Here is a 254804-nt window from a genome sequence, read left to right as displayed (position 1 = left end):
TGCTGGCAGTTTAGTTACTAGAGTCCGATCATATTGTTAGGACTACAATGGCGATCCCAGAAATGTATGATAATTCACTTCTTTCTGTATAGAAATGAGGTGACAGCGAAGAGAGGGCCACTAGTTTCTAATGTTATTCATTGGTCAATTAACAAGTGATGCGAGAGAGAGAACTAGTGTAGTGAATAGTGTCCACCGGAAAAAAATGTCATCAATTCTGTCATCAAAAAGGAAACAGAAGTCTTTCTAAGAGATTAAGCTGGTTAAATCTACCATCTGTTAAATATTTATTGCTGTAAATATGCATTCAAAGTTCGAATGATCTGGCATAAAGTCTTTTGAAGCCTGGGAAAGTACTCCCTCACCCAGAAAGATTTTGTCGGAAAACCAATTCTTTTATGGGGAATTTTGGTACAATTTAGGGATAAAACCTAGCCATTAGCTCACAGAACTACGTATATTAACCACATTTGATTGATTGGTGTTTTGAGAGAAAATATCATTGTTATTGCTGTAATATTAAACATGTGCAATTACTATTGTATATATAGTCATGCATACGATTGTCCCAGGTAAACTACAGAAGACAAATTATACCTGTTTTGTTTTTTACAATTAGGCAAAAAAATATGAGAACACATTTTTTTTAATCACAGCTCAACTAAAACCATAGCATAGTACAAGTCAATAAAAATGAAGACCGCATTGTGATCAATTTTCTTTTAGATTAGAGTTATTACAAATTTATATGGTAAGGATAGGAGATTTGTTTGTTGAGGGCACAAAGCAATAGTAGTTGTATAGAAGCTAGTGGGAACATCTGCTGCACCAACAAAGCTCCCCATCACAAGGGGCCCACCGATTGTGGTCGTTTATATCCTATCTTCTAAGGTAAAACTCACTCTCTTCTGCTGCTTTCATTGTAACGTCTGCAGTCTTCTGCTGTTGGGGTGTAACGTCTGTTGAAGCTACCTGATCTTGTATAAACAGTAGAAGCTGAAGTTTTATCTGGGCTGAAACCATTGCAAAAACACAAAGGTAAACATTTTACATTTAAGGCTTAGGAACAAACTTTCTTTTTGGAGATATCAATGAGGGAATATGTTTGACAAGATGACTAATTTTAGTCTAGTTTTCTGCAGTGTAAGCCCTTCTAAGACAGATTGACTGTAGATGTATAAATGTATATATATATAAATTTGACCCTGAACCACTTCTAGAAGTACAAGGTGCAACCCATTTGATTTACAGCATGAGAAAATTGTCACTTGGATGACTTATAGAATAATATACTGTGGGGAGAAGGTGTTCAGGAGGGCCCTAATGTACAGTCACTAGTGCTGCCATGTGACCATTCTGATGTAAGGTTGCCATAGTTAAGCCTAGTGGCTGGCACCAGATTCTGAGAACCCATTGTCAGGTTTAAAGCCTGTCACTAACCATGTTTGATCTTGTAGGAGAGAGCGTCAACATTGGTTATTGGGAAGTTTTCATAAATTTATGTGGCTAGCAAACAAACACTGAGCCATATTTACCCTCTGTCAAAGAGAAATTTTCTGAATCAATATCACCTATAGAACGGACTGGCATTGTAGGTCCTCAGTATTTGCAATTGTACAACCCATAACCTGGACCCCTAGTTTGTATTTGTAGCCCGACCCTTTCATCCTCTGTTTATTAATTCCCCTTGTTATAGATGTACAAATATCTATTCGCAAACTGTTGTTTAATTAGTAAATACTTTTTTCAGAGGTAAACAAAATGTTTTTATGACTATATTAGAAGCTTTAGCCGGTTTGGGCAGGTCAGATGTTGTTATGTAAAGAAGGGACACAAATGTCCACATGAAGTTTATTCAATCGCTTTGTGTGACCATATCAAAGGATATTATGTTAGGTTTTGTACAAACTGGTAATTCTGAGCAAATTGTTTACAAAAGTGGTAATTTTTCTAAACTATTGGTGCTTGGTTCTTAGGACTATAGTTGTGTGCATCTAAAGCCAACAGTTTCCTATTCAACAGAGCTAGGACATTACCGCTGTGGATCTCGTTATTTGATTTGTTTAACAGGGCCAAAGTTTACTCTCTGACTGTCATTTCGCCACAGCCCAAAATCAGTTTAAACATCTCATTACTAATGAAAATAGCTCTTCAACATTTAGAGTTAAAAAGTAAAGAGATGATTTGCATACGTGTATTTACTAAGCTTAAACCTAGCTGCATTTAGTAATTTTGCGAGCCATTTCCCAGTGGTAGATTTTCAAGCAATTACTACATTCTTCTAGCATTGACAAAGCTTAGTGACAATGTTCCCCTCTCTCTTTTGTTCTGTTGTTTGCACAGAATGCTAGAGGTCCCCATTTTGGGAGAATTGTATCAGTTCAAAGGAGTATTTCCATTAGTGCAGTCTGTGACTCGGTGGTTAGTAGTGATTGTGTTCCCCTCAGAATGCAGAGGCTTACCGTTGGTCAGTTAACAGGCACAGGGCAGGTAAGATGTTATCCCCAGGGAATAGCCACAACAAATGACTTCACACTTTACTGGTCCCCAAAGGGCATCAGTTTATGACCAGAAAGAATTAATTGCTGACTATAATGTGTATTCCTGAAAAGGTTTTAGTAGGTATGGCGGCACTGTTATGGACTATAAATGTAGGATTATCTTGTTCCTGCAATGAGTTTTAATCTGTTTTGCATGTTCCACATTTTCCAGACATTTTCCCTGTCTTTCCCCGACATCAAGTGTATTTGCATTAAATTGTAATTAGGGCAATGAAGAACTGTAGAAAAGAGTAAATTCAATTAGACTTAAATGTTTCTATAGGGATGTTGGCAGATGTGTCATGATGAGCTACAGGTTCTTTTAAGAAAAAAAGCAAAACCCTATGCAAAGTTCAGTATCTTAATGTACCGGTATATATATATTTTTTTGAAGTAAACGATGCTGTTGAGGAAGCAACTTGTAAGTAGGTGTTAGAATTTTACCATTATGCCAGGAAGGGTGGAACTCTTCATGAAATATTACTGGGACTGTGAATGAACAGTTACTGGGTAAATCAGGAGAAGTGAGTCTACGGTACTACAGGACTATACTGCACTCAAGGGAAACTCCACTGTATTACTGCATAGCATGCAATTCAGCAATACTGGAGGAACCAAGTTATGATGGCTTTTATTATTATTTTTTTTTGGGGGGGGGGGTGCACTATGAATTATACTCTGACTGGCTCTAGTCCTCCTTATCCTTTGGTGTACGGAACATCTTGGCATCAATTGCTTTCAGAGAGTCTTGGATTGCACATTTATAAGGTCAAAAGGGTTATTTTAAACATAGAGGAAGTGAGTTGCATCTGTTTACAGGGTAATGCCAAGCTTTTGCTGGGGGTTTATGTTAGGTAGATTACCTAGATTAGGAAAAGGATTGGAGAGACATCATGCAGACAGCTGCTAGGCATCCACTTGTTTGGGGAAATTCATGCAGTTTGAGGAGATAAGTATGGATTTGGGATTTTTTGGGGGGTAGCAATATACAAGTGACAGAGAGAGCATGGTGAGTCTGCTCATGGTTCTGGTAAGGGCTTTAACCAGGTAGATACTGGATTATGACGAATTATAGAAGAGGCTAAAGGGGACTTTCTCTTGCTAGAATGTAACAAAAAATTGATAGAATAGGATTAAGCGGAGACAGGGGAGAAACAAGAGGGTGACCCATGTAAGGGAATTTCTCACAGGTGTCATTCTTGGTCTATTTTACCCAGAGGAGACCCAGGTATTAGGGAGCCCTATTGAGTAATTGTGTGACTGTCAAAGGGTAATTTGGAAAACTCCCCCTCCCTTTCTCCCTGAGCTGTGGGATACCTGTCCAGTTGAAAAAAAAAATATGAATTCACTATAGCTCAGATACGAAATGTATAAGAAAGAGAAGAGAACTGTACAATGTGCCTTGTCAATAGGTAATAATGTCCTGCAAGTTATTGCAAGTTGGTCTCTGATGACAGTAATTCGTTGTTCAAGCAGAAAAATACCAGTACCGGAAAGAACAGCCCATAATCTATCCAATTGTAAACACAGACACGAAGGCAACAAATGCCTTTTTATACAGATTTGCAATATGAAGAAAAAGATGTATTTTAAAAAAAAGTCATCTATCAATTGAATATTCTAGAGGTGTATGGGGCTGAGAAAGGTAAATAGGATTATATTCATGCATCAATATATATTTATCTATAGAATTCATGTGTAAATATAACGGCAAGTCCTTTATATTTCGATGATCATTTTAACGTCTAGGTTTTAGTTTGGAAGCTTTTCTATTTACAGCAAATGAAATGTAAGATTAAAACCTCTGACATTTCAATCATTTAGCATTATAAAGAAATTAATTACATCCTATATTGGACTGGGGTCTTTAAAATTGTGCGTGTAAGATGAAGCACCAGTGAAGTTCAGGATTGATCAAGGTTTTACAGATGTTTGAATCATATAGGAGGAGAGTTTTAATGCTGCATTTTTGTTGAGAAGACGAGATCTCTAAGGCAACATTTAGGTACATTTACATCCCTCTCAGAAAAAAACCCAACTTTATTTTATTTCTATGTTTAAGAATTTCTGACAACTTGAAGATACAATTGTGCTCATCAAAGCAAGTATATGGAAGAAAAACTTCAGAAGTTATTAGCATTGTCATAAAGAATTTGATTTTTAGCACAGATGATTGGTAACCTTATGATTGAATTGTGTCACTTTAAAAAGCCTACAACTTTTTCATGTAGGTGAACAAAGACCCTTTTTTCTTTTGAATTCTTTATACATAAGGACTTGCTTCACAAGTTTTTTTTTATCATGGGAACAGGGTTCTTTCATAGAGTAGAATTCTTTTTTTAATCATAAGACTTGTTTGTTTCCATGCTACATTGAACAAGAGTTGGATAAGAGTTGAATAAAAATGAATGATTGTATGAAAAAAATCTTAATCAAAATTCTTCTTATAAGATGTCAGCATTAGTTAAGGTTATTGCATGGGAGTGATGTAATGCTAGAGAAACTGAAATAAAGAGGATATTGTGATCAATCAAATGATAAGTGAGGAGTAACAGATTCAAGGTGCACACATAGCCATAAATTTATTCCCCAGACAGAGAGTATATGAAGAATGTAGAACATGTAATCGATATTACAAAACCTGGCTTATACAGTGATGTATACATGCATTGTTGTCTAATTTGTATGCCAATATTTGTGTGGAAAATGACAAGCAACTTTGTGAAAATGTGAAACTTCATAAATTATTGATTGAGCACGCTCTCAATTGGAGTATTTAACAATTGCAAATGACAGTTATGGTTTGTGCTCTGAATATGATCAGAAGAGTTAGGTAATCTAACCACTTCAAATAATAGAGAGAGATGAGATAGAAAGACAATAAGAAGAGAGAGAGAGAGAGGAGAGAGAGAGAGAAGGAAGGGAGTGGGGAAGAAAGAGTGAAATAGAGAGAGTGAGCAAAAAGAAAAGGACCTAGCTAGGATAGAAAAGATGGATTTTAAGGGTGAAGGTCCATTAAGGAAGCATCATTAACCCTTTACAGACCATCCACATTCCATCTTCTGCCAAGTCCTAAGCAGTTAACTCCAGTCTCAAGAGGCTCTTCTGTAGTTAGGGTGTGAAACATCATCTGCAAAAAAAATGTGAACGATGCTAGGCGACATGAAATGGTCATATTTTGTCTATTTCAATTTGCTGTGAGTTCTTTTAAGACAAATAATCTATAGGCCCGGTGATACAGAGAAAAACAAAATTCTATCAGTCCCTTCGGTTTTGGCCGTGATCATTTTTCAGCCCAGTGAAACCAATTTAGATGAAGATATGGGTCGGAGAGGTGACTTGACTCATTTTATCCAGCATATTTAAGATATTAGTTTTATCAGGAATTCCTTGCATCTGCAAATTTAAAGTACAGAAGTTAAGCTATACCACTCTATTGATCAGATTTTTTTTTGGTGTAATGCATTTGGGTTGCTAGAGAAATCTCAATAAAAAGAGCATTTCCATGTTAAATTTTCAACTTGTTTTGTAGATAAGACCTGATTTTTCATATGGCAAAGTCCCAATGTAGCCCCTTTACACAACACTTGTTCGTAATAAAATTCTGTCAGTGAAATTGCACAGAGAAAGTAACTTCCCAATCTATTACATTCTCGGTGTTGATGCGGAAACAAGAAGTACAGGAAAAGATGAATGGAAATTAGATTGTCTGAGCTAATGATCATTCAAATGTCTGAAAAAGTCCTATTGATTTTTCCCCTCTTAATTGATAAACCTAAGAGAAAACGTCTTTTGAGATTTTTTGAGCTGAAGGTTTGCCATTTCTTGTCTTGTAGATGGTCACCAGGACAAAGAAGATATTTGTTGGAGGACTCTCAGCAGCCACAACAGTGGAAGACGTCAAAAACTACTTCTCACAGTATGGAAAGGTAAAAACACATGTTTACACTGTTGGTATATATATATTCAGAGTCATCTGAAAGGTGATAGTGCAGTTGTATAAATGGGGAGGGGGTTCTGATGTCATTTATATCCATAATTCAAGATTTATGTGCACCTTTAAATGCATTGCAAGCCAAAAAAATATTGGAGAAACACACAGCCTGCATAGAAATTTTGTTTGATGAGGTCAGGGTATATTGACCGTAGCATGAGAACAGCACATAAGCATAGGTGTGCATCACGTACCTGTTTACTTAAATATTACATTGGGATAGGTAAGAATGAGATATTTTCGATTCCCAAGAAAAATGAGACCTGAACCTGTTTGTCGTGTTTCATTGTGGCAGACCATGTGATTTGTCTCCTTTAGTCTGTCAAAATTTACATGAAAAAAGATTGAAAGTTGGGCCAAAAAATGGAAAAAAGCAATAAAGTCCCCCAGCAGGTTATCAACAGGTTCTAGATTTACATGAAAAAGTAAAACGAAAAACCATGTCATTTCTCGTTAAAGCTATGCCCCCTGAACATCATCAATAAAGACTGAAATACTAACCACAGGGGTAAAAAACCATTGCAAATAAGTTATACATGGAGAAAGAGTGATAAAATCAAAATTCTTCTAATCAGACTTGACCCTTTGGCCTGTTTCCGAGATAAGAGTGTACATGTGAAGTCAGGTATAGTAAGAGAAGTAAACTATGAGTCATCCTAATAATAGTTCTTGTCCCTGTGCTAATGACAGGCTCTACATAACAGGTGTACACAGCATTAGACTGTGGGAATATTTGTAACGCTCTGTCCACTGGTACTATAGCTCTCTAATGTTTAGAAGATTCGAATGGTACATTTCATTCGCAATATAGAGTAAATTTGTCCACTTGTACTACTAGCTCTTTTGCTTTTAGAACATCCAAGCGGTACACTTTGTCGGCAAAATCTAGAATAAATTTCTTTTCTATCTAAGTTATCATTGTGGGGCCTCGTTCTTTATGTGTTTTTTTTTTTGGTTGGGAGTCGTAAAGAACCTCTAATCTATACACAAGCTAAATTGGTCTGAAGAAACGTGTAGAGATAAGAGGAAATTTCTAAGGATTATTGTGACATTTGTACTTCATTCATTAGCCTTTTTTTGCTCCCGCTTTCAATTGCTCAGTAAATGTAGGTATAAACTTGTCAGGGCTTGATGTATATAGATCACACACACAGAGAAAACCAAAAAGTTGTGACTAAAATTATCGAATTGTTGCCAGGCACTCTAAACTTCAGTAACCTGACAATGAAATTTAGGGAGGGGGTGTTCTAATAATGTACATGGGTGTAGATAAATGTACGCAGGTGGCCTTGGACTTATTAAGTCATTGAAGAATATGACATCTTCATAGAGATATTTAATATGGCTCGTACATGGAGGTCAGTGTATAGATAAAAGGTCGTGATATTCAGGTGTACACTGTCAAAAGATCATTATTACACATGTCAATATCTGTGCAGACATTCAATTACACTAGGAAATACAATCAAGTACTCGTGTAACATATCGTAATGGACAAGTTGAAATCTAGGTCCAGCGGTCATCGGTTGTATATTTGATGTATGTATGGTCAGCCTTATCCAGGCCTGGTTATTGAAGCGAAACGTGGCATGCGACGTTAGGTGCAGTTTTGTAACCAGTGGTTGAATTCAGGGGCCAGGGGTCATTATTTCACAGTGCATATCTTGTATATATATCTCCTCTAACCCTGGACGTAGTGGTGACCAATTGATAACCCTCACCTGGTCCTGTTTTGATGAGAAACATCCCTCGATTTAGTCATATTGTTATGGCCTTATTAGAAAAACAGAGATATATAAACACAGCTCTTTAATTTCTATTATTGATGACTCTTTGATCACCTGTGCCTAATGAATTATGAATTAACAACATTGTTTGTCATGTGTAATACCTTTTTACAAGATTATTTATGATTGCTTTAACTTGGAAAGAAATTCAGGCAGATTGTCCTCAGGTTAAAATAAGCTAGAATTAACTTTAGGTTGTTAAAGTGTTGATATTTTAATTCCTCTAGGCCGTGACTCATAGTAAATCATTTTTTTTAAAACGAACATTTCAATCGTGAATGAAAACTATTACAGCTACAAAATGTAGGTTTAAAAAAAGGCTGACATTTTAGATGAGTTCCGGTTGTATATCATACATTTACTGAAAAGATCAACTGATTTATGAGAAATAAAAATCAGGAAATTAAATAATCATCTATAGAAAAATCTTCTGATCGACCATTATGTAGGTTCTTTCTAATGCTTTCGCCTGTGTTAATTATCAGACAGGCATTCAGTGTTGTTCAAGTGAGGAATTTTAAATGGCAGTGAACAGGATTAGGAAATGTTCAATTTGTGTTATAAACCAATGGAACTGCCCTGTATGAAAAGTTTGTAAATCACTGCCTCGAATAGGAAAGGGCTGGGTTGATTTACATATACTGTAACTTTTTGGAATGTGTCTCTGAATCGGCTTTTATTCGGGACAACAAATAAATTGGGGGTGGTTGCGTAATTTAATTTCGTGTGATGTGGGGAGAAAAACAGGAAGGGCTATATTGACAGTTGGAGAAATTTTAAATGAAAAAAGTACAGACACATGACACCTAAAAGTTCTCCTCATCATGTATTCTTAAGGTTGCACTTTTGAATGTTGCCCAGTCTTCATACTTTCTGTTGCCGGCCGGCCATTGTCTGTCTCTTTTTGCCTGTCATCTTTGTAAGTTTTTCAAGCCAGTACATATATTTAGAAGGGTTGTTTAATGGATGACTGTACCAGTTCAGGTCATGGGTTTTTTTAACTCCCTTGGAATAAGGTTACATCAACTGATCTATAAACTTAATTGTTGATCCTTTGCATTTCTCCTCACATCTCAAATCAGATAGCTGTTTTCTTGCGAATAAAATAGGGGCTTCCTGTGCCCAGGCACTGTAGCTGATTGAAGTATAGGAATTCACTAAGATAAGGTCTGGTGCAGTGTTATTTGGGCTTTGTGGTTATAATGCAAAGCAGTGTGTAGCATGAAATCAACAATGTGCTTTTAAAACTGATAATATCTTAATTGTCGTTCAGTTGATAGAATCAGTAATCAGCCCTGAATGAATCTCCTTATCATCCCTTTGTTTGCAAGGGGGGAGAGAAAAACACATGCAATATTCATGCAGTTTTCAGACCTGCAATTCCTGGAAGAGTGGATTAAAAGTGAAAAAAAAAGAAGTAAAAATTAGAGTTTGAACTTGACACCTATTGATTAGGGAGGGAGAAACCATTGATAAGCCTCCCAAAGAAACTGCCACCAAGGTTGGTAAAATAATCACAGGGCAGAGAGAGAAACCTGGAATGACCTTTTGAACTGAACAGAATATCTACAGCGCAACCTAAAAATACATCATTGAAAGGAAAACTGAAAAAATCTTTATCTGAAACTTGGATCAAGGTCATGTTGTGTCTACTGGCATGGAAAATATGATTAAAGATTTCGGTAGGTTTTGAGAAAAAAGAAAGTCAAATTACATTCATTGAGGCAGCTCTATTTGAGATTGGTATATGCAGTATCGGTCTTCGGTTGCAACATGCTACTGATAAATTCTCGATCCTGTTGCATCATGTCCTGAGTGATGCGATACTTGGTCTTTGTTTCATTACAATGTTTAAAAAAAGCTTTCGATTTCAGGCATCACTAGCAGCCCTGTACCTCTACAGCACAAATTTAACATTCCCTTTGATACCGGCATTAAAACTTAATGTCACTAATATATTATATTCCTATTACACACCAAAATCAATAGGCAATATTGCATAAAGGATTTGAAAGTTGAGAACGACAATTGTTATTAATAAACAGTAGACCACTAAACAAAATCACTAACCATGGCGGGTTCTATGCCACTATGTGCAAGGTAAGGAGGGTGGAGCTCGGAATTTATTCATAATCAATTGCCGGTGTATTGAATTTCTGTAAGAGTTAATCGAAAGGTAAATGTTGGAAGTACGTGTACATAAATAATATGGAAAGAAACCAATTAGTGCGAGAATGCACGGGAACATTTATTATGTAAACTGCGTGCGGGGACCCCATTTATAACGACCATGACAAAGACTGTAGTAATAACTCCGCAGTTATTAATTGGTCATCAGGCGTGTCATTAAGACAGTAATTTTGTTTGTTTGTTTTTTTTTTATCATCAGACCTATTCCTTTTGAAATACCCTTATTGCACCCTTTTTTCGGGTATAACAGATTTGAACAATGCTGATCTCCTGATACAAGGCTTCAAAAAACCTTCATACATAATTAAATGGCATTCCGTGGCCTTGGACCAGCACACACAACCACCTGATCATTTGACCTGGCTTTTTTTTCTGCCATGACTTAAGGTTACTCATGAGTGACCATATTTTAACAATTGCGATACTAAAGCGACAGGTTTGATAAACATTTTAACTATTACGTTAGTTGTTTTAGCTGTTTATAGGAAGGCTAATGCCAACCCATTGTTCTGGGGGTTAAATGTGCCGGAGGCATGATTTCATAATATTTCTTCAAACGGCCATTTAATTAATTCGAAATGGTGACTCTTTTGAAGTCACTAGATATGTGTTTGATGTGCTTAAAGAGAGCATTTGATACATGTATTTTATGCTTTCAATTATTTTTGACCGAAGCAAATAAAAGAGTTCTGTTCTTGTACAAGAGAGAAGCAACTGATAATGGCATTGGTTAAGTCCTATCATTAGTGGTACGCGAAGAAGCTACCATCTACATTTGCTGTCACTACAAAGTAAACCGTTCTTGTTATGTCGTAATTTAAGAGACAAGGACCTAAGTAACTTGTCATTTTTATGATAGTTAAATTATTAAAATTTAATGACAGCCACAGAAAATGAGATGGAAATTAAGGCAGCAGTCACCATAGGGCAAAAATGAAGGGTTGTCATGCTAGGAAGTGATGGTATTACTGCAGGAAGACAAGTTGTATGGCCTCTGAGGGGAATTAGCTGAGTAGTATCCAAACGATGGATTGCATCTTCTCAGCTTTACAAAGTTATGGAAAACTCCTTGGTGTTAATTTATTGAAATACAAACTTGATGAAAAATTGTCTTCTCAATCCAGAGGAAATTTTCCTGTAATCAAAGGTCTTAAGTATTTGAGTTGCTTTTTCAGATTAGGAATTTTTAGTGCAAGAAAATTTGCCATGTGGATTTAAATAGCGAAACATGATCATTTAATTCAATGTCTTAATATACGTCTTTGCAGTTTGGGTTTTGATATCAAATGCAAGGGGTAAACTGAAGTTTTTGCTTTGAACACTTTTAGCCTGAGTAATATACAATGAATAGTTGAACTTGATCAATTACAAACAAGTGCTGCTTTTTATCAATAGACAAGTTGTCGGGGATTTGAGCCCTGTCGACGTAAAGATCTTCCTATTTCTTATTCCACCTGATGCAATAATGGTAGATGATAACAAGTTAGGATACTATTTACCCAGAGGGAACCAGTACTTTTGTAATGAGTAGGGCCAGTAGTATGTATGCCACTAATCCATTTAACTTGATGTGTAGAAACAGGGTGGTGGGGTGCTATAAATGTCACTGTTATCACACACACACAGACAGGCCAATCTTACTCTATCTTCAGACACACAGAGATTAGTCTGACATTCAATTGTTCTTCCTCGTCTGTCAAAAATTGTTACTGTGTGTAGACTTGTAAACATTTCACACTTGGGGAGGCAAATCTATAAAAGATGCACCTGCAGTAATGAGTTCCATGCTTCTGTGGAAAAAGAGGAAATTATTGGGGGGTGAGCTGCAGAATTTTTATTTTTACTTCCAGTTCTGTAGTCACACGTTTCTGTAGCGGTCAGCAGATTGTGAAGAAATCTATTGATCGAAGAACCTGTCCAATAAAAACCAACCGAGGTTAGGTTACCGACCAACTGGAATAGATCCTTAATTTGTACCAAGCAACAAACTGCTTCCTTATCGGGGTTGGTCATTCAGTAAAGCATTGCCTTGTAATGAAAGTTTGTTAGAATTGATTTTACTTATCTCAGCGGTCCTTATAAGAACACTATCTACCAGGTCCAAGATAGGGGCTTTCCTGTTTGTCCTGTCTTTGGGGAAATGGGTAATTAATGGTGGTGTAGCCATGTGAAAGGTTGGGGGAACTCGTGGACAAACACTGCAATTACAAGGAGAAAAGAAATTATCAAAATCTTTATGTCAAACGTCTGGTTATTTGGTCAGTATCAGTGATGTATTATCCAAAACAAGCCAGTAGACCTATATAGACACCCTGTTTTCTTTATTGTATGGTACTGATAAAGGGAGAAGGACAGTTATATATCAAGTACAAATTGTATTGCTGTAAGTGAATACCGTGGTTGTAATGTACACTAATTGTATTGGAGATATTCCTCTCGCCCGATTCTATTGCCATCTTCCAGCTCTGTGGTTTGAGCTGTGTAAGGTCATCAATATTTAATAGAAATTAAAGAACAGTTTGCTAATTTTACATATTTCTATTACTTGATGTGCAGTTTCCATGCATATTTCAGAAGAAAAATGGGGCTAGGATATGATTTCTTTGGAATCACAATGAATCGAATAAAAGCTGCCTTTAATTAATGACAAATTCATTTCTTCAGAACTGACAGGCATAGAAAAGGTGGCTAAGTCTTGGAGCAAGTTATTGGAGATGAAAATATTTGCATCTATCCCCTTGTGTATGGATTGTGTTAACAAACTTCACAAATAAATACTGGCTTTTATGACAATGTTCATGTCCCTGAGTAATTATTAATGATTTTCATAGAAAGTAGTTTGGGGAGAGGATAAACTTGAATAAATAAATGTTTTAGGTTATAATTGGTTATTGACAAGTTGTGTTGCCACCAAGACTGGGAGTTTTCTACTAATGTATAAGCGTTTTTCCTTCCAAGTAATATTAACTCCCAAGATTCCATCCCTCAATTGGAAGACAGGGGTTTACATTTCTCTGTGTAACAGCCTGTACATCAAGATAGGGTGACATGTAAACATTTCATTTTCTAATTAATATTTGGTGCTGAAAAGATTGTGCCTGACACAAAGCAAAATTGATTGGGATAAATTATATGCATATAAAGTAGGGGGATAGGGGAGACTTTGGTATATGAATGGGAAAATTGTGTGATAATAAAAGGACTTAAGGGAGGCTACTCTAAATAGGTGGGATTGGCTTTAATCATAGGTTTCCTTGATGGATGCCATCATTTTCTTAAGTACATGTCTCAGGAAAAATTGACAGCATCAGACTAGGACAATTTTAGCTTTACAAGAGACATCATGTTCTTGAACATTAACATGGCATGTGCTTAAAGAAATAAAGCATATTCATGAGCAGGATATTATGAATGTTGTATTTGATTGTGTACGACAAAAATGGTCATAATTGTCTGTAAAACCGAGGTTGTTTGGAAGGCTAAGCATCTATGATGATAATGACCCAATAAATGTTCGAGGGTTGTCCAGGAATGCTGTTGATATTTTGAAGCTAATCACGGCTCAATCTGATTACCTCTCACCTTGGTTTTGTTCACTGTCAGAAGCCATTAGAGTGCTTATCAACTGCACGCTGACTGACTAGCAGAACTCATGGCTGAAGCTGCATCGGGACCCTCACAATCAGTTGTCTGCTGCTGGTGTAATGGCCAGCCAGATCCTGTTGACAGAGTCACTGTGCAGTGACATTTTATCAATCCAATCACAGCTTTTGTGTGAATGTCCGAACAAAAGTAATGAAACAGTAAAAAGAAGCACATCCTGATATCCCGTATTCCATTAATTGATATTTTTTTGATTGCAGAGGAGGAGGTATAATGATATTTCCATAGCATTGATATTGTCTGAATGTTGAATATGTGGGGATGAAGAGAGAGAGAGAGAGAGAGGAGAGAGAGATTTTCTTATATGATAATTGGTGATTTTGTAATTGATTCAGTGGGCAGAAAATACCTAGCTGCTCTGTGAAGTATTTTGTGTTGTTTCCATTCAAATAAATCTTCTTTTAATGTGAGGTTTAATGCGTAGATCTGTGTGATTAATACTAAAATCTATAAAATCTCAGTTGCCCTTGGCAACATTGATAGGGATGTACATATCGTTGGAGAAGTCATGATTCGCTGTGTTTGGGGATCAAATCCAATGCTTCTTCATTCGTCCCAGGTTTTAGGGTCAGCTTTTTCTTAAAAGAATCAGGGAAATAGGTTTTATCAAATACCAACACTTTCAATGAAAGCTAAAGTTATTTATTGTTATCGAAAATTCCTTGGCATTTTGACATTATGTAATTCTCAGGATGGAGAACAATTTATAACTTATTCTTTACATTCCTCATAAAAAAAAATTGAAAATACTACAGAAAATGATGGAAATGATTTTATTAATGCATTTGGAATGACGTAGATGTATTGTATATCAATCATTTCCTGGGATCGACTTGTACAAACTGAAGAGTGGGCTGTCCCCAACAAGACAACCACACACACTCTGTACTTGTTCCTCTGCCGCTTTTGTGGCTTTTCTTCATTAACGTGTGCGATAATATCGAAAAATTCTCCCTTCACAAACAAAAGGTGAAGTTATGAATCTAGAGGTCTATGACAGATCACTAGAGTAACATTGAACCGTCACATTTAACTTTGAAGGTAAGAAAAAAGTAAAGTGGCATGAGTCATGACAGTAACAAAATGTCTTGTAAATTATTTATAGAATTTTATAAATGAGAAGAAATACATAGGTGTCTGCATGTGGAACGGCCCTCGTAAGGGTCAAATCTAGAATTCAGAATGAGCTTCAAAAAGCGTTGCATGACCCTTAATTTGGAGAAAATGGCCTTTAGAATTTTGTTTGTGGATTCCATACCAGGGGGTTGAGAGTTCAGGCAGCCTTGTGCTAGCCTTTGAATCACATTAGGCTTGAATGATGAGTAGATTGAATGGAAAGGTGGCTGAACCTGCATTCAGAACTGAGATTATGTCCAAATGGATGATGATTTTGTTGGGGATGACATTGATGCTGCTTCTATAAGGGAGCTTTGATTGATATGGACAGCAGACCTCTTACAAAGAGGCTTTTTTCGATCATCAACAGCCCCAGTCAAGAAATTGCATTGTGACCAAGATGCAATTAGTGAACGCATTCACTTTAAATGGCTGTCAGCCAAACTCCTCAGCAAAATTTCTTGTCCGTCAAAAACCTGCATTATTGGAAATATGCCTGCGAAAATTTGTCTTTATATGTGTCCTTTCTAACTCCTTAATTCAAATGTATGGCAGATGCATGCAAAGAATAGGAGCACTTTTCCTTCTGTGTATTTATTCTGCAAATGAAGAGAGATTAATATGCCATACAAATATTTGCCACCTAAACACTTCATTTCACCCAAAGTCACCAGACACGTGCAAGTTTTCTGCAGAAAGAATATTAACTTATTATTAAATTTTTTCTCCTTTGAGTCAACACTTGACAATTTCAATGCAGATAGAATTAATTTCCTAATGCAAAAGTCAATCGAACCCTCCGCAAACAATACACTAATATTTCTAGCATAGAGATTTTTTTTAAGTCTGTATGTGGGAGACCTTTCTCATAATAAAAGAAAACGCTAAAAAGATAGATTTAACTACAAGATGTCAACAGTTAATCGGTTTTCTCCCCTTTCCTTCCAAAAGAGGTACAAATGGTTAAAACGAATCGTGTGTTGGGAGAGTCATGTAGGTCTGAGGATTTTAATAATGTGGTGTCTCGGGTGAAACATGATCCGTCTGCTTCTTGTTGAGGGAATGGACTTTGTGAACCTTGAGCGGTGCATGCTACTGTGTTGGGGGGATCTGCACCTTGTCACAGATGGCTGGTACCTATCAAAGGCGACCATGCTCAAACTGGTTCCCAACACAATGAGATCAGTTTAAGATGAAATGTTAATGTGTTATGTAATGTTCCGAACCAAAGGAATAGATGTTAAGGATAGTTAATAATTTATTAATCAGGAGTTTCAGGTGTTTTTAATCGGTGTCTGAAAGGCGTATTGGTTTTCATGGTCTTATAATCAATTGCAGTTGGCACATAAATCATTTTGATTTTGTTATTCCCAATATATATAAATGATATTCATAATTATTATGTTCTGGTTTTGTCAAAAATCTACTAATTGACAAAAACATGGACCTCAGTGTCTGTATTCAACATTCTTTTTTGCCTTTATGTCAAAATCCATTTTATCTGACACGAAAACAAGGACAGCATTAATAGCGGAAGTGCAGATACCATCCAAACAAAATGTTCCTACCAACTGCCATTGTTTTGCAAATTTCTCTGTCTGCTGTCCCAAAGACTATAGTCATTTGGTATTTGAACAACCACAATTTGTTGGTTTTATCAGTGTTAGGTTGGATTTCAGTTTGGCACCTTTGAATTTTTGAGAAAATTTTTCTGGGTGTAAAGTAGATGGTGACATATCTCTAAAACAACCTTACACCTTTGTCTGTGTGTTTTCTCCCAAGCCTCTTAAATTGCAAGCAAAATTATTTTGTCATTTTATTGCCTTCTCCAGTCCCCTTGATTGGTCCATAAAACCCACAACTTGCCAACTATAAATAAAGAGAAATTATGTAACATTACTCTTTTCCTTTGTACTTAATTGCAGGTTAATTGTCTGGGGCTAAATTGTTGTGTTTTTGCTTAGGAACACTTTTTAATTATCTTGAATACCAGGGGAGTAAAATAAGAAAGAATTAAGTTTAGAAACCAAAGGTTCAAAGTATAATTTGGTATATGCAAAATGATAAAACTGCAAATCGGTTGTAGGTAAGATTTAGCAAGATGAGTCTGGAAAAAAAATTACCCTTGCCCCCACAAATGGAAATGATTTGTTTAGAAGTGTCCTTATTGATTTTTTATAGGCAGCATTGATGCTCAGATATTTTTTGAATTTAGTGTATACCACAATCACAAAAGACACACTTGGTGTGTTAATTTTATTTGGCCCGTGATCGATTCCAATCAAGGCCATCTGCATTTGAATGCTGTGGCGAGCAGAATTTCTCTTGGAGATAGCGTACATCAATGGCTCATTGTTACTGCTTATCCAAACTTTTTTCCGTCTTCTCCTCATTAAATGCAAACAGCCTAAATCCTTAATAGCTGCACCACAAAGCACATGCATCCAGATGAAATTTTCTGTGAGGGTTTTTAATGAGCAGCTGAACTGATTTTGAACTTGAATTTTCTTACAAACCTGGCCATTATTTTTTGTCGGCCATCATGTCTTGTTGACTTGCCCCTGGGGGTGAAATAGTTATGTTGTGAAGATCCTATTTAGATTGTCATGTCTGGTATTAAAGCTCAGAAATGATGTTTTAATTACCTTCAATTGATTACTGTTTTACATAAATATAAAATCTTCTAAATCTTAGGTAATGTTAAAAAATGTTCAGAGTGGACAGCTTTTTAAAATTCTATTGAATACCTTTAAAGTCTTAATTTCCGATGTATTGCAAGAGCTCCATATATTTTGTGGTTAATTTTTAAAGTTAATGTACTTTTTCCCTCAAAGATATGGTCAATTTAACATTGTTATCAGAAACTTCCCAGGTTGCATCAGTCAATTAAATAATCCTGAGTGAATATGATGTGAAATATTATTACTTAGTGTTGTAGAGGGGATAGAACTCATTAACCTTCTCTAATGGATGTTATTTAATTTAAATTTGCCAAGGTTACTGATGTTTATTATTTATTTTCTTTGTAGATTGAAGATGCCATGCTTATGTTTGACAAGACAACAAATCGCCATAGAGGTAATTGAGGACAGATATATTCCAGCTAATTTAACTGGACTGAAAATTTACTTGTTACAAAACATGGTTATACTTATTCTGAAAGAGATGCAAAACTTGCTGGTTACCATAGCAACCCTCCCACACATTATTTACAGCTATTTTGTCAAACCCAAAATAAAATTCTGTTGCAAAAACAGATGAGATATATTCATAAAACATTTCTTCTGTCTTTGCAACAGACAAGCTTTCTGCTAATCAGATTCTGAAACTCCATTCATTTTTATGTCTGATTGATAAGACAAGACAGATGAAAAAGAAACTAAAGCTTATCTCTGTTAGAGCCGGCTGCACAGTTCCCTCTTTTTGGTGGAAAATTTTCTTAAATAACATCCTTAAGAAATCATAAATGTGTTCTTTATCATTCTGCTTTATGCTCTAAAGTTTGCAGAATCGTGCAGTGTTAGGCTACATGTAGACTCATGCAAACTGCAATTACCAGGTTTTTAAAGTCAGATAGAGTGCAAGGACAACGTTTATAACATTCTGGAAAAATTTCGACTCATAGTATGTAAAACAGTTAATCACTACACACCAAGAAACTGTGCATCTAGAAAACCTATTACAAGAGGCTTCATCCCTGTTTATTTTCTTTGGCTATGTACATGTAGATACTGGCCATACTAATGTGTTTTGATGACTGCATTTTTTTTTGTACCCCCCATAATTAATGGCATTAAAATGACACCATCAATAAACCATTTTGCAAAAGTAGCGAGCATTTACTGGTGGTGGTGGAAATTAGAATTGCAGTTACTCGCATCTAACGTGAATTCATTATCTTTGAATTAAGCTGGCATTCTTGGAGTGTGTGTAATTGCTGTGCTGGAAAAAGTAATTTTGCTGGTGCCAAAATGCTTTTCCCAATCAGACTGCAAAGAAAAATTTATATTTCTTTTCTCTTGTTTTTTGAAAAACAATTCTCGTTCTCTACAACATGCGCACAACTTCTGAAGAACTAGTTGGTGTGAAGGAGGAATTTTGTGCTGTTATTCTTATTAAGTTAATCGGCTTGTTAGTAAATTGCATGCATGTCTATAGTATAGAGTTGTATATTCTTAGTTGATCATAGTACAAAGTCATTTGTATTATTAGTACAGTCTTGGCTGTGGTGATGCAGTAGAGCTTTTAACCAAAGTAGATATTATATAAGTAAGAAATGCTTATGTCAAGAGTCCTCATCTCTGAACTGTAATGTCACTGTTTAGTCACAATACTTCTATATAGTTAATTCAACTGTAGTTCATTCGTGGTGGTATGGGTAGTTTCTAGATAAATGGTTTAGTACATCTTCTAAAGATGTTCCAGGTAGCTTTGGTTGGCTGTTTGTTCTTGCCTTTAGAAACAGATTTTAGAAATTTTAGTGGTTTCAGGGGGACAGAAAAAGGAAGAAATGGTGATTAGTTCTCTACAAGAAACTGGATATATTTCGCCTTGATTTCTGTTTGTCATATGATTTTGTGCTATTGGATTATCATACCTTTTGTGTGTGGAAGTGTCATCAAAGAATTGAATGTAATGGGACATCTTTTAGTGGACAAGTAAGACTAGAGGATTAAGGTGGGTCTTAGAAGCTAGAACAGTCTGGTAGAGTAGGCATGAACATTAGTAACTAGATAGATTAAGGATAGATTAAGGGAGAACTAGGAAGTTTAGAAGCCAAATTCCTATAGGAGTGGTGTAAAACTCACCAAGATTGTCTTTTGAACTAGAAAAAAAAGTTGATAGAATTTAAGGAATGCCAAAATGTAATTTCTCTCTAATGATGTGCAAAAGGATAAAAGTCATTGGCTGAACGTGCTGAGTTAAGCACTAAAACACCAGATTGTAAACACATCATTACAGTCAAGCAAAAGAAGTTGCTGGGTTCAAACTTTGTAAATAGCTCAAAGAGCACAAAGAACCCTTTTCTCTGACATCATGCAAGTTCAAGAATTGTTAAACCAGGTGCCTGGCATCACAGTTCATTGAAAGCTCTCTGCAGAATCTGAGTTGGCTGTTTATTTTTGCACCACTTGCTGCAGAAGCTGTTGTCATTGTTAAGCAGCTGAAGCTTGTCTGTCGGTGCCATGCAACTTCTGTTTAACAGCTGTATTCCTCATTGCTTAGAATTCAGAGGGGAACAGATTTAAAGGTTTATTTATTATCGAAATGCATTTCCATTACCAAAAATTCAAATGAAATCATATGTGTGCATAGCAAGATAAAAAAGAATTCACCAAGCTAGCCATTTTGGAAAGACATTTTTATTTCATTAGAGGAATGGATCTCCTTCTTCTTTGCTATATGAATAGATGATGATTGCTAAGGAGGTGTATTTTTCTCTGTCTGTAACTAGGTGAAAAATGACTGGCGCTATGTGAAAATTGTACAATTCTCACCAGACCCTGTAGCTCCAGTAGGCAGTTTTTGACAATCCAGTGATAATGGGGCTAGTTTTCATAGCAGTTTACACCTCTAGCACAAAGGAACAATGCATGTGCTTGGGAGATCTGAGAACTACAGTTACACACCAACCGCCATTAAACAGCATTAAATAGTAAATACCTTCTATATATACTCTCCATCCCCATGATCTGATTGAAGACTAATGACCTGTGATTGAGCAAACACATTCCAAGATCTAATGACAAACACTTTAGAGGGTAAACTACCTTTTTCTCAGTGGTAAAAGGGTTTTCTTCTTTGGAAAAAAGTTGAATCAAGCATCAGAGTTAATATGCTTATGCAAACAAGAGATGATTAAAAAACCTTCCACAGACCTTCAGACCTTGGTTCTTACACCGAATGATTTGATATTTTTTGAATTAGTCTTAAAGGGGGGTCTTAGAGGAAATCCAATACAGAGAAACGTTGCCCCCTCGTCAAAAAACGATGGTCTGTGTTGACTTAGATTTTAACAGTGTGTGTAATTATGTTACTTCTCAGACTGAGGAACTGAAAGGCACCAAACCAAGCATGTCTGATTCTTCAAAAGATGAAGGGGCGCTGTCTATCAGTGCAGGAGTATTTACTCATGTCTGCTATATCAGAAGAAGGGTTGTTAGCCCTGCATTTGGTAGATTAAAGTTGTCTATTCTATAAACCTCTTGAGGGAGTTAGTGGGTAGATTTTTCATGTCTCTGTCACCAAATCAAATTTTAGAACTTACGCATTCCATATTGCAGACCATTGCTAAGGGTTGGATATCCTGTTTGCGCCTTGATGGTTCACGAAATCTCTTCGTTAATTCTGACATTGCGCCCAATCACATGTCAATATCTTTGATTACATTTCATTGTTACCAGTTGGTGGTAAATTTTTCATGTACGTCTGATCTCAGGTGTTTCATAAAGTGAAGGTGTAGTGATCTTTTGTTTTATTAATCAAAAAATGCATCCTAGTGTGTATAATTCAACCTCTACATTGATTGACATCCAATCAAGGCCTTCATTAGTTAGCAATTCTCATCACCAAGGGGAAAAAGTCACTGATATTCATCTGCGTTGGCCTGCAGTCAGTAGCCTGTATGTAAACAATCAAGCCAGGATATGAAAATTCATGACTTTCTCCTCCCTTTGTGATCAATTGAAAGAGTTAGATTGGAAATGGTCAATCTTACATGATAGGAGCTCACCAAGAGGTCATTGCCGCCGGCAACCAGTAATCATTTTTTCAGGTCATTAAGTTTCTTTATTGGATGCCTCCTCAGATGACATGCATCCAAAGCTTTCATCATTAATGCTTACTCCATTTTTAGTTGGAAAATCTCATAGTGTCAACATCCACCTCAGATAAGACATTTTAGAGTTCAACTCATTGTCATACTTAAAGCTCTTGAAGGGTTTGCATCTACTAGAGATGTCTGACTTTGCCAGCATCCCTAATTTATGACTTCTCTGCAGAATCGTATTAATTTGCTCAAAGATGCATATAATCTGAAAGCAAGCACACATTAAGCAGAATGCTTCAGCACAAGAAGAAGTTGAGAGGTCTCATTATGAGGACCAGTTTACTCAAATGGCATACAAAACCTGAAGTAGAAGTTAATTTACACCTCATTATTCTCGAAATGTAAGAAATTGGGTGTGATTGCTTTTGGCATCGTACCATGCCTGTACATTTTGTCGACTTAAGCCATATCCTTGCCGATGATAAATTTTCTGAGCCTGGAGTTAAGGTTCATCATGGCTGCTCTCGAGTCTTGGGAATATCCTTTGGTAATTACCATGATAACCAGTCCTGCTGTGAAAGAAAAACAGTTATGCAATGTAATTAAATTACACTGAATTATTGGAGTCTGTGGAGTGCCCATGTAGTTTGGAAAAACAATCACTTGGCTATGTGTGCCTTGCCTGGATACAGAAACTGATCGAGATTATATGTGCATTCTCATTAAATAACATGAAAGTGTGTCAAGTGCAAGTAATTAAGAGATTCTCTTTATTATGTAAATTTTGACTGTTGTGTTCTCCCACTCTGGGTGATAATTTACAAATTCAGTATCCAATACGAGCTGAACTACATCTATCTGAGGACTGAAAAGTCATTGCTTTAAAAGCATTCTCAGCTTTATGGACGGCTGACAGATAGGGCCAATTAGGAGAATAAAATGACATAAAGGGTTTTATATTTTCATGTAATTAGGGAAACTCTACACCAATATGTTGCTGGACCTATACATACCACAAAATTTTTTCATAGATCAATGTCAGATCTTGTGTTAGGAAGTTTTGTTGTAGATTAAATTGATGGGGGGGAGGGGGGGGGGCTTACTCTGAGAATAACAAGAAGATATTAAATTGATTGAATTTTGGGGGATTTACTTTGGAAAAGAAAAACAATTAAGGACTCTTCAAGTCAGATTCATAATTAAAAACCAGTTTTCTTGGTAAAGCTTGCAGGAAAAAAACTACCGGTAACATTTATTTATGTTCAAGATTTGTATCAGAAATATTCGTATGGTGGTGGATTTTTGATGGGTTTTTGTGGGAGTACGGTTATGAAATAATTTTTTAGTCTGCTGATTAGAAAGTTACAACATATTTCACTTTTGATGTCTGATATATCCTGCTATGTCTGTCTTGTTTATAGTGCATGGTGATGAGTAATTCTGACCCAGAGATTTGGCCTTCGTTTAAAAGCATGGGGAAAAACCTATCAGAAATTGATCACAGGAAATGGAAGAATCGAAGCAAATGCTCTCATGTTTGGCTTATCAGGGCCTGAAAGAAGTTGCTTTCTACTAATAGAAAATCAGCATGAAATCTAATGAAATTAATTATCAGTAGATGTGAAAAATAAAACAAATTCATAATGGATGTATGTTGCAGAAAATGTAATTTCTACTGGAACATGAAATTGCTTTCAGATTTAGCGATGAAGAAAAGCAATGATGCCGAGGGAAATTGGTTTTAGTCACTTTATGTATATTGTCAAGATCTGACACATTCCTTGAACTTTTGGTGACTCTTTTAACAGGAGGTTTAATTTTGCATTTGAAACAAGTAAATGTGGTGTTAGTGGTTCAATAACATGGATGGCTAGGGTTTATAATGCATACATACAGCGTAGGAGGAAATGAGAAAAAAAGATTGAAGCCAATTACCAGATGCACAGAACCGTGCTGATAAAACCCAGTTATCTGCCCTTGTTCTCAACACTGCACCAAGATTGAAACCACTGGAAGAACCTTGCATAAGGTCATCAGAGCAATAGAAATTTAGAGGTCTGATGCCTCCGAGCATAAAAACGATTAAACCTGTTAGAAGCCACACCAGATTATACACAGAGAATGAAGATAAGTTCTGTCAGGCAGAAAAATCATTTCCAAACGCAGTGCTGTACAGTAACTGTTGTTGAGGTAAAAGTACCATTAAACTCAATTTCAGGACTTCAACAACACAGATCGATTACATGTAGTTGATAATAGCCGAAATACTGTACTTCAGGATTGCAGACAAGCCTCAACAGTTTAAGGGTGTTTGAGTATCAATAAATCACAAACTCTCAAGTATATAATGCGTATGTAAATTTCTGGGATACTATTACCCCCATTTGGCGAGATGTATTAAAAGATCTTCTGTCGCTTTTACAGCTAACCGTGGATTAAAAATTGAGACTTAAAAGAAATTTTTATTGCAACTTTTGTGTGAGATTGCTTGGCAACCCTGAAAACTGGAGAGGGTTTTTGAAAATTTTAATTCCAATGTGAATCGCGCTTGAGATAGTTGTGACTTTCATCCCGTTTTTTTACCCCACCACTTTTAGTCTTGAGAGCTGCTATAGTAGATATAGCACACAGGGTCCAAAGCAAACATGCACCAGAATTACAGGAAATTTTCACTACTGCGGCGAAAGCACAACTTGAGTTGATTAAAATTTCTGGCTAAATTTATGGCTAATGCCAGTAAAAGTGCTTTTCTTTGTAGAACTGATAAAAGAGGTTTTTTTTCTTCAAAATTTTTATTCTGAATGAAATGAAATCTCTTTTATAAGTCTAATGATTATGATGATTCTTATCAAAATTGTAATTGTCCTAAGGCACACAATCAGTCTTTATTTTTTAGAGTTGTGTTAGAGAAGTGGATTAACAACTCAGTTTACTTTGAAAAGCAAACTGACATCGCATTTTGACATTCGGGACCTGTTTAGTCATGTGATATGTAGGTCAGTTTAATCTACTGGGGCCCTTTTTAATATAGTAACCACTCAGTCTTCGGTAACTGGGACCAGCTCTGTTAGAGAACAAACCATAGTGTTAAGCGTTGTTTGTTCTGTGTTAGATCTTATTAATACCCAGAACCAACATAGCGATCCGTCATGTTTCTGACAATATCTAGTACCTCTTGTCCGGTTCTGTTTGTCCACAGATTAAGGTGAAAGCGAGTCGTGTTCTATCTTTTTTTTTCCACTGAAAAACATATTTGGGGTTTTTCTAAATCCAATCCATAATAAGAAAATAAAGCTCGGATAAAAACCTTCTTGAGCAATTTAAAGTTATAAACGTTCCATGTACCCAAGTTTAGTTTTGAATGCTTTTCTGTGATGTTATGTGATGTATGATAGTCGCCATCAATACACTTAACAATGATGTTACTTTAATGGGAATCCTCCCACTGCAGTTCCCAATGAATTCTCTTTAATGTTGATACATTACAATCAGAATTAGGGAAAGTCCCAACTAAGGTCAGGGTTGTTGCTAGGAGGTATGACAAAATAACCACAGATGAGGAGAACTTTGGAGCAGACATCTTCTGCTAGCCCCCAGGACATTGCTAGGCAACAAGAACATGCGATAATGACATTTCATGATGTGCTACCACAAATCATAGGCACAGTGATTGTCTAGGAGGACTGGGTAATAGCAGAATCACAAATGAATTTGAAAGGAAAATGTCAACTTCAATTATATAATATCAGCTTACGAGACACATTTTATCGCTGTCACACGAGGAGAGTTCTTCTATTTAATGTTCAACAAAAACATGGAAATTAGATTTCCACTGGCAGATGAACCAATTTTATCGTAATAGCCTTTCATCTTTTTGCTGTGTATAAATTTCTGGATGTCATCATTTCTGATTGTTTTAAACATCTGTACTCTGATAAATATTCCATAAAGTAATGATCTGTATTTCATGCTTCGAAGAATCTTTAAGATTCAAAAAAGGGGAGATTTTGTTAGAATAGATTGATGGACGAGAAAAAAAACATCATTTCACTAATGTTGATCTGTTGTTTGGCTAATGTGTATATGACTTAAGATTCACATTTCCTGTTTAGAAAAAAAGATGCATGCAGTCTGAAGTGTGTTTATATCTTTAAGAATTTATAAAATGGAACCCCCTGAAGGATTGAGTTTGCGCTTGTTAATTAATGGAAGCCTGGCATTCATTTGTGTTTTCCTTCGGAGCCTGCAGCCCTATATGAAGGATGATGATGGGATTAAGATTTCATTATCAAAACATTAGACTCTGGTGTGATTTTCAAGACCTGTGTAATATTGATTTAATAGCATTGGAATCTCCACATTGCATCAAATAAGAGGCGAGGGAAAAAACAGTAATTGTGGAAGGCAGCATCTTCAAGCAATATAATAGGAAACTGACAAGCTTTCATGCAATTAAGCAGAAAATTGATTTTTAAACAAATTGTTAATCAGTTGTTGCTTTTGATTAGTTTGCTATCTTTTAAAAATTGATTAGGAGGTATTAGTTTAACTGTAAGTCTAGTCTGATGTTAGCTTCTGACTCCTAATGCCAAGATCTTTACCGCATTGTGGATTTGGTTTGGTGATCAACTGTTGAAGGATCCCTGCACAGTTGCCATGCTTTACCCTGCTGGGGTTGATAATTTGGAGATGGGAAGCCATGTTTCAAGGCGCCTAGAACACTGGCCCCTTACTGGGCTCCATTATAGCCCTAGAGTCAAATAGGTAATCTTGGATACAGGAGATGATATACAAGATGAAAAGTAGAGTAATGTGCACTCCTGTTGGCCATTGCCAGAGATATCCAAGGATTAAGTCTCTGATAAGCAGATGATAAGGCACAGAGTAGGATGTGTCAGAATGCTACAAACAGGTGCTTTTTTCGATGATATCACAGTCTGCTTGCAAAACTCTCCTCATTTAGGACCTGAAACCTGAAAGTGATGCCAGTGCAACTATAGATTTCCAATTGGGGATAGGGATATAACTGCAATATTATCACTGCCTTAAGAGTCACTACAGATATTTTTATTGGGCATTCAAGAGGTGTAGTCCAAGAGAAAAATGAAAATAAAAGTATTTATAGAAGTTAAATTACCTGTCTTGCAAAGCCAGATAAAGGGAAATGAGTATTTTGTGGCAACTATCAAATTGCTATTGACTTGCTAATCAAAAGTAACCTACAAAAGGGCTACAAACAAAGACGTTTCCTATCTGGTCGCAGAGTTGAAATCAATGAAATATTTATTTCACATCTATCTGACGAGAAAATGGGGCCGACAGGTTTTTGCAGGTCTTAAGTCCACACTCCTTAAACATGATAAATGCTAAAACTAAAACAACATGAGCAAGGTGACAAGGTTAAAGAAAAGAGAAAGCTGATCCGCCATCTAAATTCCCGGGTTGTTCAGAGCCATGGTACTCAACTTTCAAAGATTAGGCTGTGACGAATGACATGGCTGAAAACAAAGCAATAACTCTGCATTTTCTCACATTTATCTGTGAACATTCCCCAGACCTGGATTTTTTACCCAATGTTTCAAGTATTTTCTAAGTCCAACCTCATCTTCAGGAATCGAGTTTATTAGTCGCGAGGCATCAAAGCTTGTCACACAAGTTGAATTCATGGTACCAGTTTATCTTCTTGGAAAAGAAATTAAAATCTTAGAAAACATGGGGAGTTTTATTTCTGACAAGTTTACAGTTCATGTGGTAGAAAAGAGTTCAAGTAATTTTTTTGCACTCAATACGTTATACGGTGTGTGTGCCGTGCAAGAGAGGTGTTTACATAAAGTAAATCTCCCATAGTTCGCAAAACCAGATGCTTTTTGCCATTTCCTAGCTGTAAAATTAGAGAGATTACGGGAAATCTCAGAGATTTGCCTGGGTAAAGTTTATAATTATAGGAAAATTTGTAGCCTTCTTTCTCATTAGAAGGGCATCTTTGTATATGCTGTGCCGAGTGTGAACAGATACTGGGGGTGATGTTGAAGTGCACAGGCAAAGAAATTGACGTATATTTTCCTGGACCAATTCCAACCAATCTACTAATATTTATTTATGTAGCAAATAAATATAACTCTCTATGATGCGCTTATATCTTCAAATTTTGTCTTTAATCATGTGGGAAGGCTGAGAGCTTTCATCTACAAAATAGCTGTAAATGATGTTCAATTGGAAATGAAATTCCTGGAATGCATGTCTTTAGTTTCATTTCAATTTTTTCAGTGCCTGGTATACCAGCTATTGCATTTTGGTCTATAAATAATGGTTGTTGAAATTGTATACACATGTGACTTGTACATTTCAGGAATGAACCGTTGCAGGCCATGGAGTCTGGATCTGTTCCCATGATGGTATATAACATGACTTAGTAGATAGCCAATCAAATTTAGCCTCACAAAACTTAGACCAAAACATCTAGACCAATAAAAAGCCAGCTAGCTTTCAATATTGTAGATTGTACTCAGTGGTAGTGTATCATAATCGAGGAATTTTTTTGTCTGGTTAATTTTTTTTTCTGGTGGAAGTGTTACACGTACTGCATCCCATTGTGGACAGTTCTCCTTGCCCTTCTTAACACAGCCTTTTTACAATGCGCAAAATTCTTACCCCGTTTTTTCACTGAAGCGAAAAATATCTATGTTACCAATGAAAGCTTCTTCTTTATTTATTTATTTTTTATTTTTTTTTTGACTTGGTAGGCTTTTATTGTTGGTAGAAAGATTAGGTATACAACTGAATTTTTCCAGTAGCCGTATTTTGCTTTTTCGACTCAGTGTTCTAGTGCATGACTGTTAATAGTGTTGTACTTTGTTTCTCCATGGAATGTCAGAAAGCACAGGTTATCACTGCTGTAGACTATATTCTTCACATTAACAGAACTATGTAATCCTAATAACAGGAAAGTCTGTAGAAACCAAAAAAAGATCTCTTTTTTTCATTTCTTTTTATTCACTTTAAATTAATAGAATCAAAATGTTTTTTTGAATGAAAAAAAAACAAACAAAAAACGAACAATATGTAACATGTGTGTTGGTTATGGGATTTTAAAAGAAACATTCCTAATAAATAACAAATATATTTATTATAAACTGTAGCTCTATTAGTGGGAATTAGTTGTGACTTTGTTAAGTCTTTAGTCATTTCGAAACGTAGGTGGGTATGAACCTGTTGTTTGAAAGGTCTGTTTTGTCAGAGGTTATTTCTAGAAGGATTAGATGGTTAAGTCTGCTATGTCACACCGATGTAATGAGTCCTTAAGTTTCCTGTTGTTTATGTAATATTTTTTGTCAGTTTTCGGGGAACACTTCAATTAGGTGCAATGGGGGACTGCCCCAGAAATGAATCATTGAGGTATAGCCCAGGCAAACAGACAAACAAGTGCTGTAGAAGACCATGTGTCGCAAAGGTGGAAAAGATGTTTAAATAGCATTGTTGAAGTAAACTAGCCAAATATTTATTTAGTCGATCTGTTAAACATCTTACAAGTTCTCAGCCTGTGTTAATGGCCGTATGTATACAGCAAAAGTCCATGTTTTGTTCAAACATGGTAATTTCAATTTTTGGTCCACAAAGATCCCGTTTGAACCTCGGAACAATTGGTAAATGCTCAAATAAAATTTTTTTGCAAACTGAAAGCAGCATGATGGGTTTGGAAAACAAAGTCTGTTCCCAGCTTCACCTCAAAGGGCTGGCATTGTTTGAGACATTGTTAGGAAGTCATTGTTTGGGAACTTCTTACAAGAGCATTTGATTGTAGCAAATATTGGGTTGAAAGTTAATTGCAGGAAAGATTCCTAAGGTGTCAGAAAATGGCTTTTAAAGATTTATGCATCTATCAGTACAAGCGTTCCCGGAGTGATTGCTTTTGGTCTAAATTTGGCATGAGGTTAAATATTGTAAGGCAATCTTAAGAGTTATTTGGGGATATAATGATCCAAATAATGAAAGTATACCATCATGGGGCTACAGAAAACCAGTTGGATAGGGCCGTTTAGTTAGAACTAGGATGTGTGATCATCATAAATCTAATGCCAAGATTTGATGTGAATTATTTGGGTTTTTTGCAGGGTTTGGATTTGTAACCTTTGAGAATGAAGATGTGGTGGACAAGGTGTGTGAAATCCACTTCCACGAGATCAACAAGAAAATGGTAAAATAGCCCACACCCATTACACGAAAAGTTCTTTGTTTAGTGCAGTCAGTGGGAAAAGCCCAACTCAAAATAATGAGAGCATGAGACAAACAAGTTGAAAGAACATACGTAAGCAACATATAAGCTTGACAAGTTGCTATGTAGAACAACGGAAAGTACTGTAGCTTTCTGACGAGATGTGTTCGCTGCCTTCAGAAGTACATTGCTTTACACAATGGTCATGGTAGGTCAGTGATCGCCACCTACAAATACCTTACACACACAACAGCACAAAGTCACAGAACAAGCATATCGCACGACTCATCAAGCAATCAACAACCAAGTGCCATAGTGTCCTTCATAAGGAAATAGTCAAATTTCCGTTCCTACAGTTACATCATTAATATTTTTCTCAATATTTAAATTCCTTGCTATAGATTTTAGTAACTATTAGAATAACAGCCATTTTTATTACAGAATAGCAAGAATTCACAAGGCGTCATATTTATGATTATCAAGAATTACCAGTAACGAACATGATTAATACCCAATTTTATTTTTGTATAGGTGGAGTGTAAGAAAGCTCAGCCCAAAGAGGTGATGCTACCCACCACCCTGGCGCGTGGGAGGGGCACCCTGACCAGGGGGGCGTATGGTAAGTACCAACGTAGACCATCACTTGGATGTAGATTTTTGGGTTGACTGTAGTTATACATATATACATATTATTCCTCTTTACAAAAGAAAAAATAAACAACTCGTTGCACATGATGACCTTTTGCCAACTTGTTTCCGTGGTCATTCATTTTTTTTTCTGCATGTTGTCCGAGGTAGATATTGAGTGGTAGAATTAAAAAGTGATATAGCTCTTCTCTTGTGAAAACTTAATCCGAACAACTTTTTTTGGCTTCATTCACTTCTTGTGATAGAAGTGAGTGAAGGACCTGTGCATGTTAATCATTATCTTTAGATGTGGTATTACAATGTAAAATTAGTACTGTGGTAGAGATATGACAAAGGCTTATCACTCATCAGGCAAGAGGTCAAATGTGCAAGGGAAGTAACTGCATCAGAAGGGAGATAACTGGCAGAAGTAGAAACTGCGCTGCCTCACCCCGCTTTGTACGGTGTTATTGCACTTCTGTCTTAATGTATTTTCTAGATCAACAGATTTGTAGGTTTCGCTGTTGAATGTACTAGTCCAATGTTATTTATATATTTTTTTTTATTAATTAAAACCTTTTAAAAAAAAAAAAAAAAGAATTTTTACACGGAAGTTGTGGTAGACTTTTTGGTTTATTACTTTTTTTTTTAATATTCACCAGTACATAGCACCTTTGATTGTGTATTCTCATATGAGTTTTATGTTATAACAGCCCTGTGTGACATAGAATTCCCTGGAGAAAAAGGTTCCTCTCTCGATTGAGCATATATGAATCAAAGGTGTTCATCTAGTGCAATTAAGTTCAGCTTCAGTGTTCAAGTTGGATGAGGAAGTTTCTAAATTGTTCAAGTTACAAAGGAATTTTTTCAAGAAAATGTTTTAATTTTTTTTTTTTTTTTTTGAAAACACCACTTATTTAGAAATTGAATTCCCTTAGAACACTGTTTAGAAGTAGTTAATTGATTTGTTTGAAGTAAATCTTCAAATGCATCATTAGAGTGGAATTTGCAATTTCAGGTGAACAACTTCCTCTTCCTGTTAAACTGGTTCTCAGTTGCACTAGTACAAAGTGTGAGCTTCTTGCTACCACTAAAACTTGATTTCCCTTTTTTCTAATCCTTTCTTAGTGACGGAGGATGGCGAAATCGTCTTGGGCGAAATTCCACAAGAATTAATTATGCCGGAACTGTGTAAGTTGTACAGTCTCTGCTATATTTCACTTGTACCAGAACTGCCCCTCTTTCGTACTCTGGTCAGGACAAGATCCGAACCGAAAGAACGGAAATGAACTTCACAAACTAAGAAAGACTACTCTTGCTACAATTTATATCTACTAACACGAACAAGTTAGGGCTGCAGTGTTGTGTCCAAGCATTTCTTGTTCAAATTTTCTGCTTCATGTACACATTGGCAGCCCTGACTAATTGTTCAGCTGTGACTATCTGTCATGCATGACATCAGCTAGATTTTGTAGTTTGAAAATTCTGTAGAATCCTTGTGTGTTTATTCCTTGCCCTATATTGCATGACATAAAGTCGTCCCTGTTTAGTTGTGTGAACTAATAGCTTTCTTCTTACTTAAAGATTTCTTTTCTATTAAATTCTTTTTTCAGGAGAAAATTTATTTATTGTGAACAGCCATGTCTAATTTCTTTAAATGATTGATAACGTGCTCTTTAAAAGTATTTCATAGGCAATTTTCTAAGCTCCGTTGCTTTCAGTGTAAAAACATAGATAAAAACAAATGATTATGTTGGAAAGCTATACATTTATACAACATTAATGTGTTTGGAAGAGATCCTTTTCACCAATTTGATCAGTGGGAATAAATTTTAAAGAGCTTTTTTTTGTCAAACTGCAAGTGAAATGGAAAGGGGGGTGTTAAAAAGAGTAAAATCATTGTATATTTTAATTAAAAAACAAGATTAAGCATGAAATTTAAGCATGAATCAGGTTTGTCACTTATTTACAAAAATAAAGATGTTATCTTTATTCTCAGAAAAATTACCTTTGAAAAATTTAGCTTATACACACCGTAAGAAAGTCAGAAAGAATGCATGTACCTTGTTTTACTTCAAAATTAAAAAAAAAAAACAACACTTTACATCTTCTCTTTTGCATGTATTTGAAATGTCAAAAAAGAAAAGAAAAGAGAAATGCTTCATAATTTTAAACTCCTTGTGGGAAAAAAATGAGAGCAAATGAAAGTTGAATAGTTTTTTTAAAAAGTCCCTGAGCTTAAGAAAGGATCAGAGGACGTGTATATTGATTCTGTGCTTTGTTTTCCTTTCCAGGCTATCTGCCGACAGGATTGCCTAGCTACCCCTATGGTCGTGGATTTCCTACTCTGGCCCCAGCAGGCTATTATTATCCAGGTATGGAAATTTTAGAACTAGGGCAGTGGTACCCCTTCTAAACTATCCTCTCTGTCAACTTAACGTTTCAGCCCTATGGGAAATAACTCTGATCACAGAGTTCACATTAATTGGAGAGAAAGACGACAACATATCAGCTGAGACCAGAAAGATCGCCAACACACACAATAAAAAAAATAATAAACTGTTGTGTATTTATTCTGTTATATGTATATTTAAAGATGCTTGTTAATTTATTGTAATATATTTTTTATTGAACCATTTTTTAATGGGCCATATTTATTGAGCCAAAATATCTGCACCGCAGGAAGAACGGAGTTTTGTTGTGGATAATATGGAGTGATAGGGCATGTGTGATCTCCAGTGCCAAATCTTATAGTTGGGAGCAGACATGTAGTAGATCTGTGTTTATCTTTGTCTCTCTGCATGTTGAAAGTCCTATAAGCAGACATAATGTTGTCCAGACGATATTTCTTTTACGATTAATTTTTTGTCATTTGTCACTTGGACAGTAGGGATCTGTTCTCTCTGTGATTTGATATTTATTTACTTTTTTCTGTTTTTTGATGTAGTAGATACGTGTATATCAATTTTGAAAGCTTTGTTTTCTTAGCATTGATATGAGGTGGAAACTGTAAAGCTCCGTGGTTTATTTCCATGTGTTGTATGAGAAGTAACTCCGTCTGACCAATGCCAAACCAGTAGCTAAATCGTACTTTAAATATCTTATCTGAGTAACAAACATTTCTAGATGTAAAATTCTTTTGGATTCTTGACTGAAAAGAAAATGAATTAGGCTGTTATGCCACCATTTTCAAAACAAAATATAACATAGCAATAAACTATGCAGCTGGATTGTTTTCCACTCATCTAATGGTAGAAATTGGCATTGATGACATGTTAATTCATTAATGTAAATTTATTTTTCTCTTCATAATCATGTGTTTATATTAGCATGTTGTTTACAACAGTCAATCCATTTAATCCATTAGACTTGACAAATTGTCATCATTTCTGTTCACCTAAAGTTTAATTGACAAAAGTTTTGAGAAATTCAATGCTGGTACATGTAGTTTTACTGTTTTTATGAGCATTAATGAATACCCGCACAGCCTTTAGGCTTTAAATTTAATACCTCCATTAGGTAAACTTCGCACAGAGAGTTTCGTGTTTCACATTGTAAAACAAAATACATGTATTTAATATTCACTGTAGAATTGGTGTTTACATTTACAAGTTCAAAGTTTACCAAGATTTTGTTTTGTTCTTTTGAATGGCTTACCCCTTTAACCAGGCTACCTCAAGTAAAATCATACGCTGCAAAGGCTTGCCAAAAACGAAATGAGATTTTTTGTGGTTAAAAATTTTAGCATAGGCTAAGAGCATATTTAAAAATTTTTAGATATTAGAATAATAGAGAGAAATTTGGTATATTTTTTCCTGTCAAAGTTGTCAAATTAGCATCAAGGACATAAGGCTTTAACACACTCAACTCAAATTATTATGCCCCATTGTCACAAAGTGTTTATGAAAACAACTATGCATTTGGATATATTATATAACCTAGAAATACTTGGGTTCTTTTTTTTAACCCTGACTTGAATTATCTCAATCACTAGCATTGATGCTATTAACATTATCTTGTGTAAAAAGATCAGTCAGCCCCTTTTATACCATGTAGTCAGTTATCTATATCTTCTAATACAGCCTGTTAGATTATAGAGTTATCAATATACTATCAGAAAACCAAAATGGCTTACAAATCCTGCCTGGTAGATTTACATGCAGTGTTAATTTATGCAGACTGTTGGATTATCATTGATTTTACTAGAGAGTTTACACTGATACTTTTAACAAACTAAAATTGTCCTGTCAAAATATTTTCTTTAATTTTTTCTTGTATAGAGCACCATTTTGATTTTTCTTAGATTCTTTTACTGATTTGTTTTTTAACTGACTAGAGATTTAAAAAACTTTTGAAATGAGAGGAAGATGAGAAGAAATTTTCACTGAGAATGATAGAAGATATTCTTCATGTTGGATACTTAAAAAGTATTTGTAAATTAAGAAAAGCAAGATTCAAAATTCAGTGGAACAAATTCATAAAACCAAATACCATAAGGAATTTCTTCATTTCTTTCTCTCACACAAAAACCTGATTTATGATTCTGAATCTTAATTCATCCATTGTAAGCCTATCAGCCAATCAAGGCTTGATATGGCATTTGGTCTTTTTTGGGAATAAAATTTTGTTAACAAATTTTGTTTCCTTTCTGAAAACAAACACGAAAACGAGAGGTTGATATATTGTGAGTGGAGTATGGTAGGTTTTGTGTGTATAATGGCAGGGAATTATGGGTAGAAGGCAATGATGTATGTGACCGATTGTTTTGTGTAATTTGGCAGGCATGAATGGAATCGCCTCTGCCGCTGTAGTTGCACGGTCTGCTTCGGCCGTCGTAGCTCGCAGTGCTAGGGCTGGTGGGGCGACTCGCGGTGTCTTGGGCATGACAGGAAGTCCAAGTAAGCACCACCGTTTCCATATCAACGTCTGGGTATTACCTTAAAAACGCAATTTCACAATTCTTAATTCAAATGGCCCATTGATGAAAATGTTAATGCGTTGTGTTGTAATCAGACCGTAATTTTCGTCACAAAATGGACGCAGTGATTCCAAGCTTTATAGTTCCCAGAATTCCCTGCACTCTGTCTACAAATATGACATCTTGAACTGTCGTGAGCTGGATTTAATTGTAGTCCTGTGCATTTATGTCGTTGACTAACCCTGCTCTTCATTTAGCTAGAGTTTTCATGCAATCGTCAATGTGCTGATTAATTAACAAGCTGTCATTTTTATTTATTATCATTTTGTCCAATCATTATGCCCTCTTAGGATATATTAAAACATGCATGTATTTTATTTTTAATTCATTTGATAATCTATTGATGTTGTCTGTATTTAACAATACAAGGTCTTTGATTGTTAACTTACTTAATGTTTTTTTGGAAATTTTTTTAGACAAAAAGGAAACTATTTATTTAGAATTTTGAATTATTGTCTTCATATATATAAATTCATTTACCAGTATATATATTTGATGTGTATCCTGAATACTTCCTTTATGTTTTATTTTTTAACCTATATATTAATGAATTTTATGGTAGATTTTCATTTGAATTTTCACCTTTGCCATTGAGAATGACTGTTTTTGCTGATATTGTCAATAATGGCTGCTCCGCTGATTTTGCATGTCTATGAATAGAATCATCGCCACACTATAATTCAAGCTTCCATATTATATAGATACCAGTAGATGTAGTTTGAAACCAATGCTTATTGTAGTTATTATTATTTTTTTTTTGCATGCAATATTTCAAATGAAATTTTGGTCTTATTGGGTCTTATTTTCTTGAAAAGTTAAATTTTCAAAAGGGCAAAATGCCATTCCTAGTTTACATATAGCTTGACTTTGAATAACATTAGATATTTACGTGAAAATTGAATATTCTTTGTTCTAGAGTAGCTATAGGTGAACTCATGCCCTAGCTGCTACTTCATGTAGACAATGCATCTTCATAAAGTGTGTGCGCTGTTCTGTATTAGACATTGCAAAACCAGGGAAGCCAGCCTATACAGCTGTCAATCTGCTTACAAAAAAATGAATTTAAATACAAAGGAATGAATTTTTGATTTAATAAGGGTTACTCCCCTTTTTCAAATTTGAAATTTGATACGTGAGCTGTTGTAGTTGTTATAAAGAGCTCTCATGGTGTATGTCGTCTTTTGTATAGGCTTCCCTGGTTATCCCACTGGTTTAATACAAACCCCCACTGCTACCCCCGGTGAGCGACAGGTCTCCCCTGCCATATATGCAGATATTGGTGCTACCACTAGCCCCATGGCCACCAACGCCCTACAAATACAACGCAGTGAGCCCTCCCCACTGCCAGTCAGTAACTCCCCCCTGGCTAGGGTGGGAGAACAGCTGCTAACAGCACAGAGAACAGGTACTAATCCTTATAAGTCAAGAAGATAAACAGTTGAATGGTCGAGCCGATAAATTAGCAGAAATATAACAACGTTTACAAAATGTGTCACAAATTCGTACTTAAACGTTGCACATGGTGATTATATGTTTGCGAGGGAAAGGGAAAAAAACCTTGTGAGGAATATTTAAGTTTGCATGAAAATTACAACCTTGGCATTTTTTTTTTAACTTGGTGCATTTGTCATTGTATTCCTTGCAAGCTTTTTTTTTTTTACTTTGATGAATTGTATCGATATACACCATATATCTATGCATTTGTTCCTATTTATTCCTATTTATACTAATATTTCACAGATTTTCTCTTCACTGCTATATATCATATTTATGAAAATACATGTAAAATTACGGGTACTAATTTTGATTTAATTTCCATCAATGAGCAGTAACAAACTTTGTAGTAATTAATGGAGTATTGCATGCACAATTCATTGGTAGTGTAAATTGTATTAGATTTGGTTTCAAAAGCTAGAATACACTTGATGGAAGATGGACATTTTCCTTTTTGTTTGTTTGTTTGTTTTTGCTTGATACAATGTACAGCACTTGGTCTTAAGATATTTATATACATCTACTAGATAATCGTAACACTAGTTGAACCTAACATTTTAGATTTCGTTTGAAGTACAAGACTTTGATAAATTAAAAAATCTAGGCATCAATAAAACAATAGTCATATAGATGAATGTATGCATGGCTTAAAGTTTAAGTGACTCTGCTTTGAAATGAAGAAAAGTTAAGTTCTTATTAACACAACTACTCTGCTGGTGTTAAGTGTGTGCTCTTAGGACCGTACCCCAATGCTTCTATGTTGGAGGTAACAGGAGATGATAGAATTGAGGATGGTTTTTTGGTGTTGGGTTACCTATTGTACATTGCCCTGCTGTGTATGCTAGCATGGTTCTGTCCAGTGAGAGCATGTTGTTTTGACATTTCAGCCATGATCAACAGCCTTGGACACCAGGGTTTCCCCACCGCTACCTCCCCCAGCACCCGCTCCGTGCCCCTCACCACCAGCCCGGGCCCAGTGGACACATTCATTGCCCAGGACGGGCTGGGCTACATCCAGGCCACCAGCCCACAGCCCACGGGCTTTGCTCTCAACACTGCAGTAAGTTTGTTTTCTGTTCTGCTTGGAGTTGTTGCAATGTTTTAGATGGTAGTTTTAGAGGACCAGTGGAAAGGTTGATGAATTCCAAGTTCACAAAATATTTTATTTGTAATTTGTTGAAATTTTAAAAAAAAAATAATAATAACAGCTATCCAAAACAAAACAAAAATTTAATTTCGAAATCTTATGCTTTTTTGAGAAACAAGGGTTAAAAGTTAATTGAGTGTTGATTTCAGCGATTTTACCACTGGGTGTAGAAGGTTGTAGATTTTTATTTAATTTGGTGTGCACTCCTTTGTAAGAAACAACCAGACTATTAGCATGATGAAGTGTCTCTTAAGAAAAAACAATATTCCAAAAATACATAAACTATTTATATGTACCCCCATGACCAGTGGCTACATAAGTAGATGCTAGTTTGTACTGTTAGTAGTGGTAGATTAAATGTGATGGAATAAAATGCATGTGCGGATCCAGAAAAAATAAAATTTCCTGGGGAATCTGAGGTTTAATTTTGATTGCCAAATTGGTCTAAGGCCTATTTTCATTAAGGTCATTTCACCATGTGAATTTAAGAAGTTTAGATTCAAGAAGTTTGACATCCTTAAAGCCCCCTCTGGATCTGCGCATAAAATGCTTTTCAAAAATCTCTGGGGAAAAACGGAAAGATTCCTTCTGGTGACGGAGAGTCTGTGGGTTTTTAGGGCAATGTGATATAAACCACTGACTGGGCACTCCTCTTTTATTTAGTATGGTATACACGACGGCCTAGGATACGTTGATGCCACTAGTTCAAATAGATACATTCACGATGTGTTAAGTAAGGTACGTCTGTAGTCTAGCAGCCTCTGTTTCAGCTTACGTCGTTTTTGATCATCACTTCATCCTCACGCATTTCGTAACTTTTCTTCTTCCACTATAGTTACCGTATATTTTTTCAGTTGCTTAGAAATCATTCTCAATTTTTTAGTATCTGCTCTTGAAAATTAAATCAAATGCAATTAATAATAGGAAAAGATAATTGCTTTGTTTTTGAATATTGGTTAATAGAAATTGCCTTTTATCATTACTTGCATGCGAGATGAGCTTCAATATAGAGATTTATTTGTTTCAATAAGTCCATTTTTTAAAAAAACAAGCAATCAAAAAAAAATTGATGGAAGGCATGTTGTGTTGCTCTTAAGATACACAATGATCTGTTTCATTGCATGCTGAATGTTTCCGTAGATGATGAATATAGTAGGTCCATTCTGATTTCTTTAACATTAGATTTTCAGGACTTTGTAGCACCAATCTTTAACTGAATATTTTTTATCTATAATCTTTTATCTTTTTAATTTGAATTTTAAAGAAATACATCAAAAAACTATATAACACTATCAATCTTGAGAAGTTCTTTCACTAATGTATGATTGTTTGCTGTATCAATTAGTAATTAATTTGATAAAGTTTACAATGATAAAGTCAACTTTTGTACTTTAATTTGTTTTTGCAGAAATTGTATTCAAAATGTATCATTTTAATCTAATTAGTATTTTTTTTTTTTGTATAAAACAGGCACAACTGATTCCACAGGGATTTCAGAATGGCTATCACTAAATACCAGATAGACCCAATCATATGCAACGCCATCGGCACACTACGGACGCATACAGTACGCAGCAAATGTAATCTCATTGCTGATTGATTGATAAATGTTAAATTTGGTGGGAATGGTGAAAGGATTTCTGAACCCTAATGTTTAAACAACATGAAGAAATGGCACATATATATGTGATCAATCTTCTTATCTTTTTTTTTTAATCAATTTTACTGGCTTTTATGAACTTAATGATATGATGTATATATGATGTAAAAATGTTTTAACTTTTTTTGTTTTATTTTAAACCCTCATTTTGATTTGTTCATTTATCTCATGTGCGATTCATATGAAGATCAGGCGAAATTTGTGAAATATTTGAAGCATTTATTCAATGGTAGTATTTATTGCTAGAATTAAATGTTTTTCGTATGAACCGTTTCATCTCATTAAGGTCACAAAAAATTGAGGGAACTACCAAACATTTTCAGTTATGTCATCTTCATTGAATTTACTTACAAGTTGTTTACAGTTTTTATAAGCAAAAATTTTACACTTAATTTCACAAATTTTGCAAAATAGCCCCGATGTTTGAATTTGAAAAATTCATTGCAATAACGATTGAAAATGTTAAGCCGTTTTTAGATTCTAACTTTTATGTGGAACGGTTTTTTTTTTATTCACATATATATTTTTTTTTCCTTAATTTTTGACTGCGAATGCTGGCCAAAGACTGAACTACATGTTCTTGTAGTCATGTTGGTGAAGATCGTTCACTTCAATTGTGTGATATTAGTGTTAATTATCCAAAGCATATAACTCTCAGCAATAAAGACTTAAGTGAATTTTTTTGGTAATCATTACATTGTTATGTATTACATTATGTGATATTGCAGCAGATCTGATCGTAGTTAGACACACCATGTGTAGAGTGGATATCCTTTATTTATTTGCTCTTTTATTTTTCCGCGTTTTTTTTTTTTTACACACAAAAAAACTGTCCCACTTTGTTCTTGTGAAAATTCAAGGGTTGTGTTCAGTTTTTTTTATTATTATACATGCACAGGTATCTATCTTTTTTTTTCTTTATTGCAACAAAATGTGTTTCGTTCGACTTTTGTTTCCTTGGAGACTACTTCTCTAGTCAACCTGTTCAGACTAGACCGTATTCTGTGTTTATACGATTCAAAAGAATTTAACCTTTGTGTGAAAAACCTGTTTTTGGAAACTTGTAAATTTTTTTTAAAAATATATAAAACAAACTTGTTGCTGTGGGTGTTTTCGTCTCGGTCCATGTTTTATTCTCTATGGTTGTCAATTGTCGCTGAATATTTCTCTGCGTTTCTCAAGAACAATGGTGAAAAATGTGACATAAACCCTGGGCGTGTTTATAGTAGTGTAGATTGCTTCCTTTTTTTTTATTAAATCTATGATAGTCGGGTGTTCACTAGCAGTATGAATGTGTGATCATTCTGGTTTATATACTGTAGTAATGTAGTAACGTTATATGAAAGAGCAAATGTGCTAAGATTTTACGCAAGTTTTTATTATTATATTAAATGATTGTTGGATTTTTTTTTTATTTCAATACTAAAGGTTGTTATACAGGGGGACTAAAAACATTTTTATCCTTTATTGTTGTATGACCAGGGGAAAGGGGGAATCGAGGAGTAGAATTGTCACTGGTTCCAAAGGTCAACTGTGAAAAACTTGATATCTGAAGCATTTAGTTGTCTTGTCATTTTACAAATAAACTGAAAAGGAACAACCAAGCCCAAGCTATATGAAAAAAAAAAAATGAAAAAAAAAATAATGGCATTGGAGGTTGGTGACAATTCTACTTTGAAGTTATTACTTGTTTGTACAGATGATGTCACATATACATTGTATTGTTGATCAACTTAATTTTACCAAAAAAAACCTCATTCTAAACTTTTATCATTTTATATACATACTTATGTATTCAGCCTACTTTCTTTACCCACTCGCTTTCACTGTATTATTGGTTGTGTTTTTATTGGGGCATTTTAAAAAAAGGATCTTGTGAGAAAAAATCGCAAAGTTTACATTTTATTCGATTGTTATTTTTACGAAACATTTTTTTTTCTATATGTAAATTAATATTTTGATATTTTATTTTGACTTTTGGTGGGTAGAGAAGGTACGGTTTTGGATTTTACATTTTATGATTCACACCTATATGTGGTAGAGTAGTGGTTTGTATAGTAGACTAGTTTTCATCACCATTGCTTTTGGGCAGGGTATCATCTGTGTATATATATATACTATGTACGTTATGACATGTAACATTTATCTTTCTATATATATATATTATATATCTATATTCACTATATTGACTCCTTACAGTGGACTACGATATTTCTCTCAATTTTGAGAGATTTATCCTATTAACTTTTTTTTTAATTATTACGAAAGAAAAAAAAAACCCCAAAAGCACAGTTGTGCGAAAAGATTGAAAATGAGGCTGGCAAATCTGAGTGATTGGTCTGGGTTTTTACATGTGTAATGATCAGTGAAAAAGAAGTGGGTGAAATCTAGCCTCATTTTCAAACTTCCCTCTGTGATATTGATTGTGTGTATATATATATACATACACTTCATTTTTGTCTGACTTTTCGTTGCCATGAGGAGGGGTGATCCAGATTTTTTAAAATCCTTTTATGCAACCAAAAAAAAAATTATTACGATAAAATAAGATTTGTCATGGTAACAAGACAGACATTTATGATTGAAAATAATTCACTTATATTAACCAAGAAAAATTATGCCTTAGTGCTAATTGTAAGAAAAAAATTATGTATACCAACATTTATCAGGGTCCAAAAATGTCTCAAAATCACAAATTATGATTTGTGAGTATTCAATGTAGAAAGTCAAACAAAGTTTATGTGTAAATGCTGTTCATGTTTTTTTTTATTTCTATCAACTGAATATACTATTGAAGATTTATCTTAAATGACAAAAAGAAGTGTACATATGGTCATATTTAATTTTCATTATCTGTAGTTTGAGAACATAGAGGACTCGTTGCTAAGGAACAGAACTAGGTGACCTTCGAAACGCTTTCACTTTCGCTTCAATCTGAATAGAGAGAAAAAAACAAAAATGTTTCACAAAGGAATTGACAAAGATTGAGAAAAGTGACTCGGTGTTCTGAAATGCAGGCACTGTGAAGAGGCCCTGTTATTGTTCCTTGGCAGGGGGTGTTAGAAAGACTGAAATCATTCGTCGGCAGGTTCAATCAACGTGGAGTTTTAACAAAAAACATTATAAAAAACTTGTCAAAAAGTTTACAACAGCGTGGATGAATGGTTTAGACAAAACATTCCCTAATATGAGATGCAGGTCACTTAACAACTGTCTACGTCACCTCTGCTCTTGAAAGTGTTGGTTACCAGGAAGTCAGTGATGATGATGACCCCCCCCTTTTTTCCAAATCAACTATTTTTTTTTTTCATTTTTGGTCCACCTGCCCAGTTTACAGTAGTCACAAAATGTGTTTTTGTCTTAGAAATCTATACTTAATTTTGACCAGGATGAAAAAGACAGGTGTTTTGGGAAAGTGGGAGTTATCAAAATGGGACTTTCGAGCCTAAAATCTCAGGGACTCTATCTGCTAAATCTGTAACAAGCATAGGTACATGTGTAAAGACTATATAATTGTAGAATTAGTAGCCTAGGATCACAAGTTTCCAAGTTGCAGCTATTTCTGTGCCATGGAATCGCCTCATTAAGCACTGTCTCAATGCACACAAGGCATATATATGTATAAGGCCCTTTTAACTTGTGGTTTGTGTTTATGTTGTTGTCTTGGGGGAAACACATCTCAAAAAAATTAGATAAAAGAGAATTCCCGCCATAGATCTGCCTTGAGGTGCTAAGTTATAGTGCAATAGTTGGTGTTTAAAAGTAAATATTGGCATTCATTCTCACCAAGTCTGGGAGTGGATGTCGATGCTTTTTGTAAGAGTTCTTATTTGTGGGGAATATATATGTGTGACCTATATGGGTACTTAGCGTAGAACAAATAATATAGAATAGGACAAACAAAACCTGTAATACGTATATTTATGGTGTGTTTTAATATATTTTATGAAATCTTAAAAACCACACTTTAAAGGGCAGAGATGACCGAAGAATACCAAACCCTAGTCCCTTCATTGTACAGTAATGTCGGAGTATTCGTCTGCTTCGTAGTTCTTGTACAGATTTCTGAATTTGTTTTAGAGCCTTTGTTATGTGACCTGTATTTCTATTTTGAGTAGAGTAGACTAACTTAGATTAGTTTATTTATTTGACTGAAGTGGCGACTTTACAAAGGGTATATTCAAACCATTATGGCAAAGTAATGAAAAGCAAATATGTGCCAAAGACTAGTTTCTATGTGGCCAAGTCCGCACTTTTCTTGAAATAGGTGAAATATGTGATGTCGGGGTTTTGTTTGAAGTCATTCAACTTTCAAGTCGATATTTTGACCTGTTAAGAACTTTTTTGACTTGGGAGTATGATGTCATTAGGGGACCACGTTTTCTGTGGACTTTGTAAAAAACAAACCTTGGGAAAAATCTTCATTGTTTTCTTTCTCAGCACACATAACCTTCACTGACCAATAACCTGATTATCTCTGATTCACCCAAGGTATTATGTCTTGACCTTTGTATAGTGTATTTGTGAAAAAGAGTCAACTGAAATAAAAACGGTATATTCAGAATGTCTGTGTTTTTTATTGATGGTTTTTTTTACCATTCTTACAAAGGTTTATGAACACTGTACTTTGTACCGAACACATATATCTATGTCGGTTCTAGCATTTTCCGTTTGAAAATGTGAATAACAACAACAAATATCGAATTTTGCAAATTTGCACAGAGCAAGGAACTTGTTTATTGGAAAGTTACGAAAAGGGTATACTTGCACTAAACAGCCATGGAAGCTGTGTAATCAATTCAATTATGAATTTGCTTACTTAATGTGTTATCTCGATATGAAAGACACAAGTAGATGATATTATACGCATACATGCACATGTATCTCAAAAAGTGTTGGCTCCACGACCAGATGCATCCTCTGACGACGGAGTAGATCTATTCTCCTGATCACGGACAGATCGCAAAAACCTAGAGATTTGTGTAAGGGGGCTCGATGGTCGTGGCCATTTTTGGAATGTATTGATCTCATTTCAAAGAAGAACATATTAAAAAAATATCGGAAATTATCAAAATTTAAAGGGTTCAGTATATGGATTTTATTCCTTACCAAAAATAGTTTATAGCTAACTAAATCATCTCGTAAAATTTTAGATCTGATGGTTGATTTGTGGACCATCCAGCCTCCTTAACATTCTTGTTGGTAAATCCTTTACCTCAATGAAACTTGACTCTGAACAAGGTTAAATTTAGTAAACTAACAAGAGTAACAGACAGGAGTATACAAAGTCCACCAATTGTCCTTTATTAAATTTACTTGAATTATTGAAGGAGTCGCATTTATGAGAGGAAAATCGAGATATACATGTAGGCTATATCTGTTCACATAAAATGCCTCCAGTGTCATCAAACCATCATAGTGGCCTATAGGACCAAAATGCTCGTGGTATTAATATTAGCAGGTTTCTAATGTTTCCCTTTATGAAGACGGAATTTAAAAGGAAATAAAAAAAAATAATTTTGAAATTAACCAACATGGTTTCCGCTCTGGACTGGCGTCGTGCGTTAACAATAAAAGTTTTTAACTTCTCGAAAACTACTAGGCCAATTATTTTCAAATATGGAATGATACATACTAGGGGGTAAGAGGAGCATAAATTAAAAATTCACAAATCTTACCCCACAGAGGTACCAGGGGCAGGGACAAAATTGCCAAGTTTGATAATTTTTCAAATACATGTATCTTCTTCTATCCTAATGCACATCTGAAAGAAAAACCAAGAAGCCCTATACTAAAGTGCTAAATGTCATGTCCCCCTAGGTTTGGGGTTAACTCTAGTGCAGGGCCAAAATGGCACTAAATAGAAACTGCATATTTAGAAAGACCATAAAGCATTATACATACCAAAATTGTACATTTGATGTCCCGAATGCAATCAATATCCATTCATGCACTTGTCTTAAAAAAAAATCACAATTTCAACTCGCTTTTTTTTTTATCTGGCTGTCCCTCGTCACTCTTGATGAAAGGTCTAAGTTTACTTATATTGAAAGGAAATGGACCAATTTACAATGTAAAAAGAAAAAGGTTTTGGTATTTTCCCTATAATTTTTTACATTCTCCAAAAAATGAAGGAAGGGGTCCTTTAAAATTCAATTATCGATGTGTAATTTGAAAAAAAAGTCTGCTTCTAGAAACAGGGGGGGGGGGGGGGGTGTCATATACCTGAAACCGACGGTTATTGTAGTTCTAAAAAACTTAAATTTTATAAATAATAACTTGCGTCAATTTTAATTTCACAGGCAATAGCCTCTATCTGTTAAATCTTCTCTGCAAGATTTCTTCAATGATTGTATCAAAATATCAAAATATGCCAACCCCCTTCTCAATATGATACTATAAGTGACCCATAGGGCATATGTTATCTTTACAAAAACTTTTTCTTAAGATTCCTATGTTTAATTTGACCCCCCTCCCACCTCCCTGTTGTGCCCACTTTCTGGTGCCCAGAGGTTAATTCTTCATACTAAATTATATTCACAGGTGTGCTAAATCATCTATACTTTTTACTAAATGTAAATGACACTCTTTTGTTAAGATTGGTGGATTTTGTCAAGTGCCTTCAGAAATCTTTCATAAAAGATATTAATGTCTCGAATACCAAACATTCTCATTTGTTAAGGAATTTCGGTTAACCATAATGAATATATGTTACAATATTTTAATTGTTAACGACTAACCGGTTTAATTACGTTCGATTTTGCAACCCGTTACAATTGTACCGACCGGGTATACAATTACATTAAAGTATACACAACAACGTTAATATGAGTCAAATCCATGAATGAAATGTGTTTTCCCTGGATCAGGTGTTTTAAGCCTCTAAAAGTTTTGCAAATAAACAAAATTTCAAACATTATAAAGGATAGTTTAATTATATAACGACGTTTTTAGTCTGTCCCAAGATATCTTGGATTCACATTTTGCTTAATTGCCTGATATTTATAAATACCTCAGGGTTCAAACGATGTTCATTCAAAAGTATAAAAAATTTCCAAGATTTCTCAGTCGAAACGCCCCTGTTAGCTTATCAGGTTTCAATACAATGCTAAAAAATGTGATGTCTACGAAGATTTTGTATTGCAGCAAGCCCGGATGATAACGTTGAAAAATTGCGCGATGTATTCTGAGTGTATTCCGAATGGAGTTAAGATGTAAACATTCCCCATTATAAATCTCCGTAAGGAATCTGTTTTCGTTCCTGTGAATTTTTCTGAGTGACAGTTGATAATGTGTCAATTGAATTATCTTGGAAATTATCCCTTTCAACTATTACAATTGCACTTCTTTCACAGGTATGTGTATTTCTTTTAAAAATCGCCCAAATGTGCTGCATAAATATCTTGGGACAGACTATAGGTGACCATTGGTGTTCACCGTTAGAATAACGGTAAATGTGTCATGACCAGGCCGCCATACAACAAAAAACACCCCCAGTAACGCCAGGTGCCATCCATGGAGATTTCGTACCGGTTGAAGTCTGCCGAGTTTAATGCAAGTGATATGTCCAGAGAATGAATGAGCCCTGGTTTATTTGAGGATAAGGAGGTTGATGTAGCGACGCTGTCAAACAAACTATACCTGTAACAACTTTAAAGGTAAACAGGTAAAAACTAACAGTGTCGGCAAACATCCGCGACTGCACTCGTCAATACTGGTACATTGTACCGAACAACAAAGACTGCACCTGCACACTAATTCTAAAGTAGGAATATCCGAAAAGTGGTTTTTTTTTTGTGGAAGTCAAGTATGTGTATGAAATGTGGTTTTAAATACATGTTATTAATCGGAAAAAAGTTATGTGTATGAGAGCACAATCGGGTCGTTAAGGTATGAATAATTCGAAACTACATTTGAATCAAAATTAAATTAAGTCGTAGATAATGGGATACTTTTACAATTCTGAGAGTAAATGAAACATATCTCTGTCATAAAAATTAAATACTGGGAGACTTTCATGGTTTTAGCGTGATCTGATCTTTCATAGCAGCATTGACATGCCTTGCACTGTACTCGTGACGGGCGCCAGTGGGTTTCTGGGTCAACACGTGGTCAAGACTCTACACGAAAAAGCGGCAGACTTTGTGACTTATTTAGTCCTCTTTGACAAAGATACATTTGTGCAGAAACTTGGTACGTAATATTTCTACTATTATACACTATGGAAAAATTGCACAATAAATTTTTTCCCCAAAAATTACGCCTTGCTGAACACATACCACAGGCACGTAGCATCGCTTTTGAAAGTGGGGGGGGGGGGGGGGGGCAGACTCATCCAAAAAATCTTGACAAGCAAAAAAAAAAAAAAAAAAGGGAAATAAGACTTTCCCAAAATCTTCAAAATCCTAATCCGTGGGGGGGGGGGGGGGGGGGGGGGGGGGGGTTAGTATATAACTTCAAATATTCAATCCTAATTTCCTTATTTTCATATCAATTTTTACATCCTCGAAAAAAAGTGGGGGGGGGGGGGGCAACTCCATGATAATTCAATTTTTTAAATGTAAATTTCAAAATATTAGTTGCTGCGAGAAAAAGTGAGGGGGCCAGGCCCCCCCCCCCCCTGCCCCCCCCCCCCCTGCCCCCCCCCCCCCCCCCTGATGCTACGTGCCTGTACCAATCCCTTCGTCCACCAGGTTACGATTTTTTTTTTGATGTTTAGATTACAAGCCGAAGATTCCAATAGAATGTATCACGGGTTCAATAACCGACCCCGAGGTGGTCAGAAAAGCTGTCCAGAAGGTAGACTGTGTTATCCACCTGGCGGCAGTCATCAGTGTCTCGACCTTCCCCAATGTCAAGGCCATGCAAGACGTCAATGTCAAAGGTGGTCATACAATATTTTGTTTTCAAACCCAAGAGAGTTTCTTATGTTGTCATTTAGGAACCGAGACTTAAGAATATGTGTTACCAAAGTTACTACAGATGTAGTGTTTGTAGATATCAAATGTTTGCTAATTCATGAAAATGTTTTAACATCAATGTAATGTGTCTAAATAAAATTCTCAATATGCATATATGCAGCAGAGAGTCCATTTGTCTGTCCATTGTATCTTATAGTGTCCCCAGTCTTCACAAAAGAGATAAGCTCGTAGAGAGATGTATATTTGATATTTCTTCTTTTAGGCACTGCTTTATTGCTAGACGCCTGTGTGGGTGCTAATGTTGGAATAGTTATAACGTGTTCTACGCAGGACACGGCTGTAGACTTGACGGACCAGACGATGGTTGACGAGACCTACAAAGTAGAACCAAGCAATCTGGCCTTTGGAGATTATGCCAGGACAAAGCTAGAGGCAGAAAAGATCGTGCTGACAAAACACGGATCACGATTGAAAAACGGTATTATCAATTATATGGTTCATGTAGCTCCTTCTGAAAAAAAAAACATCTACTTTAACGTATTAATACCCTTACATATCAATGTTAAATGATCATTCGTAATAATTCTGTTGTTTAGGGTAAAAAGTATTGTCAAAGAATTATCATAATTTCAGGTGATCGTTTGCGAACTGTTGTTCTTCGACCAGGAGTATTGTATGGAGAACTTGACGCCATTTTTGTGACAGAAGTCATACGCAATGCAAAGAAACAAGGTGGCGTTTTGTATCACTTCGGAAGTCCTCAGGCGGTTAGCCAGTATGCTTATGTAGGTAATGTGGCTTGGGGCTTTGTGTGCGCTTTAAGGAAACTTAGTCAGGATACTTCTATTGGAGGAGAGGCTTACTTCATTGGAGATGAGACGCCGCTCATGCAGTTGTTCAAATTCAGTGAACTCTTTATCAAACTCTATGGCGGCAGGCTCTCGTCGAGACCAATTCCTTATACGTTGATCCTGGTGATCGTTTTATTATTAGAATGGATTGTTTGGTTGATTTCCCCTATTAAACAAATAAATCTTCCCATATCGTCCTCAACTGTACGGTACGCAAACAAAAAATGGAGCTTTTCTTATAATAAAGCTAAAACCGAGCTGAATTATTCCCCTTTGTTCGATTGGGAGGAGAGCTATAGCCGTTCGTGTGAGTACTATAAAACAGCGGTCACGTGACAAATGACTGAATGACGCAAGACAATCACAGAATATGTAATTGTGTGAAGTCTTCTATCGGTACATTGCAAATTCGATTTCTTCGAAATTAAATTATTCCTTTCATGTTTTAGTCAAAACACTAAAGCAAACAAGAATAACAAAGTGAATAAGGATCAATGTAGTATAAATGATTGAAAGAAGTTTGGAAAATGAAGAGAACAAATCCAATAATGTTGCATAAAAATTCAGAAAGTGTTCATGCAAAAAATATTTACATGTGTATGTGTGTTGAATATACGTGTAATTGAAACTGATTTTGAGTACGTACTACTGTGTAAGGTTACACAGTGTTAAACATCATCTAAGATTCTTTTGTCGACAAAAATCTATTTTTAAAAGAAACTTTTGTTTTCAAATTGTGCAATATTTTTGAATCTGAAAACAGAGTAAGTGGAACATCTACGATGGTATATGTATAGCATACATGTAGTTTTGAATTTGAATTATAAACTTATATTTATTGTCCAATAGTTTGAATCCTAGTTGATTTTGTGTATGGAATTTGTTTAAATGTTCACTGTTTACGCCAATGAAAATTGATTTAACGGAAAAGTAACCCAATTTTTAACTTTTTTTACTCGTATGTTTTTTCCTCTTTAAAATGTCCCTTTACCTGTAAGGTGGAATTAAAAAAAACCCAAAAACCTAAAACGGTTCACATAACTTTTAGTTAGAGAGAACTATTTAATTTTGACAGTCCTTTCAAAGCAATTTGATGGGTGTTATTATTTTTTATAGCCTTTGGTTAGTTCAAGTCGAGAAAATGAATGCAGAAAAAAATCTTGAAATGTATGATACATATCGGGTGAAAGAAACTGAGAGGTGGAATAAAAAAACAACCCAAAACCTAAAACGGTTCACATAACTGTTAGTAACTGTTTTATACACGATATATATTGATTACAAAGGTTAAGCGGTAGTACATACATGTATGTACTAACGTAGTTCACCAATCAAACATCACACGCAATGCTGCACCAGGAGCAAACTTATTTTTCAGGAGGTAGCTTTATACATATATGTAATTGTTTTATTCAGCTTAAGTATACTGTAAATTTCACTTCAGAATTCGAAAAACTAATGAAACGCGTAACCTAAGACTGTTTCGTGATTTATTTTTGAGATCTATTTAATTTTGACAGTCCTTTCAAAGGAATTTGATGGGTGTTATTATTTTTTATAGCATTTGGTTAGTTCAAGTCGAGAAAATGAATGCAGAAAAAAATCTTGAAATGTATGATACATATCGGGTGAAAGAAACTGAGAGATTGCCGTTGGTGATGCACTCTTAAAGTATCAATAGTCCTCTCTCATGTGTATTTTTCACTAAACGTCAGTTCAAAACACTGAAAATGCTGCGGTTTAATCAAAATACGTTTAAAACGAATTTTCGTTGTTAAGATAATCGACGAAATTAACTGTTCAATGAACTGCAGTAATCATTACATATTGTATTGTTAGAATCATTGGCCACAAATTTAACGAATTCTTAAAACTGTTATTGCTACTAGATCAGCGAAAATTGATACCCGCGAATTTCAATATACATGTAATTACAGTATTTCAGATAATCTTTTCTGTAACAATATTAATTATCCAGGTTCTATCAAGGGTGTATGGAATACAACCAGGGGTAAATCCCCGTATACCCTTGATTGGACCTGGATAACGAATTTATCTCCTATGTTAAACAAATTTTAAAATTATATTGTTTTACCAGTGCTTTGCAGCTTAAAAAATTGGTCTAAGATAAATTGACGATCGATAAATAAATCATAAAACATATTTTCTTAATTAATCATTTTAAACAATGTATTTTAATTCAATTGTGAATCAATTTTTTTTCAACCCATCTATAGGTGCACTTATAAACAAGAATAGCATTGTGACGTCACATTAGCTTCAGCAGGTGGTTTGGAATTTTACACCTGGCTTGTAAACCAATCAGATCTTGCGTTATAAGCGACAGAGGAAATAAGATATTTCATCTGCCACACTCAGTTGATTTGCTTTTTGTGGAACCATGAACATATATCTATATCTTAACATTACACATGCATGTACATGAGGTTTAACTTGCTTCATTAATTTAAACAAGTAAAGGGACGAATGAGGTAACAATCTTACAAGCAACGACAGATGTAATAGTCCCCAAATATAGTATTTTTGAATCAAAGTCTTTAGTTAGTCGTTTGCGTGGGTCCAAGTACTTCACTCTCCTCTGGATCTCCAAGGTTTCCGGACTTCATTACAAATCAGGGATGATGATGAGGGGATGCCTAGCTATTCCTTTGGTTTTTGCTACGTTATTGGCACTGACCACAGCCAGTTATTGGTCCTATGGCAGCAATGAAGAGAGATGCGAGGCGGACTTGAAAGTCATCCGTAAAAATATTATCCTTCTAAAATCGACAATAATTCATCTGAAGGCAAAAATAGCCAAACTTCCATACAGGCCCAAACCAGGTGAGGAAACTAACCAGGAGGTATCTAGATTTCGTTTTAAGATGTTTTCTTATGAGTGTATATATTCTAGCATATGATTTGCGTTACGTGTTGATTATATTTTTTGCGTTTATAGAACATAAAAGTAAAGCTAATATTGGGTTTCTAATTCATATTTTCCATTATCTTCTAACATCTACAGTGTACTTAACACACGTTTTTTTTTATTTCATTAGGTAAGCCAGGGAAGCCCGGACCCCCGGGTCCTAAAGGATTACTTGGTAGCTCCGGAGCGAAAGGAGAAGATGGCGAACCAGGCCAAAGAGGTGTTAAAGGTCCTCAAGGTGACCAAGGGATCCAAGGCGAGAAAGGCGACAGAGGAGACCGAGGACCAAGAGGTAAAACTGGGCGGAAAGGTCAAACAGGTGAGATGGGAAATAAAGGACCTACTGGAAACCAAGGTCCCAAGGGTCCTGATGGTATTAAAGGAGACCGTGGGGAAAAAGGAGAGAGAGGGAACAGGGGACCTCGGGGGTTTAAAGGTGCCAAGGGAGAGAAAGGGGACCAGGGAATGAAAGGAGTCGTTGGAGATGTTGGACCGAGAGGAGAAAGAGGAATAAAAGGAATTCAAGGCAGGCCTGGGGAAGTAGGAGAAAAGGGAGAGACGGGTCCGAAAGGTGATAAGGGCGACAAGGGGGACCCTGGAATGAAAGGGGAGAAGGGCGATAAAGGAATGACTGGTGACATTGGCATCACTGGAAGAACAGGAAAGATGGGTCCTAAGGGTTTCAGGGGTTTGCGTGGAATTAGGGGTCCAAAGGGATTAAAGGGAGATCAAGGGGAGAGAGGAATGAAAGGAGACACCGGTGACGTTGGACCGCGAGGAAAAGTTGGAAGAAAAGGAGACATAGGTGACAAAGGACCAAGGGGACCTAAAGGATTTAAAGGAGAGCGTGGTGAGACAGGAAATGTAGGAGAGAAAGGTGATAAAGGCGAAACCGGGGATGCAGGTAGCCAGGGACCTCAAGGATATAAGGGTCCAAAAGGGGATCCCGGAGTTCCAGGCTCTAGAGGACCCACTGGAGATAAAGGTCTGAGGGGACCTAAAGGACCCAAAGGACCTAAAGGGGATATGGGCAAACCAGGGTATAAAAATGCATTCTGGGATGATTACATCTAATCACTTCATGTCTCTACTGTTGTATTTATCTAATAACTGATGATTTTGTTAAGTTGTTTGTATAGAAAATATTAAGAAAAATTAAATTTGCGTACTCAAAAAATTCTAAGTTGACTATTTGATTTTTTTTATTAAAGTCAAATTATTTATCCATATAATTTTCTCAGGGAAGAGAACTCTATATTTACATACCTAATCTTTAAGAAATGCAATATTTGGTGTTTACTATATGGTGCAGAACCAAACTTTTACACTACACTATTTTGAGTGCGGATGCCTATAAAAGAATTATACTTTTATCTGACAGCGAGTGTTGTTTCACATTTCCCCCGTTTCAAGTCCAAAAATATTATCTGACTAATTCCATGGGTTTTCCGCCAAAGAATCGGATATAAAATTGGCATTTTGGTACTAGATTTTTTCATGAACATCTTTACAACGGATGGACTCTTATATTGTGGTCTGAAGGAAATTTTGAAATATTCTTGAACTGAAATCAGAAAAGTTCCGAGGGTTGGAAACTGTCTAATCTATCGCCATTAGCAAAAGCCGCTTACACATGATTTGATTATGTGCCACATAGAGCGAGAGTTTGTATGGATATACAGCCTCGCTGAGTTAGGTGACATAGACCAGGTTACTAGTATACATTTTTATAATCAAACACATATTCCCCCTCAGAATACTTGTGTTCTTAATTCTTACACTTTCAGTTCTTTTTTCGCAAGAGTATGGGTGAATTTGACGGTACAAATTCTCATAAATTCAACTGTAATATAGATTTTCAATTTTTCTTACTTATTATTATACAGGTAAACCTAATCTTGGGAATAAAATCACACAAAAACATTTACCTTAACGAACACTAAGACATATACCGGCAGCTGCCAAAAGCGTTGATGCTATTAACCCTCCAAACTACTTAATGCATGTAAAATTTTAAGCTTTTAATCAACATTCTCAACCAAATACATGTACCTGACTGTAAGTGTATCAGACTTGATACAAAATTTTGGACTAAAGAGGCAGCATTTGAAAGTTATGACTTTTTCACCCTCAGAGTCTAAATATCTCTATGGGAAAATTTCAATATAAGAATGAGAATTGTTTTTAAACGAATCTAAAATTGCCCCATATAGTAAAACGTTTCTTAGCAACGAAAGGTTGTCAACGCAACAGCTGTGTATTTATAACAAAGCCCACTATATAAGTATTGGAGTTTTAAAAACAAAATGAATGATTTCAGTACGATCTCTCCATGCAGTTCGTATTAATGATTACTGAGTACTCAATGCAACAGCTGTGTATCTAAGCAATGCCTACTCTATATGCAACGATGTTTTAAAAAAGACACTATTTGAGGATTTAAGTACGCATACTTAGTTCGTATCAACACATTTAATTTGATTAAGGATTAAACTTTTTTAACGCTAAAATTAATAATATGCTAAATATACGTACACAATAATGACCATAATTTCGTTCGGAGCGTGAACAAATCAATCATAAAGCCCTTCGGGCTTTATTGGATTTAAACACGCCCGACCAAAATTATCACATCATGATACTCAATCAATCAATCATACTTTATTTCCTCTGTTAAGAGATTTGATAACATACAACTAGCATATGATTATATACAATTTATATATGCGCACACACACACACACACACACACACACACCCACACACACACATGAAAATGAAAACAATGGGTAATAGCCTTGAAGTGGATCAAGTAGTAGCGGAAGTGGCAACTGTTGTGGATCGGAAGTATGCTGCCGCTGTCGCCCGAACAAGATTGAAGTTCAGAATGTGGAATGATTTATTGTCCGATTCATGATTTGTACGACGCCCGAGAAGTACATGAAACAGGTCGTTTTCAGAAAGACCACATAATTCCTCGCATAATTCTATGCTGAAACAGTTTGTTATTATGTTCCACCAATTTTCACGTATTACCACAGTAGCTGGGCAGACACAAGAAGAATGTTGAAACACGTCGACAAAGGATTTACCGCACAGAATACATGAATAGGGATTTCCATTGAAACTTACACTTGTGCAGAGTTTACAGATGAACTTGCAGAGTTTAATTTCCGAATAGTTTTCAGGTATATTCCAAATCGAGGAGGGTTTTGACTCTCTGAAAATTTCTGTGAAAACCAGGAAGTCAGGGTCATGAGACATCCGCGCTTTTCGTTGAGAAAGGTGTGAAGTAGTAACATTGTTGCGGACAATTTTCTTCCAGCAAGGTTTCTCGGGAAAGGTTCCGTCTTTTAGAAAATCCCACAAGTAAACTGTAAGGTTGTAAGATTGGAGAACCTTTATAATATCAGGAATAAAGCCAAACTGATTTACGGAAAGATCGTGTAAGTAAGAAAATAATCTCGTTAGAAATATCCTTTTTGTTAACGTTTTTGGGTCTACACGACAAAGTCTCCCAAAGATTAAAAGCTTCCGAACGTCAATCTCTGCGTTGATAGGTAAGACATCAAAAAAGGATTCGCACATGTCTGATCTCCACAGTTTTGGTAAATCCAGCGAGTTCTTACAGACAAAGTGTTGAAAAGCGTTTAGTTTGTTTTTGTCTGTTAGAGACAAGTTGCACCAAAGTTCGCATCCATAAAGCACTGATGGGAGTACAATTTTTTGTATAGATGGGATAACGTATTAGGGTTAAGAAATGGTGTGCCAAGATCGGATAATGCAAAGTAGGATTTTCGTCCTTTGTTGCATGCTTCGTTTATTCTATCCGAAAGTTTACACTTGTGGTTGATTACGATTCCTAGATGGTTGTAAGATTGTTCACAAGACACTTTTGCAGGACCTAGATGCCAGTTTGTGTTATCTAGTTTAGCTTTTTTAGCGCGAAACTGTAGAACACATGATTTAGACGCATTAAATGTAAATCGCCACTTGCAGGAAAAGTATGCAATATTTAACAGTGTTTGTAGCGCAAGCGGAGAAATACCAATTAGAGCCAAGTCATCTGCTAAGGAAGTGCAGTTGCTAGGTATATTGAGTATACCTGTGTTTGGACTACCGGACTGTATGACATGGATGAGATCATTTATGTAGACAAGATAAAGGAACGTTGATAGAACGCCACCCTGTCGAACACCTTGTTGTACCGGAAACCACTCTGAACGAGTTTGATTTACGACAATTGAGCTTAGGGTGTTTTGGTGGCATTTGTTAATGAGAGACCATAATTTGCCATTAATACCAAGTTCATATAGTTTAAACATTAGTCCAGGCCTCCACACCGTGTCAAATGCCTTGCTGGTGTCAAGAAAACATACGAATACATTGCTTCCTTGTTCTAAATTATGTATTATTGTCTCTTGGAGATTAAATGACGCTGTCAGACAACCTAGTTCCTTCTGAAAACCCTGTTGTTGAGAATGTGGAAAATCTTTAGTTTGTAAAAATTGTTGATTGATTCGATTGTACACAACCTTTTCAAAAAGTTTAAAGAGGCATGGTAATAAGGCTATTGGTCTGTAGTTGTTGCAGGAATCTTTAGACTTGTTTCCTCCTTTATGTAATGGAACTATAAGACCACGTTTCCAACAGAGAGGGATATAATTATATTGCACAATAGAATTAAACAGCTTCAAAATACAAGCGATAAGTGATGCACCACCATGAATTATGTGTTCATTGGTTACAGAGTCGTCACCGGGTGCTTTACGTAATTTGAGTGTATTTATGGCTGACGTTATTTCTGCTGTTGTAAGTTGACCCCCTGGTATATACCCCGGATCCTCTTCACATTCAGTCGTAAGATGTTGGTACGAACGTTTCTGCGACACCTTGTGGGTCTGTATGAGTAACTCCTTCTTCGTCGCGGATTTCTGGGTAGATTCGGGACCTCCTTGGCTTTCTGCGTTTGGTTAATTTCCAAAACAGACGGACGTCAATTTCTGCGGCATTGTCAATGTCACTGTATACTTTTCGCATATATTTTTCGTGTTCCTCATTAAGAGCATTTCGAAATTGTCGCTTTGCCCGCTTGTACTCTCGGTATGGCTTAAATTCCTCCCTCGGACACCCATACCCTACGTTTGTTCCGTTCAATTGTATGTAGATTTTTGACAGATTTAGTCCATTCTGGTCTAGTGTAGGGGTTGTATTTAGAAAAGGGGACCGAGTTTTGAGCGCAAGTAATTAATATTTCCGTTATATCACTGACGAGTTTATCAATGTCTTTATCCACCCTGATTTCGCTTAGTAGTAACTTGTGTATGTTGCGTTCCACTTGGTTTCTATATGTTACAATGAATTCAGGTGTTGCCTTGTGCCATGCGGGTAATATGGTGTTAGAGTTCATTAGAGAGTGCCTTTGAATTTTAAGGTCAAAATATGCTAAAACCGGTGTTATATAGTGCCTTTTCCCCCTAGCCATCTTTCCCCCCGGAAAAATGGCTATATAGCAGTTCTTCCCCCCGGAAAAATGGCTATATAGCAGTTTTTCCCCCACGGAAAGCTGACTATATAGTGGGCTTTCCCCCTTTTTATAGCCAGATTACCCCCACGGAAAACCTACTATATAGTGGATTTTCCCCCATTTTTACTTTCTGGCCATGTTTATTGCGGACCATTCGTGACAATAATTTGCAATAACTGATATGATAGTAATTTCTCACAAAAAAGGATAATTATGCCATTTATTAATACCTAGAATAAAATACATGGTTTTTCAACCCCAAATATGAACTAAAGCATGCGCCTTCATAACATGCATGTGTCATCATCGTTTATTTCACCTGTTCTCACCCCTTTTTGCAACACCTTTTACACGGATTTCGGAATACCTTGAATCTTTTTCATCTAATCGATGCTACAGTTTTGACTTCGACGTTATGAACATGTAAGAACACATTTGAGTGAAAATACGCCGGTTTGCCTTACCATTAATGTATAAGCTTCTCCCAGGGAACTAACTGACCAATCTTGACTTAATTTTGTAGAGGAAGGGAATAAAAAGTGGAAATGTATCACTCCCTTCGTCCAAAAGGCCATCAATTTTAAATTAATACCGCTAGAATTGAAGATCTTAAAAACAATTACTAGTATATATTTCTTCTTCTAAATATCAAACGGGAGACAGGATGCAATGATATGATGAGAAACTGAAATGTTTTAGTTTTACTTTGATTGATGGGGTTCTAAATCATGGTTAAGGGGTATTTTAATTATGCATTAAAAGCATGTGTAAAGTTAGTGTTCACCATTTAGTTTTAAAGTTACGTACATTCATATTTTAAGCACATTTCTACATGTACGAAACGCGAGATATTATGATGTAAACATTTTAAAAAACAATGAAATGTCTTCACAACCAGAACAATGTCGGTATCTTTACTGGTTACTTTGGAAAATGTAAAATGGAATCTGAACTAACTTTATGTTTATATTGTCACTCACTATTTGCTAATTTTTCCCTTTTTAAGTTTGCAACGTGATTTATAAATATACAATTTTGAAAACGATGCTTTATAAATCAAGATATATACGATTCCATTACCTAAAAAAATTATACTATTTGTTTCATATTTTTGCAATAAAGATTTACTTGTGTACCATATTATTTCTTCGAACAATTAAACAAGGGTAATTAAAAAAAAAACCAAAAAAAAAAAAAAAAAACCAAAAAAACAACCAACACATATATTGTGATGAGCTGACTTTTTTTAAATATAAGCTTGTTCTGCTTATCAACTAACAAGTAAAAAAGTCGTATATGCGCTTAGGTTGGTTATTTATTTTTGATTTTCGGTTTCTCCTTATATGAATAAAAGTTCATTGATTTATTTATCTAATTATTCATTATATCATTAGTCATCTTATGAATTGATTAAATGTTTTGAAAAATAATGAATTTTACGCGCGTACCTTTTTAAAAAAAATTGTTTGTAAATTAAAAAAAAAGCAGCAGAATTAAAACGTAATTTTCAATCATTTTGATAAAGATATATATGAGTGATTGTGTATTTTTTAATGATGTTTTTACTTTTAAATGACCGTAAAAATATGTTCATGTGGTCATCTATAGTTTTTGAGATATGGGGCCCTAAAAAATACATATTCTTTATAATTGGATTTCAAACAGCGGGCTCAAAAACAACAAAGGCTCCTAACGTGCATGGGGGCTTAAATTTTCAGTGTCATCTACTAGTGGTATACCACTATCACTGTGAAAATATGGTTAATTGGTCATCTCTAGATTTTGAGATTCGGGTCCCCACTTATAGAACACTATTCAATCATTATAATGGGGTTTTAAACATCGGGCCCTGAAACATCAAGGGCCCCTACCCTGAGGGCTGAAATTTTCAGAATCATCTTCAAGTGGTAAACCACTGCCACTATAAAAATATGGTGATATGGTCATCTCTAGTTTATGAGACATTTGACCCTAAACAATATGCACTATAATTATTATAATAGGATTTTATAGGATCGGGCTCTGAAACATCGGAAACAAAATTTCTCTAAAACAGAGGTTTACAAACAGACAAACAGTCTGATAAATTTATCAAGAAATTCTAAAAACATTCTCGTTTAATACAATTTCAGAACACAGAATTATGCATATAAGTGTATAACTTGTAAAACTTTTTTCAATAAATTACCTAAATTAAGTTCTATGTGTAGTTCCATTACACACATGTTAAACTTTCAGCATTGTCTATAAAAATAATAAATCGGCAAAACGAAACTTAACCTGTACAGATGAATGCATATACATGTACTAGTATGCAACCTGGGAGTGTAGATACATTGATTTTAATCCTTACTGGATTTCCATAAATATTTGTTATAAAATCTGAACCAAAAACGTGAGGGAGAAACCCTACTATGGGGGAAAAGCTACTATATAGTAGATTTTCCCCCCGGGGGGAAAGTCTACTATATAGTAGGTTTTCCGGGGGGAAAAGCTACTATGGGGGAAAAACTGCTATACAACACCGGTAGATGATCAGATGTGATGGAAAATGCACCCTCCTCAATAATCGATCTTATACCGTTTCAACCCATTGAGAACATGCTTGTCAAAAAGAATATAGTCTAGTGTTGTACTCTTCTGGGTAAACGTGAACTGCTCCCCCTCAACGACAAAATCCTTGTTTTGGATACATGAGTATGGGTGAATTTGACGGTACAAATTCTCATAAATTCAACTGTAATATAGATTTTCAATTTTTCTTACTTATTATTATACAGGTAAACCTAATCTTGGGAATGAAATCGCACAAAAACATTTACCTTAACGAACACTAAGACATATACCGGCAGCTGCCAAAAGCGTTGATGCTATTAACCCTCCAAACTACTTAATGCATGTAAAATTTTAAGCTTTTAATCAACATTCTCAACCAAATACATGTACCTGACTGTAAGTGTATCAGACTTGATACAAAATTTTGGACTAAAGAGGCAGCACTTGACTTTATCACCTTCAGAGTCTAAATATCTCTATGGGAAAATTTCAATATAAGAATGAGAATTGTTTTTAAACGAATCTAAAATTGCCCAATAGAGTAAAACGTTTCTTAGCAACGAAAGGTTGTCAACGCAACAGCTGTGTATTTATAACAAAGCCCACTATATAAGTATTGGAGTTTTAAAAACAAAATGAATGATTTCAGTACGATCTCTCCATGCAGTTCGTATTAATGATTACTGAGTATTCAATGCAACGGCTGTGTATCTAAGCAATGCCTACTCTATATGCAACGATGTTTTAAAAAAGACACTATTTGAGGATTTAAGTACGCATACTTAGTTCGTATCAACACATTTAATTTAATTAAGGATTAAACTTTTTTAACGCTAAAATTAATAATATGCTAAATATACGTACACAATAATGACCATAATTTCGTTCGGAGCGTGAACAAATCAATCATAAAGCCCTTCGGGCTTTATTGGATTTAAACACGCCCGACCAAAATTATCACATCATGATACTAAAAGAATGATTCTTTATTCCTTAATTAAAGAGTTTATCAACGGTTGTAATATAGGCGTTCTACAGTTCTACCTACCCAATTTGACAATTCTCTTCATTGTCACTAAATCACCAATACGTGAAAATACACGAAGCGTTTTTGTCTTAAAAAAACAACAACAACAAATTTATAAGTATGTGACCGATTATAACACTAATGCGTCAATACAATCGACACAAAACCCAAAACTTTATTGACAAAAAGGTAAAAAAATTATTAATGTAATTGTTTCAGACTTCTAAGATTACTTAAACAGGTCGATAGGAAGACTTTTCCCTTTTCCTTCTCCATTCTTTCTGGTTCATATAACAACTTACGCAAAAACATAAAATGTGTGAAACAAAGCTAAGGGGGGGGGGGGGGTATGTATGCAAAGAAAAAAGTCGTCTGCATGACATCAATGATCATAGATACATATCAACAAATCACAGAGTTTATAATACTATAAACGCACATTACTATTTGTAAACTCCATCCAGGCGTGTAGTGCGTCATCAACAGATAAGAACATGTTGCAGGCTAATTTTCCTTTGAAACCGCCACAGTTTTCTAACGTCACAAGATCTGAATGCATAAAGATGACGTCACTAAACATGGCAACAAGGCCCAGGAATACTTCATCTAGATGAACCATTTTCACGGAATCAAAATGAAAAGCCAGCGTTTTAGCTACGTCCATACTGACTATAAAGGCACTACCGGACACAAACGGAGGAAGGAAACTAAGAGGGTATTCTTCCTTCGGAATATATCGGATGTTTTCTTTAACACGATTTGTTTTTTCCTTTTTTACTAAATGTCCCATATAGAGCGATTTTGGCGTGCTTTTATTTCTCAAAAACGTTAAAGTACTCGTTAAGTTGATTTTGAATCGTTCATCTAGGAAGACGATGTATTGAGCTTGGTGACAATTCTTGATTGCCCATTGAAAACCCATGATGGTCTTGTATGTAGTGTTAAATGCAATGTCTGTGAAGTTTCCCTGAACTAAATCACCGTAGAAGTTGCTCTCTTCTCTAATTAGCTCATTCGTAGAAGAGTTTAAAGGCTGACCAATGAGAAAAACAAGTGTGAACTGTCCGCTAAATTCCCTATTTGATTTCATGTTCCACCTTACCCACTCCCGCAGGTGGAAATTCCCAGGCAACGATTTCACACAGATCAACACACGACTAGGAGTGGAATCAAGGTCAAAGTGTTCACAAAGAGGCTTTGGATGGAGGATGTAATGTATCACGGCGTGGAAGGTGTGAGACTGAGTGAAATCATACTGTTTGAGGATTTCATCCTTCGTTAACGGAGTCTTGTCCAACTGGTAGTAACGCGTTTTGGATTGTATAAATGAAATAGTCTTGAAGTAACACACAACACTGAGAAAAGCCATAGAGAGAAGGAAAACAAATACAACGAAAAAATCATTACAGCAAGCTTTCTTCTTGCGAGTTTTCCTGTAGGAAGAAAACATAAACAATAGATAAATTACATGAATATTTCCAAGGAATAAAAGTGAAAAGAAATATGTACTATATAAATATTTATGGGATAATTCTTAAGCCCTACTGTTTAAAAGGCGCCTTCTTCCCGTTTCAACCTAGCTTAGTATTTGTATATTCGTAAACTCAATAGATAAAGAATTCATCCCTAAAACGTATATTTGAGGCGTATTCAACAAAGCGGGTGCGAGCAAGCGCTACCCCTAAAATTTGTGTTACAGGTGTTACATTGAAGTTTTGTAATTTGAATAACAAAACTTTAATGTAACACCTTAACACAAATTGTGGTGAACGCCCGCGAGCTTCCCCGTACTCAACACTGACCCCATGGTATTAGTGTGTTGTTTATCCTGAACATCAATCGCAGAGCTCGGAAAAACACGAGTTTTGTCGGAGAGGCCCGAGAAGCTGCGATTATTCTAAACAAGGTCAAAAAGTTTTTATATGCACTTGAAGAACAGCTGTTGAAGAACAGCTGAAAAAACAATGTTTAATGGTTCTGTTTTTGCAGGAAACGAGTAATCCTACCATCTCTTATAATCCTGGCATCCAAAATTATTTCTTATAGAACAAGCCAAAAGATTTTTATCATGGGTATATAAGGAAAAAAAGCCTTCTTCAAGCCCTTACTTCTTCAAGCTTTGTTAAAATAATCTAGATGTGGTTTTTTCTCCCTGTGGTATTTGTTTAATAATATCGCAATATATTTATTGAATTAAAGTAAAACAATGTATATTTCATTAATGACAACGTTCCTTGTAGTACAAAACAATTTTAATATTTTCTGCTGTGAAATTTTTTTACTTCGGATTTTGAGATAAAATTTTCTACAGGAATAAAAAAGTGTCATTTTCAATCCAAAACTAGAAAAGGCCCATGGGCCACATCGCTCACTTGAGCAAGGCAGGCATGCACGAGATATGATATTGCAACGAACTTTTAACCCGTTGTGGGGGCAAAGAATTGCCCCAAGGGCAACAGTCTTAGCAATTGGGAATCAACAATATGTCAAGATGATTGCATATAAGTAATACCATATATTATAGCATTTGAGTTATTGAGAATAATAATTTAAAAAATGGTCCCCATTGTGGCCCAATCCTAATCCCGGGGATCATTTTTTATATAATTTAAATCTTCACTACCTGGGAATGCTTTCACACATGTGAATTTTCTTGGCAAATGTTTTGGAGAAGAAGAGTTTTTAAGATATTCCGATGTAAAAATTCCACCTCCTCGTTGTGGCCTAACCCTACCCCCTGGGTCGTTGTGGCCTTACCCTACCCCTTGGGTCGTTGTGGCCATACCCTACCCCCTGGGTATAAGATTTAAACAAAATTGAATCTTCACTATGCCTGAGGATAAATCCCATGAGCTTTCTGCTCACGTGAGCTTAATACAATGCCGGTAGTTAATGATTTTTAATTTCTCATTCAAAAAATAATTACAGTATTACACCTGTAATAGCAAAAGAAACATCCGACACGGAAAAGGCAAGTCGCCCTGCTTTAATTAACACGATACCACTATATTGTACATTTCTATTGGAACAATACATGTAAGTCAAAGCACTCATCGTTGAGTGAATCAATATGTATTTTAACTTATCATAACGTATTGGTGATGCAAAGAAGATACATATATATCAAGTTTGAGAACTTTCATCAAGCGTTATTGGGCTTCCGTAAATAAAATAAACCCAGGATGCAACAACCTCTCATTGATTTGAATAACTACTGACTGCCAAGCACTAGCATACAATTTGTAACACGAACAATCGTACAATATTGAGTAGCTGTGTCACAAAAGAGAACATGCGCGGATCCAGAAATTTCCCCAGAACACCCCCCTACCCCGGAACCCTGTATATCCGCGTATGGATGAAATAAATCTGTAATATGCTAACTTTGCATAATATGTCATTAACATTTATTATCATATAATAATACATTATCATCTCTTTGCTTAGTATAATCTGTTTATACATGTGTAAGCTTACCTTTTTTTCGCCATGAATAGTAGGACTCCAGCAGTGGGTCCGATAGCTTACCACAATCCACAAGGATCCATTGACTCGGGCGTACACTTACAGATCAGTTCAGTGAAGATTCCTACATCTAAATCCACGATCTATTCCAATTAGCTTTCTCTCTCTACTAAAATGTTTGCAGTGTGCCATTTAAACATCCGGATGCAGACCCCTGATCACATGTTGAATAGGTTGTGTGGTTGAGAGAAAATAAAAATCGATTCAGACTGAGAGGTCGCTCATTCAAGTATTCTTTATTTGTGTAATTTCGAATCAATCTCAGTCAGACAGTATTGAATGGAAAAAGTTTTATTCAGAGTTAAAAGATTGACACGAGAACGAGGAAGGGGAGGCCGGGGGGGGGGGGGGGGGTGCAAAGCCAAGAAAGTTTTAAGAAAGCCAATCGCTATCAGTTTGCATGTGTCTCGGGATAGAGAAGAGGAAATGTGTACTACGGAGAGAGAAAAATAACCTAACAAAATTTTTTTCATGCCGTATTCTCAGTCATATTTTTGTACATGTAATCTAGTTAACAAATAACATTTTATTGTTCGGTGTTAGATTGTTAGCCTTTTTGTGTTAGATTTGTTTAATGGAGCGCTGAATAATAATAATTTAATTTTTTTAAAGTTTTTAATTAAGAATAAAATTAGATATAAATTATTCTCATTTTTAAAAATCTTAATAACACCGAATCAATTTCTTGTTGTGTTGTTGAATCCCCCCCCCCCCCCCCCCCCCCCCCCCCCACACACACACACACAAGTTTTAAATTCTTTGTATTAAAAAAAATTAATGCAACGTACTGCAGAAATTGACTGTTGTTGACGTGTCATTATTTACAGCCTTCTGCTTCAGTCTTTGTATGGCTACAGTCAACTGCTGGTGATTATATTCTGCTGAAGAGAGTGCAGGTTATAAAGTAATCAAAACACAAGTTAACAAATTTCACATGTTTATATGCATATTGAATGGTTAAAATAACGGTAAACATTTCAAACATAAGGTATATGGAAGGGTTAATCGTAGTAGAACTTAGTAGAGTTATCTCTCTTACCGGAGGGTTATGGCGCTTTAAAGTATAACTGTTACAGTATCCCAGTGTTTGATAGCAGCTTTTCCCTCGTAGAAGCCTCCCCGAAAAACTTGCTACATGTATATCCCGCCGGGAGGAAGACAACTATATAGAAATCTTTTTCCCATAGTAGGCTTTCTTTCCCACGTTTTGGGTTCAGGTTTTGGAAGAAATATTATGGAAAGCCACTCGGGATTAAATAAAATGTTTAGTTTTTATATAAATACAAAGATCATAAAAAATGCAAAACATTTTCTGGGATTTGTAAACTAAAAATATAAGCGTCTTTAAAATTCTTCTTAAATATTGCTTAAATGAACTAACCCGTCGTCCGTCTGTTCGTGCACTCTTGTCCAGACCATCTATATACTTATAAATGAAGACATTTTGGCAATAAACTACGAATTGCCCTCACCAGAGTTGCAATAACTTACACCTTTGATATTTCAACACGCGTGAGACGATGCGCAAGAGGGATTCAAAGTAAATATATAGAGAAAACCTTTTAAAAATCTCCTTCTCAAGAACTATGATCCTACAATTTGTGAGATTACTATGCAATACAATTTTAGACCAAATTCTGTTGAAACATATAGATAACTGCTCTCTTGAAGATATTATCATTAAAAAATATCAATCAGGATTTCAACCTGGTTATTCCACAACCAATCAGTTATACTCTGTCCCGAGTTTTTGCTTCCACCACTTTTTGCTTGATATTTTAATAATAGTAAATACCTTTGTGCTCAAACTACCTTCATCCACTACTATGAAAAATGTCCAGATTATCTGTTTTGAAACGCCCCCTCTACCGCTTCAGGTTTCAATATACATCCAAAAATTGAAAGTCTACGGAGATTTTGCATTGCGCCAACCATTAATAAGCTCGGATGATAATGTTAAAAAAGTGTGCGATGTATTCCGAGTGTATTCCGAATGGAGAAAAGATGTAAACATTTCCAATTACAAATCTCCGTAAGAAAATTGTTTTCGTTCCTGTGAAATTTTATGAGTGAAAGGATAATTGTTCAATGAAGATATCTTGGATATATTCCCTTTCATCGATTTCAATTGTATTTCTTTCACAGGTACGTGTACTTCTATTAAAAATCATCAAAAAGTACTTGGGACATACTATAGTTGAAATATATAATACAAGAATATCTAGTCTTGATAAAGGTAGAGACATCAGATTTGTGTTTTGCGACAACTCTAAAGCTTTTGATAGAGTTAGGCACAACGGTATCCTTTGCAAATTAAAATATTATATAATCTTTGATAAATTAATACATTGGATTGAAAATTGCTAGTCTGATAGAACCCAGAGTGTAGTCCTCGATGGTTACTCACCAACATTATACGAAGTACAAACTCTGGTGTCCCACAAGGATCAGTCTTAGGTACCTTTTTATTCCTTTAATTTGTACATTAATGACATATCAATACACTTAGACAAACCAGTTCGATTATTTGCTGATGTTTGTATATCATAGTTGATAACGATATTTTGACGTCTGAAAATTCATGAACTAATGATTTGGGTAAAAATAAGCAGTGGTCTGATATGTTGGCATTGAATTTATTCCAAATAATTTTAATTTTGGTAGAAGGAGTGTTAGTCACCCAAAATTTAAATTTGGTACTGATGGGCCTACTATTGAAAATGTTGAAACACATACTTATCTAAGTATAAAATACCAGCAGGATGGTAGTTGGAGAACCCATATTCTTGATATTCATTCTAAAGCTTGCACTCGTTTAAATATCTTAGGAATATTAAAACACACCCTTAAAAGGGATGCTTTGATAAAATTTTACTTTGCCTTTGTTTGCCCAGTTCTCGAATTCCCTTGTATTGTGTCGGATAATTGTTCTGATGAAGATGCTAAACCACTTCAAGTTGCAGCAGCTATAACCATTTTAGGATTAAGGTCAAATTTCTACAAGATCCTTGCTTTATGATGAACTTGGATGGGATGATGGGATATACTCGAAGTTCGACGTAAAATACACAGGCTTGTGTTATTTTATAAGGTGGTTTATGGATTAGCACCTCAGTATCTAGTTGGTCTGCTTTAACAATGTTTACTACTTCAAAATTCTTATCCTCTATGGAATCGGGACCATTCATATCCCCCAAGCAATAACAACTTCTTACATAAAAAGTTTTTTACCATCAACAATTTGACTCTGGAATGATCTTCCATATAATATCCGTGGTCTTCCAAAACTCTCATCATTAACACATGCCATAACAAATATGTATTGTTCAAAAGCCAAGAAATAATTTAACTATGGTGTTCGAAAGAAAAATATAATTCATTTCACCTTCGTAACGCAGCTAGTAATTTAAATAATAATTTATGCAATCATTCTTTTGAGTGACAACCCAAATTGTGACATGTGTGGAAACAATTATGAAACATGATTTCACTTTTTTATTGAATATTTAAAATACTCAAGACATTTACTAATCCAAAATATAGATTCATTAAGACTGACTATACCTTTTTCAGTTCAACTTTGTAATGGTGACATTAATCAACTGAATATATTGCAATATTTAAGTATGTACATGAAATTATTAAATCTACAAAGGGGTTGGAAAAATCCATCTAGTCCTATTTATTGTCTTGTACCACAGAACCTGAACCTGTGTATAAAAGTTTTGATTTATGTATTTTTTCTAATAATCATCATTACTAGTTACTACAAATTATAATATTATAATAAATATTATTATACATATTGTAAATTCTGGTCCTATCTTACATGTATACATATATTTATCAATATAATATATATCATAATAGAATCTATTCTTGTCAATATTGTACGGCACAAAACCTTGTATATATATATACGACTTTGACTATTGAATGTCGCAGAGGATTTATATAGGCAATGCCTGCTATCCCATCCGTTAAAGTGATGCATAATAAAATATTGTTTAAATCAATGTAAGTAGCTAATCATTAATTAACCTTCATTATGGGTGATTAATATTATTTCAGATATTGAGAAATATTGCCACGAATGTTTCGCCATATACTTGGCCGGAATGGAAGACGGGGGGGGGGGGGGGGGGGGGGGTTACAATATAGTAGGCTTTCCAAGGGGGTAACATGGTTATAAGTAGGGGGAAAATGTCACTTTATAGCCATTTTTCGGGGGGGGGGGGGATTGCTATTAAGTCATTTTTCCGAGGGGGGGGGGGGGAGGGGAGAGGAGGATGGTCAGGGGGTAATGGCACAATACAACACCGGTACAAGTAATACAATATATAATCACAATACAACACCGGTACAAGTAATACAATATATAATCACAATACAACACCGGTACAAGTAATACAATATATAATCACAATACAACACCGGTACAAGTAATACAATATATAATCACAATACAACACCGGTACAAGTAATACAATATATAATCACAATACAACACCGGTACAAGTAATACAATATATAATCACAATACAACACCGGTACAAGTAATACAATATATAATCAAAATATTTGCTCTGCCAGGTTTATGTCACGATTTTCTTTGCTAAAGATTGAACATGGTTAAGGTCTTCCATGCCGCTAGGACCTCATCAGGCCTAGTAAACTCTCTGCAAGCTAGATGAATTTTGTAATGTTTGCAATCTCCCATGCCAAATAATTTTGAGTGTGTCAAAGTTATATCTAGAGTTTGTGCCACGAGTCCAATGTATACGTCGTCTATTGGTATCCATTTCACCAAATGAAAATTGGATGCCAGCTTTTTGGCAATGACTGTGCTTACAATGTACGCACCACCCGGAAAATACGGCGGAAGAGTGTCCTTTGGATAGTCTTTCTTTGATAAATACCATTTATGTTTTGGATCGCGGTATATTCCCTTCCCGTTCTTAACGAGAAAACCAGCGAAAAAAGAGTCTGGGTTTTTTGGAGATTTCAATTTATGCATAATGTTTCTACGATTTATCTTAAAGTCGTCGTCCTTATGAAGAACAAAATCTGCGTGTGAACAGTGTTCACTTAACCATCTATATCCCATAACGGTTTTGTACGTGAGATTCCGATAAGTATCCATGAAGCTTCCCTGGACAATATCACCGAACTTTTGACTTTCTTTTTTGATATTCTCTTCACTGGACGAAGACTCTCCTAATAGAAATACGGTTTTGATAGAATCCTTAAACTCGTTATCTTTTTTATTTTGAAAGCGTATCCAATTCCTTAGATGAAAATTATCCGGCGAAGACTTGACCAACACTAAAAGTTTAGTTCTATTTAATGTCCTAAATGTATCACATATTTTTGACGGATTCCTGATGTATGGCAAATGTGGAAATACTAGCTTTCCTCCAGACTTGATTATAGTTCTGATTTCTTTGTTGGAAGTCCTATTCAAGTCCCTAAGTATCAGATTATGAGTGGTTGTATGACTAGGCTTGCGAGTGGTCCTAACACCAGAAGACTCTTTGTTGGAAGTCCTATTCAGGTCACCTTGTATTAGGTTTTGTGATCGTTGTGCTGAGTTGAACAAGTACATAGCCAGAAATGTTAGAATCACACAGACCAATAAGACATTCTGCAGAAAACGCGGCATCTTCGATCGAAGCAAGCTTAATATCTTCTGCAAAATATTAAGCATAACATAAAGAATTAGACAACTCACATAAGTTGTAAGCTGCGAAAAATCCTGTGTCAGATATTAGAAATCTTTGAAAGACGCGATAAGCTTAACATAAAAATGCCTTCCTCTGGTTAAACTTCCTTTTTCCATCTATATGGAGATGAAGATTTTACATGTTTTATAAGTATATTGAATACAAGTATGCTTGTAGGTACTTCGGAATATCTATTTACAATGTTTGTATGATACCAAGTGTTCATTAGTAACGTTTACAGATTGTCTTAAGGTGACGTGTTATATTTTCCTGGAAATGCCTGCAATATCTGCACCAATGACGTCATATCCTACCAATTTTTTACCTTGCCCATACCAGACCCGTCATTTCCGGTTGTACATATAATGTTTTGTATCAGAATCCAATGGAATAAGCGTTTTGTGTTTAGTTTTCCTTAATACTTAGCATAATATGAAGAAATTTAATGTACCGGCTTAACAGAGTAAACTTTCTACGGTCGAATAACTTTAAATCATGTGACTATCATAGTTAGGGAAAATAATCAATTTTTATCCTTAAAATTTGGGGGTAATATGATAAGCCAACGAAATAATTGTGGATAACAAATACAGAAACTTTCGTTTTTACAAAAAGCAACTCTTAATCAAATAAAAAACTTTCAACCATATTATATAAATGTTTGAGCTAACATAAGACATGGAACATACGGATATGCACTTTACACCATATGAATATCAGTATTTGAGACAACACAATTCTTAAGAATCAGCTATGATTTTCAGAGCATCAATGTACTGGACACGACCTGCATGTAAGTCTCAATATGGAAACACGTGGGAACAAATATCTTGAGATGGATTCGCCAAAACCGTTGTTTCATTAATATTCAAGGGAATCAATTTTCGTAGCTAAAGTGAAATCAAAGTTTCAAAGATACGTAAATTCGAGGCCAATGACACTATCAATACAAAATGTTAATAGAAATTGCACTTCAATGAACATTTCATTTAATTCGTGAATCAACTGAACGGCGAAATCCACGAAAATTGGTATTCAACAAATATTGATGAAACCACATTATGTTACATGCATAATTATTCCGAATGATAAATAAGCTCAATTAATATCAATCAGTTATATTACACATCCATACGAAACCCTATATGAATTTACTTAGACAAGTACTATCCGTCAATTATTACACATCCATACGAAATCCTGTAAGAATTATTTAAAGAGAGTATCAATTATTTGGCTGCTTTTTTGTTTACCTGTCATAAGAAACAAGACGCATCTTTCTCCTCATCGTGGCTTTCATCTCTCCCATGGACTCTCTACCTCAGAAGTACCCTCTCATGTCCACACGGAAGGAGAAACATGCCTCTTTGTACACTTTGCCGAAACGCCCGATTGCATAACCCTACAAGGATATAAGTTAAATCGTTTAAATGCTGGATTAATTGCAGATATCTCATTCGTTCACAGAAGTAGTATACTGTCTACACGGGGCCTAAAAACAAAGGGGAGTCTATTGTTTGGGGGGAAGAAAAGGACAAAGGGGGTTGACCTACATTTGGGGACAGGTTAAGGGGAAGGAGACTTGGTTGAACACGTGTTTAATAAAAGGGTAGAGTAAGAGATCAACCCTATTGTTAGACACTGGGTAGAATGAATACCTGAGTGTAGTAAAAATCGTTTTAAAATGAAGATAGCTAAACGTCGAGAGAAAAATACATTTTGGTGTTTCTTAAGTATACCAGTAAAAATAACTGTTTAAAAAACAAACATTCTTTTAAAATGATCACGACTGAGAGACTTTTTAAATGTAAAAATTAGTCAGTTTTACCTGATTACCGCATACATTTAAAATGAGAGAAATGACACCCGTCCTTTTAAATAAAAATGTAAACACAAATGGTTAGTTAAAGTAAGGGCTCAACCATATAGACGAAATAGTTTGGAGACGGATTTGATCGGGGCTTTTTTTTTCTTAACAAAAACGCGTTTGTATGTTTGATGCGAAACTATTTATGACTTTTTTTTATTTTTGATTTTGATGTTTTCAGGCTTTAAAAACGAAGATAAAAAACGTGTAATTTTCCATCAATTTATTCTGATATAAAAATGATATAAAAATGCAATATATTATACACATACATATGTAGTTTCTACATGAAATTCAAATGGCACAGAGAAATTAAAAGTAGAACATGATAAATGACAAGGCTTGGAGAAAAAAGTGCTGTAAATTTACCAACCATTATTTTTTTCAAAAGTGTTTTTTCATCAGGTTTTTTTAACCACTTTGCGAAATCGTTAGGGTTGCAAATGCTGCATTGTAGCATTCCCAATTGATTTTGATGATCATCGCGTTCTGAACAACATTTCACGTTTTTCAATTCCGGAAGGTAGTTTTCGATGTCTACCAGTAAGCCTTTAAAAACGGTGAATTCAAAGATTATTTTCTTTCCTTGTAGTATGAATTTAATTTCCTTCGTGTCCGCATGGCATTCTTGTAACGATTTTTTTTTATATCAAACCCTGTTAAGCTTTGAACAAGATGTTTCAGTGTGGATTTTGCCATTGGATATTCGATTCGCACGACAGTATGACAAACCATGAAAAAGTACACGAAAACAATGCGAGATATGTTGATCTATTTTTCAATTTTTTTATGTGACACGTTTTTGTGTGCAAGCTAACCGCTTACTTTACGATGCAAAAGGGATAACTCTATAAACTCTCTCTCTCTCTCTCTCTCTCTCTCTCTCTCTCTCTCTCTCTCTCTCTCTCTCTCTCATATTTACAAGAGATAATGGACAAAATAACATTTTTTAGTTAAAGAATTCAAAAAAATTAAGTACTCTCATACTCTCAGGTAAAAAAAAAATCTCAAACAAATCAGTAGTCATCTGTAGGTTATTACACTAAGGATATTTCAGATTTTGATCAATTCATTGAAATATCGAATAGTGAATTACAATAAAAATTTCTCTCTCTCTCTCTCTCTCTCTCTCTCTCTCTCTCTCTCTCTCTCATATATTTACAAGAGGTAATGAATATAACTTTTTTATAAAAAAAAAAACAAAAAAAAACAAAAAACAAACGTGTAGCCTTAAGTAAAAAAAACAACAACAACAAAACAGTTGTTATCTGTAGGGTATTGCGTTTCAAGGATATTTAATATTTTGGCAATTCATTCAAATATCGAATAGTGAATTACAGTAAAAATTGTCAAAGATTTTTAATGATTAATTAATTAGTCTAAATCTATAGCGGAATATTTTATTGTTTAATATTTCTTCTTTTTTTATTTCTTTTAGTTCAATAGTTCGCGAACAGAATTTATATCAACAATTTGAAGATATGAGTTGGAGCGAATTACTGACAAGTAATGAAAATTCAGTCCAGAGAGGTACAAGCCATGTGTGTCAAGGAGACAGCGATTCAACGATTGACATAGCAGATTCTTCGTTTCATGGAGAACGTTCTCTACTGATGGACGACAGTGCTAGCAAATCGATGGATTTTTCCGACATTGTCGAATCCTGTTTTCGCGAAATATAAAATCTATCCTTGGATGACGATTTGCACCTCGCTGATGACCTCATCAGAAATCAAGTTGACTACAACATAATGTAAGTGAACGAGAGAACCCTCAAAGATATGAAGGCCGCCGACGTCAATTACCAGTTGACGTTCAACAACAAGTTTTTTCGCAAGCAAAATAAACTTAAAGAAGTCAAAGAAATTCTTCGGGATGCGTTTGAAAAAATGATCGAACACGTGAAGAAACACCTCCGTCCCGGCGACATCATGAGGGCTGCTATTCACAACGAAAAACTGGACTTGCCTATCAACGTTCCATGTCGTCCGATGGAAGAGATGAACGCCGAAGCCATGGTGGAAAGTCTAGTTAATGTTCTTAACAGTAATGAGGACATTCCGTTTGACTCCACCTGTCGCATCGACATCGGAGCTATCAAGTATCCGCGCGGTGGTAAAGGTTTACAAATAACAAACATCGATGCAGATATTATTAAAAAAAATCCATAGTGCAGATAAAAAATACCGATAATTTATGTCTGTAAAGAGCCGCTCTTGTGGCTTTTTGCGGTGTCTGTAGAACGAGCAACGACGAATACAGGAGATTGAAAAATTTGCAACCTTCTCTCACCCCAGCTGAAATTCTCACTCAGTTTGAGAAATGCCCACAGTGGTACTATAGACAAGTGTGCAGAAATACTGACCAAAAGCAGGACAACCTCACTCGATCTGTGTGTCATTCATTGGCCATTTCAAAAAACCAACCGTTATCGTACTCATTGATCCCGAAATTAGAGGATTATTTCAATGTAAACATTTACGTAGTAAGCTCTGCTCTCGGTAACGCATTTTCATACATCAGTCAAAACTGCGATGAGGAAAGAAAAAAAATATTTTTATACCATGTAGACAAGGATGCGGGACACTTTCATGCCATTGTTAAAATATGTGGGTTTTTTTCAAGATCGTATTTCTGTTCTTCGTGTCTGACCCCGTATGATCACAAACATAAACATGCTTGTAAGAATCATTGCAGCGTTGGAGGTATGGATTTGTCAAGATTGACACCGAACTTGCAGATCTGCGGGGTGTTACAAGAGGCATAAAAATTGTACCGAAAGCGGCAGTGTACCATGCGAGTTAGTATACAAATGTCCGACTTGTCGCAAAATCGTGGAACAACGCGAGATGAAGCCGGAGGATCACAAGTGTGGGTACTTTACGTGTAAATCTTGCCTTCAGTATGTAGAACCGGAACATCTCTGTTACGCGAGAAGCTACCCCCCCCCCCCCTTCCGACAATGGAAAGCGACGCTACATCTTTGCCGACATAGAGGCATCGCAGAGGGACGAAATAGTGCAGTGTGAACGGGGATATGCCCCTCGCCTTGACACAATCTGCGATCAATGTATTCAAGAGGAAAAGACCTGTTCGGATTGCCATCGATGTCATCATTGTCTCCAGTCTTACTGTGGAAAATCAAGGCATTGTGTTGCCTTAGCCGTCTGTCAGTCCGCCTGTACAAAGTGCGAAAATAATGACATGACTCCAGAAAGCACTTGCCATGAATGCGGATATCGATGCAATCGTTGTTCTAAAAGAGATAAAAAGACCAAACAATATATCAGAACCCCCTGTCCCGGAAAGTGTGGATTCCGAGAGCGCGTGTTTAAGACTCTGTATGACTTGGGTAGCTGGATATTCCACGAAAAGCACAGAGGGTGTACGGTCATTTTTCACAATCTGTCATACGATGGTCAATTTCTACTTCAGTACCTTCTATCGCAGACTATACGACCTTCCTTTGTTATCTACAGAGGTAGTAAAATGCAAATGTGAATTTAACGTGAATGCTTTACAGATCAGAGTGATTGATTCGTTTAATTTTTTACCCATGGCCTTGGCGAAATTACCTGGAGCATTCCAACTAGAATCCTTAGCCAAAAGATATTTCCCACACTTCTTTACGTGTCGGGAAAATTTAACATACGTGGGGCCGTATCCACCGCCTGAGAATTACGGACCTGATGGCATGTAAATCGAAGGTCGAGAAAAATTCTACGAGTGGTATCAGGAAAAAATTGACAGCGGAGAAGTGTTTGATTTTCATAGCGAAATGGTGAGATACTGCCGAAGCGACGTTGATATACTAAGGCGAGCCTGTATAAAATTCAAACACCTTCTACACGAAGCGACTAGCAGAGACGGAGGTCGCGCCGTTGACGCATTTGACTCCTGTACCATAGCCTCTCTTTGCATGGAAGTTTACAAGCAAAAATTCCTTGAAGAGCAGTGGCAATTAATCGTCAAGGAAAACGACCAAGAGATCCGGATGGATGAAAAACATCTGTCCTCTATCAGAACATTTGGATAGACTGGAGCGAATTTAAGAAAATGAACATGGAAATAATCAAGGAAGTTTTCGTGAAGTCCCCCATTGCTCGTCCACCGCCGAACGGATACCAGGTTCACGTACCATTCAGCAGAAAATCAATAGCATGGCTCGAATTGTTAATGCAGCGTGCCAGAAACGGTCAGCGCCTGAATATTTGCCATGCATTAAATGGAAGAGGGGAGTACCGAGTACCGGAAACTCGGTATCGACTAGATGGTTACGTAACACCTACCCCCGAATTTCCCGCCGGAATTGCTTATGAATTTCACGGCTGTCGGTTTCACGGATGTCCCGCGTGCTTCAAAAACGGAGATGATATTTTACTTCCAAACTCCGAGTATACTGCATCCGAGTTGCCTGCACGGACCCGTAATAAAGAAAGAAAGTTAAAGAGTCTGGGAATGAAACTTGTCATCTGGGAACACGAATATGACAACATGATTAAGGAGGACCCTGACGCCAAAACCTTTGTCGAAAACCTGGATTTGACTGATCGTCTGGACCCCCGCGATAGTCTTATGGGTGGGCGTACAAACGATTGTGTGTTGTTCAAAAAAGTGCCACGAGGAACAAAAATCAAATACGTCGATTTTACCTGGCTGCACCCTTTCGTTAACAAGACGGCGCGATATCCGACCGGACATCCCGTGATCACCACACGTGAGTTTGACGACATCTCAAAATATTTCGGACTGGCAAAGGTAAAAGTTCTCCCACCTCGAGGAAATTTTCACCCAGTGCTCGGTTACCGCTCGCAGAGAAAGTTAACATTTCCGCTTTGTCGATCGTGTGTGGAGCGCCAACAGAAAGAACCTTGCGCTTGTTCGGATGCGGATAGAGCATTGACGGGTACTTACTGTACACCCGAACTTCTCAAAGCCGTCGAAAAGGGGTGCAAGATCCTCAAAATCTACAAAGTCTACCATTGGAGCGAATCGACTCAGTACGACTCTGTAACCAAGACGGGTGGACTATTTGCGCCTTATATCAACATGTTTTTGAAAATCAAACAAGAGGCCAGTGGACAACCCGACTGGATCAAGACGGAGGATGACCTCACTCAATATATCGAGATGTACGAGCAGAGAGAAAGTATTCGTCTTGACCCCGACAATATTGAGCACAATCCGGGGCTACGTAGCCTGGCAAAGCTTCTATTGAATAGTTTCTGGGGTAAGTTTGGAAGAGAATGAATCTCTGCAAAACGCAGATTCTTCACGACAGACAAGCTCACGTTTTGTTTGAGCAGATGGCCAATCCAACCATAGAAATTCAAGATTTTAATATCATAGACGACAACCATCTCATGCTGTCTACTAAACGAGCCTCGGAGGACATGTGCGACCCCGGTCACAGCAACGTTTATTTGGCTTCATTTACTACCTGTTGGGCCCGCCTTAAGTTGTACGAATTATTAGATTTGTTGCAAACTCGCGTTCTGTACTGGGACACAGACTCGGTAATCTATACCCAAAAGGAGGGGGAAATAGAACCCCCCATTGGTGATTATCTGGGTGAACTTACAAACGAATTGAAAAAGGACGACTGGATTACCGAGTTTGTGTGCAATGGTCCTAAATATTATGCATACAGAACCCATAAAGGAAAGGAGGTATGCAAAGTCAAGGGATTTTCCCTAAATTACATCAATTCGACAATCAACACGAATTTGGGCTTGGAACGAAACAGTCTGAGTTGAATATTTACTCCTTTGATGAGATATTTTTCGAGATAAAAACAATCCACGTATAGAGGTCCTTCCAGATCAAATGTTCTCGATTTCTGGGTGAATACGTATCTCTTTCTCAGAGACATGTTCGTTCCGGCTGCAGCATCCGGGTCATTCATGCCCTCTCCATCAGGCCAGTACATTTTTGTCTGCATTTGCGATTAAGATGCACCTTTTCCTGTAGACAAGAGTACTTTGAAATAAGCTTTCCAGGGATAATTGTTGGCATTTTGCGAGACGCATTTTCCGTTCATGTAGACATCTATCTGAGAAAACAGTGATTGAAGAGGTAAATTAACGATTCCTGTCTTTTCCAAAGCTGCTAGGGATGTGCCGTCAGACTTGGTGATTTTTGCTTTAATGTAGAGTCGACTTTTTCTGAGATCTAAATATTCTCCGCCGTTTCCCGGAATGGAAAATTCCAGAGGTGCAGTATCTAAGTCATTGACGAAATGGGTCTGCTTTCCTGAAAATAAATCTTATGCACTGCCACTTGATTTGGTGGATCGGAAAAGAGAGCCAATTCAGAGGGTTCTGCCATCGTTGTGTTCAATGCGCTTAATGTAGCTCGCGGGTTTACCTGCTTGTGAGAAAACCTACCTTGAAAATTTGTCCACGTGATCCATAGGTTTTACAGTTTTATATCTAAAATTTATTTAAGATTCGTCTGCGCGGTAATAATGTTATCGTGTTTCAAGTACAGTGTCATTAATAAAATCAAGCAACGCCATTTCAATGAAATATATAGTAAAATGCACATTTTAACCGAGAAACGCATTACAAAACTATGCTCCAAACTTTTAAACGATTCAGACGAAATTAATCATACTCAACACAAAAACAGAGGAGATAATTATGAATCAATTCATAAAAAAATATCAGTATGTGTTCTCGGCCAATTTTTTGCAAAAAAACTTTAAAGATTTAAAAGATTTCTCAAAACCTTATATTTTCATTACGACGTTAGCCTGATGTCATCATTTCCTTACTTCTTAGAACACCAAAATTGAAATGCATTTATTGACAAGACTAGATGTTTAACACATTTTAGAACATGTAAATGGTTATTAGACTTTATTGTGAATGTTATTAAATGCAATTAATGTAAGGCTGTAAAGATACAGAAAATTGCTATTTTTGTTTTTATGAAACTCTGAGTCAATCGATGCAAAAATAAAATGCTTGGCAACTACTGACATTATAAGTAAGTAATCGAATAAAACAGTTATCTCAAGCCAAAAGAAATTTAAGAATTGAATCGGTAGTACAGATTACGGAAGTTATAATTGTAAAAAAAAAAGAGGCGAAGTTAATGCATACAGTCTATTTTAAAACATGACTTTAAATGGAAGAGTTCTAACGCACACTCATTCTTTATCTTTATACATGTAGAACAAAATGTGACAATGTATGTGACATCTTTAAATGTTCAGCACTTGATATTATAAATCTTTGTATAAACAGTCATAAACCGCATATAAGCTTTTTAAATATTTTCTTTTATACTTCTAAATATCTCATTTGTCATTTTAAAATAAAATTATTAGTTTACTATGACGGTCAACTCTTAACGTCGATTCCTATTGTGACGTCAGCAAACCCGCGAGCTACGTTAAGTAAGACATGGTTTAACTAAAAAATAGGTGTTTCTTTGAGACTAGATTTTTTGTTGCTGGTCGTTTTCTTTTTTGTTTTCAGAGTCTTTTTTTTCTTAATTTTTTTTTCAACGAATTAATCCTCTGTCGTCCTTGTCTCTTTTTTTTCTTAAAGCGTCCTTTCCCTTTGGTGTTCGACGAACGTCTGGTAGGTGCTCTTTTTTTTCTTCTTTTTATACTTTTTTCAAAGGCATGTGGAGCTCGTTGTTACGCATGGATTCGTTAAATTCGGACATGGCTCTCTCTTGCTCGGCCGCTACTGGTGACACTTGTTGAATGTCCGGTTTTGGTAAAGAGGGAGCCCGAACTGAAATCATGTAAGCCCTTCTTCTGTTGAGTATTCCACCACCCCTCTGCGATTTGCGACGAATCATCGGTATAAAGTTTTCCCCCTCATCTGTGTTATGAAATTGCACCCATAGGGCAGGATTCGATATGTAAGTTGGTCCAGCCATGATTTCACATTTGTCGAAACACAAGTGTTATAGTCGATTCTCCAGTTAAAATGACGCATCTCCGGTGGTGTTGTCCTTTATATAGATGTACATGTCAGTGAGGTCATTATTGCGTAAAGAAACGCGGTAAGGGCGAAGAAAAAATCTGATTTTTAGAGTTTGTCAAATACATCCGTCTGAGAGGTGGTCCTTGTCGTTCCCCTATGATGGTGTTCTCACAAATCGAACAATAGACAAATATTTCCTTGGGTAATCCTCTGATGTTGTTGTTACAAAATTCCGTCAACTCGACAGTCCATTCCCCCGTCAGAGGTAAGGATCTTGGTAGGCGAACTCTAAAATTCAAAGGTTTGTTATCGGAGTGCGTGGACGCACTATACGAAGACTTGAGAACCATCTGCAGTGACATCTGTATAATAAATAAAGCATTATCGGGATTTCAAATGTTTTTGACATCGATTTCTGGAATCCAACTGTCGAATTTCTTGGGCCAGCCTAACCATCGCACTAGTACTTCCGGTTTTCCGCCAACTTTCCGTTTCCTGATGATTTTTTCGATTCTCCATTGAGTCTGTTCGTCTTTGGATACCTTTTGAAGTTCGCTGGCATAAAAACTACCTTGAATTGGTTCGTTCATCATATCCTTAAGCTTGTAAATAGGGATGCCTTGTGAAACGAAGCGATGGCTTACAATGAAAACTTCTTTGGTAAAAGTCTGATCACAGTCACGTTAAAACTGGCGTCTTAAGTGAGAAATGCGCACCTGATCGCCTATCTTAAAGGTATACGCTGTACTTTTTCGGTTTGACGACTTTTTGATATTCGGTCTTTTTTCTGAGCTTTTCGTCTCACCAAGTAAGCATCCAGTCTCACTTCCGATTCGTTCTCTGCGTCGATAGATGCTGGAGCTCTTCCGTTTAGGGAACGGTGTGGTGTTTCGTTGATAGACATCACCACATCTTGTAAAATGTTTATGTACTTGTGTTTTTGAGTATGCGGAAAATATCTATACAGTCTCTTCTTTAACGTTTGAATGTATCTTTCGGCACAATTGGGTTTGGTCTCGTTTAAGGCATAAAAAATGTTAATGCCTTTTTCCTGTAGATATCGTTTCAAGTACCGATTGTAAAATTCCGACCCTTTGTCCGTCCAGATAGCCTTGGGTTGTCGAGGACCACTCAAAATGTCTCTGAATGCATCAACGATAGACTGCGCTTTTTTATCTTTCAAAGGTCTGACCCACATAAATCTAGAAAATACGTCAACGACAACCAAGAGATACCTTATTCCGTTATTGTACTCGGAGAGGTTTTGCACGTCGGCCAAGTCTGCTTCCCACTGATAGTCTATTCCCTGCACTAGTACTTCCGGTTTTCCGCCAACTTTCCGTTTCCTGATTATTTTTTCGATTCTCCATTGAGTCTGTTCGTCTTTGGATACCTTTTGAAGTTCGCTGGCATAAAAACTACCTTGAATTGGTTCGTTCATCATATCCTTAAGCTTGTAAATAGGGATGCCTTGTGAAACGAAGCGATGGCTTACAATGAAAATTTCTTTGGTAAAAGTCTGATCACAGTCACGTTAAAACTGGCGTCTTAAGTGAGAAATGCGCACCTGATCGCCTATCTTAAAGGTATATGCTGTACTTTTTCGGTTTGACGACTTTTTGATATTCGGTCTTTTTTCTGAGCTTTTCGTCTCACCAAGTAAGCATCCAGTCTCACTTCCGATTCGTTCTCTGCGTCGATAGATGCTGGAGCTCTTCCGTTTAGGGAACGGTGTGGTGTTTCGTTGATAGACATCACCACATCTTGTAAAATGTTTATGTACTTGTGTTTTTGAGTATGCGGAAAATATCTATACAGTCTCTTCTTTAACGTTTGAATGTATCTTTCGGCAAAATTGGGCTTGGTCTCGTTTAAGGCATAAAAAATGTTAATGCCTTTTTCCTGTAGATATCGTTTCAAGTACCGATTGTAAAATTCCGACCCTTTGTCCGTCCAGATAGCCTTGGGTTGTCGAGGACCACTCAAAATGTCTCTGAATGCATCAACGATAGACTGCGCTTTTTTATCTTTCAAAGGTCTGACCCACATAAATCTAGAAAATACGTCAACGACAACCAAGAGATACCTTATTCCGTTATTGTACTCGGAGAGGTTTTGCACGTCGGCCAAGTCTGCTTCCCACTGATAGTCTATTCCCTGCACTAGTACTTCCGGTTTTCCGCCAACTTTCCGTTTCCTGATTATTTTTTCGATTCTCCATTGAGTCTGTTCGTCTTTGGATACCTTTTGAAGTTCGCTGGCATAAAAACTACCTTGAATTGGTTCGTTCATCATATCCTTAAGCTTGTAAATAGGGATGCCTTGTGAAACGAAGCGATGGCTTACAATGAAAATTTCTTTGGTAAAAGTCTGATCACAGTCACGTTAAAACTGGCGTCTTAAGTGAGAAATGCGCACCTGATCGCCTATCTTAAAGGTATACGCTGTACTTTTTCGGTTTGACGACTTTTTGATATTCGGTCTTTTTTCTGAGCTTTTCGTCTCACCAAGTAAGCATCCAGTCTCACTTCCGATTCGTTCTCTGCGTCGATAGATGCTGGAGCTCTTCCGTTTAGGGAACGGTGTGGTGTTTCGTTGATAGACATCACCACATCTTGTAAAATGTTTATGTACTTGTGTTTTTGAGTATGCGGAAAATATCTATACAGTCTCTTCTTTAACGTTTGAATGTATCTTTCGGCAAAATTGGGCTTGGTCTCGTTTAAGGCATAAAAAATGTTAATGCCTTTTTCCTGTAGATATCGTTTCAAGTACCGATTGTAAAATTCCGACCCTTTATCCGTCCAGATAGCCTTGGGTTTTCGAGGACCACTCAAAATGTCTCTGAATGCATCAACGATAGACTGCGCTTTTTTATCTTTCAAAGGTCTGACCCACATAAATCTAGAAAATACGTCAACGACAACCAAGTGATACCTTATTCCGTTATTGTACTCGGAGAGGTTTTGCACGTCGGCCAAGTCTGCTTCCCACTGATAGTCTATTCCCTGCACTATCACCCGTCTTCTCTTAAATCGACGCCTCACTTTTTTTTGCAGCGAAAAAGCATATTGATTTTGTAAAAACTCTTTGATTCGATTTAAACCAATATTATAGATCCCCTCTTTTTTTTTATACAATTTCGTATAGTTTAGTTGCACCAGCAAACGATCCAGGGTGCCGTGGATCATACCGTATTTTCTTTAGATACTGCTCCATCTCCACTATCTCTCCAAGGACAATTGCTTAAATGAAGTTTAGTTTGAAAAAATCAGTCTTTTTATACCCAGAACCTGTTTGAGGTATCCTTAGCATAACTATTTTACCCATGCATACTTATTATCCTTATTGCAAAACATGAAGAAAAAAAATAATGAATGAAAAGTGAGCAAGTGTTTTTATTGTACATTTGGTTATATATCAACATTTTAAACACAAACATAAAAAAAAAACCCACACACCATTGTCATTTTCAATTGAAAACAAAACATTCACTCATTACAATAAGACCTTTTTCATGCAAATAAAAATAGTCTGATGTTTCCTTTTCTATCCTCTTGCCAACTTTCCATCTGTTACCATCTTGGTATACGGGCAATGTTTTGACCATCGTATGTGTTCATTGTAAGCATCGTCTTGTGGTTCCCAGTTTTTTAGGGTCATTCCGCAGGAGAAACAAGTGACTTTGTCTCCGATGCGCGTGTAAATGAAACCCGCTCGAGCCAAATCCTTTTTCGCCGGACCTCTTAAATATTTGGGCCAGTCGTGAAACGTAGCAAATCGTTCCGAAAAATTCAAGTATTCGGGATATTGCCAGGGAGAAGGACTGTTCAAACCTGGAAGAGGAAAATTTTTCACAGGCAGAGTCACATATTTAGTCTTCAATTTTTCTTGAAGTCTTTTGTTCGAGTCCGACAAATTCCACGAGAAGTTGGCATTGGAATCCATTCCCCATGATGTCGATGGTAAACAATCTAAGGAACATGCATCAGTAGTACTCGAGGAAAAATTAGGACAGGAATCCGTTTCAACCATGTTCAGTCTAGAGTCCATAGACGACATTGTGCTTCGTCAAGGATCGAGGAAAGCAATGATATAAAAAAGCATGAAATAGCTGTTTTAGTCATTTGCGTACATCGAATTGTCTTTTTAACTCTAATGATTACCAATCAGATTTCTTGAAAATAAAATGTGATGTTCTACATCATATGCTAGAATAGCAAATTATATTTAATTAACACGGTGATTGGTCCCCTCTTATCTTCTTTTCAATTAGTAGGCGTGTTTCTCAATAATCACATGATCATTCTGACATAAAATATTACTTCAGATTATTTTTTCAAACCTCACTCGAGCAGAAAGATTGCATTGCAAAAACATCATGCTGTCTTTTCCAGACCCAACCAGCGAAAGACAAATGTGGCTATTTAGATTTTTGCAAGGGGGTACCTGTGTCAAAAACTTCATTGACAGCTACAATCTGTACCACTCCGATGATACATCTTGCCAATTTTGCAAAAAACAATATGCATATTCTTTTGTACATGAAACTGATTGCATCGTTCGAGTAGCCTTGGAAGCCAGACAGAATGATGGAAAATTGCTTATATTCGTGCTTAATGCACAGAATATTTTCTTTGATCAAAACATGAGGAAAGGTGAAGCATTACCTGTTGCAGAAGTTTTAAAAATAACAAGAGTCGGTCGTATTTCGTATGATGATTGGGAAAATATCTATCATGATTTTTTATGGGCTGAAATCTGCAGAACTGAACATCTTGGATATGAGGAGACTCCATACACCGAGTATCCAAACACGGCGGAAGGATTCATCAACCCATTTATTTTCGAGCAGTCTTGAACAACAGAGACCATAAAGACATTCAATGTTTGGCCTGTGTATGATTTAACATTAAAAAAATTATATTAGAATAGTTTACTTTACACGAAGTGGATTGTACAAAAGGACTTTAATTTCATGTAGAAATTACATATGTATGTGTAAAAGAATCTGGGGGAATTAGCCGTTGCAAATGCCCACGACCTTCTCATACCTCTAATAAGAAGTAATAAACGTACGAGTTAACTGGGCATTTAAACGGTGGACAGTATTGTCCAAATGAAAATGTCCAAAAAAGCGTAACTGTGCTTAAATTTTATAGTATTTACATATACTTTAAACTGGCAAATTTGAAATGACAATCACGTACTCATTTAAAGAGTTTAAATACAAAAAGGTTGATTACTATCTAAAAATATTTTATTTACTAATTTACCCCAGTCATCATATACAACCCCTAACGCAGGGGAGTCGACAAAGAGTATGGGGAAGTCGATTCCACCAATTGTAGTAGTCGATTTTTTCTGGGGGATTTTAGGTAACACCTTTTGTAGGTATTAAAAACAAGTTTTTCGAAAAAAAAACCGAGTGGCGTCGGAACGGAATAAAATTGAAAGTGGGGGGGGGGGCTAGACTTGTACAAAATATTGACAAGCAAAAAAAAGTCTTTGGAATGTATAAATTTGCAAAAAAAAAAGTTAGAGCCCCCCCCCCCCCCCCCCCCGGTTCCGACGCCTATGATATATACCACACGGAAGACAGCGGTAGTCAAACCACTAACGTATAGCAAGGGGACTTGTTATTCGTCACTGGTCATACTTTGTGTTAGTCATTGGTCCGAGTGGTCTATGTGTCTTCTGGAACAACTACTATGCTTTTTCTTTCACAACAAAACACGCATTTGTAATGTGATTTTCCTGCCGATACAATTGGAAGTGAAATACATGCCTAGTTAATCGTTGAATTTTCATTAGGCGCACACTGTACGTTTGACTTAGCTTGTATTCTGCATTTTGAGCACAACTACATACTTTTGTCCAGCGTATGTCCCTGTTGTGTTAACAAGACTCTCAAGGATTCAGAGATGGAACGTTTTATCTTGCCATTTTAAAATAGTTTCTTGCATGCACAACAACCATCTGTTTACAATATGAAATCGTGCAATCTTAAAGAGAATAACATACATTTCATATTTTTATAACAGTAGTAGAAAACGCATATCAAATAATTTCAAGTTATTATTAGGAAATTTTTAATTATTTAGAAAAGAAAAGAAAAATACATTTTAACAATGTATATTATTAAGTATAAAAAGAAAATTACATTTTAACAATTAAACAAAAAGATAAACAAAAAAAACCAAAACGCGTCCGATTCGAACACCCGCTTTTACAGTGAACTCCTCGCTTACCATTACACCACCGATTCGCTTGTTAAGAGGGTATAATATAGCTGATTGTATTGTTATCAGTATTACTATCAAATAACTGGACTTAGCCATTTAAAGACCAATCTTAAAAATTAAAAGAAGAAAACTTACTTTTTACCAGAGAGTGGGTTTTCGTACCATTTTTTGGAAAATCGAAAAAGATAGACGTTATATTAATATGTGTTATCAATATTCGTTCTTTAAAAAATGGTACGATGACCCACTCTATGAAAAGATATAATTTGAACATCCGATTTCTATATCATTTTGTTGCCAACTTAGCATATAACTATTTTGTTGTCTTAATTACAATTAAATGTGAAGTTACTTTTTGTGGGTTATGGCAGCACTGAATGTATATGATTACATATGTTTAATAAATGTAACAAACGTGAAATTTGTTAGAAAAAAAAATGTTAGTTTTTTTAATGGACCTATGTGGTTTTTTGCCGCGGCTTATTCGCCCAGATTCCTTAATGCATTTTTATATTAGAATAAATTGATAGAAAATTACACGTATTTTTACTTTGTTTTTAAAGCCAGGCACGTAGCATCGTTTTTGAAAGTGGGGGGGCCAGACCCATCCAAAAAAAAAATCTTGACAAGCAAAAAAAAAAAAGAAAAAAAAAAAGGGAAATTTAAACTTTCCCAAAAATCTTCGAAATCCTAATCCGGGGGGGGGGGGGGGGGTTAGACTAAACTACACTTCTAAAAAAATAAAAATTCTTCCCTACCAATATTTGTTTCCCTCCAAATCATGAAATTCCTAATCCGGGGGGGGGGGGGGGGGGGGGGGGTAGTAGACGTAACTTCAATTTGACTCCTCATTTCCTTATTTTCATATCAATTTTTTACTTACTTCCAAAAAAGTGGGGGGGGCCAACTCCATTATAATTCATTTTTTTATATGTAAATTTAAAACAAAATTGTTGCTGCGAGAAAAAGTGGGGGGGGGGGGGGCCAGGCCCCCCCCCCCCTGGCCCCCCCCCTGATGCTACGTGCCTGAAAGCCTGAAAAACATCAAAATCAAAATAAAAGTCATAAATAGTTTCGCATCAAACATACAAACGCGTTTTCGTAAAAAAAAAATAAGCCCCGGATTTCGTCTATATGGTTGAACCCTTACTTTAACTAACCATTTCTGTTTACATTTTTATTTAAAAGAACGGGTGTCATTTCTCTCGTTATAAATATATACGGTGATCAGGTAAAACTGACTGATTTTTCCATGTAAAAAGTCTCTCAATCTAGTTCATTTAAACAGAACGTTTGTTTTTCTTTTAAAACAGTCATTTGTACTGGTATACTTAAGAAACACCAAAATGTATTTTTCTCTCGACGTTTAGCTATCTTCATTTTAAAACGATTTTTACTACACTCAGGTATTCATTCTACCCAGTGTCTAACAATAGGGTCGATCTCTTACTCTACCCTTTTATCAAACACGTGTTCAACCAAGTCTCCTTCCCCTTAACTCTTTTTAAAGGTCACTGACGCATTCCTCTATACAATACCCAATTGTGTTTGGGAGTTCCTGTTTCTTGGTCGGGTAATCGTCAGTCTAAAAATAATCATTAGTCTTGATTTGTTGCTACGCTGTTTCTTGATCGGGTAATCGTCAGTATAAAATTATCATTAGTCTTGATTTGTTGCTACGCTCAGGTCTAATGTCGGGCACCTGTCCCCAAATGTAAGTCAACCACCCCCATTGTTCTCCTTTTGTCCCCCCCCCCCCCACACAATAGACACCCCATTGTTTTTAGGCCCTGTGTAGACGTATATACTACTGTTGCAGTAGCTAGAACCATTTCAGGATTAAGGTCAAATTCTTCAAGATCCTTGCTTTATGATGAACTTGAATGGGATACACCCGAAGTTCGACGTAAAATACACAAGCTTGTGTTATTTTATAAGATGGTTTATGGATTAGCACCTAAGTATTTAGTTGATCTGCTTTAACAATGTTTACCACTTCAAAATTCTTATCCTCTAAGGAATCGGGACAATTCATATCCCCCAAGCAATAACAACTTCTTACATAACAAGTTTTTTACCCTCAACAACTTGACTCTGGAATGATCTTCCATGTAATATCCGTGGTCTTCCAAAACTCTCTTCATTAACACATGCCATAAAAAAATATGTATTTTTCAAAAGCCAAGAAATACTTTAATTATGGTGTTCGAAAGGAAAATATAATTCATTTCAACTTCATAACGCTGCTAGTAATTTAAATGATAATTTATACAATCATTATTTTGAGTGACAACCCAAATTGTGACGTGTGAAAACAATTATGAAACATGATTTCACTTTTTTTTTTGAATATTCAAAATACTCTGTTCAAAGACATTTATTAATCCAAAATATAGATTCATTACGGCTGGCAGTACCTTTTTCAGTTCAACTTATGTAATGGTGACATTAATCTTACTTATGAACAACTGAGTATATTGCAATATTTAAGTATGTACATGAAATTATTAAATCTACAAAGGGGTTAGAAAAATCCATCGTCCTATTTATTGTCTTGTACCACAGAACCTGAACCTGTGTATAAAAGTTTTGATAAATGTATTTTTTTTCTAATAATCATCATTATTAGTTACTATAAATTATGATATTATAATAAATATAATAATACATATTGTAAATTCTGGTCATATATATCTTTCAAATATACATGTATACATATATTTATCAATATAATATATATCTTAACAGAATCTATTCTTGTCAATATTGTACGGCACAAAACCTTGTATATATATACGACTTTGACTATTGAATGTCGCAGAGGGTTTATAAAGGCAATGCCTGCTATCCCATCCGTTTAAGTGATGCGTAATAAAATATTGCTTAAATCAATGTGAGTAGCTAAGGTGGCAGGGGATAGTTTCGAAGGAAAGACCCGGTTATTTGAGGGGTATAAATTGGTAGAATATTTATTGCATTCATTTTGTGGATAGAGGAGCTCATGTCAATTTCATTGATATATGACACTTTATTATTGGTAGCACTTTTCATCCGATATGGAATGAAAATGCGAAACTGTGGCCAAAATTTTCACTTTCGGTTTTGTGCTTGAAAAGTAGGGTGGGTTCAGAACACGAAATGTCACTCGAAAAGAAGGTGATTGACCCCCCATCAATTGGTGATTATTTGCATGGGTATACATTAAGCTACCAATCCTATGGTAGTTTATGGCAGTTGCTCGGGACTGGAGCGTGGTTCTGGACCCGTGAAAATGTGAAAAAAGGGCCATTTTTCAGAAAATTTTGAGACTGTCCCTGGCTATTCTTTATAGTGCTATATGTAAGTTGTACTTGTTTTATTCTGAAATGTTTAAAAATTCTCAAGAGTCGGGACCATGTGTCCCCTGCATGCAAACCAATTTTAGCAAATTTAAAAATCCACTGAAAAATTAAATCACATATATGAGCACTATCTGCCTCACATTTCCTCGACCAAAAAAACTATCCCCTGCCACCTAAGCATTTATTAACCTTCATTTGGGTAATTATTGCCACGAATGTTTCGCCATTTATATGGCCTGAATGGAAGACGGGAGGGGGGATTTACAATATAGTAGGCTTTCCTAGGGGGGGAGGGTAACATGGTTATAAGTAGGGGGAAATGTCACTATATAGCCATTTTTCGGGGGGGGGGGGTTGCTATAAAGTAGTTTTTCCGGGGGGGGGGGGAAGATGGCAAGGGGGAAATGGCACAATACAACACTAGTACAAGTAATACAATATATTATCAAAATATTTTACTCTGCCAGGTTTATGTCACGATTTTCTTCGCTCAAGATTGAACATGGTTAGGGACTTCCATGCTGCTAGGACATCATTAGGCCTAGTAAACTCTCTGCAAGCTAGATGAATTTTATAATGTTTGCAATCTCCCATGCCAAATAATTTTGAGTGTGTCAAGGTTATATCTAGAGTTTGTGCCACGAGTCCAATGTATACGTCGTCTATTGGTATCCATTTCACCAAATGAAAATTGGATGCCAACTTTTTGGCAATGACTGTGCTAACAATGTATGCACCACCCGGAAAATACGGCGGAAGAGTGTCCTTTGGATAGTCTTTCTTTGATAAATACCACTTATGTTTTGGATCTCGGTATATTCCCTTCCCGTTTTTAACGAGAAAACCAGCGAATAAAGAGTCTGGGGTTTTTTGAGATTTCAATTTATGCATTATGTTTTTACGATTTATCTTAAAGTCGTCGTCCTTATAAAGAACGAAATCTGCGTGTGAGCAGTGTTCACTTAACCATCTATATCCCATTACGGTTTTGTACGTGAGATTCCGATAAGTATCCATGAAGCTTCCCTGGACAATATCACCGAACTTTTGACTTTCTTTTTTGATATTCTCTTCACTGGACGAAGACTCTCCTAATAGAAATACGGTTTTGATAGAATCCTTAAACTCGTTATCTTGTTGATTTTGAAAGCGTATCCAATTCCTTAGATGAAAATTATCCGGCGAAGACTTGACCAACACTAAAAGTTTAGTTCTATTTAACGTCCTAAATGTATCACATATTTTTGACGGATTCCTGATGTATGGCAAATGTGGAAACACTAGCTTTCCTCCAGACTTGATTATAGTTCTGATTTCTTTGTTGGAGGTCCTATTCAAGTCCCTAAGTATCAGATTATGAGTGGTTGTATGACTAGGCTTGCGAGTGGTCGTAACACTGGAAGACTCTTTGTTGAAAGTCCTATTCAGGTCACTTTGTATCAGGTTTTGTGATCGTTGTGCTAAGTTGAACAAGTACATAGCCAGAAATGTTAGAATCACACAGGCCAATAAGACATTCTGCAGAAAACGCGGCATCTTCGATACCAGGAAGCCAAATATCTTCTGCAAAATATTAAGCATAACATAAAGAATTAGACAAGTCACACAAGTTGTTAGCTGCGAAAAAAGGAAGTCCTGTGTCAGATATTCGAAATCTTTGATAGACGCGATAAGCTTAACATAAAAATGCCTTCCTCTGGTTAAATTTCCTTTTTCCATCTATATGGAGATGAAGATTTTACATGTTTTATAAGTATATTGACTACTAGTATGCTTGTAGGTACTTCGGAATATCTATTTACAATGTTTGTATGATACCAAGTGTTCATTAGTAACGTTTACAGATTGTCTTAAGGTGACGTGTCATAACTTACCAATTTTTTACCTTGCCCATATCAGACCCGTCTTTCCCGGTTGTACATATAATGTTTTGTATCAGAATCCTATGAATTAAACGTATTGTGTTTAGTTTTCCTGAATACTTAGCGTAATATGAAACTAGAAATTTAATGTACCGGCAAAACAAAGTGAACTTTCTACGGTCGAATAACTTTAAATCATGTGCCAACGACGTAATTGTGGATAACAAATACAGAAACTTTAGTTTTTACAAAAATCAACTCTCAAGAAAACAAAAAAATTTTCAACCATATTATATAAATGTTTGAGCCAACATAAGACATGGAACATACGGATATCAACACTTTACACCATATGAATATCAATAATTGAGACAACAACATGAATCAGCTTTGATTTTCAGTGCATCAATGTACTGGACACGGCCTGCATGTTAGTTTCATTATGGAAACAAATATCTTGAGATGGACTCGCCAATACTGTGGTTTCATTAATATTCAAGGATATCAACTTTCGTAGATAAAGTGAAAATCACATTTTCAAGGATACGTAAATTCGAGGCCAATGACCCTATCAAAACAAAATGTTAATAGAAATTGCACTTCAATGAACATTTCATTTAATCCATGGATCAACTTAACGACGAAATCCACGAACATTGGATATTCAACGAATATTGATGAAACCACATTATGTTGCATGCATATTCCGAATGATAAATTAGCTCAATTAATATCAATCAGTTATATTACACATCCATACGAAATCCCATATAAATTTACTTAGACAATTACTATCCATTAATCACTAGTATTACACATCCATACGAAATCCTGTAAAAATTATTTAAAGAGAGTATCAGTTATTTGGTTGTTGTTTTTGTTTTGTTTACCTGTCTATGGTGTTTTACATAAGAAACAAGACGTACCTTTCTCCTCATGGTGGCTTACAGGTCTCCCGAGGACTCTCTATGCCTCAGAAATACCCTTTCATGTCCACACGGAAGGAGAAACATGCCTCTTTGTACACTTTGCCCCAACGCCCGATGGCTTTTACAAAAACCTACAAGGACATAAGTTAAATCGTTTGAGTGCTGTGTTAATTGCAGATAACTCATTTGATCACAGATTCCCGTGGCAGATACGTGGGTCGAGTGTTGAATTGAATGTTATATGAATGATTTTGATGTTTTGAGTTCGTTTACAATTAATTTCATCGATCCATGTAACGCTTTTGTAATACTGGTAAAATTACTCATCATTCATAATTAATATTTAACAGCTAGTAATAGTACACCTGGTAGAAAAAAAAGATAAATAAGATAAAAAATGTCACCTATATTTTGTCTATTGTTTTTTCTCGGTCGCTGAAAGCCGAAACCTACGAGGTTGTCGGTGTAATGAATCAATGCTCGTATCTCATTGGTTCTTTCACAGACATACGCAAACATATTTACTTTTCAAAATCCTTCCTCATTATGATATCACATTTCTAATGGGGTAATTATCGATGGGGATGGGGACGTCTTTGTTTAGTAGTATTTACTCACAGTCGTACATGTATTTATTCTTAAACATTTATTTTTCCCTACATTTCTCGTTGGATATCACTAATGTGGGTGATAGTGTTACAACGGATTTCTCTCTGTACTCGCTTTGCTGAGGGACCGGGGAATAAAGGATCTTCGGGGACTTCGAAATAAAACCAAATGTTAAAATAAAGCCAAAATCTAATGTTTATTAATTTAGATTGCAAATGTCAAAAGGTCGTATAAATTTACAATAAAAACAGTTCTTAAAATTGACAAAGAAAAATTACATAAAATGAAAATATATTTACCTTCAAAATAAAACCAAATATCAAAATAAAGCCAAAATATTTATTTATTAATTTATATTGCAAATGTCAAAAGGTGACAATTTGCGTTTGGCTTTTGGTTTTCTTTCGTCGATAATTACAAAGTCACGCCCATAAAGTTAATCCCGAAATATGAAATATAGTTGGTTAAATGAAACGAACAGGTAACAATCATTATAATTAGCGTTAATAACCACTGTTCAAATTATGTAATTAAAACGCTCAATTCAATTCAATTCAATTTATTTTCACTCAAACCGTCAACATGACGGTGCATGAGGTACACACACACACACACACACACACACACACACACACATATATATATATATATATATATATATATATATATATATATATATATATATATATATATATATATATATATATTTACAAATGTATGTATAGAGTCAGAGGTACATGTACAGTACAAATTAGAGAGAGAAAAAAAAAATATGAGAAAAAAGTACAAATGTTCAAGGAGGACAGACTGATTCAAAAATTTCATTTATAAATAAACATAGTTTTTTGAGTTTTTTAAGTTTTAAAGTAGACAATAACTCACAAAATGTAAAAGTGTTTGGTCTTACACAAAATCTAGGTTCCAAGTATTTTTGTCTAATACATGAAAGAGCATTACATTCTAATATAAAGTGCATTTCATCGGCTATTTGATTTTTATTACATAATGTGCAACATCTTTCATTAAGAGGAATGCCTAACCATCTACCAGTTTCTACAGGAAGTCGGTGATTCGACGTACGGAATCTAACAAGAATTTTTCGAAGTTTTGATGGCAGAATACTCAAATATTTTTCATATCCAAAAATAAATTTGAAAGTTCTATATATATGACCTTTTGAAGAATTTGCAATATCAGCCGACCATTTCTGCACAAACTGGTCTTTAAGCCTTTGCTTGACAGCATTTGTAATCCAATTAACATTTACAGTACATTGTTCATTCCAAATGTTTGAAAAACCACACTTATTAAAAATAGAATGTATACAATCAATCCATGGGTTTTTAGAAAAGTCATTATTATATTGATTCAATAAGTATTTGTAAAGTATATGAACAATTTTATTTTCTGGCCCGGTGAACAATTTTGCCCAGTATGAAACCATTCTAGTATATATAGTATATATATTAACAGATAACGGAAACCTTCCGGTTTCTCCATAAACCATGTATGATGGGGTACAGCTTTTTAAATTCAGTATATGTTTCAAAAATTTCAAATGAATACGCTCAAAGGTGCCAGGTAAGATGTCAAAACAGGTTGAATTATGTAATTAAAATACTAAGCGGTCCTGTGAGGCTTATTTAACAATTGAAGTTAATGTGAAAATTAAAGAAATAAGTATTTACAGATTTCGACATAAAAAGTAATATTAGCTAATCATTAAGTAAAATCATAATTGCGACATTTGAATATTCCCCTTTTTTGGTTTTTTTTTTTTCATTTTAGAAACGTATATACAAAATAACTTATCTACAAATTTAAAACTTAACATTATTAAAATAGCATTTGATATGAATGATAGGATATAAAACATAACATTATTAAAATAGCATTTGATATGAATGAAATATACACAAGTTATACAGGGTAAGTGATATGTAAAAATAGAAACGAAATTTATATACGGAGCATAAAATTCTATAACATTAGGTATGATGAAGTTATATTAAAGGGACTTGGACACGATTTGAGATGAAAAATTTCATTTTTATTTTTTATGTATAAAATGTTTTACTGGTGCATTTTAAATGATTGACCAAAATATTGAATGTTAGTCAAGTTACAAGCGAGATACAGAGGTAAGAACTGATTGTTATGTAAACAAAACTCGAGTCTTAAAGTTGTTTACAAAAAATGAAATGTAGAGAATTACCATTTATTAGACAAAATGACATGTAAAATACAATTTAAACCAATTCAATATATTCATAAATACTATTTTTAACAAAAGAAAGATACATTTGATTGAAATTTACACTAATACAACACATATGTAAAAAATGACAATATTCAAGCTTTGTTTACAAAACAAAGAATTGTGAACTCTGTATCTTGCTTATAACTTATATTTGACTTTGAAATGTTGACATAGCATTATAAACATCTATATTTATCAGTATTAACATTGAAAATGGAAAAATAAAATTTGAAAATTTTAAATCAAATCGTGTCCAAGTCCAAGCCTATATTAGTACTCTCCATTAGAAATCAATGTACGTTTATTTTTTGGTTAATATATAAATTGTATTTTTTAAAAACTATTCATTAAGAATTACACAATACAATATTTCAGGAGACTGGCCCTTGTTTGAAACAGAATGAAAGTCCAGTCAAAAGTCCAAATGGACCATGTTTAAATAAAATAATCAATATACATGTAATTTTGATATTTCTATGGAATGCGGTTTAATCTAACAACGTTGTTACATTAAATAAAGTCTACTTTTATATGTTATTAAATAATCAAATAATACTTTGCACAAAACAAAATCTATCCAACATTGACATGTTTGTATTGTATTGTTTATTAGTCAACAGCTGTACAGCTCATAGACATATACAATTAATATACACATGTTATAATACATATACTGGTCACTTGAAAAAGGCAAGTTTATACATGAAGTTTTCTGATTACAAAAGCATTCTTAATATATTTACCTAAATTGCACAAATCCTTTACATTTTGTGTTGACAATAATAGAATTAATTTAAAGACAGAGGGTTTAATATAATAAAACTTCTTAAGGAATTTTTCTCTTAAGTTACAGTAATAGGGACATTTTAATATAAAATGATATTCATCTTCTATATCTAAAGTACATAGAGGACATAAACGTCTTTGTAATGGAACATTGTTATATCTGCCAGTTTCGATGGTAAGACAATGGGATGATAATCTTAATTTACATATAAGTTTCTTATATTGTAAAGGAATTCTTTTTGTTAGATATGACTGCAAGGTACAATGATCAACTAAATATCTATAGATTGTACATTTGGAAGAGGCATTTATGTCAGCTATGTTTAGTCGATAGTCATCTTCCCAAGTCAAGGGTTTCTGATGCGCTGTGCACTACATAAACATATTTCTGATGCGCTGTGCACTACATAAACATATTTATGTAGAGCACAGCGGATCAGAAACCCTTCACTTGGGAAGATGGTCGATAGTATACAAGGAGATATTTGATAATTTTGCATCCCACTATTTCATTAATTGGTGTTCTCTTCCTTTGTTTAGGTGAATAGCAGTCTGGTATAGAAGAGATAACTTAAGCTATTAAATAGAAGCTCTAACCTTTGTGAATTCATTACAATTACAATTGAGAAAGTTGATCTCTGGGTAAATTGTCAGTTTTAGCTTTTCCCCTTCATCAACGCATGTTTTGATTACTAATGAATTTTGTTTGTAAATATTTATTTTAATTCTGTAATTGCCGTCAAAAGAATAAAGAAATGCTCAAATGTTGTGTCTAGGATAATTGGCTAACTGAGTTTATTGTAGTTGTCGAATTTAAACGCGAGGACTGTCCAACTGACCCTAATTACGCATACAATTCCCATTTGACATAAGTTAATTGAATCTCATTACCTTTAACAAAGATGTGCATAGATTTTATAGCATAGGCATGATTTGACGTTATATAATATTTACATTTTTCAGTTTCTTTATCTGTGATAGCACTTTGATCGATTTTGTATTGTACAGTCCAATAAATTCAAATAACGTAATGTTGGAGCGTAAGCGGGCTTTGCATAATTAATATTCTGATATTTAATCGTACATTATTTAAAATTTAAATTTATGAACTGACACCTAATTATTCACAAATAATGAATTCTTATTCCTTAAATAATTATGTAAATTAAGGGGCCAAAAAATGAAATCCACAAAAAAAGATTTTAAAAAAAGAAGAAAAAAAAAAAGAAAAAAATATAGCAAACAAAAAAACCAAAAAAAAACCCAACCAAAACAAAAACGAAAAAAAACCCCCGATTTTTAGCGACAAAAATTGAAAGTTTAACTTAACTTACTTTTTGCTATAATTGAAATATGCAAGGGGTAAGCTTGATTAGAGAAGAATAGTTTATTTATTTTAAAAAAAAATTCACAGTATAAAAAAGGGTTGATTTCAGAAATTATTAAACATGTACATGTATATTTAAAAGTAGTGGTAATTAGATACTAGTGGTGTGTCTGATTGGGAAGCAGCGTTTTCTGTCGTCATTGATAATGTGTTCTGAACGGTTACATGTATATATGTAGTGAGATCGATGTTGTATGTTTATTATCATTACATTGATATCGTTCTGAGTTATACTTTTTTATCGTACGCAAAAGTACAATCCTTTTGTACTTAATAGCCGTGGAGGAGTGTATCATATAAGGATAGATGCCGTGAATTTTTATTCTCCCTCGTTAACTAATCTCAGTCATTTATAACCCATATCTTAATTTATACACATAAATGAAAAAAGAGAAGATATCCTCGAGGAAAAAACAAAGCGCATCTTCCCAGCGTTTGGTCATTAATGCTTTTGACGCCAGTGTGGACAAAAACAATGTCTATGTTGACCACTGTGTATTGTGACGTCAACTCGTCCTAGTTTTTGACATTCTACAGCATGTCAGCAAACGTGAACAGGATGGCAGAGTGTTTGTTTACTAAATATACGTACGTAAACCATAATAAATGATGAAGAAACAACAGATAAATTAATAACAATCCAACTCGAACATCCTTCCCCTCCCAACCCCCAAAAAGCATTATTCACAAGTATAACTCCAGAAGTGTTTAATCCGTCCCGACTGTGTGGTAAGTTGTGTATTTTGTATACTAGAACGTGGAGCCAAAGGACGGTGACTAATGGAGCACAAACATATTTATATAAGACCATCAATTGGACTATGTACAGACTGCGCAGATTACCGGCCAGTGTATGTGTATATAACGCGCTCCAGTCAGTTACGCTGAATCAGTAAGTTCACACATCTACCCTAGAGAGACAGATCATGATGACGTCACTTGTTTCCCTGTCCCTGATGTTCCTTTGTCTAGGAGTGACATCGGGACAGGTGTTTAGGTTCGGGAGTTGCCCGGATGTTCCGGTCCAGGCCAATTTTGATGTGGACCGGGTGAGTGACTTGACTTTCTTTGGTAATAGTTATTTAATTTACTGTATGGTTTATTATAAGTACCTCTCAATACTTAAAAATTAGCAAAATAGTAACACAGAATGGCTGGTGTTTAATTATGTTTTGCTTGGTTTGTTCTAAAATACTTTGGATAAACAGGAACTATTTTAAAATTTTGCCTAGCATGACATCTGCTGAATTCGAAATTTTGTGCTGTTCGGTCATATTTTCAATTTCTTTCGCAAAAATATTAGTACGATTAAAAGTAACAAAATATATAATTACTAACATCATAAAGCAATGAACTGTATTTAAATAAAATTCAATTGCTTCAAAAACGTGGTAGTATGAAATTCTGGATCTAACTTAAACATGATTTACTATGAATGAGATCAAAACAAATCGTTAAAATAAATTGCATCGATATCTGAAGAAATACTGTTTTAAGCAGTATATATACAACAAACCAATTTCGCGCAGGACGACAGCAGTGTAATTTTGCTTCAATCATTTCCTCTAAAAAGTTTTTCCCCCATAAGACTTGAAGCCAAGCAAACTGAAGCTAAACTTTGCATAAAAATGACAAAACATGAGCTTTTTTTTCTATTCTTGTTTTTTTTTAACTTTTCATCTAGTAAATACATGTAGGTAAAATTTTAATTATATTTAACTAAATACAGTGTGTTCGAGTAATGATTTTTAATTAAATTATGAAGTTATGGACTATCATCACAAAACATGAAATGTTTATGATCCCTCTGCTCATTAAAAGGAAAAAGCTCCTCGCTGCCGACATAAGTAGTGATCAAATAAATTTAAAACATTAGAAGAGAGAAAATGTAACCGAATGATGAATTTGTAGTTGAAAAATTATGTTTCCTCAATAACTCATTAAACTCATTAAATTAAACAGTTCTCTGGAAGTGGAGAAGGAACGAGGATGCTGTTGCGCCGGAAAAATAAAATCCGCCAATTTAATGAATAGGCTGAAGTCTTTAATTAGACAGTGGAATAAAGTTATACATATGATATGGATATCACGTAGCATATAGTAACATATAGATAAACTTGTTATGACACTATTACTTAACAAATGAATAAATACGTATACTAAATAAATTCAAAACTAATACAAATAAACACTACGCGTGGTAATAGAGGAACAAAATAAACAGAATAATCATGAGGTTTTCGTAAGTACTGCATGAGGTGTGTGGTAAGTTGAAACGTGTATTGATGGCAAATATGACTATATTGCAGGTATGTTTCAAGGTTACAGTGGTTTTTAAGTATATTTCTTTTTATTTATCAGGTTCAAATGAACAGTTAACACTTGTCGGGTATCTTTCGAATTAATTGATCCCCCCCCCCCCAAAAAAAAAGAAAAAACGCAGTAAAGATAGAATGTTCTATAGCTTGTTTTGCTTTACAGATAAATCCTTGGCTTAATATAATTATTATAATAATTCTGATTATCAACCATTATGTTTTATTAAAGTCAAGTTAAAAAGTTCCTTTCCAAAACAACTACCCCAACCGCCGATATCGGGGATCTTAATATATGTTAATTATTGCTTCCAATCCCAGTACAGTGATCTTCATTTCCCGTGACTTTATTACATATTATAAACTTGACGGATATAACGAATTACGCCTATAATGAAATAAAACTGCCCGTCCTTGGGACTTCGTTATAAGCGTGTTTTACTGTTTTCCCAAATCCCGTCACCCCAGACTTCTTGTACCAATCACGGACTAGATTTAAGTACTACAAGTACAGGTGTACATGTACGTCCCCATCCCGGAATCACACGAGTTCTTGCTGACACCAATAGTTCAAAGTTCATTGCTGGTCGTTGTATAAAAGCAATGTACTGAATCACTAATGAGCGAGGTAAATTCGTTGATTTGTGATAGGTGTATTACCGATGTCTTGTGGTTAAAAGTAAGAAAAAAATTATGTAACCAAGAAGTTACAAGTGTGTATGTCATGAAGGGTTCACGTGTGATTAAGTAGATGGACAGATACATGTACGTGATGTTGATTAGTAGAATTAAATTCCGGATTTGCTCTTTTATAAGCACCACTTTGAACTCCAAACACCACATATAGAACAATAAAAAATAAAGAAAATTTGTTCTTGCATTTACATTAGCGCGATTTGAAGATAACTACATTTTAGAAAATCTATATTTTATAACCACAACCAATTATGCTAATTGATAAATACATGTACATGCAAAAGAAAAAAAATTGTGAAGAACTATGATCGAATTGAAGTTATCAACATGTATTATATATATAAATATGATACTAATTCACTATACGAGTAAAATATATCACTTTGTAAACCCTAGAAGACTTTATCACATCTTAAAGAGGTACAAATGTACTTGTTTTATGTGGCCTGCATTGCCCTGCACTAAAAATCACATACTAAACGTTATGCTGTACTAAATACAAAGATGTTCGCTGTATGATATAGGACTTAATTAAATCTAGTTTCAGAGTCTTTGTTTTCTCTGAGTCAATGTTTTAAAATATCCCGAATATGCATTTAAGGTAGTCCATCCATAACTAAGGTGAATTTAACAATTTTGATTGATCTATACTACATCAAATACGTATTTTAAAGCTATTATTAGACTGATATAAACCAAACTTGGGTGCATGTATGTAGTCAATCAAATGAACTTTTTGCACTTAAATTTTTTTTAAAGAGTTCTCTGCCCTTTATAAAAATTTAGAAAAATCATTTTCTGAAAATATGTATCGTAAACTATGAATTATTTTAGCATATTCGAAGACGGAGAAAGCTTTTGCAACTTTTTACCAAGAGAAATGTGAGAAAAATACTTGTACTAAAGAAATATATTCAAAAAAGCATTTTTCCCATAGACTTCAATGTTAACTTCAACATATGATAAATTCATTAAATTTTTTTTTTTAAGATTTCAAAGGTGAAACTTTATTATTTAATAAACTCCTTAAAATCACACTAAGATTTTAGTGATCAAACTTGCAATCTATTAGATATGAAATATGATAGTTATGGATGGACTACCTTAATCTGCATATCATAATTTCTATAGGTTAATATTTTCCTTGCAATAATACAATATAGATACATACATTGTATAGCTTTTACCTACTGTCATGGTGATTTGGTAAATACATGTATATATTATATAGTGAAGAAAAGTTGGGAGAGAGAGAGAGAGAGAGAGAGAGAGAGAGAGTTATTTATGATATGATTTGCACTATGGTCCTCTGTTTTTCAGTATTACGGTGACTGGTATGAGTTTGAGCGCTATTTCTTCATTGCTGAGACCTTCCTGAAGTGTTCCGCGGCCGAGTACTCACCACTCCCCGACGACACCATACGGGTGGTCAACTCGGGCAAGAACATCATGTAAGTCTTCCAGAAACAAATGTCTCTCTTTATTTCATGCTTGTGAAGCAACAAGGCGGGGGGGGGGGAGGAAGGGGTGTCCTTCGCTTTTTTGGCAATGTGCCCCTTTCTTTAGAACTAGCCACTTCACTTTTTATTGTTCTTTCCTTATAGAAGGTGATGTCAAGTGCTTGTTATTTTAATCCAGGGTTCTATTACCAAACTTTAGAGTTCCGTTCAATATAAGGTTGACATAATTGTTTTGGTAACTTGATCTCAGCATAATTTGTACTACAGTTATACACGAATTAACATTACAGTTAAATATATCAACACTATATCATATCAATAATATACTATACGATTTCTCTTTTAGTACCGGTAGTAATTCCTCAGTGGTAGGGTCAGCCAGGGTGGACCCCAATGCTGGAAACCCAGCCAAATTATTGGTCACCTTTGGAGGAAGTACGTATAATCTAAATTTTCTACTTTGGTTTATTGATGAAGTTGTTTAAATATATACACGTTTATTATGACGGACACTGTTTTTTATTTCAGTGTCCGATGGCCCCTACTGGGTTGTAAAGACTGATTACGACCAGTACTCCATTGTTTATTCTTGTACTAATACACTGTTCAACCGGGCACGATTGGGTAAGTATTGGGGGGGGGGGGGGTCTTTCAATGTTTTAGGAGAGAAATAGTTATTACTTTACATCCTTAAATAATAAACCTACATCTCCTTATCATACAATAAAGATGTTGTGGTAAATAAGCGATTAACCTAAATGATACAATATGTAGAGAACGCGGATGTATTTGTGTAGGCTATACATGAATAGGACACACTTAATACACTAACCCCGAACAACACTATAAATGTTAACCAATACCAAAACACGGTTTTATTGCTTTTATCACATTGTAACGTTTTTAGAATTCAAAACATAAATTTCTGATAAACGATCCGTTGACTAAAGTTTGCAGTATTATCCAATTAACTTTTTTTGATTCAGTTAATGATTAGAAAAAACACCATTTTTTGAAATGCAAATTTGCATTGAAAATGTGAGGCTTTAATGCGAAAAACTAACCACACAAGGATGCAGATACTTTAGTTCTTAGCTATGAGAGAGAGAGAGAGAGAGAGAGAGAGAGAGAGAGAGAGAGAGATTTAATTTTTCATAATGAAAATAACAATTATTATTGGTGGGGTTTTTTTTTTTTAGAAATTTTGTGGATTCTTACAAGAGACAGAACTGGAATAACAGAGGACGTGAGAAGCGACCTCTACCAGCATCTACGTCAGATCGGCCTTGACCCCAGCAAGCTAAACCCTACCACACAGACGGGATGTTAATGTTCAAAGTTTTTATTTCTACCATTGCCATCCCCCGGGGGTGGAAGGGGTAGGGGGGTATGGTACACGTGGGCGTCAAGGGACTTTATATATTGGGCTGAATGTGAGGTTTTATATTAGTGTAACTGATTCTTTTAAACTATTCCTCCTGCCAAACATGTTTTTGATAGAGCCGCCACAGTGAACAATCATGTTGTTTCGAGACAATATTTCGTGCTACGATTATTTTGCGTTTGCTTTTTTATTATCTGAAAAAAAAACCCTATAAACAACCCACAAAACTCTTTATATTTGTTCCATTTTGTTCTAAAGCATAATAAATTTTTTTTTTAAACACCAAGAGTCGTTGATTCATTTGTTATTTGCGCATTTTAGAATTTGTTCTACATGTAAATCATACCATGATTAACTCCACATAACGTGCCATTGCTCTTTCACAACACAGCTATTAATAAATAGAAGAGAAATACTCAAATTCTTTTTGACTTTCTTTTGTTTTTGTTTTTTCTTTCTTACAGGCCAAGTAAAAATCATTTGTCCATCAAATGTCTTTGTAATACGATTGACTCCATCTAATTAACAGGAAGGGTTATCTTTATTTACTTAATGAAACGAAAAAAAGCCCACTTCATTTTCAATATGAAGAATACGCAACGACTAGTCGACAAGACAAGAAAGAGTTTGAATATTTTATAAAATGCAAAGGAAATTACAATAGAAAGCGTTCGATCGCATCCCTCGATATCTAGATTAAACTTAAAAGCCTACAATTATATCACATAAATATTTACAGGGTCGATTATACGAGTGAAAATATTTATTTATCTCAATCATAGATGAATTGAACATATTTTATTGACTATTAGATGCCAAAAGGATCGGACACACGTTCTAAAAAGAACCTAGGTAGTCTTCTCCTTGTTGTATTGTCCTTCCTGGCATATATTATTTTTCAGATAATATCTGCAATATGACTATACTTTAAAAGTAGACATATTGCAGATATTATTTGAAAAATAATACATGTCACGAAGGACAGTATACAATAAGATACATTACAATGTTACACAGTTAACATTTTAAAAAAATATAGTATCATAGATGATCTGCGATGCCATGAATTTCTGGAATATTACACACCAGGTGTGACTAGAAATAATCTTCTCACGACATATTACATATCTTTATTCATTATTAATTAATTCATTATGAATTGATCACGTAGGTATTGTTTTAAAAATGTGCTTTGTTTTCCTACTAAACTACGCATATATTTTGAACGTAATGTGGTTTAATATACGACATTCTTTTCATAAAGTAAACTTTTTGTGTGTGTCCATCCGGTATAAAAACCTTTTCATCCGTCCGTTTAATAGGAAGGAGGAAGAGTTGAACACACGTTGAGTGAGCGGAGAGCTGTGTCAGAGCATCGACATGTGTTGTTTTCTTTATCCAACATGCTATTGAGCGTTTGCAATGTAAAAGTCCAACAGTAACAGTCCAATCCGGACACAGTAATAAAACAATTGATTATTATAGTACGTGTTAAGTCATATAATGATTAGAAAGGGTTTGTATTAAGTATATTATTGTAAGTACTTAGCTACACAATTTTACGTACTAGTACTAAAAAAACACAGTCTTACGTAAACTTACCCCCAAAAAGTTCTGCACAATCAGATATAAATTGTCCTCCACAAACGTTTGAAAGCTCTACACGTTTATCAACTGGTGTCCTGTAATCAAGACAAATCCACTTATTGTGTCAAGTGATCGAACTTCCGTCTTAGGAATCTTTATCATCGATTTTTATTCCTCCGACACATCAACACATCAACACATTATGTCACAAGTGATACGAGCCCAGATGAAAAAAAAATCATGCATTGTAGGCTCGTAAACATTCATTTCAAGTACGGCAGGTGAAGCACCTCTCTTCCTAATTTGTTTATATTTAAAACATACAGGAAAACCGGTGTTATACTCTCTCTCTCTCTCTCTCTCTCTCTCTCTCTCTCTCTCTCTCTCTCTCTCTCTCTCTCTCTCTCTCTCTCTCTCTCTCTCTCTCTCTCTCTCTCTCTCTCTCTCTCTCTCTCTCTCTCTCCTTATTGGTGGTGGTACATGAATTTATACATATGTTATTCATGATTGTCGTTAAATGCAAATCCTCCGATATGTGCACAGAACAGAACATTTATTTCTACTTTAGAGCCCAGAACAAACAAGTATGAAATTATTACAACTACACGAGAAAGACATGCTAATGAATAGTATGAAAATTATTAAAGTATAACAATCATAGTAAATGACATAGTTAATTTCAACAATATTGTACTATTTCAATTAAAAAAGTACAGTATATAAAAAAGTGTTTGATTACAATAGGAAGTTATCTTTTATAAATTTGCCCACAAGGTTAAGAATTTCCTTTTCTTCAATATTGAGTAACCAAAAAGCTTTTCTTCCTCATCTAAAGCTTAAAATAATTATACTTGTTGGTGTAGTTTTCAACTAAACATAGATATGATACGTGCAAGTAATTATATTTCAATGACCGCTTCGTTCTGATTCGTTTTATTTTCTATTGCGGTTCGATTGACTGAATCTTCATAACCGGTGGTTTGTAGGAAAGTTAAACCTCCATATGATTAAAGGAATGAAAAAGACAGTAGAATGTTGATCATAAAAAAACTCTTACAGCTGTAGCTACTCGACAAGGTTATGATCGAAAGAGATGAAATAACTGCAGGAGACATTACAGTACGTGCAAAATACATTCGTGGATAAATGCAACGGTAAATCGGTAAAACTCTATAATTTTCACTTGAACAAATATTTCCAAATAAGAATACACGTATTTATGTATGTCCAACGTAATTTTCTTTTTCATCTGTGAGGTGTAATTACGGAAATTACGTGAAGATTACACCTCATATGCGATTTTAATCAATTTTCTCACGGCCTATTAAATCAAGGAAAACTGTAGGATATGCTAGGTCTTATCTTAGAAACAAACGTCCCCCATCTTTTGATCCTTCCGAGACAAAAATAATCTGCACGCGTTGGTATTGATATATCGATTGTGTCCCTATATTTTTGTTCTCCAACTTAACCCTGCATTCATATTTCATATTTATTTTCACTGGGTGGTTATATATGGCGTTTCTTTATGATCATCAATAGTTTCATAGTGTTCGTTCGGCATATAAAACTGATGCCTTAGATTTATTAATTTATTAGATAATTTATAACTCCCAATACACAAATGTGGTACAAATAAATAATGCGTCGTGTAAAACTACATGCAGCATACAGGCACGTACAGAGGAGGGGCCGGGGTGTCCACTCCACTCTTTTCCCTGGTTTGCGAAAAAGCACCACCCCCTCCCTTTTTTTGCGGAAATCAAGATTAATAGGCGAACGTGCGTTCACATGGGTGGAGGAGATGTTAATGTCGTTAATATTTGAACCCCCCCCCCCCCCCCCCCACACACACACACATGCACAAACACTGCATTATATATCCCTGATAGGAAGCAAGTCTGTCGATATGGACGTTGGTTAAATGTATATATTTGGGTTTATTTGTTAAAGTTAATAGAAAAGGACCGTTTCATCGTCCGTCGTCAATAATTATCCCGATTATTTACTGAACAGATAATTCATTCTACAACCGTATACAATAAGTGAATAATCGCATCATTAAAAATATGCGACAGTTGTAAGTGATAGGCATTGTTAATACACACACACATTGATTTCCAGTAACCAACGGTCCCAGCTGGTCTATGTGTCAATCAAACCAGCCCGTAGAATGAGGGGAAAACCAGAAATTTAGTATCAATGACGTCCCATAACAAACAGTAAGAATCGATATACACCAATCTCAGTAAAGCCAGAGCTCTATTTATGCCACCTCTATATGCGATAGCATAAACAGAGGTTTGGCTTTAGTCGGAATGCAGTACACATGAAAGCAACGACAATGAACAAGGGAGATAATCATGTCCATGTAGCATCCACATTCACACACTGAATTCCATCAACGCAAGATGTGACTATAAAATGCCCAACGATTTGATGCAATTAAATTTTGATATAAAAGTGATACTAAATACAGCAGAAAATCTTTTTGAAATAGCTTTTTGAATAAATATCTAGTTCTTGGGAAAATGCAGGAGGTGTTTCTAAAGTTCAATACAAATGCAGAGTGTTTATACATTTATTTTCATAATAAATATATACATGTACATTTAAAAAAAAAAATCCCATGTATTCATATTTCACAATATACATGTAGCTGTATGCAGTAGGAATATTTTTGATGCAGAGATTCCATACTGAATAGTCTATGGTTACAGTTCAATATTCCTCATATTGCTTATGGCATGTGAGAGTCTTTGGGGCATGGACTCGGCTACATCCAGGTACTCCTCTGCCGACGCCTTCAGTAGAGTGTCTATGTTCTTCAGATTCTCCGAGGCAATCAGGCCAAGGTCGTCCAACACGTTACAGAGGTAATCTACAGTAAAATCAGAGGTCACAGCAAACAGTCACAAAAGGCACAAACTGGGGGGAAACAGTTATGTACAGTCAAACCTTGTTAGGTGGAAATAGATGGGACCAAGTTAAAAGTTTCAAATAAACAAAACTTGTTAAAATGTGGACTATTTTGATGCATGTTTAAAGTTGGGGATATTCAAACTATGTGAAAACAATTATTTCTAAAACTAAAGAGGACCAAGTTTAAAGTTTCGGATAATCAAGGATTCAAATTAAACAGGTTCCAATACATAGATCAGAGGTTTCAAATAAATTTTCCCAATTTAGTATATTTTGAAATATCAATGTTTGGGATATCCAAATTCAAATGTACATCTAATCATTTATTAAATTTCCATCCACTATTCTAGACACAATTTAAAATGACAATTTTAACCAATGTAGAGAATAGCTGGGGTTTTTTGTGGGTGCAATTTTTTGTGTTTTGATTCAAAAAGGTATATTCATTATCTGCAATATCTGATTTGATGATTATATTAAACACATTTTTTGCAACTAAATATTTTTTCAATTTGGATGACACCACAAAATTTAGTGAAAAAAATAGCACCCTGCAGAAAAATCAAGTAGAACAGTAATTTATTTGGAATTTGGTTTCCTGCTGGAAGACACCAGATTTAAGTGATATGCTTTCCTCTGTACCAATATCTGTGATGAGCTGTTTGACAGCATGGCTGGACAGTTCCTGGATCTTTAGAATCTGCTCACAATACAGGTGCATGGTTCCTCGGGCGATGGACTCTAACCACAGGTCTGCCACATGCTCTGGGAGCTCTAAAAGAGTACCAGAAATAAAGGTTACTAGAGATACACCAAAAACACAGTACATGTACTGCATGATTCGTATAAATCAACAAGTGACAAACTGACACAAACAGGCAAAATCAAATTTCAGAATGAATGACCCATTTAACGTAATTACATGTATATGTACTGTATACAGTAAAAAAAAAAAATGGTCATCAAATTTGACACCAATGTTTTCATCAACAACAAAGCACCTGTTTCATCTGTGTAAGGTAGTTTCCCATGCTTTAGAGCCACTAACACTGAGGGGTTGTCCTGCATGGTGAACGGCTCCAGATGCTGGGGTAGTGTCATCAGGAACTGACCAACCTGAGGGGTCAAAGAATGAGAAAATCAGCTAATGGGTACTGATTAAAATGCAACATTCTAAAAATACAACATGAAGGTAACTCAATAAATCTGAGTGTTATTTTTATTCAATACATTGTATAAACCTCTAATGGCAATTTTAATAATGCAACAATGTATGTCATACTTTTGTTATGTATTCCTGTGGAGAAAGGCTAAAGGTCGGAAGGTCAGAGGTCAAAGCTCCTCCAGCACTCTTTGATGTCCAGATCTACAAAAACATTTAGGAACTTTGTCTAACAATGCTCTAACTATATTTTACACTGAGCAAGGCTTTTGACCCTAAAAATATACTGCACCTACTTAGTAAACACATGTATCAGTAGTTGGTGAAAAATTGTGCTTATGTTGCTGTGTTTGTACACTTTATGTGAAGAGTGGGGTGTTCACCATTGTCAGGGGTCATGGGATCTCTGTTTTCAATCACACAATGGTGCTTTTTAACCTACCTCCATGTTGCTGACATCTGCTAGGTACCCCCTCAGTGTACCAAACACAATATCAAAAGAAAACTTATGAACATCTTCACTCAGTTTACACAGCTCCCGTTTGGTGTCCTCCAACACAGAGGGAAGGTCCCCTATAAAACAGAGAACACCTATCATTAGGTCCTGTACAACACAGAGGGAAAGCCCCCTATAAAACAGATAACACCTATCGTTAGGTCCTGTACAACACAGAGGAAGGTCCCGTATAATACAGAGAACACCTATCGTTAGGTCCTGTACAATACAGACAGAAGGAAGGTCCCCTATAATACAGAGAACACCTATCATTAGGTCCTGTACAACACAGAGGGAAGGTCCCCTATAATACAGATAACACCTATCGTTAGGTCCTGTACAATACAGACAGAGGGAAGGTCCCCTATAATACAGATAACACCTATCGTTAGGTCCTGTACAACACAGAGGAAGGTCCCCTATAATACAGATAACACCTATCATTAGGTCCTGTACAATACAGACAGAGGGAAGGTCCCCTATAATACAGATAACACCTATCGTTAGGTCCTGTACAACACAGAGGAAGGTCCCCTATAATACAGATAACACCTATCGTTAGGTCCTGTACAACACAGAGGAAGGTCCCCTATAATACAGAGAACACCTATCGTTAGGTCCTGTACAATACAGACAGAGGGAAGGTCCCCTATAATACAGATAACACCTATCGTTAGGTCCTGTACAACACAGAGGAAGGTCCCCTATAATACAGATAACACCTATCGTAAGGTCCTGTACAACACAGAGGGAAGGTCCCCTATAATACAGATAACACCTATCGTTAGGTCCTGTACAATACAGACAGAGGGAAGGTCCCCTATAATACAGAGAACACCTATCATTAGGTCCTGTACAACACAGAGGGAAAGCCCCCTATAAAACAGAGAACACCTATCATTAGGTCCTGTACAACACAGAGGGAAGGTCCCCTATAATACAGATAACACCTATCGTTAGGTCCTGTACAATACAGACAGAGGGAAGGTCCCCTATAATACAGAGAACACCTATCATTAGGTCCTGTACAACACAGAGGGAAGGTCCCCTATAATACAGATAACACCTATCATTAGGTCCTGTACAATACAGACAGAGGGAAGGTCCCCTATAATACAGATAACACCTATCGTTAGGTCCTGTACAACACAGAAGGAAGGTCCCCTATAATACAGATAACACCTATCGTTAGGTCCTGTACAACACAGAGGAAGGTCCCCTATAATACAGATAACACCTATCGTTAGGTTCTGTACAATACAGACAGAGGGAAGGTCCCCTATAATACAGAGAACACCTATCATTAGGTCCTGTACAACACAGAGGGAAGGTCCCCTATAATACAGATAACACCTATCATTAGGTCCTGTACAATACAGACAGAGGAAGGTCCCCTATAATACAGATAACACCTATCGTTAGGTCCTGTACAACACAGAAGGAAGGTCCCCTATAATACAGATAACACCTATCGTTAGGTCCTGTACAACACAGAGGAAGGTCCCTTATAATACAGATAACACCTATCGTTAGGTCCTGTACAACACAGAAGGAAGGTCCCCTATAATACAGATAACACCTATCGTTAGGTCCTGTACAACACAGAGGAAGGTCCCCTATAATACAGAGAACACCTATCGTTAGGTCCTGTACAACACAGAGGGAAGGTCCCCTATAATACAGAGAACACCTATCGTTAGGTCCTGTACAATACAGAGCTGACTCTACTGATACCTGTTACCAAAATACCCTACGAAATCTTTTTTTTTTTCCTTAAATTTCGTGTACAAGTATATGGTTGTTGTTCCATCTTTGCTTTGTATGATAATGTTTTAATTAGCTGTTCAGTATGATCATATTCAATTGTATCAATGATATTAACAAAATGCAAAAGGTTCCTTTCCCTAAAACGTAGTAAACTGCCAAAAAACCTGAATTCTAAATTGAAATTTTAACTACATTAAGATGTAAATTCAAGATATCAACATTATTATACGAGAACATGTTATAATTCAAAGTTGGTTCGTTTTCCCTTTTTTTTCTTGGGAGTAAAGAAATGTGTGAATAGTGAAAAATCCAAACTGGTATCTTACCTTCTCCAAGCTTAGTAACTAGGACCTCTAGGTTCTCGATGTCATGGGGATTTTTTAAAAACAATGCAGCATGAGCCTCAATTACAGAAACCTTCCCAAAGAACCTGCAGAGCAAAACCATAAAAGTATCACAGTGTGTAAAATAAAAGTTATCTTTAATCAACAAAAAAAAAGAAAGTGCAATTTTGCCACTTAAATCATTGAGCCAAAACTTTCAATTTAATTTTGTCAATTATAAACATAACTAGCCTTTCTACGACTGCACCATATACCCTCCCCCTGAACCAAAGCACATGGTCATACAATGCATTGAAAAAATACGTGTTGTCATTGTTTCATAACGCATTTTGATTTCCTAATAACGCTTCAACATCAATTAAAAAAATATTTTAAAGTTTAATTTTTTATCATAAAATTACCATCATCTGAAACCTCAAGCTTTCATACATTTTCACCATTTTGTTTTTTACAATACAAGGGCATTTGTTTGATGAATAGAAAACACACACAACATAACTTACACCCTGATAACTCCCTGCCATTTGCTGAAACCAGTCCCAATAATTGACTTTACATCTTACCTTTTACTATGGGCCTGAACATTCCAACATTCGCTGTCATGGCTAACATTGAAGAAATTCTGACCATGTTTAACCATTGATTAGATTACCCATTGCAATGTCAAACACCACAATTGTACTTAATTGATCAAAAGTACCCCAAAGTTTGGAACCTTTATTTGTACTCAGAGAATTCCAACACAGGAAAAGAGTATACTTATAAATATGCCATACATTTAAAGAATTTTACTTAATTTACAGTCCATAATTTCTTACTAACATTATTTCAAATTTCAGACTCACTTTAACCTGTTTTGCTTTGAATCACACTACATAGTAAAAGCTGTGAATTACCGGTACACAGTGATTACATAATATTATATTATTAAGAACAAGTATAGGTCAAGAGGTCACCAACATGTGAAATACTGTAGATTCCATATTTTACGCGAGTACTTAATTCCACGATTCAATGGTTTTGCATCAAATCGTGAGAATATAAAACTGCAAACGCCAAATTTTTATCATAATTCCAAATAGTTACATCTGTCCGAAAAAATCATAGCGAGATTTTAAAATCTGTGAGATATGCTTCTCGCGATTTTGTGCGGATATTAATTCCTTGCGTTTAATTGGGATTTTACAGAAGTTAAAATCAACTGTGCCAACAAGTTGAGGTGATTGTTATGATAAGTATTTCCACATTCAAGTAATGATATATAATTACTAACATAATTAATAACAGAAATTTACACAATTTAAAGCAATCAAAAAACCATCCTCTTCCCCAGTAAATATGAATAGATAAATATATTTATATGTGAGTGTTAATAATTACATGTAACTTGTTCCATTTTATTATGTAGCTGTCTGTTCATATAAATTCAAATGATTAAATACATGTACTTACCGAAGCTTTCCGATCTCTTTTACAGGAGAGCTTGGATTTGTGTAGTGTGCTATCGTCTGCATCATACTGCTCAAAATATTTCCATCTAATTCGTCCATATGCATAATAAGATCACCTAATATACAAAAACAAAGATTCTAAAATACATAATCATTAATCAATGTTATATTCATTACACCAATATTGGGGTTACAAAACTTATAATAAAATATATTCATGTAAATGTTATTTTCTTCCAGGATTGTACCGTAATATAACATTAACATTCACACACTAAAAAGATTCAACAAGCAAGGATATACCGTTAATAGTATTCAAACTTATATCACAAATAATAAAATGATGTTTGACTATAAGTCTGAAATTCTAACACTTAAATTCCAAGGACAAAACTTAAAAAAAAAATACAAATTTTAAAATATATTTAAAGTAATCTTCTTTTTTTAAGTTTACAGATTTTGACTTTTGACACTATCCCTCACCACAGGTCTGGATGATCCTCAGCGTGTGCTGGAAGTGGGTCCAGTCCTCTTCCTCCCCCGCTCGCCGACTTGTTCTACACTTCTCCTTGATATTGGTCAACACTCTCCGAAATTCTTTACAGTAATTACTAAAATATGTCTGTTTCAACAAAAAAAACAAATATTCATATACGATGATACTATTTTAAGTACCAGATTTTAAAAACATTCTCTGGTCACAAAACTACACTTCAGCAAATGTAAAAATTATTCCAGTTTTGAATTTAAAATGACCATGTACCAGGTAATGATATTAAGGATCTTTTGGTTAGTACCTAAGTATACAACACAAGTTTATTCAAGTAAATTCTTGAGCTACAAGCTAGATCTGATTATAATAAAATTTTCTAAAATACAATTCCCACACTGTACCTTTAAGGCATCCATCATAAACAAATATCCACATCCATTGGTTAAGTTCAGGCATCTTTCATTGGCCTATGAGAGAAAAAGAAATTGAAATCAGATTACTAAGCAACCAAATACATTATTATACTTTAAATAGCAAAAATGTATAGAAGTTATTCATTCAAGATATTCCATCAGTTTCCTTGTTATATGGTGGCTGATATGGTACATCTGAGTGGATTTTGCACTTGTTTAGACATGTACAACATAAATAATGCAGGTTCCTTTCAACACTAAGAAATATCCTCATCTAGAGTTTAAAATAAAACAAAAATCCCATTACTTGGTCATTACTACTACAGTAAAACACACTTATAATGAAGTGCCAGGGATGGGCATTTTTGCTTCGTTATAAGTGTAATTTATTATATCCATCAAGTTTACGTCGTGTTTTAAAGTCACAGGGAATAAAAAATGACTTTGCTGTAAGCAATAATTCATTATAAGGGTGTTCATTATAACCAAGTTTTACTGTAGTAATTTGATTAACTTACCTCCTTTGCAAAGTTAAATAGTTTATTCACTGAACTGCCTAACAACTGAACTGTCTCAAAGATTTCTTCATGATCCTATAAAGATAAAAACAGGTGTCATAATTTAAATAAAAAAATTGAAATAATGATCAAAATTCACAATATTAATATTAAAATAATTAATAATAAAAACAGGTGTCCTAATTTTAATAAAAAACTGAAATAATGATCAAAATTCACAATATTGATATTAAATGTGGAATTGAAGTAAACTTCAAAGTTAATTCCCTAAAGTCAAGTGACAAACCCTGACCAGTTTAATGGAATCCAGATTTTTTCCAAGTGTCTCCTCCTCTAGGCTTTGGTAGGTACAGATGTGGTGCCGATAAGGGGCGTACAACTCCAGCAACAGATGATCTAGACTGGTCACATGACTACAGTTCTCCGCTACAACCAATGAAAGAACATGACGGACATTCATACAACAAATAACGAAATCAAGGATAAAAGATGAAAATCTCAATAGATCTTATGAAGAAATTTAAAATGGTAATACTAATAGGTTTATAAGTTTAATATTTTTTAAAAAAGTATTTATGGCAAAGAAATGTATTTTACACATGTACATTGTAACTCACCAATCATATTGGATTCCACAGCTTGCTCCATACTCCTGGCAAATCTCTCTGTTATCTAAAAAAAAAAATAGCTATGATTTATTTTAGTTTTTCTTAGAAATTATACAAAAAACAGTATTTGTATTGACATGCAAAACCTGAATTTGCTTTACATAAAATACCGGGTACATGAACATAACTATATACACAATTAAAATCAAGCTTAAGGATTGATTAAAAACCTTTGTTCTAAGCATAATATTGATTGGTACAAACACATTTTTGACCAGGAACTACCAGATCAAAGTCTGGCACTGACCTGTTTGAGCTCTATCAGTCCAGTCAGTGTATCTCTGTGTTGTGTGTACAGGTTAATGCATGAATGAAGAGGTGGATCCAGGGATTCCAGGGTCTCCTTAATCAGATCACACACGATAGGTAGGGGGTCTGGAAACACTTGCTTACACCACTTCATCTACAAAACAAGAAATAAACAATGATTGAACAATTACTGTATTAAGATATAATAAATATCTTCTTATTCTAAGCCATATATCCATTATATATATATATACATACATGTACCAAAATGGAAATAAAACGTCTAAAATAATGGAAGCAAAGGCTTGCTGTGTACAGAGCTATTCCACCATGAAACAGTACAAAAATTTCACACAAGCATTTACAAGTTACATATGACTTGCCTTGAGTTTTAATCATAACATGTTTTACCTCTGCATGCCAAGTTGACAGAAGCAGGTCATAATATTCTGTCAACCATTCTTTCAACGTGTCATCTGCATTTGCTTCAATGATATTCTTCCATGCACCCAATAAAGTCACCTAAACAAAAGCAGATATGGTACATGTACCACAAAAAAGATATGATTTTAATATGATACTATTCAAAAATTGTTAGAAATGGGGGCAGATATTTGACCTTATCAAATATAGTTCTTTGTAGCAACAAAAAATTGTGGATTAATAAAAAATTATCAAGATTTTAAAACATTGCAAACTGATTGTAGCAAATGGGATCCAACTGTAAAAAGTACATCTGTAACTCAGGTACATAGATATATCTGCCAGGGATTTTTGTCACCATCTTTTAGCCTCCAACCTGAGTTTTAACCTCAGATTATGCACTTATCTTATGAGGATATAAGCAGAGAGGTGAAAAGAGCAATTTTAAAACATTGGTGACCGCAAGGTCAGAATACTTATGCATGTTGTTAACTCATGAGTTTTAGACTATAGCTGACCTTGTGACACCTGGTGTAGTACTTGTAGAGCTGGGGGACCCGGTCAATGTCGGTGAAGATCTGTGTGTAGGTCTGGGCAGTCTCCAGGGACTGGGTGGTGAAGGCCTGCACCAGCTGGGGGCTCAGCACCGCCTCCAGGCGGTTCTTGAGGGTCTCCAGGTGCTGACACCTGTCTGCATAGTCAGGTGTGTCAACCAACATCAACTGTAATTACAGAAAACATTAAGTCTTTGTGAAGGTAGGAATTCATGTAATATGTCAACAAAAAAGAGGAAGAATATGCCTTTCAACTACTGAGGTTAGGAATATGAAGTAACTTTTAAACGCCATTTTTCAACTAGTGTGGTGATACATTTGTATATTGTACATGTAAGTTCTGTACTTACCAAACTGTTTTGCATCCCTTTCAGTTTCAATGTTATCTGCAAAGATTCAATATAAATGATTATTTTAAAAATAATATAAGTTCATGTCATGCAGTTATAATCCATAAATGTTTATATGGAACTTTTACTGATAAGTCTGAAAAAATATTTGCTATGTAGAAACTAAATTTTGAGACAAGATAAATCAAATTATAGGTCATACAGCCTTGATATCTTGAGATTGGAACACCTCCTCCACATCTGAGCTCAGTGTGGTCCAATTGTCTGCCTCCTGTGCAAGTAAAAATAAGGTGGTCAGAATGAATGAGGGAAACAAAAATTCTAATCTTTATAGGAGAGATTTGTGAGATTGGTGCAAAATTCTAACCAATTAACTTTGCCTGATTAAATGAAATTAATTAATGTAAATTTCGAAGTTTATCAGTTGTCTTTGTTTTCTACTCCCTAACCCTGAGGGCTTCTGCAGCAGAGGTCATTCGGGATTTGATTGCGTCCAGTTTTAGCAGAGTCTGCATTGATTTAGCTGTGTCATGTTCCACCTAGATTAAATCAATTAAACAAAACTGCTTAAACATACTGCTATATTCATTAATTAAATCAACATCTTACATGATATCCAAAAATACATCACCTAGCTGAGTCTTTATTGACTATTTTCTGATCTGCATTCTATAACTACACATGTATCTATGACCAAGAATTACCCATACTTCTGTGAATAATCCCCGAGTGTTGATCAATTTTGAAAAATTTTCTGCTCTGTATTTCACAGACATTGATACCTTTTGAATGTCCTGTTTGACCATTTTCATCTGATCCTGGAGTAGAGCAGCTTCCTGTTTTACAGCATCTAGTTCTCTTATCACTCTACAACAATACATCCTCCTTCATGCTACTTGTACAAGGTATTGAAATATTTGATAAAAATATAAAAATATGTATATTTCAATTATTTAGGAAAAAAGAGAACTCTGCAATAATAGGGGTACTGTTTTTTTTGCAATTTTTTACTTCATGAAAATTGTCCTTACAATTCATTGGACATGCATGTGTATGTATTACATATATTTTGGATGTAACAATATTAAAATTTAAAAAAATCAAAATAGCCATAAAAAGGAATTAAAAATCTTCAAATTTTGGCATAAACCCAGTATGAAAAAAGTGAAAGGCATTTAATATTTCAAATTAGCAAACCTTGGTAAATTTTGAACAGCTTGCTGGCTGGTTTCCTCTATTATGTTGTTCACTTCCTGAAAATCAATTAAATTTATTAGAAACTTTGGTCTATTCAGGATAAAGTTTTTAAAAAAGTTTTAAAGTTGGTCTTAGATAATTAATAAATCTAAATTAAATACAGTGAAGTCGCCAATTCCGGGTCGTCTCCAGTTCTGGGTCACTCGTATGTGTTTTGTGTCATATTTAAAATTAATGAGGAATAAACTTTATAAATACCCTGGTCATGAACTATGGGTCTTCCTGTCTATAATCAGTAAAAACTATTTAAAAGAAAACATTTACAGACCATCCGAGAAACAAAATTAGGAATCTTTCGAGATCGAGATTTTCACTCATCTTCGACATGGTACTTTCGTTATTTACGCTGCAGCGTGGTTTAAGTGAAAGTTTTGGCCGAGTATTAATACCTGCACAATATTGCACATGCATTCAGTTATTCGTCAGATATTGTTCATTATAATAAGTGCTCAATTAAATTTACACTTATTGATAAATCAAAATGAAAAAGGTTCCCCAATTGCGGGTCAGTTTACCTGAAACATAATTTTTGTGGTTTTAAGATAACACGTAAGAGGAAGAGAAGAAATTCAATTAAATAAAGTGCTCCATGCTGCCCTGTTGTCATTATATTTATTTGTTCGTTATTTTTCTTTGCTTATATTATATTTAGAGTCACATTATTTCATTCGGAATCACTGCCCTCATTTACATTTAGAATGGGTTCCTGTTACTTGTGTATCAACGGTTTTAAATATTATTCCTGGGCGGCAATATTTTTTCAATGCTACAAATTCATAAAAATCATTCTCAAAAACGATTTCCCGATATTACAGAGACCTTAAATTCACATGACCCGGAAATGGAGAAAATGATTCGAAAGTGGGGAAGCCAGGCCTTGTTGAAATACCTCCGTAAATGTAGTTTCTGGGAATTTATTTTGAAAAAAGAAATGGCTGTAAAATACCTCACAAACTGTACTTTCAATATGTATAAAATATGAAATAAAAATTGAACAACTTTGCCAAATATTAAAGAAACAGTCCGACATGACCAGGAATTGGCAACTTCACTGTACATGTAATACATGTGCTTTCAAAAAAGTTTATAACAGTATACATGTTTGATTCAAAGACATACTGTTATCAAAAATAGTCACCTTTCTTTCTATCCATATTCAAATTGAAAAATCCATAAAACAGATATTGAAAACTCTAAATATTGATCATACTATATGTATTTACATCTATTTATTTGCTACTGACAAAAACCAGTTATCACGATGCAAATAAAACAAATATTAATTACCTGAATAAACATTTGAAGTTTCATCACCAAGGTTGTTGCATATTGCTGTAAAGAGAAAACACAACACATAATTATAGTCATATTTTGCTAAAATATCACTGTCAAACTGCATATTTGAATTATTTGCAAATGTGTAAACTCACATCTTTAGCAGCAACTGGATCCTTTTGTGATCTAAAGGCTGTATTGACCCATTCTTTTGCATCAAAATTATCGTCCAAAAATTTGGAATAATCCTAGTAAAATTAATATTTATATACATTAACATGATTAAGCTACGAGGAAATTCGAAATACAAATGGGGAAAATGTTTGATGTGTAAGTCTGGCCAATTATTCCATTTCATCTGTCATCATTTCTTACATAAATAAATTATGCATTGCATAAAACTGCCCTTTAAGATAGCCATATTTTGAAATAGAGTACAAACCATTTTCGATTTTCCACGTCGACTGCAAAAAAATGTTTACATTGCTAAAGAGTTAGTGTGTGGAGGTAATAAAGTCATAGGAAAATTATTTCATAACTCGTACATAAAACTTGACAAAATTTCGAACTTTAGTTTACGATGTATAATATCTTTTAAAATCGGAACAACGTAATTTTCAAACAGTTTTCAAAGCTGACACCATTTGTGTTACGAGAGTTTTAAATCCAATTCAGATATTGGAACTTTTAAAATCTGTATAAGCTTGAAATTTGTAGTACAAGCTGTTCGAAGAAAAAAGCGCGGGAAACAAAAAAAAAAATTATCAAGGAGACGAAGACCAAAGTTTTTGGTATCAGATGTATATGACTGAGTATTGAGTCATTATAATGTCGTAGTTATGTCAGCTCAAAGTGGAATTCCCGTGAAAACTGCCGACAGATGTAATTTTTATTGTTTTACAAAGTAAAAGTTACTGGTGAAGCTAAATGAACATTTTAAATAACAGAGTAAATTCTAACTGCTTTTTAACAGGTTGATTTTGAAGTTGTTTTTTTTATATAAATCCGCATTAATGTGTATCAAATGCAAAAAGTTTTGGTTAAAATGGATGTTTTTCTGTATGTATATAGTTTGTAAGATTGATCCCAAGAAGTTTTGGATTTATAGAGGGATCAATCTCCGTAATAGTACAGTTACGGAAAAAGTTGCTTACCAAAAGTTGTCACATTTCATCTATTCTAATGCGGAAAACGTATTCTAAACGTAAAAAATTTCAAAATGGATTTTTTGTATTTTTCTTTAAATTTATATCACATTTGGGCTATTATATCCCAAATGGGGTATTATATCCCATTTTGAGATTGGTCCCAACCTGTTTAATGAATAAAGGAAAACGTACTTTTCAAAATCCTCCTGTCTATGAAAACTCATAGAAATGAGTTTTTACAGAAAACAAGCATATATATATATATCCTGTTGTTGAAGATCAGTAATTATCCTGTATATTATATTTCAGTGAACTCCGCTCTCCCCATTGACATTACAGCGGCACGAGTTCAACAGTACCCTGAATTGGTCAAATTACTGACAGAACTTTCCCAGAGGATTACCCCAGAAGGAATAAGTGTTCAAGTCAAGCAGGAGCTGGAGCAAGTGAGTGAAAATGTGATTTCTTTCATGTGAGGAACAAATTAGACAGAAATCAATTTCTACTTGGTAATTGTAATGAATGTATTCTGGAAATATGAAGTTTTCAATTCGAATACCTTTACCGGTATGTTCAGTCATGCGGTTCAATAGAACCAGTAGTTTGTTAAAACCAGTTTAGTACGACAATTAGAGCTGGAAACATGTTTAAAATTTGAATAATTTTCAGTTTTATGAGTCCAACATAACTTCATGTTGATATTTAATAGCGAGGCGGCGCGAAGCGCCGCTCGCGTAGCGAGCTCCATAGACAACGTGTACGAACGGAGGAAATTCGAGTTGAAATCTGCACATTGTTCAAAGAAAATTTTATGAGGCCACGTGAAAACGTTCTACTATCCCAGTGATCCTTTGCGGTGCATAGCAACATGGTGGAACAGGAAGCGTTTCTGAGGAAAATTCTTACCTGTAAATCGCATACATCATTTGCATTTAACAATAAATAATCCTTTTAAAAACATTAAAGTAAACAACACATATGCTTACGTAAAAAACTGTACCTATGACGTCATTTCCTTCCCCGAATTTGTCCGACAATTTACGAAAACTGTCGAGCGCAAAAAGTTAAGTATGACGTCACAGTGATCTCGCGTTTTATATTCCCGCGATACATTTAGAGGTGGATAAAGCATCTGTACTGAATGTAACGTGTAGGAAGTACTCAGTAGGGAGTCACCAATACTGATACTTCGCTCGCTATTAACAGTGACTCTTTGGCTGATTAGTTTTGTTTTGATGATTTTTTTTTTGCTCAGTAAATACACATGCAAGTTCCATGCTAAATTTATTGTCATATTGATCCAATCATTGTATACGTTAGGTAGGTGACAAAAAATTATTAAAAAAGAAAAGTCTAATCGTTATTAGATCTACGTGTAGCCACGTCATTTTGAAATGAATAAATAAAAGAAAAAAATTAAACTGTTAAAATATCTACATGTATTTGTTATAGTTGCATATGTGCATGGTCAATCGCGGCAAACCTTTCAATAATATTGGATATCACACACTAAAAAGAGGGGGAGGGCACATATGTCTACAACGCTTATATAGCGTACAAAAATTAAAAAGATTAAAAACAAAATTGATGTCACAGAGGAAAATAATTAAAACACCGGTAACAACAAGGAACAAAATGAGAAATAACACAGACACACAATTTATTGATTTTAATGATCATTATTAAAAGGTAAAGAAAAGATAAAAAAAATTAAAAAACCGGCTTTATTTTAATAAGTCTGTTTAATTGTTTAAGTGTATAAGCCTAGGAAGGGACCATAGGAATGAAAGTTTGATATCTTCCGGTTCCTTGCGGTGGTAAAAGTTTTCGAGACAAAGCCAAAGTTTTTTGGTTTAGATAAGTCCACGGGTTACATTTAACAATGATGACAGATGTATGGCTCCTTCTGCGCTCGCCCCAACGGTCACACCGTAAAACATATTAGAATATTTATCAGTTTATACATTGAAGTTGCTAGTCCATGTAATGTGTTGTTGTTTTATTACTGATCTTGTATCAGAAATGAATGGGTTTAAAGGAAAAATCGGTCTTCTTTAAAGATTGACAGACTGAACCAAGAATTGAATCCATATCCACTGCATGGATAACATACCAGTCAAACAGTCCACTGAATAATCTGTCTGATATCATTGTTTGTAGTCTATAAATTTATTATATTACAACCAAATATATTTCATAACTGTCAACTGTCAGTTAAGGGGGCACATATGGAATACACTTCATTTATGATACAATTTTATGAAATACAGAATATAGAAAACCCCATTATTCATCCCATTATTCATAACTAATTTAATTCGGGGGGGTGGGGGGGGGGAATTGTGTATTTCTGTTGATCTTTGACAATCCCTCTTGACTCTTGAGTCACTGAGAATAAAGATAGTAACAATGACTGTCAAAGTTGGTCTCCATACAAAAAAATAAAAAGGACCAGGAATTGAACCCAGGCCCCCTGAATCTCTAGTCTGGTGCTCTACTATCTGGCACCGGCGAAGGAACTGGTCTGACCATCACACATGTGTATGTATTTTACAGTATTGATGATTTTTATGGAGAAGGAACATATCTGAATGTATCTATTGTTTGGAATTGTAGGCAGAGGAGGAATTGAGACATGAAAAACACAGCTGGCTACTACAGCATACTCTGTACAAAGAAATAGAGGAGTTCCTGATCGACTCGGAACTGAGGAGTCAGGATGTGGCCCTCTCTCCTGATGACAAACAGGTATACATAACATTATCACAGAATTCTCCAGGAATATTGCCAGGATTGGCGTATTTGCAATTTGACATTCCAGAAATCAAATCTTTCTCACACTTGCTAAACTTATAAAAAAAAAAATCTCTAGTGTTTATGGGTTGTAACTGCAAAGTTTGGTTAAATATAACATACATAATATATATTTAATAAATATTCTTATTAAAAATAAATCAAAGAAATTGTAACAAATTTCTTAGAAACTCTCCTCGATGTTATCAAGCAGGATCTAAAGTAACTGTGTGATTTTAAAATGTAGATTATTGTTTTCAGTTTCACACAATGCTACAGGAGTGTCTGACTTTCTCAGAAATAGGAGACTACTTAAGATGTAGTCCTGACCCCAGCTGTAAAGTCAACCTTCTGGGATTGACCGAGGAGAGTATTCACAACCAGAACCCACACAGAAAGGTAAGGCTTGATCATTACTTACTGTGAACCAACTTTTATTTGCATGTGAAAATTTTTTGCGAGGTTCATGAGGGCATCATAATTGCAATTACTGTGGATCATCATTTTTGTGGGGTACAATATTCATGATTTTTGTGGGTATCCCTTGCATATGAATTTACATCTTCACGAAAGTATATACAAGCATTTGTTTAAGTATTTATTTACGAAGTAGAACTTGCTACCAACAAAATTATGTTTCCACAAATCAGGTTATTTTTGTCTAACCACAAACATTAACCCCCAGTGAATAGATATATCCATTATGATAAACATCTATGCTTAAAATGCTTATTTTTGGATGTCGTTGGCCTAAAACACACCAAGGCGGTGCAGACAAATTAAATACTGCACGTTAGCATGGTATGAATTTGTCTGCACTGCCTTGGTGTGTTATTAGCTCACCTGAGCTGAATATATAGAGTAAATCTTTAAAAATCTTCTTCTCAGAAACATATCAGCCAGATGATACTTTATAATTGTTAAGACTTTTGCCCCAGGACAATTCTTTGGCCTCACAAGAAGGTTCAGAGTTTGATGTAGGTAGGGTTGTATACCGTTAAGGATGAAACGGTATGATACCATACCGGTATTTTTGAAATGATACGGTATTTTTAACGATACGGTACTAGACCTCAATAAATGAGAATGATAATTATTTTTTTTCAATAAAGGTGTTTTTGATCTTTCAGTGTTATAATTTATAAAGATAGTATATAATATATTTACAATAACATATGAGTTTACAAACTATGTTTATGCTCCAATCTTTTAATAAAATAATAACAGACAAATAAAGTGAATCTGATTCTCAAATGTTTAGTAAAGTTCCTTGTGTTTTCCCATTTTCCCAGGCAAAATAACTGGCAATTGTTGCAAACACCACCATCTGATTTCCTACTGAAATGAGACTAAACAGCCGAGCGCGTTTACCTGGTTGTCAGCCATTGTTTGGTCGCACTAATTGACGAAACATCAGAAAATAGAACGGAATTTAAAAAAAAACTTTTGCGCTATTTTGTCTTTTTAATTTACATTTATTGTCAGAATAAAATTAAAAACTATCATTGTAAATGTATATTAGTTTTTTTTAAATTTATGTATTGACTTATTATAGTATTGGCAGTCGAATCAAGGATCGTACTAAGAACGGGAAAGCTCATATTTCGTTAATTAGCCTATCCTTTTAATGCGCGAAGAATTTGATTTTAGCGAGTCTGTAATCGTTTTTTAAAATCATTTTAAGGTAGCTCCATACTCGTAAAATTCTCTGAGGAAAGTTGAAAAACCAAACTGATTTCGACTTAATAGACTTAAATGTCATCAATTGTTAGAAAAAATATACATGTCATCACACTTTTTGAGATGCCAGATAAACATAAACTAAAGCATGTTTTAGCATTAGAAAAATGAATTTTTTTTGGTTAAAAGTAAAATCTTGTAGGCAGAAATTTGTTTTTCTTGTTTAATTTTAATGTCAACTTTATCAGAAAACTAAAATTACAAAAATATTTTAAAATTAACCGTTGGAAAAAGAAAAACTATAGCATTTAGACATACAACTAAGAGAAAACTCAGAAAAAGAGTTATTTCCCCTTTGCATAGATAAAATATTTAAAAATTTGGAAATTTAGTTTAAAATTAAGTGCGAAAATATCTTGAACCTACCAATAATTCTAATTACATCCATGTGATTATATTCACATAAAATAAATAAAACTGTCTTGCACAATTTTTAAAGAATTCAAAGTTTTACAAAAAAGTGTGACGTCACAGAACACTGGATCTACTTTAATTGTATAAAAAGGTTTCAAAGATACAGAAATACCGTTATTAGTACCGGTATTGAATGAAACGGTATTTTACTGGTATTTTTAAAGCAAGTATTCGGTACGGTATTGGTACCGTGTACCGGTATCCAACCCTAGATGTAGGTTTATATCCCATATATAAACTAATGTTAAGGATCTTTTTTAGAACTGCAATACTCAACATATGATATGACTATAAAATCATCCTGTTAGAAAAGGGGGACTAATGATTATAAACATAAGAATATCTAGGGGAAAAATGGATTTTATTTATACAGGATCTACATGTATTATTGTACATTGTCCAGATAGTTTGTATTATGACTCCATTACGCTGATTTTATCATACCTATTGTTCCTCAGGTGAGCGATGTGGCCCATGGGCCTCTTGTAGGACCGACCTCATCAAAAATAAGCATTTTTATGCTTACATTGATATTCATATTGATGTTATTGTGTATGAAGTATTTGTGTATCATCGCTTTACAGCCTTTATATACGCTCTTAGTCAGGGATATGAAATATACATCGACCAGCTATATATATTACCGGTAATATGATATTTTGTTCACTTCCATGACTAAAAATATAGTGCTAGAAACTTTGTAAAAAAAAATTTTATTAACAAATACAAATGATTTTATGATTATTTTTCATAAATACATATCAAATTAGTTCTGTAAGTTTGAACATTCATTTAGTCTTACAAAAATAAATATACTCAAAACGCGTGATGACTTCTAAATTAGTGCTCATGGCGCATGAATACTCTAAGTGTATTCACAGGAAATTGAATGTCACAGATTTCCAATGCAAACATAAGGGGAAATACACACTGAATGTAAATATATATATTTTTACACCTCAGTGGGTAAAAGAATAATAGGGTGTATACTTAGTTTCTTAGCTTCACATATAAAGTCTGAGGAATTTATTTCCGTTGTATACTTCCTATCTAATGGTATATTGGACTTGAATGGAATGTACTATTTTAAAATATTAAGTTATTACTATAATAGTTTCTTCATGTTTTTGAATATGTATGTACATTGTACTGATGGTTTTACACTTCAGAACCTAGCCTACCTCCAGCAGAAACTGATTCCACAGATAGAGGAGCGTCTGGCAGATAAGTGTGAAAATCTACAGAACTTCCAAGATGTGGACAATGCTCTGGGTAACAAATGCGCTATCAAGAAAGAAATCCTCTAAATTTTGTGTCTGTGTTGTTTGCCAACTACTAGAATCATTTGTTATCAATCTGATAACAGGATTCTATTTGAAATGTTCTTGTGCTTAATCTTTTACATACACAGATATGAAAACACCTATTTTGAATTCTGAATACTGTATACAGGAAAATATTTGCCCCCATTTTATTTCCTCCCCTTTTCGCATTTGTTTTTAGCAGGCGAATTTATGACTGAATTGAAGCGAATTTAAGACTGGATGAATTCTGATGTCTCAAATTATCTGTCTTAAAACACAACAGTATCTGGGTGAATTCAGAACGGGTGAAACTCTTTCCAAGTGTAGAAGGACGAAAATAACCCTGTATACAATATTCTTTATCAATAATGACATTATGATAAAAAAATTTATAATCACCTATTTTGAATTATCAATATTCTTAAACAATAATGGTTTGATAAAGATTTTTATAATCAGTATAATATGACTGTTTGTACTTTAGATAGTAGTCCCACATTAGCGAAGTCGTCCCAGTTACCTGCCTTAATGGAAGCACAGAAGAGGAAGCTGGAAGAAGACACACAGCAGCTGGAGAGGCTCCGCATGGCTAAAGAGAAACAGTTCCAGACCTATTACCAAGTAGGTGTCATCTTAAGAGTGCTTTATTAGGGGTGTTGGTCTATTTTACAGTGTTGACTGATTTGGACACGGTAGCCCCCGGTTCGAGTCTGGTCTGCCGCTATTGTGGTAACATTGTAACTTTGGGAAAGTCAGTTTACTCTCTCCACCCAGAAGTTAAAATGGGTAGCTGGCTGAGTGAATGAATAAGCATAAGTGCGGTAACTTGGCAGCTTTGCTTGTGTGCTCCTTAGGCAGTTGAGGATGCTATCGATTGTACGGGTCTCGTCAGGGGGTAATACATGTATTATATAAAATTTGTGCGAGGCAATTTACTTTTCAAGCAAGACTATAAAGCCCTACCTGTACCTTTTTACCTTTACTACATATACAGTTCAATTACATGTATTTAAGCTGTAGAATCATGATTTTAGGTTCCCCAAAAAGTTGTAAAATATTTTAAGTACTGGTAGTCTTTCAGATACAGTCAAAGACAACTTAAGAAAATATTGTTTTATTTGACAGGTTATTTTACTCTGAACCCTACTATTACACAGTTTTATACATAAAATGTATTGTAATGGGGGGGGGGGGTTATGAACATTTGATTTCACCCCCTGTTGGTTGATAGAATCTATTTATTGGTACATGTAGACTCTGCTGGACTCCCTACATCTCCTGGAGGAGTTGATCACCAAGTACCGACTCCAGAACCAGACAGAGCATGACACAGTGTCCGCCGAGTGGCTGGTCGGAAAGTGTGACGGATTATGTCTCAAAATCAAGTACGTTGTACTAGGAAATCATCCAACTTTGAAAAAAACAATTCATAATATTGAATTCATAGAATAGCCCAATATGAATAGAACTATAAATTTACAGTAATTCTTTAAAAAATCCCTGAAATACATGGATCTACTTGGAAGTTAGAATGAATGATCATGTAATACATTTATCTGCTGGTTGTATGCACTGTTTTATCAATTTTGCACAATGATAAGTCTAAATTTAAGATACCAGTACTTCTCTGTTTTTAGGTTGATTGAGCTACAGATTCTGTCTGATACCTACACTCATGAAACAACAAAGGCGCTACAACAAATCAAGTAAAAATGTTCTTCTAATTATTACTATCAATTCTAACCTGCTAATGATATGTAATTGTATATCACATGTATTTTAGAAACTTAGAGAACATGGCTTTAGAATTTCAGAATTTTATAAGATTGCATAACATGACAAGTAATTCACTTTTTTCTGTCTTGCTCAGGGATACATTACACGGTGCTAAAGTGGAAGCGGAGAAAAGCAAGACGTATGTAACAAAAACACTCCAGACTTACGAGTCCTTGGGAAGTGAGTTTGATGATCTTGTGATGGAGTATCAAACCCTGAAGGAGGAAATGGACAACAAAGAGTGGGCGTTGTCCGAGCTGCAGAAAAGTGCCAGCTAGTGGGTCAGCTGTTACTGTGTGTCAACTAGTGGTCTGCATGTCACTCTGTTAGCAGCTATTGGTTTAGCTGTTACTATGTGGTGATCCAATTCATCCAAATATTTAATGCAAGTGTAGCATGCAGATTCTACATAAATATTTATTCATTGTAGTCATACAGATTAAATAATGATGTTTTTATTTTTCAATTTTAAGAAATTGTTACTGAACTTACAACAGCAATAATTTGTTGGAACTGAAAATACATGTCTTCATGGATATAATAAAATTATGAAGAAATGAACTAAACATTCATTGTTGATATCAATATTTTATTTTTATCTCATTTCCCAATAAACAAATCTCAAATCTTTTTCTTCTCTAAAGAGAAGTTTCAGTTCAAATGTGTATCACATTTTTGCTTTGCTCACAGTAATTAACTGTCAATACCAAGGTTGGATTCAAAATCTGCTGCTTGCTGCTTTCATGACAAATCAAACATGCTTGAACTTGGTATGCACAGTATGTGTATTGCACGTTGTCAGCGTGGACTATTCTGTAATGACAGAAATGTTTACATGGGTGTGGTTGACGCAGAAGGAATCACGTTGAGTGCAGGACTGGCGGGAAGCTCTTGGCCAGGGCATCTTGCGTTGGGTTGTGACTGGTACTCAGTACCACGGCAGTTTCTACGGGGACGAGCACACCGTCACTGCCCACCATGTACAGCTGGATCTGGGGCGTGTTCTGTAGGGCCCCTGTCAAATAAATAAATGCATAAAAAACTTTAAAATCTTTGTACGTGAAAATTGAGGTTTATGTTTGTATGTCGCCAAAATTTTGAAAATAAATTTTTTTTAAAAAGTTGGGGAAAGGGGTACTTTCATCTGGGGGCGAAAATAGATACATTTTACTAGCGTTTACGGTTCTGTTTTTAGATGAATAGGTAAGAATTGAGAATTAATTAAGTAGCTCTCTCTCTCTCTCTCTAGCTCTCTCTCTCTCTCTCTCTCGTTATGTGCATTGAATTGAATAATCAGGGACGTATATACGTCTCTGGAATAATTTAGTTAGACAACTCAATTATAAGAGAAAAACCTAATTTCTTCTTTAAAAGATGTATCTTATAATAAATATATGTAGTTTTATCGTACATGTTACTTCACTGCACACATTGACCACAGACACTTGACGTTTAAATGATTTCATTTTTTTTAATCATGCTTTAAGAAATATTTTAAGCATCAAGTGCCTGTGTTATATAACGACACACAAATCATTTATAGTATCATAATTTACCTTCTATGGGCAATTTTTTGATGTCATCTGATAGAGATTTCCTAAACGGCAACCACGTCCCCAGACTCTGAAAGTATTAGATTTGTATTGTTTTGTGTTTATTTTTGAGATAATATGTTTTACGGTGCGACCGTTAGGGCGAGCACAGCATGTGATCAAACAATGAATTATAATAAATTAATAAAATAAAATTAACAACGTGAAATTTGAATGCCAAAAAATAAAACATACCTATTTTTCAGTAATTTTTCATTATTCATAGTTTATAAGATTTGTTATAATTTATTTATTTATATGTAGAACAATAGTTTAATCTCAGATACAATGTTGTTAAATAATAAAGATTTTAATATATAAATATTCATTGCACTGCATCTCCTCTTTTAAAGTGATTGTGATTATGATTGATTGATTGATTTCCCCCTTTTTTTTTGCAGTAGACATTTTTTCTTAAACTTACATATAAAACTTGACTCATCATAGAGCTCCCCCCATGCTAAATTTTTTTTCATTTTTGTCAATTTATACATAGAAAATCGACTTACCATGGATTTGCCCCTCCACTTAAAAAAAAATAATTAATGTTTAATTTTATTTTTAATTTACGCTTAAAAATATTTGCTTATCATGTTAAAAGAACATGGTGTTGCCCCCCCCCCCCCCCCCACACACACCTGCATGTAATAAATGGAAGTGAAAATAAAGAAACCATTGAACTGATAAAGAGCTGAAGGATTAGAATTTTCATGATTTATATTTCTTTTTGCTTGCAAAGATTTTTTGGATGAGGCTGCCATCCACCCACCCACCCCCTTTAAAAAAAGGCGCTGCTACGTATAACGTTACGTTTCAGGAAATTACCGTAATTATAGTGAATAAAATATTTGTGAGCATTCATCCAAATTAGTGCAATTTACAACTGTTTCCTGTATCTGAAGAAATGTCCTTATTCGTCAGCTGTTCTTTATCTTAGCCTTTGCAAGATTTTAAGAGGATTTTGGTCATTTCAGCAGATTTACAATAACTTCAATTAGAGTAATTTCCCCTTATCAGTGCTTATTGTGACGTCAAAGCTGACGTTGGTTAAGTGTCGTCTTACTCTTTAAAACTCCCCTGAGAAATAAAAGTATGCGAAGTATACTGTTTTATTTACTTAAAAAGCATGATGTTCTTAAAATTACACATCTTATAAGCTTTTCAAGGGTTTTACTTTGATTCTCGGGAGAACGTGAGGTTGGAACGTGAGGTTGGAAACCATTGGTATTATGAATTGTGGGTCAAAATTTACTGACTCCGAAAAAATATATCGGATCAATGTGTAAACGTTTGTGACGTCACACGATTATTTTTGATTGAAAGTGTACTGAGGTGAACTTTAGAGGTAACATTGACTGTATGTCGCTTACATCGTTATTGTTTTTACTGTCTAAATTTGTCTTGCTGATTCTCGTGAGAGTGTGAAGTGATAAAAATTGCCATGATTACAGGGAACTACTGGGACGATTAAAACGATGCATTACTGGTCCGATTTACTGACGCCAAAAAAATCCGTTGAATGAATGTGCAACTAGTCCGAATTTTCTATTCACACACGCCTTGCCGGTAGAGCTCGCTTCGCGCCGGCGCTGCGCGCCGGCGAGCTGCGCTCGCTATTAATCTGTATACAATGCTTCATAATCTGATCAATGTGTTAAAATAATTCAAAATACAGTATTTCATAATTGAATAGTTTTTAAAAATGTAAGAATTGTAGAATCCAAAGGGAATTTCGAACTCGTGACCCATTTACAACTTATTAAGAAGTTTATCAAAACTTATCAAAAGATATACGTTTAACAATTATTATAGAACAAGGACTGACTGAACACAACTTCTAAAAATCGTAGAACCGACTTTATTTCGCTGGCAGAGGGTTGTCAATCCGGGCTTTGATCATGTATAGTCAGATTCCATCGGATGATTCAAATAATTCAAAAATAAAGCAATGAATTGTTAAACTCTAAATAAATTATAAATGAATTGTTAAATTCTAAATAAATTATAAATGATTTGCTATACTCTAGATAAATTATAAATGAAGTGTTAAACTCTAAATAAATTATGAATATTTGTTAAAATATTTTATAAAATGAGAGAGAGAGAGAGAGAGAGAGACCTTTGAAGACGGCTCAATGATCCTGGCAAAAGCATCCTCAAAATTCTGTGGTCTCCTTGATTTATTCTTCCTTTGAACCAGTAACAAGTCTGCACTATTTCTCTTAAAATGTGGATGGCGATAATCAAAGAAGACTGGGTCGGAATCATCACTCACTTTGAGGGAAGCTCTTTGGTTGACTTTCTGAAATCCATAAAAGTTGAGTTGACGAATGAAACTGCTGAAACTCGTTGTTTGGAAAGGTCTGTGGGCTTTCGATAAATACTCTGTTTCGAACACGGTCTTGTTTATTCGAACAACGGTCCCTTCTTGGTTCCATCCAATAGCATCTGTTTGACAAGTATCAATAATTTTTCGAAGTTTCACCGGGAAGCGTAAAATTTGTCCATCAGAATTTGGAAGAATAGGTTCTTCGTCCATGATGCCAAAATGTTCGTGGGTGTTTCCCTCTAAAATTATATAAAGAGCAAGTGCACGGTTTCTGTTGTAGTATTCGAACAGCTTCAGCAGATATAACGTTTCTGTGACGTCATTTAATGACGTGACGCACTTTCTTTACGTTCTCTACTGTAAGCCTTTTCCGACACGCTTTTTTGAGTGTCTCCACAAAAATGTTAACATTTATTACAAATGCTCTGCAAGCATTAAAGAGAAGAAAAATATCGAAATTTTTAAATGAAATAAAGAATTTTAGTGAAAATCTTTAACGCAATCAATTATTTTTCCCCTATTTTTTTTCAGTCTGTTTTGCAGTAACGTTAGAGGTCTTTGATTTTTCAATTTTATATATTTTAAAACGTTTGATTTTATTACGCAATAGCAATTTTTTTTTATAAATCATTATAAACTGTTTGTACGTTAATTCTCTGAGGGACTGGGTTATGTAATTTTGCGCAAATCTTCTATTGTTGATAAACTAATAATTTTACAGATTAACTATCGGGCTCGATGTTCATTATTTAAAGAACAATGGCGGCAAGTTTGGGAGTGCTTGGCGAACCAACGAGTAAAAATGTTTTATCTTGCAAATTACTCGTTGTTGGAGCGGGTGGCATTGGTTGTGAATTACTCAAGAACTTGGTTCTTACAGGTTTCCATGATATAGTCGTTGTAAGTTTTATTTGTGAAAGTATTTTCTATTGAACAGAGAAGACGGAACTTCAGCATTATTTCATTGTTTTCGCTTTATGTACTTTAATGGATGGGCATATGGCGATTCTGGCGTTCACAGTTTGCCCGAATAATCAAACATAGAATCAAAAGTTATAGTTCAAAAATGCAGTAACGTAATTTTTAGAACAGCTATGACGTCATGATTATGACACAATGGGCGAGTTCGATCATTAATTTTACTCTCTCCCAAGTTTCTGCATCGACTACTTTTCATTCAATGTCTCAATGATTGTGAATAAGTTTGTGCCCAAACTATATTTATCCACTAGAACTTGTAGAATAAAAGAAGTCCAGATTTTCTGTATTTATATAAACCCTGTACTGCTTCAGGTTTCAATACACACCCCAAAATAGAATTCTTTGGGGATTTTGCATTGCAAACAAATGAAAAGTACAGTCAAACTTTGTTATCTTGAAATAGGTAGGACTGTTTAAAACTTCAAAATATCCAATTATCTGAGATAATAGAGGGTAAAATACTTGAAATATAAGTGGTTGGGATGGACAAATCACTTCGAAATATCAATTGTATTCAAGATATCGAAGTTCAACTGTATCTGGATGATAATGTTAAAAAATTGTGTGAGGTGTTCTGAATATAACCTAATGGAGAAAAGATGTTAAAATTTCTAATCTGCATAAGAAATTTTTGTTTTGTTCATATTAATTTCTCTGGGTAAAATGGATGAAGTGCCAATGCTGAAATATTGGATTTTTTCCTTTACATCAATTTCAATTCTTTAAAATTGAGAGGCACTACAATGACCATAGTTTGTGATCAAATTTGCTCATTGGCAATGTAAGTGGGGAAGTCCAAGCTTTTGATTTCTGATGTTTTCTTATATCAGATTTGGTGAAAATCCAGGAAAACATCAGAACTGGCATCATTACAAAAATTGGAAATTCGAACTCTATGTGTGGGCACAAAAATATTTTGGGGATCCATCTCTGTTTCCATTTTGATCGTTTTGCAGATATCCAATTATCTACCGGTATTTGGTTATTTTAAATATTATCCATAGGTATGATCAGGTATCTACTCCTTCATGTGTTTTTCATAAATAAATCTTCTTTTTCTAAATCCATTGCCTCCATTTTTGTGCATTTACACAAACATTTAGAATAAAAGTTAAAATCAAATTCATCCAAGTCGCAATGTGTTTAACTTATCTAATATAGGACGTGGCCTCTTTCTTGAACTTTCTTTATTTGATTTTTTTCTTACAGGATAGTGAAAAACAATTATAGGCAATGTAAATTGATGTTTACAGATGTACATTAGAAGCACAATTTTTTTTCAACTCATGCCAAAATTGAAGAGAGCATTTCATATTTGATGTATGCATTTACATCATTGAATTATTTATTAAAAAGTTTGTAAAGGTTTGTAACATTGTAGGATAACTGAATTTTTCATCAATTATTTGGTTCCTATATGTTGATACATGTATATGTAATTTATTTTTTTAGATTGATTTGGACACAATTGATGTGAGCAATTTGAACAGACAATTCTTGTTTAGAAAGGAGCATGTTGGAAAATCCAAAGCACAGGTGAGAGCCAGTGGAAAATGCACCAAAACCCATTTATTAAGAAAAAATAATTGGTTGTATAAGATTAATAAATGAGCACTGCAAAGTGAAATTCGTTCCTCCTACTATATGTAGTTTTAAAACGGATCACTTGTATAAAACAAAGGAATTAACCTATAGGGCCGGCATTGGTTTCTGTATTTACAAAAAGCATATTGATTTCCATTCCACTTCTTGATTTTAGGCCATTTACAGTAAACTTTATTTTTTCTGTTATTTATTAGGTTGCCAAAGAAAGTGCTTTAAACTTTAACCCCAATGCAAAGATTACAGCCTATCATGACAGCATTATGAGGTATTGTATTTAGCTGTACCAGTGTGTGAGATTGTTACTTATTGTATGAACTGTTATATATTTGTGATAGAATAACTATAAGTTCATGGTCTAATATTGCATTTGAAATATTTTTGTTTACCATTTCAGTCCAGATTATGGTGTTGATTTCTTTAAAAAGTTTACGATGGTTATGAATGCCCTCGATAATAGAGGTGAGGGATCTTTATCAAATGTATCTAAACATAGTTACCCAGTAATGTATTTGCAATCCGTATATTATCAAACTTAACATTTTATTGTCTGTCTTTGTAAGTTGAAGACAATTCTATGGCAATCTAAATAAAAAATCTAAACAAAATGCTTATTTGTTTAAAGTTCATGAAAAAAATTTTCCACATGATTTCCAGTGTGATTATTTGTTAAGTATTTATATCTGCAACATTGAACATGTTAAAAATAATTTGATGTTCCATATTGTTTTTGTCAGCCGCCCGGAATCACGTAAACAGAATGTGTTTGGCAGCAGACATTCCTTTGATAGAGAGCGGCACAGCGGGGTATCTGGGGCAGGTCACGGTCATAAAAAAGGTAAAGTTGTAGTAATTGAAAGGTCATTCACAACAAAGAATAGGTACAATGTAAGTAATATGGTGATAAGTTATTTTCCAAAATTCATCCTCCCTTAATATTTCCATTTAACACTTTGAATATCTTAACAAGACTCAAGGTCACAGTCAATTTGAAAATAAATGCATGGTCAAGATCATTGAAAGATATTCTATATTATTGGTGTATTGAATATAATTAATTTTAAAGATGTACAGAGTATGATGGGGGAAAATATGAAAATAGCTTTTGAATTTAGCTGTTGTATTGATTACTGAACTTCTCCTGAATGTTGAGTAATCTTCCACAATTGATGTGTATCCTGTAGGGTTTAACAGAGTGTTACGAGTGTCAACCTAAGCCTCCACAGAAATCATTCCCCGGATGCACCATTAGGAACACACCATCAGAACCCATTCACTGTGTAGTGTGGGCAAAACATTTATTCAAGTAAGTGTGTTTTATTGATACTTTAGATGCAAAAAGAAATTGTGCTAGGAATTCCCAACCAGCCACATATTGATGTTGATGCACTTTCTTGTTCATTGTGTAGAGGATTTTTTCCAAAAATCTATTTGCATGTATTGAATTAAGTATCACTTTCCTTCTATGGCAATTTTGGGTGTGAAATTGTGAACTAAAAAATCACTGTCATTGGAGTATTCACTTAATGCCTAATCCTAAGGTCAGCTTTTGGTTTGAAGATATCGTATTGAAGATATTATCATTAATATTTTGATCTTTCTTGTAGTCAGCTGTTTGGAGAAGAGGATCCAGATCAGGATGTTTCTCCAGACACAGAAGATCCGGAGTTAACAGGTACTGACCTCTAACAAAGAGGCTGTCTTTATGGATTTATTTCTCATTTATTCTGGAGTTGAAAGACAGAGAAAATATTATTTTCATGGGAAAAACTCTTGTTGTGTGATTTGAATATATATGACATTACAATCTGAAATTGAATGTAAATTAAATACATGTTCAATTTTTTGTCTTTATCTATTATATGTGTTGGTATGGGACTATGGGTATATGAATGATACAACCTCTGTGTTTAAACCCACAGCGGAAGCAGGTCAGACTGCCCTGGAGCAGAAGGAACAGTCTAATGTTGCTGGCGGTATAGAGAGGAAGTCAACACGGACATGGGCAATGGAAACGGGATATGATGCAAAAAAAATATTCAACAAGGTATGTTAACCTACGTAAGTGAAGGTTAGTTGTTTAAAAACATTATTGATCTCATGGCATGAGAAGTTTCACACTTGCATTGTGTTTTCTTATTTGTTGTCTCTTGTGTGTGCAGTTATTTAGGGATGATATCAAATACCTGTTATCAATGGAAACCCTTTGGAAGAAAAGACGACCACCTAATCCTTTGGATTTCGATAATCTACCTCACACAGGTATCTGTTTACACCTGTCTTTCAATCTGTTTACACTTTCACCAATGCCACAATAATTTTGAATGTACTATAATATTTCTTTGAAACTTTATTTGTTTCTGTTGAATATAAAAAAAATATTGTGCTATGGACACTAAAACTAACATTATTTATCATAAAAGATTGTGTAAAAAATTCTATGTGTACCAATATACATGTATGTCAATGTAATGTCATTCAAATTGAAGGGATTTTGACATATTTTTTATTGCAATGTAGCTTATCCATTAATGCCATAAACAGGAACTTGCTCTAACATTGTACATATATACTGGTATAATATAAAAGAATTTAAATATGATTCAGCAAGAAGTTTTGCTTATAGAAATGTGTGTCTTTTAACAGAGTGTTCTGAGCCGTCCACTGTGATGCGGGATCAGCGAGTCTGGTCCATGAAGGAGTGTGCCCAGGTGTTCAGTGACTGCCTTGCCGGGCTCAAGAAGGAGTTCTCCAATCAGGGAGAAAACGGCATGCTTGTGTGGGACAAAGTAAGACTCTGTCCATAAATGATGCTTGTTTTGGACAAAGTAAGACACTGTCCATAAATGATGCTTGTTTGGGGCAAAGTAAGACATGTCCATATATGATCCTTGTGTGGGACATATTTAGACACTGTGCATATACAAGCCATTAAATGCAGAACTATTCATTTAATAGTGTGTAAAGTATTAATTTGAATGTGAATTTTGGTGAATTCTTTTTCCAGGATGATGAACTTGCAATGGACTTTGTGGCATCCACATCCAACATTCGATCTCACATATTTGGTATAAACCAGAAAACAAAATTTGATATTAAATGTGAGTATTTGGGTAATCCTATATACTGCAGATTCCTAATTAAATGCAAAGAAATAATTTCTGTGTAGTATCGTGAGAAGCAACCCTCAGGATTTTTAAACCTCGCTTTTATTTTTCAGACACTTTTGAACTAAAAGAAATGATAACAGAAAATAAGTGATTGCGATTTTATAGTCTCACGATTTGATACTAAATGATAGAATCGCGAAATTAAGTGTACATAGCGTAAAATAAGGACTTTACAGAAGATAAGTTACCAGTAAACTTAAGATTAAAAATGGCATTATTCACAAACATATCAGTACATATGAAAATATGGGTTCTTCAATTTCATTGCTTTTCCATCATTAAGAGACCTATATATCATTTGACATGTTTTTTTCAGCCATGGCTGGGAACATTATTCCTGCAATAGCTACAACTAACGCCATCATTGCGGCCGTGATAGTAATGGAGGGATTAAAGGTGCTTAATGGAAGGATAGAAGAATGCAAACAGGTACATACATGTACTATAAATCATAATTCAATTCTTTAAAAGATGGAGAGGTCAAGTTTCATGGATATGTTGAGTGGTATCCTTATTCTATGGATAAATGTTCATGTATGGGATTATTTTTCAACTTAAATATGAAATACCAATAATGAAGGGCAAATGACAACCATGATTGTCATGAAATTTATTTAATTCAGAAACCTCTAAAAATTTGCCAGTTTTTTTTAGCTCCCTTGCATTTCTTTGAAAATAGATCTACCTAAACAGACAACCCAATCCCAGGAAGAAACTGTTGGTTCCGTGCGCCCTGGACAAGCCCAGTCCTAAATGTTACGTGTGCTCCTCAAAACCAGAGGTGACAGTGGTTCTAAATACTGAAAAAATGACCATAAAGACTTTGGAAGATAAGGTAATTCAGCAATTACAAAATAGCTGAAAGTTTACTGTAGTGTAAGCTATGTTTAATGAATTGTGAACAAACTTTTCACTTTTACAAAATTTAGAGAATGCCACAATTGCAAATATTTTGAGCTTTTTAACATATATACATGTAAATTAAGTTTATCACCGGTAACATGAGCTTGGTATTTAAAATTATAGTCACCTGGAACTAATGAATTAATCACTTTTAAATAAAGTTTTTGCCATTAATAAAGGCTGGTATAAGGTACACCCACATGCATGGTATCCTATACTTGTATCTGGCAATAATCAAGATGATTTATAGGAGTTATCCTGTAAATTATGATGAAAAAATTTACTCTTTATTGATGTACATAATAGGAAAATGGTGCTTTTCTTCTAACCTGGGTATTTGATACAAAGCCACAGATCAGTTGAATTTTGCGATTAATAAAATGCCTTTTGATAAGGTTTATTCAGAAGTATGCATGTATTCACTCATGATTCATTACCTTATTTATGGTGGTTTTTTTTAAAAATAGATCTTAAAAAGTGCACTAGGAATGGTAGCACCCGATGTTGAAATAGATGATGGAAAAGGTACAAGTTTGTTTGCAAAATTACATTTTTATGAAATTAATGTGTGTTGATCAAAGAAGTAGACCAACAGTGGTGTAAAGGAATGACGAAAAACTAATGAAAACTAGCAGTAATCACAGAATGATGTTTCTTTGTTTTGCAGGAACTATTTTGATATCAAGTGAAGAGGGGGAGATGGAAGGTATGTAAAGAAAACAACTTTGGTATAGAAATGCAAGATTGAAGTACATGTATTATCAGAAGGACTTTTCTCTTTAAAGTGAACATTGAGGGAAATGTTAAAAGAAATGCCATGAATATTGAAATCTTTTTATACTGTAGTTTCATTAATTTTCGAGGGTTTCAATTTTCATGGATAAAGTGAAAATCACAGTTTCAAGGATATGTAAATCCGTGGTCAATTACCCTATCAATACAAAATGTAAATAGAAATTGCACTTCAATGAACATTAAATTTCGTGGATCAACTTAACAACGAAATCCATGAAAATTGGCATTCAACGAATATTGATGAAACCACAGTATCTGCACATTTTTCCTTTATTTTTCAGAAAACAATGACAAGTTTTTGAGTGAATTTCATGTTGGAAATGGCAGCATCCTTAAATGTGACGACTTTTTACAAAGTTATGAATTGAAAATAATAATAGCACATAAGTAAGTATAGAAGGTGGCTTAAGATGCTCTTTACCTGAAGGACTATATACAGTATATTGCATTTTTTAGCCCCCAGAAATAAAGTTGTCAAGAGAATTTTAGATATAAGGTTTAAGATAGTTAAAATCAGGTTAAACATAAGTATGTTAAAATGTTATTATCCTGATGACATCATAGTGTTGATATGACATCCTTAAATTCATCTTATTTTCAAAAATAAATGTTTAGAGCAAAAAGTGCGAGTGTTTACCATTTGTTTTTCAACTAGAAAACACCCACTGCATGCTTGTTCAAGTACCATTTTTACAATGATAGGTATGATTAATATCAAAAACATGTGAAAATGGTACTTTAAAAGACATGTGTTCTATGTTTCTAAAGGCAAAAGACCATTCTTTTTATTGTTTTGCAAAGTTACGTGAAAAGGCCTAATTTAGTAACATCATAGAAAAACAGCTGATGAAGAATGATGACTAATAACAAGATTATTTCGATAGACATTTTTTGTTTACTCTTTGATGAAGATATGATTTTAATATAATACTATTTAGAAAAAAAAATTTGGCAGATATTTAACCTTATGAAATATAGTTCCTTAGTTTCAGCCAACAGACTTTTTTTCTTGACAATTGCTTCAGCTTGTGCCATTAAATACTATTTAATTTGATTTTGATTTCCTTTGAAAAAGTAAAATGTGGAACATTGTTTAATACATATATGTTATATAAAGATGTATTTTGTATTGAATACAGTACCAATCTTTCAAACTACTGGGTAATGTAGTACAAGCACTAACACAGGTCCTTAAAGCTGACATGAATTCATAAATACGCATTATTTCCCTTTTATCTCCAACTACCGCCATATTAGTTGTCGATTTCTACTGTTCTGCTCATCGCTACACACCCCCTATATAAGGCCGAGAGCCCCCGTCTTGCTTCACCGCATTCAGGAATTTCATACACCCGAACACGTTACCTTGGACGAAAAGACTTGTAAAAACGCGTTTTGAACAAAAATAATATGACAACTTCACTGGCAAGATATTTCCAATAAACGACGAAACAAGACAGACTGAAATCCATGCGCAGATACTTCAAAAATTCCTCGATAATTGTAGACCGTTTCCCTGTGTATGTTATAACATCGCACATGCGCAAACCACACACTGTGGCAGATCGAGCAATGTCAATTATCGCATGGATTTTATAAACGGGGAGTTTTTGTAGGAACGGATGGAAACGTTGTTACTTTCTTGGATTTACTATCATTTATCTACTGTGTTGGATGTAGTGTCGCCGGGGTTTTCAAGAAGATGCAGACGTTATGCACTCTGTATGAACGACACACGTGTTCGATGTGCATGCGGAGTAAGGCAGCACTGTCTGTGCAAAATAATACGGATACCTTTGACATCCTTTCAAAGAATAAATATATTTGTATTTCATTGATTGTTGTTTTCTTTATTCTTTATTACTACATTTTACCACAATGTGTAGTTCATGCATTTAGAAGTCCGTGCAACGTGAATGCCTCGATCGGAAAGCAACCGACCGTAACTTTCTCAACCGGTATATATACCCCAGTGGCAGTCGAGGAGCGATCGAAACTAATATGGCGACCAAATGCTTTTATGAATTCATGTCAGCTTTAAGTTATCTTATATCACTTGCATGTTCTGTGTCTGAACAAGAATTTCATTGCATGTATTTGTTACCCAGGGATAAACTGGAAGAAGACAAAGAATTTGATGTGGTAGGAGATTTATCAGAACTTCATGCCAAACCATTGGTGGAACAACCGACCAATCAGAATGGCAGTACCACAAGTCACCAAGAAGGTAAGGCATTCAATTTATACAGCCAAATATTGGAGTTTCTGTGATCAAATTGAAATGATTGACATTTTCATTGTTTTACCTGTATTGTCAATTTGATTGGAATTATTAGGTCCAAATCATTACAAACTTACCTTAAATCAATTAATGTATGTACCAATTAATATACCAATTATTGCACTTCTGGTTTTATCATCTTGGTGTATTAGCAGATCAAATGCATGTTATATATTTATAATTATAATTTTATTATATAACATGTACGTTATATATTTTGCAGAGGAAGATGACCTAATGATTGTGGATGAGGTGGAAGTTATTAAATCTGGTACAAAACGCAAAGCTGACCAAGAGCCTGATGAAATCAACGCCAAACGCCCAAAGTCCAGCGGGGATCACAATGATGATATTGTGATTCTATAGACAGGCGTAGGCAGCCTGCAGGAAGACCAAATTCTGAAATAAACTTTGCAAGAGTCAACCAAAAATCACGATATTATGCAAGTAAAAGGTGAAGACAGGACAAATGATTCAAAGATATATTTGAAAGAAAAAAAAGTTTGATAGTTTATTGCATTGATACTTGCAACCGTATCATGTTCCCTATGGGAGTTATAGCCCTTGTCTATTAGTGCTATACATGTACATGTATGTAAAACACATTGTTAGTATGTATAATAACTGTTGTTTGGAATGAGTTTGAATGAAATACAATGATGGAAAAATTAAGAATAAAGTTGCATGTACGTCAATAGTGCGTTTTTTTTTTTTAAATTCAATTTACTTCCGAGATGACCAATCTAGGTCAAGAGATAACGTTGTACTTATGTTTATCAGGTGTCCTCAGGTAACCTTTGGGTTCATGTCAGGTCTTAGAAGAGCGTGTTGTGTCCATGCATTGTGCGTTTAAACAATTTATCACTACATGTGCATGTATCTACACAGAAGTTATTGCTATAAGGTTTAAAAAATTATCAATCTGCTAATCTTGATATTTGATTCAATATATGTTAGGGTGTGTGGAGATTTTTGGGGTAGTTACTTGACTATATTTACTATATTTTTGCATTCAGTTGTTAAATTATTTTTATGCTTAACAGGTGATAAATTCATTGCGCATCAAAATGCATTCACATGTGAGGAGAAGGGGGTGGGTTGAGGAGAATTTCCTAGGATTTTCATTATTTCTCAATTTAAATATGAGTGACGTGAATACAGTAATTCCGTAAGGTACCGGTATTGCATCGGTAATTGACCAATAAAAATGAAGAAGTATTTCATAGGGACTCCTTATTCAAATATTTGCACCATCTGGCAGAGTAGTAAACAGGTTGATTTGCATATAAGACAATGTCTTTTATGCTTTTAACTGTACGGATATACCTTCCGATTATAAGTGACAGTCATCAGAATTATTTGGAATCATAATTTTCATGTATCAGTGGGGAGGGGGGATTGGTCACACCCCCCAAAGGAAGAAAATAGTTCCTAAGTCTGCATCTGCCCGGATATATTTGCTCCCTTGATAAAAAATCCAAATATTTATGTCGTGCAATGCCTTAAACCCCAAATCAATTATGTCGGCAAAGAACTGGACAAACAAAGCTCGAATCCTTTTGAAAGGTGAATAATTCAAGGTGTTTCATTTGGCCTTCGAATGCCATTTACACACGATCCTGTAATACGTGTAGCACTGCATGTGGGGATGCATGCATATGTATTGGTCTGTTGTACTTTTAGTTATCATACTAAGATATGAGAGACTTAGAAAATGTCAACATGTTATAACATTTTCTTACTTTTTTATGGTCACACATGTTACACCTGTATGTTGAATGTTGTTGAACAGTTGCATTATTAAATATTACGTCTGTCTGTCGGTCCCGCCTCTTTTTTGGGGAATACGATAATTTTTTTTTTACTGAGAAAACATAAAAATCATTTAGAGGATTTCAAAGGGGAAACAAGTAAACATACTGCCAAGAGATATTGTGTAATCTATACAGTATAATAAAATTGGCGCATTGGCGTAGGAACCTGCCACTTCTAGATCTGCGCATGTTATGTATAACGAAGGTTAATTTGTGTCCATCGAAAATAATTTGTATACCAATGAAATTATTAATAATTGTGTATTAAATATGAAACAATATAATCTAGATACTTTACTTTTAGACAGGATTAAAAACGTATACGTCATTACGACTGGTGCATAATTTTTCACAAGATGTACATGTATTACAAAATTAGACTGAAAACAAAATAATTCTTTAAGTTACTATTTAGATTAAAGTGATGTGAACACTAAAATACCTGTTTAGAAACCAAAGAGTTTGGTGTATTTCTCCAGATTATATTGGTGTGTCAAAACTTTATATACCGCGAATACCATACGGGTAGAAATTGTAAAGTGAAATCCTGACTATGCCATTTTGCCGCTGCGCATATAGTCAATGCTTCACACCGCTTACAAAAGCCATAACTGATGTATAAATATTATCTAAACACTAGAGCTCAAATTACAATATCCCGTGCAAGGATTTGAATCATTAAAACTACAAAGCCGTATCTAAGACAGCATAATACAGATACATATATTTGTTGAATATCTTCGGAACGCTGGCGAGCAAAAAATTCAAAAAAAAAAAAAAAAAATAAAAAAATTGATTTGAGTGCAAGTACATGTAAATATTTTACTAGTCTCGACAAGATATCTTCATGTTAACAAAAAGATTATCTTAAATCAACAGTAAATATTTGAATGTTCAATATAAAACTAGCTATAGTATGCATGAATATAACGTGATGTACTTATTTAACATCTTATGAAACACGATAGATGTAACATGCATGTATATATAATGCATGAATCGTCCCAGTTATAAATATTACACGTTTTATCTGAATTTGCTGCTGCTTTGCAAAATGCTAACGCGTTGATTTTTGCCGTCCTTGATACAGGGTAATTATAGCAAAACAAAGCAGCAAACAAAAATAAAGTGGTAGACACGACAAACAGCCATGGCCAGACCTTCAAGGATCGTTTTGATTACCTGTCGCGTTAGTAGGGCTATTTTCTGGCATGTCTGAATGGTGGCCTTGGGTTCATGTAGTCTAGATGTTGTTTATTGTGTGTGTTGTCGATAATCATTGTATCCCAGGACAGATTCTAAAGAACTTTAATGACATGTATTTCTGATCATTTAATGATGATGATGAAAGATCAAAACCGTCCTTAGTTTCTTGACAGACAATATTTTGAGCGATAAATACATCATAGAAAAATCTTAGTCTGGAGTACAATTGTAGTACACATGCATTTGTTATCAGTTGTTGTCAATAGCATTATTTTTGATTTTTCTAAAAAGTAATCGTTGTAAAAATGCTGTTTCTGCATTCATGTCTGATGTGGCAATTCCTCATAAGATATTGTTCCACCATATCACAAGAGAAAAAATAAAATGGTACTTTATGTAAAAATTTAATATTCAACGACACAATATCTGACAAATGAACATTTTATCTTCATCTTAGTTCAGTCTTCCCCAGTGCTTTACAGAAACTACCAGCTGTAGACAGACACTGGGAAATCAGGCTTTTTTTTTGGGGGGGGGGGGTGTCTATACAGAACAAAAAAAGGAAGTACAATGTATAAACCAGCTACAGCAGACAAAAAACTGCCAATGTTAGTGTGTGCCAACACTGATCAATGCAATAAATTACAAAAGTAAAAATACCTAATTGTCCATTTTACAAAGTAAATACACAAATCCACACTCTGCAAAAATTGAATTAAGTTGTACCCTTTGCAGGGTCAACACAAAGTCAAAAGGGAAAACTATCCAAAATTTCTATTCTTTCTGTTACCAAACATTGCATCTCTATAATAAAATCTCTTTTGTTTTAAATTTTCTTGTCAAAGTGTGGGTATCCTCTGGGGAAACTAAAATACAAGTTTTCAAGTCAAATGACAGAAACTCCACAAGTAAAATTGCTACAAAGAAAAAGCAACGTTCTCCCCAAAAGACGGTTACAGGACATAATCTTTGAAAAAAGTGAATTCAACCACTGCAACAAACTTTCTTGAGACAATTGCAGCTCAGTTATGTGGCTTTATATTTTTCATTCCAATTCATTTACAGTACTAACATACATGTACATGTACTAGCAACACATTTTTATCATTCTGATCAATTTTTAGAAGAAAAAAATGCACTACAAATGAGCAGGAAGATAAACATAACATTGCTGCCCCAAAGTAAAAAAAAATCTTTTTTTTTAAAAAGACATTAAACAGCAAATAAATTAGAAGACTAGAAAACACAGCTTGAATTGAACACCTTCACATATAAAGTACTGGGTAAATGTAATCTATTGACTTTTATGTACAGATATGTCAAAATAATGACAAGAAATGTCACAACAATCACAATTGTCAGTCAAAATATTTGATGATTCAGTTTTACTTTTAAATAAAAAATACAACTAACAATGGGACTACCGGTTATCATAATCAACTTGTAGTTGGTACATGATTGAAGTTGAAGTTGATCATGATCAATGATGCTAGAGTTGAAGATGATCTGTAAAACGGGTAAGTACACAGCATCAGCAGCAAGACAGCATCATTACCACTGTGTTCCAACCATGTCTTCTAAAGAGTGTATCAGTACATAAAAGATACACATCAAATTGAATTCATTAGACAGCAGTGTATTCCCTGGATTCTAATCATGTACATAGTGGTTGAGCCAGGTTAGTCCTGCTGCAGTGATGATTCCAACAAGTGTCCACAAAGTCACTTTCACGTACAGCCGATTTCCATCCAAGACCATCAGGCTTTTTAATAATCCATCCTTCTGAGGAATCTTGTTCCTTTGGGAGATTTTTCTTCTATATTGTGATAAAGCTAGTCTGTGAATTAAAAAGAAGACCATATTGAGGATCAGAGTTCTCTGTTCATCAAACTCAATACAGCTGGTAGTAAAGGGTGATGAAATCATATATAAAGTATCGGTACTTTAACTGTTTTCTTGATTTAAATCAATAAAATGTAACGACAATTACAAGGAGTCACAAACCTTTTTTGGATATTCAACTGTTCTATATTTTCTTCAAAATTGCAAAGGTCATTAAAACAGGTAAACCTCTATATCTTGAACACTGATATCTCAAATACAATGGATATATTGAAGTGATTTTTAAGTCCTAACCATTTTTTTTTTTCTTTTTTTTTTTTTTTTTACAGAATTTTGCCCTCAATATCTCAAATACTCGGATATCTTGAAGTTTTTAAACAGTCCCATCTAGTTTGAGATAAAGAAGTTTGACTGTACTATTCATTGTTTAAAAGTAATACATGATATAGCCTTACTTTTTTTGCTCATGAATCTCTGCAGCTTCTTTTGCAACTATCTTGGGGGGACATTTTGAGAACAGATCCTTGGCTGTGACAATTAATTCTTCAAAAGGCAGATTGTCAGGTATATGTGATAACATTCCGTGTAAGGTACACATTTCACACTCACTTGCAAGAATTTCCTTTTCTCTATATAAAACGATCTACAAAGGTATTTGTAAGATATCAATGCTATATTTTAATATGATCTAGATATCAACTATTAACAGTTTTCCGTCAGAAATTAATAATCATTCAAATACATAAAAAATACAAAGATTTTTGAAACAAGATTACAATGAAAATAAGGCTTTAGTGAAACTAACACTCCTTGAAAAAGAAACTCAACTTCATGTAAAAAAAATTTGTTAAGTCCAAATTGGCTATAAATTTATACCTTGTAAATCATTATGTCTAGTATATATATATATATACTTACAGAGGCTGCCATGTATATTGGCATTAGTGGAGCACTGGCCATGAAGAAATCATAGAGCCTCACAATGGAATCTAGGTCACCAAGGACATGACCAAACCATGTTATCAACCAGCTTAAACTAAACACAGTTCCTACTTCAGATCTACAAATATAATTGATATACATGTACATTTGTATAAAGTATGATGTTTGATTTACTCTATGAAGAAAAATCATAAACTTCAAATTCATAACCTATGAAACTTTAAGAAACTCTAACTCATAAAATGAATGAATTTGACTGGTAAGACAAGCTAAAAAGTCAATAATGAATAAGAAACCCACTCTTCCATAAATTGTCGTAATTTAGGACTGGCTCTTCCCACAATAGGGTACAAGTAGTTGAGTATATGTTTTGTTCGGTCCATGTTGACATCCATGAAATCCCTGTTACCAAGTAAATTAACTGTATACTGCTTTGTTGGATCACCAAAACAATGAAAATTTTAATAAAAAATAGATATACCTGGTAGAAAACAATACAAATGATCTACTTTTAAGAGTACTGTCAAAATATCTTTTTATTCTCAAATGATTAAGAAACATTCAATACATTATTATTTTAAACGTTACACTAAGGTTTTTCAGCGACAAGACTTTGCATACCTGAGATGTTGTAATGATAAAACATCAAGGACAGCAAAGGCTAGATCCTCCCCCAGAACAAGCAGAAATGTGACACAGATATCATGATAGCCTTGGTAGTAGTGAAGTTCCTCGTGCTGCACTAGAACCCTCATGATCAAGTCTACTAGCTGGTCCTGATACGACATTCGGACCTCCTCCTCCATACCTGAAACAGTAGACATATATGATACAGTCTCGGGAATACATATTGTATAGAAGAGTACTGTACATGTAAATTAGAGCGAGTTACAGGTGTTCTTTTTGTGAAAAGACAGCTTTCTTGTTTTTATAAAGAGAAAATAACAGTTTCCCTTTTCATGTTACACTAATGATATCATATTTCTGACTGAGAACATGAACTTGGTTTATTGAGAACAGCAAAATAACATTGTCTTAATTTACTTAGGTGATCTTTTAAAAAAATTGCTCATGTAATGCATAAGAATGGAAACACACCTGGGGGGAATCTCTTCAAGGACCGATTAACATCCATCACAACCTGAGTATAATCTCTGTGTCCATGTAAAACCTCCTCGGCTAAGAAATAAAACACATCAGTATCCAAATTTTTTCTAAGATAAAACTTAAAAATTTAAATATGATTAGCAATAGTTTGATTCCTTGGGTCTTTTTCTATCAGTTTTCAACAACCATTCATTCTTAACCACTTTACAAGCAAAAATTGCATTTAAAGATTTTTTACATGACGTATCACTTACGAGGTTTCTTTGGAATGTCTGTAACATCAACATCAAGCAGCCTTGGCCAAACCTCTTTTCGTATATCATCATTCAGTAATCCACCTGGACTTACAGCAAAACTTCTTAATCGTTCAATGTCTACATCATTGCTTGATAAAGTATCTAAGATTTCTCTCTCTTTTTTCGAATACTCTGTAGAAAAATAATTAGTACATGTACAACATCAACAATCATTATATACCTAATGTTCATTTTATGTATAAATAAGATGATTAGGTTCTTATTTTTTCTCTTGATATGAGTCACTTGCTTTATTTAAAAACAAATATCATTTTATTATCATAATGATATAATGAAAATGATATTTGGTAAGAAATATGTGTGATTAAATTAAAAAGAGAAGGATTTAAAGAGAATTGTTGTTTTTTCCTGATGAGGTTAGTTAATTGTGAAAACAATGTTATTTGGAATGGAGTTCTCTTGAAGAAATGGTAGACCAAGAGACCATCAGTGAATCATCAGTGACAGACTTTAGTACCTTAATTCTTCTTCCCCTTACATGCCAATGCATGTGAACTCATTGACCTGTACATAAACATCTACACATGGTGTCATTATAGTACATCCTCTATTTGACAAAAACGTACCTATCTTGTTATCAGGAATACATATCAAATTATAAGGCATCAGTCAAGCTCATTTAATTCTCAACATATGCGACACATTTTCATGGTCTTGTGAATATATTGGATGTATTACCTTCTTCGATGTTTGAGCTTTCAATAATATTTTCGCTGACAGAATTAGTTCTGTCTAATGTCTTGTCTATTTTCGACCGATTTTTCCTTCTCTCAATCACCATATCTGCTTGCAAACATAATTTCTACACGTCATTTGTGAAGACCATACACCGGAGGAGCAGACAGCTATTACCTGCCCCTTATATCATCAGGATAAAACAACGAAGAAATTTAACTATCACAGACAATGTATAATATTTGACATACTGTATGTGTTAACTAGGTATAGAAATAAAAAATCGTGGTTTTTCAACAGCTCTGATTTTGTGACTTGTTAATAAATTTGTATTTTTCTTTTACATGATCTATGCGATGTTGATACAATTCTCAGCTTCCGGTAAAAATGGCAACAAAGTCCGGAATTAAAAAATCTAAAAGCGAAGGTACTACTACACGTCTGCGTCGAACCATAAGTGTCACGCAAGTTGAAGCCATTAGTAAAGAACAACAGAGACACAAAGAAAACGAGCCGGATAAACCGTAAGTTTTATAAAAGTGTATTTTCTGTTTTTCCTATTCAGTATGCGCCGACAGTCTTACTTACGATACACCATAGGTGTAAATATCACGGTTCACTGAATCAAAGGTAAACCCCACGCAGTGACCACTCACGTATATAAATAGCCTCACGGCTCTATCATGAAGGCCAAACTTGAGAACCAATCGAAAACGGTTGCACGTGCGATAGTGCTGCAGTTTTCCAATAAGCGTGTTATCATGTTTATTTACAGCTGATTTTTAGCATATTTAGTATACACAGTTTATGTATTGTGCAGAAGCCTGGTGTAGGTTTGAAAGAGATCTACATGGGGATTCCCTGAGAATTGCAGAATTTTCGAAGATTTAATCCAGAAGAACTTATTGTGAGGCATTCAAATTTAGTTTATTTTTGCATTTGCAATTCACATTGCTCTGTGGAATTAAGATGTTGATTGACAACAGAATATTGGATGATGTCTTTCCAACACAGCTTGGGGAAAAGTCAGTGGATTTAGTTTCAAGTACCAAACATTACAGAATAAATGCAGAGGTGTCCTTTGGTGACATCAATAATAATTCTGAGTATATAAGAAATTCACAGCAGAAAAGGAGAGAGAGATCTGAGAGCAGTGAATCTAAAGACAGTGGTGTTGACTCAAACAGTTATGCAAATTCAGATCTTGACACAACCTGCAAAAAGTGTGATAAAAATTGCAAAGTGCATGATGACATTGGAACAAAGCTTGACTGTGACCAAAAAACTGAAGCTTACTGTAATTTAGCAGAGGTAACAAATAGTGAAAAGAGTGAGGACTCAAGTGGTAATAAGACTGATAAAAAAGCTTGGTCAAAGTGGATCCCATCATTTTTATTGGAACCAGAGTATATTTTGAATTCTTTGAATAAAAAAGGATTGTAAGTTTTTTGTTTTTGGGTGGTAGAGGGTGTTAAATTGTAAAATCACTGTAGCTTTTCAATCGGATATCTGGTCTACTGTACAAACATAAGATTTTAATGTTTTTTAAAAATTATTTTTAAACCACTGCAGCATTTCGTCATTCTGTTCTTTTCCTTTACAGCATCCACAAGCATGCTGATTCATTATTTAGTACAGATAGTGGCTTTACCAACTACAGGGGCTTGTTGAATCTCTGTATTCTTTTGTTGGTAAGTAAACATCATTTAGCTTTTACTTAGTATTTATTCCTTGGAAATTCTGAGCATGATATTTCAAGAAGAAAGATACTTTGTGTCACTCTTTGAATTGTATTATGAAAAAAAAAATCACCCAGTTTTTGCATCTAATGCTTCTAGCAGAAATGTGATAGAAATAATCTGGAATAATTTTTTTTCCATGTATAGGCATATTTCATTCTATATGGAAATCAGTCTGAATGAGTCTTTATCATTTGATAATTGTAAAATATTTGGCCCAGAAATACATGCACTTGCTCTAGAATGAAAGGGTAAGTCTCATTACTGTTCATTTGAAAATTATACAGGTACGTGTCAGGGATGGGGTAATGGTAATTTGTAATGGTATTTGAGTGTAATTAATTACAAATTTTGATGTAATTGGAAGTAATGTGTAATTGGCCACATTTTCAATTACATGTAATGGTAATTTAATTAATTACTTTCAAAAAAGGCATGTAATTCCAATTACTTTTCAATTACTTTCAATTACACACTGATGGACATATAAACATTAAGCTTTCCACTACCCATTTTCCCCCACACAATGGTACATTAGGTCAAGTTCGAAGAGTAGTTAAAAAGCATTGAACTATTATTATATATACATGTATCATACTAAATATTTTTCAAAATGGATTTTTTCAATGATTCAATATTTAATGATAAGTTTCCCAAATGTATTTTATGATTTGTTTGATCTCTTTTTTCTTACAAATACTTATTTCCCTCCTTATTAGAATAATTAGTGTGTCAATTATCATTGAGTTAGTTTAAAACATCATTGTTCAATTTACAAACAAAATCAGTGTTATCGAAATTATATAAACTATCAAGTCATGCTTTGTAATTGATAGCCTAAAATACACAGAGCTAAAATGTATGGCTTCAAATGGGTTTTAGTTTTTGATGCCCAACATGTCCACAGGGTATGTTCCCTTATTGCAAACATTTTGATAATTAGGTAGAGAACAACAGGTGTGAATTGTGTTTTGATAACAATTATAGTCTGTCCTCTACCCGAGATTAACCTGAACTTCGGCATTGTATTTACAAAAGAAAAAAAAATAGTGTATAAAAATGCAAAGGAGAAAGTTTTTATATAATAGTTTTGCATGCAAGAAATACTTTAGTTGACATGGTAGGTGTAGGTTAAGGGATATGACTTTTAAATGTTTATTGAATATCAGGGTGTATGGGACACCTCCTTATTGTGACTACCAGTACCTGCGTTTTAAAATAATCAATAAAAACCAAATATATATTTTTTCTTTCCAAAAATTGTAACTAATTAACAGAATAGTTAGCAAATTCTCAAACAGTGAAATTATTTTGATTATGAGGAAATTTTATTCATTTTATAGATATACCTCCTTAAATGTTTATCTGTTGTATATAAATCATGGTTTCAGTAAATTTTGATGAAAATGTAATTTGTAATTTAATTAATTACATCTGCAAAGTAATTGTAATTTAATTAATTACATTTGAAAACTCATGTAATGGTAATGGTAATTTAATTGAAGAATTTAAGCAAGTAATTGTAATTTAATTAATTACTTTCCATTGTAATTGACCCCATCCCTGGTACGTGTATACCCTGCATGTATGTCTGGGACAAATAAAATGGCACTCTCATATTTTGAACTGATGCCAAGCAAATTAAAGCAAACTTTTACTAGTAAATTGGTACTATAAAAATAAAGAATAAGCTGGTATTCAGGTAATAGATAAAATCAAAAATTCTGTTCTGCAATGAATTGTTTCAAATTTTGATAAATTATGAATCACACGGGTCAAATCAAATTAGACACTTTTGTAATATAGAGTGATATTAGCATGAACAGCTGGACAAGACCTTGACCTTTTAAATACAGGTAAAGGTATTTTACTGGTACCAAGTGAATAGAATACAGCCATTTATATGAACAGGTTAATCCAGTCTCCAGTATTTGATTTAAGTAGGGCAAATATAAAAGTACATATACCTTCATCTGTATTATATTAAATAGATTTATGCAGATTTACAATTTTAGAGATCATATTGCATTACTTTCATTGATCTGTATACCGATAGAGAAAAATGACTATGAAGTTTTGCTTGCTGCACCTTGCATGTAATTTATAAAAGAAGCCTTAAATTTGTTACTTTTTATGCATCATCTCAAGTATATGATATACTGAAATAAATGTTAGTCTATTTGTAAGGAAATCAGTGGAAAACTGGTATAATGCAGATTTTTCTACATCAATTTTGAGGTTTAGAAGATTTTTGAAAAATGCAGGTTATATTTATTTATTGTAATGACTTGTATCGCTGAGAACATTTTGATAACTGTTATTGATGATCCAATTCAACTTCTGGCGCTGTTTACCATTTTAAAGTGACAATCAGACATGCAGTAGGCAATGCATTCATACCATACAGACACATGTAATTCCTCAGAGCTGAATCAGCTATTTTTGGTGACCTTGAAAGAGAGCAAACAGCTGAAGCGAATCTTTTGTTGATTATTTAAATAGGAAAATCAGGGCTTTGTTAAAAAGTTGTTCACCTGTTAAAAAGTTCATTTAATGTTATAATTTTGAAATGTCTTTGCAAAGACCTGCACTTTTTGTGAGATTTGGATTTTGGACTTCATGTGTGTGCTAAATTATGATTTTAAAACTTTAACAGTATCTTTTCTGGAAAAAAAATCATGACTTTATAGAACTGTGCTATTTGTAACAATATTTTTAAAATTTCACTGCAGTAAAATATAGTGCTTGAAATTTGCATGAAAAAGAGTTAAAATCACACAATATTGATGTTTCTAATTGAATATAACTGGTACTGGGTAATTGAAATTTAAGCAGTCAGAAGGTCTGTTAAGATAATTGAGATTGATGTGTTTTAAAATCAAAGGTTTAGAAGTGGGATGTTAGAATGAAGGATCTGATAAAAAATTAGTGATATGATCAGGAAATTTGCATTTGCATCAATCATGTGTAAATGATTTCAACTTAGCTGCAGAACTGCAGCTAATTTCAAGTGATATAACAAACTTGGTAGTGTAATTTTTAAAATTCAGGGTCAAACATTCATTATACATGTATACGTGACTCAGATAAGTTAGAAATTCTTAATAAACACTTAAAAACATTCATCTATTGTATTCACATGTGATATTCAAGTTTACACCACTTACAGTATTAAGTATGAAAGTTTAGTAAATATATCAGGAAGTATAACATGTGCAATGCATGCATTGCACATTATATCAATTTGTCACTTAAAGTCCTAGTGATTGCAACTTGCCAAAATGGATTTTTATATAAAAGAAAAACCCTTTCCCTTTGTTTGATAATGTGTGGATGGAAACGGGCCTGTCAATTAAGATTGATAATGCAAGAAATATAAATAGAGTGGCCTTGAGTTAGGTAACAACACATAAAAAAAATAAAAACTGGTTGAGGGGTGAGATATGAGTCAAGGATATGAATGCAGACAAAGAAATTTTTAAATAAAAAATATATGGACCGGTACAAGTAATTTGTTTACACTTGAAAGTTCAACTGGTATTGCCCTATTTGAAAGAAATTTGAGAAAAAAAAAATGAATTCACACTTCAGTGTAAAAGTTTACCGATAAACTTTTCTTTGGATGAAAAGTCTTTTTACATTCTCCTGAGTGTCGTACTTAAAATTTCTTCTTTTTTTTAATGGAAACTTTTCCTGAAATAGTTGAACATGAAGTAATGCTATACCAATTTAATCTAAAGGATTAATTATAAATGATAAAATGTAGAACCACCAGTTACTCCTTGATTTGTAAATTGGCCACTTTGGAGGGAAATTGTCGCAAGTATAGGATACTTTAAATAAAATTGTCCTTATAAGAAATTAAGAATCTTCACTTCTTGATAACGGTATCACCGTATGTCCTTGGCAGATATAAGTACCGAAATTTTGTTTACTGGACAAAGTTCTACCTTGAACTTGAAGATCTCTAGAATATTGCGTTTGTTGAAACAAGACTTGTCAATGCACGAGTATTTCAAGGCTATTGATAAATGTCTCCCTTTATAGCCAGGACTAAAAACTCTTTTTCTTATCAGCGCTATATATCTACCCTATTACAGTAAATACCAGTAATAACTTGCATGTTGTTATCTAAGGGTTAAATTAAAGCATACAGTCAAGTGGATACGATTGATAATATGATTTTAAGATGTCTCATAGGTTTTATCTTGATTTGCTTGTATAATCTAAAACTATATACAGATAATTATCTCCATTTATTCAGTATTGTTTAAAGTGATTGAAAAATCTATTGAACTTTTTACTTTTCAGGCGCTGTCAAATACCAGATTGTTTATTGAAAATTTGATTAAGTAAGTACATGTACACTCATTTATAGAATAAAGAAAGGAAATGTGTTACTCCTTATTGTATACACTATAGAGAATTCAAAGGAAGTAATATTGTCAAAAATAAAAAATGAAAATCAATGTGCTATTCAAATGATTTCTAAATGCATCCTTTGATTTGTATTAACCAATTATTAGTGTAGAAAACCACAACTGTTGCACAAATCTGCCTGAAAGTTGAGGCCTTTTAACAACTTACCGGTATATTACCTGTCCGTGCATTATAAATCAATACATTGTAACTACTGAGAGAAGGGGAATGTGGAAATATGGAAATGCATCTAACAAACAGATCTAATATTTTTTTCATCACTTCATTTTAGTCCATGTATTAGTAAAACAATAAATATCAGAAGAAGGGGAATGTAGGGAGGTTTGTTAAACAGATCTGATATAAGTATAGAAATCTTTCACTTTTTTCAGATATGGAATCCTGATTGACCCTCTCAAGGTCATCCAGTACTTCCTGTCAGAGCCGTACAGCTGGCCCAACGCCCTTCTACTGTTTTGTAGGTTATTTTAAAGTTACTGGAGTATTTATCCCATCAATATCCAGAGGGAAGATTATCAGTACATAATTTTTAAATCTTTTTTTTTTTTCAGCTGAAAATTTCTACATATTATTTGCATTTGCTGTAGAAGTATTGTTATCAAAAGTAAGTTCATTATACACATGTATTCATAGATCTATGCACATTGAATTCAAATTAAAGTTGGGTGCATTTTCAATTCATTTAGAAAGTTTCACAGTTATGCTGAATTAAATATGGTGCATAATGCATGTTGAGCTTTTCAAATCTTTTCACATTAATTTGTAAAGGGCTTTTCTCCTTTGGGGAACAATGATGGATCCTCTATTTCTCCTTAGAATCCAATCATTTGCTATGTGATATAAATACATGTATATGATAGATATAATGTCTTGTGGCAGGAATGGCTGTCAGAGAGGCTAGGAATGGTGCTGAATGCGACCAATCTGTTATTGAGCCTGACTGTTCCAGCCACAGTTATCCTGTACGTCCACCCTAACCCAGGTAAGTGTCCGGACCACACAGCAGCTATTGCGGCATCACCCTTGATTATGAGTGACCAATGTATGTGGAATTCGTAGGTCACCCATGCTCTCAAATATTCATTCTTACAAATAACGAGTTTGTAAGTTTAGTGATTTTTAAGAATCTACCATAAAAGAATAAACCAACTACATGTAATTTCAATTCTTACAAAGCAGTGAAATGGTGCTCACCCAGGAACACTGACAACCATTAATTAAATACAATGATTCAAAAAAGTTCCATTCGATCCTCTTTTAAATTGTCCCATATAAAAGAGTAGTGTACATTGATTAGTGTAATGTTTCTAAATATTAGACTGATATAAATGAATAATGCCTGTAATAATTGACTTGTACTTTTTTTTCAGGGTTTTCTGTTGTCACTTGTGGGGTGGCCACCGTTGTATTTCTCAAGTTAGTCTCCTACGTTTGTGTCAACAAATGGTGTCGGGAAAAGAAGGCCGAAGTCAAAAAGTCACACCGTAGGAAGTCAGTCAGCATGTCTGAACCAGCCCGTAAGTATCTGTATAACAAAGTAATCCCTGGTATTCTTCCTTACATTGATATTAGTTGAAGATAATCAGTTTTTACTATGTTTTGTTATAGTCTCAAAGAATGTGATGAATGGTGATGTCCAAACAACTTTTGTCAGTTACCCAGATAATCTCACACTGAATGGTAAGCCAGCTACGTAATTAATGGAGTCATTTTATATTTTATAGAATACAAGTACGGTACACGTATTAAGTATAATAATTGAATTTAAAATTGATGCAAGATTATCTCTAAACGTACATGTATTATATTTGGCATGTACAATATTTATAAACTAGTTTTTCAATAAGTTGGCATGGATTAGAATTAGTGTATTCCTTATTGTTCCTATTCTTAAACATACATACATATGCATGGTCTATAGCGATGTACTTGATTTAGCAGAATCCACATTCTGCCAAAAGCATTAAGTAGAATACACAGCCAAATGTCATACGTTAACAGTTTTTCCTCTGAAGATGTTGCAACTAAATTAGTCATGAATGAATTTTTGTTACATTTATACCAATATTTACAACATTACAGACATGTATTATTTCATCTGTACACCAACCCTCTGCTATGAACTCAACTTTCCAAGAACCATCCGAATCAGGAAAAGATTTCTACTTAAAAGAATTGTAGAAATGGTAAAGCATTTTCACTGGCATCATAAAATATATATGTAAAATATATTCCTTTCAAATAAGAAATAGTTTGAGTAACAATTGGTATATAGTTTTTTTCTTGAATTTCAGATGTTTTTGGCCCAGCTAATGACAGGCTTAGTGCAACAGGTCAGCAATTTTCAATAAAGTTCAAGTCCTGTGTCTGACTAATATACATTCAAAATGTATATGAGAATAAAATTAATATTTCCTACCTTCTGGCCAACAAAAGAACCTTTAACTTTCACTTTAGATCAACTGTTTTTTGTAGGATTGATAGAAGTCTGAGTTTGAGCTATTGATTTGTTTGTATTTACAGTGGATCATACCCACGGTGAACAATTCCCTGAAACCACTCACAGATATGGAGATTCCTTTAGTGATTGAAAGACTTCTTAAATTAGCTGTAAGTAAGCAAAACAATCAAGAAACTGGATCTGAAAGCAGGTTCAGTGATTTAGTTTTTGAAGAGATGTGCATATACATGTACATTATTTTTTTGTAATGTACAACTTTCCACCTTACTGGCTTAAGGATACAATGTCATTGAAGGGAAAGGAATCCAATAGCTGATGATAATATTTTGTTCTAATTTTATCTTGATTTGCTTGTATATTCAGTAAATCTTGTTACAGGTTCCCAACCACTTGATTTGGCTGATCTTTTTCTACTGGTTCTTCCATTCCTGTCTAAATGTGTCAGCAGAATTATTGCGGTTTGGAGACAGAGAGTTCTACAAAGATTGGTGGCAAGTTACTATATACATTATACCATTCATACTATATACAGCGTTCTTCTCTGAAAGGACTATGTGCGGTATGGCCAAATATCTGCCCCCGATATCAACCAATTTTTAATTAGTATCGTATAAAAATAAAATCTTCACAAATCATTGTATAGAGGATTCCTATAACTTTAATATTGATTTTAGTCATCATCGCTTTTTCGCTGTTTATCTATGACGTCACCTAAATGACCTAATTCCCGCAAATTTGCAAACAAATGAAAATATTCTCATTTTTGCACTATATTTTGCATTCGGAGGTATAGAGCGCAGGTCTGCTCAAGTGCGATTTTAACATATGTTTTTCTTCAGATAGTTATACACGTTATACTAAAAAATGGTACATGAGCAAGCCTGCGCTCGATGTTTCCCAGTCAAAAAATCATCGGAAAACACCCATATTTGCTACAAAACACCAATATATCAAAATAATGCAATCTTCATGACGTCATTCCTACATTATGACGTCACTGTGATGATAACCTTTTACACCTTTACTTCCAATATGATTTGAACTATCTTTCACTTTATTTTTAAAACTCTTTCTAAAACTTTGATTTTGGGGGCAAAAAATGCATAAAACCGCACATAGTCCTTTAGCACATTTATGTTTAGTACATTGTATATACAAGTACGGATTTTATTATGAGAATGTACATAATTTTCTCTGTCACATTTTCAGGAATGCCGAGTCAATTTCTGAATTCTGGCAAAATTGGAACATTCCAGTCCATAGATGGGCGCTCAGGTTGGTCAAGTTTACTTTTGATTAAGTTTTTCATTATTTTTGCACAACAGATGAAAAAGTTCATGGTTTACATACAAATCTTTTTTTTTTGCAGACACTTATACAAACCACTTCTTCGACGTGGTGTGTCTAAACAAGTTGCTTCAGTCGCTGTGTTTGCTACCTCAGCTTTCTTCCATGAGGTGTGTACTGGTATCTTGAGGTTGATGCCTCGAACTTATTGATATATTCACAGTTTTGAAATTTTATTTGACATGTTCAATCAAACACATGTTTCAACAAATTTTCTTTATTTTCTTTTTAGTATTTACTTAGTGTTCCTCTAAGAATGTTTAGAGTGTGGGCTTTCACAGCAATGTTGGGGCAAGTAAGTATCAGGCAGAAAGTGATTCTAAAAAATTAGGAATTTGTTGTGTAATATATCATAGATCTCGTTAGCATAAAAATTACAGTGTGTATCAATTTACCCTTATTTCATATCCAAACAATGTCATCTTTAAACTTAAGATTGATCATATTTACTTTTGAAAAAAAATCTTTTTCTGTATTAATGATACAGTAACTCTCTTATAAAACATGACTGTCACTGAAAATTACCTACAAAATTTAGAAATGAGACGAGTGATTGATTGCTGTCTCCATTAAATCTGTTAAAGTAATGATTTGAAATGGTGACTCTTGATTTCTGTGCAGGTACCCCTGGCAATGTTTACAGCAAAGTTTTGTAAAGGTCGCCACCAGATCGGGAACATGATTGTGTGGTTGTCCCTCATTCTGGGCCAGCCAATTGCCATCCTAGCCTACGTCCATGACTATTACGTCGGAAATGTCCTTCTGTCCTTCCATAACTGAGGACTGAAATTTTGTGTGTATTAGGGTAAAAAATTTTGAAAAAAAAATAAATATATTTTTGGATGTGCCATACAAGTTGCAAATGAAACATGAAGAATTAGAAATGATTAGTTTGTGTTTAAAAAACATAATATGAATGTGAGACTATTTGGTGTTTCAAAAACACAAAGAAGTTGATTGTAAAAGTGATTTTGATTATTTTGTGATGTTGAAGTTTTGAGAGAGTATCAGACTTCAATGTACTAGTTAATTGTTTTGTTCATTAATTGTATTATAATGCAACTAAAATATGTATTGCCTCGTCATATGAGAGTACATATCACATGTAGCTACTTTAATTTCTTTTGATTTTTGTTCACAAGATTTGCTCCTTATTTGTATCACAACCAATGCAATTAAAATAATATGTAATACACGGTCATATGAGGTAAACTATTTACCTGTAACTACACCAATTTTTTGAATGGAGAAAAACCTGTTACAAATTACATTTGTGCATGATGATGTTCTGCAAGTTTTTATTTTGTTTTGTTGTTGATATATTCTGAACCTTTTTCTCTCTTTTGAATTACATGTATAAGGAAGCAGTCTGCATATTTGACAGTTTTTAATATAGAAAAGTTTGTTTCCATGGTTTGTTATGAAGCTAGTCAATGAGTTCATATGTACCGGTAAATGTTCAGTCTAAAAATAAAACACTCTCAGGGTTATGAAGAACAAAGACTTCAAGCTCATTCCAATCAAAACAAACACTAGAGAATACTTTCTCTATTTCAACACCTTAATTCTTGAATCAACACCTTTATTTGTATCTTGATGTTTTTCGCTTTTTTGATCCTGTTATACTTATATGCCTGAAAACCTTTCTTAAAAAAAATTTCCTCTGACCTTTTTGCTAAAAAAAATAAAAATCAATCAATCATATCACATACAGCCGATGATGAAAATGATGGATTGCAGGGGATCACCATGGTATGATAGAAGCTTAGAATAAAATAGAGCAGAAGCCAGTATTATGTATATGATTTTTATGTCTTTATGTAATTCATATACAGATAAAGTGTTGCCCATATTGAATCACTGTGTGCGGTTCCTTGCTGATCTCACATGCTGTCTCCAAGATATAACAAATGAGCTGTGATTTTTTAGATATAATGAGCATTATTTGTGTACTTGTATATTTACAAATAGTGATGCATTCTTTGAGTCCATTTACATGTATTTGTTTAGAGGTAGGTACTGTACATGTATTATGTGTGTTGTTTTGTTCTGACATTAATCATTTAACCATAATTTTGTACCAAGTGCATCTGCTTAATTAACTTGACACTTTAGGGCAAAATCTTGCAGATTATATTGATAGCAACATGGGGCTGGATTCTGGCATGTGCGAAAGCAATAGACGTTTTTGTGAGGATGTTTTTTTCTCTCCTCAATAGATACTGAGTGACAATTCTACTTAATTACACTCTTGCATTTAACAATTATAAAAGATGTAAGAAATAGTTTTAATTATTGCCAGACCAGTCTTTATTTAGAGTTTCTATTCTATATAAAATTCTATTTGTACCTTATATATTGTACATTGAAAGCTTTATAACTAATGCAAATAAAAATAATTCAATACACATGGATCACTTCTTGTCTGATATCTTCAATAATTGATAAAAGAATGCCTGAAAGAACAAATGTCATTTGCATGTACATATACCTGGTACATGACATTGTTTAATTCATGCCTAGAAAATTCCAAAAAAAAATTAGCAGTTACAATGTTAATTCTTGCAGGATTTCATGTGACATAAAGAATTCAAGTCCTGTAAACAAAATAAATTTTGATGATTATTCCATTGGTTAATGCAATAACCATCTAATACATCAATTTTCCCTGCATGTTTACTATATGCGACTTTCTTTAATGATATGTCTCTATGTTCAAATATATCCAGATTTCTCCACATCACCAAATTACATTTGCAGTTTCTACCTTCAAGTAAATCATGAAATCAGAACCAAAAATTTTAATCAACAAATATTGTTTTTACAATAAGCAAAAGCTATACACTAATACATACCAGAATTGTAGTACAACAAGTCAATATTATTTGCAGTACCTCAGATTAGATATGCTGAAATCTGACCTTGATTTATCTGGGAAGTACCCACTGCATAACACTGATAGATAAATAAAAAACACTTCTAGAACATAATTTTTTATGGTAATCTTTATTTTAAAAAAATGATGGATGTGGAATAATATATTAGTAAGTATCACAGAACATGGCATCACAGAGGGCATTGTTTACTTGTCGAGAGGCTTATATTTGGTTCCAAATCTGTCATCTATAGCCTCCAATGAAAGACTCACAATAAGGTTGGTCAGAAACGTTTCTCCACTGTCCATCTACAACAAATTGTGTTAGAACCATAATAGTTACAGAACATTCAAGTCTTTCCCTGTTCTTCAAATTTCTCTTCCATTTTGCATTTACAATACTATAGTACATCTTAATTAATTTGCATATCATAGCAAAAGTATTTTACGATGTAAGAGAGATAAATGTACAAATGATTGCCTACAAGTAGGTACGTATACTTAACATGCATCAGATTTCTGTAAAGTCTAACTAAATAAGCTAGCTATACATGTTTAACTTTTCCATATTTAATGCATATTGTAAATTATGATTTGTATGTACATGTATGTCTATTTAATGAAAGCTAAACTAACTACTAAGATTTAATAAATATCTGAAAACTTACTTTGCATATCTGAATAACAATCTTTCCTTTGGAATCTGCATACTCTATGGAAATGATGGAGTCATATCGGTAGTCAAAATCGAACACTGTAATGATTATATAATGTAAAAGAATAATCTAGTGTGTAGTTGGATCAAAGGTATCAATTGAACAGCATACAATTCTTATGTAACCAAGGAGAAAAGCAGCAATTATAATAGCTTTTAAAAATATTTTTGTTAGCTACGACTTTACCAAATCTATTGTATTCTAGCTATCACATTTATTACTTACTCTTTGAAATTTCTTTGTTTCTTTCAATTTTCACCAAAGAACTGAAAAAGAAATGATAATCTACTGCAATTTCCAAACCATCAAGAGTAAATAAAAGTTCTATCAATTTACACTTAGGGTATTAGCTAGACTTTTGATATCCATGTATTGGTGTGCATTACTAACCTTACAGTCCAAAAAATGTTGTTTCCTTCATCAAGCATTGTCAGATCTAATATGGCAATATCCTAAAAATATATACAGTCATGAATATACATGTTATGAATAACTTTTAAATAAATGATGACCATTCAGTAGGCTCTAGACTTATCATATACACATGCAAGTTTAAACAATGGTTATAAAACACCTTTAAAAGCTGGGATACCAGTGTTTCTATACAGGTCATATGCTTCAATGAAAAAAAGGACTATTGGTCCTCAAGTCTGATATGAATCATGTTGGTTGCATGGATCTGCATGACTGTTGACCAAACTATTGTCTGTGACCACAAAAAGTTACAAAAATGAAATAACAGATTCATATATTTGACTCAAACATACTTTGACTTTTCCTTTAAACATGTCAGTTTTCCATGGGTAAACAAAGTCTTCTACGTTAATTTTGATTCGTTGATCTGGTTTCACAACAGTAAAGTTGGCATATCCCCCGTCAAAACTTCCTTCTCGGCAATCAACGTGTCTGAACTGGTCATCCCAGTGTTCTTTACGTAGAGATCTGAGCTGCACTGTTAACTGGTAGTCTAACAAGCCTGGGGGAGAAATGATGACAGTATTGTATACTGATACTTATGATCAGTTGAACAATCTAATTTTAGTCATACTGCAATTATAAAACCAAATACATGAACTCAGAAATAAAAATATTTGCAATGTCTTCCTCAGTTGTAAAATTTATTTGGCATAAATGTTGAATATCACATGTAAAGACTGATTCATAAAATTTTATAACTAAAGATTATTATGATTATTATGAATTTTGTTTGATTTTTCTCAATGTCTTCCTAACTTACATGTAAGTGTACTACATCAGATACTGCAGTGCCTCAAGGCAAATTGTTTAAATAAAAAGGATCTTGCAGATGTGAATACTTTTGAGTCTCTACACAGGTTCTGTACCTACCATGCCTTGAGCTCATTCCTGGATCTAAGCATTTATTTTCAGATGTAGAAAAGGACCTACAGAGACAAAATAAGCAACATTATTGATAAGCAGCAAAGTCATTTGAGGAAGGATTAAATTGTACAGCTTCAACATTTCAAAGCGGTTCATTTTTTTTTAGATATGAGCCTTAAGATATCTAACACTGAATTATCATTACTATATACTAGAATGTCTAAACTCTTAATTCACAAATAGATAATTCCGAAATACCTGCAATAAAATAGATAGTTTGTAATCTGTATACCTGTATCATATGCACAACCTACTGATATTTCTCGGGGCTTCACATGTCTTTCAATATAGGCTCCACCCCCACCTGAACTTACCTGAGGTAAACCGACCAGTTAAAAACCCCTGCCTTTAAACTTACTCTTCAGGGGTTCCATACACACACTGCTGTACCAGGTTGTCTAGTGACAGTCCATAGGACACAAAGGCCATCTCTTCATCTCCCTGTTAAATAAAAGAAAAGACATTGGTAATGTAGATTGCACCTAATTCTGAGCTACAATGAGACCATGTTGTAGATTGTACCTTATACACAGCTACAGTGTGACCATGTTGTAGATTGTACCTTATACACAGCTACAGTGTGACCATGTTGTAGATTGTACCTTATACACAGCTACAGTGTGACTATTTTGTAGATTGTAACTTATACACAGCTACAGTGAGACCATGGGGTAGACTGTACCTTATACAAAGCTACACCTTATACACAGCTACAGTGAGACTATGTTATAAATTGTACCTTATACACAGCTACAGTGTGACCATGTTGTAGATTGTACCTTATACACAGCTACAGGGTGGCGATGTTATAGATTGTACCTTATACACTGCTACAGTGTGGCCATGTTATAGATTGTACCTTATACACAGCTACAGTGTGGCCATGTTATAGATTGTACCTTATACACAGCTACAGTGTGGCCATGTTATAGATTGTACCTTATACACAGCTACAGTGTGGCCATGTTATAGATTGTACCTTATACACAGCTACAGTGTGACTATGTTGTAGATTGAACCTTATACACAGCTACAGTGTGACTATGTTGTAGATTGTACCTTATACACAGCTAAAGTGAGACCATGGGGTAGACTGTACCTTATACAAAGCTACACCTTATACACAGCTACAGTGAGACTATGTTGTAGACTGTACCTTATACACAGCTACAGTGTGACCATGTTGTAGATTTACAGTGTGTGACTATGTTGTAGATTGTACCTTATACACAGCTACAGTGAGACCATGGGGTAGACTGTACAGATTCATCACTTCATCCCCTCCAACTGATTTTCCTTTCCAATCACTCCATTTGAAGTCTTGGGTAATTAACAAGGATCTTTGATATGGTCTGCAATACAAAAAACCCCAATTACTGCTGTTTCTACAACCTTTATCTCATGTATCATAAAATATATACTATTTCCTTCAGTTTATATACAATTTGATTTAATTCATAAACATGTAAATTGTTTATAAACATTCAGTGGCAGAGTATTGCTGTACAATAAATGTGCTTTACCCATCTTTAACTGGTTTTCCAGTTGCATTGTTATAAAACAGGGGATTTCTTGAGTATAGCTGGATTTCCTTGATGGATTTTAATGGAGGCATCTCTAAAGCAAACCATCGAATGCTGACCGACATTGTATGATAAAAAACATCTTGGTGACCAAGGGTATGTTCTCTGTCATCGCTGTCAATCATCACCAATTCAAAGGTCATTCCTGCTGTCCTGAATCAGATAGAGGCATGTTTTTTTAGTTAAAAGAATTAATTAGATAGCCATGGTACACACATACATGTTGCAGCTTGTGAAAAAAGAGAAGCAAGGTAATAAAAATTGGGTATATGAATATTTTAAAGAAAATGTGCATTATATAAATAGTGCCTGCTTGGGAGGGTAACTTCCAAACAGGCACTATATATTTTATTATATTGAATGTCTTAATTTTAGAGAAAATTTTACTGCTTTTATATAGAAATTAAGTTAATTTTATGGCGAATCGTACGCGCATAATTTACACGCATGTAACAATTCGTTTTATTATACTTTTATGTTAAATACTGAAATCTAATTGGTTTAGACGCAGTTGATAATCCGTTCTTTTACCCTCAGCATTAGCAACACACTTAGCAACGGGGTAACACTATATAAATAATGCCTGTTTGGGAGGGTAACTGTTGAGATTGACACCTCGAGAAAACCACTGTCAACCGACGCGAAGCGAATTGTTACGAAGGCGAACCGTACGCACATAATTTACGTGCATGTAACAATTCGTTGTGCTACCCATTGCCAAGTATGTTGCGAATGCTGAGGGTAATAGAACGGTGCTGAAACTTTGCCTTCGTGTTACATGCATGTATACATAGTAAATAACACCAGTAGTAACTGCCCATACTAACATACCTCAGTGCCTGCTCCACTTCTTTACTCTCTTGAAGCCCTGTGTAGGGACTTTTTCTTTTCCTCAAATGCTTGAAGACTCTTTTATTTCTCTGATGGACACATCTTTAAACAAAGATAGGTTGTATTTCAAAGTTAACATTTTAAATAAATACAAGCCTATATCTGTAATTACTACTACCGGTACATTGAATGGAATTAAAAAATATGATTTTAAAAATATATGTAAAAGAAATTTGGTTGAAATTGGTCAGAATATCTGACGTCTAACTAATAATGAAAATTTGTCAGGTTGATAACATCTAGCTATTTCAATTAAACTTGAATACTTTCTTCCTTTATTTCATTTTGTCTTACCTTGTCATACATTCTTGTTTCATGCTTTCAATAGACTTATGTTTGACCTCTCTCTCACTCCCACCAGTTTTGATACCAGAGTACTTCATGAATATTGGTCTCCACAGAGTACTGGAAATATTGGTCATCAATTTTAAAATAAGGACTAGATATTTCAAACTGGGTATTTCAAATAAATGGAACAGATACACATCAGATACATGTATTTATCATATAATAATTAATATAAAATGAGAGGGTTGGAAAAATGACCTATTAAATACTGAACTGATTTTAAATGCTTCAATATCAAAAATTTAAGGTTCACAAGATATTTGCAAACGTAATGCACTTGACGATGTCTGCCTGATATAAACATATTATAAAGAGATGTGATAAGTCATAATATCAACATACTTATCATTGGCAAGTCTATGCCAAGTTTTGCAGACTTGAGAAGCGAGAATAAGGTCCTGTGGTAACAAGTAGCTGAAAATGTTCATCATTATTTCACCTGGAATACTGCAAAAAAGAAGACATTAATTTCTCTTCATGTATATTTTAATTTCTACACCTAATATAAGAGTAAGATTAATAAGTCATCATAAAAAATTGACGGGTACATCTAGAATATTTCACTGTATATAAAGTATTAATTATCTGTAAATCAAGATCCGATTCAGTATATAAAACTATATTTTCCAGAACATTCACATAATCAGAAAAGATTTCATGATCTTGATTTGTATTACAATCAAGAGCACTAATAATATGAGCTGACTCACTCATGAATTGACATTTTCCCTCTTTGAATTGCTTTATAGGTGGTTGCTTTGCTGTCTTTCTTTGGCTGTAGTCTTTCATCCTTTTTCTTTTCTGCTTCTTTGGAATGCAGATTTCCACTGAAATAAAATATGATTAAAAATGTTGATATTACCCAATGAGTATGGGTTCCATATGCACCAATATGTGCAGGCCCTATAATGACTGTGATTGGGAGAAAATTATCAAAGGCGCCCTGTTGGACAGGTAAAATGAAATTTTAGATCAATACCATTGAATCTATCAGTATTTCTATTAACATTATTCCAATACAAAACATATCTAATCATGTCTTTGCCCATCTTCCCAAGTCAAGGGTTTCTGATCCGCATAGCTTGTGAGAAACTATGTAGATCAGAAACCCTTGACTTGGGAAGATGATCTTTGCCATGACAATCTTTCTTTTCCTAACAAAGTTGAACACAACATATATATATATTTTATAGTCAGCACTGTAGAGTTTTCTCCCCTGAAAACACATTTTTTGGCTCCATCAGCTAGCTTGTTTATGCTCCTTAAGTAATTTCAAGCAAACAAACACAAAACTTTCTTATTAGACGACTCAAGTTGTAATAATGCTCAAACAATGATATAAATTCATGTGGCACAAAATATTGTACAAGTACATATGTGGATTTTTTTTTAGCTTCCTTGGTTACAGAATTTATAAAGATTACAGAATTGACTACATACCCATTTTGTTGAGAACTTGCGCGATGTTTCGTAAGATATGATGATAAATGCTGTCGATGCTTTACATTCTTCGACATCTTTAGAAATATGTTATTTCAGGTGTAACAGGTAAAGGGTTGCTTTTAGAATTTCTTCCTTTGCTGCAGTAATTCGGATTTTATTGTTTTGTCAAATCGTTCAAAGTTGTGTCGTAATATAGATAAATTGCTTTTAGAGTAAAAATTAGGTAAAACAGATATTACTTATAACATTTTCTTTTATATGTCATATTAGAGCTATGTACTGCAAATAAAGTAATAGAAATCGTGCAAATTTTGGAACAACACATTTACACTTAAAGACAATAAGAGTACGAGTTAATATTTAGTAACACCGAATCCGGTTTTAAAAGTATAGTAATCACATTGCAATTTTTGTAAATTCTTAGGTTTCTCTTAGATTAAAATGGCAAATTCGATGAAAGATTCGGTAAGTTTTACATTTCGTATAAAGAAGTAGTGAGAAGACATTGTGAGTAAAATTGTTACTATAGTGTGCGTAACATTTATAGGCTCATATTATAAGATTTGAATGTGTACTGTTCGCAATTTTACCATCAACATGCTCCTGCAGTTTCTATGCTACAATGTTGCAATAGAGTTTCAGGTGCCTAGCACTGACAATGCGTAAGATTTGGTTGACGTAGAGATTTTCTGCAATTTCATATCTTTGATAATTTTTTTTAGAAATTAGCCATTTATTTAAATATAGGTGAACAAAAGTATTAATAATTTTGTAACCTAGCTATTTTGTCCAGAGAAGAGGACAGGCACAACATTAATCATATATGGCGAGCACCTCCGGATTTATTACATACATATCAACGATAAAGAAAACATTCCGAAAACATTCGCAAGGGGTGCCAGTAATTATAATCAAATGACTCAGTATTCATGTTTGGTCTGTCTCTTTATAAATACAGGATCCTGACACACAAGTCACATATGATGATCAACAAAAAATTAACCAGTTTGCCAGAAACAATGCCAAACTGCAGGATCTCAAGGATGAGTTAGAGAACAAAAAGGTATTTAATCATGTGTAACTGAACAGAAATCTATTGTGATCTGGTGATTGAGGCAGTTTATCTCTATTTTTAAGATAATGTTTACAATACATGATTGTGAAAGTAAATTTTTTAGCTTGTCACACAATTTATGTTGCCTGTTAAAGTTAAAACATGTAAATTACATATTGAATCATCTTTCTCTTTATTCCTTCCTTCAGAAAGAATTGCAGAACTTAGAGGATGCTTGTGATGAGATGTTGATGGTGGAGGATGAATCTTTAGTCCCATATCCTTTTTTTAACACAAGAATGCAGTTGAAATGGAAGTATTGAATAATTGGGCCAAAATTTTATTCCATGCATCATCATGAAACTATTGAAAGATTTTTTCAGGAAATTTGTTTTCAAAAGTTTTTGTACTATCTATTACTGTCTTTAGCTTTTATTCCCCCTATTCTTTATTTTTCCTTAACCCAAAAATACATATCAGATAGGAGAGGTTTTTGTCAGTCTAGGGGTAGATAGCGCTAATGAAATGTTGGAAAAGGCAAAGGAGAACACGATGGAAGAGATGAAGGGCCTAGAACAACAGTGTGAAGCTATTCAGACTCTACTGCAAGATCTAAAAGTGAAATTGTATGCCAAATTTGGAAATAATATCAAATTAGAAGCCGATGAAGAGTAATAAAATCATTTTTCCATATGTTTTGAGAAATTGTCTTCTTTCATTTTTAGAAATCTACAGTGTATGTAATATATGTAATATGTAAAAAGTATGTTTATTAAGACGTCAATACAAACATATTCATCTTAAAGTATAATGTGTTCTTTTTTTATACTTGAGGTTAATTACTGACCCTTAAAAGTGTTTATATAGCTTGAAAACAATAATTGTTTGATTACAATTTGCTATAGATTAAAAAAAGGAGTACTATTTTAATGTTGACTATATGGTATTAATTTGATGATTTTGTATAACTAATATGTGTAATGTGTTTTATTTTTTGCATTATGCAGATAATTCCAAATTCATACAGCATTGTGTGCAATAGAAACTTATCTAAATTTATATAAAAGAAGCTACTAATATTTTATGAATGATTAATGACCCATTAAATATTTGGAAAAAATGCATTGAAAAGAATACATGCACAAATGAATACCAGTAAATAAATTTAGAATATTATCATTCGTTTGATATACTATAAAATAAAAAAAATTGTCACATTATAAATGAGTACACACTAATCGGATTGGATTTTGAATTACTTCCCCTTGAAATTCCACATAGGTGGCGTTACTAACGCCCGCCATATTGAGGAAAACACGATGCCAACTGTCAGAAAATGAACTGTCAACACTAACTGATACACAACAATGACGTACGATTTACCGAGTGTCTCTTATATGGCACTTTACATTGTGTCCATGCAAATCGTGAATTCTAATTCTAGAAGCTCTGCGGGCTCAAATCATTGGAAACTAAGTGCAGACGAGGGGAGAGTGATTCCAGGTGATCATTCGGATGGGGATACGGACGATTTGATGAATATTCTGACCAACAAGGTGGTGGAGAACGGGGAATGGCGAATACTTGAGAAAAAAGAACATTGCGATCAACATAGGTCAAAGGAATGCTTAAAAGTGTACGTATGGCATTGAAGATATGTACTCCTTGTTCAATAAACGCGGGAAACATGCAGGTTTTGAGAGAGGCCACCCCACCACGGGTAGACCTTGTGAATATGCAGGATATTTTACTGTAAACAGCTTAAACAGATGTTCTTCAACAATTATTATTTAACTAGATAAGATGAAAGTGTAGTTCATCAGATAAACTAGATAATCATGATAATGTATGAAAATGTACTGTTTATATATAAGCAGATTTATCCGAACACTCAAAATTCAGGAGAGACGGATCGAATAGTTAACTTGATAGAGGTCAGCCTTGTCACTTCCATGTAAAATGTCCTATTGAAACTGGCCAAACAGCCAAATACTTTAGTTTGTGACATAAGGCAAGCACTGTACATAGCTAGTATTAATCCCGAAGTGGCAGAGGTTTTTCAATCAAATTTGATTCCAATTTTATATATTTTCTGACCTGTTATAGTCTGTCCAGAGTTATTGTTCCTGTCACTTTTGACGAATTTTAACAACAATACACATACCTGTCAAAGAAGTACAACTGAAGTTGATACAATGTGATAAATCCAAGATTTATTCATTGACACTTCATCTAATTTTTCCTGGAAAAATTAACATGGAGATTAAGTTTTAGTGGGATTAAATGTTTACATTTTTTCTCCGGGACACCTTGCAGTTTTCAATGTTATCATCAGGGTAACATTCTTGTCTTTTGCAATGCAAGATCGCTTGAGACTTTCTGTTTTTGGTTGTGTATTAAAACCTCTAGCGGCAGAGGGGGCGTTTCAAAATAGAAAATTTGGACTTTTTTCATTCAAAAGACTTGTGGATAAACATAGTTTGGACACAAAGCCTTTAAGGTATTGATGATCATTGAAATGTTAAGCCAGAAGCGATTGATACAGAAACTTGGGACAGAGTATAGTGAATGGCACTTTATATAAAATGTAACGTGCTTAATAATTAATATAGAATGTTATTATTTTCATTAATCAAAAGAATGTTTTGGACATAATTATCAAATATATGTGACATAAACAAAGATTTTCAGAACAGGAGCTTTCTGCTACCATTGGCTGATAATGATACATGTATCTACCGGTACTATTTTCACACATAGATTTTCTCTGTTTGTGAATATGATTAAGTTGGGGAATAGCTTGGTAGGATGCCATGGTTATACAATTAAAAAGTAAAACGTTACTCATAAATTTCCTCGAATAAGAAATAAAGTATAACTTTTAACAGTGAGAAAAAAAAGCAAAGCATTTAAAATAAGTAAAATTTAAATGATTTTGAAATAAAAATTGTACTTGTAACTCTAAAATGCTAAAAATAGAAAAATTAATTTGTGCTGAGTTAACACTCAGAAATTATAAAATTGTTATTGATAGTTTTAAATTCTCTGAATTTTAAAACTTTAATGTAATACTATGATTCAGAGGGTGTTGACTTAAATCATGATAGTTTTATATTGAATTTTGTGCAACATACAATTTTTAAGGTAGTCCATCCATAAAATTTCATATCTAATAGATTGCAAGTTTGATCACTAAAATCTTAGTGTGATTTTTAGGAGTTTATTAAATAATAAAGATTCACCTTTAATAAATAAATAAATAATTTAAAAATTTATCATATGTTGAAGTTAACATTGAAGTCTATGGGAGAAATGCATTTTTAAGTATATTTCTTTAGTACAATCAATTTTCTCACATTTCTTTTGGTAAAAAGTCGCAAAAGCTTTCCCTTTCTCTGAATATGCTAAAATAGTTAATAGTTTACCATACATATTTTCAGAAAATGATTTTTAAAATTTTTTCCTAAAGGGCAGACAACTCTTTGAAAAAATTTGAAGTGCAAAAAGTTCATTTAATTGACTACATACATACACCCGCTTTTGGTTTATATCAGCCTCATAATAGCTTTAGATTACATATTTAATGTAGTATAGATTATTCAAAATTGTCAAATTCGCCTTAGTTATGGATGGACTACCTTAACCTGTTTGATTTCTTCATGCTAATGGCTGTGACTACATCAGAATTCAGAAACTGTATAACAAACATGTTTTATATGTAATCATGGTAAACTGCAATTGGATAATGAAAGGTTGCATGAAGATCAATCTCCACTTAGCTTTACCCAGATTGGTGAATGCTTCAATAAAACTACAAGATACTCCCCATGCACCACAGCCAAATGGGAAAAAACTTGCTCTTATTGGCTGTTATGCAAAGATGAGAAATATATGTACTGTATACATTTGGTGAATACTTCAATGACCTACAAGATATTCTCTACTCATGCAACCACAGCCAGATGAGAGAACCTTGTTGTTATTGGCTGTGGTATGCCGTGATGAGACTTATTATAAATACATGTACCGTATTTATATTGATGAATACTTCAATGAACTTCAATGAACTAGGATATCTTCTTTACTCATGCAACTAATGGTCATTACCAGATTTGAGAATGTTTTTCTTCTTGGCTGTAGTTTGCAACAATGGGAAATTAACCTATATGCTTGTATCAAACTGTTACAGATGGTATTTCTCAGGTCTATAGGGATAAGAATGATATTTCATCGAATAGTCAAGTTGATTTTTACAGCCAGTGTTATTTTTTCAATCAAGGAGTTCAGTCATTCTATTTTTAAGTCAATCACTCACTTAAAACTTAAATATTTTTAAAAGTAACTAGCATAGTATTGTTGTGGCAAAGATTAAGATATGAAATAAATGTAGTAATTGTTATCTATGAATTCACACATTGATTCATAATTCAATTATCAGTCAAACAGCAGTCCTTGCATGGCAGTTTTAAAAAAATGTCAGAAAGAAATGCTGACAGCAGCAATTGGCATTGCATATGAAACTACTTATAATCTCCGTGAGATTCAGCTTTACAGGCACCAAGCTAGGCACATAGGTTCCCAAAAGGAATAAGATGATCCCAAGCAATAACTGATTTTGTTGTCACAAGGTTGGAGGTGAAGGGGCAAATTAACATCTATGGATGTAGTATTGAGTAGAATATTGTTTGTTTAATATCTTTATAACACATTGTTGGACAGACATCAACATTTGTGTACTTGACAGATACCTCTTAAGGAGCGAAGAACTATCATTTTGATATATAAAGGTCAATGGTCAAGCTACTCTGGACATCATCCGGTAGATCAATTAGTGTTGTATGATCATTTTCAGAAGAACCATTTGGTGGACAGCAATCATACTTTATACATAAGTAGTAGTACCGGATACTCCTTATAATGTTTACTTGACAGACATCAAGCTTTGTGCACCGGTACCCCTTAAGAGTACAGAACCCGTATTTGGAGGTCACAATACCTTGAGGGTCAATGTCAAGAGATAAATTACTTCAGTCATATAAATATATTGCCTGCTTAATATAAAATTATCTATTTAAAAAACCGAAAAACTCCCAAAAACCTCGGTCAGTATCTTGTGAGAAAGTAATTGTTTATGGTTTGGGAGGTGGAGGGTGGCATATTTGATTCTTGATACCTTGTTTAGGGGAATGAAGAAATGTCTGTCATTATACTTATCAAATGGAAGTCATTTTCATTAAATGCTAAGCAGTTTATATCATTAAGAATAAAGAATATAGTATTGAAAGAACAACTTTATGATTTTATGATTATTTATAGTGAAACACAGAAGAAGAAAAAGGAGTTAAGTTGTGGGAAGCCGGTGAATCATACCCAATATGACCATTTGAGGGGAATCGCAAACAGAAACGAACATGGACACATTCCTGAGCCAGAGGTTGCACTCATATTCAAGAAAAAAGGCAGCAAGAACTCCCATGTCGATATCAATGAACTGGAAGAAAAGCTTAAAAAGATGAAAAAAGATGTAAGTAGCTTTCCTATACAAGTAGTAATCCTTAACTTTAGGATGGATTGCTGCAAGCTAGTGAAAATATTGATCAATGAGGCAGCAGTTCAACTGATGCATCAGTTTTAGATGAAAGTTTTGAAGTGGCAAAGATTTTTTCACATGAAATTTTTTTGAAGGTGTCAAATTTAATGCATCTTTCTTTATCATGTTTACCTTAAAGGGGATGGTCACGATTTTGGTCAAAAATTATTTTTCCGATTTTAATATTTTACAATTCCTCAGAAAAGCATTTTTAATAGGCAACCAAAATTTGATTGTCATTTGTTGAGTTGTAAGCATGTTACAGAGCTTGAAATTCTTCGCAATATAAACAAAGCGTTTGTTTACATTTTGAACGTTGAAGAAAAATTTCAGTTTTAAATTTAAAACAAATGTTTTAAATGTTAGGAACTATTTATTAATGCTTAAGATAAATAAAAAATAGAAAAATTAGCTGGAAAAAGATTTTTTACTTGCATATTGATCCCATGTAAACAAAAACAGGGCTAGAGTCTTGTTTACATGACAAAGAATTGTGAGCACTGTATCTTGCTTATAACTTTAAGACTGACTCTCAAATTTTATTTGATCATTAGAAATGCATTGATAAAGCATTGTAAATAATAAAAACATAAAAATAAAATTTGACCAAAATCGTGACCATGCCCCTTTAAAAATGATATTAAAGATTTTTCTTGTGTATGATTTACATAAGTTTTTCTTAAAATACTGGATATACCGGTAACACTATTGTCATGATTCAAATGCATGATGGATAATGCATTGATTCCTTTATACATGTATTTTCAGGATCCTAATTCAGCTCATGTTTACAACCAGATTGGTAATTTTTGGAGAATTAAAGGAAACACACAAAACTCTATAGAATGCTTCAGAAAAGCACTGTCAATATCGCCAAACAATCCAGAAGTTTTACTGAATATGGCACGGGTACTATTCAATCTCCAGTATTTAGACGATGCAATATTTCTGACGAGACGCTCTCTAGTCATGCAGACCTCCACCCAGAACACCTGGCTACAACATTTTACGCTGGGCGAAATCTTGAAGGCTTATGGTCACTACCAGGAAGCTGCCCTACATTTTACACATGCCCTTGACCTCAATCCAGGTTTTCAGCCAGCGAAAGCTCATCTCAGGGAAATGGAAGGAACGCCTAGTCCTACAGTGACTCAGTATACGCTCTTCATTATTTTGTTTCTTGTGTTAGGGGTTATATTTGGTGTCATTACTTCCATAGAGGCCAGTTTCGATGACCCAGGAGAGGTAAAGACCCAACGACATTTTAACAGGGCTATGGCCATGAGGTCCATTAAACTAGGCATCAACCCTAAACTTATTCGCATGAGGAAAATGAATTATTAGGGCTATCTCCAAGAACATTATGGTTGTGCGAGTTATGATTTAGGCTGGTTTCTTGCTTGAATTATCAGCAGTTAATTTTACCCCCCTCAGTTTTAAATTTTTAAAATATCTGCAAAATTTGTCAAACTATACAATTGTTATTATAAAATTTGAATTTAATTGAAAACCTGTTAAAATTTAAAATTATTTCAAATAGACATTTATTTTATGGTGTAGTTTCCTTGTGCCAAATTGTTGTTCTTGATCTATATATATATACTATTACATCTACAATGTACATTCAATAAAAGAATTATCAACATTGTATTGGCCTTGTTTGTGATAGACAAGTTTATTTAGCCCCCATTTTGAACGACCAGATTACAGATGTTAGCAAGTAAATTTATTTTGAATATTGTACACATTATTCTCAGAAAATTATTATTTAATAGTACTTTACCTTTGTATGAATCCAAGAGGGAGAAATCATATATTGTAAACCTTCTTTGCTTGTTAAAATGCAAAAGTTATAAGCAATGAAAGAAATTTGCTTTAAATATCATATCTGAAACTAAAAATGAGAGCATTTGTAACATTAAAAAACACTTATCTTTGCTTGGGTCTGATTTAAAGGAAAAAATTGATGACTTTAAAGATGATTTCAATTTTGAATCTCTAAAGGAAGCTTTGAATAAAAAAACCTGAACCTTAAGTGAGGGCGAACCTGAACCTTAAGTGAGGGCGGAGACAAGAAAATAAACTAATTGTAGGAAAGGCTTCACAAATGTCTCGGGTAAGCCATGCGAGGTTTGATCCTTGTTAAGTTTCACAGTCGAGAATCTTCAGAACAAACAATTTCTAACAACATTTGACCACCAAGTTACAAGGGTAACTGCAATCGAGTTTTAAGCAGACGTCACTCAAAACATTAACACAAGAAGTTTATAAAGGTTCTTGTAGTTGCTCGCCTATAATGTATACAAGGTGGCCCGAACTTTGGTTCCGGGCAGTGCTGGAAAGTTACTCGCATTGCTTCATCTACTTTGAAATGAAAAGGAATCGCATTCTCTGTTGTTGCTGTTTTCATACAATTATTTTTAGACTTAATCATATAAAGTGCATGAAAATACGTAAAATATCGTATTATATTTACATCTACCAAGTATTAGTTCCTCTATTTCTTACGGAAACTTACAGTTAATTCATAGCTCTATAAAAACAGCCAGACTGAAATTTACAACCCCCATTTATCGATTGGTCGAAATCTACAGCGGCTGAAACTGACAAGAAACTAACAGGCATAGGACACTCCCCGTTTATGATTGGTCGAATTAAGCCTTTATAGCGACCTAAAAAATCACGGACTGCACGAAATAATCATGATGATGGCAGACTCAAAGTCTCACAGGAGACGATTTGGCTGTTTCTTTTAGCTAACGCACTTGTGTACATTTACATTAATTTAGTGAATTTTACTAACTTTTCATAATCAATTTATCAATCAGTTTAAAGAAAGATGTTAACATAACAATAAAATGCTAACGCTGGTTTTGTATTTTTTCTGCAATTTCGCTACCTTCATATCCCGAATGAATCACCAAATTAAGCATTTTACTGTTTAAATATTTACATCTACCAAGTATAATTTTCTCTATTTCTTACGGAAAGTTATAGTTAATTCATAGCTCCATATAAACAGCCAGACTGAAATTTAGAAGCCCCATTTATCGATTGGTCGAAATCTACAGCGGCTGAAAGTGACAAGACTGAAATTGACACGCCCTGTTTATCGATTGGTCTGAATATACAGCGACCTAAGTAAAATCACGGACTGCACGAAATAATCATGATGATGCCAGACTCGGTCTCACAGGAGACGATTTGGCTGTTTCTTTTAGCTAACGTACTTTTGTACATTAACAGTAATTTAGTGAATTTTACTAACTTTTCATAATCAATTTATTGATAAGTTTAAGAAAGATGTTAAAATAAACAATAAAATACTTTGTTTGATGATTCATGCGGGTTATGAAGGTAGCGATCATTGCAGGAAACATTTACATAACCCACTGACGCGGGTTATGTATTTTTCCTGATTATTTTAACCAACTTTAACCGCCTATTGTTGTTGTTTTTTTGAGAATATATTTTACATCCATTGAATATTTTATTTAAATTTTTCTTAAGATTTCTGATTGTGTTTCGTCAACAATGTAATACTTTATTGATTTCCCTTACGGATAAAAGATAGCAATTTTTTCTGTTATGATCGCTACCTTCAATTCATAGCCCAAATGAAACACAAAAGACAGCACTTTGCTATTTAGGAATACATCTGTATCTGTTAAAAAATATAAATAGTATTCTTATGAAGTGAGTAAAAGCTCGTTAATTGTCGTTATACATTTTCGATCAGCATGTTACGTCGAAGGAACCGCCACCATTCCATCTTCCATAACTTCATACAAAACTACGATTTCGACATCCTTGACGTTCGACGTTAGCCCGTGCAGTCTGTGAAGTTCGTATTCTTAATGTAGCTAGTCAACCTCATAAGGATAAATGAAAACTCTATGTATTAATATAATGACGATGTAAAGTGGATAGATAATTTTAAAAGTATTTTTGTTATGATAACACGTCTAGATGTAAAAGGCTTTTTATGACTTACCGTGTAGTTTTCTAAAATGGAATATTTCAAGTAAGGTAACATTATATAAATAGTGCCTGTTTGGGAGGGTAACTGTTGAAATTGACACCCCGAGACAACCATTGTTAAATATTGAATCTGATTGGTTTAGACGTAGTTGATAATCCGTTCTATTACCCTTAGCGTTAGCAACACACTTGGCAACGGGTAACACAACGAATTGTTACATGCGCGGAAATTATACGCGTACGGTTCACCATAGAATTCACATCATTCCTCTGCAAAAGCAGTAAAGTTTTCTATAAAATTTAGACTTTCAGTATAATAGCGTGCCTGTTTGGGAGGGCAAGAGTTGAAATTGACACCCCTCAAAAACCATTTTATACCGACGCTTCGCGTCGGTTGACAATGGTTTTCTTGGGGTATCAATTTCAACTCTTACCCTTCAAAACAGGCACTATTTATATTATGATAAGTCGACATAAATATATCGGACAAGTCGACATAAAAATCTTACAAGTGATGGCAAAACTACGCCACAATACGCATGAAACATACAGAACCGTTTGTATGTCTTTGCAACAAATACAGTTCAAGTGTAAAGATTAGCTTTTTTTTAATGGTTGAAGCAGAATCACAAGACAATTCGAAATATATAAACACGGGCTTTGCGAATACACACACACTCACCACAAATTAATTCACCCTATATCCGTATAAATCATATTGCTAAAAGTCACAATAACGCTTTACTCATCAAAGTATAATATGTATTTATCACTACGTTGTTAAAATTTTTCACTGCAGAGATGCAGAGGTATGTCTGGTTGTTGTGTTTCGCGCTTGAATTGTGTTGGGCACAGAATGACTCTGGATGCTGCGGGGATATAGACGTCGACGGAATCTGCAGGTTAGTGATGATTTAGTTATGTTTAAGAAGACAAAGGAAATGAGTATCTTCTGTCTAAATTTTAAAACTTTTTTGCTGTTTAATTTATTTGGACTATAAAATTATCGTATTTTAATTTCAGTAAATGCTGTCAAAATTACCACCTTTTGGAGGGAATATGCAAAGGTAAATTGATTAAACACACTCATACTGTAATCATCAAAGATCCATACATGTCACTATTAGATTTTGTGGCTTCAGGTAGAAAAAATATGTAATTATTATATCAATAATTGATATTTTTTAATTCAATATAACATGAATTTTTCGGCCACCAGTGTGTCTCAGAATACTTACTGTTATTTTTTCCATCGACATGTGTGATCCCTCGTGCGTCGGTCATGACTTTGAAACATGGCTACTCAGCCACTTTTGATCAATTTTGTGTCTAGATCCCGATAGGGAAGGGAAACGCTAATTCTAAGATTATTCTTTATAGCTCTCTTTTCGTCTGCTGGACATCCAGCCAATCGACAAAGTATATAGTTATTACGAGTGTTGTTGCCTCTACTAAAATTTGGCCATTTATGTGAAGTTTTTATGTTCAAAGGTTCCCTACTCTCGTCTCTAAGTAAAGAATACTTGATCGGAGTACAGAGCGACATTTACAATTATGAAGCATACCATTATCACACTCTTCAATTCCATTTTTTAAAGTATCAAAAATGGTGAAAATTTGTAGATCTTCACATGAACCCATACACTGTTATTCGTGCAAACTGTCTGATCCAATATAATGGCAGAACGGGAGAGATTTACCCATAATTGATCGATCATAGGACTGTATTGCTAGCATACCAAGTTGACCTTTATAACCCATGGTCTTTTCTATGTAGAAGATCTTTTAAAAAACCTAGTTGTTGTAAAATTGTAAGTAGCACTTCCAACATAATTGAAGTTAATTAAGGCAATGATAGTTCTTTATACGTATTACCGTATATTAGCGTAAAAAGTGTCATGTTTTAATATTCTTTTACAGGAATACCATTGTACTAGGGATCAAGGAAGTAACTCACTGTTTACTTTATTAAGAGTGTTAGTAATCTATATTATATGTTGATCAGGCAAAAATATACGCATCCGCTCTAGTTTTCTCATATATATACTCACTGTACGCTCAGGATATATATGGATAAAGCGATCAAAATTACGGAAATAATAACTGATGTAAAGTCAAAGTTTTGTCATTGATATTTTTCTTGAATGATGTAGAAAAAAACAACAGCCCCCCCCCCCCCCCCCAAAAAAAAAAAACAAAAACAAAAAAACCAACAACCAAACCATACATTGAAAACATTACAAGGATCAAGTTGAAGGATAGTAAAAATGACAAGCGCGTTAAAATTCATACTAAACGATTGTTATCACTTAAAAATAACGAAATATAATGAAAACCACAGGGTTTAATATACAGGATTTCGTTAATGAAAAATTGTGTTCCTGTTATAAGATTATCCTCTTATACAGTGTGTCCGCTGGGATTTTTTGGAGATAAGTGCAACACGGAGTGTGTTTACCCATGGTATGGGGCGTTATGCGGTTCCTCTTGCACGGACTACCCAAACAACTGTTCCAAGGCCGATTGCCATCCTGCTCTAGGATGCCAGAACAATGGTTAGATTTTTGTAATGCATCTTATTCCTTTGCATAAAATCCAAGACGCCCCAAAGCTAACACAAGAAGGGAAATATATGTCTTTGCTGTAGTAAAAAAGAAAACATTGCATATGTAAGGAAAAAATATCTCTTCTGTTTCAAAAAGGTTTTTAATTTACTTTTGGGGAAAATCACAATAATGAGTGGAAATTGTCTGACATATCGTTCAGTAAAGAATTAAGTAGGGGCGTTCTGTGTTGTAGAAGAGCCACTTCAGTCAAAGAGACTAACGGAAGCACTTGCAAATGATACTCGGAAAATGAAAAATGTCCTCTTGTTTTGTTGATAGAATGTATATATTTGATCAAAAAGTCAAAGTACGTTCAAATTGTCGTCAAAGGAACTCAAATTCCATATATACTAGTATTCCATATATTCAGAATCAATAAATCAGAAGTATATATATTATATTCTTTCCTTTTGTTTCTAGGTAGAATAATTGTCACACAAACAACTCAAAGTTCTTCAAAAAAGCAACTCAATTCTAATGTTTCAACTCCCGCGACGCCAATATATGTAGGTACAACAGTCGCTGGGACAAACCTCAATACAACTGACGCGCCCTGGTTGGTGTCTGTCGTGAAAATACTTGGATGTACCCTCGGGGTTAGCCTTCTGGTAAATATGGGACTAGTCTGTCTCTTCATATTCAAGAGAAGGCGAGAAAGCACTCCAGGCAAATCAATGAATAATTTACAACAAAGTGAACAGGAATTAAAACTGTACAATGCAAGTTGTCAGCAAAATGTGGGCCGTGTGGTAGACACAAGCAGAAACAACATCAATAGTTCTGCACCGTATCACGATCTCTCTGCTGACCCCCGTTTAAGACGATCAGACGACAAAGGGAGGAAGGAATCAGTCGGTAAATCCACACACACATACCTGGAGCCGATACCACGGGAATGTATTGACATCGACAACCCATCTTACGTAGATATGACATTATTAGACAGTGTTCGATCATGAAATATGATCGAGGCTCCGGAAAATCAAACGAATTTACTTTTTTAATCTTTCCATAGCATGTATAGACACACAAGTTGTACAGAAAACTGTTCGAAATTGGACAGATTTATTGTGATTAATATTAGAAACAAAAGTACAATTTGGCTTATGGTTTTTTTTTCAGCTCACCTGAACCAAAGGCTCAAACAAGAATTTTTGATTGAAATAAGTCCGTTGTCTGTCCTTCAAGTTGTCGTCATTGTCTTGAAAAACTTCAAAGTGGATTCGACTTGCTCTTGTACAGTCGAATCACCTCGCCTTTCTTGTTTTCGGAAATTTGAAATGTTGCTATGCAATGTACAAAATTCAACAAATGAAACTACCTTTGAAAGATCATCAGCAATATATTAGCTATCAAATATACAAGAATTTAAAAGAAAATATCGTACATTATAGGCCCGTAGCATCGTTTTTTAAAATTGGGGAGGGGGGGGGGGGGGGCTATCGACAACCCTCACCCCCCCCCCATTCCCCAAAATCCTTATCCGTGGGGGGGGGGGGAGGGGTATTGTTTTTGTATAAATTTCAACCATCAACCAACCCACTCGTTCAACTTTATATTTTCTATACTATAGTATGTAAATTGAAAAATGTTTGTTACGAGAAAAAGGTATCTGCTACGCCAGTACATGCCTGCGTTATAAAATAATGCAGTGTACGTTTTTTATTTAATATGCTCGCTGACCTCTTTGCAGGAAAACGCTTTTCAATATTTTTCTCATAACTATTTAAACAAGAGCTTGGACTTTTAATAGTTGTGTCAAACAGCAATGTGACGTAGGCCTGTCTAATTCATTGCTAGCCACTCAGCCATGGGCCTTGGCTCTTTGAAATCAACAAGATAGATCTGGCTTTTGAGCTAAGACTACGCAATCGGTGCATATTTCGCTTGAAACCAGCGCCATTTTTATCTTTTAAAGAAATAGCTTGTTATGTCCTACCGAAAGTCCATGGTCTTAATGATAGAAGAAAAATAGCGAACTGTATATGGATAAATCGACAATTTTATAAGCTTTCAAGAAAAGCAAAGGTTTATCACAAACCTATCGAATGAAGACCCAAATACTCATGCATTTTCAACCCTGAGTACTGTTAATTTAGCTTCCTAATTTTCAGCGCAGACCAAACTTCAAGATAGTTTGTGTTTTACGATGTATTCATAATGTTCTAAAAACATATTTATACAATGTTTCGATATTTCTATCAGTACATCTTGGCATATTTAGCTTATATTTCATAGAAGGCATAAAGTATTTCATGCTACATCTCAAATTTTTGAGATGTAACCCCTACTTGTTTTACTCTTAAATGAGACATTAAATGTATGTTTATCTGTATGCAAAGTTTTGGAAAGATGATATTACTATAATTTTTTTAATTTACGTTATAATTTGAGTACTGCAAAATTTTGTAACATCTGTTGTTGTGTTCATTATGTACTGGCCTTTGAAGCCACCAGTAAAGCAAGAAGTTAAAAACTTTGACTTAGATTTTACTTTTATAGTCACTATATGTGTTCAACTTCATACTGTATTAAAATCATAACTAAATAATAGTTCAAACTATAAACATTTGTTTGATTTCAGGAAAATTATCAATTTTGTTTGGGCCCATATATTTCCAAAAATGGCATGGGTCACAAATTAAATAAATGAACATTTTAGATTCCCATCTTTATATCCAAGTGGTTTCCGGATGATTGACATTACTACTATTTCATGTGCCAACCTCCTTAAAAATTTTTTTGCCTAATCATATAGCTTTAACTTCCCACAGCATCTGAAACTAATGACTCAATATCCATTTATATTTACATTTTCTACTGTATTTGTCTGTGATAACATTACACATCAATTGTGAAGCCTAAAATCCATTAATTTCATAAAAAAAAATGAGCAACACAAAATGGATGTGTCTTATATAATAAAAAACCGGTATTCGCCGCGAAGATAAAATGGTGGCTTTAATTTATGTTGTTTAAAGTGTAAAAATTGGAAATAATATAAATATAAGTAATAAGGAGCATGAGCATCGGAGCGTGGTCAATAGATATAACTATTTTATAACTATATATCAATAACTATATAGATTTAACTATTGTTTTTCAAGTTATAAAAAATATCAGTCGTTATCATATGGTTTTTAAAATAACTTACATGAAATAGTAAATATTTCATGATATAAACATTTTTATAATATATAATGTGTCATTGTATCATACGATATGATTTGTCGAAGTAATTTGAATCATATTATAAAACTAAAATCCAATTATATTCTGCGATACCAATAAAAATTTCATATTTATATTCAATATTTATATCTTAATTTCATGTACAATCGTGAAAGAAGACACAGAAGATGAATGGCTGTACTGTCATGGCTTTATTATTGATACGTATGGTAAATATCATCAATTGGCATTTGGTAGCCAACAGTTCAATGTCAATTCAATGATAATGAGCCATGAATTGTTGGTAACCATGGAAGGAGAACAGCAGTTAACCAGCGATGGCTTCTATAGCAAATCTGTATCCCTTGCAAGGATCGACGCACGGACAAAGCCATGACGTAGAGGAAACTGGATTCTTATCTGAAATCATAAAAATAAACCAACACCAAAAAGGAGAAAGGAGACATTTGTTAAAAGCCAAGATAGTGATAAGACTTGGGTAACTTATCCTTATAGTATAAATTAGCATCTAATACATAAAGTAAGTGAATTAAGGATTAAAAAGAGGAAATGCTATTGTTGACATGCGCAAGTGTATTCTTCTTCGATAAATGGAACTTACCAACAAGGGTAGTAAGTCTCGAATGGCTGCATTGTCATTGCTTTATTATTGCTACATATGGTATAACTATTTGATAATTAAACACAGTTGTATACGAATTACACAAAATATACGAGCAAATCTGAGATTTCAATGCAATTGACAAAAAGATGTATGACGCCGATCCTCAACTGGCATTCGATAGCGAAAACTAGTGTAAACAAGGGGGTGCATTGATCCATATTTCAATATTGTTGGTCTTAGCTTCCTTAGTTTTAGGCTTAATAATTATTTAGCCGTTAACAAATGCAAATTGTTGTTGCGGCTCTTCACTAGCTTTGGTAGGCAAGAGTTTGTGCAACTGAATGAATTCATTGCAAAATATAACAATGACTAATGCTGATGGGTACGCCTACGGCACCTGTGACGCTACACAACGGTGCAGGGTTTGGAGGAAATATATTCTTACCTTGGCCAACAGAAGCTTGTACGTTGGGGACTTGGTCCATAGGTGTTGTCTGGGAAAGGGTTTCTGTATTCACTTGACTGGGAAACGGTGCCCGTGGTTGATCTCCAGCGACGACCGCAGCTGTAGTGGTAGGACCTGCTCTGCTCAGCATGTAAGGGGATTAGGTCTTACTTGCCCTCGTCTAGGTTGCTCTCAACATGATGCCTTCGGGATTAGCAAATAAAAACGTGTTAGATAAATGGTTTAACCTCAGTGCTTCAATAAAGACACGATGATATCATACAGAAAACATAGTAATACCCGATATACTATATACACGTTTATATCCTACAAGTTAAGAAATTACAAAAACGTGTACGTGTAGTTTTTACACAGGTTCGCGTATCCGTACAAGTTTTAAATCTCAAATTCTCTATCATTGTAAAATGCTAACAAAACTTGTATTAAATATCATATAAAGCGATTATAATTATATTAACGACTATTGCTTCGATCATGAGGTGCGACTGGCTTCCGACTGGATGCCTCGCATCATGGCGTTCTTCATGAACACGTGGAGTGTAAAGAATCCATGGCCAGCTGATGCTTTCGGGTAAGATTTAGACGCCCAATCCATCCGTTCAATCAAACCGCCATGATTTAAACTTACAATCTTCATGAATGATACAGACAATACCACAAAGGCTTACAAGAATTCCGATGGAAAATGTCGCTAAATATTGACACTGCCGGTTTCTGTGTTTTTGATGAAAAAGAGGAAGATTTGTCCCTTGTTTAATCATAGTTTATAGCCAAACATATCACATTTAAAATTTTAAACAAGGAAGCTCTGTTGAAGTTGAAGATATAGGAACATATTATGATTATAAAAGGATAAAAAATAAACAACAAAAACAAATAAGGATTTATCCTTTGCTAATTTATAGTTTATAGCCAAACATATAACATCTAAAAATTTTAACAATGAAGCTCTGTTGAAGTTGAAGATATAGGGACATATTTAATTATGATTATATAACAAAAACAAAAAAGGATTTTGTTAAATTATAGTTTTTAGCCAAACATACCACATCTAAAAATTTCAATTAAAACAGAAAACAAAAACGGAAGTAGGACAAAAAAAAATATATACAAATTCAATCATATATTGACAGGAAGTTTTGTTTACACAAGGAAAACAAATTTTGCAATTTGGAACATTTATCATAAGATGAAAAATTAAAAGCCAGATATTAATAACCTGACAAATAATAACCTGAACCATGACAACATCGAGTATGGTGTTCGTATTTTTTTGTATCACAACTCTGCTACTCGGATCGGGCCGGTTCGCAATTTTTTGCATATGAAACAGAGACACATTAAGACAATCCGAAATGGACACGGGGAAGACACAAGCTTGCACAGGTTTCGCGAAATCATTCAATCTCCTCAAAAATTTACCCTATTTCCGTGAATAACATATTTATAAAGGGGAAACTAACACTTTATGCATTAGTATGAGTATTAGATGAATCAATAATCAACATTGTTCCGATGAATTTGGTCGAGATGAAAAAGTATGTTTGGTTTATTTGCCTCTTGTTTGATTTGTGTTTTGCAGAGAATGGAGCTGGATGCTGCGGAAATATAGGTGTCGATGGCCTTTGTAGGTCAGTGATGTTGCCGTTTTGAGATCCCCTAAAATGTTTCTCTCAAACAATCTATGTGGTGTTTCAATTTTAACTTTTCGTATCTAACTTTCCTTTCAGTAAATGCTGCCAGAATTATTACAATTCTGACGGATTGTGCAAAGGTTAGTCGATACATCTTATATATTGATTTAAGATTATTGTCAAGTATTGTTTTTTTATTTGGAATAATTTTCACGGAAACTTTGCACAAAGTGCATTATTAGCGCAAAGCATTGTTACCATCTTAAAGATGTTATCCGTTATATATAAATCAAAATCAACAGATTTGTATGAAACTTTAGTTCCTTCATTTAGTCATTGCCTAATCTGTGATACATGTATGAACAGATAATACTAGTGTATGAGTCCTTTAATGAATTATAAGGGATAATTGAGGACGGGGCATCGTAAGCATCTTGTTTGACACATTAAATAAACCCATTATATATGTATTGGATTGTCATTTAATAGCGGAAGTATTTTCTCTGATTTTCATCAACTCAATCTTTTAACACTTATTTGGATCATGAAACAGCACTAAAATATGTTACGATTCAATACTTTATCAATTTGTTTTATATCATAATTTGCTAATCAAGAATAAATAACGATAAATAATAATTAAGTTTTTAATGTCATAATTTAATGTAACCAAGCGTATTCTTTCTATAAAAAAAAGAACTTTGAAATAATAGCACTAATAATAGTAGCAACCTCCACCCGATAATAAACCGAATAAATCAGAACAAATGATTGAACTAAAAGAAATATTGTCGAACCCCCACCAACTTGATATTTGTATGTTGAAATTGAATTTGTTTATGTTAAACATGATTCCTCTATTTTTCGTAGTTGTACGGTCTTTAGCCAATTAGATTTCTCCTTTAATACAGTATGTCCGATTGGGTTTTTTGGTGACAAGTGCGACACAGAGTGTGCATACCCCTGGTATGGAGTGCAATGTGGGTCCAAATGTGACTGTGCCTATCCTGACTGCCACCCGGCTCTTGGATGCCAAAACAAGGGTTAGATATTTTACTCTAATTATCATTTACATTACGTTTGAGGTTTCACGTTTGCTTGCGAATTTTATCTGAAAATAAATATTCATTTTTCAAATTAATCATATCTAAATACCCATTGCTACGTTTGACAACATCAACTTATAAGATGTTTTGCCATTTAAATGATAATAATGTATGTAACCCCTCTACAGAAACAATATGAATTTTGTATGAAATCCTTGTTAGAGGAACGCGTTTTGCATTTCACACGCCAAAAGAGTAGGTGAGAGAGTTCCGTGTTTGTAAAGCAGTGTCATTGAACATGTAGTGGCACGGTGAAGCTTTTACTACAAAAAAATATATAAAAAAACAACAGTTTAATATATTTTCTATTTAGAACTGTATATTTATGATAGCCAAAAGATTATTCAGATTTATGATTAAAATTAAAATATACATGATTAACAACTGTAGCTAATGCAATGGATATTTATTCAAAAGATATCTCCTTTTAATTTCATTTTTATCGGAAATGTCAATTATTTTTTTAAATTATTAGAAGTGACAAACATAGATCATTAGTCAACTTCAGAATTCTTGATATACTTTTATGCAAAAAATGACTATATAGATCGCGTAATCACAATCATAACAGATTTTACATTTCTTTAATTGTAATTATAATTTAGTGAAATTGAGTAGACTGTAGACCGTACTAAGTATTTCACCAGTCAAAACTATAATGCTAAATTTTTGACTTAAAAATAACAAACAGGAATTCAGCCTTGTTACGACTTTCATGTCTCATTTGCAGGTTTTAGAGAAACATCGACGGGAGATCTGCAAAAGAGAACATCATATATTACACAGAGCTATCGACAGAGAACAACAAATAGTAAATATATATTTGTTCAGCAATCAAGTACAAAAATAAAGTCGATTGGTACATGTGCCTTGTCTTTTAAATCTAAAACGTTTCCTGCCATAGAAAATAGTGGATCTGTTGGTATTGGTAACTTTTTGACGAGCTCAGCTTTTAATAGAAAAAAATGTTTAAAATATGTACTTTTGGAAAATTACAACAGCCAAAACTCGATTTAAAAGTACTAGTAAGATAAGTCATGCTTATCAAATTCCCTTTTCTTTAGGTAGAAGAATCATCGCCGAGACTACTTTAAGTTCTTTAGAAAAACAAGTGAATTCTACTGTTGCACGACACGTAACACCATTATATACAGATAAACCTACTTCAGCAGTCCATGGAAATGACAAGACTTCTACCGAAGCGCTCTGGTTGGTGTCTGTCGTGAAAATCCTTGGATATACCCTCGGAGTTAGCCTTTTGGTAATTCTGGGACTGGTTTGTCTCTTCATATGTAAAAGAAGACGAGAAGGCGCGATAGGTAAATTGCTAAATATTTCACAAGCTGAACATGAATTAAGGCTTCAGCAAAGTGTGGACGGTGTAGCTGACATCCCTAGGAACAGCATGAACGGTTCTTCACTTTATCAAGGTCTCTCAGAGATTTCTCATCTAAGAAGATCAGACGACAAAGGCAGGAAGGAATCGGTTGGTAAATCCACAAACACATACATGGAGCCGATATCACGAGAAGAAGTTGACACCGAGACGTCCGTTGACAACCCATCTTATATTGATGTAACCTTAACAGACGGTGTTCAATCATAAGCTTTGATGTGTAAGGCTCCAGAAAACTTTTACATGAATGACGCTTAATTACTATTCTGTGGTTGTTGTCGTAAACTATGACTACGTATTATGACATTTAAGAATGGAATCTGAGACAGTAAGGTTAATTTGATAAATATAGATTTGGAAAATATAAAACAAGAGAAAATTACACCTCAGACTGGAGCAGAAATGTTTAATTGGCACTGGTATATTTATCTTGCACAGTAGGGTTTGTTTGTTTTTTTTAACAATATAAGCAGAGACATAAATAGCAGAGATTGGCAACTGATCGAAATCTCGCGGTCCCTATTGTATAGTATTCCTATTTTAATTCACTCAGTGTATCTTTCTAATAAACAAATGATTATATCAAAATATAAACAGCTAAACCCTATTACCGAAACATTCAAAATATTATATATTCATGAGTTTATGTCTAATAAACAATATAAAAAGATGAGTTTTAGGAGGCAGTTGGCTACCCAGCGTCAGAGAATTCGTCGATGTTTTAAAGCTGGCCTATATATTTTTTATATATCAATCTTATTTTTCAATTTTTTGTTTCAAAAACGTCTAAAACCTGTGTATTTTTCATGAAAAAATAGACATGTACTTTTGGTTTAAGATCATTATCTCAGGTTATTAATATGTAGTTCGCAAAGTGAGGTTGGTCTAGTAACATTTTTTCAACAAGGAAACACCCTTATGGCGAAGTTGGCAATCTCTGTTATTTATGTCTCTAATATAAGTGATATTTATTAATTTGCATTTGAATATATGTAGTAAATATGAACACATACAGAATTTATTCCAACATACAAACATGTTTCATGATATGTTTTATGCAACTAAATTGGTAGTCCCATTGTGTGTTATAAATAACATAGTGTACATATATCAAGGTAAATCGTAATATTTATGACAAGTTTTTAAGAAATAAAAAGAACAATTGCCATATTGTAGGCTTTTGGAATTTAAAGATTTATAGTGTATTGAATAAAAATTAAGTACCAAGCAGACTACTGGGCCGACTGGTTGTGGCTATTTAAAAACTATATTATCCTTCAGAAAAAAAGCTCTTAAGAAAGATATAAGAAAATATTTAAATTTAAAATTTTTAAATTGTATGGACTAACCAATTATGGCTTATGGCTTGAAAAGATACCATTCAATATTCTAAGTTGGGTCTGATTGGTAATTTGTTGACCTCTTGATATATGATGTGTGTATATGTTATAATCTTTGTTTTTTAAACCAAAAATCTACCCATACCGTATTATTTTTTCTTGGATTCTATGCAGTTTTGAGTTATTTTTTTAAAACGTCTGTGACAAGGAACATTCTTCTATATTAGATGCATATACTGCCTGTTACGGGAAATAAATAAAACATGTTAATTTACATTTTTATTGTTTATTTGTTCCTCGAGAGAATATAGAGGATATATTTAGACACGTATGTAATGAAAGTTGAAAAAAAAAACCATGACCAATGTTGACATACAAGAGAGAGAGAGAGAGAGAGAGAGAGAGAGAGAGAGAGAGAGAGAAAACTTCTAAATTTGAAATAAATCACTTCTGTTTCCATTGTAATTCGATTTTGTAGTTTATTTAGTTAACTGTTTGTAGGTCTTTCAGCCACATTTTATTAAACAATTGCCTCTTTTTTCAATAAATGACAATATTTTTACTCTTACTGTATTTTATTGTCTTGATTATGTTAACAGTATGGGAACAAACACGTTTCAATGTTGCTTTGACGTGATAATTCCGGATGATTTTGTAGACAAAGAATCCTATTAAAATTTGTTGGGGGACTGTATCTTTTGTAAGAAAGATGCATTAGTCATGTTTAAATAAGATATATTTAATCTGTAGGACTGAACCACATATTACACTTGTTAAGATTGTATCATCGCCTTCTTTAAATCGTGTCAAGTAAAAAAGAGTTCTTAACCTGAATATCAAGTTTAAAGGTACTTGCGTATAAATTAATTTATCCTAGGTACTAGAACACGTGTAATATGTTTTGCTTTTATATATTTGAACCTGTAGCCATTGCCTACTATTTGTAGCGAATAACCTGTAGAACAGGTATTCAAGTTAAGCACGATCTTCACTCATTCGAAGGCTTTTCTTTGATCATGGTAAGGGAATGAATACAACCACCCTTACTTATGTTTAAGTTTGGTTTAAAAGTGTTAATATTTCATATATTAAGGGAAAAAACCAGTCACGAGCTGGCACGGACGTCGGAAATACACGCATATATATATATATATATATATATATATATATATATATATATATATATATATATATATATATATATATTCGTGGGAATTTCTTTCATGATATCCGTTTGCACCATGAACTGTTTATTTTTGTTTGTTCATGAGCAACGTAAATCTATAATTTACACACACATCTAAGTCAACGATGAAGAAGTTTGTCTGGTTGATTGGTTTGTTGCTTGATTTGTGTGATGCAACCAACTTTGGATGCTGTGGTATACATGAAGGAGTATGCATGTAGGTATATTATTGGGCGAGGAAAAGTAACATCTCAAAAATGCCAAAATACATCAAAGTATATGTACCATCAGATATAAAACTATTTTTCAAAAATCTTTTTAAACGTTTCAGAAAATGTTGTCAAAGTTATCACATGGTCAATGGAAAATGTCAAGGTAAAGGTATTTTTAATGTAATTCATTCACATCTAATGCTATTGTATGATTTTTTATAATTGAATTTTATTAATTGTAACATTTTCAAGAACATATTTAAATTTTTAAATACTTGATACTAGATAGTTTTAACGTCTGAGTTATTGTGTCCGTGGTTTGAATTGAGTACATTTATCACACTACGATTAATATTAATAGAAAACTTGTAAATAGCTCACTTATCAGATAATTAAAAGTCCTTTTCGCTTGCAATTACTTCTAACCATTGAACATGGATCAAACATGTACTCAATTCAAATCAAAAGCATTTAATAATCGAAGTCATTAAATGTTTAACGTAATCTATGTATCACTGAGGGTTTGGAAAGATTTTTATTCATCATATTGATTCGGAGAAATACGTCAATTGAAAGTATCATGGGTATGACATAAACCAAATTCAATATTCTGTCTTAAGTCACTTAATTTTTTTTTTACATCAAACTTTGCCCTATCATAAAATTGCTTACCATTAAATTTTTAAAGAAAATCACCTCTATAATAAGATATAAATTTATAAGAAATAAGATATGATATTCATTATTTCCCAAAAACAAATAGAGATTATTATTATCATTTGATAAAATAACATAACCATACTGAAATATAATTGGACATACCTAATATCTATTAGATTTGAAATATGCCAAATTTACATGGACTACCACAACGCCAGCATTTATAATTTACTTGTAAATATATTTTCAAGCAATGTAACACGATTAATAAATTATACTTGAATACTGGCATTGTGACGTTGTGTTTCATTCATTTAAAATAATTGTTTCACGGTAGTATTTTCCCTCTTATAGAATGTCCGCCAGGGTATTCCGGTGACAAATGCAATATAAAGTGTGTTTATCCTTGGTATGGAAGCCTATGTAGATCTTCTTGCAGCAATGATCCCAACAACTGTTCCAGAGATGACTGCCATCCTGCTCTAGGATGTCAAAGCCATGGTAATATTTCTTAAATATATTATATACATTTCAAACGTCAACGATGCATCTTAACTAACCATATCAACAAAAGAACCTTTGTCCGTCGATATTGATTTCTCTCTGAAATAATACCAGTTTTTTACCCTTAATTATGAAGGTGTTTTTCATACTTATTATTTATAAGTTTGTTTAATTGGACAAGGCACAAAATAAGAAATTGAATGTTTTCTTTTAAATGGTGAAACTTCTTCCTGCAAGATGACATAACACATCGACAGACCTGTACCTTATATAGGAAAAAGGGATATAAGTAGATATGAGTCTAGAGTTCACCATAATTCTTCACTTTTACAATAAAAACCTTAGTGTTGTATAGAGCCATTTTGCCTTTTCCTTCGGTGTTGGAATGGAAAATTCCATTTTCTATACTTAATTATCTAGTGCAATCGAATTTCCAAAAAAAATAATAATAATCTAAATAAAATAAAAATCTAGCATTTACAATCTGAGGAAATACATTGATCCAAGCTGCAAAGTAAAATATATACAACACTGGTAGGCGGTTAAAAATACTGTCATTTTAACAGATGAACGGCATATACATGTACTATTTCTTTGGAAAATACAGATTTCATACAAATTTATTCAATTTTCAATACAAAGACCATACAAAACTAAAATCAATTCAATGCAAAAGTTTGATAAGATACATGTGCAGTTGTATGACATAATCAGAATAGATTTAAAAATCATTAAACTAAGAACACTCTTATCGATTTTCAAAATGTTCCTCATAATATTGAAGACTTTTTAAGCCAGGTCATTGTGTGATTTGTTGATAAGTGTAAGATTTCGATATCAATAAAATATATGTAGTTGTAGACAATCAATAGTCCACGGTTCTATTAGTCAGTGTTTTGAAAATAAAAAAACCAAAGATGCGTAGAAGTAAGAAAATTGACTGAGGAAATATTGAATATATTAATGTTATATGAACTATAAGGAAGTAAACAAAAGCTTATCAATAATAGGTCTACTAAGTGTAATTGGTAGATTTGTTTGGTCCAATTAGTAGAATTTTAGCATCCCTGAAAAATCAGGATACGTAAATCCATGGCCAATGATCCTAATCATGTAATTTGTTATTATATATCGCATAGCATTGACCATCATTTAGTATTTAACCTCATGGGCCAGGTCAACAAATATTGATGAAAGTGCAGTATACATTTAAATTAACTTCACGTCTGTAGGCCTTCAAACTTCAACGACACTTAACAAAGACTCGCAAGTGGGAACTTCAGAATTTATTCAAAGACATAGGGAAGAGACAATAAATGGTAAATTCATGCTAAAAGTATAACATTTTGACAAATTGTCCCTCGTCTTTGATGGCTTGAAATTCTATTCAGTTGAATCAGTATTTTGAAAAAGTGAGTTTAAAAAACTGAAAATAACACAAAATGCATTTTTGAGTATTTTTTATATACTTTTATAGTATATGCCTTTTATTTTCAGGTAGCGGACTTTTCACTAACATGCCCATAGATTCTTCAAGAAAACAGACCAACCATGTTGTTACAAGACCAATGGCTACTATATATATTAATACATCAGCCAGAGAAGTCCTTGGGACGCGTTGTAATTCAAAAGACTCACTCTTGTCGGCCTCTATCGTAAAATCACTCGGATATACCCTCGCAATGAGCTTTCTTGTCATTTTGGGACTAATTTGTCTCTTGATTTTAAGGAGAAGACGTGGCAGCTTGTCTGACAAATCAATGACTGTTTCACAACCAAGTGAACAGGAGTTCAGATTGTTAAGTGCCAGATCCCACCAAAATGTTGACCGTGGTTTAGTTGCTAGTAGCAACAGCATCAACAATCCTCCAGTTTATCAAGATCACTCTAAGATTGTCCGATTAAGTGAAGCAGACAACATGGGTGGTACGAAGTCTGTAAGTGAACCCAGAAACACAACCATGTACATGCATATGGAATCATTATCTGACCAAAACACTGATCAAACAGCATCTGTACACAACCCATATTGTGATGAAATAGGTTCAAATGAGGCTTGAAGAAAAATTCTTAACTGTAGGTCTAACACTTACTTGCGCTGTGACAAAGGCAATACAAATTCATAACTGATAAGTGTAAAAAATGGGTTAGGTATTATTCACATCATTTCACTATATAAAGTTTGTCCATTATTAGAAAGACACTGATATAAATCATACGTATATATATTTGAAAAATTCACCTTTCTATCTTGTTAAAGGGGCATGGTCACGAATTTGGTCAATTTTTTTTATTTCTGTTTTAATTATCTACAATGCTTTTAAATGGATTTCAAATGATAAAAAAAGAGAGTCAGTCGTTTACATAGGTTTAATATACCAGAAAAAATCTTGTTAAAGCTGGTCCGTCTATCTTCTTATTCATTCTGAACATAAATAAGCATTTTCTAGCATTTAACTCATTCAACATTGGAATTTTTACTTCAACATTCAAAATATAAACAAAAGCTTTGTTTACATAGCAAAAAATTGTAAGCCCCGTAACTTGCGTACAACTCAACAAATGACACTCAAATTTTGGTTGCCTATTAAGAATACCTTACTGAAGCATTGTAAGCATTAAAATTGAAAAAATAATTTGAACCAAAATCGTGACCATGCCCCTTTAAATACAAGCTCTACATTGTGCTGAATTCCGTTGATCATTATGGTCATTTACGCTTCAAGTTGATAACTCGTTTTTTCTTTATGTACATTTGTCAAACAATACACTTTTGCATAAATATTTTTCCATTTCACCACTTACCTTTACTTAAAGGATGAATCTGTTGAATATCAATACAATGATTCAAAGAGACAACATGGCTCTCTTAACGAAGTGTTCATTACAGAACAGGAAGTAAGTACAAGTATTACAAAGCATCATACACCTGCTTATGGGGATTATGTCTCTCAGCTTATTCGTTATGCAAGAGCATGCTCTTAACACAAACCATTTATCAAACAAAACATGCTAATTACAAACAAGTTGTTGGAACAAGAATATCAAAATCCTCGATTAAAATCATCTAAACGAAAGTTTTAGGGTCGATACAATGGCCTTGTCAGGAAGTACAGTGTTTCATTAGGATACATGCTGACTGACGTTTTTTTTTTATACTTGTTAGACCATTATTTATACACCGAACTGACTACGGTTTCTTCCGTATTTCATGATCTTGACAAAGAGCACCTGGCGGGTGCGACCGGTGTTGTATAGCAGTTTCCCCCCATTGTAGCTTTTCCCCATGGAAAACCTACTGGAAAAACTATATAGTGGCCCTTCCCCCTGGGGGGAAAAGCTACTATATAGTAGCTTTTCCCCCATAGTAGGGTTTTCCCTTACGTTTTTGGTTCAGAATTTATAAAAAAAAATTACGGAAACCCAACAAGGATTAAAATCAATGTTTCTGTACAGGTTAAGTTTCGTTTTGCCGATTTATTAATTTTATAGACAATGCCTAAAATTGTGTGTAATGGAATTAGATACTTACAAAGAACCTCATTTAGGTAATTTTATTGAAAAAGTATTTGGTTTTACAAGATATGCACTTATATGCATAACTCTGTGTTCTGAATTTGTAAATGAAATGTTTTGAGAATTTTTTATATAAATCTAACAGTCCGTCTGTCTGTTGTCCAGGCTCACCCTCTGTTCTAGAGAATTTTTGGAAGAACTGAATGATCGCTCATGAAGTAACAGTGTGTTCAGACCTTAGCCACTTTTCAATAAAGCGTCCGTAATAAGTATAGACGAAAAGTGTTCGCTGCATAAATGTTGCTGCGTCCCAATATAACTATACATAAAGAGAGTACAGTGCATACAGCTGCATGCGTCCAATTAGAGCCTACGTGATATTTTTGTTTATTTCCTTGATTTTTAAAGATCTCATTATTTTGCAATTTTATTCAACAGAACTACATCATTAAAAAAATACATTGACTCATACATTTCTTTATCATATAGTTGAAAATTACGTTCAATTCAGTCTTTTCTTTTTGAATTTACGAACAAAAAATTTACAAAAGGTACACGGGTAAATTCATTATTCTTCAAAATATTCATAAGACTAATATAATAAATAATTAGATAATGAAATAAATAAAATCTTATTTAAAAAAAAACCAAAAATAAATAACCAACAACAGCGCCTTTGATATACGACTTTTTTTTACTTGCCAATCGATTAGAAGAACCATATTTCAAAAAATAAAATAAGCCAGCTCATAACAAAAAATGTGTTAATTTTCTAATTTTCAGTTACCATTGTTTAAATGTTCGAAGAAATAATATGGTAAACAAGTAAATCTTTATTGCAAAAATCTGAAATAAATAGTATGATAAGATTTTTAGGTTAGTGAATCGTATATCTTGTTTTACATGGCATTGTTTTTAAAATTGTATATTTCTAAATCTCGTGCAAAATAAAAAGCGAAACAAATTAGCACACAGTGAATGATAATATATACAAAAGATTAGTTTAGACTCCATTTTACATTTTCCGAAGAAACCAGCAAAGATACCGACTTTGTTCTGGTTTTGAAGCCATTTCATTTTTTTTTAAATTGTTTACATCATAAAAACTTGCGTTTCGTAAAATAATGTGCTTAAAAACATGAACATGAATATGCGTGACTCAAAAACAAAATTGTAAATACTAACTTTACACATGCTTTAATACATAATCAATTATAATACCCCTTACCCATGATTTAGATCCCCACTAATCGAAGTAAAACATTTCAGTTTCTCAATCGTATCATTGCACCCTATTACTCGTTTGATATTTAGAAGTAGAAATATATAACTATATTTAAGATGGCCAATTCTAACAGTATAAGTTTAAAATTTATAGCCTTTTGGACGAAGGGGGTAATATATTTCCACTTCTTTTTCCTTCCTCTACAAAATTAAGTCAAGATTGGTCAGTTAGTTTCCTTGGAGGAATTGATACATAGATGATAATACATGGCAAAATTAAAGTTCCAAGCCGGCGTATTTTCACTCAAATGTATTCTGATATGTTCTGTGAAAAATGTCCATGTCTAACGTCAAAGTCAAAACTGTAGATAAGCACCGATTAGAGTAAAAAAATTCGAGATATTCCGAAATTCGAATAAAAGGTATCCCAAAAAGGTGTAACAGAATGTGAAATGAATGGTGATGACACAGGAATGTTATGAAGGAGCGTGCCTTTGTTCATATCAGAATGAAAAACCTCATGTATTTTTTTACTATGTATTAATAAATGTCACTATTATCTTTTATAATGAGAAATTAATATCATATCAGTTATTGCAAATTATTGCCACGAATGGTCCGCCATAACCATAACCGGAATGTAAAAAAGGGGGAAAATCTACCATAGGCGTCGGAACCGGGGGGGGGGGGGGTGGGCTTAGCAAAGTTAGACCTAACCATTTGGGACATAGCATCATAAAGGGTTCAGCCCCCCCCCCCTTTTTCTCGCAGCAAAGATAATTGTTCCTTAATTTACCTTGAAAGATTGAGAAGTTGGAGTCATAGACATATTAGCCAAGCCCTCCCCCCCCCCCCGGATTAGGAATTTCATGATTTGGGGGAAAGAAAATTTGGTAGGTAAGATATTTTTTGGGGGAAGTATAGGTATACCCCCCCCCCCCCCTTCCACGGATTAGGATTTCCATGATTTTGGGAATTAATAGGTTTTTTTTTAGGATTAGTCTAGCCCCCCACTTTCAATTTGCTTCCGACGCCAGTGTCTACTATATAGTACGCTTTCCGTGGGGGTAATCTGGCTATTAAAAGGGGGAAAACCCACTATATAGTCAGCTTTCCGTGGCGGGAAAAACTGCTATATTGCTATTTTTCCAGGGGAAAAAATGCTATATAGCCTTTTTTCCGGGGGGAAAGATGGCTAGGGGAAAAGGCACTATATGAAACCGGTCTGCAAGGGATGCTTACTCCTCCTAGGCACCTGATCCCACCTCTATCGTTTTGGAGGCCCGTGTCGCTCTGTTTTAAATTCGTATTTTGCTTTATAGATTTTTGAGATGGTTTACAGTTTGTTATTGTCATTTTTCATTAGGTGGATTTAACTACTGTAGCTGAATACAAGTTAGAGAGGAAACATGAATTGCGTTAGGAACCTTGGACTTCAAAATATCTCTATAATGCAATATATTGAAAACAGATAATTTTCTGGAGCTTGACAAGAAACATTTTAAATGAAGGCTTGATAGTGGTAACCATTTAAGGTTACATTTACAGTGTATTTTTTTAAAGGAGGCGCTCCGTATAAAGATATATGAAAGTGTTTGAATTTTAAAGCTACATGTAGATATTTTTGGATTGTTTCCAACCATGTAATGATTTTTAGCCCATTTTTTTTCAAATTTTAAGGCAGATCTGATGGGTATTTATTTTACCATTCAGCCACCTTAAACAACCACTTTCTTTACTCCCTGTGCAATATTCATTTTGGATTTAAAAAAAAAATGTAATCATTTACCACAATGCAAAGTAATGATTTTATTGAATGCAATATTTTTTTATTTATATATATTTGAAAATAATTTTTATAAGTTGTATATGCAGCCAGTTGTTACGGAAAAAATAAAAGAGTACTAATTTCTCCTCACTTTAAATCTAATTCTGACCAGTATAGAATCTGCAAAATTAGATTTCTTCGTAAAGATGAACCAGAATAGAAAATGTAAAGGAAATTAACATGAGATATTACGGGGTGTGTTTAACAATACACATATAGTTAAACATGCTAATTATATAATAGTCTTATTTCCTTGTAAACCATATGTATTTTTTTCATAATATTTTACTATACATGGGGAAAGTTTATAAATTTCTTATTGCTGCCTTGTATTGGAATGAAGAGGTATTTCTGGTTAGTGTGTTTTGCGCTTGAATTGAGTAATGTAACCAGCCAAGGATGCTGCGGAAGAAACAACTCAGAAGGAATTTGTAGGTGGATATTTGGAGAGAAAAAAATACGATAAGCCTTCATTACACTGTGTTTCACTCAATCTAATTAAAATTAGACTTGTAATCCGTAGAGGAGCGGAATTACAAGTCTAATTTTAATTAGTTTGTGTTTCACTTAACCTTTTTTTACTTTCAGTAAATGCTGTTCGGGCTTTCAGTTGACGAATAGAAGGTACAAGTAAGAGCTAAGTCAATAGAGCTTGCATAAAGTAAACCTGTATACCTATGCTAATATTTTAATCCAAATAGTAAATAAGCAAAAAGCGTGTTTATACTTGTTCATTATCTGGATAGTCTATTACTTACATGTACTATGCCCATACTTTTAGAATAAAAAACAAAAAGAATATTGCTGTCCCGTTGTTTCCGACGTCGTGCGTCGTGCATTGACATTTGAACAGTGTACTAGCTTAAAAGTAGGAGTAAACTTTTGTGACACGGGTTCAACACTAGTGTCGTGAAATACATGTTTTATTGACAACTCTGGCAACCCGAGTCACTCGTGTCGTTCAATCAATCTCGCCCATATAAACAAGCTCTAACATTCAATGCTTGACAGCCCGTTGTCCGTACTGCCCGTAAATTATTTATTTTACGTATCTTCACTTTAAAATATTCACAACATGAAGACAGAAAATATGTCGACATGATTAACCGATTCTACCATGCAATTATACACTGTATATCTCAAACATAAACAACTCCTAAAGAATCATTTAGCATCAGAGCCGGTGTACTGAAGAATTTTGACCCAGATTAAAAATTGAACAGGGTGTCATATTTCAATGTTAAATATTGATCCGGGGTTGCTTTTCCAACGTTGGAAACTGAGACCAAAGTCTTTAAATATACCCGTGGTCATTATCAATAGCTCATTTTTTTTTTTTACCAATCTCTGATTCCTTTTTGGGCCATCTCAAAATCTCAAAAAGAGGTTCAATATACTAAAGGAATATGTAGGAGATTGCCATTTTTCGCACTTCGAAGCAGATTAAAGAAGTACTACGATAACGATTTTCCTCCAATTGTAATATGTGATTGATGATTAATAATATTGTATAAATCACGAATTCTCTCGTCTAGTTTTAGTGGGGCCATTAAAAAATATTAAACTGCACCAAATTTTGCTCTATATCTTGACTTAATAGTACATGTATTTCGTGTAACCATGTAAAAAAAACCCAAGAAAACAAAACATCTTTCTTACTAAAGATATTGGTAGCTCACCTGAGCCGAAAGCTCGGGAACGTTAAAAAAAATTGTGTCCATTGTCTGTCGTTTGCGTCGTCATCGTTGTTAACTTTTTTCATTTTCATCTTCTTCTCAAACATCACTTGCCCAATTTCATCCAAACTTGGCACATTGCATTATTGGGTGAAAGACATTCAAGTTTCTTCAAATAAAGGCCACGTCCTCATGAACCTCCTAAAAGGGTAGATAATTTTGAATTTTTAAAAATATGTTTGTATTTGTCAAACATTTTCTCTAAACAAATTTGGCCAGAAAAACTGAACCTCAGCATCCTCAGGTAGTGTAGATTTAAGTTTGTTCAAATCCCGGGGGGGGGGGGGGGGGAGGTACATTGGGAAGGGGGGGGTCTAATCTTTACAGTGGAATATATTGAATTTGGAAAAAAATCTTCTCTAAAGCCATTCGGCCATTAAAGCTGTAACTTGAGTGAAAGCATCCTCAAGAAGTGAAAATTCAACTTTGATCTATTTATCATTCTAGTGGGTAGGCTTAGGCAACACGGAGGTCAAATTTTTACGTAGGTATGTTTCGAGAAAGTTTTTAAAAGTCTAGATATTTTGTATTTGATACTCTAAAATTGCTCAGAAGAGAGATGTGGACCCTCGTTCTCTCCTTTTAGATGTAAATTTCACAAACCAAGTATATACGCTTAAAATTCATTATAATTTTAAAAAAGTTACATATATGAAGGATTAATCTGATGATTTATTATTTATAGAATAATTTCAAGAACACTTGATTAGGGACCGAATTAAACTACTTTGTAAAAAGGTGTAAGCCTAATAGTGGCTTCTATAGAGATATAAGAAGTGTTCTTTAGAGGCAAGCGCTTATATTCGAGTATTTAATTAATGACAACATTTGTTTTTTCAAAGTTATCAAATCTTATGTTATATACCTGTTGTGTAACAAAATGATAATTAATTCTACACAGAGTGTCCGCAGGGGTTTTATAGTGCGAATTGCAGCAAAGCGTGCGATTATCCACATTATGGAAAGCGATGCAGTTCCTCCTGCAATAATTACCCAAACAACTGTTCTGAGGCTTACTGCAATTCTACCCACGGATGCCAAAATGATAGTAAGAGTCTATCTAAAAAGTGTACTTATACCATTAAAGGTGTAAACAACAACCTCGAATAAATGAATACTTAGCTTTACCATGTCAAATATATATCAGTGTTCATCTAGATATGCATGTTTAGCAACATGAGCTACGGAAGCCCGTAAGTGCCACATGATATATATAAAGAAAACTACATATATATATAAAGAAAATCGTATATTTATATATATAAAGAAAATGATATATATATATATATATATATATATATATATAATGAATACGATATATATATAAAGAAAACTGAATATATATAAAGAAAATCGTGTATATATATATAGATAACCACTGATATATATATATCCACAATTTTTGTTGGAATAAACTTTTGTGCTTTGGGTAGCCAGACACTCCTATCAATCTATTAGTAATTTAAACAGTTTATAAACAATTTTAAGGCGATGGTTATAAGGATATAAATATTAAACAGTAAAACATATTTTCGTTACAATAGAGTTACATGCAATTTCTTTTAACACATTGTCTATAGTACAAATAAATTCTTTACCTCTCTTTTGATCGGCTGACCATGGAGCGATAATTGCATTTGTGGCCTCTCTCCTCTGTAGGCGGAGTTTGTTAATTATATGCAGCATTAGGCTGCAATCGGTGAAGGTCACGTAGTGGAATTTTTTGGCTTTATATAGATATCACTCTTGCTTATATATCGCGATTTTCTTTATATATATATATCAGTGGTTATCTATATATATATACACGATTTTCTTTATATATATTCAGTTTTCTTTATATATATATCGTATTCATTATATATATATATATATATATATATATATATATATATATATATATATATATATATATATATATATATATATATATATATATATATATATATATATATATATAATTTTCTTTATATATATATAAATATACGATTTTCTTTATATATATATGTAGTTTTCTTTATATATATCATGTGGCACTTACGGGCTTCCGTAATGAGCAGCTAAACAACAAATCGATACTGAACACTGAAGATTTTTTTCTTCGAAATTTCCACACACAAAGCACATATGTACTACAATATTGATGTATTGATCATTTGGTAAACGATTTTAAAATCTTTATTTGTATTATGTGGTCACCTCTAAAGCATGTTGGGCGCCATTGTGACGGTGTTTTCCATCATATGAACAGAATATAAATAACCATTGATGAAGGTTCACAAAAGTTTTTCATTGCAGATGATTTACGCATAGTAATATAAAGTAAAGGTGACCTTAATTGAAAATGAAACACTCGTACAATTCATTTACACAATATTAATTATTAAGTTGCAGTTATTTAAATAAATATGGACATATCCCTTACCAGAACTAATCCATAGGTTCCGTAAGGAATTTCTGAGGAATGCTACCTTAGTGGAGATCATACATCTATGACGTGTTGTCGTAGGAAATTAATAGAAATATTTATAAAATTGCATTTATACTAACATTCACACATGCGTACTTAGCTACCGCACCCCTCACATACGGGTTCTACAACTCTATTACACCCCAAAGGGACAGCAATACATGACCACACGAATACAACTCAAACTGGACAATCACCTGACACCAAAGACACCACTCAACCAATACAAAGTAGATGCTGTCATTAGACAGTAATACCCGCACCAAGTGTTTGCCCCTAAATATCACTCTTTTGTACCAGTTTAATTAAAAATAAAGGCCACATGCAAGCTCCTGTAATACATCTAAAAATTATAATTTTCATAACTGAAGGATGAGATCCCTTCCCATATGATAATATGAGCAGCAATTTATGTGCAATTTGGGGTTGAACTGTTTGCAGTGAATTTTCAGTTAATCAATAATCTTAACATTTCATGTCATAGAAAGTATAATGGTCTATATAATTATTACAAACAAAATTAAAAATAAAATAATGCCCCCTCCCCATGGCGGTTGCCGGTTTTAGATTTGCTCCTGTGTGCCTACATGTACATCATCGTGTGCACAGATTTAGAGAAGGGGTGGGAGGGAGGGGTCCAACCCCCAACCCCCCCCCCCCCCATGAAAATTCATTTATATCAATAGTAAAATTACCAAAAATACACCTTGGACCCCAGTGCTCTTACAGTCATGTAAACGCTCTAACCCACTGCGCTTCAATGTTAGGTAACATTATTTGGGAGGTAAATATTTAATTAATATTTAATATACTTTATTGTTTATCTCAATAGGAAGTATACATCACAAAATGCAGGTGTCCTGCACCACCTTAACGCTGTTATTTACCTAATAAAATAGTGCAAGTGGATTTGAAGAATATGTCATAAAAATACATGCATGTTATAAATAACTGATCTTTGTCTGAAGTTACGTACACAACTGCAGGTCTCATTAGCGGGTACTAGTTTTACCCAGCTCTTCGATTAGATGGCCGGTTCACGTGTATACATACATGTATGTGTTTTCCATATGCAGGAAAGGATTAGTTAAGATCAGCTAAAGGAATTCATTATTGTGTTTTAATTGGATTATCATGATGTTGACCAATAAAGGTAAGCATAATGCATGTAGTAGCAGTAGCACAATATAATGAGATGCCAGCATACATATGTTCTACTTTCACTTTCTAAATGTGATCTCCATTTGACAGCATACTGTATCATCATCTTTTAATATCTAAAGAAGCTTATCATCGTTACCTATACTACCGCATTTGTAAAGTTTCCGTCATTTAAATTGCAAAAGTGATTTTTTTCATTTAAATGTCAGACTTGCACTATCTATTAAGTTGACCCCATATTGACCCTGTATAAACAATTTCGTATTATATTTGTGTATTACATGTAAGTAAGTGTAGACACTTATCATTTTATATGAGTTATAATATAAGAAGGAATTAAGGAGTATTTCTTTCTTAATGGATTATAATGCATCAAATACAATGTAGGTCATGACCGTATGGGACTGTTTTGACCCCACGAAAAAGGAAAATACAAAATATCTTGTAATGTCATTATGATGCATCATATGGTGTAAAGTACATTAATGACCCCCAGGTGTTGTCTTCATGACTTCACCTCCCGCCTTTATGAAATAGGAAATGATGATACGTACACTGTATATTTTGTTAACTTCTGAGATCTGAGATCCTAGCTCATCCCTAAACCATATAATTTATTCTTGCTCTTTGTGTCATTGCGCGTAAAATTGTATATAGATTATGCCCCCATGGAGACACTCTGACATTCTAGAACTAGAAATAATAAAGTATTTTATCTTATTCATATGTAGTGTTTGATCCATGTGGGTAATTTCTAGCCAAATGATGTCATTGCTTTGTTTAGGAGACTTTACAATTGCCCCAAATAGGCGAATACACATGCATATAACATTTTGTTTATAAATCTTAAAAATTGAACTAAGCAATTTCCAATCCATTAATGTGCATCAGGAGAGAAAAAGCAATCCAGAAATGATTTAAAATTTGCTACTGTACACATGTAAGAATGTATTAAGAAGACTGAATCTTTAGAAGCAGGTTAGATTGGGGTGGGGGGGGGGGGGTGAATGTGGAGTATAAACATTTATAATTTGAATCATTTATTGTTATTAATTTTAACTTGTCAATGAATACTAGTTATTGATCCCAAGGTAGAAATATGACCTCTGATCATATCTCAATAGATCATTTGTCAATTATGCAAGGTGTAATGTAATTTTTTTTAAGAATAACATTTTTTACCAGTCTATAAAAGTTTTTAGACACCCAAATTATATTTTGATTTTAATAGACCATTCGACAATTAAGGGGGGGGGAGAACTGTTTATATTTGAGTTTGTTTGGGGGTGGGGGGTTACAAGTCATATATTTGACAATTTTTTAATGTAATTTAAAATAAGACTAAGCCATACTACAGTCATGAACATGAATAGTATAGAACAAAACACAAACTAATACATGTATATATATATAGGAAGTATTACAAAACATAGATGATTGGTCTATATCTGGGTTCTTAAATTGAATCATATATCATGTACATATTATATTATTGTTTCTTTGTTCAAGACATTTCAGATGGTATGTAGGTCAGGATCCCAAGAGCTCTTCCTGAAATTAACAAATACCATAAAAACCATTGAGATCCCCAACTTAATCCTAAGATATTATTCCTCCTTAGGTCATGTCGCATCAGATCATTATGGCATGTAAGTCATGACCCTAAGGGGTCATCTTGACCCCCTTAGAATCAGAAATTGCCAATTATCTTTAAATTATTGATGTTTGATGATCCTATCTCTATTTAATCTTTATTATTAAGTCTCCCGAATGAAATTTGGAGACTTATTGTTTTTGTACGGTTCTTAATATTCTTCGTTTTCTTCTTTCCCGCTCTGAACTTGTTTCGCAGAGATGGCTAAATTGAATTGTACAAAACTCTAGAATATGATAGGCCTACATATCTAGTTGTGCACCCTGGTTTGATTTTACTCAACCAGTATTTTTTTAGGGGGGGGGGGTCTAATATTGAACCTTGTAGGAAGAATCGTAGACTCTATTGTACCGGTAAATGGTAACTTGAAAACGGACAAAGATAATAATATAGGGTTTTCATAATCACATATTTACTGTTACTGGCAATATATAGGGTTTATTAGATCTGACCCCTGGGGTATTCCCCACCCCCAGGGATTTGAAATTACCATATATCTCAGAAACTGTTATAATTATGACCCCTAAACCATATATATTCATGTTTCTGATGTCAAGGGGCATCAAATGTTATGTAGGTCATGGGCCCTTTGGGTGGTCCTGACCCCCTCAAACAGCAAGTCCCTTAATATCTTCAAAACAGTTGAGATCCCTGTAATGTCCAAACATTTAGAACCAACTCCTGAGATGTGTTTATTTATGTGTTTATATTCAAGCTATTAAGCGCTCTCTGACTGCCCATGTTCTCACGGGTAAATCTATGTACAATCCCAACATCTGTTATCATATGAAAATATCACTTCACTTAATAAATAGTAAGCAAACCATACAGACGTGTTTCTTACTCTCTCTCCAATACATTACAATGGCGACGAGGATGCCTTGGTGATACTTGGAGATTTAGTACTACCGTGTAGAACACTTGTGGTATATTAATCATGTCATCATTACCAAGTTTCCCACCGTTTTCTGTGCATGAAAATGCACCTGACATTCGTTGGAAAAAGTGGAAGTTAAGACTAGACAATCTTATTCTCGCAATGGGCGTTAAAAACGACAAACCGAGACAAAGAGCGTTACTCCTACACTATGCTGGAGAGGAATTGAATGAAATTTTTGAAACTCTACCCGACACCAGAGACGACTACGACACCGCTGTAGCCAAACTTACGGAGTACTTTGCGCCAAAGAAAATTGCAGTATTCGAAATGTATAAGTTTAGACAGGCGAAACAGGAAGCAGGGGAGAGCATAGATACGTTTCACACTAGGCTTAGGCAATTATCATTAACATGCGAGTTCGCCGCAAATGACAAGGAGTTGAAGTCTCAAATCATTCAGGGATGCATACATGTATCAACGAGGTTGAGGAGACGTGCATTGAGGGGGACGACATGAGTCTGAACGATTTACTGAAGTTAGCGCGATCTATGGAAATCTCAGACAGACAAGCAAGCGAAATTGAGAAATCGGACAAATCCACAAATGATGTCAATGCGATAAGGAAACGCAGAAACGCACCTAAATTCCTGGAGAAAAAACACAAAACGCCGCATGACAAGGACGCACGACCAAATGACAAGTGCTATTTTTGTGGAGGATCATATCCTCACCGGAATGGAAGATGCCCCGCCCGAGGTAAAACATGCAATTCATGTCATAAGCCTGATCCCTTTGCTTCAGTGTGTCAATCAAAGAAGAAACTGCATTCTACTTCTAAGTCTATCAAACCACTCGATAAAGCCGCCAAGTACAGTGACTCCGAAAGTGAATCTGAAGAATACGTTTTTGGTCTGGGTCAGATTAACTCTGTATATAAGCAACCACAAATAAAAGTTAAAATCAACGGAATCCCCGTAACAATACTTGTTGACACAGGCTCAAGCATCAACGCAATTGACGAGAAAGCATTTGAGAAAATAAAAGGTAAAGTAAAACTGAGGAAAGCCAATAATCCTGTTTTTGCGTATGGCTCAAATACAAAGCTTGAAATAGATTCACAGCAACGATTTAAAATGAAAAGAAAATCGGAACAGCTGAAGTATATGTGGCCAAAGGAAATTATGGCTGCATACTAGGATACGATACGTGCATCGAGATGCAGATTGTACCAAGAATTGCGACCACGGTATGCGAAAACAAAATTGAGAAATTGTGTAAAAAGTACCCATCCGTGTTCGATGGAATCGGAAAACTGAAGAATAAACAAATTCAACTCCACATCGACAAAAACATACAACCACTAACGCAACCACATAGACGAATACCGTTCCATGTTAGAAAACAGGTAGAACAACAACTAAAGAAGTTAGAAGCGCTTGACATAATCGAAAAAGTAGATGGACCAACACCGTGGGTGTCGTCAGCAATTGTTGTCGCACCAAAACCCAAAAAGCCTGGTGAAATTAGACTTTGTGTTAACATGCGTAAAGCGAACACAGCCATTCAGCGGGAAAGGCACGTACCCCCAACAATTGACGACATGATCTTGGATCTTAACGGTGCTAAAGTGTTTTCCAAGCTTGATCTTAATGCAGGCTATCATCAACTCGAGTTACATCCGGAATCACGCAATATCACAACATTCTCTACTCATGTAGGATTGCGTAGATACAAGCGACTCAGCTTTGGAATTTCGTCCGCTGCCGAAGTATTTCAGAATACACTCAGTACTGCGTTGGAAGGACTGCGTGGCGTCCGCAACATCAGTGATGATATAATTGTGTTTGGAGAAAATCAGCTCGAGCATGACAAGAACCTAGACGCTGTATTCAAGAGGTTATCTTAAAGAAATCTAACATTGAATAAGGATAAGTGTGAATTCAACAAGCCACAGCTTGAGTTCTATGGATACGTGTTTTGTGCCAATGGAATATCAGCAGATCCACGGAAGGTTGATGCTATAAAGAAAGCGGAAATTCCCAAGAATGTAAGCGAGGTAAGAAGTTTCCTGGGCATGACCAACTATGTCCGGAGATTCATACCAAATTATTCAACCATTACAGCACCATTGAGGGACCTCACCAAAAACAATGTAAATTTTGAGTGGGGAAAGAATCAATATGAATCGTTTGAGACACTGAAACGTGATCTCACAAGTGACAAAGTAATGGCTTACTTTGATGCAACAAAACAAACTGTGATGATTGTAGACGCCAGTCCCTTAGGATTAGGACATTATTAACTCAAGATGGGAAAGTGATATCGTACGGAAGCAGAGCACTAAATGATGTTGAAACTAGATACTCCCAAACTGAAAGAGAAGCATTAGCTGTTGTTTGGGACTGTGAGCATTTTCATTTATACCTGTTTGGAAACCAATTTAAAATCATTAGTGACCATAAACCGCTAGAGTCCATCTTCAACAACCCAAATTTAAAACCCCCAGCAATGATCGAACGATGGAGATTAAAGCTTCAACCATACAGCTTTACAGTTTAAATTTAAATTAAAAAACGTCATTATATCTGCACTTTCTAAAGAAAGTTCGGGTATATTGTTGTTACCCTGTTCCGTCCGTCCGTCCGTCCGTCCGTCCGTCTGTCCGTCCGTCCGTCCGTCCGTCTGTCCGTCCGTCCGTCTGTCACGTTTTACTTTCTCAAACTGCTCTTTCATCTTATAAACCAGCAAACTGAACTCTTGGGGTTTGATTTGGGGTATCATGTTGTTTTGTAAAAAGGTTTCAAAAATTCTCTGGTAGTCCTGGGGGTCAAATAATTGGTAAAAAATGACGTTTTTTTCACAAAAAAACCTTCTTCCTCGAACTCCTCCTACATTTTCAACAGTACACAAATCATCTTTTGGAATATGTTTTAGGGTATCCTATAGATGCGCAATAAGGTTTCGGAATTTTCAATTTTGTCCTGGGGGTCATTTAATGGCTGAAAAATGACGGTTTTTTCTTCTTCTTTTTTTTTTTTTTAAACAAAAAATCTGGTTTCAAAAACGTAATTTTTTTGGCAGTAGCCAAATGATCTTCTAGAATATGATTGGGGGTGTCATATTGAGGTGTGATTAGGTTCCAGAATTTTTTTTATTAAGGGGATCAGTGGGCAACAAAAAATGACGTTTTTCTGCAAAAAAAAAGTATGGTTCCCATAACTCCTCTTACAACTTTTGGAGTAGCTACGTCATCTCTTGGGATATAATTAGGGCTGACCTATAGATGTGCAATAAGGTTTTACAAAATTAAATTTCATACAGGGAGTCAAAAAGTAGCAGAAAATTGACGTTTATCACTAAAATAAACATAGATCCTAGAACTCCTTTTTTAGATTTAATGGATAGACACATGATATCTTGGGATATGATAGGAACTGTTCCATAGATGTGCATTACGGTTTTGAAATATTAAACTTAACCCTGAGGCCCATTACCTACATACCTTTCGATGCCCTTTAAGGATCAAGAATATATATGGTTAAGGGGTGGGGATCTCAACCGTTTTTGAGATATTTGTGCACTTCCTGTTCGAGAGGAAGTGCACAAACCACCCCCGGGGCCAATGACCTACATACTGTTTGATGCCCCTTGACACAAGGAACAAGAATATATATGGTTTAAGGGTGGGGATCTCAACTGTTTTGAAAGTATTAAGGGACTTCCTGTTTGAGGGGGTCAGGACCACCCACAGGGCCCATGACCTACATAACATTTGATGCCCCTTGACATCAGAAACATGAATATATGGTTAAGGGGTCATGATTATAACAGTTTCTTAGATATATGGTAATTTCAAATTCCTGGGGGGGGGGGGGGGGGGATAGGGATGACCGCAGGGGTCAGATCTAATAAACCCTATATATATTACCAGTAACAGTCAATATATGATTATGAAAACCCTATATTATTAGCTTTGTCCGTTTTCAAGTTACCATTTACAATAGAGTCTACGATTCTTCCTACAAGATTCAATGTTAGACCCCACACACTTTTGACACCCCCCCCCCCCCCGAAAAGTGGTTGTCTAACCCAAAATGAGAAAAATCAAACCAGGGTGCACAACGAGATATGCAGGCCTATCATATCCTAGAGTTTTGTACAATTCTGTTCAGCCATCTCTTAGAAACAAGTTCAGAGTGGGAAAGAAGAAAAAGAAGAAGACGAAGAACTATATCTTGTTACGAGTAACGAATATGTCTTCTGTCCGATTAGTTTTATACGATACAATGAAATATCGATACTATCTGCCAAATCTGAGATCCTTGTGAAACTATTTTTTTTATCTCGAGACTGGAAACGGACGAACGAAAGTGATTAATGGAAAAAATACTAGTAGTTCTTGTACATTTGCCTAGTGTACATCACTGTTAATTATGCTAGATGAAACACCTAATAAAATCTGTTAGCCTTGTTAAAAACATGGATTGTTTGAACCTTCCAGTGAGCACCAGAAGTGACAGTTGACAAAATTAAACCCGTTGAACACATCTTCAATCAATTGTCTATCATTCATAAAAGTTTCAAGTCTCAATCACTTACAGTGACTAAAATCTCGCGGATATCAAATTTATAAAATAGATAGCAACTTATAATATTTGATTTAACTCACCGGAAGTGAATTAGATTGCTTATTTAACATTGTATGGTTAAAATATATATGTTCGTGTACTGATATATTCATTCAATGTAAAATAAACAAAATAAGGGAAAAAAAATAATTTTAAGTGCTTCCGGTGATAACCGGAAGTGACGACGAATCAATCAAAATAAGGTAAACACAGATACATACTTTAGGCTATTATCCAACAAAGTTTGGTTGTTCAAGTCGTCACCGTATTTGAGGTCTCGTAGAGTCATTTCTTTTTTCTCTTGACAAGGAAGTGGACAAACGGAAATTTTCAGTGAAAATAAAAGTTAGTAATTCATGAACATAAAACCACTGTACTTTATTGTTTATCAATTTTACTAAAATTGTCAAAGAAATAGTTAAACTTTCAAACAGCGTGATTTGTTTGAATCCTTCCGGTGAGGACCGGAAGTGACGGTCGACAAAATAAAAGTGGTTTAACACATTTTCTATCAAATGTTTATCATCTTTCCTAGTCTGGTGTATTGATCGCTTGACTTTCTGACATCTTGTGGGTAAAACAGTTTAAATAAGAAAAAAAAGGCTATCTGAGATATTTGAGATATCTCACCGGAAGTAGATTTTTTTTATTTATTCAACATTGGATAGTCGACATATGTAAAGATTAATAAGTATACGTTAATTCTATTTGAAATGAAATTAATGCAAAAAAAATTAATTTTTAGAGTGCTTCCGGTGACGACCGGAAGTTATGACGAGCAAAACAAATAAGTTTAAAGACATCTACAACTTTAGATCTATAATCCTACAAAGTCTGAATGCCCAAGTCCTAATCATTATTGAGACCTCAATGTCACAAGATTTTTGACGCGGGACAGGAAACGGGCAACAGGAAATGAACTTTGAAAAAAAATGAAATGAATTCCTGAGGATAAAGTTTTGATCTATCATTCCTGCAAATTTCAAGAAAATCTGTAGACCCAACTCTGAGAAATCTTGTAGCCAAAAAATTTTGAACGAAATTCGTACCAAATTTTCGAGCCAAAGTGAGCTCCTAAGAATGGCACCACTGGCGTAAAACAAAAACAATAGGCTCAACTTCAGACTATGGACTATGGTCTACCTATCCTGAAAATTTCATATTCATGTCTCTGATAGTTTCAGAGTTTTTGTGTGCACAAAATAGGTCGTAAAAATGAACAAAATGGCTGATAAATCGGTACCGGAAGTGACGACAAGAACATTATAAAAAATGTATTAAATTTGTGGAAAAAAAATAACTAGATACGATCTCGTTACGAGTAACGAGTAGGTCTTTCTTCGATTTCTGTTTTAAATCATATGAATAATCGATACAATTTCAGAATTATCCCCCACCCACACATACACTTTCAAATAATGTATACAAATCCTAATTACGTAATAAATGGTTGTGGCAATGGGTTTTCCAGATAGATATTGCTACAATCAACAACTTTGCTTCTATAATGCATTACGAAATCTTAATCGTTTTTATGTAATTTGTAATAGACTTTACGAGTCTCTTGCCCCCCCCCCCCCCCCCCCCCAAAAGGGGCCAGCCCCTTTTTCTTGATTTCTTTGAAAAGGTCTTAAAAATACTAACATTTTTTGTTCTAATACCCATCTAAAATTGTTGATCATTTTTGAGATAAAAATGATTGAATATTTTAGAGGCCAACCCTTTAGATCCTTAATGGGGACAAAAATTCGTGTTTTGATAAGTGGAATCGATTTAAATCATAAATTCAAAGATTTTCTCTTCTATGATGTCTAACAAAATATGTCTACTTCTCTAGATATATTGCGTCAAAGTTTAGGTACTTTGGCCTCTAAAAATCCCTAATTACGTAATAAATGGGTGTGACAATGATTTTATCTAATAGATATTGGTACGATCAACAACTTTGCTTCTATAATGCATTACAAAATCTTTATCGTTTTTAAGTTATTTGTAATAGAGTTTACGAGTGCCTTGGCCCCTAAATAAAGGGGCCAGCTCCTTTTCCTTGATTTTGTTGGAAAGAACTTTTGATTTTCTACCACTTTTGTTATATACATAAATCAAAACGTGTGAAAATTTTGAATGAAAATTCGTACCCAATTGTCGTGCCCAGGCGAGCTCCAAGAAATGGCGCGACAGGCATTAATCAACTACATGCTGCTTAACTTCGAACTATAGTCTACATATCCTGAAAATTTCATATTCATATCTCTTATGGTTTCCGAGTTTATATCTGCACAAAATGAGTCGCCAAGAATTACAAAATAGCCGATAATTTGGTACCGGAAGTGACTACGAAAAAATTAAGAAAAATGTATGAATTTAGATCACGCCCAAACATCTTTGTAAAAATGGTTGAGATCGGTCGAGTACATTTCGAGAAATCGCGTGCACAAAATTTGGAAAGAAATTTGAAAATAACTAGATACGACCTCGTTACGAGTAACAAGTAGGTCTTGCTTGCGATTTCTGTTTTAAATCATACCATGAATAATCGATACATTTTCAGAATTATAACCCCTACCACACACACACTTTCAGATAATGTATACAAATCCCTAATTACGTAATAAATGGGTGTGGCAATGAGTTTTCCAGATAGATATTGCTACAATCAACAACTTTGCTTCTATAATGCATTACGAAATCTTAGCCGTTTTTATGTAATTTGTAATAGTTTTTACGAGTCTCTTGCCCCCCCCCCCAAAAGGGACCAGCCCCTTTTTCTTGATTTCTTTGAAAAGGTCCTAAGAATACTAACATTTTTTGTTGTAATACCCATCTAAAATTGTTGATCATTTTTGAGATACAAATGATTGAATATTTTAGAGACCAGCCCTGTAGATCCTGAATGGGGACAAAAATTCGTGTTTTGATATTGGAATCGATTTAAATCATAAATTCAAACATTATCTCTTCTATGATGTCTAACAAAATATGTCTTCTTCTCTAGATATATTGCTTCAAAGTTTAAGTACTTTGGCCCCTAAAAATCCCTAATTACGTAATAAATGGGCGTGACAATGATTTTATCTAATAGATATTGGTACGATCAACAACTTTGCTTCTATAATGCATTACAAAATCTTTATCGTTTTTAAGTTATTTGTAATAGAGTTTACGAGTGCCTTGGCCCCTAAATAAAGGGGCCAGCCCCTTTTTCTTGATTTTGTTGGAAAGAACTTTTGATTCTCCACCACTTATGTGATATATGTCTTAACAAAATATCAACTGATAAAAAGACATAAATCAAAACGTGTGAAAATTTTGAATGAAAATTCGTACCCAATTGTCGTGCCCAGGCGAGCTCCAAGAAATGGCGCAACAGGCATTAAACAACTACATGCTGCACAACTTCAAACTATAGTCTACATATCCTGAAAATTTCATATTCATATCTCTTATGGTTTCCGATTAACAAAATTGTATGAAGTTTAAATCATGCCCAACCATCTGTGAAAAAATGGTTGAGATCGGTTGAATAGATTTCGAGAAATCGCGTGCACAAAATTTGGAAAAAAATTAGAAGAAGAAGAAACAATACGAAAACAATAAGGTCTTCCGCTGGAAACGGAAAACCTTAATAAAAACAGTACGAAAACTATAAGGTCTTCCGTTGGAAACGGAAGACCTTAATAAACAGTACGAAAACAATAAGGTCTTCCGTTGGAAACGGAAGACCTTAATAAGAAACTACGAAAACTTTAAGGAAACGGAAGACCTTAACTAGTCATGATGCTTTTATTAATCTTTCTCTTAGATAAAAAAGATAAGATAGATGCAAATTCAATGAAAACAAACAAAATTACTAAGCGCATTGAAAATATAACGTTGACAAAAACAACACAACAGAATGGAAGAAAAATATGGCATTTTCATAGGGTTTGGAGAGTGGAAGTGCAAATCTCAAAAGTGTTTATCTTGCAATAAAAGACACCAACACAAGATAAAGATTAAAATATTATCGGTAAGATATTTGTGTCAAATTCAAGAATAGAGATTCATTCTTTGAGTATTACCTAATAATAATAATAAAAAAAAACCCCATAGATACTGTCATTAGACAGTAATACCCGCACCAAGTGTTTGCCCGTAAATAACACTGTTTTGTACCAGTTAAATTAAAAATGAAGGCCACATGCAAGCTCCGGTAATACATTTAAAAATTATAATTTTCATAACTGAAGGATGAGATCCCTTCCCATATGATAATATGAGCAGCACTTACTGTGCAATTTGGGGTTAAACTGTTTGCAGTGAATTTTCATTTAATCAATAATCTTAACATTTCATGTCATAGAAAGTATAATGGTCTATATAATTATTACAAACAAAATTAAAAATAAAATAATGCCCCCTCCCCATGGCGGTTGCCGGTTTTAGATTTGCTCCTGTGTGCCTACATGTACATCATCGTGTGCACAGATTTAGAGAAGGGGTGGGAGGGAGGGGTCCAACCCCCCCCCCCCCCCATGAAAATTCATTTATATCAATAGTAAAATTACCAAAAATACGTACACCTTGGACCCTAGTGCTCTTAAAGACATGTAAACGCTCTAACCCACTGCGCTTCAATGTTTGGTAACATTATTTGGGGGTAAATATTTAATTAATATTTAATATACTTTATTGTTTATCTCAATAGGAAGTATACATCACAAAATGCAGGTGTCCTGCACCACCTTAACGCTGTTATTTACCTAATAAAATAGTGCAAGTGGATTAAGAATATGTCATAAAAATACATGCATGTTATAAATAACTGATCTTTGTCTGAAGTTACGTACACAACACAGATCTGCAGGTCTCAGTAGCGGGCACTAGTATTACCCAGCTCTTCGATAAGATGGCCGGTTCACGTGTATACATACATGTATGTGTTTTCCATATGCAGAAAAGGATTAGCTAAGATCAGCTAAAGGAATTCATTATTGTGTTTTAATTGGATTATCATTATGATGTTGACCAATATATGTAAGCATAATACATGTAGTAGGAGTAGCACAATATAATGAGATGCCAGCATACATAAGTTCTACTTTCACGTTCTATAAATGGGATCTCCCTTTGACAGCATACTGTATCATCATCTTTTAATATTCAAATAAGCTTATCATCATTACCTATCCTACCGCATTTGTAAAGTTTCTGTCAATTTAATTGCAAAAGTTATTTTTTTTCATTTAAATGTCAGACTTGCACTACTGAGTTGACCCCATATTGACCCTGTATAAATAATTTCGTATTAAATGTGTGTATTACATGTAAGTAAGTGTAGACATTTATCACTTTTATATGAGTTATAATAGGAAGGAAGGAGTATTTCTTTCTTAATGGATTATATTGCATCAATACAATGTAGGTCATGACCTTATGGGACTGTTCTGACCCCACGAAACAGGAAAATACAAAATATCTTGTAATGTCATTATGATGCATCATATGGTGTAAAGTACATTAATGACCCCCAGGTGTTGTCTTCATGACTTCACCTCCCGCCTTTATGAAATAGGAAATGATGATACGTACACTGTATATTTTGTTAACTTCTGAGATCTGAGATCCTAGCTCATCCCTAAACCATATAATTTATTCTTGCTCTTTGTGTCATTGCGCGTAAAATTGTATATAGATTATGCCCCCATGGAGACACTCTGACATTCTAGAACTAGAAATAATAAAGTATTTTATCTTATTCATATGTAGTGTTTGATCCATGTGGGTAATTCCTAGCCAAATGATGTCATTGCTTTGTTTAGGAGACTTTACAATTGCCCCAAATAGGCGAATACACATGCATATAACATTTTGTTTATAAATCTTAAAAATTGAATTAAGCAATTTCCAATCCATTAATGTGCATCAGGAGAGAAAAAGCAATCAAGAAATTATTTAAAATTTGCTACTGTACACATGTAAGAATGTATTAAGAAGACTGAATCTTTAGAACCAGGTTAGATTTGGGGTGGGGGGTGGTGAATGTGGAGTATAAACATTTATAATTTGAATCATTTATTGTTATTAATTTCAACTTGTCAATGAATACTAGTTATTGATCCCAAGGTAGAAATATGACCTCTGATCATATCTCAATAGATCATTTGTCAATTATGCAAGGTGTAATGTTTACCAGTTTACCATTTTATAAAAGTTTTTAGACACCCAAATTATATTTTGATTTTAATAGATCATTCGACAATTAAGGGGGGAGGGAGAACAGTTTATATTTGAGTTTGTTTGGGGGTGGGGGTTCCAAGTCATATATTTGACAATTTTTTAATGTAATTCAAAATAAGACCAAGCCATACTACAGTCATGAACATGAATAGTATAGAACAAAACACAAACTAATACATGTTTATATACATAGGAAGTATTACAAAACATAGATGATTGATCTATATCTGGGTTCTTAAATTGAATCATATATCATGTACATATTATATTATTGTTTCTTTGTTCAAGACATTTCAGATAGTATGTAGGTCATGATCCCAAGTGCTCCATTGAGATCCCCACCTTAATCCTAAGATATTATTCCTCCTTAGGTCATGTCGCATCAGATCATTATGGCATGCAAGTCATGACCCGAAGGGGTCATCCTGACCCCTTTGGAATCAGAAATTATCTTTAAAAAATTCATGTTTGATTACCTATCTCTATTTAATCTTTATTATTAAGTCTCCCGAATGAAATTTGGAGACTTATTGTTTTTGTACGGTTCTTAGTAATACATGTACTAGTATTATTATTCTTCGTCTTCTTCTTGTTCTTCTTTCCCACTCTGAACTTGTTTCTCAGAGATGGCTGAACAGAATTGTACAAAACTCTGGGATATGATAGGTCTGCATATCTAGTTGTGCACCCTGGTTTGATTTTACTCAATTTGAGGTTAGACAACCACTTTTCGGGCGGGGGGGGGGGGGTCATAAGGGGGGGGGGGTTAACATTGAACCTTGTAGGAAGAATCGTAGACTCCATTGTAAATGGTAACTTGAAAACGGACAAACATAATAATATAGGATTTTCATAATCATATATTGACTGTTACCGGCAATACATAGGGTTTATTAGATCTGACCCCTGGGGTCATCCCCACCCCCCAGGAATCTGAAATTACCATATATCTAAGAAACTGTTATAATCATGACCCCTTAACCATATATATTCATGTTTCTGATGTCAAGGGGCATCAAATGTTATGTAGGTCATGGGCCCTGTGGGTGGTCCTGACCCCCTCAAACAGCAAGTCCCTTAATATATTCAAAACAGTTGAGATCCCCACCCTTAAACCATATATATTCTTGTTCCTTGTGTCAAGGGGCATCAAACGGTATGTAGGTCATGAGCCCCGAGGGTGGTGGTCATGACCCCTCTTGAACAGGAAGTGCACGAATATCTCGAAAACGGTTGAGATCCCCACCCCTTAACCATATATATTCTTGATCCTTAAAGGGCATCAAACGGTATGTAGGTAATGGGCCTCGGGATTTAATTTTCAAAACCGTAATGCACATCTATGGAACAGTTCCTATCATATCCCAAGAAATGATGTGTCTATCCACTAAATCATAAAAGGAGTTCTAGGATCTATGTTTTTTTGTAGTGATAAACGTCAATTTTCTGTTACTTTTTGACTCCCTGGATGAAATTAATATTTTTAAAACCTTACTGCACATCTATAGAACAGTCCCTATCATATCCCAAGATATGATATGTCTATCCATTAAATCATTAGAGGAGCTTTTGGATCTATGTTTTTTTTTAGTGATAAACGTCAATTTTTTGCTACTATTTGACTGCCTGGATGAAAAGCCCAAAGTATAAACTTAAAGATGACGTAGCTACTCCAAAAGTTGTAAGAGGAGTTCTGGGAACCATACTTTTTTTTGCAAAAAAACGTCATTTTTTGTTGCCCACTGATCCCCTTAATAAAAAAAATAATTCTGGAACCTGATCACACTTCAATATTACACCCCCAATCATATTCTAGAAGATCATAAAAAAATGACGTTTTTGAAACCATTTAAAAAAAAAATAAACGTCATTTTTCAGCCATTAAATGACCCCCAGGACAAAATTGAAAATTCCGAAACCTTATCGCGCATCTATAGGATACCCTAAAACATATTTTAAGAGATGATTTGTCTACGTTTGAAAATGTAGGAGGAGTTCAAGAAAGAAGGTTTTTTGTGAAAAAACGTCATTTTTTACCAATTATTTGACCCCCAGGACTAGCAGAAATTTTTTAAAACCTTTTTACAAAACAACATGATACCCCGAATCAAAATCCAAGAGTTGAGTTTGCTGGTGTATAATATGTAAGAGCAGTTTGAGAAAGTAAAACGTGACAGACGGACGGACGAACGAAACAGGGTAACAACAATGTACCCGACCTTTCTTTAGAAAGTGCGGGTATAATGACTCCGTATAACTTATATTTATACAATATTAAGCAATTGTACAGTTGAATATCAAAACAGTCATGGATAAAATATATTGGAATATACATTACAAAATCGATTCCTAGTGTTATCACAGATAAAGACACTGGAAAATGCAAACATATGGCAATAAATTAGCATTACTTGGATTTATGTAATGTTACAGGTTGCCTCATAATTTAGACAATGAAGAAGCTCTTTTACTGATCCACATGTGACAAATGGGGAGGAATGTAGATTCCTGCTGGAACCTAATTATAAAGCTCTAGAACACCGTAGGAAGTATTGTAGCTAATTTAGCTAAGACAAAAATTACTGTTCATATTAGATAGAAAGAAAACTTCTTCCTAGTTAATATTTTCTTAACTGAAAAGATAAATCGTTGAATTAAATACAAAGTATATTATATATCTATAAGTTGTAGAGATTTTTACAGTACTCCAAACTTTCCAGCAGAACTATAAAGAATGCTGAAACAATTCAACACATTGATAATAGATTGGTTCTCATGCCGTAAGTTTTCGAAAAGTACATTTATCAGGTGCTTTACAAATGCCGTCCCAGTGTCATTAAAACTAAATTAATACATAATACATGTACAAACTTATATATGAGCATTAATTTTATTCATTTTTAAAACGTAAAAATAAAACTGAAAACTTTAGACACACAATACCTTTTATAAGAGTTTTATTCATAACCTGTACTAGTAACATTACACTCTTTATTAGTTCATTGAACTATTACATGTAGTGTTTTTACATTTAAAGATCTTACGGACAAAGGGTTCGTTAAAAACTAAAAATACATTTTTATCTTTTAAGTTTCTAGGCTACTGTAAAGATGAAAGTCTTGTTGGTTGTCAAGTGATTGAATGATATATATATATATATATATATATATATATATATATATATATATATATTATACCTGAGATTACCTGTAAAGGAGTTTTATTGTCCTCAAGCATTTTACCTTAGACATATTTATATGTTCCTTTACTGTTATCAATAGAGAGTTTCGAATTCATATTAAAACTTATAAAGTGTCTTCTTTTTATCATAACAGTTTAAGTGGAAAGCTTGTGCAAGAAAAGAATAAAACAATTGATGTGGTCTTCAACTCGACATTTAGATATATTGATTATGTTTTATCCATTAACAACAGTTACTTTCACTCTTATGTTAACTCGATATATCCAAATGAGCTTAAAATAAAAGACATCACAGATTCTGAGACATCTATTTCATATTTAGATATTTTACTAGAAAAAAGATGTTGATGATAACCTGACTACAAAACTATATGATTTCCAATCTCAAATTCACTCACCTATGTAGCAACGTACCATCTTCTCCTGCTTATGGGGTTTATGTCTCTCAGGTTATTAGTTATGCAAGAACATGATCTTCATACCAACCATTTCTTAAACGAGGCAAGCTCCTAACAAACAAGTTGTTGGAACAAGAATATCAAGAACCTCGATAAAAATCATCTTTACGCAAGTTCTACGGTCGTTACAATGACCTTGTCGGCAAGTACAATGTTTCATTAAGACACATGCTGACTGACGTTTTTCATACTTGTTAAACATTACATATACACCGGACTGGTTACGTTTTCTTATGTTTTTCATGAATTGACAATGATCACAGGGTATAGATTTTTGAGACAGTTGACAGTTTGTTATTGTCATTTTTCATTTAAAAGATTAATCGTAAAATTAAAGGATATTATAGGACAGTAATGTCTTGCTGAAATGTAAAAAGTAAAAGAAAGTTATCTTTAAGTTCCTCTAATTTATCAATTTGTTTTTTTACGTTGTAAACTTTAGGGCTATTCTACAATCGAAATACTTTAACATAAATAAAAGAAAACCTTGCATATTGTTACAGTGTGTTGGCAAAGTTCCGACACAAGGACATTAAGAAGAGATATAGTTTTAGTGTCTTTGTGAAGTTGTGACATAATATCATTAGGAAGATATTTCAAACGTTTAGATGAAACTGCTTATTCAATCCAGTTCTCGGTTGCTAAAGAAAAAAAAAAGAAGGTACACTAGTACTCTGATTTTAACTTGGCAAACTGATAAATGTTCTGTTTTCCACTGAACAATAGAATGCTATGTTTGCCATGCGGGTATATAAACTTTACGTCTGACCTACAGAGACTAGTGATTAAAAGGTCATATTGACAGACGCATAGTCGATCAAAAATTCAAATAAATGCTGGAAGTGTGAAAGGTGGCCAACAGGAAAGATATAAAGTACCACACTTACGAGTGTTTGGGTCCCTTGTGCCTATAATATCCTGAGAACAATTAAGAGAAAAACGTAAGTACAACAATTCTAAATGTTCTTTTAAAATTTTAAACAATTCCAAACCTGGTTTAGGCTTCTTTAATTAAATATAAACAATTTAGTTTTCAGTTGTTAAAGGGTGTCTGACTTTGTCCTTTTATATTTTATACGCTACTCAATACTTTCGGAGTGATAATTACAATTTTAGCAAGACTGAAAACACAGAAACGAAACTACACTTCCCAAAATTGGAGTAATAGTACCCACTTATATATACGACGTGTTAAAAGTCATATTATTTAATATAAAAGAAAAACTTAAAAAGGCAGTATTTTGGCCCACAAAGTTTATTTCAACGCGTACCTAAATGTTTTCTTGATATCGTTGATTTTATCTATTAAAGGAACGATCCCAATAATTAGGAACAAGTGGCCGCATTGCTCACCTGAGCAACAATTTACATCATAAACTCATCTTTAAGAAGTCTTATAAAAATACCTCAACTATATAGTATAAAAGATCCTGTGTTTATCATTAAGTCCTTTTTCTCAAAGGATGACTTTATAGTCATTTCACATATTGAGCTTAAACCTACATCAAATGGAATATAAACCTACATCAAAATTGTAAAGCCTAAGAATTTTCTAGGGGCCAAAGCCTAAACAATTTTAAAGAATCAACATTATGTCAAAATTCTTGCATATAAGCAGAACGATATAACATAACACTTTATTTTTGGTGAATTTAAAATGTTTTCCTTTGTACCCTTCTCCTAAAATATGATTATGATGAATTTAAACCTACACTATTTAAGGTTGCTTTCACTTAAGTTGCATCTTTTCTAAGAAAAATGTTTTTTTTAGAAAAAAAAAATATATTCCTTTGTAAAAATGTAACCCTACCCCATTGTGCCACCATCCTACCCCGGTTTATTCCCACGTAGCTATAATTCTGAATTTCTTAATCCCACCCAGCTAAAATTGTGATTTTCACACCCGAGTGAGTACTGGGTATAAGTCTGTTTTATGTGTGATCTACCGGTATAAATATCACCTGTGTTATGTAGTTATATATTCTTGACAATATGGATTTCAATGTTATAAAAATTTAGATTTGAGTTGTATCAATTATTGAAAGGTTTGATATCTATAAATTTAAATAAAATTTTAAAAAATTAAATTAAATTAAAAAAAAATTAGAATATTAAATTTAATAGGGCTGGCAGGCAATTGTTTAAATAAACAACACACCGCAAAGAGAGATGGCTTGATAAGATTATAGTTATTTTGTTTCACCTATAATTAAGATGATTTCCCTATCAACAGATAGGAATATGAAACTTCAAAGTAATGCTCGATTTGAATGCCATTAAATTTTATTAAATGCTACACCATTAACTATCTTATACATGTACATTAAATGTAGTTTATGTTGTGTTCTTCCAAGATGTAAAGGTTCCCAGTTCAGTCCATCATACAAACATGATCTAGATGATCGAATTACTAGTAACACTAAGCCCAGTAATAATTACCTTTTCAAGCATAAAAGCAAAATGCATTTTTATAACGAAATTTCTATCTATGACATGTTTCAGTAATCTAAGTACATTCAACCTCTTACATGCCTTTTCATGTATATTTGTTATATGATTAGTCCACGTTCCATCAGCCTGAAAATGTAGTCCTAAATGTACATGAGCATTTGATTTTTTTTTTCATAACCACTATAGCCAAATTGTATGCTGTATGATGTGATAATTCTCTGCTTTCTTTAAAATACAATTTTCTTTTTATTTTGACACATAGCACTGTTTTATAACAAACTCATAAATACAATGTCATGGTTGTCTAAAACATAAATAACTAATTAAAATTTTTTAATAAAAAAAACCCACAATGTCGCCTACCTGTATCCCAAAGTACATACAGGTAATGTCTACCTGTGTCCCCTCAGAGGGCCCCATATTGCCTTGACCAATTATTATTTTTAATTGAGGAGTAGGCGTTTGGAGAACACACCGCTGCAATAATGTAGCCCTCTCCCGATTTTTTTTTTGGGAGACATGACTCCATAGGATCTCCGTAGTTGTGCAAGTGCGGGAGTGATTCACTTCCGCAACGATTTCGTCTCAAATCTTATATAAATGACAAGAACATCTGCATTTCTTACCTGAACTAACTCAAACATTGTAGATGTCTAGTGCATAAATTAATCCAAAAATATCAGGTATAGTCCATAAATCGGTTATTTTTCGTGCATGTCAACAACGCAAGTTGAATTTGTCCGCCATGTTTACTGACCTTAGCCGGTTTTATTTTGGGACAGCCAATGAGAATTTAGGAGCGGATCCTGAACTGAATATAGGAATCCCCCTATTTTAAACATAATTAACGCGGTAAATATGAATTCTCCATTATGTACCATTTCCTTAAATGATGTTTTAGTGATAGAACGAGGTAAGATCGATTATTTACACTAACATTTACGTTATCAAGCCCATCAAAACTCCAAGCATAAATCCCATAAAATCACGCGAGAACTGTCATGGCTGCTAAAAAAGACGACCGGTAAACATCCTGATGTGTTTTATCTGGTTTTGATTTATATACGGTTAGTTTGTTCAACCTGAATTAAAAAATTGTTTTATCTAAAAGAAGTCAAATATAAAATCTATCTTTTCAGACCGCAGTCAGCCGCATTAAAAAAATTAATTTTGCACCATTACGGAGATCCTATAGATTTGTAGCCATCTCCAGTAAACATCAGATATAAAAAATCGGAGAGGGCTACATTATTGCAGCTATGTCATGATTTGAACACACTTGATTCTAACCTGAAGATACTTCACACAGGAGTTACAGCTTTTCTGGTTATCGTGTTTTGAGTAGAGGATTCTTAATATATTCCTATGTAAAACTTTGACCCCCCACCCAGTACGACCCCACCTTACCCCTGGGGACCATAACTTAAACAAACCTGATTTAACACTATCTGAGGACGCTTCCACACAAGTTTCAGCTTTTCTGGCCAAATGTGTCGGTGGTACGCACTACCTAGATGCGGTTGTTTAAAGATAGTTTTCCTGTTCTTCCAAATGCAGATTAAATTTTGTAATTAAGTCATAAATATAATCCATTAAACCAAATGGAAGATCAAGTGCTATTCCTCCAGGCCTGACATAAGCAGCATGCATTCTAGGTCCTGATGCTCTCTCATAAAACTCCATGAAATAAAGAGAGACGGAAACTTATTATCAATTGTACAATAAGGTGGCAGCTTTCACACAAGTTTCAGCTTTTCTGGCCAAATGGTTTTTGAGTAGAATATTTTTAAATATTAACTCAATATATTCCTATGTAAAATTTCGATTCCACATTGTAGCCCCACCTTAACCCCGGGGACCATGATTTGAACAACTTTGATTCTGTAGTATTTGAGAATGTTTACACACAAATTTCAGCCTTTCTGGTCAAATGGATTTTGAGTAGAAGATTTTTAAAGATTAACTCAATATATTCCTATGTAAAACTTCGATCCCCCCCCCCCCATTGTGGCCCAATCTGCCCCTTGGTGACCATGATTTGAGCAAACTTGACTCTTCACTATCTAATGATGCTACCACACAAATTTCAACCAAAAGGTTTTTGAAAGTTTTTTTTATAGATTAACTCAATATATTCCTAAATAAAACTTCGACCCCCATTGTCCCCCCCCATTTTAACCCCCAGGAACGTGATTTGAACAATTTGATTCTACGCTATCTGTAGATGCTTCTACACAAATGTCAGCTTTTCTGGCCAAATGGATTTTGAGAAGATTTTTGAAGATTTATTCATTGTATTCCTATGTAAAACTTTGACCCCCCATTGTGGCCCTAACGTACCCCTGGGGACCATGACTTGATTCTACACTATTTAAGGATGCTTCCACACAGGTGTCAGCTTTTCTGGCCATGTGGATTTTGAGTAGAACATTTTTAAAGATCAACCCAATATATTCCTATGTAAAACTTCGACCTCCAACAACATTGAGGCCCCAACGTACCCCTGGTGACCATGACTTGGGCAAACTTGATTCTACACTATCTGAGGATGCTACCACACAAATTTCAACTTTTCTGGCCAAAAGGGTTTTGATAAGAAGATTTCTAAAGAATAACTCTTTATATTCCTATGTAACCCCCACCCCCATTGTGGCTCCAACTTACCTACGGGGACCACGATTTGAACAAACTTGATTCTACACTACCTGACGATGCTTTTATACAAGTTTCAGCTTTCCTTGCTTAATGGTTTTTGAGAAGATTTTTTAAAATTATCAACAAATTTTCAATAAATCCCATATATCCCCCCTTCAAAGAGGGCCTGGCCCCTTTATCCAAATATGCTTTATGCCAAGTTTGGTTGAAATCGGCCTAGCAGTTTTGGAGGAGAAGTCGAAAATGTTAACAGTTTAAGGACAGACAGGCAGACGGACGGACTGACAGAGAAACGGGCACTGGACAAAAAGTGATCAGAATAGCCGACATTTTCTTTTAGCTCAGGTGAGCTAAAAAAAACCCTGAGGTGCAGATAAAAGGGAACTTTGATCAATGGATAATTGATAGAATTATTTTAATTAATAGAAATAACTGGTAGAACTTATTTGTTCATTTGTATTTTACGCATTTTAATGGTGAAACGAAGCTAAAGGAGGAATTATCCGGGGAAGGGGGTGACCTTCCAAAACGTAAGATGCACTTGGGTGTCTCGCAATTTTGACTAACGTATGATAGCGAGGGGATAGGATTGATTTTTAAGAGAATAACTACATGGATGAATCAAATTGCATCATTTCCCCTAACATTATCAATGTATATAGGGTAAATACTTTTTAATATGAGAAAAAATATATAACGTCAGGTGCATGTGTTTCAAATTCAAATATACAAGTGGTAATGAAACTGAAAACTGAACAAATAGACATTGATTGTAATCTTCGTTAAAAAAAAAGAAAAGACTATGCATATGCAGAAAGTTGGCAAAATAGCTTATCAGGAAGCTATCAGGAAGCGAGAAGTTATTGTCAAGTCGAATAAATAAAATAAAAACCGTTGGCGACTTATCAAATAAAAATATGACAATTGTTCATTTATTATGTAACCTGTTATCTACTTGGTTCTTTTCAAGGGAATAGGGTATTATATATATTAACAATTTCCTGTATTTTACTTGAGTATCAATGATTCGTTTTCAAAATAATAATAACTGTAGGGCGAGGTGTGTGAACGTGTAAGTGTTCGTTTTAAAGCCAGGCACCCAGTACCAAATAACTTGTCAGAGTTCCTATTGTATTCGTGGAGTACCAGGTTACTTTACCCTTATTGAGGATTACTTCTCCTGGTACCCCACCACAATTTCTCTAGACCTCTCCTTCTACTGGTGCAACTTACTCCTTCTACCCGTACTTCTTCTTTCTTCTTCCAAGCATCTGTTCCTCTTAAGACTAATTCTCTCCGGAGATAGTGCAGCGCTTCCTTATATACTTTTGGGTCATTCCACCCATTAAAGGGACGAACAGCATTCTGGGAGAGTCCATTCCAGTCTCCTCAGATACATTCCTTTGATGTTAACGAATGCCTAAACTTTCACTTTTACAATTATACCCTGACTCAGAATTTAGTACAGGCATATTTTTCTTATAGCATTGCCATCGGAAGCAAATTGAGAGGGGAGGGGGCTAGACCTTACATGTATCAGAAATCTACACATGCAAAAAAAAAAAAAGAAAAGAAAGAGGTATGAGTATGGTTATCAATATCTACCCCCCCCCCTCCTTTTCTATAAATATAAACCCTTTACTAGCTGCAGAATTGTAGTTCCACGGAATATTATCGGATTAACGGACCAGCTAAAGGCTCTCCAGCTAACTCTTTACTAATAATACAGTATTATTAGGAAGAGTGTTTACTGGCTAAAAGTAACGATAACGGCAAGTATTTGTTGGACAAATTTATCAGAGATTATGATGAGTTTACATCAATTAAAGGGAAAAGTGAGCGTTGATGTCAATTTCTGAGAAAAGAGACAGTAGTTGTATTCTGTTTAATAGTATACTTGAAAACAAATAACGTTTTTTCTTCAAGCTACAAAAATACTGACAGCAAAGGCTAATAATCAATCTGTCATTGATGACTTTTTAATTATGTTCCAAGGGGAAATGAAAATCCATTTCATGTATTAAAAAAATGTTTGCTACCTCGACTCACCCGTCTAATTCAAAATCAAAAGTTCTTCTTCTAAGTTTTATTTGTAGTAAATATTCTAATTAAAGCATCATTGAATAAGATAATTTCCTCTGTGTTTGGTTATTAGATAAAACGTTACGATGATCCCGAGTCACGTGACGGAAAGCGATTTTTTAGAGGCTATAAAAGGCCGGCGCGCTATTGAACGGAGTTCAGTTGGCGGATAGCTGCAGTAGCAAAAGGAACTCTACGGGTAAGAATTAAAGGTCTCATTTGCGGTGTCTCAAATTAATGCAGACGGACCATTTGAGATTTATATATTCTTCGGTACTGTACTAGTAGTTAATACAAAGCCAAGAGAGTGATTTAAGGCACTAGGTTTCAGACTGCGGTCTGGGAGGCTTTGGTTCAGCACACTTGCTGGAACGTAGAGTTTCAGACAAATAAAGGTTTCAAGCACAGAGGGTTAAAAGGAAAATTTATTACATCATTCAATCATATTTGTGATCAAAGTGAAGTGATCTTTATTTAATTATGATAATCAAACTAAACGTAAAGTAACGTTAAGAAAAATTTATAGCATTCGTGGTTAAAACCCACAAAACACATTACAAATTTTGGTGGCAGCGGTGGGATGATCTAAGTATTAGATTTGTTAATTTCATTTTTTTTTTTGCCATAATCATATTGCATGCAGTTTGAGACATTAAGTTTAGATCTCACTATGGATGATATTGATAAAGAAATAAGTTTCCTCCAAGAAAAGATAAAAGAACTTTCAGACGAAAGTATACGTTTGAAAGAAAAAGAGAATCACAGAGAATCAACACCACTTACATCCAGAGATTCTGGCATTGGTGCTTCGGCACAATCAAAGGGTGCAAAAAGTAGTATTGAGTTTGGCGGAGCTCGTCCGAAAGTAAAGTTTGAAGCTCACCCTGAGGATGATGTCGAATACTATAGTCCCAGAGATGTGAGACCTGTACTGGATAATGAAGAGTTCTTCGAAACACCACACCGCGTTCAGACAAACATCACAACACGGAAGTATAAGGCTGATAGAGCCCGAACGCCAAATGTTCCAGTAGAAAAGGATAATTCTAGCAAACTAAAGCCTGCAACATATGACGGATCAACTTCGTGGTTGGACTATAGGTCACATTGCAATGCATGCGCTTGTCTTAATCATTGGTCTGAAGCAGAGAAAGGGATGTATTTGGCCGTTTCTTTGAGAGGTCAAGCTCAGGGAGTGCTTGGGAATCTCCCCGAATACTTGCAGATGAACTTCAAAGAGCTGAGTAAATCCCTGGAAGAACGCTTTTCTCCTGTCAATCAAACCGAACTGTATAGGGCACAACTTAGAGAAAGACGGCAGAAAGCAACTGAGTCTATACCTCAGCTTGGACAAGACATTAGGCGTCTAACACGCTTAGCATATCCTACAGCTCCAGGGCATGTGTGTGAAACGCTAGCCAAAGAATATTTTATTGATGCATTACCAAGTTTTGACATGCGTCTCAGGATTAAGCAATCCAGACCTGTAAACTTAAACGATGCAATTAGGCATGCGGTGGAGCTACATGCGTTTGTGGGGTCGGAGTGCAAGAGACATGAAGACAGTGGATTATGCCGCGGGGCAGTAAGTGAAAGTTCAATGCCTGATTCAAAAACAGAGAGTTTGGAAGATGCTGTAAAATCAATAAAGGAAGTGCTGCAGTCTCTGCAGGAAGATATAAATAATATGAAACAGCAACAGAAGGCACAGACAAATTATGGACCACGAAGAAACCAAGAAAGGAATGTTTCGTCACGAAATACATTGAAGTGCTACAAGTGTGGTAATATTGGACACTTTAGAAAAGATTGTAGAGTTAGGCCTAAGCAAGATAAAAAGAAACAAGACGATGAGAAAATGAATAAGAACACAATCGAGCGTTCTGGACAAGTTAAAATGTGTTCTAACGATGAGACCCCAAGAGAGGTTCAGAATAAGGGTTGTGTTGGAGTTCAAAGAAAACCAAGCGAAGCTGGCATGTACATCCGTGGAACTGTTAATAATGAGCCTGTCATGATACTAGTTGATACTGGTGCTACTGTGACACTTATCTCAAAGAACACTTATGATTCTATTAACAGACACAATAGTTTAGAGCTTATTGAAACAAGGCAGGAAATTCTATCCGCTTCAGGTACCCCTCTTCATGTCTATGGTAAGGCACTGGTACAGTTCAAGTTTGGAGAGAAGGTGATTTTTCAGAATGTGATTGTTGCAGACATGAGAGTAGAGGCTGTCCTGGGCTTAGATTGCTTGACGGCTAATAAAGGCGTTATTAGTCTAAGTGATAAAAGTCTAATACTGGGAGGTGAAACACATGCGCTAGAATTCGAAGGCAGAATAGGTTGTTTTAGAATCGTAGCTTCAGACACCATCTCCTTGCCATCAAGATCCGAGATTATTGCGACAGGAAAAGTAATAGTGCCAGACGGTGATCGAATGGATTTTGATGTTGGCATTGTGGAGCCGTCGGAAACATTTCTGAATTCAGATAGAGGTATGGTTGGCCGTATTTTAGTGAAAGGTGGTCAGACCATTCCAATTAGATTGTTGAATCCTTCAGATAAAGATATGATGATTCGAACAGGAACAACAATTGGGCAACTGTCATCAATAGCAGATGTGATTGACGGAGAACTTGGAACCTTGGAGAATACAGATATGTTGCCGGAACATTTGCAAGCTCTGTTCAAGAAAACGTGTTCCAATTTGAGCAAACAGCAATCGAAAATTGTGAAGTCATTTTTAGGTAGGCATGCAAATTTATTTACCAAGTCCGACGACGATCTTGGACGAACTGGCTTAGCTAAGCATACAATCGACACGGGTGAAAACAAACCAATAAGGGAAGTTCCGAGGAGACTTCCTGAGCATATGAATGCTGAAGTAGAGAAACATGTTAAAGATATGCTAAAGCATGGAGTTATAGAACCGTCCAATAGTCCCTGGTCGTCTAGAGTTGTGTTAGTTAAGAAAAAGGATGGCTCGACGCGATTCTGTGTGGACTACAGGCGTTTGAATGCTATCACAAAAAAGGACGCCTATCCATTGCCACGTATAGACGAGACATTAGACCAGCTTGCGGGTTGTAAATGGTTCTCAACTCTTGACTTACATTCAGGGTACTGGCAAATTGAAATGGAACAAAATGATAAAGCTAAAACGGCATTTGTAACTCGGAATGGGTTGTATCATTTCAACGTAATGCCATTTGGGCTCTGCAATGCCCCAGCAACGTTTGAAAGGTTAATGGAAACCACGTTGGCGGGACTGCAATGGGATATATGTCTCATTTACTTGGACGATATAATTGTGTATGCAAAAACATTTGAGGAGATGAACAACAATCTGGCGAAGGTATTGGAAAAGTTGGCTGCTGCAGGGCTAAAGTTGAAGGCCAAAAAGTGCACATTATTTGCACAAACAGTTGAATATCTAGGACATGTTGTTTCGGAACATGGGATCTCTACCGACCCTAAGAAAACCGAAGCCATACGCAAGTGGCCTAAACCACGCAACATCACAGAGCTCAGGTCCTTTTTAGGGTTCTGTAGTTACTACAGAAAATTTGTTCACAGCTTTGCTGCCATTGCCAAACCACTTCATGCTTTAACCCAGAAAGGCAATAAATTCACATGGTCAGAAGAGTGCCAAAGTGCATTTGAAGTTTTGCGCGATAAACTTGTTAAAGCTCCGATGTTAGCGCATCCGGATTTTACGAAACCTTTTATTCTAGACACGGACGCCAGTGACATGGCTATGGGTGCTGTACTGTCTCAAGTACAGGATGGAGATGAACGAGTCATCTCTTATGCAAGTCGGTGTTTAACTAAGGCCGAGCGCAAGTATTGTGTAACACGAAAAGAGTTACTAGCTATAGTGCATTTTGTGAAATATTTTAGGCACTATCTGTACGGCAAACCTTTCTTGGTAAGAACCGACCACAGTTCTTTAAGGTGGTTAATGAACAAGAAAGATGCAGAGGGTCAGCTGGCACGATGGATAGAGACACTTTCGACCTACGAGATACAAATCCAACACAGGCCAGGAAGATTACATAAAAACGCAGATGCCCTAAGTAGGATTCCGTGTAGACAATGCGGAAACGACTACTGTTCTAGCAAATCTGAGGAAACCAGAGCGCAGGTACGAGCAGTGTTCGAACAGAAAGAGACTGAAGACACAAGCAAAATGTCAATTTTGGAAATGCAAGAACATGATAAAGACATAACACTTGTAAAGTCATGGCTAGAAAGTGAAAGAAGACCTGTTTTTGACGAAGTTCGAAGTAAAGGTTATTTTCTTCGATCATTGTGGTGTCAGTGGCACAGACTTACTATAACGGACGAAATACTTTGTAGAAAGTGGACTGTGTTAGAGACAAAAGAAGATATACTGCAACAAGTGATACCACTATATGGAAGAAGAAGCATTTTGAGATATTGCCATGATGAGAGAACATCGGGACATTTGGGCGTACATAAAACATTAGCAAGGGTTCGACAAAGATATTATTGGCCTGGTCTACAACAGGATGTGAGACAGTATGTAACAGGCTGCGATACTTGCACCAAACGTAAAAACCCAAATAAAAAGAAAATTGCACCCATGCAACTAGTACCATCAGGCTTGCCAATGGACCGCATTGCAGCTGATATTCTGGGAGAATTACCTATCACTGCCAAGGGCAATAGATACATCTTAGTAGTTTCAGACTACTTCACGAAATGGACGGAAGCGTTCGCAATGCCAAATATGGAAGCCAAAACAGTGGCAAAAATAATGGTAGAAGAAGTATTTGTTAGGCTAGGAACGCCTAGAATAATACATTCAGATCAGGGGAGGCAGTTTGAAAGCGAATTGTTTAGGGAAGTATGTCGACTGTTTCATATCCAGAAAACACGAACCACCGCCTACCATCCTCAGTCGGATGGTATGGTTGAAAGGTTCAACCGGACATTGACTTCTATGCTCAGCGCATTTGTACAGGAGAATCAGACAGACTGGGATGAACACATTCCTTATGTCATGATGGCCTACCGGTCTGCAGAACATAAGTCTACTCAATTCACACCGAATATGCTTATGTTAGGAAGGGAAACTACATTACCTTTAGACTTGCAGTATGAGATGCCTGAACACATGAAAGAAGAAACTCCAAATGAGTGGGTCTGGATCTTACGAGAGAGACTTGAGCGTGCACACAATGTCGTCCGTCAGCATATAGAAGATGCCATGAATCGGCAAAAGAAATATCATGACATGAAAATGTCGTGGGAAAAGTTCAAGAAAGGAGATAAAGTATTTGTGTACTTTCCTCAGAGAAAAGTTGGTTGCTCTCCAAAACTCACCTCGTTTTGGCGAGGACCATTTGAGGTTCTTGAACAGTGGTCGGATGTACTTTATGCGGTAGCTTGTGGCAGAAAAGGAGGCAAACAAATTATTCACTGTGATAGGATGCGAAAGAAAAGAGAGCAAGTTCTGAATTTTGAGTGTGATACGCCCGAGGCAAGAGATGAATCTATCTTAAAAGCTGAAGAGACAGACACGTTCGAACTGGGTGAAACAAACGAGTTAGATACTGTTCAAGAGTTAGTAAAAGGGACTGAGCAAAAGCGAATTCGTCGACCGCCTAAATGGTTGGAAGACTATGAGTTATAAAACTTGTTTTGTTTATTGTTTGAAAAAAAAAAATGATTTGCAGTCTAGCTAGACAAAACAAATAACATGTTTTTATTTATATATTTTCAGAAAATGCCAAACACTAAAATTACCAAAGCAAAGTCGAGGGACAAGTGTCCATTGTGTGAACAAGGAGTTCAGGACAATAAGTGGCGGGAGCACTTGCTGATGTGTAATGGAGGGAAGTTTCCATGCAAGATATGTGGTAAACTTTTTAAGAAGAGTTCCTACCTTCAGCGTCATGAGAAGAAGTTCCACCCAGCGGAGGTTCTGGAGAAGAAGACCGAGGATGATAAAGAGTGGTTAGAGCAAGACCCAGGAGAACTAATTGGGGAAGTATCCAATGAAAGCGATTCAAGCTCCAGTAGTATTGATTCTAGTGAAGAGGAAGACGTGGTTGAAGAAAGTAAGGTGGATGAGCCTGGGAAAGATAATGAGCGTCAGGTACCACAAGAGATCAAGAAGGTAGAAGAGAAGGGTGGTGAAGAAAATACATGTAGCAGTTCCTTAGAGAAAGGAAGGATAATAAGGAAGCCGACAATACCGGTTCCGGTATTTGCTCCTCAGAGAAGGGTACCTCTGAACTTACCCGATAAGAACGTTTCCCTAAAACGATTCCACTTCTCCTCAAAATGCTCAACCAGCACACAAACAGAAGATGTTTGCCATGCTGCTCAACCCAGAATCAAAAAGAGAAAACTTCACAAGACCACCTTTAGCCATGTTAAAGATGACAAGAACGTGGAAGAGATCATAGAGGAAGAAGAGTTTGAATATGAAAATTAACTTATCATCTAAGTTGCCGGTGTAAGATAACACTCGGTTGAAACACATGTTTGTAGAAATTATAAAAGTAAACTTTAAAACTTTTTGAAAATATGTATGTAGTTTGTATAAAGCACGTCTGTTCATCAATATGCGGGACGCATAAGTTTCGGAGGCGTGGGTATTGTAGTAAATATTCTAATTAAAGCATCATTGAATAAGATAATTTCCTCTGTGTTTGGTTATTAGATAAAACGTTACGATGATCCCGAGTCACGTGACGGAAAGCGATTTTTTAGAGGCTATAAAAGGCCGGCGCGCTATTGAACGGAGTTCAGTTGGCGGATAGCTGCAGTAGCAAAAGGAACTCTACGGGTAAGAATTATAGGTCTCATTTGCGGTGTCTCAAATTAATGCAGACGGACCATTTGAGATTTATATATTCTTCGGTACTGTACTAGTAGTTAATACAAAGCCAAGAGAGTGATTTAAGGCACTAGGTTTCAGACTGCGGTCTAGGAGGCTTTGGTTCAGCACACTTGCTGGAACGTAGAGTTTCAGACAAATAAAGGTTTCAAGCACAGAGGGTTAAAAGGAAAATTTATTACATCATTCAATCATATTTGTGATCAAAGTGAAGTGATCTTTATTTAATTATGATAATCAAACTAAACGTAAAGTAACGTTAAGAAAAATTTATAGCATTCGTGGTTAAAACCCACAAAACACATTACATATTTATATAGTAAAATGAATGGATATAAACCAAGTTTTCAGTCTAATATTAAATTATTGTAGTCGGAAAAATCAACCTTAAACATACCAAATCACCGAAGTCGGCAAATGTATCGGACAGTATGAAAAAGTTAAGGTTTTGTAACTGAAACTTTCCAGTACTAACCGTGAGGAGCAAGTTCCAGTTCAGTTCAAAGACAGTTAAAAACGTTGATGTTAGATAAATTCACTATAAGATGGAGTATGCTTGATAACTTTATTACATCACTTGAATAATGTATTGGTCTTTATTTAGTTTTATTTTTATTTGTTAAAATTTTTTCCTTAATTTTTCATCCAAACATAATTAACATGTACGCATAACCAAGAAAGGAAATATTTTCAAAATGATAATAACCACTGTATGATTTTCAAGGCTTTGTACATTTTGAATGAGTGTGTGAGTGAATGGGTGTGTTTGTATGTTTGTTTTTGTCTCTTCACGTTTTGTCAAATAATTAATAAAATGTGGGGGAAAAAAGTTAAAAACTCTGAAGAGTCAATTTTAACAGGGTCAATTTTCAACGTGTCGATGTCATAAGAGGTTTGAAAAATATTTTTCAAGCTGTTGAAAAATGACCCCGGGTATAAACTTCACGAATTTTGGTCTTAATTTTCAACGTTGAAATTTTTTAACCCGGGTCAATATTCTGCGTTACACCGGCAACCGCCGAGGGGAGGTTGCATAATATGACTGCCGTCACGAGAAAAGGGCCCTTAAGGTCAAAATTTCACAAATTTACTTTTTTGTCAATTCCGATTAGTCAACTCTTTCTGAATACAAATATACAAAGATATCCAAGATCATGTGTGTTTTAAGCATTTTATGGCAATTTTAGTAAGAGATGTTAACAAGACTTTGACGTAGCTCGCGGAAAACGTCACAACGTCACGAATGTCAAATTTTGTTTTGCATTAATTTTTTTCTTCTATATACTTCCTTTCATCGTCTTTATTTGTTTAATGTAGAATTAATTAAAAATTTTCTGTAATTCTAGATTTCATACAAGTTTTAAAAAGATAACAAAAGTTTTTAATTATCCAGATATAGTTAAAGTTATGCAAACAGTCCAGTTACACTTCCGATAAATCTACATGCACTACCACCCCCCCCCCCCAAACATAAGAAAGATAGATAAAGGATATTTAAAGAAACAAAAATCAAATTTCTCTTTAACCTTTAAATACATCAAAGTTATTTAAGATGCCGAGAAGTAAATAAGTAAACACGTAACAAAGATAAAGATGGTCAAATTTGATGCATATGTTTCCCCAATTTGGGGGCTTTGTTAAATTACATACACGAGTTTATTTTCAAAAATAATATTTATTCTTTTTGATCAACCTTTTGCACGGAAATTTTATCACATATTTACTGATATTACTTTTTTAAAAGTATCTTAAGTTTATAGTTCTGAAGCAAGTTTAAAATCAATAGCTGTTTTTAAAACTCGGAAGTTACGTGGTGTTAGATAATTTTCCTGATTTCTCTTCTCTTTTATACATTATCAACACTTAATTCTTATAAAATTACCGGTAAAAAAAATCAACTTTGACTGTCTCACTGAAAAGTTGCAACTTCAAAAATGTGGATAATTGATTTGTTAGAAAAGGTTTCAACAAAAATTGCATTTTAAATTTATGGATTTAAATATACATACACTAAGTGTGATTCCCTGTATTTCTTTGATTGTAATTCACAGCTGTATATAAACAGACAGAACTAAAAACTACTCGGTCCAGATCTAACCATGCAGTTTATCGATTGGTCGAAATCTTCAGCAACCTAGGAAAATTCACGGATTGCACGAACTAATCATGATGATGCTAAAGTCAAATTCCCATACAAGACACTTTGGCCACAGCTTTCATTTAACGAACTGGTCTACATTGACAATATTTCAGTGACTTTTACTCACTTTTTTCGGTCAATTAAATTCATCAATTTATTAAAAGAAAAATGTAAATATAAACAATAAAATGCTTTCTTCGGTAATACACGCGGGCTATAAAGATAGCCACATTACAGAACGCTGGTTGCGTTATTTTTTTCGGTATTGATCGCTATTTTTTTTTTAATTGTTTAAATATACTCGTACACACCTAATTAAGTGTATCAAATGAAACAGACCACCAAAATACAAAAGCCACCCCACGTGCCGAATCTACACTTCTATTAAATCGCTTAGTTCACGCGAACCGTTGTATTTTTGTGATGCGATTTTTCTAAACCATAATCGTTGAAATAATTAAATAAATAAGCATTATTTACATTTTTTTTTCAAAATGTAAGATTGCCTGTAACTTCCAATAAGACTTCTGCATTAATTATGTCCATTTTTTGCACTTATTGGTAGTACAGTGCCGATAGATGTAGCATATAATCAGTAACATTTTTACATGTTGACTAAATTGAATTTTCTTATTATCGATGAATGAATCTCTCTCTCTCTCTCTCTCTCTCTCTCTCTCTCTCTCTCTCTCTCTCTCATTGAATACAAAATTCGGCCAAGTGATTATCAATTTAAAAAGATGAACGACTATAGAGTGCATACAGTTGCATACGGTATTCCGAAGTTTTAAGAAAAATCGCGATTCGCGGATTTTTTTATTGCTGTACATTGTACATTGTAACAAACACACATAAACATTGACTTAATTCAGTATCATCGAAATTTGTATCTTGTATAAAAAAGAAAAGATGAGAAACCATCATCTGTGGAGATGAATTGTACGCCATGCATGTTATTAATTGTAAATGTCGAACATGTAGTGTTTATATTCATCGATAAACATTTTTTTTTTATTTACAAATCGGCAATTTGATCGACTTGATATCAAAAGTATAATAGTATAATGACTGCATTTACAACCTGTTTAATTAAAGGAATTTTGAATCATTTACGTAACTTACTTCAGATGAATATAAACATATGCTATAAAACATGAAAATGTGGTGAGTTTTCAGGCATGTTATGACTGATTTTTTTAAAAAGTAAAATAGCTCAAAACGTACACCGAGCATGTGGATTTGGGTTGTTAAATTGCACAAGAAAACAAAATATGTTGCGCTTAAATAATAAACAAGTTTTTCATTCGTACAGGTACATACTTTTGAGTTGTTTCATTAAAGGCACTGTATATGAAAATGTCACTAAGAATATTTTTCCACGAAATCAATTCGATATATCAGAGTAGATTTTTAGGAGGTTGCATAATAATTATAATTATGTTTGTAATAATTATATAGACCATAAAGGACCGCTCATGTGTATCGTCATCTTTAAAAGTTTTGAATTTACTTGGTAGGGATAAATACAAAATTTACAATATGACAAGACAACCTGTAAATTTTGTATTTTAATTTTACTACCACCCAATAAATTCAAAATTTACAACATGACAGTATTTTGGGATGGGAAATCAATTTATGAAAATTATGATTTTTAAAAATTACCGGAAATTGCATGTAGCTTTTGTTTTTACTAAAACTGGTACGAAGTGTTATAATCATTTAAGAGCAAACGCCTGACGCCTGGTGCGGGTATATTGCCTGTTGTTAATGTAAAGAAATATCTATGGAACGTCATACGGGACAAAATTAACATCAACGCAATGTCCATTGAAGTTTATCCACCATTGATAGTTTGTATGGTTTAATTTATGCAATTGTTGTGTAAAGTTCATGATCAATCCGTAAAAAAACAAATAACCCGAAATATTTATATGTTGCGAATATGTTTGTCAGGCTGTTAGAGTTAGGACATGTCCGCTTATCAGAGCAATTATAGCAGCGACTGCTAACAAATTAAACATCACATGAATTATTGATTAATTCAATATATAAGAAAGCATTAATCCTTTACAGAAAATACCAGCATTCCTTTTTTAAAATGTTTGCGAACAATTTGAACCCATTTGGACTTGCAAGTATGGAAATTATTACAATTACAGTGCATTTTATTCATTTTTTTTTTTTTAGCTTACAGGCACATAGAGTGTTAAAAAAGCAAGAGTTGAATTAAAAACCAAAATACAAAATTACCATAACCGACACAACCCCATCATAAAAAAGAAATCAAACTGAAAAAACAAACATGATAACATTTTTTAAGAAAGCGTATAAAATAATTTTGACTTTGACGGTGGCAACCTTTTAATTCAGATTGTTAGCTTGAAAGACAGATATGTTTTCCAAGGCCGAGGATTAAGGTTAACATATCAGTTTGAAGGTCAAACAAATCAAAATAAAGTAATATTATAACGACGAATACCTTCTCGATATCTTACTTTCACCGTAAATAATAAAGTAAAATATGAAATTAAAAGAACATTTCTACCAGGTTTTATGTTTTGATCAACGATTTTCATCCCTACTAAAATTGCATGCATTTTACTTGTATACAAAATGTATTCTAAATATCTTACTTATAATACGCTGAATAATCATAAGTAAAATTCCAGGTAAAATCTTGAATCAAAAGCTATGGCACGTCAAACGATGCAATATTCGATCTTTTTCATTTGTATTATATAAATATTCATTTGTATTATATAAATATTCATTTGTATTATAAAATTTTCTATTTGTATTTTATAATTTTCCATTTGTATTCTATAATTTGTATAGCATTTTAATACAAATGGAAAATTATACAATACAAATGAAATTTATACAATTCAAATAGAAAATTATAGAATACAAATGGAAAATTATAGAATACAAATAGAAAATTAAACAATTCAAATGAATATTTATACAATAAAAATGGAAAAGATCAAATATTGCAACGTTTGACATGCCAGAAAACATTTAGCTTCATAGAGGCAACGGTACATTTTTTTTTCATTTGTTGTCATACTGTTGTATTGTAAATTTTATGTAATAGGGATTTAACAGCATGACAGCTAGAGATTTTAAGTTTGGTGTGTGTAAAAACCTTATTTACATAATGACAATTTGTAATGTTTTAAGATTATACAATTAACATGTTGCAGCCACCTTTCAGACCGAAGGCTTTTACTTAGACCCAAATGTCACAATCCCTGAAAACTATGGTTTGGCTGTTAATATTCTTGAATGCATTTATTCACGGTAAGAATTTTGATTTAATAGTAACAAGCATTACATTAACTAAAGTATATTTATCTTCTTCTTAAAATTTACTCTAAAAAAACCCCGACAAATGCATTGTGTTTTTTAAATCGTTCACAAGATGTATATTCATTCCCTCAGAAAAGCATAAGTCAACGCAATTTCTTTTATTGATTTCTTTAAGCGTTAATCAAACATCTTTTTAAACAGATGAACAAGTCCAAGGATTTTCAGGAAAGCATGCTCTAAAAATAAAAAGATTAGTTCATCCAGAAAAATCTAACCACCACGCAGTGCTTGATTTCAGTCAAAGTCCGCTGAAATTTGACGAGATGAAACCTCAGACCGATCAATTTGGAAGCCCTCTTTTGATCCCTAAGACGACGATAACATTCATTGCTCCATACACTGACGTGCAAGGTAGGACAATCCTTGTTCCAATACCAATGCATGTCTATCATGGACACAAAGACCAACCTAAGGCGTCGATAGACAGAATGACGTATGTGTACATTGGGGTGGGTATAACGATGTTTCTACTTGGTACCAGTGCTGTTATATTCCTCATCATATGGATCAAGAAGAAGAAAATTCAGCAGCGTGTGGTTCAAAATGCAACAGATATGCTTCAATGATGGCTGTAAATCAGTGAAAGTTAAAGAGGAATTCTTTACAATTTCACAGTTGAACAAACAATCATGATTTTGTCAATTTGTGTTTAAATAAACTACAACGGTATTTTATTTATTTTAATATTTTTATTTTTCTAAACATTATATACAACATATAAACAACGTCTTATCTATCAAATTGTAATAGTAACAATGGCGATAATTATGAAAAATAATCATAGTACATGTACTGGTAGTAATACATAATACCTAGACTCTTGTTGCAAAAGCAACAAAAAGGTCTTCCGATTTGATATACATGTATCAATTTAACTGTAAGACATTGCTTCTCTCACATAGAAAAAAAGTGGATATGATAATTATTGTGAATGATATATCCAGACATTACTTACATGTAAAACAACGAGAATGAAAAAGAAATCAATTTTTGAAGTACTATTTGTAACGACATGAAGTAACGCCGAACTAAACATAAATGTTAACCATTTGTACAATCATAAGTCAATCTTTCCTCAAAGTTTGGTTGTTCACGTCTCTGCCAAATTCAAGATCTCTTTGAAACAATTTTTGTTGTCTCGAGACCGGAAACGGACAAACGGAAGTGATTAATAAAATCAAAAGCTGGTATTTCTCGTACATTTGCTAAGCGTACATCTCTGTTTATCAGACTAGATGAAACACCCAAGAAAGTCAGTTAAACTTGTTAAAAACATGATTTGTTTGAACCCTTCCGGTAAGAGCCGGAAGTGACAATTGACAAAATTAAACCCATTAGATACATCCCCAATCAAATTTCTATCAATCATGAAAGCTTCGTGTCTCAATCATTTACATTCTGGTTGCACAACACTATTAATTTTTACTATATATTCTAACCAAAATTACGCAACTTTAGATACGGGTAGCAAGTTTAAAACAAACTTCTGGGAAAATTCCTCTTTACAACTTTTAAAACAATTGTTCCTAACCAATTTATTAGCAAAAAACACACAGCCATCCACAAAGACACGAGAGTTTGTTTACATCAAATTTACACATGTGCTTGAAAATCATGTCCGAGCCCTTTCACCACCCTGCCTAAACAACTGGCATCTAAAATTCAAGTGACCTCGTATTTTTACAAAGGTGGGAAAATCAGGCATTTTACACGTTGTTTTTATCTCATAAAAAAGTACAGTCCCTGTCGCTGGCGGAAAACTCCTAAAACGAAGGGGAATTCGGGAATTATTTTCACTCAGCCATGTTTTGACGTAAACCTTCGAAAAAATAGTGTTGTGATACCTGCAGTGACAAAAATCTCGCAGACATCAAATTTGTAAAAAGGAAAGCTACATAGATATATTAGAGATATCTCACCGAAAGTAAAATTTATATACTAATTTAACATTATATAGATGACATATGTAAGATTGTATACTGATATTTTCATTTTATATAAAATGAATAAAATATGAAAAAAAAACCCAAATTTTTTGAAGTGCTTCCGGTGACGACCGGAAGTTACGCCGAACAAAACAAAATAGTGTATACACATGTACATACATAGGTCTATTATCCCGCAACGTTTGATTGTTCAAGTCGTCACCGTTTTTGAGATCTCTAAGAAAGAAGGTTTTTTGTCTCGGGACAGGAAACAAACAAACGGAAGTGTTCAATGAAAATGAAAGTTAGTATTTCTTAACTATTACACAACAGAACTTTATTGGCTATCAACTTATCTTATATTGTCAAACAAAAATAGTTTAACTCTTAAACAACTTGAATTGCTTAAACTCTTCAGGTGTGGACCGGAAGTGACGGTTGACAAAATGAGAGCGGTTAAAGACATCTTCTACCAAATGTCTATCATCCATGTAAGTTTCGTGTCTTGGTCACTTACAGTTTATGAGATCTTGCCATGTCATAATATTTGTTTTAAAAAGACTACCTGAGATATTTGAGATATCTCACCGGAAATAATTTTTTTTTACTTATGAAAGCGTGTATACTTATATTTTAGATCTGTGTTAAACAAATAAAACGCGTAAAAACATAATTTTTAAAAAGCTTCCGGTGACGACCGGAAGTTACGACGAACATAATAAAATAGTTTCAACACATCTACAACTATAGGTTTATCATCCCTCAAAGTTTGGATGTTCAAGTCTTTATCGTTTCTGAGATCTCATTGTCCATAACTTTTTGTCGCGGGACAGGAAACGGACCACAGGAAGTGAATTTTGAAAAAATGAAAAAAAAACCGCCTAGAGATATTATCGTTTTCTGTCAGTCCTGCAAAGTTTAAGAAGATCTATTCAGCCATCTCTGAGAAATCTGATGGACGAAAAAAGGGGGAAAAATAATAACAAGAGCAAAGCTCGTTGCAAAGCAACGAGTGGGTCTTCCGTTAATATTTGAAGTAAAGCTAAAAGTTCCTATAAGAAGCAGAGCTCTTAAACCAATAACAAGAGTAACTAAAAAAAAAAAGTATGAAAAAATTCGAATTTTTCCTGGTACGACTTAACAAAATCCGAATGATTTTAAGTACGACTTAACAAAAACCTTTCTGATTTCAAGAACGACTTAACAAAAAAATCGGAAAGTGTTCAAGTACGACTTTGCAAATATTTTTGGTACGAGATAATTTTACATTGAACATTACGCTATTTTTTAAACCAACGACGCGGAATCAAAATTTCCAGAAAAATAGATATTTAAACCCCTATATTTCTGTAATGTATCGTCCGATTTTCAAACGGATTTCAGTTTCGTTTTCAGCACAACCAACTCTACAAACCTCATAATTATTTGAAATTCAAACGAAAAATTCGAAATTCGAAAATTTTAAGAAAACTTCCGGTTTGGGCCGGAAGTGACGGAAACTAAATTCCAGCCTTATGTCCAATAAAAGTTATAAATGCTTCAACACAGAAAATTCTAAGTCTGTATCTTCAAGCTTTTTTGAAAAACGCCCTGGACAAAATCACTTTTTTAAAATTTAAAAATTGACGTAACGAAAAACGGACGTAACGTTGTAGTTAAAAAGAGCTAGAGCCACGAAGCATAAAAATTGCCCTATCATTAAAAATTACCATATTTTGGTAAAATTTAGGGTAGAATCTTAGCTTTTCATAATTGTTTTTCTTTTTTCGATATTTATCATACTTTTTTATAAACGGAGTTTACAATATGGCATTGTTTTGATGAAAAATGTAGAACAGACGTCATTTTTGTTAAGTAACGCATTTTTGTTAAGTAACGTCACGAAATGATAAAACTACGTATAACTTGAATCTAATAAAAACAAATAAAATTATCATATAGACATAATTATAATTAATTTATGAAAATTAATTTATTGATGAAAATACCATGAAAAGCTTATTTACAATAAAGTTTAAAAAATATTACAAGGACCAGTGCTGAAGGTCAATATAACGGCGGTACATTTAAATATGTCGGTGTCTCAAAAGTTCTTTTTTCTGCAATTTGAAACTGCATGAAGTAATGCTGATGATGCGCAGTGTATAACTAAGGATTAATCATTGAAATCTACCAATGTAATCACAAATTATTAAAAATAAATATGACAGAGATACGGTAATTGAATTTAATAGAGATATATGTAATCTCGAATGTTGATGCATTACTGTATCAGTCTGTGTACATTTTTTACTTGTTTCAAGGCCTCGATATTTTCACCCAATCCTAGTGCTTTGCAGCAGTTAGATGCCAGGGTTCAGTCCTTTGAAATGTTTTATTTTCCCATTTTCCCGTGGGCTCACCGTGCGTTCATGTGCGCTCACCGTGCGTTCACTTGCGCTCTCCGCTCCGTCCCGCTCATCGTTCACAAAACGCCCACCGTGCGTTCACAAAGATTTCGCCTTGCGCTCACTGCTTTCGTTTAGTGTTCACTTATTGTTTAGTCATATGATATTAAATTTAGGCTTATAACAATACAAACATGTAGTTTATTGTTATTATTTCCTGATTACCAACGAAAAATAATGTAACAATACCTCCCGGGGCACTCCGAAGAAATCGTTCATCTTGCGTTCACATAGAGTACATATATCGTTCAACGTTCACTTTGCGCTTGCGTTTGCGCTCTGCGTTCGCTCACAGTTCACCGTTCATAAGCGCTATCCAAATTCGGCTCAGCGTGCACTCACCGCGTTCGTTTAGAGTGCACTCACTTTGCGCTCACCGTTCACAAACTGTTCAAGTGAAAAATAAAACCTTTTAGCGAGTGTGTATATGTAATGGATATACTAGTATGCCGAAAGCAGTTCTGTATGAAATAATATAATACAGTTTTGAGGCCCGTTATAGGGCCGAGAACTGTGATATTTTTTCATACAGAAGTGTTTGAAGCATATATCGTACTTAAATCACTCCATTGAATATCATTGTTGATTCCTGAGACAGTCCGATTTTAAAGAATAACAGTATTGTAACCACTGGTAATGCTCTGATATTAGGAAGCTCTCTAATATACTGTCACAAGTAAAAATGTTGACTGCTGGAACAAGGGAATGACATTACAGCAGTGTTTTAATGTTCATTAATTAAATGAAAAAAGAATATCGATTTCTTTAAAAATATTCTTCTGAGTTAACTATTCCTTATAAATGCCATAACGTTTATTCATTTACATTTCATTTCTTCTAGAGATATTCATGTCTTTTGAGAATTGTTCCAAGTGATAAGCTATTCGTAAATGTCTTGAGAATTAAGATCATATTTCAGAGAGAGAGAGAGAGAGAGAGAGAGAGAGAGAGAGAGAGAGAGAGAGAGAGAAAGAGAAAGAGAGAGTGTGGGTTATACTATTTTGAAGCGAAGATGGTTTAAAATGAACATTTTTATTTAAAACATCAAGCAGTAGCACATACATAATGTCGTAAAATTGTCTTGAAAAGTCGAATTCATAGCAAGCATGTAGAATTTGTGTTATCATATATATAGATTTGTAATGAACCAGGCCGTAAATCCATTTTTTTTTTCAAAGGGTAGGGAAGGGGGGGGGGGGGTTGAATGGAAACAAATACTGTTTTAAATCTCTCTGTACTCATCGTTGTTTTTTTTAAAAGAAAGGGCCCGGCAATCTGATTTTTTTTTATATGTCATACAAGAAAAACTTTAATTAGATTTAATACGCATAAAATAATCAAAGATAATTTCAATCGATAATTTTATAGGCAAAAGTAAGTCACCGATGTTCACACATTTCAGGTGATTTTTTATTTTATTGGAAAAATGATCAACAAAGACATCGCAATTAGAATTAGACTTCTATATAGTACACATGCTGATAATGTATTCTAAGCTGTGTATACCAAAAGCCGTCTCCATCGAAACGGACACAATCGATCTTTTAAGAAGGAGTGTAACTGCATGTAACGGTTCACCGGAAATGCATTGACCACGCGACGAATCAACACTGATCAACAGGTGGCTGATAAAGAAAAGACGTATTCATTGGCAAAATGTTCTATGCAAGGGACGATGGCTTAATATTCAATTACAGCTGTACTTAGGAATTAAATAATCAAATTTTTTCACGGAATAAGTTAAGTTTATCATATATGTAGGCGGGCCTACATGTTTACACGTAATGTCGACTGTCTTTCTCCCGCGGTATTCAGGAACACGTATTTGTGTAAGAAAAAAATCGCTTGTATCTTTCCTTTCGTTTAATGCATTCCACCGTTTGACAAAAAACCCACAACTAGCTACTTATACATGCTATCGCTTATTCTACATAAAGGTATAGGAAAATATATACTAGTATTTACTTACGTACGTACAATGTTAACTTTGCCAATTTAATTTTTTCTGTTTGTTAGCAATGTTCATGTATATTATATTCTACTGCGATTGAATAAATTACCAGATAAAACATGTTAAAGTTCAGTTTATATGCATTTCTTCATCAAATATTTAATAAAATGAGGATTTTGTAAATAATCATTCATAATTCTTTATCATTATTAATTAAATTCTGCTAGTTCAATAAAAAGGACGCAAATAATTACCCTAAAACAGAGTGGTCTGTTTTATTTTCTGTTACTAAAATTTTCAAAATTTGTAAAATACACATTGGCCACACTTGAGTACCTCTACGAAAATTTGCAGGCAGAAGCATTTTTGCAATATCTCTCAGTTTTAAAAGTTTCAAGGAGGTACTCAAGTGTGGCCACATTCAAATTTGGGAAATACTGCAGTAAAATCTACAATTTTCAGCTATTTTTAACGATCATAGTATGTTTGATGATGCGCATGTGCTAAACGGTGGGGCTGATGTGAAAAAAATTCATATGCAAAGACGCAGAATATTGTGCCCTACATTACAAGTAATTACAATTTGTATTGTTTCAAACTTGAGTTTTGTGAAAATTCTAAGGCATATTTTGATGCTTCGTGGCTCACAGTAATGCTGCATAATCCCTGAAAGTGTCATGTAAATCCGTTGAAAACATTTTGAGATATTAAGCTTTAAAAGAAACAATAGAATAACAAGAGGTCTTCCGTTGTAACGGAAGACCTTAATAATAATACATGTATTAAGAACCGTACAAAAACAATAAGTCTCCAAATTTCATTCAGGAGACTTATGGATGACGTTTACTCAGAATGAAAAAAAAAAATACACTGATGATAATGAAAAACCATCTAATGTGTGTTATAGACCTTTGCTTGTATTGTTATTTTTCACTTTCAGAAAAGTAGGTCAATGACCTACTTTTTGAGTTAATGGCCATTGAATATTTATTGAAAATTCAAGAAAAATCCCATAAAATTTTACACTACGATTGAGATTTTCTTAATTATAAAAATATTACAAATAATTAAACACTTTAAAAAATAAGATACAGTTTACGAATGGTAGTGGCACTAAATTAAACACTTTAAAAAATAAGATACAGTTTACGAATGGTAGTGGCACTAAATAAGTACAGAACACTAAGATTTCAGCATCAATTTTTAAAAATAATTCAGTCCGAATTTCCTCTATCAGTTTTCAAATCCCTACCCATTTTTGATTCAATTTTTAAAAAAAATGAATGATGATAATACAAAAACATTTATGATATTGAACTACTTATATTGACCTTATTCTGTTGGCATAAGATTTATATGAGGTCAAGGATCAAAATTTTGAGATATGGTGTCTTTTATCGTTTTTAAGCATTTTTCAATATTATTATTATTCGTGCCATAAGATTATTTTAATGAATAAGTGAGGTAAAACCAACGGAAAATATGCAAGATTATGTAGACTTAAATATAAAATCCTAACTTTTAATATTAGACTACTGCCAAAAAACTTTAAGCAGAAAACGAAATCTGCAAAATTTACTCCGAATTTCCTCTGTTTGGCTAAAAGTCAATTTTTGTTTGAGCATAATTCCATAATAAAGTAAAACTATTGAATTGATTGTCAATAATAATTCATTTCATAAATACTTTTTGTGTTTAGAACAAATTTTACTCATTACATTGAACTTTTTAACAATCGGAATTTGAGAACTCAAACCCTGAGTAAATAACACCCTTAATAATAAAGATTAAATAGAGATAGGATCATCAAACATCAATAATTTAAAGATAATTGACAATTTCTGATTCTAAGGGGATCATTATGACCCCTTAGGGTCATGACTTACATGCCATAATGATCTGATGTGCCATGACCTAAGGAGGAATAATATCTTTGGATTAAGGTAGGGATCTCAATGGTTTTTATGATATTTGATAATTTCAGGAAGAGCACTTGGGATCATGACCTACATATCATCTGAAATGCCTTGAACATAGAAACAATAATATAGTATGTACATGATATATGATTCAATTTAAGAACCCAGATATAGATCAATCATCTATGTTTTGTAATACTTCCTATGTATAATTATATACATGTATTAGTTTGTGTTTTGTTCTATACTTTTCATGTTCATGACTTTCGTATGGCTTAGTTCTAAAAACTTTTATAAACTGGTAAAAAATGTTATTCTTAAAACAAATTACATTACACCTCGCATATTTGATAAATTATCTATTGAGATATGATCAGAGGTCATATTTCTACCATAGGATCAATAACTAGTATTCATTGACAAGTTGAAATTAATAACAATAAATGATTCAAATTATACATAATGTAAATGTTTATACTCCATATACTCCACATTCATCTCCCCCCCCCCCCCCAATCTAACCTGGTTCTTAATACATTCTTACATGTGTACAGTAGCAAATTCTAAATCATTTCTTGATTGCTTTTTCACTCCTGATGCACATTGACATTTTGGAAATTGCTTAATTCAATTTTTCGTGGGGTCAGAACAGTCCCATAAGGTCATGACCTACATTGTATTTGATGCATTATAATACATTAAGAAAGAAATACTCCTTCCTTCCTATTATAACTCATATAAAAATAATAAGTGTCTACATTTACTTACATGTAATACACAAATTTAATAAGAAGTTGTTTAAACAGGGTCCATATGGGGTCAACTCAATAGTGCAAGTCTGACAAATGAAAAAAATAACTATTGCAACTAAAATGACAGAAACTTTACAAATGCGATAGGATAGGTAACGATGATAAGCTTATTTAAATATTAAAAGATGATGATACAGTATGATGTCAAAGGGAGATCACATTTAGAAAGTGAAAGTAGAACTTAATTATGTATGCTGGCATCTCATTTTATTGTGCTACTGCTACTACATGTATTATGCTTACCCTTACCAAAATGAATTGTTTGCGGCAAATTTGCAGCAAACTTGCTGCAAATTTTCGGCAAACTGATTAGTTTATCAGAAAACTTTAGAACTTGTTTGCCGATCTTTGCCAGTAGTAGCAATCTTCTGGTAAACCTCTTTTATTTTGCCAGAAGTTTACCAGACACCCAATTATGTTTGCAGCTTCTTCGCCAGAAGTGGCAAACTTTTGGCAAACTCATAAAAATTAAAAATTTGCCAGAAGTTTAGCACAAACATTTCTTCTTTTTTGTCTGTTTTTTTTTTATCTGTATTGTTAAAATTGTTTTCATTACCGAACACCATACAGCCGATCGCCGCGAATATTTCAGCCTGAGATTAAATCACTCGGAAAATAGCGGGTTTAATTATATAAATCCAACTCTTGTATAGAGTAAATATAAAATCTGTCATAAGTACATTTCTTTCTGTATAAGAAAATGATTCATTAAAAACGAATTATTACAGACAAGTTAAAATAAACATTTACGCAGATACACATTCCGCGTACGATTTGTTCACATTGTTTTCATTACCACAAACCCTAGCTGATATTGCCGAGAACATTTCAGCCTGAAATCAAATATCACACGGAAAATAACGGGTTCAAAATACAACTCGGCGTACGATTTAATATATTCGATTTACAGGTAAATATGTTACCTTGTTCCTAAGAACTTCGTTTTTCATTTTCAATGTTAACAGATATGATTTACATATATATTGGTTAATTTTGATCTAAAAAATTTAAAAATTAGTATCCCGACGGAATGTTGGATAGGATTTTACGATTCTTGTTCGATAAATATTCGTATACGGCACAGCGAACGAGTTGCAACTTAGTAATAAATTTACTTGCTTATGAAAAGGCACGAAACGATTAACACGATAGGATAAACGGAAGAATTGCTGAAATTAAACGATAAACCTGATAGGATTAACGCACGATAGGATAGGATTAACGCACGATAGAACAGTATACACGCACGATAGGATAGCATTAACGCACGGTAGAACAGTATTCACGCACGATACGATAGGATTGATACACGATACGATACGATAGGATTGTAAAAAATAACGTTGCGGGTAATGTACCAGTGCTTGCATGTAGCCTTCATTTTTAATTAAGCTGGTACAAAACAGTGTTATTTAGGGGCAAACACATGGTGCGGGTATTACTGTC

At 34.2% G+C, this 254804-nt stretch overlaps 20 protein-coding genes and 1 long non-coding RNA gene across 37 annotated transcripts in view; 13 read left to right on the top strand and 8 right to left on the bottom strand.

Annotated features, from left to right (window-relative positions):
• Positions 1-44741, top strand: part of LOC105336239 (RNA-binding protein Musashi homolog 2) — a 51286-nt gene extending 6545 nt beyond the window's left edge. Inside the window, exons 6-15 of one of the 5 annotated variants that reach the window (XM_011440467.4) lie at positions 6377-6469; positions 18320-18368; positions 30171-30253; positions 30803-30890; positions 32027-32089; positions 33193-33273; positions 37066-37281; positions 38258-38430; positions 39181-39255; positions 39988-44741. In XM_011440467.4, the coding sequence (XP_011438769.2) occupies positions 6377-6469; positions 18320-18368; positions 30171-30253; positions 30803-30890; positions 32027-32089; positions 33193-33273; positions 37066-37281; positions 38258-38430; positions 39181-39255; positions 39988-40029 (963 nt within the window). In that variant the 3' untranslated portion in view covers positions 40030-44741. The remainder of the gene's footprint in view (positions 1-6376; positions 6470-18319; positions 18369-30170; positions 30254-30802; positions 30891-32026; positions 32090-33192; positions 33274-37065; positions 37282-38257; positions 38431-39180; positions 39256-39987) is intronic. The other 4 variants (XM_011440470.4, XM_011440468.4, XM_011440469.4 and 1 more) reach the window with 4 other exon arrangements.
• Positions 44742-47152: 2411 nt separating this feature from the next.
• Positions 47153-50788, top strand: LOC105336240 (3 beta-hydroxysteroid dehydrogenase/Delta 5-->4-isomerase type 2). 5 transcript variants are annotated; one of them, XM_066078620.1, is made up of 5 exons: positions 47153-47835; positions 48225-48370; positions 48897-49061; positions 49361-49576; positions 49732-50788. In XM_066078620.1, exons 2-5 carry the CDS (start codon positions 48235-48237, stop codon positions 50283-50285), a joined length of 1071 nt encoding a protein of 356 aa, XP_065934692.1. In that variant the 5' UTR covers positions 47153-47835; positions 48225-48234; the 3' UTR covers positions 50286-50788. The 5 variants fall into 5 exon arrangements, with proteins under 5 accessions (XP_065934692.1, XP_065934693.1, XP_065934694.1 ...); XM_066078621.1 differs by having other exon boundaries at positions 47153-47843; positions 48228-48370; XM_066078622.1 differs by having other exon boundaries at positions 47153-47843.
• Positions 50789-52590: 1802 nt separating this feature from the next.
• Positions 52591-54057, top strand: LOC105336242 (collagen alpha-1(II) chain). The gene is made up of 2 exons (XM_011440476.4): positions 52591-52793; positions 53009-54057. The coding sequence occupies exons 1-2, from the start codon at positions 52592-52594 to the stop codon at positions 53950-53952; spliced, it is 1146 nt and encodes a 381-aa protein (XP_011438778.3). The 5' UTR covers position 52591; the 3' UTR covers positions 53953-54057.
• Positions 54058-62099: 8042 nt separating this feature from the next.
• LOC105319123 (beta-1,3-galactosyltransferase 9) lies at positions 62100-66756 on the bottom strand. 5 transcript variants are annotated; one of them, XM_034482058.2, is made up of 4 exons: positions 66553-66756; positions 66302-66394; positions 65466-65667; positions 62100-63421 (listed from the first exon to the last, which is right to left on the bottom strand). In XM_034482058.2, exons 3-4 carry the CDS (start codon positions 65477-65479, stop codon positions 62416-62418), a joined length of 1020 nt encoding a protein of 339 aa, XP_034337949.2. In that variant the 5' UTR covers positions 65480-65667; positions 66302-66394; positions 66553-66756; the 3' UTR covers positions 62100-62415. The 5 variants fall into 5 exon arrangements, with proteins under 5 accessions (XP_034337949.2, XP_034337946.2, XP_034337948.2 ...); XM_034482055.2 differs by having other exon boundaries at positions 65466-65622; XM_034482057.2 differs by having other exon boundaries at positions 66302-66391.
• A 3308-nt stretch (positions 66757-70064) lies between these two features.
• Positions 70065-72721, bottom strand: LOC117692837 (beta-1,3-galactosyltransferase 5-like). Of its 2 annotated transcripts, none has more exons than XM_066078617.1 (2): positions 72490-72721; positions 70065-71099 (listed from the first exon to the last, which is right to left on the bottom strand). In XM_066078617.1, exons 1-2 carry the CDS (start codon positions 72494-72496, stop codon positions 70129-70131), a joined length of 978 nt encoding a protein of 325 aa, XP_065934689.1. In that variant the 5' UTR covers positions 72497-72721; the 3' UTR covers positions 70065-70128. The 2 variants fall into 2 exon arrangements, with proteins under 2 accessions (XP_065934689.1, XP_034337941.2); XM_034482050.2 differs by having other exon boundaries at positions 70065-71202; positions 72490-72720.
• Positions 72722-75810: 3089 nt separating this feature from the next.
• Positions 75811-81666, top strand: LOC117693127 (uncharacterized). Its single transcript, XM_066078614.1, has 2 exons — positions 75811-79452; positions 80507-81666. Exon 1 carries the CDS (start codon positions 77160-77162, stop codon positions 78351-78353), a length of 1194 nt encoding a protein of 397 aa, XP_065934686.1. The 5' UTR covers positions 75811-77159; the 3' UTR covers positions 78354-79452; positions 80507-81666.
• Positions 81667-90996: 9330 nt separating this feature from the next.
• On the bottom strand, positions 90997-106211 carry LOC105331369 (beta-1,3-galactosyltransferase 5). Of its 3 annotated transcripts, none has more exons than XM_011433511.4 (3): positions 105923-106211; positions 93421-93554; positions 90997-92195 (listed from the first exon to the last, which is right to left on the bottom strand). In XM_011433511.4, the coding sequence occupies exons 2-3, from the start codon at positions 93430-93432 to the stop codon at positions 91107-91109; spliced, it is 1101 nt and encodes a 366-aa protein (XP_011431813.3). In that variant the 5' UTR covers positions 93433-93554; positions 105923-106211; the 3' UTR covers positions 90997-91106. The 3 variants fall into 3 exon arrangements, with proteins under 3 accessions (XP_011431813.3, XP_065934687.1, XP_065934688.1); XM_066078615.1 differs by lacking the exon at positions 105923-106211 and adding an exon at positions 93828-93852; XM_066078616.1 differs by lacking the exon at positions 105923-106211 and adding an exon at positions 92507-92575 and having other exon boundaries at positions 93421-93560.
• LOC105331368 (apolipoprotein D) lies at positions 99283-104606 on the top strand. The gene is made up of 5 exons (XM_011433510.4): positions 99283-99514; positions 102797-102927; positions 103283-103371; positions 103465-103560; positions 104136-104606. Exons 1-5 carry the CDS (start codon positions 99392-99394, stop codon positions 104264-104266), a joined length of 570 nt encoding a protein of 189 aa, XP_011431812.3. The 5' UTR covers positions 99283-99391; the 3' UTR covers positions 104267-104606.
• A 2259-nt stretch (positions 106212-108470) lies between the features above and the next one.
• On the bottom strand, positions 108471-120833 carry LOC105331366 (conserved oligomeric Golgi complex subunit 7). Its single transcript, XM_011433509.3, has 23 exons — positions 120692-120833; positions 120405-120497; positions 120262-120306; positions 118915-118970; positions 118500-118584; positions 118167-118256; positions 117920-117988; positions 117718-117753; positions 117332-117535; positions 116802-116912; positions 116389-116544; positions 116091-116145; positions 115766-115899; positions 115474-115548; positions 114944-115009; positions 114533-114671; positions 114051-114165; positions 112581-112684; positions 110434-110564; positions 110112-110195; positions 109831-109945; positions 109472-109603; positions 108471-108788 (listed from the first exon to the last, which is right to left on the bottom strand). Exons 1-23 carry the CDS (start codon positions 120692-120694, stop codon positions 108622-108624), a joined length of 2265 nt encoding a protein of 754 aa, XP_011431811.3. The 5' UTR covers positions 120695-120833; the 3' UTR covers positions 108471-108621.
• Positions 120834-120970: 137 nt separating this feature from the next.
• On the top strand, positions 120971-129959 carry LOC105331365 (HAUS augmin-like complex subunit 4). Its single transcript, XM_011433508.4, has 9 exons — positions 120971-121131; positions 121707-121843; positions 124014-124145; positions 124452-124589; positions 127514-127616; positions 128133-128269; positions 128903-129033; positions 129286-129354; positions 129519-129959. The coding sequence occupies exons 1-9, from the start codon at positions 121089-121091 to the stop codon at positions 129700-129702; spliced, it is 1074 nt and encodes a 357-aa protein (XP_011431810.3). The 5' UTR covers positions 120971-121088; the 3' UTR covers positions 129703-129959.
• A 49-nt stretch (positions 129960-130008) lies between these two features.
• Positions 130009-133661, bottom strand: LOC105331364 (heat shock transcription factor, Y-linked). The gene is made up of 3 exons (XM_011433507.4): positions 133136-133661; positions 130981-131047; positions 130009-130439 (listed from the first exon to the last, which is right to left on the bottom strand). Exons 1-3 carry the CDS (start codon positions 133553-133555, stop codon positions 130285-130287), a joined length of 642 nt encoding a protein of 213 aa, XP_011431809.3. The 5' UTR covers positions 133556-133661; the 3' UTR covers positions 130009-130284.
• Positions 133662-134085: 424 nt separating this feature from the next.
• On the top strand, positions 134086-143772 carry LOC105331363 (SUMO-activating enzyme subunit 2). Its single transcript, XM_011433506.4, has 18 exons — positions 134086-134245; positions 135779-135862; positions 136126-136196; positions 136326-136390; positions 136666-136766; positions 137113-137234; positions 137536-137603; positions 137851-137975; positions 138091-138190; positions 138575-138717; positions 138936-139029; positions 139415-139527; positions 139778-139933; positions 140469-140526; positions 140669-140707; positions 141078-141183; positions 142905-143023; positions 143301-143772. The coding sequence occupies exons 1-18, from the start codon at positions 134105-134107 to the stop codon at positions 143441-143443; spliced, it is 1848 nt and encodes a 615-aa protein (XP_011431808.3). The 5' UTR covers positions 134086-134104; the 3' UTR covers positions 143444-143772.
• Positions 143773-147363: 3591 nt separating this feature from the next.
• On the bottom strand, positions 147364-151185 carry LOC105331362 (TBC1 domain family member 20). Its single transcript, XM_011433505.4, has 8 exons — positions 150984-151185; positions 150243-150416; positions 149980-150060; positions 149503-149689; positions 149182-149283; positions 148858-148999; positions 148395-148582; positions 147364-147934 (listed from the first exon to the last, which is right to left on the bottom strand). Exons 1-8 carry the CDS (start codon positions 151084-151086, stop codon positions 147748-147750), a joined length of 1164 nt encoding a protein of 387 aa, XP_011431807.3. The 5' UTR covers positions 151087-151185; the 3' UTR covers positions 147364-147747.
• Positions 151186-151336: 151 nt separating this feature from the next.
• On the top strand, positions 151337-161898 carry LOC105331361 (diacylglycerol O-acyltransferase 1). 2 transcript variants are annotated; one of them, XM_011433504.4, is made up of 16 exons: positions 151337-151504; positions 152584-152671; positions 157031-157071; positions 157531-157616; positions 157711-157763; positions 158039-158141; positions 158530-158676; positions 158768-158839; positions 159242-159345; positions 159454-159492; positions 159683-159769; positions 159999-160111; positions 160830-160895; positions 160990-161077; positions 161200-161262; positions 161589-161898. In XM_011433504.4, exons 1-16 carry the CDS (start codon positions 151368-151370, stop codon positions 161745-161747), a joined length of 1446 nt encoding a protein of 481 aa, XP_011431806.3. In that variant the 5' UTR covers positions 151337-151367; the 3' UTR covers positions 161748-161898. The 2 variants fall into 2 exon arrangements, with proteins under 2 accessions (XP_011431806.3, XP_011431805.3); XM_011433503.4 differs by lacking the exon at positions 151337-151504 and adding an exon at positions 151809-152419.
• A 2078-nt stretch (positions 161899-163976) lies between these two features.
• On the bottom strand, positions 163977-170392 carry LOC105331360 (F-box only protein 15). Its single transcript, XM_034482047.2, has 14 exons — positions 170222-170392; positions 169492-169608; positions 169124-169228; positions 168728-168838; positions 168374-168475; positions 167483-167695; positions 167182-167311; positions 166318-166400; positions 165906-165961; positions 165326-165534; positions 164949-165010; positions 164784-164824; positions 164511-164596; positions 163977-164151 (listed from the first exon to the last, which is right to left on the bottom strand). The coding sequence occupies exons 1-14, from the start codon at positions 170296-170298 to the stop codon at positions 164050-164052; spliced, it is 1494 nt and encodes a 497-aa protein (XP_034337938.2). The 5' UTR covers positions 170299-170392; the 3' UTR covers positions 163977-164049.
• Positions 170393-170557: 165 nt separating this feature from the next.
• Positions 170558-171974, top strand: LOC105331359 (prefoldin subunit 4). Its single transcript, XM_011433500.4, has 4 exons — positions 170558-170689; positions 171183-171287; positions 171488-171555; positions 171752-171974. Exons 1-4 carry the CDS (start codon positions 170666-170668, stop codon positions 171951-171953), a joined length of 399 nt encoding a protein of 132 aa, XP_011431802.1. The 5' UTR covers positions 170558-170665; the 3' UTR covers positions 171954-171974.
• A 564-nt stretch (positions 171975-172538) lies between these two features.
• LOC105331358 (tetratricopeptide repeat protein 17) lies at positions 172539-178516 on the top strand. Its single transcript, XM_011433499.4, has 3 exons — positions 172539-172914; positions 176595-176802; positions 177637-178516. Exons 1-3 carry the CDS (start codon positions 172646-172648, stop codon positions 178210-178212), a joined length of 1053 nt encoding a protein of 350 aa, XP_011431801.2. The 5' UTR covers positions 172539-172645; the 3' UTR covers positions 178213-178516.
• A 3076-nt stretch (positions 178517-181592) lies between these two features.
• Positions 181593-185937, top strand: LOC117692835 (uncharacterized). The gene is made up of 4 exons (XM_034482046.2): positions 181593-181751; positions 181873-181916; positions 183258-183404; positions 183876-185937. The coding sequence occupies exons 1-4, from the start codon at positions 181651-181653 to the stop codon at positions 184412-184414; spliced, it is 831 nt and encodes a 276-aa protein (XP_034337937.2). The 5' UTR covers positions 181593-181650; the 3' UTR covers positions 184415-185937.
• Positions 185938-186094: 157 nt separating this feature from the next.
• LOC109619127 (uncharacterized) lies at positions 186095-188591 on the bottom strand. Its single transcript, XR_002199929.3, has 3 exons — positions 188386-188591; positions 187697-187900; positions 186095-187046 (listed from the first exon to the last, which is right to left on the bottom strand). It is a non-coding gene; the product is annotated as an uncharacterized lncRNA (long non-coding RNA).
• A 159-nt stretch (positions 188592-188750) lies between these two features.
• On the top strand, positions 188751-193469 carry LOC105331351 (uncharacterized). Its single transcript, XM_011433496.4, has 5 exons — positions 188751-189348; positions 189448-189491; positions 190263-190394; positions 191188-191268; positions 191522-193469. The coding sequence occupies exons 1-5, from the start codon at positions 189336-189338 to the stop codon at positions 191549-191551; spliced, it is 300 nt and encodes a 99-aa protein (XP_011431798.3). The 5' UTR covers positions 188751-189335; the 3' UTR covers positions 191552-193469.
• Positions 193470-194431: 962 nt separating this feature from the next.
• On the top strand, positions 194432-199424 carry LOC105330825 (uncharacterized). Its single transcript, XM_066078612.1, has 5 exons — positions 194432-194596; positions 194711-194754; positions 195606-195752; positions 196988-197074; positions 197253-199424. Exons 1-5 carry the CDS (start codon positions 194505-194507, stop codon positions 197813-197815), a joined length of 933 nt encoding a protein of 310 aa, XP_065934684.1. The 5' UTR covers positions 194432-194504; the 3' UTR covers positions 197816-199424.
• The last annotated feature ends 55380 nt before the right edge of the window (positions 199425-254804 follow it).

Source organism: Magallana gigas, chromosome 3, assembly GCF_963853765.1.
Source record: "Magallana gigas chromosome 3, xbMagGiga1.1, whole genome shotgun sequence".
Lineage (NCBI taxonomy): Eukaryota > Metazoa > Mollusca > Bivalvia > Ostreida > Ostreidae > Magallana > Magallana gigas.
Note: the sequence above shows the minus strand (reverse complement) of the source record. Positions and strands in the feature narration are given on the sequence as shown.

What these genes read in the sequence shown, in the direction of transcription:
- LOC105336240 (XM_066078620.1), top strand. Translation starts at nt 48,235, where the DNA reads ATGCCTTGCACTGTACTCGTGACGGGCGCCAGTGGGTTTCTGGGTCAA. An exon ending in TACATTTGTGCAGAAACTTG is followed by an intron (nt 48,371 to 48,896) that starts GTACGTAATATT and finishes TTTGATGTTTAG; the next exon opens with ATTACAAGCCGAAGATTCCA. An exon ending in CGGATCACGATTGAAAAACG is followed by an intron (nt 49,577 to 49,731) that starts GTATTATCAATT and finishes TCATAATTTCAG; the next exon opens with GTGATCGTTTGCGAACTGTT.
- LOC105336242 (XM_011440476.4), top strand. Translation starts at nt 52,592, where the DNA reads ATGATGAGGGGATGCCTAGCTATTCCTTTGGTTTTTGCTACGTTATTG. An exon ending in TCCATACAGGCCCAAACCAG is followed by an intron (nt 52,794 to 53,008) that starts GTGAGGAAACTA and finishes TTATTTCATTAG; the next exon opens with GTAAGCCAGGGAAGCCCGGA.
- LOC117692837 (XM_034482050.2), bottom strand. Translation starts at nt 71,175, where the DNA reads ATGCCGCGTTTTCTGCAGAATGTCTTATTGGTCTGTGTGATTCTAACA.
- LOC117693127 (XM_066078614.1), top strand. Translation starts at nt 77,160, where the DNA reads ATGAACATGGAAATAATCAAGGAAGTTTTCGTGAAGTCCCCCATTGCT.
- LOC105331368 (XM_011433510.4), top strand. Translation starts at nt 99,392, where the DNA reads ATGATGACGTCACTTGTTTCCCTGTCCCTGATGTTCCTTTGTCTAGGA. An exon ending in CCAATTTTGATGTGGACCGG is followed by an intron (nt 99,515 to 102,796) that starts GTGAGTGACTTG and finishes TCTGTTTTTCAG; the next exon opens with TATTACGGTGACTGGTATGA. An exon ending in GTTCAACCGGGCACGATTGG is followed by an intron (nt 103,561 to 104,135) that starts GTAAGTATTGGG and finishes TTTTTTTTTTAG; the next exon opens with AAATTTTGTGGATTCTTACA.
- LOC105331366 (XM_011433509.3), bottom strand. An exon ending in TGTGGAATCCAATATGATTG is followed by an intron (nt 115,900 to 116,090) that starts GTGAGTTACAAT and finishes CATTGGTTGTAG; the next exon opens with CGGAGAACTGTAGTCATGTG. An exon ending in CAGATGTCAGCAACATGGAG is followed by an intron (nt 110,196 to 110,433) that starts GTAGGTTAAAAA and finishes ATGTTTTTGTAG; the next exon opens with ATCTGGACATCAAAGAGTGC.
- LOC105331365 (XM_011433508.4), top strand. Translation starts at nt 121,089, where the DNA reads ATGTCAGCTCAAAGTGGAATTCCCGTGAAAACTGCCGACAGAT. An exon ending in AGTTCCAGACCTATTACCAA is followed by an intron (nt 128,270 to 128,902) that starts GTAGGTGTCATC and finishes TGGTACATGTAG; the next exon opens with ACTCTGCTGGACTCCCTACA. An exon ending in GGATTATGTCTCAAAATCAA is followed by an intron (nt 129,034 to 129,285) that starts GTACGTTGTACT and finishes CTCTGTTTTTAG; the next exon opens with GTTGATTGAGCTACAGATTC.
- LOC105331364 (XM_011433507.4), bottom strand. Translation starts at nt 133,555, where the DNA reads ATGGACGAAGAACCTATTCTTCCAAATTCTGATGGACAAATTTTACGC. An exon ending in TCATTGAGCCGTCTTCAAAG is followed by an intron (nt 131,048 to 133,135) that starts GTCTCTCTCTCT and finishes TAATACTTTCAG; the next exon opens with AGTCTGGGGACGTGGTTGCC. An exon ending in CAAAAAATTGCCCATAGAAG is followed by an intron (nt 130,440 to 130,980) that starts GTAAATTATGAT and finishes TTTATTTGACAG; the next exon opens with GGGCCCTACAGAACACGCCC.
- LOC105331363 (XM_011433506.4), top strand. Translation starts at nt 134,105, where the DNA reads ATGGCGGCAAGTTTGGGAGTGCTTGGCGAACCAACGAGTAAAAATGTT. An exon ending in GAATGCCCTCGATAATAGAG is followed by an intron (nt 136,391 to 136,665) that starts GTGAGGGATCTT and finishes TGTTTTTGTCAG; the next exon opens with CCGCCCGGAATCACGTAAAC. An exon ending in TGAAGAGGGGGAGATGGAAG is followed by an intron (nt 140,708 to 141,077) that starts GTATGTAAAGAA and finishes TTTATTTTTCAG; the next exon opens with AAAACAATGACAAGTTTTTG.
- LOC105331362 (XM_011433505.4), bottom strand. Translation starts at nt 151,086, where the DNA reads ATGGTGATTGAGAGAAGGAAAAATCGGTCGAAAATAGACAAGACATTA. An exon ending in CTTGAAGAGATTCCCCCCAG is followed by an intron (nt 149,690 to 149,979) that starts GTGTGTTTCCAT and finishes CTACTGTTTCAG; the next exon opens with GTATGGAGGAGGAGGTCCGA. An exon ending in CAATATACATGGCAGCCTCT is followed by an intron (nt 148,583 to 148,857) that starts GTAAGTATATAT and finishes ATACCTTTGTAG; the next exon opens with ATCGTTTTATATAGAGAAAA.
- LOC105331361 (XM_011433503.4), top strand. Translation starts at nt 151,950, where the DNA reads ATGTTGATTGACAACAGAATATTGGATGATGTCTTTCCAACACAGCTT. An exon ending in TGACAGGCTTAGTGCAACAG is followed by an intron (nt 159,493 to 159,682) that starts GTCAGCAATTTT and finishes TTGTATTTACAG; the next exon opens with TGGATCATACCCACGGTGAA. An exon ending in AAAGACTTCTTAAATTAGCT is followed by an intron (nt 159,770 to 159,998) that starts GTAAGTAAGCAA and finishes ATCTTGTTACAG; the next exon opens with GTTCCCAACCACTTGATTTG.
- LOC105331360 (XM_034482047.2), bottom strand. Translation starts at nt 170,298, where the DNA reads ATGTCGAAGAATGTAAAGCATCGACAGCATTTATCATCATATCTTACG. An exon ending in CATAGACTTGCCAATGATAA is followed by an intron (nt 168,839 to 169,123) that starts GTATGTTGATAT and finishes CAATATTTCCAG; the next exon opens with TACTCTGTGGAGACCAATAT. An exon ending in TCACTGTAGCTGTGTATAAG is followed by an intron (nt 166,401 to 167,181) that starts GTACAATCTACA and finishes TTTATTTAACAG; the next exon opens with GGAGATGAAGAGATGGCCTT.
- LOC105331359 (XM_011433500.4), top strand. Translation starts at nt 170,666, where the DNA reads ATGGCAAATTCGATGAAAGATTCG. An exon ending in CAAATTCGATGAAAGATTCG is followed by an intron (nt 170,690 to 171,182) that starts GTAAGTTTTACA and finishes TTATAAATACAG; the next exon opens with GATCCTGACACACAAGTCAC. An exon ending in GAGGATGAATCTTTAGTCCC is followed by an intron (nt 171,556 to 171,751) that starts ATATCCTTTTTT and finishes ACCCAAAAATAC; the next exon opens with ATATCAGATAGGAGAGGTTT.
- LOC105331358 (XM_011433499.4), top strand. Translation starts at nt 172,646, where the DNA reads ATGACGTACGATTTACCGAGTGTCTCTTATATGGCACTTTACATTGTG. An exon ending in TCAAAGGAATGCTTAAAAGT is followed by an intron (nt 172,915 to 176,594) that starts GTACGTATGGCA and finishes GATTATTTATAG; the next exon opens with TGAAACACAGAAGAAGAAAA. An exon ending in TTAAAAAGATGAAAAAAGAT is followed by an intron (nt 176,803 to 177,636) that starts GTAAGTAGCTTT and finishes ATGTATTTTCAG; the next exon opens with GATCCTAATTCAGCTCATGT.
- LOC117692835 (XM_034482046.2), top strand. Translation starts at nt 181,651, where the DNA reads ATGCAGAGGTATGTCTGGTTGTTGTGTTTCGCGCTTGAATTGTGTTGG. An exon ending in GACGTCGACGGAATCTGCAG is followed by an intron (nt 181,752 to 181,872) that starts GTTAGTGATGAT and finishes TTTTAATTTCAG; the next exon opens with TAAATGCTGTCAAAATTACC. An exon ending in TCTAGGATGCCAGAACAATG is followed by an intron (nt 183,405 to 183,875) that starts GTTAGATTTTTG and finishes TTTTGTTTCTAG; the next exon opens with GTAGAATAATTGTCACACAA.
- LOC105331351 (XM_011433496.4), top strand. An exon ending in TTCTGACGGATTGTGCAAAG is followed by an intron (nt 189,492 to 190,262) that starts GTTAGTCGATAC and finishes CCTTTAATACAG; the next exon opens with TATGTCCGATTGGGTTTTTT. An exon ending in TCGACAGAGAACAACAAATA is followed by an intron (nt 191,269 to 191,521) that starts GTAAATATATAT and finishes CCTTTTCTTTAG; the next exon opens with GTAGAAGAATCATCGCCGAG.
- LOC105330825 (XM_066078612.1), top strand. Translation starts at nt 194,505, where the DNA reads ATGAAGAAGTTTGTCTGGTTGATTGGTTTGTTGCTTGATTTGTGTGAT. An exon ending in ATACATGAAGGAGTATGCAT is followed by an intron (nt 194,597 to 194,710) that starts GTAGGTATATTA and finishes TAAACGTTTCAG; the next exon opens with AAAATGTTGTCAAAGTTATC. An exon ending in TAGGGAAGAGACAATAAATG is followed by an intron (nt 197,075 to 197,252) that starts GTAAATTCATGC and finishes TTTTATTTTCAG; the next exon opens with GTAGCGGACTTTTCACTAAC.